The sequence below is a fragment of the Cynocephalus volans genome, chromosome 18 (genome assembly GCF_027409185.1).
Source record: "Cynocephalus volans isolate mCynVol1 chromosome 18, mCynVol1.pri, whole genome shotgun sequence".
NCBI lineage: Eukaryota > Metazoa > Chordata > Mammalia > Dermoptera > Cynocephalidae > Cynocephalus > Cynocephalus volans.
In genome coordinates, this window is record NC_084477.1 from 3,855,178 (window position 1) to 4,143,535 (window position 288,358).

The 288,358-nt window shown below is 39.9% G+C and overlaps 4 protein-coding genes and 2 non-coding genes across 11 annotated transcripts; 3 read left to right on the forward strand and 3 right to left on the reverse strand.

Annotated features, from left to right (window-relative positions):
- The first annotated feature begins 1,938 nt into the window (after positions 1-1,938).
- Positions 1,939-29,454, forward strand: KMO (kynurenine 3-monooxygenase). The gene is made up of 15 exons (XM_063082887.1): positions 1,939-1,980; positions 4,028-4,097; positions 4,413-4,510; positions 5,704-5,793; positions 10,733-10,781; positions 13,957-14,044; positions 15,428-15,593; positions 18,843-18,914; positions 19,687-19,808; positions 21,804-21,951; positions 23,711-23,768; positions 25,894-25,976; positions 27,193-27,294; positions 27,385-27,444; positions 29,299-29,454. Exons 1-15 carry the CDS (start codon positions 1,939-1,941, stop codon positions 29,452-29,454), a joined length of 1,404 nt encoding a protein of 467 aa, XP_062938957.1.
- Positions 29,455-30,160: 706 nt separating this feature from the next.
- OPN3 (opsin 3) lies at positions 30,161-74,605 on the reverse strand. Of its 4 annotated transcripts, XM_063082816.1 has the most exons (6): positions 74,239-74,605; positions 69,492-69,500; positions 57,139-57,150; positions 52,809-52,870; positions 34,991-35,242; positions 30,161-32,253 (listed from the first exon to the last, which is right to left on the reverse strand). In XM_063082816.1, the coding sequence occupies exons 1-6, from the start codon at positions 74,603-74,605 to the stop codon at positions 31,987-31,989; spliced, it is 969 nt and encodes a 322-aa protein (XP_062938886.1). In that variant the 3' UTR covers positions 30,161-31,986. The 4 variants fall into 4 exon arrangements, with proteins under 4 accessions (XP_062938886.1, XP_062938885.1, XP_062938887.1 ...); XM_063082815.1 differs by lacking the exons at positions 52,809-52,870; positions 57,139-57,150; positions 69,492-69,500 and adding an exon at positions 41,818-42,137; XM_063082817.1 differs by lacking the exons at positions 30,161-32,253; positions 52,809-52,870; positions 57,139-57,150; positions 69,492-69,500 and adding an exon at positions 41,978-42,137 and having other exon boundaries at positions 35,135-35,242.
- Positions 66,440-68,509, reverse strand: CHML (CHM like Rab escort protein). Of its 3 annotated transcripts, none has more exons than XM_063082855.1 (2): positions 68,211-68,509; positions 66,440-68,078 (listed from the first exon to the last, which is right to left on the reverse strand). In XM_063082855.1, the coding sequence occupies exons 1-2, from the start codon at positions 68,409-68,411 to the stop codon at positions 66,450-66,452; spliced, it is 1,830 nt and encodes a 609-aa protein (XP_062938925.1). In that variant the 5' UTR covers positions 68,412-68,509; the 3' UTR covers positions 66,440-66,449. The 3 variants fall into 3 exon arrangements, with proteins under 3 accessions (XP_062938925.1, XP_062938924.1, XP_062938923.1); XM_063082854.1 differs by having other exon boundaries at positions 66,440-67,604; positions 67,722-68,509; XM_063082853.1 differs by having other exon boundaries at positions 66,440-68,509.
- Positions 74,606-86,012: 11,407 nt separating the features above from the next.
- WDR64 (WD repeat domain 64) lies at positions 86,013-212,408 on the forward strand. Its single transcript, XM_063082880.1, has 28 exons — positions 86,013-86,157; positions 91,776-91,906; positions 98,852-98,954; positions 101,509-101,612; positions 105,039-105,068; positions 106,297-106,410; positions 107,814-108,025; positions 109,879-110,013; positions 131,276-131,355; positions 140,744-140,883; positions 152,216-152,342; positions 155,044-155,192; positions 157,236-157,359; positions 160,078-160,253; positions 168,324-168,500; positions 177,532-177,662; positions 180,236-180,337; positions 181,359-181,428; positions 182,725-182,761; positions 183,339-183,478; positions 184,931-185,036; positions 192,627-192,685; positions 198,749-198,858; positions 201,552-201,740; positions 204,582-204,687; positions 206,041-206,121; positions 206,899-207,012; positions 212,325-212,408. Exons 1-28 carry the CDS (start codon positions 86,013-86,015, stop codon positions 212,406-212,408), a joined length of 3,276 nt encoding a protein of 1,091 aa, XP_062938950.1.
- On the forward strand, positions 113,205-113,311 carry LOC134366535 (U6 spliceosomal RNA). Its single transcript, XR_010022332.1, has one exon. It is a non-coding gene; the product is annotated as a U6 spliceosomal RNA (small nuclear RNA).
- Positions 208,587-208,719, reverse strand: LOC134366543 (small nucleolar RNA SNORA70). Its single transcript, XR_010022340.1, has one exon. It is a non-coding gene; the product is annotated as a small nucleolar RNA SNORA70 (small nucleolar RNA).
- Positions 212,409-288,358: the final 75,950 nt, after the last annotated feature.

Below are 288,358 nucleotides of genomic sequence, written 5' to 3' on the forward strand. Positions count from 1 at the left end.
TACAAAAATATAAATAACCATCAAAACAAACCCACAAGAGGAATGATCAGACACAGACTATACGGCAATGTTTATTATGTTAAGTACTAAAACACAAGCTTGAGAATTTTGGCAAGGGTACTAGAAACTAAAAATGATTTAGTATATATGAAAAAGAATCAAAAAAAAGTTTCAGAACTAAAAATTACAATAATAAAAACTAAGAACACAATAGATGAGTTTATTAGCTAATCAGACATAGCAGAAAAGAGAATTGGTAAATAGAGTAACACATAAAAAGAAACTATTCGTAACAAAGCACAAAAAGATGAAAATACAGATTAAAGGGTAAGAGACATGGGAGATGGAACAGTATTTAGAGAGGGAGTGGCCAAGAATATTCTAGATTGATTAAAAAAAAACAGTCCATATTTAAGAAACCCAATAATTCTCTACTAGGATCCATTAAAAAAAAAAAAAAAACTTTTTCTAGATACATCTTAGTGAAACTACAGAAAACCAAAGACTCAAGTTAAAAGATAAAGATTACAGACTGGGTTTTAAAAATATTCAACTGAATGCTGTTTATAAAGACTGTATTTAAGACATAAAGAGAGTGGCGTCATCACGATGGCAGAACAGACAGTCCCCAGCATCAGTGCCCTCCACCACTGACCGAATGTTCGCTGTGAAGGTGCCAACACTGCCACCCTGAGACTTCTGGAGCCTGTGGGAAGAGGAGAGCCCCGTACAGTTTGGGAAGGCGGTTACAGAATCACTCTAAAGATGTGAACTTTCCACTGTGATACACTCTTTTTATTAGTTTGCGAGAGTTGCCGAAATAAATCACTACCAACCGGGTGGCTTAAGGAATAAAATGTATTGTTTCACTCTCTGGAGACTAGTCCAAAATCAAGGCAGGGTTGGTTCTTCCTGAGAAATATGTGGGAAGGATCTATTCTAGGCTTCTCTCCTTTGCTTATAAATGGCCATCTTCTCCCTGTGGCTCTCCACACCGTCTTTCCTCTATGCACGTTTCTCTCTTTGTCATATAGATGCCAATCATATTGGATTAGGGCCCACCTTAATGATCTCACTCTCACTTGATTACCTCTATAAAAACCCTAGCTCTAAATATGGTCACTCCGAGCTACTGGGGGTTAGGACTTGAACACATGAAGTTAGAGGGACACAATTGAACTCTTAACACTTCCCAAAGGAAGAGTTCCTAGCACCATGAGAACTCATAAGAGGGAATCGAAGGTGGGGTGGTTGGGGAAGTCTTCCTTGAAGTGGGAGTTTACCGTGTCAACAGGGAAGGGAAGAACATTTTTGAGCACAGAAGTAATATTTGCTAACTCCCTTGGTGGGGGAAAGCTTGGTGAGTACACCTGGCCGAAAGAAGGCTAGCAAGGCTGGGGCAGAAGGGTGACATGATCAGATTAGTATGTTAAAAAGTATGGGGGAAATTTGAGGTCTATGATGATGTCATTTTTTTCCAGAGAGGCTTTATGTTTACTTGTCAGGTAGCTGTGACTGATGGTCACCAGCAATCCCAGATGAATGTAATCCGATCAGGACTAGAGATGATTCCCAGAAAGGCTTTGGTCCTTTTGACCATTGGGTTCTTTCTAGTTTGCCCTACTCCTGGGATGTACCTACTTAGGGTCCTGACCCAAAGCCTGAGGGGTCTATCAGAACCTGCCCTGCTGATTGGGGGGTTGGGGGTGGGATGGGGTCTCTAATTCCAGATTTTGCTTTTCTGGTTTCATGGATGTGTCTGACATTCTGCTGTTTTCATTCTCTCCTGCATTCAGTGGATGCCCCTAAGGGTGGTTCCAAATTCCAGGTTCACCTCTCTGGGTTTCCTTCTTCTGTCAGTCGTGTTGTTAGTTCAAATGCCTTGTTATGCCATTACCCCAAACGGCTGCTGTGCAGGATAAATCGGCAAGAGCCCAGATGAACGCCGGTAGAACAGACAGAAAACTTGACAATAGTCAGGTATAATGATTATAATTACTAGGAGCAGAAGGCTTAAAACGAAGAGACAGGTAGATGGAAAAACATTATAAGGTAGAATTGGAAGAACTTGGAATGGATTGGATGTGGGGTATAAGTGAGAGAGAATTGCTACACTCCTAGGTTTCTAGTTTGAGCAACCAGATGGGTGGCATATCATTCACTGACACAGGGAATATGTGGAGAGAATTGACCAGACGGGAGGTGAGGACCACAAGTCTCACTTTGGATCTGTTGATTTGGAGGTGCTTTGAGACATATAAGAAGCTACATCAATTAAACGTTTGTTTGCATGAGCTTTAAAAAGAGATGTGGATAGGAGATATAAACTTTGCATTGCCATGGATATAGAAGACAAATTAAGATTGATGAAAAAAAATCCTTCCATAACCAAAATAATTCTTCATGATCTCAGAATAGAGAAAGATTTCTTAAACAAAACACCAATGCATTAACAATAAAATAAAAGATTGATAAATATGGCTACATTAAAATAAAGGCTTTTCATCCTCAAAACATTCAGTAGCGTTTAGAAAGCAAAGCATAGAACGGAAGAAGATATTTGCAACATTTAAAAATGACAAAGACCTTGTATCCAGAATCGACAAGTAACTCAAAAAATCAATAGAAAAAAGGCAGACAACCCAATAGCAAATGGGCAAAAAATTTAAACAGGTAATTTGCAAGAGGAGATCCAAATACCTAATTGATATATGAAAAAGTCCTCAACCTCTTTAGCAATCAGGTATACGCAAATTAAACTCCCAGTCTTACCAACTTTACCTGCCCCTCCCAAATATTTAAATGTTTGAAAATGCTAGCAAAGATGAACTTTCAGAAGCCGCTGATGAGGAAACGTGTTAGTACAAAATTTTGAAACAGTTTGGCATAATAAAAATGAAAGTACAGAGACCTTTCTTTGATTAGAGATTCCACTCACATGCATAAAATCCCAGAGAAAAATCATTACATATATACATACCAGAACACATGTACAAAAATGTTCTTTGAAGCATTATTAATCATATTCTAGACCAGAAACAACTCAAATGTTCTTTGATTGTAGAATGGGTAATCTGTGATATTTTATGCAATGAAGAATCATACAGTAATGAAAATGGGTGACCTGAAGTTAATGTGTAATCATATGAATGAATGTTATAAGCACTAAGTTGTGTTAAAGAAGTAGGATGCAAAAAAATACACAGAGTGTGATTCTAATTATATGCTTCAAAAATGAGCCAAATTATATTACTTGGGGGTATATACATACCTAAAAACTGCAAAGAAGCAGGGATGGGTTATATAACAAAAGTCAGAATAATGTTTACCTCTAGGTAAGAGGGAAAGGATTGTAATTAGGAAGAAGGTGGGTGGAGTTATGAGGAATTAGAAATGTTCTACTTTTTGACTGGAGTAGTGGTTAAAAGGGTTATAAGATTATAAAATTTGCTTTATTTTTTCTCTGGAGAGAAAAATACCTTGTACTATATAGGCTGTAATACTGAGGTAACCAATTGACCTTGTTTAGTAAAAATACTCCAACACAATGAAAAAATCAACTAGTTATAGCATCCAATTTATATATACAGTTCAAATAAAAATATATGTCATTTGCTTTAATGTATGACAAGTTTAATCCATCAGCATTTATGAAACAAAAGCTCTATTTATTAGCATTTACAAAACAAAAGCTGAAATTTTTCTTGTTTCCTTTCTAGAAAAGTTTGTTTTCTAATTATTCTGTAAACTGAACGTATTTTATATTCTTTCTGTTTGAAAGTTATATCTCACAGTAAACAGCAAAACAGGAAAAGAAAAAAAAATCTACCTCTGAAATTATACCACTAAATCTTGAATTCGTCTTACTATTTTTGCAATTCGTACCTCCCACCGGTGTTTGAGTAAGTCAGTGTGATAAACGAGGCCAGTAAAGTATAGCCACACAGGATGTTTCATTTTGCCACTAAGAATTCCCTATATTTGTGGAATCAGATAAAGATACGAAAAAAATTGTTTTGATTCCTAGGTTGGATCATTAAGTGCGTGCTTCCTTGCGCAGAGGAATTTCCAAGTTGATGTCTACGAAGCTAGGGAAGGTAAGTCACTAGCAAATATTGTGAGATGTGGGTCTCATTGTTTGATTTCTTCTTTTTCAGATTTTCTAAATACAAAATGTTTTGAGTAAAATAATTTTTTTTGAAAACAGAACTGTTAATTTTTTTAAAACCTCAGCTAACTACATCTAATTTAATACAAATTTGCTACTACTAGCGTTTTCGCAGGAAGAGTTAACAACTTCTTTTAATTTGGCTGTGAATGCACTGACGGTTCAGGTGCAGTCACGTGCATCCTGTATGAGGGTATGTGGAGGTGTGTGTAACGGAGTCCCTTCCCTGCTTCCCATGTCTCAGATATTCGAGTGGCTAAATTTGCACGTGGAAGAAGCATTAACTTGGCCCTTTCTTATAGAGGACGACAAGCCTTGAAAGCCATTGGCCTGGAAGATCAGGTACCTCGTTAATGCATTTTCTTTATAGAAGATAATGCCTGATGGTTTCCAACAATTGCATGGTCTTGATTTCTCCCTGGTTCCAAGTACCGTTGAATGCCAAAACCCTCTGCATGAAAACTCGTTCTACAAGGATTTTCAAAATTCTGAATTTGACAAGAGGGTGAACATCTGACAGTTGAGGCATGGCAGGGGGACCATAGCATGGCAGGGGGACCTTGAAGTCCCCCCACGATCGCTTGTGACGCTGGGTTCTCGACGGGATGGCGGGTCTCTCCCTACAGAAAGTGGGAGTTGAGATGTCATTGAGGATGAGAGGAGGCAGACAGACTCCATGCTTTGGATGACACAAGTCCATTTTCTGTACTCCAAAAAAGCTCTGAAAATAGAAAGATTTTTATCACTCATTTGGCAGCAAAACATGATCTGATATGAGACTCCAGGGTGTGTTTAAAATCCCATTTAGTGTGAATAGGTTTTGCTCCAAAAATATTGTATTTGATTTGAGGGTGGTGCCAGACCTATGTGATACCAGCCTATATGCACTACACTACCTGTCTAAAATTTGAACAATTCTGAATTCTGAAACCAGCCAGCCCTGCAGATTTGGATAAGAGATTGTGGGCCCGTGGTAGATTTTCCTCTTATGGGCTTGACACTGTAGAACATCTCACTGTCTGTCATGTAGCTTGGAAATGTAAACAGAAGAGGTATATTTTCCCTTCTACTTTCTACTTCTTTCATTGCCAATGTGTCTTGGCACTGATAATATAAGTAAATAAGAGTGCTACTTGCACTCCCACAATATTCTTCCAGACCGCAGTAGCCATGTGTAAGAAAACGCTCTGCACTAGGTTTTAGGAGCCCTGGGTTTTCCTTCTCATGAGGTCCCTTTTTGTCATCATGAAAATGTCACTTAACATCTCTAACAATGAACCACTTTCCTCAATCTCTGATATGTGAGTCAGATCAGATAACCTTTGTCTTAAGATCTGAGGTAAAAAAATAAACAAAAATTTTTGGGAACACAGTGTTCATTGAATGAGTTTCTAGCATACTGGGTTTCCGTAGTCCTCTACGATTTTAAAATTAATTTAAAAAATTTGAAAATCACATTTAAAAGTCAATATCTATCTTATTTGCATAATGCCATGTTATAGTCATTGAAATCAATATTTCTGGTTTTATTTCAGATTGTATCTCAAGGTATTCCCATGAGAGCAAGAATGATTCACTCTCTTTCAGGAAAGAAGTCCACAATTCCCTATGGGACGAAGTCTCAGGTAGGTTTACCCTGGAAATAACTGTGCATTGATTGTAACTTGCCACTTGCCTTCCTCCCTAGCCCTGTCTTTGACATCACCTGCCTTGGTCTAGACCCTATGAACATATATGCTAGTTAGCAAGTTAATTCATAGGAGATGTTCAAAACAGAGCTCTGACTGTAAAATACATTCAAAAACTGTTGGTTATTATTGTTCTTGTTGTTAGGCTGTGTATTGCAGGAGCCCCAAATCTGAAAGGGCACTCAGTAGTGTTTGCCTATTCCAAAGAACTCACCCAGGCCAATAGGTGGAGACATCAGTTTATTAGACTTACAGGAGGTGCTGACAGCAGCTGGTCAGCTGGAAATCCGCACTGCCAGGGGTAGGTACAACAGTTACATAGTGAACAGATCAAAGTGGAGGTGTAAATCATTTGCATGCTTACCTGTAGACCCTCACCTAACTCAGAGCATGGGAGATCTGGCTGAGTACATCAGTTAACCTACTCACTACCGTCCTGGCACCAGAGTACTTTAACATCAGTGTGCTAACTCATTTACGTGCTAATTCACTTACTCAGGGTTCCTGCTTCCTCCAATCTTCTGTTTGTCTTAAAGGACATGTGCCTTTCCTTGGGTAACTACGTTGGCCAGGAGTAGTTTCCCAGTGGGGAGGGTGAACTCTGGTGTGCACGGGGAGGAGGAATAGGTCTATGTCCAGCATTTACCTTACAGGCTGTTTCTTGCTGCTTTGCTCCTGCTGCCTGACTGCCTGGGATGCCCTTTTCCTCCCATCCCCTTTTCCATTAAATAGAGAAGATGATCATGGTATTAATTGTCAAGGGTAATTTGCAAGAACGACTCTAGAGGGTTCTATGATGTTGTTACCTTCCCCTAGCTTACCCTCTTGCCCCAAGTTTGCTTATCATAGAATTTATAGAATGATCCAGAAATACTTTCAGTGCTGCATAATTTCTAAAACAGCAGGCCAAATGGTGATGTAGAGTTTACAAAAGGAAAATCATTATCCTGCTTTGTGTTTTCCTTATGTTTCATGTAATAACGTGCACAACTGGCAAAAATATGTATTTTTGTCTAATGACAACTTCTGAGTTTGTTTCCTTGAGAGAGAATGAATGCACCCAACATCCATTAACAATAGAAAAACTCCAACTTACTTTACTGTTATCCAGTAACACCGTATTTTATTCAGCACAGGGCCTGAGTGAGGTTGATATTCCTCAGAGCCTCTGAGGCTCCCTTCGCAGGTAGATCAGCGCTTCTCAGCCTTGCTTGGCATCTTGTTAAAATGCAGAGTCTGATTCAGTAGGACCAGGTGGAGGCGGAGGCATTTCTAACAAGCTCCCAAGGGGTTTCCTGCTGCTGTGTCCTGGACCACACTTAGGGGAACAAGAGGTAAAGCACATGGGTTCATGGGAACAAGGTCTTTGTGGATCTTGTGATGATAGACGTGGCTGAAAGGTAATTCCAACAACTACGGGCTTTGAAGTGGGGGCAGGATCAAAATTTTATATTTAATGGCTTTTTGAAAATAGTAACCTGCTCATTTTGGCATTGTAAAAGCGTGGGTACAGAGTCTTAATGCATGAGCCTGGCAAGGGGAAGGAGGGACAGGAATGAGCCAGCCTTAGGGAGATAAACGTGTTCAGATAATTAACATATCCTGTTTAATTGGCCGCAAATCGAGCTAGGTGCTACAGTAAAGCCAAAAGAATGGTCTCTCCTTAATGGGCAAGTAAGATTTACACATGCAAATCAAATGTAAGTTTTGCATACTAAATGTATTACTGCAGAAAACAGTAACTGTCCTCCAGCAGGTCACATACGGAAAGACTGACAGTAACCAAATTCATTGCAAAAAACCTCAGCTGAGTGATGGCACAAGAGCTCAGCTGTGTGGTTCAGACAAGAAATACTATCATGGTTTAGAGAGGGAGAAAAGTTTTAGTTTTCAGAGAAGACTTTACAGAGTGAGACCTGAGATGGGCATTTTGTTTAAACCCTAAAGAAGCAGCGAAATAGCGTTGTCCCAATCAAATGGGGATCCGTCTATGGAGGAAGGTTAGGTGAGATCCGGATTTCGAAGAAATGGAAATTGAGAAGACTTGTGATTACACGTTAGCATCACAGAATCTTCCAGTGATGGGCAACCTTAGATTCATTGCATCCAACCACTTTGTGTTCTAGACAAGAAAACAGGCCCCAGGACTTCCATGAGAGTAATATCCAGGGAAGAATGAGGCAGGTTTCCTCCCAGGGAATGGCCAGCGGAGCCTGGTGCAGGAGGCTTGGCCAGTGCTGCTTAGTTACACTTATTTATTTATAGGTTTTACTAAATTGAGAGTGACTCGTCATAATTGTCTCACCATTCTTTTGTATTAACATGGGTGGTGAAGATGACCGGCAAGTTGTCACCCCCAAACCCCCTCCAGAGACTGAGCCATTAAAGTGTCCATCCATGCACAAAGGAGCAAGAGATGGTTGAAGTATCAGGGGAGCGAAATGAGGAGAGTCAGTCAAACCCGAGACTGAAATTGGCTCCTTCACCCCATCACTGTGCATGTGAGAGAGAGAGAGAGAGCACAGTAATTCCCCAGGAGGGTGAAAGTGCCGGTGGGAGTTCCCAATTGGGTCCTTTAATACACTACAAGAAGGGGGAAATGACTTCTCCCCCATATTCCTGCTATTTCTGGGTTCTTAAGAACTGGGTTAATACTATATTTATAACCACCCCTCATTTTTCAGTTTTTGCAGCATTATTTTTATGTCTCAGTCGAACTTGGGGGCCTCCTTGCCCTTTAAGAACTACATAGAATTGCTTCGAACTGCTCAGTTCCACAACCCATGGAAGCACAAAGCCATCCCTGTGACCCCAGGATTCCTTCAGGTCCCAGGGAGCCTACTCCCTTCTCCTGGCTGGCCCTGTCTCTTGGCACCCCGGTCCCTCCCACCTGGCATTGGCTGTGTACCAGACGTGCAGACTTGAAGTCCACCCCCTTCACTAGTCTCCAGAAACAACACTCAATGGAAAGGCACATGAATCTGCTGAAGACCTATGGGTCAAGGAGAGACCACATTGTGCATAGCACAGCAAACAATTTAGACATCCCTCCTGTGCAAAACTCAACCTCCAATATCTTTTCTCACCCCCTTCTCTGGCCTCCTTCCTCCAGCTGTTTGCTTCTCTGCCCTTTCTCCCATGAGGCAACCAAGCTCTTCCTGTCTTGCTGGATTCTCCCTTTTCCCTCCCCAATCGCCCTGGGAATTGTCAAAATATTCTCTAATACACAGAGCAGGTCAGAGCTCCCCAACTGTTACTCCTAACCTATGCTCAAAATAGAGACGTGGTGCCCCCCAACTAGCAAGCATTCTCCTTTGAAGGCATTGGGGATAGAGGAAGTAAACATTTTTTCCTAACATACTTGAAATGGCTCTACAACTGTGTCTTACAAATCTCCAAAGGAGTTCACCTAATGTCTTTTAGTCTTACGATTATTGTCTCTTTGGTTATAAGGGCCACTCTTGGCTTGTTTACTCTTATTCTTTATAAGATCCACATTTTAGAATAGCTGTTGGAGAAGTGCAACTTGATGGGAGGGACTCAGACCTTTGGGTATGATATGACACTGTCCAAAGACGCGTGGAGCAGACTAGACAGGGCACCCTGGTGTTCCTGCAGCACTGACGTGTCAATCAGTTGCCAGATGATACAAGCGTCATCCAAGCCCGAGACCTGATATGGAAAAGAATATTTTCCCCATGTAAACAAATCTTCATAATTTGAATGTTTCCTAACATACTTTGAATAGCGAGGTTTCCATGGAAATGCAGTAACTAGTGACAGAAGACTGGGAAACAACTATGAGGCAGTGAATAAAGGGGTCATTTTAACTTAAAGCACAGACAGGAAGCTCCTCTTCAGTCACTGCCACTTTGCTGTGACCGAGTTATTCTCACACCAAGTATAGATTTAGCTGTTAATGTAAAACTTCTACTTTGGGGTGAAGTCAAGTTTCCTAAGTCAGCGTATTTCTGTGAAAAATATTGTGATGCTGCATGATTTGGAAAATGGCATGCTTTAAATTTTTAAAGCTATAGATCCACCCTGAATTGCATGGCTGCACTATGACTTGTGTGGGCCCCAGAGAGGGACTTTTGCCTCCATGAGCGTCTTTTCCTGTAAAACAATAAATATTAAAAATTAGATTTTATGAGTGCATTAGTATAAAGATGAATGTAATCCGGGCTGGATTTATTATTCCTATTGTACTTACTTTTTTCCTTCTGGTTTTAAAATAAACTAAAATTAAGACATTTTCATGGGCCCCTAAAACTGTGTGAGCCCTAGGCTCTGTGCCTGTCTTGCTTGAGGGGAGGGTCGGTTCTGCTGAATTGTCTGATAATTATAAGACAATTAATTGTCTATAATTGTCAGAGACAACCACCACATGTCCCAGCAAGGGCTGGTCGTATTCCTCTAAGCTCCATACCCAACACAACTGACTAACACACATACACTTTTCACATGAAATGAACCCTCCAAAGTAATCTCTTTGGAAAATAGTACATTATTCTAGTGATGCTGTCATTACTGAAGTTTTTCTAACAGCTAAATTTGTATCTAAGACAAAAATATGACGTTTATGATCTGTTGTTAAAACAGAACTATCTTAGTGAAAATAGTATTTTGGCTATAAAAGAAGGGTTTGGTTTTTAATAGTATCAAACTTTGAAAAATCCTAAGTTAAAACTTGGGCATTGTAATTATATTATGTGTATTTGGTTAAAATGTGTCTTTTTAAAAGCCACTTAGCTAAATGGTTGTAAAACTAAGCTTGCAAACTTCTGCTAAATAATAAATATTTCCTCTCTCTTAGTAACTTAGAATTATGTTTGTTCATTCTCCAGAAACCATTTCTATTCTATTTTTCTTGCAGTATATTCTTTCTATAAGCAGAGAAAATTTAAACAAGGACCTATTGACTGGTAAGTTCAATTCACCAGCTTCTTTACCAGTTGTCACTTTGAGTAAAGCACTTGAAACTAATCTTGTCACATGATTTATTGGGATTTGCTCATTATTCCTCTTGGTGAGTTATAAAGAGCAGGGCTATGTATCTTACAAAGTTGAGAATCGTTTGGTGTTGACTTCGTATGGTCTCCTAGACACTGGAATGAATGAACTCCCACTCTCTGATGAAGACCTCACAGTCTAGCGGAACAACAAATATGCTCAAACAATGTGCCAAGTGACAAAGCAAAATTAAAGCCTAGATCACTGTAGTTTTTCCTCCTCTTCAGCATTAGTACTAAGCAGATTCATTCCCAGCAAAGCATGCCACTTAAGTACTTCCACTGTCTTTTAAACCAATCCCTCAGCAGCCTCTGATCTTCGGAGAGCAGAGGTTCTGCACGATTTATCTTTATTTCTCTACAATTCCCTCACAGAGTGAGTTGGCAGTACATCAGGTTGAATTAAATTGGATTGAATGGGGTGGGATTATATTGGATGGGATTGGATAGCACTGGACGGAAGAGTGCAATGTGGAAATTCACTTAAACTGATTCACCAGGGACTTAAAACAGAGAGTTTAGTGTTTTCTTAATTTCATTTCTTTGGATGACTACATGGGTGCGGTGGTGCCAGTTTGCTAGATATCTTCACGTTGAGCTCAAGAAAGCAAATGGGCCACAAAACAGCTTTTAAGAAAAGCAGCCTAGCAAAACGAAGACAGCCTCTCCATAGCAACCTCTGAATTCATTAGGATAAAAATAATAGCAAATATTCATTTCAGTACCAGGCCCTATGTTACGTTCCTTATATACATTGATTTGCATAACCCTCCAAACGACTATGTGAGGTGGGAATTATTTTTATTTCATCTTTAGAAATGGTGACATTGGAGCTTAGAGAGCTCAGATATACTATTAATAAGTGGTAGAATCTGGATTTGAACTTGAGTCTCTTTACTCTAAAGTCCATGGTTGTAACTACTACAGTTTCTGCCTCCAATATTATATGTACCATCTGCTAGTACTAAAGAGCTAAAATACAGGAAAAGTACAGTCTTGGTGCACACATCAGAAGTTCCCTTAACTATCTTTCAGTAGAAATGAGCTGCACAGCATGCAATTTCATAAATGACATAAATATGTCAATAAAAGGAATGCTGAATCTCTTGACTCCTAGACTTTGTTTGGCATATGAAATTCTTTATTTCTTTGTACAGTGTCAAGTGCACGAGTGGTTCATTACACATGATCAATTAATTATAAGTGCTCATTTGTCCCTAACTGAACAACTACCCTCTGAAAACATTGTCACTAAATCATTTCCCTGCATCGGCATTTCATGAAGGATTGTTTCCTGGCTCACTATTCTGTGGTGTTAACAATTGTTCAGCAAAACAAAACAAAAAGGATATGTGGCCAAGTGAGTTTGATAAATTCTGCATCAAACAAGTTGTAAGTCTTGTCTTGCAGTACTTCTCAGGACCTTTAGCACAGTCTTCTGCATGGCAGACCTTCTAAAGCAGCACTGTCTAGTATGTGGCCACAAATGCCACCTGCATGTGTAACATTATGTTAACCACGTCAAAAAGCGTAAAAAGAAATGAGTGAAATTAATTTTAATAAGATATATTAATGTAATATATCCAAGATATTGTCATTTCAATGTGGAAGCAAGATGAGAAAGCTATTCTTGAGACATTTCTATTCTTTTATATATATATTTTTGTTCTAAGTTGTCAAAATCCATTGTGTGCAGCACATCTCAATTGAGACTAACCACATTTCAAGCTCTCAACAGTCACAGGTGGCTTGGGGCCAGGACAGCCCAGCCCAAGGGGACAAGTGTATTCATCATGTCTCTACTGTCTTTGGCCATGGAACAGTTTTTTTAGGGAGCTTATCCCAAGACTAGTGTTCTGTGGAAAATTCTTTGGGATTTAATAGTATGCATTTATGTGGATAATAAAAATAAGATAAAATAAGACAAAAAGTTTATGCCACAAGCACATTTTGAGTTTGTTAAAGATACTCTTAGTGTATCAGGTGAGCTCTGGTTTCTCCCAAGTTATTTGTCAAAAGATTTTTTTATGTGTAGATAAGTTTATTTGATTTAGGGTCTCTCAGATTTCAATATTCTAAAACTTCCCATATCCAGGACGCTTAAAATCTTCAAACTCCAAATGAAACTCAAACAAAACAGAAGGAAATGAAACCTGACATGAAGAGGAGAGAGAATATTGAGCTGGCTTATTTTTCCTATTTTTTTTTTCAAATTCAACATTTTTTAATTTAATTTTTTTTGATATGTAAAAATCTGTGCGTAATTAATGTACACAACCTGATGAGTGTGGTACTTAGATTTTTACTTTGTGTCATCTCAGGGATCTTACCTCTCCTTGACTACTCTATCATAAGATGAAGGGTTTTGAACTAAATCAAGTCTGAGGTCACTTCCTGCTCTAATGCCTGTATTCTGATTTATATGTTTAAGAACAATAAATCATATTTTCCTGCTATAAGAAGAGGATGATTAATACTTCAGACAATGGAATTCACTAAATTCTATAGATTGCTAGCAGGCCAAACAAACAAAGAGAAGCACGAAAATAATTTGGTTCAATTTATTGAGACTTTTTCAAAGCTTCATGCTCATTTTTCCCCCACTCCAGTGTTTGAGTCCAAAAAGACTTAGTATCAATTGTCTCTATGTGTGACAACTCGAATCGGAAGTCCAGAGGACTTGCTAAAAAGAGGTATAGAGACATGCATAACACTAGGAAAGAAGTTTGGCTCAATATTTCCACTTGCAAGTAAAGTCTTAAATTAGAGGTGAACTTTGAAATATGTGACACTTGCTTCTTTCCCACCGTGCTAACAATTATAGCGATATAAGAGTTCATACATGGGATTAGTTGGATTTTTTATTTTGAGAAGAGGATATCTGATTTTTATTCATCTGTTTTACTACCAAATTGCACTGGAATATTCGCCAAACAGTTGTCCAATGACCATTTAACAAATTCATTTTTACATTAGCAATAAATATCTCTGTCATGTTGTTCCCAGAAAAGGATTAATATTTCAATCAGATTAAGTGACATAAGATGGAAATTTCATTTCTGTTTGCCTTCTTTCTTTGTTTCCTCAGCTGTTGAGAAATTCCCCAATGTGAAGGTGCACTTTGGCCACAGGCTGTTGAAATGTAACCCCGAGCAAGGAACTGTCACAGTGCTTGGGTAATCACGGGGCAGGCTTTGGCCTGGAGTGGAGAATGGTATTTGTACACTTTGTTCTTTGGCTGTTTTGAAAGAGTTAAATGATTACTGAACAGGTAATACAAATAGTTTCTAGATTCAAGAAATTTTAGAGTGAAGCTAGGCTCTAGCTGCCTCCTGAATGCCAACGCCAGCGATTCTTAATTCTCAGGCTGACTTTCCTTCCTCAGTGTCCAGCCACACTGACGACCACATGTGGCTTCCAATTCTCTCCTCCCTTGGAATAGGTGACCCTCCATGACTCTGCTTCTCCTGTCCTCTTTCTGGGTGCTATTTCTCTGCCTCTTCCTGGCCAATTCTATTTCCTCTAAGGTTCCACACCCCACTCTTGGGCCATGTCATAGATTCACAGTCATGGGTTCAACAACCACTTGTAAATCCTCGTCTCTATATTCTCAACCTTTATCAAAGTTCTAATCAATTAATGTTAATTTCCCATCTTTGCAGGTACAACTTGCCATTATTTCAAAACACATCTATAACCTTGATCACCTATTTCTTCCAAAACATGTCGTATTCCTGACTTCCCTGGCACTATTGCCCGGATAATTAGAATCATTTGTGATGTGTCCTTTTCCTATTTTCTCCCATTGCATCTATAAACACCCTGCTGGCTTCAGCGTCTGTCTCCCTCCTTCCTGCTGTGCGACGGTGCACCAGGCTCTCATCCCTGCACAAACAGTTACAGTCACCCTGCCCCTGTCATCCCCTCGCATCTGCATTCTGCCTCCTCTTCAAATGGCCAAGTGAGTTTTCTTAAATTACCACTCTTCATACACACATCATCCCCCGATGGAAAATTTTATTTTTTTCTTTTGCCAGAATAATGTATTCTAACACTTTTGTTGTAACATCCCAAATTTTCTTCTGCTCTTCTCCCTTTCCTGTCCTCACAATATATTCTTTTCTTCTGCTTATATTCTGATCCCCTCTGCTCGAGCCAAGCACATTGATCCTAGAAAAGCCTGGGTGACAGCCCTATGGTCGTTCATACATTCATTCATATGCTTGAAATGCACCAATGCGTTGTTCATTCAAATGCTCTTGGGACGCCTCGCTCTCCACGTGGAGAGCTCAACTCTTTGTCACACTTCCATGGCATAGCATGTCCTTTATGAATTGGTGTAGTTGTGTGTAATTCTCATACTCACAAGCAAACCCGCGATCGAGACAAGTGTCTTCATCGTACTTTTGTCTCTCTCCACTCAAAGCTCTAAGTTGGACATGTGGAAGTGAGTTTTCTGAGTTGCCCACTGAGCCACTGCCTTTCATATCTAAGTAAAGGTACATCACCATTTTCACCACTAGACTCTTTTGGGGGGGATGGTTTATTCTGTTTTTCAGATCTGACAAAGTTCCCAAAGATGTCACTTGTGACCTCATTGTAGGATGTGATGGAGCCTTTTCAACTGTGAGAAGTTACCTCATGAAGAAACCCCGCTTTGATTACAGTCAGCAGTACATTCCTCATGGGTACATGGAATTGACCATTCCACCCAAGGACGGGCATGTGAGTTCTCTCCCTTTCCACCGCCCTGCCCTACATATCCTAGCGTCGGGGTTCTCAGTAGCATGTCTTGACCAGTCTCCAGCTCTGCCACAAGGACTTTGTAATTAATAATAAGTTGGATGTACAGGTATGCCTTTAAAAACATCCCTCTCACGCCCATACCTTTTGATATGCTTTCTTGAGTGGGAAAGGAGGAGAATTACAGCCACCCTCCTGGAAACACACAGGCCATTTGTATTACATAATAACACCGTTTGTCTATGTTCCTGCTGTGGATTGATTGAATTCTATCCCCAAAGTTCATGTATTAGAAAACTTAATTCCCACTGTAACTGTTGAGGGTTGGAAATCCCATGATGGTAGTTGAAAGGTGGAGCCTTGAAGAGGTGATTGGACTGCAGGACCATGTCGTAGTGTGTGGATTCATAATGGTGGTCAGGGGTGTGGTTCTGAGGGCTTTAAAAGGAGAGCACATGAGAGGTGAGTCTCTCTCTGCCCCACCATTGTCTGCCATGTAAGATCCCTGGGTCACTGTCACCACCACCAAGACCCTCACCAGATGTGTTCCCTGCACTGTGGACTTCCCAGCCTCTGCAACTGTAAGAAAAAAAATGTGTCTTATTTATAAATCATCCAGTTCCAGGTACTCTGTTATAAGCAACAGAAACAGACAAATACAGTTCTCTTGGGAGACAGAAACAGGATGGGAATCAATGTCCCAGTAATACTGACAATGCAGATTTCTTATAACCATGATTAAATCAAATAAAATTTAGTAAACAAAATGACTAGTAAATTGCTGCAAAGAGGTGTCCACTGTGTTTTTCTCATTCCCTGGTTCCCACTGTAAACTGTATGTGACTGAGGACAGATACATTGTATGCAAATTTTTGTATTGTCATAAGCAAATAAATGTAGGAACTTGTTAAGGAAAATTAAAATATTAACAGAAGCAATAAGGATATTGGCTTACAAGTAAGGACAAGTAAATAACATCGAATACTTGATTTGCATATAAGACATTCTTTTTAAAGATACCGATTTAATCTATCCTGTCTGAAATCCTTTCATTGACTTTTCTGTGTCTTCCTCCTGGTCAAAAACGTATTCGCTAATTTTTCAGTGCGTGTTGTATGGTTCTCAGGTCGTTCCTGTTCTCATGGTCCAGGATCTGATAATTATGGATTATAAAAGAATAGAAGTCTGTTCAAAAATTGTCCCACACTTAAGTAGAATTGTGTCTGCTAAAGTATATTTAAGATAGCCATTTCTTTTCTAGGTCTACATAATAAATAGTAATAATTAGCAGTTAAAAAAAAAAAAAGCCTAAAAATCTTCACTCTTTTAAGAAACACTGTTTTGACACAGCAATGTGACCCAGACATGGGAACATTTTGACCTGGCCCAAGATCAATCCCATAAAACTTTCTCTTTTTTTTTTCTTTCTTTTTCTTTTTTGTTAATGTAATGTATGCAACAGACTCTTGTACTCTGTCTCTGCTGGTTGGAGTGGGGGTGAGAGACTGAGTGAATGGCTTTTGGGAATTGCCTAGGAGGCTCATCTCAGAGCTGCTTTTGCAGAACCAGCAAACTATTTTGGTTTAGATGTTATATTTGGAGGAACTTGTGTTGAGGGGACCAATAGAGTCTATACTGAGCCTGGCCTTGAAACTGGTATCAGATAAGAATATTTATTGAGAGCATGAAAGGTAATAAACTGAAAACTTAAAGCGTTGTTTTCTAGGGTCATGAAATACGTGCAAACATCAGAATGTTCTTAAGATCATATTTGCTTTCTTGAAATGACACATAAACCATTCTCCATGCCAATGAGGAAGACAGGAGGTGTATATTATCTTCCAAATGGTTTTTAATCAGCAGTTTCAACCTTTACTATTGCAGTAAATGATGAACAAAATTGGTTTTAGCTGTCATTTCTCTCTTTCTCAGCTTTGTGAGTTCTTAGACGTGGAAGTGGTCGAAACACAGCAAGAAGGAAAAGTTAGGCTGTTTGCCTATCCAGGCTCGTCCCCGCACTATCCACCTTCAACACAATGCTCCTGAGGCCTCCTCCACTGGGTCCAGAAAGTTCTACCCCTGCCAGAAGCCCCTGCCCTTCATTTCTTATCTAATCTATACAAACCCTTCATTTCAGCCATTCTTGCCCCACAAGTTTGTACCTGCCAAGCTTTTATTTCCTTATACTTTTAACTTGGTACCGAACCACCTATTGTCTTCTGGGCATTTCTATTGTTCAGGAGAAGTGGTTTGGTGTTTTATGTTCCATTTTGACTATTCAACTGCACTGTAAGATCTTGGAGGTCAAAGAGTGAAACTTTTACTCACAGCCTGTCTGTGTCAGGCTTCCTTTGGGGCTCTGGGACTAAAAGAACAAGACAGGCTCTGTCTCTTCTCGTAAGACACAAATAAGTATGACACAGTGTGAAAATGTCAACTAGAAGACTAGCTGTTCTTTCAGTGTTCTTCCTATGTAAGAGGTACACTTGAAACATGCTCTCTAAACATTCGTAGAAAGCAATTCAAATTGGAATTCGTCAGCAAATCAATTGCATAGTTTTATGCATATAATAGCCCTGGGAACCTCAAGGGTTTGGACCAACTGGTCTTTGGGTCAGCATAGCCAAGCAATCAGTACTTACCCAGACTGTTATCGTAGGCGTTGCAGAGGAGTCACTTAAAGAGACAAGGCTTCTCTCTACTATTTATGTTGTAGGAAACAAATGGTAAGAGGCTTGTTTGTAAAATTTTATTTGGCCCATGAAATTAAAACTTAAGGCCTTTCTGTTCAGTATAGATAAGTACCCAAATAGGGCAAAAAATAAAATAAAAAAATTATGCACATATTTACATACACACCTACTGGTATATATTTTATATGTATATATGCATATATATATTTTATATATGTATACATTTGTATCTTTTTATCTATATATAGATACGTGTGTGTGTGTGTGTGTGTGTGTGTATGTGTAAAGAGAGATACAGAGAGAACATATTCTTAGTACATGTTCTCACATCTTGAAATACACCTAAGGTTGAGATTATAAAGACAGAACACAAGAGTATTTTCTAAAACAACTTCTACTTTATGTAGCAATAGATATGTATAAGACCATGCATGATATTGGTTTAAATTACTGTGGAAATAGTTATAAAGTCAAGTCAGTTTTATAGATGTGCTATATTAAAGCTAATCAAACATATATGCTTTTTTCCCCCCTGCAGTATGCCATGGAACCTAATTATCTGCATATTTGGCCTAGAAATACCTTTATGATGATTGCACTTCCTAACACGGTAGTATAGAATTTCTTACCAACTGTAATTTTGCATCTATAATTAATGTCTTTCATTGCTTTTGTAGTTAGTATGTGAATATATACCTTATTGTTTAATCTATTTAATGATTATAGCTTTGAAGCTTTGGGATTACTGAGGAAAAGCCTGAAGAAACCTTAATTACTTTGGGAAGGAGATTTAACTCACATAAATGAATAATAGGGGTTTCTGTGTGCTGCTACCTGTCATTTTCACCGAACATGGTGTAAGAGGAAATACACCATCCCCCCCATAAGGCCAAAGCAATTTAGGTTATGTATTAGGAAGTACTTCCAGCCTTTAAGCTCTGCAGGACATCAGAATATACATTATAAAAAAAAATAATAATAAAGCATGGCTTTTCTTTCATTAGGAGCTTTTCTCCTGGACAGATATAGCTGTTTCTCTGGTTGGACTTTTTCTTTCTCTTGCTACCTGTCCAGTGCCTATTTAATACTGTCTGGAAAGGAAAAAAAAAAAAGAAGAGAAATCAAACCCAACCAACCTATCAGTAATCGAAGGAGGTAGTGTTTGCTTGGTGAAAATGGGGAGTTTATAGTGTAGAAATTCTCCCAATAACCAAAGATGCTGGGGGCACCCCAAGACTTGGCAGAACTTTTCCTTGGGAGTGAGAGAACACCCACTTGGATGCCCTTCCAGGAGCTCCCTGGTCACCGTGGGAGACCCTGCAATTTGGAGACCCCCTCCAGTGCCCCTGTCCTCTCTCACTCTGCTTCTCATCTTCTCACAGAACAAATCTTTCACGTGCACTTTGTTCATGCCCTTCAAAGACTTTGAACAGCTTCTCACCGGGAGTGATGTGCTGAATTTCTTCCAGAATTACTTTCCAGACTCCATCCCTCTAATTGGAGAGTAAGTTTCAGAATGCTCAGTTGTGCCTTTTGCACCCCTGGTCTGAGTTATTCCACGTTCAGATAAAGGTTACGCACCTTATTTCAGGTTTGGTTAAACTTGAGGGATTGTACAGAGACCTGGGCAGAAATCTACAACAGGGCAAAGTTGATGTTGTGCAATGAATAGGAATTCTGAAACAACCATGCCATGGCCAGTTTCTCCAGGAAAAATGCACCACCACTGTCCCTAGGCTTGATGTATTTTGTGCAGGTTCCTCAGGCCCTTGGGGTTCAGCATGCCATGGAGACCTCTGTACTTCCATCTACTGGTAGGTGCAGAAGTCTCTGGCACAGCAGATACATCTGCAGCCTAAAGTCTCAGATCCACCACGTACTGGCTTTCTTATGTTTCGGGAACCTCAGGGGAAAATGTTGGTAAATAACAGTACCTGCCCCAAAGGGTCGTTGTGAAGACTACATGAGATCATGCCTAGAAATCACTCAGCACAGGGCCTGGTGCATGTTGAGTTCCCCACAACTGACAGCTAATCGTATTCGTGTCTGGTTTATGATGTGCTGCTCCTCTGGCCATGTCACTATCACCCTCCACATGGACTCCGTCACTGGTCTCACTCAGTGCCTCTGCTCCAACTGTCCCTGCCTGCTCCATGACGTTGTCATGGAAGCAGCATGGCGCTGCAGATAGAGCCTGCCTTAGTCAGTTCAGGTTGCTGTAACAAAAATGCCACACACTGGGTGGTTTACAAATGACAGAAAGTTATTTCTCACAGTTCTGGAGGCTGCGAAGTCCAAGATCAAGGTGCCGGCAGATTCAGTGTCCGGTGAACACCCACTTCCTGGTTCATAGAATTGTCTTCACATGGTGGGAGAGGCATGAAATCTCTGTGGGGTCCATTTCATAAGGGCACTAATTCCATTCATGAAAGGTCCATTCTCATAACCTAAGCACCTCCCAAAGGCCTCACATCTTAACACCATCACATTGGGGGTTAGGATCTTATGTGAATTTTAGGGGGAAATAAACATTCAATCCATAGCAAGATAAGATTTTAATACTGCTTCTGCCCCTAGTTCCTTAAGTCTCACCTTTAAAATGGGTATCAGAATACCAACCTTTTAGGGCAGTTGTGAACATTAAACGAGTCAATTATGTAAAAGGGATAGCCCACTGCTGGCCCATAGCAGGGCTTTCAAAAATTGTTAGTTTACATCCTTTCCTGCAGACTAATTCATTCTCTATTGATCGCTGCTTTTCCAATCTTGAAGAGAAATCTCTGTTTGCACACCAAAATTAGCCCTTAGGTACTTTTTAAATTTGTTGGATGGCTATTTCTTGCCTCTCCAGCCAGATTTAACATCCTTGAGGATATGTACTGTTTTTCAACTTACAGTTTCTCCAAATGCTTTATAAAGCATTTATAAAGCATCTATAAATGCTTGATAATTATTATATTTTTTTGTTTTTTTACTGTAGTCACCATGTTGTACAATACATCTCTTAAACTGATTCCTCCTGTCTAATGAAATTTTATATTCTTTGACCAACATTTTCCAATCTCCTCAAATACTAGTTTTATTAGTATTGTCCATTCCCATATATATCAGGAGCCACATTAATTTTAATTTTGGTTTGTGGTAGTTTAATCAAATGCACAACAGTATTTGTATGATTTTTCCGTGGAAGCCTGAAATACACCATTGTATTTAAAAATTTCGTGATCCATGCATATGATGATAAAGTTTTCATGACGCATGGTACAGAAATATTTCTAATTATTCCAATGCAGCCACACCTGTTCTTTTTGGATGTGATTTGACATCGTTGCAAAACAAGAAGGTAATTAGAACAATGTAGTTTTAAGACTGGAAGAAACTTCAGTTTTCCTGGCATTCTTGTGTATTTTTTGTTGAAATTCTGTGGTGATAAGAAAGAATCCAGCAGTGTTCAATACCCATCTTAACGTCTTTACGTTCTGATTATTTTCTTCTGAAGGCAAGCGCTGGTGCAAGATTTCTTCCTGTTGCCCCCGCAGCCCATGATATCTGTGAAGTGTTCTCCCTTTCACTTTAAATCCCACTGTGTGCTGATGGGAGATGCAGCTCATGCCATAGTGCCATTTTTTGGGCAAGGAATGAATGCGGTGAGTTGTTTTCCCCTAGGTAAGTCCCTGAAATATTTTTGCATCGGTCTCAACTAACTTAAATAAAACATATGTCTAAGACTATCGCCTTAGAATCCCTGAGTACACAATCAATTTAACAATCAGATCACTTCTTTAACTAGACGGGTCACCGATTCTAGTCAAGATTTGGATGACTTGATCCAATAATCCAACGTAGAAAAAGCATAAAGCATCCCATAGTATTCTGCTCAGTTAGAAAATGTACCAATAGCTCCAAATTTGGAAACGTGGCTATCAGCAATTCAAGACAATTTCTATGATATATTTTTTCTGGAGATTATGCATAAGAAAATCATGTTAGCCTCAAAGAAAGAAAAGAATCTCAAATGATCTCTATCTTCTCTAATTTTTCTTTCCAAAGAAAAGGGAGACACGATTGTCAGAGTTAAATAAAACTGTGAGGCAGGTTAGATGTTGAATGCTTCTGCCTTTTTGGAAATTTTACTCTTCTAGCTAGAAATAAATTTCAGAAAATATGTAGTGTTCAAATATTGAACATGGATTTCAAGGAATCCTAAACTAATCGTTTGTGTGTGTGTGTGTGCGCACATGCTAATAGCTTTATAATCATTAGTTATATATTGTTTTGGTGACTGGGATATATGAGGGTACTTCAAAATGTTCATGGAAAGATTTGTATTATACTTTCATTCTATTTTTCCACGAACTTTTTGAAGTACTCTCATATTCCAAGTAAAACTAGCTTGTGAATATCATCAATTATAATTTCCACAAAGCAGTGGTAAACATTTTGTTTTATAAAAACATAAGAAGACATCAATTGTAGCACAGTGAATAAATGCCCAGGATCTGGCATTAGAACGCCTGTGTTCAAATCCTGACTCCAGAATTTACTACGCAATATGTTTTTACACAATTTATCTTTTACTCAACTTATCTTTTACTTCCTCAACTGTAAAACTGGAATTTTAATAATACCTACCTCAGAGATGTGTGGAGAGCGAATTAATTAACTTAAATAAAGAATGTAAAACTGTTATCCTAGACCTATATGCTATTTCTCATTTCTAAATTCCTATAGCATTGAGTATATAACTTGACACTTGCTTATAAATTTACTTGCTTCAAATGTAATCTCTATAATTGATGTAAAAATACTTAATTTTAAACATATTTTTATATCGCCTCTAAAACTATAGTTTGAATTCCTAGAAAACAGGAAACATAGCTTTTGATTTTTTAAATTCCAAACTGCATTTATCAGAGTACTTTACTAATTTTGCAGACTTCTTGTTATTGAAAATTTGCTTTAATCTTGAGTTACAAGAAGTAAATTAATATGGGAGTAGTTTTATCCTATTATTAAATTGCTCTAAATGTGAATCTGAGCTGAATAGTTTAAATATAATTCTAAAACTCATGTAGAGCAATATAATTATTCCTTAGAGAATAAATTATTCTTTATAGAAGAAGCAATACAATCCACCAAAATTACAACAGTCATTTAGAATTTTGGTCTAATTCCAAGTTGTTATAATCAATATATGTACGAATTGGGAGAAGACAACACCATGGAGCATGCAGTGGATGGTCTTTTGTAATGACAACTAAACACCAGCTGGACACCTCAGCTGCTGGCACCGGCTGAGGATAAATAGCCTATGAATTACACTCACCGATAGAAGGTCTGTTCAAAATTGCTAAGAAGTTTTTGTTACTTCCAGCTTATTTTTTGCCATTTTTACAATTGTTTCAGGGCTTCGAAGACTGCTTGGTATTTGATGAATTACTGGATAAATTCAATAACGATCTTAGTAAGTAAAATTTCTCAACCGAACCTGGACTAGCCCTGCTGAATGATTGACTGTGGGCCTATTTCTGCTGTGCAAGGGCCACAAACCCATGATGTGTATTCTCTGTTCAGAATTACAAATGTCTCTGTTAACAGCCTGTGCCACTGTTGTCGCCCATATCAGACAAAGAGCACCCAGGGAGGGAAACAGTTTCTTTAAGGTTTGTACATGGAGGTCCCTGCAGTGACTCACACAAAAATAAAATTTCAGAGTATCAAAGCTTGGCTAAGATACGCTCCTTTCTCTCCTTTTTCAACCTAGGTGCTTTAGTCCATTTTCTGTGGCTTATTACAGAATACGTGACACTGGATCATTTATAAGAAAATGAAATTTATTTCTTACAGCTTGGGAGATTGGGAAGTCCGAGGTCCAGGGGGAACATCTGGTGAGGGCCTGCTTCTTTGTGGGGACTCGCTGTGCAGTGCTGTGGCAAATCAGGGAATCACATGGCAAGGGCTGAGGAAGAGCTTTTGTCATGTATTCATTTGCTCTCCTTGTAAAGCCACCAGTCCACTTCCAATGGGCCTCAGGTAAAAAAAAAATCCATTAACCCAATGGAGGTATAGTCCACTTAAAGACTCCACTTTTCAAATGCGATAGGCAGATTACCCACCTTCTTAACACGGTCACTGTGAGGATCAAACTTCTGTGAGTTTTGGGGGACATTCAAACCATACCACTAGGCAACACCGCCTGCCTGTATCCCCTTTAGCACACCCTCAGAAACGTTCACAGACACTCCTGTGTTTTCTTGCCTTTTTGCCCTATCAAAAGTTGCATCTGATACTTCCATTTGCCTTTTGATTAAATCGATTCAGTCAATATATTAACTTTACAAACATTGAAGTTTTAAGTTTTTATACATAATTCTGGAATTAAATGTGTATGAGTTTATGTATTTTATATATACTATATATTATATATATTGAAGTGCATACATATAATATACATATTTTGAAGTACATATTATGTACTTCAAAAAGTTTATGGAAGGATTCATATTATTTTCCAGTTGTATTTTTCCATGAACTTTGCAAAGTACATATATACATGCACACACACAATTTATATACACAGAAGAAATTAAAAACACTAACACGAACTGGATAACTTTCCCTGCTCCCCAGCATAAAAAGCCTGGCATAAAGTAAGCTTATGGTAAATGTTTTTTATGGTATTATAGGAAAGTCACTAGACGCTGGTGCCTGAGTCTGAAAAGACCATAAGTGTCCTGGGAAAATTTCTTCTGTTTCCTCTCTTCTTTGCCATCATGTGATTGGTTTGCTCAGGATGACGGAGGTGGATGTTGGGTTTATGTATCAGAACCTACAGTCAACACTGGTTTTGGGTACTAGACAACAAAGACCAACCAATAATAATCATGAAGAATAATCATGACTAACATAACTGAACATCTTATATATGTTGGGTATCTTGCTATTTTTAAATGCGTTGTCTCATTTGGTGAAAACATGTGAAAACATGAGACATAGTACCATTCTTGTCCCCATTTTACAACTGGGGAATTGAAAGTTAGAGATGGTTAAGTAACTTGCCCAAACTCATGTGGCTAAAAAGTGGTGAGGCTGGGACCTGAACCCGATTTTTCTGACTTTAGATATGTTGTCTCTAATAACTAGAGTGGTTTGGCTTTGTGAAAATAATACCAGTTAGTCATTCATTTGTTGAATATTTATTCAATAATTACTATCTACCAGGTTAAAATTTCGAACATGAATAAAACATGGAGCCTACTTCTAGGAGCTCACAGAACAACAGGGGTCATTTACAGTCATTTCCATGAACCATTTTCCATTTGTGAAATAAGGAAAATAACAGTTTTACTAATCAACAATTAGTAAGTTGTAATACATAGTAACTTTAAGTTTTATGTAATCACAACAAGAAATCCTCTACGTGTATTGCTCAGTTGTCAGATTGCTGGTCATACAGAATGGTTATCTGTTGTTATAAAAAGATTAGAGAGAACATCGGTAGTGAATATACCATTTAATTTGACCTGTGCAAAGTCCAGCACATTTTTATAGACTGTTTTGGAAAGATGTATTATTAAATTTCGTTCTAGGTATGTGTCTCCCTGAATTCTCAAGATCTAGAATTCCAGATGACCATGCGATTTCAGACCTATCCATGTACAATTACATAGAGGTAAGTGAGAAGGTCTGGCTTCATTCCGTTAGATGGTTCACTGATATTCTAACAAACGTTCTTTTCTTTTTCTTTGCTTCAGCCCCATTTCATGCATGTTGCATAAGAAGACTAGGTACAGACAAGAACACACGCGCACGCACACACACACACACACACACATGCACAGAGCATTCCTTAGACATGGGTGGGCTGCGAGTATGTAACCAGGAACAAGGCCCACAAACATCATCTTTATCTACACTTCAGGGACATGTAAGAGGTAACAGAGATGACAAAATCTCTAATAATTCACAGGTTCAAATTTTAGACACTTAGTAGAGTTAGTAATATCCTATTTTAATGAAAATATAACTTTAAGATTTGTTAACGTATTTAGAAAATCTAAGAAATGTTAAATGACCTTTCCACTTTTAACATTATCACCTGCATATTTAGAGTAGCATTAAATATCCTTTGGTGCCTTACACACTGAAAAAAATGTATTATGCCAAAGAAATTTATGATCAGAAAGATTAGTACTTGGAAGAAAAACACATGAATTCCATTTTGAGCTAGTTGCATGAAAAGCTCACGATATATTGTTGTTATGATAGTTTTTAAATAGTCAAATGAAACGACTTACAAGATAAATTTAAGGAAGAGAGCGACTAGCTGTTTTCCATTTCTCCTGAAGATGGAGAGAAATAAAGTGGACTTCAACTTGAACAGAATTGTATTATATGAGTGAAGTGAGTTCTAGGAGCTACTGAGAGGCTTTATTAATATATCTTGCCCGAGTCTTTCAAAACAGGACAGCTAGCACACAATATTTGTCCTGAATACAAACTTGGTCAAGACAGACATAGCTTTCAACAACTCCTTGTTGCCATAAACAATATGACAAACCAACCAAAAAGCAACAGAAATTAGTCAAATCCTTGGACTCACAGATCCAGTTGAACCAACCCTTTGTTGAAACAGAGCTCCTAAATTGACCCCTGAACAAGACAGTGTCACCTAACAGGGTCTGTGTGATCGCTGTACATTTTCAAGGTAATGTCCTGTACTGTTGACACTTGCTAAGAGGCTTGACAGTGACTATGACGGAAATGAGAACTTACTTGACTACTTTGTGTTTAGGATTCTGGTGACTGGGAATGAGGAATCACAATAAGTTGTACTAAGCAAACAGAGGTACTTTGTTAAAGATATTCTTTGACTCATATTCTCGCAGATGCGAGCACATGTCAATTCAAGGTGGTTCATGTTTCAAAAGACCATTGAGAGATTTCTTCACGCCATTATGCCATCTACGTTTATCCCTCTCTATTCCATGGTAAGGTCTGGATTTAACACTTTTCCTCATTTTAATCCTCTGTTTAGCCATTAAAGAATACACAAAAATACTTTTGAAACTTCCCTACAGGTCACCTTTTCCAGAATAAGATACCACGAGGCGGTGCTGCGCTGGCGTTGGCAGAAAAAGGTTGGAACAGTTCACACTTAAGAAAAAACCAAAAGTGATGTGTTAGAGTGTCATAGTGTTGTGGTTATGTTTACTTCGGGCAAATACAGAAATGATGGGACAGACACCAAATGTTTGCCCTTCAAGTAAAAAATGTCCTGAGTACACAGATGGCAGGAGCCTACCGAACATTCCAAAGAAGGGACAAAGAGAGGGAGTTTTTGAAGGGAAGAAATTAGAAGAAAAAAGCAACTGATGCTAATATTTCTCAACTTTTTACTTTATTTTGGCAATGTGAATCATTCTTGACTTTTGTTTTGTGCAATATGTGTATGGTTCTAATTTGTAAAATTGAACAGAGCTGATTCACTTATAAAACAATACCTAATTTCGATGTAATGCTACGATACATTCATTTTGGGCAGTTGACCCAGAGATGCCATTAAATGGAATTCAGATTCCTCATCTTCCACTTTGGGAATTTTACAACTTCATTCATTCAACAGATAGTTTTATTTAGTGCATAGACATTGAGCTGGACATGGTAATGAACAAGACGAGGTCCCTACCCCTCATGTAGCTCAGGGGACAACTGCACTGGAGAGGGATACACTGTCTGTGGGGACAGTGGCCAGGACAGGTGAAGGCTGAAGAAATAGGAGGCAGCACATCCGTGTGAGAATGGCCAGAGCGGAACTGGAGAGGTAAGCTGGGCCTTAGGCATCTTGCCTATTACCTTGAGAGAAACAGGGAGACTAAAGGAGGCTAATAGATGTGGGTCTGCATTTTCTTTTTCTTTTTTTTAATTTATTCATTTTTTATGAGGAGAGGAGATGCTGGAATATTTGTTTTTTCCATTTGAAGAGATCCACAGAGGCAGAAATTTTTATAGCTTGAAGTTTCAGAAATAGTGCAAATGCTGAAACCTGGTCCTGAGCACATGTTCACCTCGATGACTGCCCCACCTTCCTGGTCAAGAACTGGACCTGTCTTGTTGGAATACTGGAGCTAGAGTCTTAGATCTAATGGGGAAATTAAAGCCAGGGATGCCAGTAGGTTTGCTTGATCAGCTCCTCAGCTGTTGAATCCAGCCAAGGGAATGCCTCTTCTAGACTAAGTCAGTTTCTGAGGCTGGAAAGTCCAAAGTCCATCTGGTGGTGGCGACAGTGACCCAGGGGCCTCACATTGCAAGACAGCGGAAGCAGAGAGAACAGAGAGATCGTGGGTGTGGGTTTTAGAAAGCTTACTTTGCTGTGTGGAAGGAATCAGGATTTATCCATACAAAGATGAGTAATACAAGGTCCCTGCCCTCCAGGAGCTGGAAGTCTAAAAGGGGGAAGAGTCAGTGGCGGGCAGTTAGAATGCAGTGATAGAAGCAGACCAGGGTGGTCAGGGGTGCACCTGACCGGAATGAGCCCCAGGCAGTTGTCTTTGCACTGGGGGTGTTTAAAGTCTTTGGGTGACTATCTTCTCAGTCATAGGGGCCACCAGGCTCACCTGGAGACTTGGTGCGACATCTGAGAAGTGACTGAATTGTTAGTGGCCTCGGCACAGTATGCTTCTAAGACAGAATTTCCAGCTGCTTTTCTAAACTGCAGGGTCTTTTTATGGCTGTACAAAGGCTGACTGCTGAGAATTCCCATACAAACACCTAGGTTCATGAGGTTCTTTGGCGAGAGGGCGAAGGGATGCTCCCAATTCTTGACCTTATCTTGACTTCATCAGGTCTGTACCTACTGGTCATACAATGAAATTGCTGTTTCAGGTTAAAGACCAAAGAGAAAACTGTATACTCCTTTGTTGATTAAGAATGAAGTCTATTTCATGATTTTAATCTCTGGACAAAGGAAATGAAAGTTCTTGCTGTCTTTACAGGTGATAAACAAAGGTCTCTGTTTCTTCGGCTCACTGATAGCCATCGGTAGCACCTATCTGCTTGTGCACTACATGTCACCGAGACCTCTAGACGACGTAAGAAGACTGTGGATCTGGATCACTCACTTCCAGAATACAGGCCACGTTTCCCTGTAGACTTCATGGAATCACTGGAAAAAATTCTCCGTTTTGTTAGCAGATGATATAAAGGTTCTGAGGTAGCAAATGCTTGATTTCTCTGTGAACAAAATTAATGATCAAAAACGTTTCCATCATCATTTAATTTCACTAATGGAAGATAGTTGTCAGCTTAGAATTAAATTCAATGAAGAATTTCTCTGTGTGTTAATTGCAATTATGGGGGGGGGGGGAATCCCATTTTTTTAGGTTGCAACACACAGCTTCCCCAGCACATCATGAACGCTCAGGTTGCGTTGTTCTAAATCTAACAGTGCAATGGCTAAGATCTCTTTCACTTCTCAAAAAGTAAGGCCCCAAGACAGTGATCACGATTTTCCTTTAAAGGACATAATAGCACTCACAATAGGATTGACTCAGCACCTGGGACTAGAAATCTCAACTTGTCTAACATGTTAACCACACTGTTCATTACCTGAATGAAACTTATCTAACCACAGCACTCAGATTCAAACCAGAAGTGTAAAAAAGAATTCAGGGGAGTTCCAGGTAGTTACAAAATGAATCCATTCTATTTCTCAGTCATCGAATGGCTATATTCCCTTCCAAAAATAAGAAAAAAGAGGCTGTTAATGCCATGCTAAGTGAAAGATAGAAAAGGGTTTTATTCATAAATTAAATATCTATATATACAAGAGAGTAGAAAGAAGGCAATGAAGACAGCTTTTATAGAAATATGAGTCATATTTTATTCGATTTCACACCCTCAGAAACAATGTAGTGACTCACTCTTGAACAACATACTCTGGCAGAACCAGCAATAAACTTGATTTTTATAAGTACATTTACTGAAAACATTTTCTTTGGTTTTTCCTTCTTCAATAGGCTGACTGAGTCATTTAGAAATCCTTCGAACACGATCAATTATGAAGATGCAAAACTAGGAGGAGGTTCCTCTAAGAAATAAAAATTAAGCAATAAAATAAAATATTCAGTGTTTCTTTTCTATATTGTCAAAGAAATCCTTGAGTTTAATAACTCATGTTTAGTTTGTAGGGGAGGAAAAAAAATTCTTTTCCTTTTACCCATCTTAGGTTCATTGGCTGGGGCCCCTATAATGAAAGACATTAAGAAAAGAAAAATGAACAAAAGCTTTTAATGTGTATATATTACAAGGGAGATATCCAGGAAATGAGTAATGCTCAAAGGGCAAGCATAGAACTTCCTGGCATCTTCCACCAAGAGGAGTGAATTTTTAGGGAAATGATAAGACATAGGAAAAAGCCTTTGAGGCTCTAGTGGCAGCAAATTCTAGGAAGGCAAGTAAATGGGAGTGTGTTACGTAGATTGCTCTGGTGCAGTCTCCAGAATGACAAAAGTCTACAGTTGTCTCTGGTGATCAACCTTGTCCTTCCCGGTAGAAAAGGGAGCAGGACAGTTCTGTAAATTCATGTCCTGCTTTCAGGCAAATGGGGGAAGGGCACAGAGTTTTCTTGTATCTGCTTCTTCTCAGTTGCCTTCAGCTCAAAATTATCTTTATGCCAAAGGGGCATATTTGGGGGTAGCATATTCTGGTCTCCTACAAGACTAAACAATGATGCATGGAAAAATGGCTTCTTCACTAACACTGATGATCAATTATCCAGTGGGCTGATTGATGAGCATGAAGATTAATTAATACATTTTATGAATATACTTCTACACTCATTTCATGCCCCTTCAAATGTAAGTTTACTTGGAACTCCTTTTCTCAATCCAGAACCCTTGGCCAAACTGTGGGAAATTATTAAAAGGGAAGGATAATCCTCCCATGGTTATGTTTGAAATGAAATATATGGAGATACCGATCGACCGTCAACATCATCTTCATGTACATCCTCACTATTGTATAATTAACTATATACCATAATTACCTTGAAATTAATCACTCTATTCTCTTTGCTATGATGCTTCTTAGTAGTGTCTTCTAGAGCTTGCTCAGTAGCATGTTAATATGAAGCTCCTCTTTATCATAATAGACATATAACAAGTCTTTTGTTTAAATAAAGTTAGGGGATTGATTTTTCTTTTTTATCCTAGTATTATCTCCTTGATAAATTTGATTTGGTCAAACATATGGCACGACACTGAATAGTATCCAATACTACAGACAATTCAAGATTTTCTAGCTATTTCACTCATGTGCATGAGGCAAGTTTATTTTTACAACACAATATTTTTAAGAAAAATGTATTATGTGCCTTGGAAAATATAGTCATTTAAAAAATATATTTGAAATGAACATTCCCAACATGTTAGAAGATGATGTTGTCAGATGTCCACCTTGTGCCACAAATAGTTTTTCATTATGTAAAGCACCTGTTAAATTAAAAGAATTCGTCTTGCTCAATGGTTTCCTGATGCCAGAGAGCATATGGTCATTTCAGACTTCCTGCTGGGTCATAAAAGTTCTGTTGATATACACAGAATGGGGATTTCAGAACAGTCCTTATCATGGAAGTCCAAAAGCGGTGTCCAATTTAAGGCTCCATCTTTCATTACTATAACTCATTACGATAAAGGACGAACTTGGATTACATCAAGCTTGGACCCACTGGTTTTGTTACCGTCCTCAACTGATAGCGATTCATCACTGGTGATGATAAAAATGATGGAAGAAGAGTTAAATGTCACTTTTTTCTTTGGCCTGTCCCCATCTTTCTGTGACATCACAATGGGTCTGATCTGCATTTCACTCCCCTCTGCTGGTAGGTCTTTAGCAGGCCGCTGGCATCTCAGCAGTCGGAAACACAGAAGCTGTAAAAGAGATCTTCGAAACTGGGCAGAGAGAAAATAAAGTTGAATATTAAGTAAAAGTTTGGCCTTTAATCTGGATTAACATTCAGGAAAATTAGTTGAGCTTAACTTGGGTTGTTTTTTGTTTGTTAGCTGATGTGGGTATGGGTTTACGTGATAATACTCAGGTCTACTTAAGTCACCCTGGAGTTTTATGTTTTTTATTTATGGTAATTCACAATTTATTAAACAGACCACAGAGGACTATTTCAATACGTTGTAATCTTCATAGCTTCAATTTGTTGGCACCTTCTATGAGGGCAGCTAGATCTGTTCCTTTGAGGAATTTTGAACATTAATTTGTCCACAAATATTCAGTGAGTACTTAGGAGGTGACAGCCACTGTGGTGTATTTTAGAGATATGGTAAGCAACAAAGACAGACAAGGCCTTTTCTAGCAGAGTTTACAATGTGGTATACTCACTATGTTCCTTTAATTAGAGAATTTTTTTCTATCAAGATTACTAACCAGGTGGGGGGGAAAATACTCCAGCAGGGAGGGCTAATGTCACTAAGACCCACAATTCTTCAACGCGTCCAGGCTGAACTATACTTCTCAGCCCCCTTTCAGAAGCTTATCTCTTCTCCTTCTACCAAAAGCTTCAATGCTGAAGTCTGACAATGGTAACATCATAAAATGGAAGGAACCTACATTCCTAAATGACTGCACAGGCCAGATCCCATCTCCACCCCCAAATGCTTAGACTGTGGACTCTGACCCGAGTGAGCAATAGACACTTTCTGTGCTAATCCACTGAAATCTTGGGCTTGTTTGTTACAATAATGGGTCTATCATGACCGATAAAACACATAAATAAAAAGCTAATGTAATTGTTATTCCCTTTGTTTAGAGCAAAATAAAAGTTTAATATGTGCGCTTTCCCAGATCAAGAAATATCAGTAAAACATATAATACATAGCTGTATTGATTTTTGTCTTCTTCGATCCCCAATTACATGCAAATTAGCATTTAGTTTATACTCACATGTTCAAATATTTGTTTCAGACTTTATTCACCAAACCATTGTTTGGTATTGTTAAGTGCTAAAGATACAGTATTATAAAGGCTAAATAGAGTATGTATGTCAAAAAATGTTTTTTCAATGGCCGGTGTGCTTGCTGGCTGAGCGTGGTGCGGGTGACACCAAGCCAGGGGTTACAATCCCCTTACCGGTCAAAAAAAAAAAAAAAAAAAGTTTTTTTGTATAAATGGCAAACTTTTCGAGGAAAAGGATCATGGTCTTATTTATTTATTTGTTTCCACTTGTTTGTTAATTGTATCTTTTAGACTTCCTGCTTAAAGTGTGCTCCCAGGAGCCAGAAATACTAGGACCATGTGGGAGCTTGTTAGAAATGCAGAATATTAGGCATCAGAATTTGCATTTATTTTTTACAGGATTTCCAGGTGTGGTGTAAGCACAATAAAGTTTTAGAAGCACTTATTTATAGCCCATCGGATGAGAGAGAAGATGCAACATAGAATTGTAAGTGAATGTATTTAAAATTTGTCTATTGAGGTGGTGGTCCTTAAAGTATTTTGCACTCCTACAGAAAATTAATTAAAGTTATAATCCATCTCACTAGAAAAATTCACATGTGCACATACTCAAAAAGATTTTATAAACAATTTCAGGAGTTTCAATGGCTCTTCTGAGGCCAATTCAAGGAATTCTTAGTTTCTAAGGATTCCAAGTTTAAAATCTCAGGGTTAAAGGAAGTAGACAAATAGAAGGCACCAAGAAAGAGAGAGAAAGACCATCAGTAAAAGGAAATTGAAGTCATGTGAGAGCAAGCTGATGAAGACAGTAAGCCAACAATATTCAAAGAAAAGGAAAGGTGTAAGAAGAGAGATGGGGATTTAGCGCTGAACGTGGTAAGGTCGATATAAAAGTGTCCTCTTTCTCCAAATTCTTGAGCATTAGAAGTCAGAGCAAATATTATTGCCTGTTATTATCATGACCCATTACATTTTAAATTGCAGTAATTATATTCTTAATTTTTACATTCTCCGATCTTTAAACTTTGTAACTTAGAGGCTCGGGTTTATATTAACTATACTGAGGGCTCTCATAGCCATGACTGACAGCCATCAAATCAAAACCTTTCTACTAGAAACAGATAATAAGCTTCCCAACAGACCTAAAGTAAGTTTCCTGAGCCAAATTAATCATGAACAGACATTGGCTGTGGCATGTGAATAACAACCCAGACCAATTGCTGAAATATCTATAACCCCAAGTGAGGAATTCTAAGCACTGGATTAGGGGATTCAAGCAAACCAGGTTCAAATCATGGTACCAACATTTTCAGGGTTAGGCAAATTATTTAACTTCTCTGAAGCTAGTTCATAATCCACAAATAAAATAAGGGCCTATTTCATGGGGTTTTGTAAAGATAATAGGTGTAACCTGTTTAATACAGTAAGAATTTTAAATATATGCTTAGTTTTGTGGCTGTTATTATTACTAGGCATAAAATATTTTCTGATTAATTAAATATTAATTTTAATCAAACTTTACCTAACAAGTATGAACCTCTATTCGTAGGTTATTATTTTCTTTGGAAATATTCTATGTTTCTTCCTGAAGCCTTTACTTTCCTATACAATTCTTGATTGAGGTTTTTATCATTGAAACTGCTCTTAATCACCTCTATAAAAGTATTTTATTTTCCCACCCCACCTGTAGGGTGCGAACAATCAGTTAATTGCAAAGCTTACCTTTCTGATCATGAAGATATAAATAACTGGATTGTATACAGTGCTCGATTTAGCAAAGAAATACGAAACAATAGATATTGTTGGAGTTACCAGATGTCCAGAACCATTAACCACCAAGAAACAGATCACAATATAAGGCATCCAACAGACCAGAAAGGTGAATATCATAAAAAAGCACATTTTGGCCACTTTCTTTTCATATCTTAAAATCTTGATCACTTGAGTTGTCTGAAGATCTTCAACACAACGAAGCTGTAGAAAGGAGAAAAAGGAAGGGGTTGAAAATGAAAGAAGTTTTCTTTCCGCTGTTTTTATAACAGATACTCAGACACCATTCTTGGCCCTGCCTTAAAGGAAAAAGAACTGTATGGGACTTGGGACACTGACTTTTGATCCAAGACCTGCAGCCGGGCCCAGCTGTAATCTCTCTGGGCTTTGGTCTCCTCACCTGCAACATATTATAGTTGTAACATGTTATGGTAGCATCTTAGATCCTTTAATGGTTTTTAATGCTTTTCTAATTTCCTTAATAAGAAGAAAGTGAATTTTTTTGCCTAAGTCTTCAAGACACTTAAAGATAGCCTGAAGCTGTCATGATAAAATGCAAACAATTTTTCCATGATCCTGGAGACTCTTTTATCTAGAGCATTAATCCTCAAGTTCTCAAGCCAGGCAGCAAATCCTCGTCATGTCAGGGTAGCTGGTCTTCACGAGGACTTAATCTTCAAATGAATTCTTGCTGGAAACTGTTCTGTCTTTCAATTCACTGTGGGATTTAATGAGGGGGAATTTGTGGTTGGTTTCATCAGGGGCTCATTTGTAGAGGACAGTACTTTGTAAAACCTAGGGAGTCCACTCCTCTAAAATCAGGATATCCACTCCTAGTTTGTCCCTATTAAAGATATTGAGAAATAATGATCTACAGCCTGAAGGTTCTTCGAGTTTCTTGGATAAAAGATTCTTTAGATGTTTCTCCTGTAATTATCATAAACATGTTATTAAGGTGAGGGAAAGAATATTCCTGCACACCAAAACTATGTTCTTAAATAAAAACGAAAATTTCTGATCATTGCAAGATGTCATAAGAATTTTGTGACAAAAAAAGATGCCTTATGCATTGATTAAAAAGAGTTATCTGCCATATTGTTGGTACTTAGTATTGATAATTTTAAAGTGGGAAATTTATTGCATTTCAATGAACTCTAAGTATATCTTTTAGTTCTAGAATTATCATAAAAATTAAGGGAAAATTGTCCAAAGAAGTCGTTTAGGACATGTGCTTATGGTATCCAAAAATAAATTTGAATTGATATTCCTAAATTATTGATACCACCTAAAATTATATTTAAGAAACTATATTGTTATTCAAATCATGGATTCGAATTCACAAAAAACAGAGAAAAACATGGAAAATTAGAATGGTCAATTGTTTAACAGAGAATGTGGGGGGGCAAGTGGGTATTAATCTTTTGGTACTATTGTTATCTTTGTGTGCAATTCTATTTTTTAAAAAAACCATTTAATTTAATGTGATAAGACATTATTCTATTTTCAGAACATTATTTTTGGGGGAGTGGGTTCTCCTAGAGGTTATAGTTAAAAGGTTATACCGGGTTCTGGTAAAAGCTCTAGATTTGAAATTAGAAGATCTGGGTTCATATCCCAGATTCACCACTTTTGCTCCCAACATGATCCTGAGCAAGTTGATTCCTTTCTCTAAGAATGAAGATGAAAGGAGGTTAAGATGATAACCTCTTAGAATTAACAGAACCTGGCTGGGTTCTAGTGCCCACGTGTATGACTTGGTGGGTTATTTTCAAGACTAAATATTTATTCACATTTGAAACTAACATACTTAAATCCATATGTACTTTTTATGATACTATAGGATATTTGGAATCATGACTTTGACTTTTCAGAGTTTTAATAAACTAGTAGTCCAACCACATCTCAGGTATCTGCCCTCTGAGCCCCCACGATCCAGGTCCAACAGTTGTGTCTGTACCACTGTCTGGGCAAGTCGGCCCCCGTCCTGTCTCACCATTTACCAAAGCAGAGTGATCATTGATCACCTTGGAATTCTATGTCTGCTGGAGAAGTCAGTTTTAGCAAATGCTGACCTATACTTCCCCAGTTGGTATAAGAAGATCCCAACTGGTGTTGCAGATCATTTGGGTTCGTGTATATGAAGTTTCCATGATTATTTTTCATTTCTCTCTTTTTAGCTTGTTTTATCACTCTCTGTGCCTTCCCTCTGCTCATGAAGCATTTTCCAAATAAAGAGCTCTACTTCAAGTCTCATCCCCTTTATTGAATCATTTGAGGATATTTTTCAAAATCGGCTATGGGTGAAGCAAGAGCACATGCACAAATCTGTCCTAAAGAATGAGCCACTTAAGACAAATTCTACAGAATTCCCTCTAAAAATGTTCTTTGCTCATATAAAGGGCTGATGCTTAGTGCTTACTGATCCAGACAACTGTGGATCGCCAGAATTCACTGAGTCCACATTCTCAAGTGAGTAGCTATGTCTCCATCGCTGTTACAAGTCACCCTTCTCTGAATGAGGAAATAGAGGCAAATTACTTGCACTGGAGTTCTCTTGAGGTGATAGCTCAGTCTAGCATCAAATCTTTTCACACTTTCACTGTTTTCCCTTTCTGTGCCCTCTGCTTGTAACTTGTCACGGATCACCTATTACGTGCAGGCACTGTTCTGGCTACAGGTGAAAAAAATAAGTAAGACTTGGTCTCTGATCTTGAGGAATTTGCTATTTGGTGAAGGTGGCCAGCACATGAACAGACTGCTTCAGTAGGTGACTATGAGGGAGGTGACCGGAGAGGGCTGTAGGAGTACACGGGATGGGTGACCAATTCTGAGGGTGGGTTACAGCAAGAAAATCCTGACCTCAGCCTTCTGCAGTGAGGAGGAGTGAGTCAAGTAAGGAGAGATAGAATGGTCCAGAGGAAGTAAGCACACTAAGGCAAAGAGGCAAAAGGACACATGACACATGACATGTTCTGGGAACAAGAGATATTGCAGTTGGCTGGAGCCTGAAGTGTCAGGAGGGGAGTGTCAAGAAATGAGGCTGGATGGGTAGACAGGAAATGCCACACAGGACCTGCCAACTTCATCCAGGGGCTTTATTTTTAATCCTGAAGACGATGAAACCTCTGAAGGTAATATCTGAGAACAATCGTTCTGGTAGCAGTGAGCAGAGAGTGGATTAGAGGAAATTAGAATAAAGAAAGGACAACTAAGGTCCTTTGAAATTGAGTCTATGGCAGTGGGAGAGGGAAAAAACAGCTATAGGAAAAATATTTAAGTGGAATAGATAAGAATTGATCATTAGTTGAGTGTAGGGGGAAGACACAGATGAAGAATAGTCAAAAGTTACTCCCTAACTTCTGGCTTAGGTAGTTAGGCACAATGAGCATTCATGAGAAAGATGACGGAGCAATAGCAGATTTGGGAGTAAGATGACAAATTAATCTCCATGTATGTTGAATGTGACGAGTCTGTGGACCATCCAAGTGGAGGTGTTCAATAGGCAATTGACTGTGAGGATCTGATAGAGGTCAGAAGACAGACCTGGATTGCAAATAGAGATTTCAAGTCATCAAGCTTTTGTTAGAAGGGGAAATCCCAGCAGTATGTGAGATCGCCCAGTGCCAGTGTGGAGTGTGAGATAAGCGCCAAGCTCAAAGGCTGGGGAAGCCCAAGGAAGGAAGACACACCTTTGAAGGAGACCTAAGAATGGGGCCAGAGAGTTAGCAATAAAGACAGCAGAGGATGGGGTCCTAGAATCAATGGGAGGAGAAAGTCACAAGAAAGTAGAAGTTGCCAACAGTCCCAAATGCCACAGATGCCAGATAAAAACAGAAATACAAATGTGTCTACTGGAGCTAACATTTGGGAGATCATCAAAGACTGTAAATGAGGACTGTTTCAGTGGAAATGTGGTAGAGCAAGGAGGCAGCAATTTGCGATGGGTTGGGGAATAAAGGCTAGATGAATTTACTCAACTACGATCTCCTTGAACTATGACAAATGTATTTCTCACAGTTCTGGGGGCTGAGAAGTCCAAGATCAAAGTGCTGCCAAGGAGATTTCAGTGTGAGGCTCTTCTCTTAGCTACTATCTCACTGTGTGCTCCCACACCCTCTTCTTTAGGCACATGTTGGTGGGGGGCAAGCATGAGCACACTAGCTCTCTGGTATCTCTTCTTATAAGGACACTAATCCCATCAGACCAGAGTCCACACTCATGACCTCATCTAACCCTATTCACCTCCCGAAGGCCCCAGTCTCCAAATATCATCATATTGGGGGTAAGGGCTTCAACACAGGAATTTGGTACAGACACAAACATTCAGTCCATGTCAGTAAGTAATTGGTACAGTTTAGATGTGCACTAAATATTGGTTAAATGAATGTTTACTGAGTGACAATATGGCACCAAAAGCCACCAATGGTTCTTTGAGTTAGCAGTGACAAGAAGGAGAGAAATCAAGTGACAGTTAGAGGGAGCTGAGAGCAGATTTTGCTTTTGTTTTAAATTAGCATGGACACGTGCTAAAGGGAAAGAACCAAGAGTAAAGGAGTAAGAAAGAGACTGAAGATATATATAAAAGAGAATATTATTATACTCGAGAGGGGTGTCTGGGGCAGAGAATCGGGGGGAGGGACTATAGGGCGGACAATCAGAATATAGGATAAGCTTGGTCCGGAGAGACCGCTCCTGTCATCTGTAACTGAGGAGAGCAGTCTAAGAATCAGTGCAGACGCAGGCTTGTATATAGGGAGGCAGGGAGTTGAGAAAGTTCCTGATAATGGCTTGATTTTTGCGCACTAAATAAGAAGCATGATTGTTTGATAAGGATGGGTGGGTCATAGGGCAGGTACTCAAAAGAGGGCTGAGGACTTGCTACAGCTATGGTGTGGACAGAACAGACATATAAGGACACAAAGATTGCTGGATGGGGCTGAGAGGGCATTGGAATATGGACACGTGTGGTTTTTCTTCCAGCTCCTCTTTGCAGCTTGACTTTGGGCATGGAGAAGACAGATAGTTGGATTGATATAGGGATTCTTTTTTTCTTTCAACATAATGAGCGTGTGTAAAGAAAGTAGGAATACAGAAGGTGAGGGCAAGGAGTCCCGATGTACAGTGATACATGCGGCTAAGTTTGATTAAAAACAAAAGGTGAACTCTAGAGGGGTCTGACAGTGAGCAGGAGACAGGGGACTTCTGAGGACAGCAGAGAACAGATGAGAAGGCAGAGGCGGTGAGAGAGGAGGAAAAACACGATGGCTGAAGCTGGAGACTGGGGTCTGGAGTGCGACCCATCTCTGCTAGTTCAAGCATCCTTCTTGCTGATGCCCATCGTGAAATGATTGTGGTCAGCTCTTGTCTTTTATGACTCTAACGTGATTTCCAGACAAAACACCTGTGCCACTCTCTAGCAGTGGGTTCATGTGACCTTTAAATGGGTAAAATCATGGTGTAGAGACAGTAAATGTAATTCCTCATTGATCTTGTCAGAGAGTGACTGATAATACAAAGTGTTACCAAGTGGAAAGTTCGCTGGAGCTGCTCCAGCTCTGGGCAACTACCCATCATGTGGAAGAGCTTGATTCTTTTCTAGGAAAATGTTTCCACCCTAAACAAAAGTCTGAAAGCACAAGCAGCAAAAGAAAAAATAAGCAAATGGGACTATATCAAACTAAAAAGCTTTCTGCACAGCAAAGGAAACAATCAACAGAGTGAAATGACAACCTACAGAATGGGAGAAAATTTTTGCAAACTATGCATCTTACAAGGGATTAATATCCAGAATATACAAGGAACTCAAGCAATTACACAGTAAAAAAAACAAATAACCCAATTTTAAAAAATGCAAAGAAGCTGAATAGACAGACATTTCTCAAAGGAAGACATACAAATGGCCAGCAGGTACATGAAAAAATGCTCAACATCACTAATCATCAAGGAAATGCAAAATAAAACCACGCTGAGATATCACCTCACCCCAGTTAGACAGGCTATTATAAAAAAGATGGTGAATAACAAATGCTGGCGAGTGTGTGGAGAGAAGGGAACGCTCCTGCACTGTTGGTGGGACTGTAAATTAGTACAACCACTATGGAAAACAGTATGGAGGTTTCTCAAACAACTACAGATAGATCTGCCATAGGATCCAGCATTCCCTCTTCTGGGTATATACCCAGAGGAGTGGAAATCATATGTTGAAGGGTTACCTGCAATCCCATGTTCATCGCAGCTCTGTTTACAATATCCAGGACATAGAACCAACCTAAATGTCCATTGACGGATGACTGGATAAGGAAACTGTGATATATATACACCATGGACTACTACTCTGCCATAAAAAAGAATGAAATACTCCCATCTGTAACAACATGGATAAGCTTGGAGAAACTTGTGTTGAGTGAAATAAGCAAAGCACAGAGGGATAAATACTGCATGTGCTCACTCATAAGTGGGAGCTAAGAGAGAAAGAAGGAAGGAAAGAAAGACCACAGTGGTGCATTGGACTTGCAGAGGGAGAGAACATACCTAGGGATACAAAGTGGAGTGGGGGGGAAAGGGGATAGGGAGAGAGGTCAGGATTAATTGGTGGGGGACACAGGGTATAATCACAATTTGTGATAGTGGGCATGCTGCCTGTATTGATCTGGCCATCACATCTTGGGCACAAGTGGTGATGGTCAGCTTTGTACCCCATGAATATTCATAACCAATTTAAAAAAAGTTTCCACACTGGACTTGGGTTGGGAGAGGGGCATTTGTAGTCTGCAACTCACCATTCGAACGGAATACAGAATATGGCCGTAGCAATGGGCTATGACGCCCACGGGCACCACCAGGCAGCCGAGAAACAAGAAGAGCACAAAGGAGGAATCATTGGCATTCTTGGATTTCCAGTCCACTGTGCAGCCTAGGCCGTGTATGTCCAGGATGTACCTGTTCCAGCCCAGGAGAGGTGCTCCTGCCCACGCCAGTGAATAGAGCCAGATGTAGGTGATGGCCCTCCAGGCCCAGGAAAAATTGATCACTCTGGCATGGACCACGCGAATATACCGTTCATAGGCCAGCACGGTTAGGGTGGCAATGGAAACAATCCCTGCAAGAAGAGAAAGTGGAAAAGTATTGCATGGTGTGGGGAGGACCAGACCTAAGACAGGAGATTCCTTCTCCACTGGAAACTCCTTAACAGAGTACCTGAGACCCACGGGGTGCTATCAAGCTAACAGATCTAAGAGTAACTATGCCCCATAGCCCCCAGGAAATTCAACTGGAAAGTTATTTACCATAAAAGACAACATAGAATAGAAGGTGGCATGCAGATCATAGGATAAAAACAGAAGTCCTAAAATCAACCCCACCCCAATGAGGCAGTTATCGTATTAAATTTTCCACCAAAGAGAAACCCTGGAGTGAGTCAGGGAGAATCACTGGAACAAGTGTTTTAGTTTTGCCTTCTCCAGGCTGCATGTGACTCGGCTGTTAGAAATAAGGTCAAAGTGGGTTCTGCCAGCTCAAACTGACTCAAGTCATGGTGAAATTACACAGAGGGCTGCTTATGCTGTCTGCTAGCAGATGGCAGTCTATGAACTGTTCACATGCAGGGATTGCTGACAAGGGGGCAAGGCCTCTGCGCTCCCAAGGTCTTCATTCATACCTCTATTTTACAACAAAGCCACATTAACAATTTTATTTGTGTATCTCTCTGTCACTCCAGACAGAGTGATTTATTCACTCAACAAGCACCTATTGAGCACCTACTGTCTGCTGGGTACTGGAAGACGTCCAGTCACCAGACGGGTGATGACCAAGAGGCAGGAACAGGGAACATAGACATGAAAACAACTAGAATACTATAGGATGGGTAACTGCTACAATTAAGACACAATGTACTGGAGTCACTGAATAGGGAACATCTGTGCATGAGGCAGGAGACGCACATTCCAGCAAGAATGGAGAATTATGTACCAGAGAATAGAGGTGTCAAAGGACACGAAAGGGTCTATGAATGGTGAGAGGATTCAGAGATGCCAGGGTTCAGAGGAGGTGGAGAAATTTAGAGAGAGCAGAGGAGGCCACACTGAGAAGGGCTTTTAATTTCTAGCTAAGATGTTTTCTTCCTGTTTTGTTTTTTAACCTTTTCCTGTATAACATAGTAAATTACAAATCTGTCACTCTCTTGCCCTTTCTAAACATGAAAGTAATACAGTTCAATTGTCCTTTTGTTCCTACTCCTCTTTTGTCTTCTGAAGGACACTCATTCTAGCAGGAGCATAGAACTCGAAACACAGTCCAGGGCCATGGGAACCTGCTGGAAGCTACTGCAATAGTCCAGGCAGGATAGGATAGGGCCTCAACTAGGGTAACGTTGAAGGCAAGAGCAGAGAAGTCGATTCCAGAGACATTTAGCAACTAATATCAACAGAATCCTTCTGCTTACTGAATGTGAGGAGAAGGGGAGAGGGTTAAAAATAACTTGAAGATGTCCAACCTGCCTAATGAGTAGAGCGATTATATTAACCAAGATAAAAACTGCAATGTGTATGAGCAGATATGGGAAAGAAAATGAAATTGTGAGCTCCCTCGAACACATTAGCCCAAATATTTGTAGAATGAGTGGATGGAGAGAGGTTCGAGAAAAAGTGGTTCTAATCGAGGATGAAAACAAGGCTGGTCTCCTGAGAAGCAGGGTAAGGGTGTGGGAGGTTGTTAAGAGACCTGGGGGCAAGTGGCAGATCCCCATTAAGAAGCTCTGTAACTTTCAGCAAATCACAGTCTTTTCAGACCTTAGTTTTTGTTTTCATAAAATTGAAAATCCTTTCACATTATAAAATTTTGTTTTTCTGCAGTTATAAAAGTGTGAAATGACGAGGCCCTGAATTCGGAAAGCAATTTGCAGAACATAGTTAATATTCATTTACACCGTGAGAGGTTTCTGCTGTTGTTGAGCGAATGAGGGACGGTATCATTCTTTAGTGTCTGATATGTACGGCGTCCAATAAATACTCGTTGAACAAATAAATAAATGTTTACTAAATACTTAAGTGATTGGTAAAAGAAGATTGGGTTTTGGAATACGGTAGAAGGAAATACTTCAGAATGTGACATAATAGCAAATAGTAAACTTAAATTCAAATTATAATAAGTAATTATGAGAACAAGGAAAGTATCAAGTTAGATGTGCTGTCTTCAAAAATCTATTTTTACCTTCTTAAATTTTTACCTAAAGGGTGATATTATCCTTTCTTTAACTGATGATAGTCCTAGAAGGAAATCTAAAAACCTGAAGACAGAGACATAATAAGCTGACTCTAATGAAAGACTGTTGATCTTATTTATTTTATAAACTTTTAAATCAAATATAAAGTGCCTCATGGAACCTGAAGTCCGGAGGGTAAGAGAGAAAATTTTAAAAAATCAAACAAGTAAATTAGTGCAGTGCTACGAAGGCAAGAGAAGGCAGAGATCAAGCACACTGTGAGACATGGTGGGCGAGGACTTGTAGAGGGACACAGTGGTATTGACAGAGTGTCAGAAAAAGACTCTATGCTCAGGGCTGAAGTATGAAAACCCCCAGCTTTGAGAAGGGTCAGGGTGCAGGATGGTAGTTAATTTTCCTTCTCATTCTTTAGGTCAAAGAGATTTTAAAAATCTATGAATATAGTTTTTGAGCATGGGCATGTCTTTGCAAGCACAATGAGTTTCAAGTGCCTGATTTCAGTCACCAACATTCAGTCCCCTGACAGGTTAGTACAGATCTAGGGCGAGCAAACCTGTATTTCTCAGGCCCTCCCTGCCAGCGTGTGTATAGAAATGAATGGCAGTTTTAGTCAAGACTTAGTCTTTGAAGGTGACCTATTTGCAATGCATCTTCCTTGCAAAATATGTAGCAGTCTTCCCCACCACCAGTGCTTTATTTAGCAATGAATTTTGGTACTGTGTCAAAATTATTTGCTATATTCTATTTGATTCCCAGAACACACTCCAGGAGAATGAGAATGAATGAACTGTCTTAAAACTACTTTACACGTCCATTTTAACCGATGTTGAGCCCAATTATTCCACGCGGTGCATCTGTTTCTCTTAACACTATGGAAAATAAAGGAGAAGATGACTACTGCAAACTGAACACCGATTATGCATCAGGCCCCGTGATATGATATCCCTCCTTTTAGAAAAAGGGGTCTGTGGCTCAGAAGGGTTAAGGATCCAACAGGTGGTGGAGACAGTTTTGAAAAGAACCCAGGACTGACTCCAAAACCCACTAGTTTGCCTTTACACCATCTGCTGCCACCAGAGGGTGATGTCCCTCCCCCACAAATTCTATTAGGGATAGAGTGATGTCCCAGCCCTCCCTGCAGAGCTGCAGATTGATCAGGCACATATGAAATGCTTACCACTGTGCTGAGTATGTCTTGTAGGAGAAACCAGAGACGTGTAGTCTCCACCCTTAAGGAAACTACAATACTGTGTTCTAAGATGATACATAATCATATATCAAGTTTACGGTGCAACAACAAGCCAGAAAAAGTACAATCCCAGGGGACTGTGTTGTGGGGATGACTTCACTAAGAGGTAAAACTTAAGTTGGGACATAAAAGACGGAATAAGCATGTTATAGCCTTGAATGTGTCCCCCGAAAGTTCATGGATTGGAGCATGGTTTCCATTGTCACAGTGTTAAGAGGGTGGGAAATCCGAGTATGGTACTTGAAAGGAGGGGCCTCTGGGAGGTGATTGGACCGTGAGAGTTCTGCCCTCATGAATGGATCAATCCATTTGTGGGTTAATGGATTACTGGATAAATGGGTTATCATAGGAATGTCTTTATAAGGAGAGCAAGTGAGCACGTTCACACACTCTTGCCCCTTTGCCATGTGATTCTCTGCAACACCTCAGGACTCTGCAGAGTCCCCACCGAGAAGGCCCTCACCAGATGTGCCTCTTGGACCTGGGGCTTTCCAGACTCCAACACTGTAAGAAATAAATTCCGTTTCTTTATAAATCACACATTTTGAGTATTCTGTTATAAGCAACAAAAAACTCATTAATACAAGTAGTTAAGGAACAGAAAGGATCGGGGCAGTCATTTCTGGCTGGAAGAGCAACTTCTACAAAGGCAAAGTGAACCTCCTTAAATTCTTGGAAGAGTGTCTTGGACTCTGGACATGGCACCAGGCCCAAGAGGTGGGAAGGTCAGTCACTACCAGGAAGGGTATAAAGCTGATCACACCTTCCATGGCTGTCTGTGGTCCATAGCAGGGAATCTTCCATTTTTTTTTCTAATGTTTTCTCTAATGGAATTCTGAAAAACGATGTACATGCTCATATATTTAAAAGGTGACATCTACGGTTTTTGTCATAAGTTTAAAGAGTTGTGTAATGTAAACATAAACATTTAAAAATTAAATTATTGCTTCACTCATAAATATATCCAATGTATCCAGTGATTCATAAATATATTAGTGATTTTATATACATATATATGTCCCTGTGTTTGTGTGTGTGTATAAAACAGTGACCAATCATTTAAACTTAAATTTCTAGTCTACTTTTCTCCTAAAAATTTTATTCCAAAGTAATTATTGGTACGGCAAAAAAAAAAAAAAAAAAAAAAAAAATTAAATTATTCACCTTATTCTGCAACAGCAAAATGTGTTGACAATAAATACTATGAAATATTAGTTGAAACTTTTAAATTTCCTGGACAGTAAGGCTCTCAGTGTTAAAAAAAAAAAATTGTCTTATGAATTGAGTTACTACAATTTATATCAGTATATAATTGGTCAAAATATTTTGTTAAATATTAAAAGTAAAAAATATAATTAGAAATACACCTTTTAAAGACATCAATGTGGGTTTCCCCTCACAACAAAGAATATATCTACCTGTGATTACTATTTCTATTACTTAGAGTAACACAAGATCGATTTTCTATTTTTTCTGTTTATAAAGTTAAAGAGAGATTTTTTTCTTTATATTTATTGAAAACTAAGCTCAAGTAAAAAAAATAACCATTCACTACTGAGTTTATGCATATACATAATTTACCAAACCAAGTTATTGGCAAAACATTGTCAATTTTTAAAAATTATAACTGCACTAATTTAATGGGTTTTTGGTCAGGAAAATGCCTTTATTTGGTTTGACTTGGTCTATTCAAAGAGAGATTTCGTGATCACATGTATATCCAGGTGGCAATGGAAGTTTTGTTATATTCAATCCTTATTAGATATAAGAACTATAACTATATTCAATTACTTGAACTCTTCTGAATTTATATGCCAACAATGATATAGTATTTATTGTCAATAATTATTTTTAATGATCTACCAGCTAACAATTCAATTTTGTTAAAAGCAGTCATTGGAAACTACCTGAGCAGTCATTTACTTCCTCAATGTCTTCATCAATATTTTATATTTTCCCTTTGCTTGCCATTCTGGAGTTATGCCCCCCACCTATCCCCTAACAGGAAGACTTGGGAAAGATGAGGAGTTTGCCTTTTGGTGTGAAGTAGAAGGGTGATTGAGGAAGGAAGTCCTTGAGAGTAGGTAGCTGATTTCTAGAAAATACAAGGGGAAACTGACAATCTAGAAATTGATTCTTGTAAAACTCTCCTAGCTCAGCCATTGGAAAGGGTTTATGTACCCCTGGTCGTTTTGAAGGCAGCAGTCTGTAAAATGTGATGTCACTGGTGTATCCCAGGGGCTTTGCCAATCTTGCAGCGTTGCTCACATGAGCACACACCCCGTGCTGCAAACTGCCAGCTCAGAGCTGGCTGCTTTGACATTGCTGTTCCCTCTGTATGAAATATTGACAAAGATCTCACAGTCTGGAGAAGACTGGTGTATAAATAGTTACGGGAATGTGGTAAGTGCTGAAACAGAGCTGTGTTGGGGAGCTGGAGAATGCAATGGAGGGAGTACTTATCTCTGTTGGGGGAAAATACTGGGGAAGGTTTTAAGAGAAAACAGTATTTGAATTGATGAGTGGGAGGACTTTATCAAGTTGACAAGGGTGAGAATATATTGTGTACAAAAGCATGGAAATGAAACTGGTATTCAAATGTTAATTCCATGCATCGTTTGGGTCAGATACTTGTTTGTGATTTAATTATGCACTCATTTAAACATTTATCAACAAACATATGAGGGTGCTTCAAATAGTTCACAGAATCACTTCTTGGCCTTCTGGCTAAGACCAAGTGTAAAACACTCATGGAAAAATAGAATTAAAAGATCACACAAATCTTTCCGTGAACTCTTGGAAGTACTCTCGTATATCATACATATGTAGCGTGCCAGGCACTGTGCTAAGCAGTGGGAAAACAAAGGTGAATTATAAAGAGAGAAATAAATAATTGTGAAACAATGTGATAAATTCTATAATAGAGGAATGTGTTTGCGGCCGAAGTCCTGGATTCAATTCCAGTTTCTTTACATAATTAGCATGTGACTCTGGAAAAATTAATTAAGAGCTCCGAGACTGACTTTGCTCACTAGTAAAATAGGAATAATAGTACACGATGCTGTCCATCGTGTGCATACACACACACACACACACGTGGTATGTGTGCGTATATATCTGTATTTAATGAGAATATGAATGTGTTTAGTAAAACGGTAATACATGTCAGATTATTACTATTGAATAGTTGAGTCTCTGGAAGCAAAATTGCTTTAAGTGGAAGAAGAGAGGAGAGGCACAGGAGGGGCTGGAACTCTGGAGCTTACATACGTGATAAGTCTATGAACATGTACACATACCCAAGAACAAAGTCATTTTCCACTCTAGCCACTAGATGTCCACACTGAATAGCTTATGTATGGTTCAATTGCCACACCTGAGTAAGCAAGTCTACACAGAGTAAGTGCTTAGAACAGGTATTGCTTGAGCCGTGACCCCAATCTGTTACCCCATCTGCTAGATAAAAGTTAATATGACATGGTTTTTGTCTTCAAGGAACACACGCTCACTCCAGAGAAGGGGGTCAAAGGAGAAACTCCATCTAATAGGAGGAGGAATATGGGTTGTGTTCCCCAGGTTTTATGTCTTAGTAGCTTGATCCCCACTGTGACTGTTAAGAGGGTCAATTGAAAAGTGGGGCCTTGAAGAGGTGTTTAGATTTTAGACCATGCCCTAAGGAATGGATTAATAATGGTGGTCAGGGGCGTGGTTTGGAGAGCTTTAACAGGAGAGCATGTGAGTCTCTCTCTCTGCTCTGCCATGTGAGACCCCTGCATTGCTGTAAAGCCACCACCAAAGAAGACCCTCACCAGATGTGTTCCCTGGACTTTAGACTTCCTGAAACTGTAAGCAATAAATTTTGTTTTCTTTATAAATTACCCAGTTCCAGGTATTTTTTTTATAAGCAATGGAAATGGACCAATACAAGGAGGAACACCTAACTCAGGAGATTTTCTATGGGAAGCAGGCACCACCTGAGCGAGTCATCAAGACTAAGGACACTTCAACCAGGCCAAAAAAGGGAGAGGGCGAAGGAGCAGCCAATCCTATTCCAGGAAGAGGGAACAGCTTATGTAAACTCATGCCATTGATTGCACCATTTGGGTTCCCACCAATAGTTCAATATGTAGAAGCAGAGAGTTCTACAGAGAAGTGAAAGACCAGAGACTCTCCCAGGAAGACCCTTCAATGCCATGTGAAGAGTTTGGAATGTATCCCTACGGGTCTGAGGAGCCATTAAACTGTTTTTGTTCATTTCTATCACTGTACAGTTCGAGAGAGTTTAGTTTTATTTTCTTTTGGTTTTGCTTTTGCAGATTATCCTTAGAGCAAGTTCTCTCTGGCTGCAATGAGAAATAAAGACGTGGGGGAGGGACAAGTCTGGTTTGACGGAAACCTAGTGGAGAAAAACAATTACTGTGATGAGGAACAGAACTAATACAGTGGCACTAGGGAAGGGGAGACAAGGAGGGTCCAATAAATTTAAGGAAGCAAATCTGTCGGCTGTGCATGAATGAAGAATGAAGCGAGTCTTGGGTTACTGCATGGGGTAAACATGGATGGCGTTGCACTGATCTGGAAAAGAAATAGGAGAGAAATAGATTTGGGAGAGGAGACGATTAGGGGACAACTCACTTCCTCATGGATTCTCTGCATCATTTTGAACAAATCACTCGATGGACTGTGTTTCAAATTCTCTACCTATAAAATGTGGCTTTTAGAGTTGGCCAAGTGGTTATTGCATAGAAGAACCTTCCACATTAAGTGGGTGCACATTTTATCACATTAATGAAAATTCCACTTTTGTTCATTCAAAAACATATACTGATCTGTAGAAATTTTTAAAGAAGTGGTTTAATTACATTTGTCCACAAAACTATTTGAAGTCTGCTTAATAAAGATGCTACTTTATTAATTAGTGATAATTAATACTCTCTACTCATATGTGAACATTTTAAAAAAACAGTACATTTAATATGCTTGGAAAAGTTTCTTTTCTTAATCAAGTGATCAGTTCTTCTTTGAAATCTTGTTTACACTGCTTACTTGTTGAGGAAGCTTTCCTAACTCTTTCTGTTTAATTAAAAATATTAATTTTAGCCCACTGACACAGAGAGTACTTACTAGATGTCAGGCACTGTTCTAAGCAGTTTACCTGCATTATCTCATTTAATACTTACAACAACTCTGTGGAGACATGTAGAAATTAGTGATCATCACTGTTTTATAGATGAGGAAACTGAGGCAAACATGGTTAAGTTACTTGCTCAGGTGATCTGATAAATAAAAGCCACCATTCAAATCACACAGTCTGCTTCCAAAGACCGTGCTACACTGTTTTCTAATGCCCCTTTGGGAATTATCAAAAATTTTCTATTAGTGAAGCAGGATCTACAGAAAACATATTTAATTCATCAGTTACCTACTACATGGGTTCTGTAACTGTTTACCTGTAATATCAGAAAAGATCATTTTTTAAACTCTGTTTTTTAAGCCGAAGAATTTTAGAGGAAATTAGGCATGGCCACCTTCGTTTAAATAATGTTTCCCAGTTCTTGGAATGATCATTTCCATTTGACCAATAAAAGTGGTCCTCTAAAACACCAAATCATAATGTGGTTGGTTTTTAGTATACATCTCTTAAGTATTTACTGCATGTCTTATAAGTGAAAAATTAGTTCTACTTAATGATTCCCTCTTTCATATCTGCTTCCCTCCCTTTATCAAATTCTATATTTCAATTATTTATCCTAAAAAAAACCCTTTCATGTTTAATATTCATCACGTTTAGTACACAAAGACTCGGTTCCAAAGGAAACCCAGCACAGCATGAAAGTTGAAACCTTTCCCACGGGTTAAAAAACTATTTCAGGTAAGCAGCTTAAACTGAGATTTATTTCTGACTGCCATGTGGAGACACAGCCACCCAAATGCTTGTAGGGCATTAAAACGGAGAGCTCCCTTAACAGAAGGGCCGATGAGTCGCCAGGAGAGAGTGATTTCACGAGGCAGTCCCCGTGACGTGGTCTGGGGGCTCACTCCTCAGTGTGAGATGTCTGTATTCCTCTTTTGGTAGGTCTTACTCTTACCATTCACTGCTATTTCTTAGGTACTGAAAAGGGGAGGGCATTTCTTCCCATTAAATCTAGTGATTTTTTTTTTATAGGGGAGGCAGGGGCCAATAGTTGTTGATGTGGTTGGTATAACACAGCGCGCAGTGCCTAGGAAATCATTCCAGGCTCATCTCCTGTGTCATCGTGGATTCTTTGCCATCAGCTCTCCTTTGTCTGTGCCTCCTCTGGTTTCAAACTTGGCTCCTTGTCTTCGGAAAGCCCCATTTGGACAGTTATCCCAGTTTTAGACTATTTGCTTTCACTCTGATTTGACACTTAACCTTTTTTTTTTTTTTTCCTCCCCCTGATAGTTGCTTACCTCCAAGCACTATAACCAAAGAGACAGGGCCTCATTAGAACCTATTCCATACCTAAGTCCCTGCTTGTCAGGGGAGGATATTTAACAAGATGGCTCATACTGGGGAAAAAAATGGGTAACTATTAAACGAACGGACCCAAGAAATACCCATTGGTACCAGAGTCTACAGGTCCAGAGGGAAAGGACAGTTTAAATATAAAGTAACTTCTCTGTGGTATTCCTCGAGGTTCAGAAAAACAACAAACAAGCACAGTGAACCAAAGTCTGGAGAACAGTCATGGAAGCACTTGGTGGGAACTGGGATCTCCCGAATTCTAATCCTAATTCAACGATACTCACAGAATGAGTGTGGTGTCACAGGTAAAACAGGAGGCATACACTTTGTTTTCACCACTTAATTAAAATTTTGTCTTAAACACAGCAGTCTACATCTTATGATAACCCTCCATGGTATGCTCAAGGAAACTGCATTAGATAACGCTTTTCCAGCAGGGCCTGGTCTCTGATCCACCTTTCAAACACATTTGCTTGCTTAATCTTCCCACTCCTCTCTCCCCTATTTCATATTTGTATTTAAAACCAACAGTAGGCTTTTCTGTTGAAATATTTCTAAACTCATTGCTGTGCAGGCTCACATCCCATAAATGACTGCTGTCACCGCCCCTAGTTGATTTTTTTCTTTGTTCAGCCTTTGTCATCCTCTTGTGCACCAAATACCAGATTACACAGACTGGACTCAGTTTGAGTGCCAACCCAGATCTCCCTGACCCAGCATTCAAGCCCCTACTCGTGGCTGTGGCGGTTCTATGGCTATAGTGATGAAATTCCAGCTGCCCCTGTAACTACCACCGCAGATCTACATGCAGTACCACCCTGCACCTGCGCCCTTGCTGGACTGGACCCATGGAAGCTCTGGCTTCCCCAGTGCTGCCTGGATGTAGCTGACCCAACCAGTAGCAAAGGGACATTAATGCCTCAAGCAGCAGACTTGGACTGTGTGAATCAGGAGGCAGGAAGGAGCCGGGGATTGAGTTGCTTGTGCTCCCACCCCCGAGGGTGTTCCCAGCTGCGCTGGTCTCCTATGGCCTCTCTGAGGGTGTCTTGCAATGCTGAACAAGCAGCTATGTTTTGTGAAGCTGTGGCCAGCTTGGTGGCGCACTGTCTCATATGTGGGCTTCTCTCTTTCCTGCTGCCTCTATTATCTCACTCTTGACTCCCTGGGGTTACACTCCCCAGTAAGTCGTTAGTACATACATAGGCTGTGCCTTAGGCTCTATTTTGGGGGAATTTGTGCTAAGACAGTCACCTTATCACCTCCATAAAGTCCTTCCTCATAGAATGACCTGCAAAGCTGCCTTTGCTTTAACATGTTGGCTCTCAAGGAACTCTGTAGATTTCTTCTACTACCTGGTCAACCTTCTCTGTCACCATTTCGCAGTTCCTTGGTGCATGCCACACTCTGCTCTTCCACAACACAGATATCTTTACAGCTGCTCCTTCTTAATATATTTTGATACAATTCTATGTCCTCATGTCTCATCTGTCCTATTAAATTGTAAATACCTAAGACACAGGGGCCATGTCTTTTGTATCTTAACGTTCTCCTTGGTACCGGGAATAGTAGACAAAGGGTTATTACATATTCATTAATGATACATAGTTGACAAAGGGTTATTATATGTTTGTTATATAATAGTTACATAATAGTTCATTATATAATAGTTGACAAAGGGATACTATATGTTCGTTATGTACATGTGACCATATTTCTACTCAAGTAAAGAAGAAAATTCCTGAATTAAACATGGTCACCTCTATAATTCACCAAAAACTAAGGTGAAATACCGCTCAGAAATAGCCACAGTCAGATTTGAATGAAAAGGAAAAATGCTCCCAATGGAAAATAACAATATATAGGTTAGAAGAACATAAAACAAGACCAACTCCCTGCTATTCTTCCTAAGGGACTCTTATTTCAACTTAAAATACTATTTGACAGTCATGATAATTTTTAACTATTAAAAAAATTTGTGAAATATTCATTTTATGGATGATATAAAGTCAAATGGCATTCCTATTAGATTTACCATTTCTTCTTCTCCAACCACAATAATACATTATAACAACACATTATTTCATATATTTATAATTTTGAAAGTACCATTTTATGTATTTTTCTCATCAGATTTGCACAGATGTGAGAAGCAGGAAAGGCCCATCTTAGATTCATGACTAGGCTGTCACAAGATTAGTAAGGTTCTGCTGGGACGGGAACTCAGATCTTCTGACTGCTAGTACGGAACTCTATTTGGATTTTTCCCTGGGAAGATTTAACAAATTGGTTGTGAGTAATGGAGAAGACTGAGGTCTTTTTAATTCTACAAAAGAATTCAAAGCATGAATTAATTGTGGAACAGCCATGTGACCCTCTGCTTTCAATGATGATTCTATTTTCTAAGTGTTCCTTCCTGGATTATTAACCTGGCACCAAAGGAGGAAAATCTGAGATAGCCCAGAAGAACAAATTAAAAATATGAGAGAATCTCAGAGGCACTGAATTAAATCTTCATTCAGTCATTTATAGTTCACAAAGCTCTCAAGGGAGCTCAGCATTTAGCAGGTGGTAGCAACACCAATCCCATTGTCAGTCATTCTCTATTACCGTGCTGCTGACTCAAGCAGAGAGGGCCATAGCCACTTTCCTCTCAAGAATGGATATAACACATTAGCTACATTGTGTGTGTATAAATGATTAGTCCCTAGAAAATGTGATATACGACACCTAAGGACCATAAGAGTAGAAAGTAGAAAGAAAGATGCTTGTCAGAATGTGTTAAGGGAAATCATCAATTGCTACCTAGCCAGGGCAGTGTCATACTGGAACAAAATAGCTTAAATTTAAAACACAAATTTGTGGCATTTGAGTATACAGTAAAATCCATCTCAGTGACTGGTGTGGGACACTGTGGATAGGCCAGAAAATATCATTTCCTCGAAAGTTTTAGTCATCCTGAGTTGAGAATGTCAAATGAAAAAGAGCTATAGAAAAATTGAAGGTGGGGAGGGAAGCTTTACAAATATGAGGTATTTTGCCCAAGGCCACAAAGCAAAGCTAGCTGGTGTCAGAGCAGGGCCCACTCCCAGACCCATTCACGTCCTACCATTCCAACACTGTCAAATTAGGCTTCATAGGGATTTAGCTCACCCCCTGGATGTTCAGTGTAGAACCTTTTGTATCAGAGCAGCTGGTCTCTTTCCCTTAATAGGAACGGTGTTTCCAAATGCCAGCTCTTGAAGTAGCTATGTATGAATCTCCTAGGGAGATTGTTTAAAATGCTGATTACAAGGCTCTGATACAGATCCAGTAGGCCTGGAACGGAACCCGGGAATCTGCACGTTTAGAAGACTCTACCGTTGATTCTTTCAGAACAGTCGGTCTAGATTAACATCAAATACCCTTTAATACAGTCTCTATGGCTATTTGTTCATTTCCCAGGTTTTCTTCCACAAACCCAGTCTCCAGTGCAGGAACACCAGAAACCACCACAGGTGCCTCTGGATCCTTCCATTTCAATCCTATACCAAGATATGCAGTGCAGCTGTCTTTCGATTGTGTGGTCTAGGCCCATGTCACCCAGCACGGAGGGGTGGCCTTCTCCCATCCCGGACACAGACTCCACAGGCCGTTTCTGCTGCAGCCCCTGAAGTCTTTCCACCATCATCCCCATCAACCGCAGCACAGCAACTACACTCTGTCCTGCGTCTCTTTGTCCAGGTCGTGGCACAGGACAGAGATACACTTAAGGACCTCAGTGTGCTATGAAATGATTCTTTTCAATGAGATGTCCACACACAGGCTACAGTTCCGGTTGTTTAAAGTTTTCTTTTATCATTGAGTCCTATCTTTTGCTCAGCCACCTTTGCATTTATTTTTTGGCTTCTTTATCCTAAGAATTCTTCTACATCTTTAAGAAACAGAGAATAAAGAGATATGCCTCAAGCCTCCAGTAGAGAAAGCAGTTTATATGCAGACTAAGCTGTAACTGAGGATCACCCCGGGCAGGGAAACGGCACATACTGTACAAACCTGTGCTTCTGTGCCTTTTACGTTTGAAATCTTTCATTCTTCAGAGATCTTTCGGTATCGACTCTCCCTCATCCCCTGGCACTTGAAGAAAACTTTCTGGTTGCCTCACTCTAGGCTGTGAAACTTGCTTGCCGTTCCCCCTATTTGCTGCTCAGGGCCTGCATATTAGGAGTTTGTTCTAAATCACCCCCACATAAAAGGAACTGAACAGAACCATCCATTTGAATTAACATTTCACAAAACAGTATTGCACGGGGACACAGAGGGCAGTGTCATGCACAAAGCTCCCTAGCTGAGAAGGCCAAGAAGGATGCCAGGGTACAGGGCTGGGCCAGCCCCGAGGAAGGGCGACCTTTTCTGGTTTACATAGGCAGCTCTGGTTTTCATGTTTTACTCATTTCTAGATTTTCTCTCTACCTATTCCCTTGTCTTTTGCAATTATCCTGCTTCTTTTAGTCCAATAAGCTATGATAATGCCACATTTTATACAGCTAGACTCAGCATATCAGAAAGAGGCTTAAAGTGATGTCATTTGGAAAGGCGCTCCTATAAATCTAACTAAATGGCCTTACCTGTGGGAGGCTTGCCCTCGCCTAGCTAGTTACCCGGACTCCAGAACCCATCAGGTAGTGAGAAGCATGCTGGGGAGACTTTCTTTGAGAGAGGAGGCAGAGTGAAGACAGGTACCTCCTAGTTCTCCCACGTTACAGAGAGCAGAGTGGAGCCTGGACGCACACAAACTTAAGGCGTATCTAGCTAAGTAAGGACTGATACAGAATCATCTGATTGCCTTGGATGACCAAAACCATATCCATCTACTTTTCTCCAAAACTTCAAGTGTCAAAGTGGCGATTTCAGTCATTTCCAGTTCCTTTCCCTCTCTACCTTATCTGTGATGTAGAGCTACTCTCCAGGTCCTGTACCTCTATTTCTACCTTTAGTCACTCCCAGCAGCCTGCCCTAGCCAGGACTGGTTGCATCCAGACTCATCCACACGGCACCAAGCTGACCTTTGAGCCACGTCTTACCAAAGAAAACCTTCCACAGCACCTCATCATTCACTGAATAAGAGTCCCAACTTCAGGTGGCATGCTTTTCAAGACTTCTGACACTTTGGAGCCTACCTCCTGTACCCCACCTCCTCTCCAGTCCTGCCACTCCCTGCTCGAGCCAGGTGGGCTGTGTCCTCGAGGGCCCCGTGCCTTCGTTTCTGCTATTCTTTCTGGATGCCTTCCCTCCTAGTGGAAATCCTCAACCTTCAGGGCCCAGCCTAAACATCTTTTCTTTTTTAAATATTCCCACATTTCCCTCGTCAGGCTTAAAATAACTGTTGTACATCCACTAGAGTTTATCTACACCTATGTCGGAGGAATTATCAGTCTGAGCAACATAGTGGCTAACTGTGTATCCGTGTCGGTCCCGATAGATTGAGCGTTCCATTACTTACCAACTCTGCGACTCTGGGAAAGTGACAGCTTTACTTCTCATCTATGCATGGAAACGTTAATACCTGCCTCACAGAGTTGTTTTAAAAACTGACATAAAATGTATGAAGAAGCCAGAACAGCCCCTGGCACGTCAATAACTCCTAGTGTTCCTGGGCTTCACCTGACACCTCTCTGAAGACACACTGCATCTCAGTCACAGCATGTGGGGTACAGAGTCAGACTGCCCGGGTATGAAGCCCACTTCTACCACTTACCAGCTGTGTGATCTTGGTCAAGTTCTTTGTCTTCAGTGTGTTTCCTCACCTGCAAAACGGGGTTACTAAGAAAGCCTACCTGGTTGCGCTGTTATGAATATTAAATAAAAGAAATACAGCACTTAGAGAAGTACTTGGCATACAATAAAGCATTACAGTTGTACCAGTGTGGGTTATGACTATCATCTCTGGATTTCCAAAGTCTAGCACGGAAACTGACACGGTTCGCGCTCAGTGTAAGTTGTAGTTTTCACTTTGCAGTGCAATCTCTTTAAGGTTTTCATCTGCCCTAAGTGTACTGACTCATCCCATTACAATCAGGTGTCTTCGACAGCTGACACCCATCTATAAAATGCCAAGCTGCTGCACTCTCTCATTGCTTTGTGAACCACCAACGAATGTAAATGTGAGTACAATTCAACAATGGACGGTTTATTTAGTCTTGTATTGGTGTCTGTGAAACTCACAGGATATTGTCATATTATGTAATTTGATTAATTCGCCAATGGTCTGTGAAGTGAATAGCACTCCTTAAAAAAAAAAAAGTATGGTAAGATATTTTTACATTGATTTTGTGGTAGTTGTTTGCGGTGTATCGAAAGATAGCCTCTCATTTCTATAATTGCTTTGCAAAGTTATTGTATTTCTGGATGAAATACATGATTAATAAAAACAAAAACTCACAAAATGTCTAATCTATACCTGACAACTGGGGCAGGATAAGAAATACTCCCTACTTCTCTGAATTTTGTTTTGGAGATTAAGTTACCATAAACCTCCAGAAGGAAGCCACTGTTGATGGTGAGGGAGGGCAGAAGGGGTAGTGGGGTCATACATGGAAACAGAAGGACAGCAGTTCCTATCAGCAATGGCTGTTCAAGCAGAACCTACAGTCAGGAGACTTCAGGAAAAGAGGTGTTAAGTGCAGAGCATAAAAGAAAGCAAAGCAGATTCCTTATGAACATTCAGAACTTTTATTTACTCTACTGCAGTTTTTCAACCGTGGCACGAACACTTGGGGGTCAATAACTCTGTTGTGAGGGCTCTGCGTTGAGCACTGCAGGATGCTGAGAAGCACGCCTACCCTCTCCGTGCCAGTATCTCCTCGTCCCAGTTTTGACAACCCCAAACGTCTCTAGATGTTGCCAAATGTCTCCTGCAGGGCAAAATTACCCAGGTTTGGGAACCTCTGCCCTAACGGAAGAAAGTTAATAAAATTATTAGATAGAACATCTTATAGACTATTCAAATGTGCACACTATTTTTAAGTTTTATTGACTTATAGAGGCTTATCCTAAAACTAATTGTCTGTAATAATACAAGGAGCCAGGATTATGACTGTAATACACATTCCCAGAGATGGGCCCGTGATCCTCTCTTCCTCAGGATGGAAGAAGCTAGAAGGGGTTGAAGAAGGGAACAGGATGATATTGAAGAAAAGAGCCACCGGAAACTGCTACTTGGTCATTCAAGTAGCAAATCTTATTTTGGATGCCTGTGATACGCAAGAAACTGTAGAGAATATAGAGGTATAGAACACGAGTTTTTGTTTTAAAGGAGATTACAATCTCAAGTATTTCCAATGCAGTTCTCATCTTCAGCCTTTTTTCTTCCATCAAACATCTGGTTGTTATTTACATTCAACAGCAGGGAGTATTACAAATAATGTTACGCAGTCATAAAATGGGACTGTTAGTGAACCAGGACACACAGCTCATTTCTCTGTTAATACTTCACTTAAATCATTTTAGGAAATTAAATATGATTAATTTTCCGAGAACAAGATGCTCAGCTTTTCCTCAGCAGTACATTCTCCTGAATATCTTCTTTATAATGGGTAATACAAATACTGAAATTGTTACAAAAACTTTAACTAGAAATTAAACTTACAAGTGAAATTAACTTATCATGATGCAAAAAGCAGTAATTTCCCCACAATGGGTAATATTTCTGTTCTTGTTTTTAAATATAAAGGATAAATAAATAAGTCTTAAGCAAAAAGAAATGGAGTACTCAAGGACTTCAATCATATTTGTAATTAAAAGAACTGGCATAAAACTCACTGCAGTAATGTCCCTAAGGATTGTTTCTTTAAAACTATAAAATGCCTAAAGATGTATATATATATATATATATATATATATATATTTTTTTTTTTTTTTGGTGGCTGGCCAGTATGGGGATCCAAACTCCTGACCCTGATGTTATCAGTACCACACTCTCCCAAGGGAGCTAACCAGCCAGCCCTGTACCTCCTTCTGAGTGAACTATAAACAGGTATTTTCCCCTCTGCTACACTTTAGTAGACTTATACCTGAAGTGTATACCTTAATTAATATTAAATAGTTGTTCACAAATTAATGAGGATATTATATAGAAAGAAATGAAGCCCTTGACACAAATACCAGGATAAAGAAATTGTTTTGACTTCAGGTGTCTCAATCCTTGTCGGCACTTTCATTACACAAATTTTAATTTATAGAATTATTTTTTGTTACTAAAAAACAAATGTATTAAAAAAATTCTAGACGCCACCTCTTTTTAAATAGTGATTTATGTGTTATGCACTCATATGCAATAAATCCACAAAGTGGAACAGTAGTATTTAAATTCTTATTGATGGATCTAGATTAGGACTGAGTTTAGGAAAGTCACTTAATTCCTCCAGGTCTTATCTATAAAATGGGTATAAATACCTCCCCTCTCTTACCTTAAATAGTGGTCCTGAGGATCACATAAGAAAATGTAGTTGTCAGGAGAAAAGCACTCCTACAAATGCTGTAGAACTGCTGCCATAATATTGTTACAGTCAAATTCTTTCAGTTAAATCACTGAGCTTCTGTGCTGTTCCTGCCAGCCCTACAGAAAGCTGGAGGTAGGTACTGTGTCCCCTGCTGTTGAAATGTGAATACATATGGTTGTTGGTTAAAAGGAAAATCACTATACTGGAAACAATGCCTTTTTATAATGAAGGTGAAAATACTAAAAGAAAAATTTTTGAAATCTTCAAAGAGGAAGCAGCTACCTCAATGCAATAGCAGCACGACTTCCACTTATTACACTGAGATGAAGCTAAATAAAATTGATGCTGATCAGAATGTGTTGGTCCTGAAACTTTACGTGCTTCTCTCATTTAGATTTTTTCACACTTCCTATTCCCTAAGCCCTCAATGTGTTGGGCTTCTGGACTCAATCTCTTACACCTCCTCTTTGCTCCTTCCCCAAGCAAGGGAGAAAGCTTCTGATTAATGTCGTAAATTTAACTGAATGTTGGCTGAAATAGATTTCAGAAAATGTTAACTGATCCAGCTTCTAACCTTTAAGCCACTTGTTTTCAACTGTGGAATTAAAGGTTCTGGCACCCTTTAAAAGGAATGCCATGTACCAGGCAGAGGTTTATCTTTTGTTTCTTTTTTTCTTTTGCAGGGAGAGGGGTAGTGGTAGTTACAGTGGTGGGTAGAAAATGTCTTAAATGCTCATTAACGTAAAAGGTACCTTGCCTTAAGGTAGATATTCCAACAGAATGTTTGTCAGGTAAAGAGAATTTCTCTTATTCATTTTCATATTTCTAATCCCTAGAATAATGCCAATTCATAATCTATAGTAGGTGTTTAACTGATGTTTGTTCAGTCAGGTCACCCTGATTTGGATCTCTCAGCTGACTGTAATAAAGGGTCTAGCTGCATCCTCAGTCCCTTCTGTCCCTAGCACAGGTATTTCTGCAAACCCATCTCAGGCCCAGGCTTGGCCACTCTAACCTTCATCTCTCTGGCCTACTCCCAAAAGATGGGTGTAGGCATGGATTTAGGACCATACTGTGGTTAGTACGTAAATGTCTTCATGCTGATGTCCTGGAATGCACAGCTACTGTTTCCATAATAACTCAATGCTGGGCAACTGAGAAAAGATACAAAATCCACATTAACCAAGAATTCCTTCCCACCAAGACTTGTAAAAAAACTCTGCCACACATTTTTGGAGATTACATTTTTGACTTTAAAATTTAGAACTTTTTTTTTTTTTTAATTTAAAGGAGAATTTTAGAAGTTTCCAAGAAATCATCAGTTTTCTCACCAATTCAGGAAACCACTTTATCAATTAATCTTTTATTTCTTAATGCACACATCGATATTTTACAGAAATAAAGAACTCCTTAAAATGTTAAACTGCAATTAGTTACATGTCTTCTTCTGATTCTTTCCAACAAAGATCTAAAGTTTTACACAAATATAATTAATAAACATAATAATTTATGTTATAATTAACACTTTTCAGTCTCACAGTTTTGCAAACAGTTTTACACATATCAGTATTATTTAATGGCTACATAAGAGTCTATGATAGTAGTAGCAATACACCAAAATTTACTTATCCACTTCCCAGCTGTTGGGCTTTTTTTCTTTTTAAAACTCGTATAAATGGAATTGCTAGAGACGTCTTTGTACAGGTAGTTTTTTCTTTCAAATATTTCCTTGGTCATATGCTACTCAAAGTGAGTTTGTATGTCAAAAGATAGATCTGTTATAGAGCTCTTGCTTTATTCTCCTAAATAGTTCTTTAAAAATACTGCTAGTATACAATGTCCTGGTAATGAGGGCACCTATAATTTTTAAAAATTTTACTAATAGCACAAACTAGGTCAAAATTGTTACAATTTGCATTTTTACTAGGAAATTTGAATACCATTCTAAGAACTGATTTTTGTATCTTCTCATGTGTACTCCATTCCTTTATAAATTTGTCTAGTAAATAGAGTACAAAGCCTTATGGATATGCATCCAGTTTTAAAAAAATATTAAGCACTACCCACACATAATGCAAACAGCTTTTTCTATTCCACCTTTTCTTGTTTTGTATCTTTTTCCTATTTAGTACACATTTTTCATTTTTCATTTAGTTGATCTACCTTGTCAACTGCTATGAAGTTCCTTCATACCACATTGGGATGAGAATTATAGTTTTTTAAATTTTTACCTTTATGCTTAACATAAATTACAATATCATATGTAAAGTGGACCTAGTATCTTTTTCCATACTAAAATCCACTAATCTTTTCACCTGCAGTTATTAAACATTAATTTCTTTCTAATTGGTTTAAGATACTTTCTACTCTACAGAATACTTAGAAAGGCTGCTTAACAGCATGTTTTAAGGATTTAAAGGGCAAAGCTCCCATTTTTCCCCTAAATTAAAAAAATTTACATGTATCTTTGCCTGCTTACTTTCCTATGTAATTTATCACAGTTCTGTCATATTACATAACACATCCAGTTGGAATGTTAAATGGAACTGTAAAAAATCTACATACAAATGTTACATATTGGCATCCCTTTGGATGTGATTTTACACATTACCTAATTTAATCCTCACAATAATTTTATAAAATATTATTTCTATTTTATAGATACCGAAATGGAAGCAAGTGGTGATTTTCCTAAGACTATACAACTGATAAGTAGTGAAGCAATGACTACAATCCTGGTTACTCAAAGGACTCTGCATTTACTATTCTCCCATTACACCAGGATGTCTCCTACGGGAAGTTTATTCATTTTTAAAATTCAGTTCAACCTGCGTCTGTTTAAGCATTTTTCTTAATTTATCCCAACAGAGTTGTGTAGCTTTAAGTGGCTCATATATATTAATACCCAAACACTTTTTAAATTGCATTTTGTCACTGTGAGGATCTAGAAATGAGATTTTTAAAAACTGTGTATCCTGCAACTTCCTGAATCGGTCTTTTATTGTTAATACATTTACATGATACAATACGTTTAGCTAGTTAGAAAGCCATGTTAACAGAAAATAATATTTGTGCTGCTTTCTTTCCCTACCTTCCTCATGCTGCGAATGCTTATTTCTATTGCAGTGACCAATTTCTTCAACCACATAAAAAATAAAAATGGTGCCAACATTGTTTAATTTCTGCTTGAGAAATGTTTCTCATAGGTCTTCCCAATAGGAATGATGTTAGTTCTTCATTTTAAATAATTACTTATCACAGTGTGGGAAACCTATAATTACCAGAGACAATTAAATCAAAGAATGATGAATTAAAAAAAACTATCTGTAGTTAATACTTTGGATTTTGACCATTTTGTTCTGTTAATGTTGATTTAATGGTTGTTCTGTTGAACACCAGCCTTGTAATCCTGAGTGAGGGTAAAAAATTATTTTTATCTGTTGCTGTACTGTTTGCTAATATTTTATTTTGCATTTGTTCAGAATGAGACCCTTTTTATAATGTTTGACTTTTAGAATTGAGGCCATATTTGCTTCAAAATGCAATCAGAAGCATACTATCTTTCTTCATACATATTTAGATAGATATTTATTCTTTAAACATTTGAAAAATTTCACCAATTAGCCCATTAGAGTTAAATTCCAACTTGTCAGAAAATTATACTAGATTATAATAGTTCCTAAATTTTTAAAGCCTTTTTATTGGTTATAACTTTTCTTGTTTCCAACTTATTCTGTATTCATTTAAGAAATATAGTCGTTTTTTAGTTTTTTAAACAACCCTTATTTTGGACTAGTCTTTTTTTCTGTTTCCATTATATTCAGCTATATCATCTCTAGCAACTTCCTCAATTTCTAATGAATAATGAATGATATTGAAGAACTCTTCAGAAGGTCTAGATTACCTTTATCTCCATTTCAGTTATCGTCTTCAAATTTTTTTCATTTTAATTCCTATTTTATAGGTCTGCTTCAGGCATTTCAGTTATTTTGATAAGTTTAAACCTTAGGATCCTCCCAATAACACCACTTTATTATACTCAGTAATATCAGTATTAATGCCAATCCAGGACTTTCTACTTTCTATAAGCTGTAAATTACGAAAACCTTTGTCTCATTTTCCACATATAGAAGAGCAACAAAAGACTGTATTCAGAGCACATTTTAGCCTAGTAGCATTTGCATTTTTTTAACAATACAATCATTAGCTCGAGATGTTACTGAAGAGCATTATTTTGTTAGTACTTAGCCAATTTCACTTCAATGAGATCCATAGCTCTAAAATATATTTATATGTAATTAATCTTAATCTTCACATTTCTCTAGCTCGATATGCTGCAAGACCAGTGTCGGTCTCCTTTTCTTTCCCAGCAACGCTAGACTGATTTTCAGTTTAGCATTTCCTCCTTCTACATAGTACCTACTCTTATAACAGTGAACATTAGTGGAAAGATCAAGGGTTTTGGAATCATGAAAGCCTGGGTCCAAGTGTTGGCTCTTCCACATACCAAACTTGGAGCGAACTGTTAATAATTTGTTTCCCCTGTGAAAGTATATGCAATAATATCTGCCTCACAGGGTCACTGAGAAACTGTAATGAGAAAGCACTACAGGCCCAGAGCAAAAAGTGCTCTGTTCCAGAGCAAAAACTGTCATGAAAGGGCTTGCTTCCTATGGGATCACCATTCGCTGCTCAAGGAATGGAAATGGGACTAAGTAGGAAGGAAGTTCACCTCTTCTGACAGCTCCACATGTTTTCACCACTGGAATGCCACCAGTCTTATGACCTCTGGTGGTGGTGGGAGGGGGCTCTATCCTCTAGATAACAGCGAAGAGGCAGAAGTGATTACGAAGGCTGTTGCCTCACTATTTATGGGGTGGGACACAACCGAAGGGACATGCAAAATCCTCCTTTTATTCACTATCAGTTGCAGTCAGTGTTGCTAATTTAAGTGGTAGCAGAGCCAAGGAGGTGGTGTGTTCCATTGTCACTGAGAAACCTCGGGTAATCTATTTACAGAGCGTTAAAAAACCATCAGTAATCTCAGGTGCAAAATGCCTCACTTAAGTTTCTCAGGAATTCCTGCTTCGAAATTTTAGAACTGGCCATTCTGAAGTATCTTTTTCTGCAGCATTAATTTCTCGTTTTGTTGAAAGTTTATTTATGTGCTGGAGCAGGGCTCTGCAGAAATTTTTTGAAGTATTAAACCAGAAATAATGCTATTCTCTAGATTTTCTTTGAAACAAACCTCCCCAAAATGAACTCTTCAACTACTAATGGAACTTTTTGTAAAGTAGATGACTGTGGTGATGGTCACCACTTCCTCAGTTACAAGGTCAAGTAGGTGAATTAAGCTGCAAAATGTATTGTAAACATCAGACCTATACAAAGAACAAAGGATCATGCAAAGCTCATCTTTTAACAATTATACACAAATGTATTTTATCATATTGGCACTTGTGTTAATTGCTATTCCTACCACCATGTCTACATGTTTATATTACATACAAAAGACCTACATAATTTACTATTTGTATATTTTTCTGTATTCAGATAGAGGTGGTAGCAACCGTAACAGCTGCAAAAGTAATAAAAATATTTCTTAGACATTATTACTCATTCTATAGACAATGACAAAACCAGAATATCATTAGCAGATAGAATATTACCTTCCTTTAAACACAGTTGCTGATACGGTACCCTCACACATATACTAATGCTAAAATAAAGTTAACCTGTTTTAAGATTAAGGATCATGGAGCCCACACTAAAACAAAAATTCCAATAACCTATAAATCAGTTACTGATAGGCTAACAAAGACATCCAATACTGAATGTCTCAAAGATAGTTAAAGACAACAACTGCATAGCATTCATCATATAACCACTTCCAATTACTCATATGGAAAACTGTTCTTTAAAGAGAATACCTGATGCCAAAATGAAGGCCCCAAGTAACATTTCCAGTGTGTTTTTTTCTAATTTTTAAGGTGCTCCCCTTGGTTTTCTGGGTTTTTGCTTTCCTCAGAAGATTCTACTTTGGCCATTGTAGTATCATCGGTTCCAAGAGCCTGTGGTTGCTTATCATCACGGTCAAAGGTAATGTCTTCTGGATTTGGAGGTGGAGGGCAGAATTCTTCATTTGGAAAGATCTCCTGGAAAAGTGTTTCAGCTTGCTTGACTGCATGTTCATTTCCTAGTCCACAGTCAGGCCCAGAGCAGACATAAACATTGGAAGGTAAGCCACTATATAAGCTTCTGCTGATTCCTGAGGAGTCTCTCATATTAAAATAAAGAGCCCACAAGAGTCTTGGCTTTCTAAGTTCTTCCTTTTCTATTTCTATCTCAGCATATGGGGTGAATAACTTCTTCACCACTGATTCTAAGTCTTCTCTTGCAGTTTTGGAAGATGAACAGGTCAGATGTACCAGATAGGTGTCTTTCATACATGTCATGGTTGAAGAACATAATTCTGTGACCCGAACAGCACAAGTTCCTGGTTCTGCTGGAGGAACAATCAAAATGGAAATCTGCTGATCTGAATCTGTCTTTAGTATAGACTGGTCTGTAATGAGCACTGCCCTAGAGATCTGCTTATACTGCACATTTGAGCATGTTTCCTCAGAAAGGTAACTATCCTCCACAATAAAATATTTAGCATTTATTCTTTGACCAAAGTGATCTATAATTGCTTTACATCTTCCAGATTCTTTGTCAACTACAAGGCATTGCACTTTATGGCGAAGACAATAGATTCCACCAAAAACTGCACACATCCTGCAGAAACACTGGGGAATTTCTCCTTGGCCATACAAGGGAAATAAAAAGGGAGTGTTGCCAAACCGTCCAAGACACTGAAGGAAGTTTCTCGTTGCTTTAAGGCCATCTATTGTAGAGCAAGATGATTCTGATGTCATTGCAATCGAGTGCAGTACAAAATGTTGGAGGTTGGGGGTTAAGTTTTTGGTCTTTAAGTATTCTGAAAATGAACATTGCTTGAAAGTTTGGTATTCATCTGGATGTTGTTCATAGTCTAAACAAAATGTGAGAAATTTCATTAGCATCCTCTTTTCAACCATAGTGAGTTCTTTGCTATTAAACACATCTGCTCTGGAACAAGGCACCTGTTCCACCTTTCCTTCCCGAAATGCAAGAATCCTAGTGACATTTTCAAATTCTGCATAACGACTAACGTTTGATTTGATTAAAAGATCAATTAGCAATCCTTGAGAATAAAGCAGCTTTGACACCAAATCAATATTAAACCTCCTGCCTTCTTTAACTATTTGAGAGTAAGTAATCCTATTTCTCTTTGGTTGATCAGTATTGTCTTCTGCAGGTTTGTTTTCACCTTTATCTCCATCTGAAATTGTGCACGTACAAGTTTTATCTCCACGATACTTTCCTTTCTCCAGCGATTCCTCTACATCCATTACTTCTGTTGAAATCTCTCTATCACTGTTTTCAGTGTGTTTGGCAGGCATTTCATAGCTAGTAAAATATTTGTGCTTTTCTTCAGGTGAGCATGAAGAATCCAGAAGTTCGGTGAGGGTACTAGATGTCATGGAAGAAGGATTTTTCTGCAAAGCACCAAGCTCCTCAACATTGTCCTCCACAATCTGACCAGCATAACAAAAAACTTCTGTGTGCTGAATGGTTTTATCCTTCTTGCAAAAAGTGATGGCTTCTTCTGTTTCAAGGATCAGGTCTCGCCATGCAGCATTACTTTCTTCCCCAATGTCACTGTTCTGCTGATACTCCTTCAACCAGGACAGCAATCCTGAAAAGCTAAAACTAGCCCAGTTTCCTCCATAGTAACTTCTTGAATCAATATGCAGAACCCTCTGACCACTTCTTGAACATGCAGCTGCAAGGATGGATTCGGGCAAACCTGTCCCTATTATAACCACATCAAACTGTGTGGGGAGACTGTCCGCCATCCTAGGAGGTAAAGCTTCTGGTGACAACTGCCGATGAACCTAGGCTGAGGGCTCAGCTGAGGTGTGATTATGCTGTAATAAAATCTCTCCTTGTGATGTTCCAGTTCATCCCAGAAACACTGAGGTTGCAGATCCTAGCTGTTTAACTGTTGACCTTTTTGAATATTTTTTTTCTTATAAGTCAGTAGCATAAAAACACGATCAAGTACATGTAATCACATCTGAGAATACTAAAATGGATGTGTGGTTTTCATTTCTGCATTTCATCTTAGCAGTAAATGTCAAAATGCATGACACATGCATTTGTGACTGGAACTCTTCTCTGAAAGAAGAAAATTCAAGAAAGAATACAATCGTAAACAATATAAAAGTAATTTCGTGCAACAGCAATTACACTTCATCGGAGGCGAGCAACACCAAGCCCAGGGTTCCGATCCCCTTACCGGTCACAAAAAAAAAAAAAAAAAAAAAAAAAAAAAAAAATTTAGGCACATAAAATAGGCCTACTGAAGAGAAAGTGTATTTATAATAAATCTTTATATAAGTATAAATAAGCACATGCATGTTTTATAAGTACAAGTTAAAAAGGAAAATTCCTGGAGAAGGGGAATGGTCCTCTCTCCCACAACCAGGCACACCACGCCAGCACCCTGGCACCCACCCAGGGACCCAGGGTATGGAGAAGGGGACCAGACCTCTCTCCCACAACCAACTGAGCCAGTACCTTGAGGCCCACCCAGGGACCTGGGGTATGAAGTTGGGGACCACACCTCTCTCCCACAACCAGGCACAACATGCCAGCAACTTGGAGCCCACCCAGAGACCCGGGGCAAGGAGAAGGGGAATGGTCCTTTCTCTCACAACCAGGCACACTGCGCCAGTGCTTCAGGGCCCGCCCAGGGACCCGAGGCATGGAGAAGGGGACTGGATCCCCCTCCCACAACCAGGCACACCACGCCTCCACCTTAGGGCCTGCCCGGGGACCCGAGGCAAGGAGAAGGGGAATGGACCTCTCTCCCACAACCAGGCAAGCTAGTGCTTCAGGGCCCACCCAGGGACCTGGGGTATGGAGAAGGGGACTGGACCACCCTCCTACAACCAGGCACAACATGCCAGCACCTCGGAGCCCACCCAGGGACCTGGGGCAAGGAGAAGGGGAACGGTCCTCTCTCCCACAACCAGGCACACTGTGTCAGAGCTTCAGGGCCCACCCAGGGACCCGAGACATAGAGAAGGGGACTGGACCTCTCTCCCATAACCAGGCACACCACGCCAGCACCTTGGGGCCTGCCCAGGGACCCGAGGCAAGGAGAAGGGGAACGGACCTCTCTCCCACAACCAGGCACACCACAGCAGCACCTTGGGGCCTGCCCAGGGACCCGAGGCAAGGAGAAGGGGAACAGACCTCTCTCCCACAACCAGGCAAACTGAGCTAGCATCTTGGGGCCCACCCAGGGACCCAGGGTAAGGAGTCGGGGACCAGACCACCCTCCCACAACCAGGCACACCATGCCAGAACTTCAGAGCCCACCCAGGGACCCAGGGCATGGAGAAGGGGACCAGACCTCTCTCCCACAATCAGGCACACCAAGCCAGCACCTGGGGTTCCGCCCAGTGACACGAGGCATGGAACCAGGAAGCGAACCCTCCTCCCACAACAAGGCACACCACGCCAGTACCTCGGGGCCCACCCAGGGACCCAAGGCAAGGAGAAGGGGACTGGACCTCTTTCCCACAACCAGGGACACTGTGCCAGCACCTTGGAGCCCACCCGGCCCAGAGGCATGCAGAAGGGGACTGGCCCTCTCTCCCACAACCAGGTACACCAAGCCAGTGCCTCAGGTCCCGCCCAGTGACCTGAGGTAGAGAGTCAGGGACTGGACCCTCCTCCCACAGCAGGCAAAAAACGCCAGCACCTTGGGGCCCACCTGAGTACCCGAGGCATGGAGAAGAGGACCAGACCCCTCTCCCACAATGAGGCACATGGCGCCAACATCTTGGGGCCTGCCCAGTGACCAGAGGCATGGAGAAGGGGACCAAACACACCCCACAATCAGGCATACTGCCAGTGCCAAGGAGCATACCAAAAACAGCACCTCCACATGGTTGGCCCACCACAGGCACCGCAATAACCATGGCTGCTACAAAAGCGGCTAGATGCCACAACCACCACGTAAATGGTCTGCCAACCACTGGAGTGCATTGACACAAGGAGAGTCACCAGCAGAGACAAAGAAAAGAAGAGGATTCCTCTTTCCACAAAACCCATTTCAGAGTGACAGAAGAAGCATCTGCTCTATGATAATATTGGGGGAACCCCATCACATCTCTTAGCATTGGACAGATCATCTAGGCAACAAATTAACAAAGTAACCATTACTCTTTCAGAAGGAGAGAAGAAATCTAGGGCAATTAGAGGGGGGAGGGGGAGGGAACGGGGGAAGGGGTGAGATTGGACAAGGGGCATAAAGAATAATTACGATTTGTAACGATATATATGCTAGTAATATGATTTAATCAACATATCTCAATGTTCAACCCCCAAAATATGTATAATCGATTTTGATTCAATAAATAAAACGAATTTTTTAAAAAAAAGAACATAAAAAAAAGGAAAATTCTTGGTTTCATGTTAATATATTAACATAAATACCATCTACTTCTAACATTTGAATAGGGTGATGTTCACATTTCTCCAAACTGTCTCTGAATCTCTGTAACCCTGAATCTGTACATCCCAAGAAAAAGGTCTGTCTAGACATCCTCTGCCAAGACTAAAATGTTGTTTGCTATTCTTATTTTTGAAGGGGTAGTGAAAAAAGACTATGCTATTAACTTCCCGCATACTGCAGGCTATGTCCCATGCACAGAACACTAGGGGCAGCCAGCGGTGGAACAGCCAAGGGGTAGGTGAGCATACTGTCTTTAGGCTACAGCACTATTCGTACCACACTGCTAGCCTTCCTAGCATTCATCATTGCACAGTAGCACTGAGAGTTTTCCCAGCTCTGATTTTCACTACCGTTAAAACTACTAAAATCTATTTAGGTGAGTGATACTAGGGGGTGAGAGAAAGACCTCTACTGAAATGTAGATCAGTGAAGCTGGACCTGCCTAGGCTAAGATGATTAATTATCCTGGATATCAGTAAAACGAGACATTCAATTGGAACTTAGATTAAATTGACTAGGTCACTCATTGACCTGACTGGTCACTTGAACTGAAATGTCAATCCTCATAGTCCTGTCTAGTCAAAACCTCTGCCTCAAGAACATCGGAGATTCCACTAATTTTTAGCATTCCTCATGATGCCTGGAACTGAGCCTGGAACGAAGCAGTTACCTGGCCTCCTTGTGTATATATGTAAGTATGTCTAAATTTCCTATTCTGCCTTCTTCCAGCAGGGTGTGAAGAGGGAGACAAAACCTTTCAGGGTAACTGAAGAGGTGTACCCACAAAACCTTTCAGAGGTAACTGAAGAGTGTGTGCTTATTCTTGGCGTAGAAGGGGACAGATCTGAGGACAGGAGTAAGAGCAGAGGACGAAGGCCATAAGAGCTAAGAGCAGGCACCTTCTAACCTACAGATATCAAATCAGTCACCAAAATACAAAGCAAGTGGGATGACCTTAAAGAACATTAAGCTCAACTACCCCATAATAGAGATGAGAAAAGTAGCTGGAGAGATCAAGCGATTTAGGAAAGTCCACATAACACATTAGCCACAGGATCAAGAGCAGGACTCCCTTTAGGCCAATGGTCTTTCCACTAGATAGGGCAGCCTCTCCAAAAGCCTCTGGAGCAAGCAGCTACCTCCAGCATCATGTTATTTCTTCCCCCTTCCATACTCCACAGCTGGTTAGTTCTTGCTCAGGGATAAATAACAACAGAGTTTGAAGCAAACCGTTTGCTTCCTTCACCTTTAACCCTAATCTAGAATCACGATTTTTAGAATTTACTCCAGGCAAAGTAATATCTTTGCAAAGAACTTCTTAAGACTCATAGTAACCTCACTACTGATTTGTCTCCAGGACTTAAACAAGTCTCTGAACCTCTTATCCCAGAGTTTCCACCTCTGATTTAAAAACAGGGATAAAGTCATCATTGAAAGAACTAACTTAATGCCTTGAAGAAACAGAGCAGCCCTCAGGTAAAATACCATGTGGTGAACGTTTCTAATAGTCTTAGAGAATCCTTCTGGTTGAGATAGGATGCTACCTTGTAGAGACGGTGAAGGAGGAAAAAAAGGAAGGAACAGACTAGGAGACGTGGAGGGGTGGGGGGTGGAGGGGGTGGGTCTGCAGGGGGAAGACGTGAGGAAGAGGGTGGATGCCAGTACTTACAAAGAACTCAATGCACCCTTCTTTCCAAACTCCCACGCACAAAGAACTTCCCAGCAAAGTCACTTCATGAAAATAAGAACGTTCAGGTCTGTGGACAAACACCTGTTGGCCCACCCTAGGGAGCATTATTGATGATACTTTAGGCTTGAATCACCTCTTTAAAGCTTAAAGAAGATTCCTGCCTAAAAAATTGCCTGATAGGTATTTTTAATTAACACAGAGTATAATCACATAGTTTTCTATATTATCACCTACATAAGCTTACAGTCTCTTTCCCAAGTTTCAAATCTTTGTGCAAATGAAATTGTCAGATTAATGCTTACTGAGCACGGGGGAAGAGAACATTAGAATCACTGAGGCAATCAAATGAAATCATGATTTCTGGGACCTTTTTTGCTTCCTTCAAAATATCAAAAAATAAGCCACTACAAACATCATGATATTTGGGTTTGTTACAATATAAAAGGTTGGTAAATAAGAAAATATTTTTTGATAATCCTACAAAGATTTTTTTCTCCCAAACCTGCCAAGATAAAAACAGTAATAAAGAATCAACGTTTTTCAGGGCTTAAAAAAGAAACCTTAAGACCTGAGAAACACACATTTCTATTTCAAATCTTTGTACAAATGGAATACCTGGAGCAGAACAAAAACTAATGTCTTTCTCAAGCTTAGGGAAAAAAATCACATCTTCAGTGATATGCTGGTTTGCTGATCCCCCTTCAAAATGTCAAGTCTCAGTGAGACTTAAATCTTCCATAATGATGAGGAAGGAGTATTGCAAAAATAAATTTTCAATTAACCATCAAGTTCTACTTTAATGAAATCTCTTGGCTGCACAGCTAATTATCTGTTCACCTGATTTGGGATTCTCTGAACCACGTTACCTCACCTTAGATTTTGGTGATGGAATCTATAGGGAGGGGCATACAGTAAAAATAGCTTGCGGGGCACATACCAATTTGCATTCTGAGCCCCTGAATGAAACTATCTCATTCCCTAGAAAGCATTCAAAGGTTTACAACTGCTAATGAGCTAAAAACCAAAAAACCCCACAATTACACCCTGCTACTATTCCTGGTTTCCCGTTTTAGGAAACATACAAAGTATGAACTGAATTTCTTCTCGTCACCCCCCTCCAAGTTTCACGAGCTAATCACTTTTCCCTTGACTCTCGACTGCAGACCCTCATTTCTTTCCTCAGAGTGTGACAGCCCCTGTGTCGTGTGCCCTGTTGAATTCCAGCAGGGGGTGAAAATGAGGGAAGGAGCCGACAGGGGGCGGGCTGGAGACAGGTGAGGGGCGCGGGCGGGGGTCGGCGCGGGGAGGGAACAAGGCGCCAAGCGGCTGGGGGTCGAGAAGCCCGAGGGGCCCGGGGCCGGGCGGGAAGGAGCGGGGCCGGGGGCACGCCCAGAGCTGGCGGCCATGCGGGAGCGGGGAGTCTGCGGACGATGGGACGCCGCCGTCCCCTCCCAGCCCAACTCACCGAAGAGGCTGCTGCTGAACCCGTCCCACGCGCAGCCCGCGGCGTCCCACACCCAGCCGTTCCTCAGGCAGGACACGAAGGTAAAGGGGACCCCGAAGACGGACGCCAGCAGGTCGCTGAGGCTGATGCTGACCAGCAGGAGGTGGGTGGGAGCGCGCAGCCGCTGGCACTTGCAGTAGAGGACGAGCACCAGCAGGTTGTTGCCGACGCCCAGCAGCCCCGCGGAGCCCAGCAGCAGCGCCAGGCGCTCGTAGGTGCCCGGGCTGAAGAGCGGCGCGGGACGCGGCGTCCCCGCCGGCCCCTCGACGCCCGCGGCCCCGCCGCCCTCCCAGTAGCCCTGGCCGCCGCTGCGGTTGCCGGAGAACATGGCCCGGCGCCGGCGCGCTCGAGGGCGGAGGCGCTCAGCGTGCGGCGCGGCTCGCGGGGTGCTCGGCACTGGGTGGGGCCGGGGCTCCGTCACCTGCTCCGGCCATTGTGCGCCTGAGGAGCCGCCGCAGCCGCGCGCGCGGGCCGCCCTGGACCCGCCCCTTCCGCACGGCGCCCCTCGTAGCCCCGCCCCTCGTCACTGCCCCGCCCCTGAGCGCTCTTGTGGTCCCACCCTCTCCCCGCTGGCGGCTTCCCGCCGCTGCCCCCCACCGCACGCCCTCTTAGCCCCGCCCCTCTCCGATGCCCCGCCCCTTCCGCACGGCGCGCCCCTTCGCCTCACCCCTCCCTGTTGCCCCGCCCCTGCGTGCCCTTGCAGCCCCACCCTCTCCCCCTTCTGCAGCTCCCTGTCGCTGCCCCCCACCGCACTCCCTCTTAGCCCCGCCCCTCCCCGCTGCCCCGCCCCTGCGCGCCTTGAGGCCCCACCCTCTCCCCGCTGGCAGCTTCCCACCGCTGACCCCACCGCGCGACCTTCTAGCCCCGCCCCTCCTCGCTGCCCCGCCCCTGCGCGCCTTGTAGTCCCACCCGCTCCCCGCTGGCAGCTTTCCGCCGCTGCCCCACACCAGGTGCCCTCTTAGCCCCGCCCCTCTCTGCTGCCCCGTCGCCCCGCCCCTCCACCCTCGCCCCTGAGCGCTTTTGTAGCCCCACCCTCTTCCCCTTGGGCAGCTCCCTGTCGCTGACCCCCCCCCCGCCTGCCCTTGTAGCCCCGCCCCTCCCTGCTGCCCCGCCCCTGCGCGCTCTTGTAGCCCCACCCTCTCCCCGCGGGCAACTTCCCGCCGCTGCCCCCCATCGCGCGCCCTCTTAGCCCCGCCCCTTCCTCACACCTCGCCTCGTAGCCCCGCCCCTCCCCGCTGCCCCGCCCCTGCGCGCCCTTGTGGCCCCGCCCCACTCCCCGGGCCGCCGCCTCTACCCCAGCACACCCGGGCGAGCATGGGCGCGCATGGCGGGCAGGCCCGAGGGGAGGGCTGCACGGGGGCACATCAACCGCAGTGGCTCCTCACACCCCCCTTCTCCCCCAGTTTGAGCATAGTGTGTTCATTCACTCTCTTCCTTATGCATTCATTCATTTGTAAATATTTATGAGCGCCTGCACCGACTGAAGAATACAGGGGGTAGACCTGTCCTGTTAACGAGGCCTGCCGAAGCCCTCCATTGGCGTTGACCGCCTGGACTGTGACCTCAAAACTTCAACCTAAATCTAGCAAGTATAGAGAGGTAGGCGCTATATTTAGAACAGCATACATTTTCCACTGGGCCTTTTCCCCAGTAGCAATGAAAATATAGTACAAGTCAAATATAGCTTGTGAAGGTGATCACACTCTGCAAGGGCTGCTTCTGCCTCTGTCACTGCACAGTCCTTAGCAAAGCCCCACAGGGGACCTCAGTCTTGAGCCCCACCTGCAGCTGCCCTGGGCAATGGTGACTAGCACAGTTCGTGGAAACTAAAGTCATTGTTCTCCAAGAGGGTGTTTACCCCTCTCACCTCTGTTCAAAAGATTGGTAAAGGAGTAGCTTCAGTGAATCCACATTCCAAATTCCCTGGAGATAGAATCTGATGGGTTGAGCAGTAGGCTTTCCACTGTGGTGCACTGAGCAGGGGGTGGGGGTGGGCAGGGTGGGGTAGGCTGCTGAGTCCTCAAACTTGAAGGCTTCTGATCTGGACTTGACATCTACCATATGAGAATATCTAGCTGTTGGGAAAGTGGAACAATTTGGTCAGGCTCCCCTGCCTGGGAGCCGGTTCAGGGTGGTTCAGTAAACATTGGGTGGGTGGAGTGAGTGTGCCTGCACAGCGCCGCTTTGGCTGGTATTTTACTGTCTCCGGCGCCCGCCCTGTGCAGCCATGCTTTTTCAAGATCTGTAGCTTCCAAGGACCGTGTGGCCAGTTGCCTAGCTTATAGACCTGCGTGAAGGGGTCTGGTAACCCAGCCTGGCATGTGAAGGGTTTGTGACCCAGTCTGTAAATGGGCTTGAGGGGTTTGGGAGCTCCAGACCCAGCCCTAGCTCAACTATCAGCCCAGTTGGTGCAGGATTACCAGCAGGTAAAAGAGCCCGACAACTGGTGTGGTCGCCTAGCTTTACAATTGGCATCACAAACAGGATTAAGAGCTAGACAATTGGTGCTGTGAGGATTCCAGGCCTTAGCTGTGGCTTAGCAGTAGCCAGACACTAGCCCACCCACCCTTTCTAAAAAACTTTTAATTTTTTTATTTTAGACTTGTACAACCATGTAACAATGTGTGTATACTTAATATCCACTGTGTTTTCAGCATAGCACCTAGTCTACAGTAAGTTCTCAATAAATACTCGTTGAATAAATGAATAAAGGATCCACTAAATTTTTTTCTGAAGTATTCATTCACTCTTTGGTACTGAGTCCCTGTCCTCATAAAGCTTACATTCTGGTGTAAGTAGAGTGTTGGGAGAGCAGATGATAATCCAATAAGTACATACATAGGGTGTATAAGTATCACAAAGAAATATAAGGCAGAGAAAGGGTATGGGAAAGGGAGAGAAGAGTTTATTTAGACAGGTGGTTATGGATAGTACTTCCCTTAGTACTGCAGGCACAGGATTCGGGTTCTGAGGTGGGACTATTTGGCACATTAGAGGGACAAAGAGGGAGCCAATGTGGCTGGAGCAGAATGAAAATTAGGAAATGAGGGCAGAGAGGTGAGTGAGCAGTGATTAGCCAGATCATGCAAGGCCTTGCCCGTTTTGGGTTTTTTTTTTTTTTTTTTCTGTCTTTTTCGTGACCGGCACTCAGCCAGTGAGTGGACCGGCCATTCCTATATAGGATCCGAACCCGCAGCGGGAGCGTCACTGTGCTCCCAGCGCCGCACTCTCCCGAGTGCGCCACGGGCTCGGCCCTTGGTTTTTATTCTGTTAAAGTTCAGGTCAATGCCTGTGCAAGAGGAGCAATAGTAGTGAATAAAAAGGAGGAGTAAGAGGTTTTGGCAAATTTGTAAGAATTTTGATAGTTATTTTTACAATACTAGGAACCGTTAAGGATATTTATCGTACCGAACAGAAACAGGCAATGAAACCACATATATGATCTTGTCAATAATGATATGTTTCCTTTCAATTTAAGAATTCCGTAACGATAAGTTAATGGCAAAATACTGCAACTTAAAAAGCAAGTGCATCATCAGCATAAGGACAAACATACAGACCAATGGAATGGGACAGAGAGCCCAGATATGAAGCCTCACTTGTAAGTATATGGTTAATTGATTGTTGACAAGGATACCAATACTATTCAATGGGGGAAAGGACAGTCTTTTCAACAAATGGTGCTGGGAAAACTGGATATCCACATACAAAAAAATGAGGTTGGATCACCATATTACATTATATACAAAAATTAACTCAAAATGGATCAAAGACCAAAACGTAAGAGCTAAAACGATAGAAGGAAACTTCTTGGGTATGACATCAAAAGAATAGGCAACAAAGAAAAAAAACAGGTAAATTTGACTTCATGAAAATTAAAAACTGTTGTACATCGAAGGACACCATCAAAAAAACGAGACTGGGAGAAAATATCTGTAAATCATATATCTAATAGGGATTAATATCAAGAATATATACAGAATCCTACGATTCAACAACAATGAAACCAACCCAATTCAAAAATGGGCAAAACCTTAATAGACATTTCTTCAAAGATATGCAAGTGGCCAATACGCATATGAAAAGATGCTTAACATCATTAGGGAAATGCAAGTCAAAACCACAATCAATAACATTTCATACCTACTGGAATGGCTATCATCAAAAAGCAAAACAAAAACATAGAAAATAGGGTCCGGCCCGTGGCTCACTCGGGAGAGTGTGGTGCTGATAACACCAAGGCCACGGGTTCAGATCCCATATAGGGATGGCCGGTTAGCTCACTGGGTGAGCGTGGTGCTGACAACACCAAGTCAAGGGTTAAGATCCCCTTACCGGTCATCTTTTAAGAAAAAAAACAAAAACAAAAAAAAAACCGTAGAAAATAAGTGTTGGCAAGGATGTGGAGAAATGAGAACCCTGGTGTACTGCTGGTGTGAATGTACAATGGTGTAGGTGCTGTGAAAAAGATTGTTAGTTCTTTACAACGTTCAGCATAGAATTACCATGTGACCCAGCAATTTCAGTCCAAGGTATATTTCCTAGAAGAATTGAAAGCAGGGACTTGACCAGACATCTGTACACCAATGTTCCTAGCAGCATTATTCACAATAGCTAAAAGGTGGAAATAACCCAAATGCCCGTCAACAGATGAATGATAAAATGTGGTATATTCATGCAATGTAATATTATTCAGCCATAGAAAGGAATAAAATTCTAGAACATGCTGCATGGATGAGCATGTTCACGAAAACATTATGCTGAATGACACAAGCTAAACACAAAAGGACACATACTGTATGATTCCCCTGGATTCAGTATGGGGCAAGCAAAAATTAACTCTTCTCTTTCTTCCACTACTCATTTCAAATATCTTCATCTCACCTACTCTTTCCTGCCCTTAGATGAAATTTTGGCAGGTCCCAAAGCTTATCTCGTCCCTTTCTGTTAATATAAAGTCCAGAACATTGTAATAGTGAAATGTTAAAACTCATGTAAAACTCACTTGTCCACCCTCCAAAACAGAGCCTGCTTCAGGCCTGGAGAACTTCTGTGAGGGTGCAGGTGGAGAGGAAAAGTTTAGCTCCTCCCATCTCCTTGATCCTCTACCTGTGCTTGCTTCCTCCCCCCACCCCCCACCTGTCTCCCAGGATTGCAAGGAAAAGTCTTCCTTGATTGGTAATGTCATCTCTGATGCTGGTACCCAATAACTGTAGTGGATTTGAAATGCCACGTTTTAATCTTCTAGGGTGATTTGCAGGTTCTCTAGAGAACCTAAAGAACCCTGGCATCTTTTTCGCACAGCTCCCTTGACAAGGGCAGTGCCTTCGTGAGCTGGCTGCTTGGGTCTCCCTCTCAGCTGAGATGAAACAGGCGGTCTTCTCCAGTAGGGCTACTCCCAAGATGACCCAGGCTGGCTCCTCTGCTCAGAGTCTGACATCTGGCTCTCTAGGAATACGTGCACATCCTGGCCCCAACAAATTCTTTGCAAGTGGTCTGCTGCAGAGAGCTGGCCAGACCCAGTCTGTTCCTGTGAGTACCCTCTTCTTTCCCTTGGGTGGAAAGAAGTGGGAAAAAGTCATGGCCTCTCGACCACTCTGAATGCAGTCTCTATGGAAGTGCTCATTAAGGGTCTCCTCAAGCTCCTAATGAACTTATCTTTTCTTAAGTAGTTTGAAGGTGAGAGTGGGCTACTGCATGCAGAACTGGCTCTCAGTGCCTACACACATCCTCCTGCATGGACTTTCCAGCACCATCCTTTACAGTGGGGGAATTCTTCAGCCCGTTTGTATTGTGGGGCCACTCCCAAGGCAGAAAGAGGTTCATTTTAATATCCTCCTACACTGGAGCATTAAATCATCACAATCCTTATATTCCAAGAAAGTCCTTTGCAAAGTATGGGAGAGGAGGGAATAGAGACAGATTTTATGGGTCATTCTTATTTGGAAAAACTGATAACTCCTAGCCTTCTGCATTATGCATGGGTCTGCTGAGAGGGATTTCCAGCCCTTACTCAGTCAAATAATCTCCTTCCCAGGGTTGGGGACACATCCTTCCCTGGCATCTCTAACCTTGGTCCCAGTTGAGAAGTAAAAGATCCCTTACAGAAAATCTTGCCAAACATATTTGCATCTTTTCCTACCCTAGGAAATGTAATTTAGTGAATGTGATTGAGCTTTTTAAACAAAGAGAATCTAGCATGCCTTCAGGTTCTGATTGTCAATTCTCCTTTCCAGACAGCTCCTCAGGTATGTGGGGATGTAGAGATCAGCTTCACGTGTAAACTGTGTGTCCACATCCCCCCACCCCCAAGTACATATGTTTGTTTTTAAAATGAAATCTCATTTGTAAACTTGCTGTTAAAAGCAGAGTTTAGGTGAGGAAGGAGGTAGGGAAGATGGAACATTCAGTTCCTTGAAGGAATCATAACTTTACTGGTTAGTAAAAGTTATGATTAATAATTATAACTTTACTGGTTAGTAAAGTGAAGATTAATTTAAATATTTTATAAACATTTTCTCATCTATATGTGTGTGTGTATGTATATATACGAACATCCATTGTAATGAAAATTTGGTACACTGGGGACAAAGAAAACATTTGCAAGCTCTCTGAGGGGGAAAAATAAAACAAGTTATTCAACAACGTTTGGGGATCAGAATAGTTCATGATCAGCAACAGAAGCTGATCAGAATAGACTCCTTGTAAAAGCAACATCAGAAGTAAAAAGACAATGGAATAATATCTTCAAACTATTGAAAGAAAACAAAGTCCACTCTAGAATTCTATACAAATATCAATGAAATGCAAGGAAGACCAGGATATTTTCAGACACACAAGTATCCAACATTTACCTTCCAGGCACTATTTCTGGATGTGAGCCACCAAAATGAAGGAATAAACCATGAAGAAAAAAGACATAGAATATAGACCGGAGGATAAGGGAATTCCCAAAATGATGACGAGGGGGGATACAGTAGTGAATACACTGGAGATGCACCAGTGTATGTAATTATCAGTGCGGACTGCAGGAATGTGACCCAAGAGACAGTCACGTGGAAGAGTGTTGTTACTGAGATGCCTTCTGCTCTCGTATTATCATCTCATCCTGAAAATGCCTGGTTAAGTTGGGCCCAGATTCTCTGCCACAGCTGGTCAGCCTGGACCACGCGCTGTTGAAGCTCCTGCCCATTTGTCTGTGCCCTGCCACGTGCCTCAGCTGAGAATGCTCATTTCCCCCCAGAGGAATTCTTGATTCATCCTGAGAACTGGAGTTGGCCATGGTGAACTCAGAAACCCATTGCCCAGACAGGATTTCTACCAGATGGCCAGTGCCTGGCCCACATGATAGACCAGCTGAGGACCCACCCGTGGGCCTCATGTCATGGTCCTGCCTGCTGATTCCACATACTGGCTCTTACAATGCTCTTGGAGGCTGAAACCAAACTAGCTCGGAGAAACCACCTCACTTGTTCCTTTCCTAGAGCCTTTCTCTGACAGCAGTGATATCATTTCTTTCCTTACACAGGTAGGTGAGAGTTTGCTTCTGAAGTTTTATATCAATCACCTGTTACAGTCATTTATATGTGGAAAGTAACTAATAAAATAATGAAATATTTGGTTGAGAAAAACAGATGGAAAAGAAAAGAGAAAAATTATACTTATTGAAGGATATTAGAGACAGGTGGAGAGGTTTATGAAATAATATATTAAAATTTAAATGATGTGTACAGTTCTACTGAACTATAAAGTTACCGAAGTATGTGGCCCAAGCCTAGAAGGCAAATTTCTAAAATTAATAGTTTTGTACGAGACATAGAAATATGGGTGACTTCTTTTGATGTTCTTTAAATTTGTGGAGTATTATCATTTTTGCAATTAATACAAGTACAAATACATCCTGTAGCCCATACTGACCATAACAGCTGTGAATTGCTTGAGCACATATCCCAAAAGCTGCAGCCATAATATGCATTTATACCTATTTCCACATTCCTCATCCACTCCACTGCGATGGCTTTTTTCAAGTCCACTATTATTCAACTTCTAATGGTTACTTTTCAGTCCTCCTGCCTTATGTGGACTGCTTCCTCATACTTTAATGCTTATCTGTAAATATTTCAGTATGTAGCTCTAAAATATATCACTTAAATAACAATGCTACGGTCTAAATGTTTGGGTCCCCCCACCCAAATTCATATGTTGAAACCAACCCCCCAAAGTATGGTGTTAGGAAGTGAGGCTTTTGGAAGCTGATTAGGTCGTAAGAGGATAGGGCCCTTCGAAAACAGGCTTGAGGGACCCTGTTTGTCCCTTCTGACATGTGAGGACGCGTGGAAGGCACCATCTATGAGGAACAGGCCCCCACTAGACACTGAATCTGCTGGAGCCTTGATCTTGAATTTCCTAGTCTCCAGAGCTGTAAGAAATAAATTTCTGTTGTTTGTAAATTACCTAGTCTAAGGTATTTTGGTATAGCAGCAGGAATGGACTAAGACAAACAATATAACATAAAATATAATGGTCACATCTAAAATAATTTCTTAATGTCCTGAGATATCTAGTCAGCATTCCAATTCCCAATAGTCTCATCACTGTTGTGATTATTTTTGAGTTTGGGTGTTGGGTCAGGATCTAAATGCAGTCTGCACACTGTAGTCGGTCTGCACTTCTTTAAAGTCCCTTTTAATTTGTCAGTCCCTTCCCCCTTCCTTTTTCTGCCTATGCAATTTCTTCATTGAATAAACTGGACTGTCTATCCAGTGGCTCCTTCCTTTTCCAAACACTTTCTTCTCCTGGCTTTTGAACTAATCCTTTCTCTCGATCCTCCTCCTGCCTCGCTGGCCACTTCTTCTTAGCCCGTGTGGGTGGTCCTTCCTGACACTCTGCCCTCTGAACCCTGGCGTGCTCAGAGCTCGGTGCTCAGCTCGGTGCTCAGCTCAGTGCTCAGCTCGGTGCTCAGCTCACTTCCTCTCTTATCTGCATTGATTCCCTGGTGATCTCATCCAGTCTGATGGCTTTAAATACCATCTGGATGCTGATGGCTCACAAGCTCTCCCCAGAGCCCTGAACTCATACTTCTGGTTATGCAGTATCCACAATTGTTTATCTAGTAGACATCTCAAACTCAACTTACCCCAGACTGCAGTCTTCCTTCTTCCTCCAAAATCTGCTCCTCCCACCAACTTCCTCCCAAAGTAAATGACCACTCTCTGCTTGTAGCTTCTTGGGGCCAGGGTCTCTAGGTCGTTGCTCTCATGCTGCCATCTACTCCATTAGCAAATCTTGTTGCACCCACCTTCATGCAGCCTGGCCACTCCGCACTGCCTCCATCACTAGCACCTGGATTGAAGCCACTAGCATCTCTTCCCTGGATTATTGAAACGGCCACTGAACTGCTTTCCCTGCTTCCATCCTTTCAGTTTATTCTTCATACAGCAACTGGAACAATCCTTTCCAAATGAGAGTCAGATCATGTCACTATTCTGCTCAAAAACTTCCCATCTCGCTCAGGGCAAAAGCCAACGTCTTTACAACAGTCTGTTGGGTCCTGCATTATTCGGCCACCCCCACCCCCTGACTCTCTGACCTTATCTCCCGACCTCTCTTTCCCATCCACACCACCTCAGTCACACCAGTCTCTTTCTTGTTTCTCAGAGATGTCGAGCACACGCCGATCTCAGGACCTTATGCCTGCTTTTCTCCAGAACACCCTTCTACCACTTATCCATGTGGCTTGCTACCTGCCTTGGATTAAGTGTCCCCCCCAAACTTGACCCCCACTATGAAAGTGTTAAAGAGGTTGGGAAATCCTAGTATGGTAATTGAAAAGGGTGGCCTTGAAGAGATGAATAGATTGTAGGACCATGCCATGGTGAATGGGTTAACAATGGTGGTCAGGGGCGTGGTTCTGAGGGCTTTAAAAGCAGAGTGAATGAGGTTAGTCTCTCTCTCTCTCTCTGCTCTGTCATGTGAGACCCCCGGATTACTGTCACCACCACCAAGACCCTCACCAGATGTGTTCCCTACAGTTTGAACTTCCCAGCCTCAGAAACTATAAGGAAGAAATCTTGTTTTCTTCATAAAATACCCAGTTCCAGGTATTTTGTTGTATGCAACAGAAACAGACTAATACACCACCTCACTTCCAAATGCCTATCTATTGATGAGGCTTTCCCTGGGCTCTCTAACTCTTTCACTTTGATGTATCTCCCCACCCCAATGCACAAACCTTTTCTCTCTTTCTTCATAGTACTTACCACTTTCTGTATCTATTTGTCTGTCTTCTCCATTAGATCATAAGCTTGAGAAGCTGTTTTGTTCACTGCTGTATCCTCAGTGCCTAAAACAGCCCCTCGCATGATGAAAGTGTTCAATAAACATTTGCTGAATTAATGGATGGATGAATATAGGAATGTGTGTATTAGAATTGTAGAAAAGGGGGTCCTTAAGATGTCACTGCACAGTGCTTTGAAAGCTTTTAAAAAAAAGGAGATAGCACAAGTGGACTTGGGAGATGTTTCTCTATAAAGTTTTACTGTACTCCCCTCGTGGATAGTAACCAAAGGTGGGCACCAGAGAGACAGCACTGGAAGTGGAGGTCTCCACCACACCCTCTGCTTTACCTCCAAATGCAAGATCTTCAGGATGTTTTAAAAGATGGACTCCCAATGGGTAGGATCCTTCATCTAACTCACCCAAATCCCATTAGGACATTAGCTAATTATTGGTAAAACATTCGGTCACCTCTCTTTCCCATAAGAAGCTAAAGATTAGAAAACTTGAGTCAATAGCAATTGGAATAATGTGACAGGAGATTGCAGTCAGAGGAAAGGAGATATGCTGAGAGGCCTCTTTGTATTCAGCCAAGACCTTACCTTGAAAAACTTTCCTCACGATCAGGAACTAATTCTTCCTCATTGTTGGCTCACTTATTATTTTAATCGAAGGACAATGAATGAAGGAAGAGGACTCATTTTTATACTGTATGGCCTCTAAAAATGTCTTCATTTGTGGTAGAAGTGACAGGTGCTGAAATACATTTTCATCTTTAGAAGTTCTAGTTTCGATACCCAGTAGAGCTGCAAGAATGAGCGTGAACTTTATGCAGAAGGTTTGAGGTGAGAAGAGAGATAGGAGGGAGAAAACAATGCCCAGTTTCCTTACTTCATCTTTTTTTTTTTCGTTCGATATTCTCACTTTTTTTTAATTTCAATTTTTACTTCTTATTTTTATTGATTATACATATTCATCGGGCACGGAGCTGACCGCCCAAGATGTGATGATCATCAGATCAATACGATCTTACTTGGTCTTTATCCATTCCTCTTCCCTCTCAAGAAGTGCACACACACACACACACACACACGCACACACAGACACACAATCTATGGGGGAAAAAATTCAGCCTTCTTCTTATGAAGGGAGTAGGACGTTACAGAGATATTATGATGCAATGAAGACCATGTAAAGGTCACTGGTGACATTGTGAGGTCAGGGTTTTGTTGAAATGTTTGCCTGGATGAAATGCATCAGGCCTAGGTCAGCTTTCCTCTCTGCTGACATCCTAGGGACAGCTCTTACTACTACCCACTATGGGATTTTTAGATCAGAGAGAATGAGACCTAGGGCAAAAATTGAGACAGCTGGGAGGCACTGTAACAATGGGAAATTGTCCCAAATTGGCAAATTTGCAGTATTATTTCTGAGCAGAGTAAAAGATTCCCTCCGTCCCTATGGATATCAAGGAGGAAAAGCATTCCGACATCACACTTCAGACTAGCAGTTTCAAAACGGCCTTGGATGGATTTGGAAAATTGGTTGAATATACAGCAGCCCAGAAAAGAGATGAAAGAGCAGGCTTGTTTATCCAAAAGGAAGGTAAGATCAGTGGTTACAGGGCAGTACAGTTGGATCTGTTGCATAGAACCAGGAGATGTTTTTAGCCATCAGAGAGAAGCATCATAGATAAAGAGCAAAGACACTACATGGGAGGACTAAAGACCTGAGTTCTTCTTCCTTCTCTGTCCCTGGATAACTAAGTGTACTTTCTCTGAACCTTAGCTGTCTTGTTTGTAAAATTAGGGGATTGGATGAAATGAAATCTAAGGGCTCTTCTGTAGGCTCAATGGTTGACCTGAGCCTCTCAGAAGTGCATAGTTACCATTAGCAAGCCATGTGTGTCACCCTGCCATCTTGTTACCTAAGGCTATCATGAGACCATGAAGACTTTCATAAGCAGAGCCAAGTGTCTTGCCTCACCATGATTGCACTGTCTGGGCCTCTCCCCATGTCTCTGGTCTGCCAGGAGTACTAGCAGTAGAGACGCCAATGCAGAACTGATAGTGCACCACCGTGCTGAGTTTCAGGGGCAGTGGTACAGTGTGCAGCTTGGGGGCATCAGGCCAAATAGCAGAGTACAAAACTAACAGAACAAATGCTCCTGTTGCAATGAAAGGAGCAGGCCTCATCTAACTGCTGAAGCATGGCCAGCCTTTGAATGTGCCAGGCCGTAGAGGCAAATGTAAGTGAAAAGCTTGACTTTGGGTGTTCAAACCCAAGCCAGTGTTATGTGAATAGTGTTTAATAATTTACAAGTCACTTTAATAAATATAATTTAACTGATTTGCATGGCAATTCTAATAGAAAAACATTACTATTCTGCGTATTTTATTTGTGAATAAATGGGAGGTTATAAATCATCTGCCCAAGTCACTCAACTTGTGTTAGAGCTAAGACTCAGACTTTTAGATATGCTCTTCGGATGACTGTGAACTTGGCTGCACTTTTTAAAAATTTTGTAATGTGTATCTACATATCTTTTATTTTGGGAAATTGCATTTGTAACAGAGGGATATGGAACCCTGGCAGCCCCAGGCCAAGGACAGATTTCAAACTTGAAGGGTTTGGTTGTGGAGCCCTCTGCTCCACCCCTCCTGAGTGTCAGAACTCGGGTGGGGGTGACGTATTGGGTGTGAATGTAAGGAAGGGAGCCCCTGGGGTTGCAGCAGGCCAGGGGTCCCCCCACTTTCCCTCTCAGAAGTCTGGGGCCTCATCCAAATGGGGGGTGCCTGGGAGCCCCCCAGGGAGGAGAGAGCACACGTGGGCAGCCCTTCGCAGAAACTTTCCTTCATTTCCTTTTATTTATTCATTTAAAAAATTTATTTTATTTTATTTTATTTTTAATTTTAATTTATCGATATACAGTGTAGTTGATTTTTTATTTTTTAAAGGAGTGCTGGCTCCTGGCCCTCTGTCTCTTCCATACATGACTCTTGCACCCTGGGTCAGGGCTCCCCCATCTGCCCCTAACTGGCTGGGCTTTCTAAACTACTTAACAAGACTTTCATTTTCTCCCAGTTTGTTTTAGCTCTCTGTAGCTGATTTTCCAAACCTTACCACTTTTTCCGAATCCTCTATGGGATCTCAGCTTCTCTCAGCCAAGCCTCCTGCATTATGAGAGAAACCAAGGCCAAAAGACCGGAATTCCCTCAAACCCCTTTCCTCCACTTCCAAATTACCTAAAGTAGCACCTGCCCTTCCTCCCATCCCTCCTCCCCTTCCAGGCTATCGCTTTGCTCCTGCAGCTTCAAAATCTCCTTTTCCACTGGCTTTGTTCTTTCGATCTGAAAATACATTCAAATGTCATGACCTTGATGTTCTCTTCCCTGTATGTCTCTCCTTTGCTTTGCCTCTAAATTTCCCCTCAGCATCAACACTTAATTTTCACCCTGCTCAGGTCCGGCTTTCCTTATCACTTTGCTGAACATGCTCCTACTAAGGTTTTTGATAACCTAATATATGGCTGCCAAATTCGACAAGGTTTTCATTTTCCAGCCTGCTTGGCCATTTCACTGCATGAACTCTCTGCTGCCTCTGCTTCAGGAAAGTTCCCCCTCCTGGGTGTTTCATCATTCCATTCTTATTTTTCCCCTTTCTTATTCTTTCTTTGCCTTTTTCTCCTTGAGCTTTGCTTACTGTGTTCTCTCAGTCTTACAGAGTGACTGCTGTCCACCTTGCCTCCTAAACCAGATAGATATCCTTTGAGGTGTCATGGTATCTCTCTCTTGGCTTACTATGACAATGTCTTAATATAATAGTCTCCTAGCCGGGAGTTAATTCCTTCCTCTATACTTCTGCCAAGAGTTTTTTTTTTTTTTTCCCCCATTTTTTCTTTTACTATTCATCTATTTAATTTATAAAGAATAGAAGTTTATTACTCACAGTTCTGGAGACTGGGAAGTCCAAGATCAAGGTGCCAGCGGATGTGTTGTCTGGTGAGGGCTGCTCTCTGCTTCCTACATGGCACATTGTTGCTACATTCTCCAGAGTGCACAAACACTGTGTCCTCACATGAGGAAAGGGAAGGAAGGTTAAAAGGCTGGGAGGTTTTTCCTTTTAAAAAAAATTTGATCTGCTATATTCCTGGCTTATTATCTCACCTCTAAAACACATGTACGTTAACTTGTCATCCAGGGCCATTCACTATCATGCCTCAACCTACCTTTCCAGCTTCAGCTCCTGGCATTTTCCTTCATGCACCTGCTACTCTAATGTGAACTTTCCAGCATCTTCAGAAATGTCGTACTTTTAATGACTCATTCCCCCAGTGCGGAGTTCCTTTTCTCCTTTTCCTTAATGCCTGTAAATGCCTGCTCATCCTTCAACACTCACATCAAATGTTACCTCTTTGTAAGAGCTTCCAAACTTCCACCAAGCAAAGCTATCCTCAGCACTGCTATTGTAATCCATCACCATTTTGAGGAATTGGCCCACTGCATTTAACCTGCTGAAATTGATGCATATGTGACTGCTCCTGCCCCTTCTCCCCTACCATTGACCTGTGGGTGCTTTGGAGGCTTTGTAACCCTCTAGGGCTAGCACAGAATCTGGTGTTCAAGACGTACTCCTTAAATGTGTGATAAATGCACAAGTTAACCTAGCTTTCATTGAGAAGAAAATTTCCTTCCTCTATAGTTTTTGAGATTTGATAAAGACTAAACACTGCTATACAAAAGGCCTTCTATGACAGAGGCATTGGGCTGAAAGACTGAGGAGAAGGGATAAATGTAATCTTAACTTGTCTGGCATAAATTCATATTCATTAATAAATATTGGAAAATAGGGTCTACCTCTCACTATAGGCTAGGAGCTAAGAACTAGAGAGACTGTTTTTAATGAAACAGTGTCTACCTCAAAATGATATTAAGGAGACTGCAGGAATTTGTTCAAGCAATATTGCCCTTAAAATTTGTCAATGACCTGGTAGAATGAAAATCATCCTGGGGTGGAAAAGTCTCATTATCCTTATCCAGTGGCATTTACAATGAAACACATACCTTGTACTAGTTGATGTGAATTTAAAACAGCCAAGTACCTATTTGGATGTCTCATAGGAATTTCAAACTTAATATGACTTAAATGGAATGCTTTGTTTTCCCCAAGAATTATAATCTTTTCCCAGTTGCCCCAGTTTGGGTAAATAATACCAACATTTGCTGAGTTTTGAAACCACAAACCTGAGTCTCATTCTAGAACAGGGTTTCATAACCTTGGCACTATTGATGTTTGGGCTGAATAATTCTTTGATCTGTATATATGTGTGTGGGAGTGAGGTGGGGGCCGTCCTGCGCATTTCTAGGATGTTTAGCAGTATCCCTGGCCTCTACCCACTAGTTGCCAGTAGTACACCCACCCCTAGTTGTGACAATCAAAAGTGTCTCTAGACATTGCCGTATGTCCCATACGTGTGTGTATGTATGTGTGTGTGCATGCTTGTGTGTGCGTTTGGAGGTGGGGGCAAATTCTCCCCTGGATGACAACTGTTGCTGTCCATTCCTGCCTTTCCTTCACTCTCTACATCTACCCCCAACAACTTCCAACCCATTAGAAAGTCCCTGCAATTCTGCATCCAACCATATCTCACCATCTCCTCTTCTATCTCTAGGGTGCCCATAACACTTACCATACAACTGGGGACACTTTCAAGAGTGGAAGGGGGTCTTAGTGATAATTAGGTTGAGAAAAGAGGCAGAAAGGAGACTTTCCGTGGCAGCCCAGGATATATGATCACATTCGGTATCACCCTGATCCAAACCTCCACTGTCTGGAGCCTGGACTGATGCAGTAGTCCTCGGCTGGTTTTACAGCTGTTCAATGTTAGCTCCTCACAGCAGCCAGTGTGCTTTAAAAAAAAAAAAAAGATTTAAGTCATATTATGTCAATTCCCTCCATAGACCCCTCCAGTGATAGCTTTGCATCACATTTATAGCACTTTCCCTGTCCTCTCTATGCTCACTGACCTTTCCTGGAACATGCCAAGCTCGTTGGAGCCCCAGGTCTACGTGCTTGTCAGCTTCTGCCTCAGATGCTCTTGTCTGGCTGACTCCTTTTTACTGATCAGGTTTCAGTTTAATTTTTTACCCACCTCCTTAGAGAGGCCTTCCCTGAGGTCCACACCCACCTGCCACTACCAGAAAATTCTATCTCAGCTTGCTGTTGGTTTCCTTCCTCCCACTTAACCTTTAGTGATTTATTTATTTCTACACTGTTACTGAGGTGTGACATACCTGCAGTAAAGCCCATAAACTGCACTAATCTTAAGTATGTAGCTCTATAAATTTGAATATCACTAAGCATATCTATAGCCACCAATCACATCAAGACAAAGAATATTTCCAGCATCCCAGAAAGTTTTCTCATGCCCTTTTGTAGAAATACTTCTTCTCACTTTATACTCAGATAACTGCTAATGCCATGTCTGTCCCTATTAAATAGCTTTGTCTGTCACAATCTGCAAATATTGTAGTTTTTTTGCTTGTGTTGACTTTCTGATTCTTCCATTAGAACACAAGCTCCTTGAAGGCAGGGATCTTGCTTATCTAGCTTTCCTCTCTCAGTCCAGTGTCTAGCTCTGTTCTAACATACAATAGATGCTCAATATGTTTTTGTTAAATAAATAAAAGAATCTGATCTTGTCTATGCAGTTTGAGAGATCCTTGCATCTAACTCTTTCTTGCCCTTAGATTCAATAGCCTTACCCCATTGAATCACCAAATTTGACAAAATCAAGAATTTAAGCAATGGTGTGTATGTGTGTGTGTGTTTACACCATGTCAAGGAATCAACCAAGAATTGCTCTTTGTATACTTCTACTCAAGATGAATTCTAGCAGAAATTCTGATTGGTGAAACTTTTCACAATAAGAAAGAAGTAATCATCTTCTTATCTTTGTATTCCTGAACAAAACTCCTAAAAGAGCTGAAATGAAATCTATGGAGGAGGAACAAAACACCAAAGTAAAGTATTTTCTTCTGACTTAAAAATATTTTACTCAAAGGCCTAGTTATATTTCCAAAGAAAATATCTTTCAAATGTAGATAAATCTGGTTTTTACAAGTTGAAATGAGAAAACAGAAGGTTAAGAAATAGAAAAGGCAGCTGAAATACAAAATTCCTCGGAATTTGATGAAAATGTACTTGTACTTTTTCCAATGCAGATGCAATTGATTATGACAAGTTTTATGCGTCAGTACAGGAACTCTTTGGTCCAGAAGTGAAGAATCAAGATGTGAAATGCTTTTATAGGAAACTCTGCAACAACCCTGATGCATCTATGGACTGGTGTGAGGTATTCACTTTTCATGTTTATAATGTGATATCTAGGTATTATTTTTCTTAGTTCACAATAAATAATTAAAACAAAATTCTACTTCCATGGGGGTGAAATCCACAATGTGTAGGTTGCATGTTTTAATGCCTGTGCCCATTAAGACATGGCCACTGTCCACAATTGAAAATGAGTAAACCAGGTAGCTGTTTAACTGTATTAATGAGTAACTCTCACACACTTTTAGAGCAAACTACCAATTGGAAGAACTGTATGTGCCATTATTAACAACGAAGATTTTAATGGCCTTCATTACATACTGAATGAAATATTTCTTTTCAGTAGTGTTAAAGTACACAAATTTTAAGTGCATCCAATCTCTTAATATAAGAGAAGGAAGAGATTATAATTCACCACCTCCTACATTTCCTGAGTTATTCTTAAAAGAAAATTATGCACATGCATTCAGAGTAATTGATTTAAAAAAATTATATGTTTCTCTTTCAAAAATTAATAGATATAATAGACTAAGGAAGAAGTAAGAATTTAAAGGATTTGACTATCATATTTTATAAGCTGATAGATATGTATAAATAGAACTTTGAACCCAAGACATTGGAAAAAATACATCTCTCTCAAATATATATGGGGTCATCACAAAATTGACCAGGCATCAGGCTAATTAGAACCCGTCAATAAATTCCAACATAATAAAATTAGAAACCTATGCTTAAAGATAGCCAAAATCCTCAAAATCAATCAAAGAAAAATCAATCCATTAATTTTGGGAAAAAAATTGGAAACAAAAAAATCCTCAAAACTATGCTATCTACCCTAAGTGAATCATTATGCATTGTGTTCATGTATCGAAACAGCACACTGAACCCCCAAAATATGTAAAGGAAGTGTTAAAAAGAAAATGAAAAAAAAAAAAAAAACCCTCTACTAAGTCTTTAAAGAATGCATAAATCCCATGTCGTAAAAATTTTCTACAACTTAGGAAGAGCTAAAAAGCTATCCACCTCATTTTTTAAAAATTCATTTTATTTTTAAAATTTTAATTTATCAATATACAATGTAGTTGATTTTCATGTCCTTTTACCAATTCCTCCTTTTCCTGCCTCCCTCCCTGTCTTCCCCCATCAACATCATTATCTGTTCACTTATCTTAACAAGTTCAAGGAATTATTGTAACTGTTTTGCCTTCCCCCCATTTATTTGTGTATTTGTTTATTTTTACTAGCTCCCACATGTAAGTGAGAACGTGCAGTATTTCTCTTTCTGTGCCTGGCTTATTTCATTTAATACAATTTTCTCTAAGTCCATTCTTTCCAACTCATTTTTTGAAGCTATTTACACCGAGTTGAATAAAGATAAAAGGTCAGGGAACTGAAAGCCAATGTTACTTATGAATATAAATGCTAAAGTTCAAAATAAAATTTTAGCAAGTTCAATGTAGTGGTTCATTTAAAAAATCATTTTCAAGTAGAATTTATCCCAGAGAGGTAAGGATGGTTCAACAATGGAAAAGCCAGGGACATATTTCATTTAACAAGTTAGGAAAGAAAAAAAAAACTGGTCTTAACAGTCTTGTCTTAACTTTGATCAGAGGTTGGCAAACTAAGGCCCACAGGCCAAATCTGAACAGCCACCTGTATCTGTAAATAAAGTTTATTAGAACACAGCAACATGCAGGCATTTACCTATTGTCTATGGTTGCTTCTGTGCTAAAATAGCAAAGTTATATGTAGTTCTGACAGAGACTGAATGGCCTGCAAGCCTAAAATGTCTATTCCTTGACCCTTTTTCTGAAAAAGTTTGCTGACTCCTAATCTTAAAATATAGTAAAACCAGGGGGAGAGATTGGATAAGGGGCATAGAGAATGATTTGTAATAATGAATATGCTAATAAAAAATAAATTTAAAAAATAAAAAATAAATTAAAATATTTGATAAAAAATTAATAGCCATTCCTGACTTAAAAAGAAAAAAATTTTACTGGAATTGGAATAATAGAAAATTTTCTTAACTTAATAAAGTATATTCAACATTATACAATGTAATCCATTTTCATGGCCCTTTACCAATTCTTCCCTTACCCTGCTCCCGTCCCCCTTTCCCATCTCTGGTAACCTCAGTTCTGTTCTGTTCTTTTGAAAGTTCAGGGTATTATTGTGATTGTTGTAACTTTCTTTCTTTTATGAAATTTTAGTGATTTGGTGTTTTTAGTATCCTTCAGAAGTTATTTTTGGTAAGCACTATAGTATTGTGTTATTAGTGAAAGTAATGGCATCTCCTTGCTTTTTTTACAGTAGATGTGACTGTAAAATGCACGTATGATAAAGTACATGGCTGATGTGCTATGTGGGCAGGCAGCAAGGGTGCTTAGTGAACAGTTTTTAACCAGTATGGAGGACATCTTAATTCTTTTTCTTGTCCTGTGTCCAGAAAAATTGAAAATTATAATTTCTCAAATGCTGACACTCAAATGTTGAACTCCTTCCTGGCACTTGGTGCAATCTAAGTACAGTGCTTTCTCATCTTCCTAAGTACTAAGTCATCTAATCATGCACTTCCTCATTTAATCCTACAACAAGGCATAAGGTGAGAGTTATTACCAATTCTCCTTGTTTTACAGATGGGGAAAACTCAGGCACAGAGAAATTAAGGGACTTGCCTGATGTCATGTGACTAGGAGACGTAGATCCAGGATTTGGACCCATGTCCAAGTCTTAATGCAGCCAATACATCTCTCATAGGATATTGCTCCTGGATTTCTTCCCACATCTGTTCTTAGACATTTAACACATACATTGTCACTATCTGCACAAAAATTACATGGAAATTCCACATCAAGTTAAATGGCTGTCTGTAAACTGCTCTTTGAATATAAGTATCATAGACATATAGGATGGGACATTATTTCAAATTAGACGACAGCACAAACAATGTGAGGTCCTTCCAGCTCTGAGAAACATTGGAATTCATTAGCATTGAAACCAAAAATTATCATTCCCATTATTGTTTCAAGTTATTATCTGAAAATTATTATTTCACACTATTATCTCAGGTTAAACCGGCCACTAACATTGATGATTTTTCTGTTGTATTTTGCACAATTTAACTTGTACTTAGCCATGTTTATAAAGTAAAGGTGTGATCGGCAGAATTCTAAAGGTGTTTGCCTCTCCCAAGATTCCTGCCACCTGGTTATTCAATCAAAGAGTAATGTAGGCACTGCTGTGAAGGGACTTTACAGATGGGATTTAGATACTAACCTTACTGTAGGGAGATTATCGTGGATTATCTGGGTGGGTCTAAAGTAATCACATGAATCCTTAAAAACAGAAGAGGATGATGGCAGAGAGATTCCAAGCACAAGGAGGACTTGAAGCTGTTTTGTTGTTGCTGAAATGTAGAAGCCCATGGCCTAGGACTGATAGAGGCCTCTGGGAGCTAAGGGCAGCCAGCAAGGAAGTGAACCTAAGCCAACAATCTGAATGAACTTGGATGCAGCTTCTTCCCCCAAAGTCTCCAGTAAAGAACACATCTCTACAGACACCTTGATTTTAGTTCAGTGAGACCCATATTGGACTTCTCGCCTAAGGAACTGTGAACTGATAAACAGGTGTTGTTTTAAGTCACTATTGCTTGTGGCAATTTGTTTCAGCAGCAATAGAGAACTAATTGCAGAAGTGAAAGTGTCAACATTCCAAAAAAGTGTGTGTGCTGTTATAACCAACAAAAACCAAACGTAGCTGCAAGAGGAATTCCAACCCTCAAACTTGTTGCAATTAGGCTAAAAAAATAAGAGGAATTCAAACTCAACAGTGATGTTAGGTGCATCAGTTGGAAAAGGAAACTGCGGAGAAATAAGAAAAGGACTAAGGATTATTATCTGTAATAGACTTTGGAAGGTTTGTGTTATTTTTGTTTATAAGATGGGAGAGGTTTGAACATGTCTGAGCGCTGAAAGGAACAGTCAGTATAAAAAGGAAGAGGCTGAAGATATTGGAGGAATAAAAAGACAAACCCTGAAGAGATGGAAGGGGATGGGATGCAGAGAACAGGAGGAGAGATTAGCCTTGGAAAGGAGAAACATATCATCTTTCGAAAGGGAAGGAAGAAAAAAAGGATGAATCCAAAACCAGGTTTATTTGCAAGTGGGGTGGCAAGAAGCTCAGGCAGCTCTTGTATGGTGACTTCTGTTATCATCTGCTGTAGGAGGTGAGGTCAGCCGGCAAGAGTGACGAGGGGTGGAGTGACGAGGGGTGGAGTCACGAGTTGGAAAGTGGCGAAAGTGTATTAGTCCGTTTCGATTGCTTGTAACAAAATACCTGGAACTGGGTGATTTATAATGGAAGCTAAGTTATTGCTTACAGTTTCTGAATCTGCGAAGTCCAAAGTCCAGGGAACACATCTGGTGAAAGCTTTGGTGGTGACAATACCATAGGGGTCTCACATGGCAGAAAATGGCAGAGTGGAGAGATAGTTCCTCGTGCACTGTCCTTTTAAAGCCCTCAGAACCACACCCATGACCACCATTTTTCATTCATTCACTAGGCATAGTCCTCAGAATCTAATCACCTCTTCTAGGTCCCACCTTTCAATTACCATCATAGGATTTCTCACCCTCTTAACACTATCACAGTGGGGACTAAGTTTTGAGGGGACATTCAACCCAAGGCAGAAGGTTTGGCATTGTTTCTAGGACAATGAAGAGATCGCCTAGGGAAGCGTGGGGTGATGGCCTGCCTAGGAGGCCCTGAGACTCCAGGAGGCTGGAGCTCATGAAGGCTTGGTGACCCATCTGTGGGACCGGGAGGTTTTCTCTGTGGCTGATCAGCCACAATAGGGTGGCTACAAAAAAACAAAAGCAGTTGGATTCCCCCGACAGTGACCAGTGCAGTGGTGTGAAGGGATACAGGACTGTGGAAATGTGTGATTGAGGTGCCAGGGCACCAGTTCTAAACTGGGTAAACAAGGAAGCAATAGCCACAGGGGACTGATGGATTAGGATGGACAAGAGGCTGGATTTCTCTCTCAATTCTAATTGACTGTGGAAGTCGTATAACTCTTTCTCAGTGAGTTTTCACATTATTATCGATTTATCGCAGTGCCCATCCGACTAACATTCTTATGGGAAAAACCGGTTCCATCCCCAGGTGGACTGATGGCTTTACAGTACTACCCTAAAGAGAGCCTAATTTTCCCATTATTGATAGTGGTCTTGACTTAATTTATAATTGTTTTCCTCCCTCCCATGAGACTTTCTCAATCTAGGCTTTCCAATAATAACAATAGCTAGTGTTATTTTTTTAAACAATTACTATGTGCCAGGCACAATACACATACTACATCATTTAAACTTCATTTAAAAAATAAAAAAAACAAAACTCAGAAGTTTATTTTTTTATTCTACTGAAGAGGAAGTGGATACTTAAGGAGGTGAAAGTATTTGTCCAAGTTCTGGGTGTCAATTAGTTGTAGAGTCTGAACACAAACACCGGATATTCTGACTATACAGCTCATGCTCTTGGTGTGAGGCCAGAGCGTGGGTTCCAATGACACAGGGCTGAGGAACAGATCAATACGTGGCTCTTATCTGCATACCACGTCAATGAGTGATGGCCAGGAAATTGATGTGACAAGAGATTCCTGTGTGTTCCAACACAGAGCTATTAAAAGCACTGTTCTTTCGTTTTTTCCAGTCCTTCAGAGGGCATTAGATATGAAACCCAGAGGTTTTGTACCCATGAAAAATGAACGGTGATTTCTGAAAAGACAATAAGTTAGTTAAGGTTTCATTGAGTGCTGATTTTGCTGGTGGGAAGAAGGGAACATACAAGAGAGAAAGTCTGGATGATTCTGGTCTTCCTGCAGAATTGGAATCTAACTGTAGTGAGTGATTCGGGCAACCATTGGACATTGCGAGGTTTGGATGTGGGGGTATGTAAAGAAAGAAGTAACATTTGTGAAGCAACTGATGAAAGGATATATCTTAAAATATAATGCTAAGCCATCATCTAGAATCAATACAAACAAAATATTATCAAAACAAATTGATGCAAAGCTGGTTTTGATTTTCAATTGAGTCATGTGGTTCTTTTATACTCAAAGTTTGGTCCCTCATGGGAAGCTTGTTAGAAATGTGGCCTCTCAGACCCCACCTCCAACCTGCTGAATCAGAATCTGTCCTTTAACAGGATTCCCTGGGGTTTGTTTGCACACTGTTTCAAAAGCACACTACAGATTATTCCATTCATTGGTTAACAACATCGGCTAGTCACAAATTTATAAGAAATACTGATAAGTGCCATTAGTTCATAAGAATTTTATTTCTGCTTATTAATAAGACAACTGAAGAACAGCTTTCTTATTTTTCTTAATTTCTCAGAGTTACTTAATTTGACAATTTATTGACAAAGAGTGGTTTTCTTCTTCAGGATGTTCTTTCATAGTGATTTATTCTCATATAATGCCTAGAGAGTAGGATTTGAACAATTAAATAAACTGCACAGTCTTAAAATTCTGAAGCAACCCCTAAAAGAGATGAAAAATCTGGCCCAGGAAGTTTCATGACAAATGGGTAGCAACAGTCATCCGTGAGGGGCCAAATTCAGTGTTGAGATTCTTAGCTGGGGTCCTGCCTGATGAAGGCTGATTTAATTTCCAAATAAGTGCCAGCTCCTAATAGATCTGAGAAAGGACATCAGCCTGGTACATTGGTTCATCTATTGCAAAGAAAAATCAGTGACTGCTCAAAAATCATGCATCCTCAGTACACGGTTTTGTTGAATATATTCAACTGTCTCCCCTTAGTATAGGGAACCCCCTGACATTTATAAAACGAGGTGTTGACTATTCAGCTAAATTAGATTTTATATTCAACCAATATCCAGTCTGTTACTTCACAGCCAGTTCTGAGATATTGTGCATGCTTATATGTGTTGTTTGGGATTTTAGATCTTTGGATATTTCTCCTCCGAAGAAGACGCTATTGCTTCCCAGATGGATGAAGAAAATTTGGTTTTCCTTGTGTCTAGAAAACAGCGGTTTGTAATTTCAGGTGACATTCTTTATTTCCCTCCCAGATTAGTATGGGTTTTAATATTTTTCTCAGAAATACTGGGAATTTAACATTTCCATAGAATCACTTTTTATTTTATTAACTTGCTCAGTATTTCCTAAGTGTAGAGCAAAAGTGACAATGTCACATGCAGTACCAGCACAAACTATACTTGCAGTTGAAACAGAAATATTATCATTGCTCTGATGGATGCTATATAGGGAAAGCGGAGGGAAAAAACCTCACATTCTCCTGAAGAGGCTCAGACCTCTTTAAAGCTTTCTACAATGGCATCTCGCTAATGCACAGTGAGATTGGAATTGCATTTCTTTTACACCAAATTGAATCATGTTTCTTTTAAAATATTCTAAAAATTAAGTTTTCAAGTTTTCACCAATAAGGACTGTTCTGCACACTCTCACCTACCCGTGATTATCTTAAGGAGGTTTCCCCCACATCTCTAAAACTGAGTTTGGGTCAATCATGAAGGGGCATTATTTCGGTTTTGGAAGTCTCCAGTATGCGTCATTTATTTCCATATTTGAGCCTGGGTCCCAGGAACTCCCATCCCCCTCCACTGCTGGCATTTTGGATTTTTCCTCTTTCTTCCCTCCAAGGTGAAAGCAGTTTGGGAAGAGGAAAGGCAAACTCTCCAGTGTACTCCCACTTCCAGCATTTCATCCAGTATTCTGAGATGAAGTGTGTAGTCTAGGTTGAATCTGGTGTTCCTAAAAAAAGCACCCGGCTGCTGATGGTCAGCTCTGTGCCCCATGAATATGCATAATCAATTTTAAAAAAAAGAATTAAAAATAAAATAAAGCACCTGGCCTTATTTTGGTGCTTTGTGAACAAGCCAGTCTGTCCTTGACCCTTCCTTAGCCCATCCATTGTCCTCACCAGAGCCTAGCCTCTGGCCATGGGAAATGTTGTCAGAGAACAGGTGCAAGAGGGCTGTCACTGCTGTCACCACCTCTGAGCTGAGGAGGGACAGGAGGCAAGAGGGAAGTGTTGCTGACATCCTAAGTTAGACTTTGAAAGCATTTTTCTAGATAGAAGTTGTGTTCGTTTGTCACTCAACAAACATGTGTTCAGGCCTAGTATGTGGGCGGGTGCTTTTCTAAATGCTGGGGACACAGCAGTGAGCAGACAGGCACAAACTTCATGGAGTTTGCATTCTAATGGGGGGAGAGACAATAAAAAATCAAGCAAGTGAAATATACAACATGCCAGATGGTAATAAGAGATATAGAAAAAAATAAAGTAAGTGGATTATGGAGAAAAATAAAGCCAGAATGTGGGAAGGAGAAGTTGGTTTGGGGCTGGCAGCACAGAGACAGTGAGGACCTGAAGGAAGAGAGAGAGGAAGCCCAGGCATTTTGGGCAGGGGTGGAGCAGGGGGAGCACGTGAAGGGGAGGCTGGAGGGCAACAGCGGGCATGGGGACAGGTGCACAGGGCCTGCGGGGCATGCCAAAGACCCACTGGGCAAGCTCTTGGAAGCTGCGATCGAGCTGTGGACAGAGGAGAGGCGTGATCTGAGTTACACCTTAAATGTTCATTCTGGCTCTGTGTTGAAAATTGTCTACAGTGAGGAAGGAGTGAAAGCAAAAACGTGGTCGCTTGGAACAGGACAGTGTTTCTCAATCTTTTCTTCATTATCGACCCCTAAGGATACTTTTTAGACGTATTTTTCCTAATCGTCTCCCCCCCCACCCCATCACACCCTACCCTGCTCCATGACATGTTAATGCCTGAGATATTAATTATTAAGTGTATTTATGTACTATATTATAACTGTGTTTTATACACAAAAGAGTAAGACTTATTCATGCTCCCCCATCTCCGAACCGATCTGCACCCCTTGGGGGCAGCAGCTTCTCTGCGGGGACAAACAGATGCTGTGGTGACACCAGGGTGTGACATCTGCTCATCTGCATTTCCTCTCTGAGTTTTTGATTATAAAAATCAAATCACCCTGGCAAGAAGTCCAATGTCTATGGCTTTATCTTTCAGTACAAAAGCACAGAAACATGGAAGTGTCTAGTTTTTTTTTTTTTAAATGCACAAAGTTAAAAAAAAAAAGTCAATAACAGCATTAAATTAGTTTCATCCTGTTATACAGGAGAGCCTGAGATAGTATTAAGTTTTTACCCGGTGTAAACTATGATGGTGACAGTTTGAAGAAAGAATTCCTAAGAAATATGAAAAATCTCAAAATAGAAATGATTCCAAAAGATGCTTAGAAAACTCATTTTGTGTGACACCTGCACGCGTGTGTGTGGGAGCGGGGGGTGGGAGTGCATTTCTTACATTTTCTCTGGGAATTCATGCACACATTTAGTTGGAAAGCTCCATATAGCACATTAGTATCTCTGGGGATAACTAAAATGCAAGGATTGCTGGGTTTTGTGGTTTTATTTTACTTTAATCTTTCAGTAACTTGGGGCTTTCTAGCAAAAAGTTGATTTTTGTTTTCTTTTTTTTTGAAACAAACCTAACAAATGAGTCTTAGGGACTATACTGCCGAAGTTGAAACAAATGTTGTGCCATTGGCAGGTAGCAGAAGGCGGGATGTGACCAAGTGCATCGTGAAGATTCCGCAGCTGGATTTACTAATAGCAGCTTCTCAGAGAGGATTAATAACAGTCTTTAATAGCCAGGTAATTTGAAAGCTTGGATCCCTCCCTCCCTTTCTTCCTTCCTTCCTTCCTCCCTTCTCTTTCATTTTGTCTGTGCATTACTGATATATCAGGATCAGCAGAAACCATAAATCATATCTCAGAATTGTTCCAAAAAATAAAACCTAGTGTTTAATAATGAGGACATTGCTGAGCCCAGGAGCAATTTTTGAGACTGGTAACTGCATTTGGCACTGTTCCTCAGGGTGTCCTGTTAAACCACATGGCATCAGCACAATTAAGGGATAATCGTGGATGATTTCTCGGATAAAATCAGAAGCACTCACAAGTCAAGTGATTTTGCCATTATCCTATGATAATATCAAAGGTCCCATCAAGAACTTTGAACTTGGAATTAAAAAAAAAAAAAGGCTCACATTCTAGCCCCTCTGTAGGGTACATGCTATACAGACACCTATTCCCCCTCCGCATGCATACCAGAGTTCCGTCTACCCCCTGGGAAACTGCCCCTTGCCAAGGTGGTTACCCAAGGAAAGGCACGTCCCCTTTAAGACAAACAGAAGATTGGAGGAAAGCGGGGACCCTAAATAAATTAGCTGGGACTAAAACATTCTGGTGCCAGAAGAGTAGCAAGTAGATTAACTTATCTACTTAGCCAGATCTCCCATGTGCTCTGAGTCCTGTGAGCTGGGTGAGGGTCTTTGCATAAGCTTGCAAATGATTTACAGCCCTGCCTGATCTGGTCACTATATAACTGTTGTATGTACCCCATGGTGGGGTGGATATCTAGCTGGCCGGCCACCGTCAGCAACTCCCGTAAGTCTAATAAACAGGTGTCTCTACCTATTGAAATACTGGGTAAGTTTTTTGGAATAGGCAAACACTACGAGAGCACCCTCTCAGATTTGGGGCTCCTGCGATACACCTATTTTACTATCTATGACGTTGAATAGGGAACTTAATGAGTCACCTGTATCTTTTCTCATCTCTTTTGTCACATCTGTAGAATGACAATAGCACCTGGCCTCTCTCCTCAGAGGATCATAGTGAAAGTCAAATGAGATGATGAGTGTAGAAATGCTTTATGAACAATAAATCCCAAAATAAATGTAAGGCCTTATTATTATCAACACCATTTTATTCCTAAATTTATGTTTTGGACTTCCATTTCCAAAATATGAAAGATTTCAATGGAATGGAGGATGATATATCCTACAGAAAATTTTACTATGGAAATAAAAGGTAAATGTTTGGTGGTAAATACCAACACCATAATTCTAATTATTAGTTCATTTCCTACTAGAGACAAGCTTTGTACGAGTAAAATAGATTGGAAATAACCATCACAATGAAAATTTCCACCATGATGTATAGCCCTTCAGTAATCTCCAGCTCAGGGAGTCTTTCAGAAATTGAAGTTACAGGCAGCCAGATTCTGTCACAGGAGAGGGCCAGCTGGGCCCCGGGGTGGAGCAGTGCGGAGCCGGGGCTTGGCCTGGTGCTGGCACTTACACCTGTGCACGGTACTTAATATCCCCATGCCTGCTTCTGAAAGTTCACTGCATTATCGTGGCCTTCCCTCTTTCCTTCCTTCCTTCCTTCCTTCCTTCCTTCCTTCCTTCCTTCCTTCCTTCCTTCCTTCTCTTTCCTTCTTCCCTCTTTCTTAGCACACACTTATGAGTAACAACATGCAGTATTATATGTATAATTAATTATGCTTCAATAAAAATATATATACTAAAAACAAACATATCTCTGCATTATTTCTCTTCTCATTTTTTGCCTTTATTTCCTCAGAAACAGAACTAAAATGGCATGTAAAGAATCATGTGAATGTGAGAAGGAAAATAATGGTCTGCAGAATAAAATAGCTCAGGATTGCATGAAATAGTGAGGAGGCACTATCATAGTTGCAGAGATATTTCACATGTACACACACACACAAACAGGTGCACATATGTATACTCACGAACATGCAGACACATCTGTTTCTTATAAGATAATGCAAGTGGAGAGAAAAGATTGCAAAACATATTAATTATTTTAAGATTTGATGCACCGGGAATAAATAGTATTTCGAATGTCACATGCCTTACACATAAGATGACACTTTGTGTGAAGAAAGTAATTTAGAAATGTAGGTCACAGGGATAATTTATAAAAGGTAGCCATTCATAACCCAAAATATCAGGCTGGCCAGTTCGCTTACTTGGTAAAGTGTGGTCTTGATAACACCAAGGCCAAGGGTTTGGGTGCCCGTACTAGCCAGCTGCCAACCCCCCCCCCCACAAAACAAAACAATATTGAGAACTCAAAATATCTTATAATAAGTTAATCCATAACTTTGGCTCTGTCTGAAGTAGAATAAATGCAGTTAAAGATTGTCTTAGTGATATAGACTAAAATGTCATTAATAAAAATTGCTGCAAAAAAAAAGGTTGATTTTAAAAATTCATAAGATATCTATAAGGATTATGAAACTTTTGAAGAAAGAAGGTAAGAGATTTTCGACAGGTGACTTCCACTAAATATGAATGTAAAGTGACAGAAGGGGACACCACAGGCATTCTGTTCTGCTGCTCACCAGTTTCCTTGCGGTGCTTTATTTTTCCCATCTAGAAATGAGTCCCTGCTTGGAAAAGCTTTTTTGAACTCTTTCGAGGAAAGACAGTCAGGAGGTGGCCAAGGCTAACAGTTTTAGTGACCTCCCTGATCTACTTTTTCTCAGTTTCACATAATCCGTTCCTTCTGGGAAGCCATTTCCTAGACATTTCCTAAGAACACCTGAGCATGCAAAAGAACTCAGGTCATTGAGATACTTCATCTTGGGAGCAATTACCATGTCCCAAGGGTATGAGAGGCTGCTGTACACACACTAGCTCTCTGCATGGGACAAATCCATGGCTCTCAACTAGCACAGTACCTAGGGCAATAGATAATTACTGAATAAAAGGAGACCCACTGGATAGAATGTTCTCTAAGTCTCTCAGACTTGGATGGAGAGAGAACATTCAAATGAAAAAATGCTATCTTTTCCTATTGCTCTATTTTCATATTGATTTATTTAGCATTCTTTTAATTACTTTTGCCATTGTCGTTAGTATTATTTTGCATTCCTAACTTTTGATATCAAATATTTTTCTGAATAACTGCAGAATGTGAGGTAGTTTGCAGATAGAAGGAACAAAGTCATTAGCAAAGTGTAAGACTCTTAAGAGCACAGTCACCAGGCTTAAAGGTGAGCCATGGAGGTGTGAGCCTTGCCCCCAACACTGTGCATTATTCTACAGAGCTAGCTGTTTCCAGGGAAGGAAGACAGGGAGGAGACTCATGGAAAGTAGACTCACAGGTGAGATTAAACCAAGGAGATATGGTGTTGTTTCAGAATCAGCATTCTCATCTTTAATTGTAGTGCCAACTAGGTTTCACTATTCTCTTTCTTCATAGATGAGAGTTCAGACCAGCATCAATATTACAGTAAGTACATTTTAAAAATTCCTAATTAAGTCAGAGGTAGGGCTGTGATAAATGTTCCTCCGTAATTAATTAAAATCTCAATGCAGTGCCTGAATAGGCCCTGGGTATAAGATGTTTCATAGATTGTAAAGTTATGTTTATGGACGAGGATCAAAACCAAGCCTTGAGCAACAGCAAAGAGGACCCAGGTTTGACTTTCTGGAATTAAATTGACTGCAGAGAATTCCTTGGAAACTGATCACTCCTGGAAGCTTCAATTTGAAAGCTTCTCCTAAGTTTTTCTGAGCCACCCACTATGGGAGAAGGTAAAATATGGACACAGCCCAAGTTGTGAGAACTAAAAGGAGACAGCTAGTGGAAATAAGGTGAGAACGTTTCATTTTAAACTTGGAAATGGCATAAAAATTTTAGTGCAATTTTGTAATTTATTTCATCCATGTAGCTAATTGGAAAAGTAAACTTGCAGCACATATTACAAAGCTGTAGTGACTTGCTCACAGAATCCCACCATGGCTTGAATTACAAAGCAGGGTGCCATGCTGCCTGGCAAAGGAATCTAGACTTCCTTTAAACCTCTCAGTTTCCATGTCTTAAACTGAAAACAAAAACAAAAACAAACACATTGGAATTCCTAATGGGCTGTACAAAAGATTCAAGGGCATGCTTGCACGGAGGTAGAAGTTTCTGGCACACTAGGCACTCAAAAGTGGGAGCCGTTATTTCTGCCCAGCACTGTGTTGCTGTTGTTGATATTCCAGATCCTGACTATGCCAACTTGATGACTTTAGGCAAGACATAAGATACGCTCATTGGCCTTAATTGAACCTTGACTAGATGATCCCTAAAGTCTAGCTAAAAAGATTTAAGCATGGGAACAAGGCCAGAGAACTTGCTTCACCAATGCCTTGCATCTAGTCTCCCTGTGCCATGTGAGGAGTGTTTTCGCAGAGGTGAACAGTGCACAGAGACGGCCATGCATTTCCAGGGAGTGGCTCCAGCACTGGCTGAATCATCCTCTAGCTGATGGTGCTGAGAAACTCCACGGAAAGGCAAAAGGAAAAGATGAGAGTCTATCCTCAAGTCACCCACATGGGATGTGTGGCGAGGCTCCTCTGTAAATAAGGCAGCAAAATGCGGCTTTAACGTAACTAACCCCCTCTAGTAACCATGACCATGTCTTAGAAGGAAATGCATTATATCCCCTAATTCTGTGCTTTTTTTCTATCAGGATACCTCCTGGATTACGGGATGTGATTACCTCTCACAGCTGAAGCGAATCGTTGCCACTACGGAAAGGACCATTATCGTCTGGGATTATAAAGCTCAGGGCAGCAGCAGCCAGGTACTGTGCCCAGAGAAATACTCAAAGCGACGAGAATCCACTTTCCCTGCTGAACGTCAGTTTCCTCATATATAAGATGAGAGGTTTTCACTACATAATCTCTTAGATCAAGTTCTGCATTAATATTCTGTAATTAAAAGGGAATGTTCTTTCCATGTAATGTATGTTTCATTCAGGGGGTTTTGTTTTGTCTGCAGACTCAGCTGACCTCTTGGTGGCTTCAGTCAGCCGCTCTCTTTGTCCTGACCAATTTCTCCACCCTTTCCTCGCAAGTGTTCCAAAATTCCATGACTCTTCTCAGGCCCTCTCCCTCTCAACAGATGGACTAGCCCCTATTTCCCTGAGAAAACTGAATCCATCAGATTCGTTCTCTTCAAAATTTCAGCCCCCTCACCTACAGCTTTAATTAGAAATACACACCACGTCCTTTCCTTCTTTCTCTCTTTGAAGACAAGATATCTTTGCACTGACACCCTTTCCCCTCCCGTCTCAGCCAGAACAAGTCTCCATAGCTTCCTTCCTCTTTATCTTTCTGACATTACTCTCTCCTTCTAGGCTCCTTCTTCCCAACCTCCTCTTAGTCTTTCTCTCATTTAATTCAGGTCCCAGATCAAAGGTTACTTTCCCTGACCATGGGACCTAAAGTGGCCTCTTCAGTCACTCTGTATCACAGCTCTCTGATCCATTTCCTTAACTGCACTTTCTCTTATCTGAAATGACCTGTTTTATTCATCTGTCTTCCTCCACCAGAATGGTTAACTCCATAAAGTCAGAAACTCTGTCTTGTTCATGACTGTATCGCTGTGCTGGGAATAGTTCTTGGCACAGAGTAGGTGCTCAATAAACACTTGTTGACTCAATGAATTTGTAGATAGTGAATTCCAGAAGAGCAATAGGTGTATAGCTTAATGATCCGGTTCAATAGTACAGAGTTCCCTGATGAATACTTGCTGAAAATTTTTGGGTAAACTTGAACATGAGGATATTTTTTTCCCCTGATAACTCCTTGTAAAATAATTGGGACTTTCATACTTGATTTTTTTATGTTTACCACCCAGTTTTATGTCAATGGTCTGGTAACACCTGACACTTTTAATGCTTCCTGTTCATAGTTCCTTATAAATCCAAGAGAAGGCCATTCACAGAGATTAATACATCAGAAAATTTGATTAATTTTTTAGTCGGGGCGTAACCCACTCCTTCCCCACAAAGCACCCCAAAGCACAATGTTGGTCTCACAGCAGGTGTTCCTTAACTTTTATTTCGTTAACTTTGATTTTTGCAAGTTTCTTTATCTAAAATAAGAAACATCAGCAAGTAAAACTTTTGTCAAATGATAGGGGCAATATTTTTTAAATCGAGCATGGTCATAACTCATTAAAAGCACCTTCTGTTCATAGGAGAACTACTTTGTCATCAAGCCCGTGGACCACTGCCTGCTGTGTGTGTGTGTGGTGCCTGTCCCCAACCAGCTCTGCCGGGACGACATCCTCTTGGGTGATGATGGTGGTTTTGTGACCAGATTCACAGTAAATAGTGATGACTTTGGACTAAAGCAGGCAAAATCCAAAAAGAAGTTACAAAATCAGGTCTTAGACTCGAAGAACTTTAAAAGGTAAGGATCATTGCTCCAGCATTTCGATAATGAAAACAAAGTGCCAGACCCCATGGCAGAGATTTAAGAAACGAAGCGAATAAGAAATGCTTCTCACCTCACACAACTTCCAGTATAACAGAGAAGACAGACAGGAAAATTAACAATCGAAATTCCTACTTCAAGTGCTACTGGCAACTAAAGCCTACAGGTTTGGAGAGTTAAATAAAAAAATTAAGTTATGAAAAAAACTATGAAAGATACATGTGACTTCACTAGCACTTGAATAAGGAAGAAGACTCTAACCATATACGTGATGGAGACATAATTCAAAGAAAAAGTTTGATAGATTTGATGATATACAAAATAAAACCTCCCGGACATCAAAAGATAACATTTAAAAAGGAAATAAACTGGAATAAATATTTATGACAAATATGACAGACAATGGGTTGATACTCTTTACTAGGTCTTAGAATTCAATCAAAAAACAATAATTTCTCAAAAGAAAAATAAACAAAGGTCAGGAATGGATAATTTGCAGACATGCACATACAGTATAAATGGTCTATAGACATTTCAAAGTGACCATCAGATAATACTGCTAACAGCGGTTATCTCCAGCTGATGACATTTTTAGAGTAAGGCATATGTTAATTACTTTTATTAGCAGAAAAACATAAATTGTGTATGAAATACATCTTTCTGATTAATCAAAGAAGTAAAACTTATAACCAGATAAATTTTCACTTATAAAATTGGAAAGGGTTGACAATGGGTAAGATCTTGGAATGGGTATTCTCATATATTGTTGGTGGTGAAAATGTGAGTTAGATCAACCTTTTAGAAAACAGTTTGAGAAGATGTGCCAAGTGTTTTCATAAACATTTATGCATTGGGACCTAGAATCCCTGTCTGTTCAAAAATATAAGTATGGTTATGACAGCATTATTTCTAATGGTAAATTATCTAGTGTCCTACAATAGGGAAGTGATTAATTTAAATGATTGATTATTTACATAAATAATTCAGACATATAGTACTATATAATATAAACCTAATATAATACAAATGAAATATACATAATGTATTTATATATTAAATACATTTTTTGTCAGACACCCCCAAAATATTTAAGGTATCAAGATGTTCAATAAATTATTTGTATAACCATATTAGGGAATGCCATGCACCCATTAAATTATGTTTTGAAAAATATTTAATAACATGGAAAATGTTTATGATATAATGTTAAGTAAAAAGAAATATATTTTTATGCTCATATTAATCCAGTTTTGCAAATAAGTATATATGTGCATATGTATTTCTACTTAGAAAAATATTGAGTGTAAATATCCAAAATATTAATAATAATTCTCTATAGGACTTCAGAGGGATAATTTTTATTTCCTTCTTTATGTTTCTAAATTTTGTACAATAAACATTTATTTTACTTTTATAATTAAAAGTTAAAAAAATACAGGACTTTGTTACTAATATAACAAATGTTTTATTCCAGAGTTAGAATATGCAATTAAAAGCCCATCACAGAAGTTTTTCAGCAAAGTAAGGGTAATAGTGCATATATTGGACTGGGATTCTTCTAGATTATTTTTAAAATTCTGAATCTATAGTTCCAAATTTGATGATATCTAGTAAAGTAATTTTTTCTAGTTCAAATGTGCTAATTATGCAAATTTAGTGAAGCAGTTAGAAGTGTTATAATGTTGAGGACTATTCTACATGCAGATTTTAGCACAGTTCACAGTTACAATTCACTTAAAGTCAAAATGAATTGCTGAATAGAGACTCGACATTACATGTTTGTGTGTCTAACACAAATCTCTCTTCCTCTCCCCCTTTTAAATTCCCAGTGTTAAAAGGAAGCTACATAATGACTGGGTAATGAAAATTAGGTATATTCCAGCCCTAAATTGCTTTGGATCCTGCTCCTTAGACAGTGCTCATTCACTAGTTTTGGAAACCCTGAAGAGACTCGAAGATAATTCGTAAGTACAATAGTTTATAAATATGGACATTCTGTGACTTTAAGAGTTTTTACTGTGATAAAAGCCCATGGCTGCCCTGGAACTTTCAAACTGGCTTTCACAAAAATCAGATGTTAACTATTCCATTTATTTGACGAGCTCAATTAGATTTTTCAGGAGGAAATTGAAGTCATTTATGCAAATCTGAACACAATGCGTCCTTCTAATAACAATTTGCTCATTTGTTGTTTATTGCTATAATCTACTGTAATAAATCAATACAGGAGTATCTATAACCACATTTTCCAAACGTAGTTCTGTTGGTAAAACTTTATAACTTTAAATTAATTCTTACAGGTGAGTTGGCTGGTCAATAGCCCATGACTATGATCTGTAACACAATCATCATGTTTCATGTATAATACACAAACGGCATTCTTATAGAAAGGTGAATTTTAATAGTGTACAGTCTCATTTTCAATCTGGCTAAATATGAGCAACTAGAAAACAGCTATTATATTTTATTTTTCAGTTTTAAAAAGGCATTGAGATATATGCTGTAACATGGATAAAAGCCAAAAACATAATGCTAAGTGACAGAAGCCCGACAGGAAGACTGCATATTGTATAATTCCATTTATATGAAATGTCCAAAAAAGGCAAATTTATAAATACAAAAAGAACATCAGTGGTTGCCTAGGGCTGGTGGTAGGAACAGGAACTCCAAATGGGGTGATGAAAATGTTCTAAAACTTATTGTGGTGATTGTTTCACAACTCTATAAATTTACTACAAAATTAACCACTTACAATGGGTGAACTTTATGGTATGTAAATTACACCTCAATAAAGATGTTTTAGAAAAATCCTTTGAGACTTCTGGTTTCCAATCTGGCATGCACGGAGCTTGGAAGTTATCATTCCATCCTAGCAACAAGTAAAAACTGAACAAACTGAAAAATCAACAATTCCTCTTGGATCCATTAGAGAAATAAAGTGAAGCAATTTTGTTGCCTCCAAATTGGAGAGACAGAAAAATACTGAGAATCACAACTTACTGGGGCAGAAATCCATGAGCAGAAATGTCTGGAGTAATCAGTACCAGGGTGGGAAAACCTAAACTGTAATTTGACAGATGTCTGGGGACTCAGCATGGGCAACTTTGAGAGTTAAAATTCTGAGGAGGGGTGGGCAGTCATAGGGGATTCCCCACTCTTTTGTGAGTTTTTCCTCCAGGAGCTCAACCAGGTTCTTGCAGTGAATATTGGAGAAAAATCCCCGTGCTTCCAGCAGAGGGAGAGGAAAAGAAACCATTTTAAGATATGCCAGAGCATTCTGTTTTTAACAAGGCCTGCCCTCAAAGGAAGCTATTTTGCCAGAACTAAACTATTGGAGTTTCATCAGAGAATAATCAACCTGGGGGAAGAGAGCTATCCAACTACATCCCACTCGAGCCATCTGGTCTCACCTAAGAGGTAGGGGAGAGCAAAACTGAGATGCACGTGTAAAGTTCACAGCCCAGAGGCACAGGCTCACTATGTGAATGAGACCTAATCACAGGACTATAAACCACTTTATCTCCCCCAACACACACACACTTACCATAACATTAATAAAGCCCTTTTTACAGCAGGTCCTTTTACCTAGTACATCATGTCCAGCTATCAAGAAAAAACTACGAGGCAGAAAACATGGCAAAAAACATGGTTTGAAGAGACCGAGGAAGCCTCAGAACCACAATTAGACATGGCAGGGATGTTGGAATTATCAAACAGGGAATTTAAAACAACTGTGATTAGTATGCTAAGGGCTCTAATGGACTAAGTAGGCAGCTTGCAAGAACAGGTGGTCGCAAGCACAGAGATGGGAACTCTACAGAGTAAGAAGAAATGCTAGAGTTCAAAAACACTAATAGAAATCAATAACGCCTTTGATGAGCTCATTAGTAGATTGAACATGGCTGAGGAAAATTTTCTGAGCTTGAGGATATGTCAGTAAAAACTTCCAAAACAGAAATCAAAAGGAAAAAAAAAATCACTGAAACAGAACAAAACAAAACACACTATTCAAGAACTGTGGGACAGCTACAAAGGTGTAATATATGTATGTATGTATGTATATGTGTGTGTGTGTATATATATATATACACACACACACACACACACATATATATACATATATACATATAATACATATATATATATATAAATGGGAACACTAGAAGAAAAAAGAGAAAGGAAGAGAAGAAATATTTAAAGCAATGACTAAGAATTTCTCCAAATTAATTTCAGACACCAAACCCCCAGATCCAGGAATCTCAGAGAACACCAAGCAGGAAAAATGCCACAAAGAAACAAACATCAAAGCAAAACAGACAAACAAACAAAACCCTATACATAGGCATATCATATTCAAATGATAGAAAACCAAAGATAAAGGAAAAATCTTGAAAGAAGCCAGGGAGGAAACACTGCTTCTCTGAAAAGAAAAAAATAAAAACCACATCTGTTTTATCCTCAGAAACCATGCAAAAAATAAAAGAATGGAGTGAAATACTTAAATCCACCAGCCTAGAATACTGTACCCTGTGGAATTATCCTTCAAAAATGAAGGAGAAATAAAACTTTCTCAGACCAACAGAAATTGAAGGAATTTGTTGCCGGTGCACCTGCCTTTCAAGAAATGTTAAAAGAAGTTCTTCAGAGAGAAGGAAAATTATACAGGTCAGAAATCTGGATCTACATAAAGAAAGGAAGAGCATCAGACAAAGGAAAAGTGAAGGTAAAATAAAAACTTTTAGTTATTCTTATTTGATCTAACATATAATAGCTTCTTCAAAATAATAACAACAGCAATGTATTTGATTATTTATGCTTATGTGTATGTGTGTATAGCATGCATATATACAAATGAACTTGGAAAAGTTCATGAAAAGATGGGATTAAAAGATAATACAAATCCTTCCATTAACTTTCTGAAGTACCCTCATATGTATGCATATATGCTATGTATGATTATGTTTAAGTAAAGTAAATGACAGCAATAATACAAGGGACAGGAGGGAGGAATTAGGATTGTTTTGTTGCCATAAGGTCCTTTAAATGCTCATGTAGTAAGTGTTATTTGAAAGTGGATTTGGAGTAGTTGTAAGTGTATATTGCAAATGATAAGGCAACCACCAAAAAAAGTTTTTCTTAAAAAAAGTAGTATATTGTGCTCACTTTGGCAGCACATATGCTAAAATTGGAACGATACAGAGGAGACTAGCATGGCCCCTGTGTGAGGATGACATGCAAATTTGTGAAGTGTTCCATATTTTTAAAATGTAGGACTTAGCACTGCATTTTTTTTCCACTCTGGCTTATAGTAAGTTCTATACAAGTCACATGCCCACTTTATAATCACAATGTGTTATCTCTTACAAGGATAATAAAAGTTAAAGCACTTTGAAAATTAAAAAAATGCAGTATAGCTAATATGCTAAGAAAAAGGAGAAAATGGAATCATATAAAATGCTCAATTACGGGGCGGCCTATGGCTCACATGGGAGAGTGTGGTGCTGATAACACCAAGGCTATGGGTTCAGATCCCTATATAGGGATGGCCAGTTATCCTACTTGGGAGAATGTGATGTTGACAACACCAAGTCAGGGGTTAAGATCCTCTTACCAGTCATCTTTTAAAAATAAATAAATAAATGAAACAAAATGTTCAATTAAAATAACAAAAGATGGGAAAAAAAGTGGAAGACAAAAATAAGAACACAGAGAAAGGGCGACGTATAGGAAACAGTAACAAATAGAGGAGATAGTAATCCAACTAGGTGAATAATCACTTTAATATCAATCGTCTAAATACACCAATTAAGAGACAGATTGTCAGAGTGATCCAAAAACAAGGGACAATTATATGTATTTACAAGAGAGCCACTTTAAATATAGATTAAAAGGAAAAAGATGAAGAAAGATATATCATGCTAACACTAATTAAAAGAAATCTGGAAAAGCTATATTAATTTCAGATCAAATAGAGATCAGAACAGGGAAGTTATCAAGGATAAAGAGGGACACCACCTAATAGTAGAGGGGTCAATTCTCCAAGAAGCCCTAGCAATCTTAATGTGTATGTGCTTATCAACAGAGCATTAAAATGAGTGAGGCAAAAACTGATAAAATTACCAGGAGAAATAGATAGAAATACTATTTTAATTGGAGACTTCAACACCCCTATTCAGATTCAGCAAGAAGAAAATCAGTAAGGAAGTAGTTGAACTCAACAACACTATCAATCAATTGATATAATTAGCATCTATAGACACTTCATCCAACAAAAGCAGAATACACATTCTTCTCAAGCTCACATTCCACAAGATAGACCACATTCTACAAGATAGACCACATTCTGGACTATAAAATGCACCTTACCAAATATTAAAAGAATAGAAATTCTGTAATGCATGCTTTTGGGCCACAATATAATTAAACTTGAAAGCTGAAACTGAAAGATAACTGGAAAATCCCAATACGTGTGGAGATTAAACACACTTCTAAGCAGCACATGGGTCAAAGAAAAAAATCTTAAGAGAAATTGAAATATATTTTGAGCTAAATGTAAATGAAAATAAAAAGAAAGATTCATGGGATATGGTGAAAGCAGTGCTTAGAGGAGAACTTATAGCATTGAACGTATTAGAAAAAGGGAAAGATCTAAAATCAATAATCTAGGCTTCCACCATAATAAACTAGAAAAGAAGAGCAAATTAAATACAAAGAGAGAAAAGAAATAAGAAAATATAGAGCAGACATTGATGAAATTAAAAAAGGAAATAAAAATAAATAAGAAAAAAATTTTAAAACTTAAAAAAAAAGGAAATTGGTAGAAAAAATCAATAAACCCAAAAGGTAGTTCTTTGAAAAGATCAATTATATTAATAAACCTCTAGCCAGGCTAACTTAAAAAGAGAGAGAGAGAGAAGGAAAAAAATACTAGTACCAGAAATGAAAGAGGGCATGTAACTATAGATCTCAGTGACATTAAAAGGATAATAAAGAAATATTAGGAACAACTGTATGCCTACAAATTTGATAACCTAGATGAAATGGGCCAATTTCCTGAAAGATACAATCTGCCAAAACAAACAAGTGAAGAAATAGACAATCCAAAAAAGGCCTATATCTAGTAAAGAAATTAAAATGATAATTAACAACCTTCCAAAAAAGAAAGCACCAGGCTCAATGAGTTCTCTGTGAATCCCATCAGACATTTAAAGAAGAAATAACACTAATTCTCTACAATCTCTTTCAGAGGATAGAAACAGAGGGAATACTTCCTAACTCATTCTATGAAGCCAGCATTATTCTAATACCAAAACCAAAATCATTACAAGAAAAGAAAACTACAGACCAATATTTCTCACAAACATAGATGCAAAAATCTCAATAAAATATTAACAAATCAAATCTAACAGGATATAAAAAGAATTATACACCATGACGGTCATGAACTAAATTTTGTGGCCCCCCAAAATGTATGTTGAAGCCCTACCCTGACAATGTAGTTGTTTTAGGAGGTGGGGCATTTGGGAGATAATTTAGGTCATGAGGGCTCATCCCTCATGAATGACATTAGTACTTTTATAAAAGAGATCCCAGAGAGTTCTCTAATTCTCTTTCTGTCATGTAAAGATACAATGAGAAAATGGCCATTTGCAACATGGAAGAGGGCCCTTGCCAGACCTGATCATGTTGGTATCTGGTCTTGAATCTCCAGAACTGTGAGAAAAAAAAAAAATGTCATTTAAGCCACCCAGTCTGTGGTACTTTGTTGCAGCAGCATGAACATCAATTAACATAATCCATCACATCAAAAGGCTAAAAAAGAAAAATCACATGATCACATCAATAGATGCAGAAAATGCATTTGACAAAATCCAACAACTGCTTATGATAAAAACTCTCAGCAAAGAGGGAACACCCTCAACTTGTAAATAACATCTGAAAAAAGCCTACAGCTAACATCATACTTAATGGTAAGAAACTTAAAGTTTTCCTACTAAGATTAGGAACAAGGCAAGGATGTTCCCTCTCCTCATTCCTTTTCAATATGATATTGGAAGTCTTAGCTAACGCAATAAGATAAGAAAAGGAAATAAGAAGTATACTGATTGGGAAGGAAGAAAGAAAACTGTCTTTGGTCACAGATGATATGATTGTCTATGTAGAAAATCCAAAAGAATTGACCAAAAAAACCCCCAAAATCTTGGAACTAATGAGCAATTATATCAAGGATGTATGATACAAGGTTAATGTACAAAAGTCAATCTCTTTCCTATATTCCAGCAATGGACACATGGAATTTAAAATTAAAAACACAATACCATTTATATTAGTACTCAAAAGAATGAAATACTTAGGTATAAGTCTAACAAAATATATATAAGATCTATATGAAGAAAACTACAAAACTCTGATGAAAGAAATCAAAGAAGAACTAAATAAATGGAGAGATATTCCATGTTCATGAATAGGAAGACTCAATAATGTCAAGAAGTCTGTTCTTCCCAACTTGATCTATAGATTCACTGTGATCCCAATCAAAATCCCAGCAAGGTATTTGTGGATCTCAACAAAGGGATTCTAAAGTTTATAAGGAAAGGCAAAAGACTTAGAGTAGCCAACACAATATTGAAGGAAAACAAGGTCAGAGGACTAAGTCAAGACTTACTATAAAACTACAGTAGTAAATACAGTGTGGTATTGACAAAAGATAGAAATATAGATCAACAGAATACAGAGCCCAGAAATACAATACCGAGAGAGCCCAGAAATGACTCACGTAAATATAGTCAACTAATTTTTGACAAAGGAGCAAAAGCCATACAATGGAGCAAAGATTCTTTTCAACAAATGTTGCTAGAAAAACTGGACAATCACATACAAAAAAAAAGGATGTAGACACAGACCTTATGCCTTTCACAAAAATTAACTCAAACTTGATCATAGACCTAAATGAAAATGCAAAACTATAAAACTCCTAGAAGATAATGTAGAGGTGACTTTGGGGAAGGCACTTGTTAGATACAACACCAAAGGCATAATCCATGAAAGATATAATTGATAAGCTGTACATTAAAAGTAGAAACCTATGCTCTGTAAAAGACACTGCCAAGAGAATGAGACGACAAGACACAGAATGGGAGAAAATATTTGCAGAAGGCATATCTGATAAAGACTGTTATGTGAAATAGAGTACAAAGAACTTTTAAAACTCAACAATAAGTAAATGAACAACCAGTTGAAAAATGGACAAAAGATCTGAACAGGTACCTCATCAAAGAAGATATACAGATAGCAAATAAGCATATGAAAACATGCTTAGCATCATATGTCATCAGAGAAATGCAAATTTAAAAAGCGAGATAACACTACACACATATTAGAATTGCCAGAATCCAGAACTTTGGGTGATAATGATGTGTCAATGTAGGTTCATCAGTTGTAATAAATGTACCACTGTAGTGTGGGATTTTGATAGTGGGAGAGTCTGTGCACACGTGGGGGTGGGGAGTATATGAGAAATCTCTGTACCATCCACTCAATTCTTCAATGAATCTAAAAACTGTTATGAAAAATAAAGTCTGTTAAAAAATTCCCTGAGCCACAAACAAGAATCTGATTTGTTGCAACAAGAAGCAACATCAGCAATATTGTTCAAACTTTAAGAATGAATGAGCATAAACCTATTTAAAATATTATTGGCTAAGATATACAGCTGCAAAACCCTTTCCTGATGAATTAATTTCATTCTTAAAACTTATTTTCTAATAAATTTTTTCTGAATGTTAGCTTTCTATCTAAAAAATGAGTGAACTGAAATGAGATTGAATCTTAGAGGACTTGGCTTTTTTTTCTCCGTTACATTTAGGTCACAACTAATAATATTACTAGGAAAAATGGTGGACAGTCTATTTGTCTTCCAAACAAAACACAAGTGATGCCTTCTGAGTGCTCTTGATCTGTTTGATGAAATTCACACACAAAAAACCAGGAAACAAAAGATAGCCTCTGCACATACAGAATTGGAATTTCTTTAAATTCCAAAGTGTTTAATTTAAGCAATGGAATAACAGAATTAGAAATTTAATGGAAGAACAGAATATCACATCTCTAAGATGACTGATTTCATGAAAAACATATTTTTCACTCATTTAGAAAAAGATGAAAATGTTTATGTTGTTGTATAACATATTGCACTGAGAGATGAATTAAAAACTTTTACAGCACATTAAAAACAGTTTTATTTCTTGACACCAGATTACATTCCACAAATATCACTTATATGGCAAAATTAATTGCACAGTTTCATTTAGTTTCTCTAATGTAATTAACTTAATACACCCTGGCATTTTAAAGGAGTGCATTTCTGAAACATTTAGTTAAGAAATAGATGCAGATTTATATCCAATTTGATTTTATACTCTTTTGGCAAATTCATGAGACGTTCATAACCATGAAGAAACATTTTGAAAACTTATGCAAATACAGTACATCTTTGGGGTCCTATAGAATACATATACTCTACTTCAGCACCTAGAGAACGGGTTTTTATTTCCAAAATACACAAATCTACAGCCATGATTTTACCAGGGCAAATATTTCCAGTATACTTACCAGGGTAGCTATAGCAGCTAATGTGGCAACCAGAAACCTAGATTAGTCATTTAGTTTAGTCTTTAGTCCAGAAATGTATCAATTATCTAACAAATATTTAGTAATTCACTATGTGTTCAGTACTGTGAACAATACAAATATATTTAAGTCATGATCCCTGCCTCTAAATGCTTAAAATTTAAGTGAGAAGACATAAAATCAGTGGTATGTTGGAGCCAGCTCATATCTGCTTCTGAGAGCCGATTGCTAAGATTTCAGGAATTTGGCAAGCGTGTTGTTAAACCCTGCCATCATTAAGATTAATTTACATAAGCTCACAATTCAATGATATTAAAAACAAAGGCAATAAATACTCAAAACCCATCACTTCCTATATATTTTACTACAATTTACTATTATCTGTCTTCTTCAGGTTTTTCGTATTTTCAAGAAATACTATATAGTGGTGCACAACTATATATCTTTGCCCGACTTCCTGTTCCGAGATGTCACATTGGTAGTCTGAAATCAGCCGTGGTAGGAAGATTTACACACTAGAGAACAGCACACCTTCTAGTCAATGACAAACTGCCCTTCCTTGCCCCAGCTGAATAGTAACATTTACCAGCATGCCATTGCATAGGATGATAATTAATGACACAAAGCAGAGCATGTCAAAAGCCAGTTGAATGGTTTAGGATTACAGGCATAGTAGAAGTTCGGAAAGGGGAGTGATAAATTGGGCAATGATCTCATTAACAAGAAAAGTTATAGTAGCTACCATAAACATACCAACTGTGCATTTAGGTGGATGAGTGGCTTTTTCTTTCTTCTTAAAGAGTATCTTTACATTGGTGCATTGGTGCCTATTGTCAATGATAACATTATAAAATAGAAATCTAAAGGTTAGTCTGAACATTATTAACAGGCCCTAGAACTTAGCTCTCCAGAAACTTCAGTTTTCCTCTCGCTGACCCCCTGTCTTACCAGCTCTTGAACCCTCTTAACTCCCATGGCACCTACTCCATGTCCCCTCTGAGATCTCTGATACCTCAGTATCTCCAATATCTCGACTCTTCTCAGCCTTCTTGACTTTCTTCCTTCCCTGGCCACCTGGACCCAGGTTGATCACCTGAGCTCTCATCTCTGCCTGATACACCTGCCTGCCCACTGCATCAGCAGGCAAACTCCCAGCCCTTCTGCTCAGCAGAACCCGTAGCCTGGATCCCAATCCTTTCACACACCTTTGTTCTGCTTCCTAATCCTCAGTGACTATTCCAAACTTCAATTCCTCTCACTATCCACTGATGCCCTGTCCTCCCATATGACCCCAAATCCTGAGCCCTCAAGAAGAATTCTTCAACACACCGTACCTTTCAAAATTATCTATGGCCAAACCTATCCTTACTTTTCTTTCTGTTTCAGAGGTGGAGATATCAAATCCTCGACTCCTGTCTTCTCCAGGATCTTGCTATCCTGTCTTCTCTCACTCTCTACTTAATTTTAATCCGTAGTGCTCAAGTCTCTTCCGATCCGAGTAACCCTTTCCTTGACCTACAATCTCCTTCTAATGATCATACTACACCTTTTCTTCCCGATGCCTTTTCTTCCCTATGCCTTTCTAACTTCCAGAAAGAGTACTCTGCACTGACTGCCTCCCCTTCCTTGACGTGATTCTTTCCTCCATAATCCTCTCTTCTGCAGCCTCTGCTCCTTCTACTCTGTGGAACCTCACAGCCTAGGGGCATTCAGCATTACTGATCTCACCCACCCCGAGACCATTGTCCCCAAGCCAGAGAGTTTTCTCCTAGTATCATATTGTTCATTCTTCTTCCTGGTGGTCTCTTCTTTATGTGCCTGCCCTTAACAGTGGTGTTCTCCAGACTTCTGTCCTTAGCCAACTTTTCTTCTCACTTTCTGGGTGACGTTCATCTTTTCCAACACACTAATACCTATATCCTGATGACACCCAAGCTATCTTGAATTTTGGACTTACGAATCCCTCATGTGGGTGTCTCTTAGCCCCTCAAGCTCATAGAATCATATCTGAACTTAACTTCCCCTACCCCTAAATGCATACCTTCTATGGCATTTTGTATTTTCTTGATAACATCATGACCCATCTATCACCCCAGCAGGAAACCTGGCAACCCCACATGATGCCTCTCACCCCCTCAACCCCCACAAACCATCAGTCACCAAGTTTGTCTACATTGCCTCATAAACATCTGTTGAATCTGTCTTATCTTCTTTACCTCTATCCCCCTCACTCCCCAGGCTCTTATCTTCAACTGTCCTGTCCAAACTATTGTCCAATAATCTTCCAGAATATTCTCCTGAAGATGACATCCAACCATGTCAACACCCTTCTCCATCCCATACACACAGCACTTCCATGGTCTGGCCCCTGGACAGCCCCCCACCTCCTTCACCTAAATCCAGTCACTGCTTTGTACTTGACTCCTTGTAAATCTAAACTTCTTACTGCTCCCTGGATACCCCATGCTGGGAATTTGTCCATGTTTGGGGCCTGAAATACTCTTCTCCCTTTCTCTTAATTCTTCCCTTCCCCCCACCTCCACGATCCTTTAAAGATTAAATGATTCTTACTCTATGGAATTGTCGGGACCTTTCCCTGGCATCTGCCTTTCAAGGCTGGGTTAGGGACCCTTTTTATGACTCAATCTCTGTATCTATTGCATTTTAATTATGTTTAAGGTGTGTCTTTACAAGACACTAAAATTGTTGAGGGTTATTAATACATCCAACATTTTATTACTGATTTTCCATAATTTGAGCAAAACTATATAGAAGATTCCAGAAGAAGCTCTGGGGCAGCAGTCTGGATATTCATTTGTTTAGCAAATACTTATTAATGAGTTACTATGTTGGAGGCACCATACTGGGTGCTGGGAATTTAAAGATGAATAAGACTAGGTCCCTGATCTCGTGTCTAATGAGGGAGTAAACAAATAAATGATTCCTACAGAAGGTTTTAAGTGCCATCATGTAGATGTGAGAGAGGGGTACGGGAGCAGAAGGGAGTGCTTACAGCATCTTAAGGTGGGAATACTGGGGGAGAGAAAGTGGGGGAGGCTTCCTGAAGAAGATGTCACGCATACTGAGGTTTGAAGAACTGGTGACGGTTAGCCAGGAAAAGCAATTGGGTGGAAGTGCAGTGGATAAATAGACACATTAAAGAAATGGCATTTGCAAAAGTATGGAAGAGAAAAAAAAGATGGCAAGCTCTAGACATTGTAAGTGGTTCATACAATTAGAGCACTGAGGAGGAGACGAGTTGGGAAAGATGGGACTAGACAGGCCAAACATGAAAACACCTGCACACCATGCTAACGAGTTGGGATTTTAACCTGAAAGCTACAGAAAGCCATTACATGCTGTAAACAGGAGAGTGACAAAATATGTGTTTTTGACAGATCACCCTAATAACAAGGCGGAGAATGGATTGGGGGAAAGCAGGTTGGAAAGAGGAAGACCAATTGGGGAAGACATGACAATACTTTAGAAGAGAAATAATGAGGGTTTGGACATAACCGGTGGAAGTAGGGATAAAGAGCAAACAGATTCTTGCATAATTTACAAGAACTGGTGACCTGCTGGATGACAGGATTGAAGGAGAGAGAGGAATCTGTTTCATTTTTTTTTTATTGTCAACAATATTTATTGCATGCCTATTATAGGTGAAAAACTAACTATTCCAAGCAGTGATATAATGGTCTACAAAAGAAACTGCTCTCGTGGAGCTCATATTCTAGTGGGAGAGACAGATAATGAACAGATAATCAAATATATAGTAGAAATGTAGGGGAGTTTGTGATGGAAATGAAGTAGAATTGGGGGAGAGAGAGTTGTGGGCAGCAGAGTTTTGATACGGTGGTCAGGAGAGACTGCAGAGGAGATGGCATCAGAGCAGACAGAGGCGAACAGAAAAGATCTGGAGGAAAAGGTGTTCGGGCAGCAGGAGAAGGGCAGGCTTCTGGCTGGGAGGACTGTTTACACGGTACTGCTTACTCAGACAGGGTGTAAGTGAAGGGATGAGTTCAAGAGGGAGCAAATGGGTTCTAACATCACTTCTGCCACTTATTTATTGGCCATGTGGTGTTGGGCATGTTACTTAGTTATCTGAACCTCATTGATGAATGGGGCAGCACTAACTTTCTTACCTCTCAAGATTTTTGTGATACTCAAATAAGCCAAGATGAAAGTGGAAAACTACAGAAAAAGAGTGCTTTGAAAACTACAAAATGCTGTAACAATTGAAAGTATTATCCGCTTATAGTCATTTAAGCTCTTTCCTGAAGAACGGATTTTTAAAGAAGATTTTGATTTCCACCTGCTGTCAAAATCCCTGATAATAATAAAAACTCCAATGTTCAACACTGGAGAAAAGAAAAGGCACCAATATTTTCCTTTGGGAACAAGTTATGATGGTGCCAATATTCCCTTTTATTATTATTATTATTATTTATTTATTTTCTTTTGATGGCTGGCTGGTACAGGGATCAAACTCTGGATCTTGGTGTTAGCAGCACTGTGCTCTAACCAGCTGAGCTGACCAGCCAGCGCTACTGATATTTCCTTTTTCCAAGGACTGGGATCTGACTGTCAATCAAATTGTGAATGTGTTAGGTTTTAAACGAGGTGGTAGTCTTTTTTATCACACTTAGATTCGATACCTTCTTTTTATCAGGGAAAATATGCCCTTCGACTAGCATGATTCTAGGCAAATCTAATATCTTTTTTGGGGGGGACAGGGTAACCTCAAGAGCAAACTTGAGTTAGTCACACTAATCCCTATCTTAATTTATTCCTTTATATCCTGGTACTCCATTCCATTCACACACACACACACACACACACACACACACACACACACACGCAACCTTTCTTTTGGGTTTAATGCATTTGTTTTGGTTTATGTTTCCTTTAAAAATGTTTGCATGTATTTTTAATTTCTGTAATGGTATTGCAGGTAATTTAAATTCCTACTCTCCACAGCGTTCCACAGATTTGGTTCTTAGTAGTCTCAAGTACTTATATTATCTAGAAGTCTTATTTTTCAAACTAACCAGTGCATTGGGGTCTTTTCTCTGAAATGCATCTATCTTGCAATAGTCAGAAGTTTGTCTTTGAGCCCAGTTCTGGGCTTCCTAGTATCTAACCTTATCACCTGGTATTCAACTGGTGATACATTCAGCTGAAAGGGAGTCAGGAAACAGTGAGATAAAAATACTCAGACAACCTCAGCAAACAGTGATCCTTGGTCTGTTCGGTCACATTCTGGCTGAGCTTTTCAACTACCTCCTGACTTGGACCAGTCTCCTTCTAAATCTAGGCGCTGAAGAGGCTTCTCAAGAGGTACAGTGTAATCACGTTTTCCTGAACTGCCATTACCAGTACAGCGTCATCTCAATAGAATGAGAGCTGGGGCCTCTTCATCCCTGGGTTCCACATATCCCATTTCTGCAATTTCCTGTATGTAATGGGTCTTAGGCTGAGCCAGATGAAACCGCATTTATACAAATGCATAATTGGCCAGCTGTTAAAGTGGAAGCTGGTACAGCTCCCCAAAAGGCAGAAAAAAAAACTCTCAAGAAAATTTCCATTTCAGAAGTGATTACCATTCTGGTTATAATTTTGTGTGGTAATTTCACGAATGGAGTTTTGTATCAGTAAGGAAATGAACACCTGCAATTAATTATGCCGTATAAAGCATGCTGCCTGTTACAAGACAGAAGTTGAAACTTTAACCCTTCAAGAGTTTGCCAGTTTCCAAGAGATGCAACTTTTTATTAGTTACCCAGCTCGGGGGCAGATTATTATACTGATGAGTATAGTGGCCTCAGTAGGATTGCTGTGGAGCCAAAGAGAACTGGTTTCTGTCCTAGCACGCACCAGCTCTGTGACCACTGAACACACTGGCTCTTCTTAGCCTCAGTTTTCCTTCTTTAAATGGGAATGAATACACCTACCTTGTAGTCTTATAAAAATTACTTAAGTTAACTCATGCAAAGTGCCTGGTTTAATGCCTGGCACATAGTTAGTCCTCAATAACTGTTACTTCCTTTTCTTGTGCCTCTAAGAAAGATACTGAAAAGCATTAAAAAAAAAAAAGAATTTGAACTTTGAATTAGTCTACTTCTGCTGCTTATAACAAGATACCTGAAACTGGGTGATTTATAAAGATAACAAAATTTATTGCTTACAGTTTCTGAGGCTGGGAAGACCAAAGTCCAGGGAACACATCTGGTGAAGGCTCTCTTTGGAGGTGACTTCAGTGATGGCAGAGTATCACATTGCAAAAAATGGTGGAGCAGAGAGAGAGAGTAACCTCCTCATTCATTCTCTTTCCAAAGCCCTCAGAACCACACCCCGACCACCATTATTAATCCATTCACTGTGTCATGGTCCTACAACCCAATCACCTCTTCAAGGCTCCACGCTTTAATTACCATAATAGGATTTGCCACCCTCAACAGTCACAGTGGGGGCCAAGTTTCTAATACATAAAACTTGGGGGGACACAATTCAAGTTTCAGTGAGTTTGAGGGGAACATAATTCAATCCGCTACAAACACTGAGGAGAAAAGGTAGAGCTATGATAGACCTGCACTGGTTTGGGCTTCGTGTTCTTGCATCTAGATCAGGGGCCAGCAAACTATGGCTCAGGGGCCAAATCCACTGGGTCCCCATTTTCTATAATGCCTGCAACCAAAGAATGGCTTGTACATTTTTAGATAGTTGAAAAAAATCAAAAGGAGAATAAACATTTCATGATGCATGAAAATGATATGAAATTCACATTTCATTGCTCATAAATAGAATTGTACAGGAACATAGCCACACTTACTCATCTGTGATATCTGTGATTATTTCCGTACTACAGTGGCAGAGTTGAGTAATTGTGACAATAGAGACTAGACGGTAAAATCTAAAAATATTTGTTATCTGGTTCTTTACAGAAAAAGTTTGCCGATCCCTGATCTAGAGTTTTCTATTGCACCCTCTCTCGCCCCTTGGGGGTGGGCACAATGTGGATCAATGAGGGACAGTAATACAGAGCGAGGGCCACTTAACAAAAGTTCCTTTACCTGGGGCACTCGGAAATGTCTGACTTCTTACATCATAAAGGAGAAAGCAGAAATGCCCTATTCGTCGTCCCCCACCTCACTCCCCACCAACTACCTCCACCATCGTGGGGAGAAAAGATAGAAGGTGGAATGACACTGCTTGCTCAGTGGCCCTACTTCTTTAGCAATCACATAATTTCCCTGGACAACCCCAATCAAGTAACACACATGCCCCCGCCAGAGTCACCCCTTTACCTTCCATATGATTATCCTGCTTCCTTCCCCGGATCAGAGCTCCAGAATTGACATAACAGAGGAAGAAAGACTGAGATATGAAGTATGCTGTAATTCAGGCAGGGTCTTTTGATAGTAGACCCTACCAAAGCGTTGTTTTTCTGGGTTCTGCTCTGGAGAGATTGTTAGAAAATACTTCTCTTTCAAAAGTGCTCTCATCTCAGGGGTACCAGGGAAAAATTCAGAGTGAACTTCCCGGAATCAATACATTTCTATTCCCTTAACAGACGACACCCTCACCTCTGCAGTTTTAGTCCACTGATGCATCCCTTACAGTGGTGTTGTGCATACAGTCAGCACTCAGTAAATGTTGTTGACTCACTGGTGAATTTCCCTGCCTTGGGAGTCTCCCCTTTGGGTAGAGGCCACTGTCCTCTCTCCCTAACTCCTTTACCAGCGCCAGACATTCTTTGACACAGAGAACTAATTTTTTAGCAATCTTATGTAAGGCAGAAATGACTTTACAAACATATTACCACCCTAAGCCTTTCCAGTAAGAAAAGCTTATAGCCAGCAATCTTCAAAGAATTCATAAATCCAGACCTCTTTCTCTCAGAACCCACCAGCCTGCTCTGATTTCACTCCTTCCTGCAGCCCAGGCTCTGCACTGCTGCTCAGAAGGCAGAGTGAGTTATGGGAGTCCAGGTTCATGTGCCTCCACCCCAGTCATGGGCCACTGCTGATGGGTGTGTGGGTTATGCACGCCACAGTTCTGGGACACCATCTACACAGGCTGTGCAGTGGCCCTGCTTGACCCCTACCCAGCTGCAACTATACAGGAAGCATAAAATCTAAGATTTGAAGAGCAAGAGAAGCTATTTAGGTCACATCCAATCCTTGATTTTGTAAGTGGGGAAATTGTAGCTCCACGAGATTAAGTGACTTTTCTAAAGTCATATATTTAGCAACAGAGCAAGACCGGATTCTAAGCCTCTTGACCTCAAGTCCATAGTGCATTCTGAGTCTGCCTCCCCAGTTGGCTCTGGCACACTTTACCCACCTCATGGCAGAGCCCTGCAGAAGTCTGCCCAACCCACCTCTTCCTCTTACTGGGGCTCCCGTAGAAAGAACCAAAAAGAACTCTCATATTCTGTCTTGGGACTGTACCAGGACCCAGCCCACATCAGGGTGCATATAACCCAGGGAGTAGACAAGATGGTCCATCAGAATGTGGGTAGAAAATTCTAGACATGCCCTTTCTTTTAAATATTTATCTAGCTTATTTTATTATTATATGTTTTATAATATACATATTGTATTAATTCAGTAATATATGTATACAATTTATAAATAAATGTTATAGGGGTGTACATGAGAAAAAATTGGGAGGAAAATATTTTAATATACACTTCTGAGCCCCACCCTTAGAGATTCTGATTTACCAAGTAAGGAATAGGGTCCAGGAATTTCTTTCTTTTTTTTTTTTTTTAAGAAAATCATTTTATTTATTGATTTTTTTTATTGTGATAAAATATATATAACGTAAGGATTGCCATTTCAAGTATTTTTGAACATACAATTAAATGGAATTAATTACTTTCACAATGCTGTGTAACCACTATCTCCATCTATGTCCAAAACTTTTTTGTCATCCTAAACATACACTTTGTACCCATTAAGCAGTAACATGTCATTATTCTGCCCCCCTGAGTCCCCTCCTCCAGTTTCTGGTAACCTCTAATCTACTTCTGTCTCTGAAATATTTTTTTCTTTTTAATTTATTTTTTCTTAATTGACTCATGATAATTGTATATATTTAGGGAGTACAATTCAGGCACATTTATAGAGTGTGCAGTGACCATATCATGGTATTTAGCATATCTGTCACCTCCAACATTGGTCACCTCTTTGTATTGGGGCCACTCAAAATCCTCTCAACTAGCTACTTTGAGTCATACAGTAATTTGTTGTAGGCTGTGTCGCTATAGAACACTAGATCTTAGTCTTTCTAGCTCTACAATTTTGTATCCATTGACCGTCCTCTCCCCATCAATCTCTAGTAACCAACTTTTTTAGCTTCCAGTTATGAGTGAGAACATGTGGTATTTCTCTTTCTGTGCCTGGCTTATTTCACTTAACATAATTTTCTCCAAGCTCATCCATGTTGTTGCAAATAGCAGAATTTCAGGAATTTCTTTTTTAATATCAAAAGTTATTCTGATGCACAACCAGATTTTGGAACCATTGCCATGAGACCTTGAGTATCTCCGACCTACGTAAAGTTAAGACACTGATTCATCAACTTTAGTTGGATATACGAGTCTAAGAAATACTATTTGCCTTAGGCTTAACGGAGAATAAAGAAACTTAATTGGAAAAGCTACCTATGGCCCATGGTCTCCAGTAAGAGACTGAGATAAATGCCTGAGCTGCTGAGGCTGATACCTTACACTTATGATACTCAAATTTAGCTGGGCAAATTTTTTCACAATTTGTCTGGCATTACATGAAGAAGTTATGTTCAGCCAAATCAGAAATCTGCATCTGCCCAAAAATTGCAATTCAGACTTTATTTCCATGTTCTGTCATTTACTTCGTGACTGTGCTCTGAGGACTCTACAGACTTGTGTTTAATTCACGGACACTTCTTTTATGTCATAAGTCCAGCAGTTGGGCAGCTGTGAAAATCTATTCTTGCCTGAAGTCTAGGGTGATAGTCGCAATCCAAGATGCTTCTGGGTGTGACCCCTTAGGTTCAATATCTCAAATATAACCCCAAAATAGAAGCTGCATCAAAGTTAGGCTTAAGAAGTCCCCGTTTTTGTAAAGAGATTCAAAGAAGAATAATCCAGTGAATAAAAAGAATTTTAAAAAAACTGCAATATCTTTCAAAATTACAAGTACATTTTCCCTTTGACCTGCAATCCTATTTCTAGGAATTTGTCTTATAGAAATTCTTATACGTACAAAATGGCACTTTCATAAGGAAGATTGCTCATTGCAGTACTGTTTGTAATTAACTCCATGCACTTATATGTTTAAAATTTTTTTAAATGGCAATCCTTATGTTATACATATTTCACCACAGTAAAAATAAATAAATAAAATGATTTTTAGATTTATTTTTAAGTTTTTATTTATACATATTTATGGGATACAGAGTTGACTATCAGTATTTGTATACAGCATGTGATGATCAAATCAATATTGTTAGCACGTTCATCTTACAAGTTGTAATGACTTTTTTGTGTCCCTTACCCAATTACTCCCTGTCCCCCCCACATTCCCCCTTTCCCATCTCTAGTAACTGTAGGTCTGTTCTCTCCTGAAAGTTCAATGTTTCGTATGGTCTTTCTTTCTTTCTTTGTTTCCTAGCTCCCACTTATGAGTGAGGACATGTGGTATTTCTCTTTCTGTGCCTGGCTTCTTTCACTTTACATAATTTTCTCCAAGCTCATCCATGTTGCTGCTAATGGCAGAATTTCATTTTTTTTTTTTAATGGCAGAGTAGTATTCCATTGTGTATATATACCACATTTTCCTTCTCCAGTCATTGGTTGATGGACATTTAGGTTGGTTCCATATATTGGCTATTGTAAATAGAGCTGCAATGAATATGGGAGTGCAGGTATCCCTTCAAAATGGTGATTTCCATTCCTTTGGGTATATGCCCAGCCGTGGGATTGCTGTAGTTCTATTAGTAGTTGTTTGAGAAACCTCCGTACTGTTTTTCATAATGGCTGTGCTAATTCACAGTCCCACCAACAGTGTAGAAAAGTTCCCTTTTCTCCGCATCCTCACCAGCATTTGTTATTCTCTGTCTTTTTGATAACAGCCAGTCTAACTGGGGTGAGATGACATCTCAATGTGGTTTTGATTTGCATTTCCCTGATGATTAGCGATGTTGAACATTTTTTCATGTACCTATTGGCCATTTGTATGTCTTCCTTTGAAAAATGTCTATTCAGCTATAATAAATAAATAAAATAAATAAATAAAATGATGCTATTTAAAAAAAAAAAAAGAAATTCCTGGACCTCATCCCTACCTTGATAAATCAGAATCTCTAAGACTGGCCCCTCTCTCACCATAACCCTCTTTCCTCCTGTTACCCACCTTGGTCAGAGGCAGTAACAGCTTTCAACTACTGCTAGTTTCTGAGGCAGGTATTATTATTATCTCATCTAATACATGGGGAAACTGAGGCACAGTGCAGAACCCAGGATTGAAGCTCATCCATTCTCTCTCAAGCCCGAGCTCTTTTAAGCATGGCACAACACTACTCATGGATATTAACACCCAGCACATACATCTTAAAATGATATGGTAGACGCTGTGTGCTTTAAGGGGAAAGATCATGGTGCTGGGAGAGAAAATAACACAGAAGACAGAGTTTGGTTGGTGGGGGTAGGAGCGTGGTGTTTAGGAAATGCTGTTCTAGGAAAGCAACATTTAAGTTGACACCTGAAGGAGGTTGATTGTTCGAGTCACTGGGGTTTGAAGGAAGAACATCCCTGGCCTGTGCAAAAGTTCTTAAGGTGGGAAAGAGCTCGGTGTGTCCAGACAGTAGCGTGGTTGGATTGCAGTGCATGGGGAAGAGGAAGGCACAAGGTGAGCCGGGCAGGTGACAGGGATCACCCAGGGTCAGATGTCACCAGGCAGGTGACGGAGCTTGGCTCTTCTTCTTAGAGCATCAGGAAGCCACCGGAGAGAAGTGATGGGATTGAATCTATAATTTAGAGATCACTCTGGCTGCAGCTTGACAGTGGGATTTGGAGTGGGATGGGACAAGAGGAATGGGCAGCTGTGGAAACTGAGAAATTAGCAGTTTATAGGATGGAGGGTTGAACCAAGACGTTGCCATGGGAATGGGAAGAAGTGGTCAGATTTCAGGGGTATTTCAGAGGTAAAATCAACAGGACTTGACAGCCAGTTGCATGTGGATGGAGAGAAAGGGGAATCGTCCACATGGGTTCTTGGCATTAGGTGCTACCAAGCGGACTTGTTCAGCTGCCCAGTGTCCTTTCTGCATTAAGACCTGATATTATAGCTGCGCCCATCCTCACCAAACCACAAACCCAGGGTGGTTTTCTTTTCAAACAGGAACAATAGAGGGTTCTATGTAGCTAATCACCACATCACGGAGTAAGTCAATTCTGTGGGTCAGTGAGGACCTAATCATTACTTATAATATGTTCTGTGGGCAAATGGATTTGCAACCAACTGAGAAATGAACCTGTTAGAAATAATCTATTTATGAGTTGGAATTAGTTTTATAAATCACATTTTCCATCTATTTTGTGTTTCCCAGGCCTGTCAGAGAGTTTTCCATGCCGAGGGGAGCAAACACTTTTTGCTACTGTACTAAAGCAAATGTGATTGTCACTGGAGGTAAGTGGACAATTTTTGTTACACAGAGATTTGTTGCTTTGCAAACAGTGCTCTCTTTGAATTTACTGATGAGAAAAACCTTTCAGGGAATTAAAACATTTGTATAAAGTCAACTCTGTCTGTCTTTTTCTTTGTGGCTTCTGGATTTGATGGCACACTTAGAAAAGCCTTTCTCAGCCCAAGAACAGATGCCACAAATTTTCCTGTATTTTACTACAATTTATTTTTATTGTTTTGCTTTATATTTTACCTTTAGAGCTTTAATCCATCTAGAACTTATTTTTATGTGTGAAGGAATGAGGTCCTAGGCTTTATAAAGGATCCCAGAGTCCCCTGGAGCAGAGTGACACTTGTATGTCTACGTCCATCTTTCTGGAGAGAAAGACCAAAATTTTATCAAATCCTCGAAAGGAGCTGAAGGCCAGAAGATTAAGAGACAATGATTGAGAGTTAGCAGAGAAGATGGCCAAGGATAGAACATTAAAGAATACCAGCATTTAAGGAATAAGTCAGGTAGATGACAGGAAACAAGGTCATCTGCTGCAAGTAAGGGGAAAATGACAATATAAGTTGCTTCACGGGAAAGGTGGAGGACTGAAGTATTCTTTGAGACTCAGATTCCTCATCTATAATATTGGGTTTTTAATATATTGTGATGGCTCGGAGCCTGGGCTCTGGAGACAGACTGTGTATGTACAAATCCTGGCTCTCTCATTTGCAAGCTGTGTGGTGGGCAGGCTACCTACCCCCTAAGCTTCCATATCATCTGTAAGTGGAGTTGATAATAGTACTTACTCATAAGGTTATTATAAGAATTATATTAATTCAAATAAAGTACTTAGGAAAGTGTTTTGAACACAGTAAGTGTCCAACACACGTTTTCTAATACTACTACTAAGAATAAGAAAAAAATACCTACTTCATATGGTGGTGTTTAAGATTAATTGAGAGAATGTATGCCCGGCCTATAGTAGGTTCCCAATAAATGTTAATTGTCTACTTAAACACATAGGCAGACACATCTGGCAGACTTGTGGAGGTTTTGTTGGATTCAAATGAAATCTGAGTTTCCAGTTAAGAGGCTGTTCCAGAAGACATGAATGGAATGGAGAGGGTCTGAATTATTGTAGGTGCCACGTAAAAGGAAAAGACAGAACCAATCTCAAAGACATGGGAAATGAATTATATTCATCAGACCTGGAGACAGAATGTTATGGAGGATTAGTAAGAGGGCTCGATCAGCTTCAAGTTTGTAAGGCGGGAGAAATGGAAGAATAGCTGTCGTAACACAGTTACCCAGACAGGAGAGGGTGCTTACATGGGGAAAGAGAGCAAACATGAGCTCAGTTTTGAACTTAAGTGTCAAGTGTTGATTAGACCATGAGGAGATTTCTTTTGTAGACAGGAAAAGATCCGGTTGGAGGTCAGGGATGTGAGGGCTCCCCAGGCTGCTTGCATGGGGGAGAAAATGAACTCCCAGAGGCTCCTCAAGGATACCAGGGTCACCTTATAGGGGGCATGTAGACTTGCAAGATGTAAGTGAGCAAAACAGAAACACGACCAAACAGCATTAAGAAAAGTGGCCTGTACTGGAGATCTGAACTTTAAAAATGGAAAGAATAAACAAACAAAATTTAAGAAAGAAGAAAAATGTGTCATCCAAAAAATCAATAAATATACCATTTGGCAAAAGAGTTTAGAGCAAAAATACTCATCAGAGGAACCAAGATATTAAATGAGTAACAGCTATGGGTTCCTTCCATGTAAGATTTCTTCAGATTCCTCCCCCAGAAACACACACAGCAGGCAATGTTCAGTTTCCTACCTAGAGGATCCTGCCTCACTCCTGCAGTGCCTATATTTGCTGAGTATAAAGACAGCTATGTTCCTGCTTTGTGGCTGGGCAATCTCCCCTGAGGGCATAAAGTTAAATTTTTTTTCAAGTACGCTGTGCATTCAAAGTTTATATTTGAATCTGTGCTCAGCTTTGGGCCTTTCACAACACTTACTTGAAATTAGTTTCTGGTGCAAACATTATTACAAAAATAATAGTCTATCGGAAAGCACCACAAATAAAAACAAAGCACTAGAAGTTAGAAGAGCTGTGTTTAATCATAGCCTGGCCACTAACCAACTGTATGATTTCAGCAACCACTCAATCTCTCCCTGTTGCTTAATTTCCTTACCTGGTAAAATGAGGAAGTTGGACTACATACATTCCAGGATCCCTCTGAGCCTAAAATCCTATGATTACATTTTTTAAAAAAAATTATTGAAACGTAATTGACTGTACATATCTGTGGGGCACAGAGTTGAATATCAATACCTGTGTGCAATGTGTGATGCTCAAATCAGGATAGTCAGTATAATCAACATGACACAGTGTGACTACATTTTTTTTTTTTTGTAGGGAGATAAATTTAAAATGTCCTTTGGAAAATTTGGAACCCAGTTGACCAATTAAATGTTACTCAATATATATAGTCACAGCTTTGTGCACTCAGAAAAACAAAGCGTTAATGGCCACATCTAAAATTTAACTAAGGACGTCAGTAAAGAAAGGAAGGCATATGGATAAGAAGTCTGTAAAGAAGTGCGTGGGAGTCACAGCTTGGACTGGGAGCAAGTTTCCTGAAACTTGGTAGCAATGATTGTAAGAACAAATAGGAATCCAAGTCTCTCAATCGTCCTAATTACAGTTATCATTTAAAGAGCTCCATGCTGAGGTCTAGAACACACAAAGGAACAAATGGTAGAATTAGGAGTTTTCAAAAAAAAAGAAGCGGGATGCTGTGTCACGATTTCTTGATCCCCACTGCCCCTTCTTGAGTGGATACTTGCTGAGGTTTATCACTTGCTTTGGAAAAGGGCCTCCTGGCCTGGGCCACAGGTCAGAGGAGGCTGCAAGAGGTTCAAGGAGGAGGACACAGATATGAGAGATGGAGCAGACAACGTGACAAACTATAGTGGATGCTTTTCCCAAGCCCCACCCCCACCCCCACCCCACCACCTTCTAGTGTTCTCCACTCAAACCCCACACACCAAAGAAACCCTTTGAAAAAGCAGCACTCACATACCTGGCTAAAGTACATTAGATTTGTAAAATCTGATTGTCACATCATCCTGTCACGTTAATCTTCACCAACTCCTTTGGAGAGCTCTTTGTTTTCACCCTAAAGAATGCAAAATGTTAGGAATTGACCAGTTTTTATATACTTTGTAATTTTAGCATTTTCATAACTTCTGGGGTAAAAATGTTCGGTCAAGTTTTAGGACTTAAATCACTTCAGTGTTTTTGGATTAAGGCATTTGACTCTCATTGACCTCAGTGATCCTTATCTACAGCTTTGAAAACTTATTAATGATAGGTTTTCTAGCTCTTTCACAAAGGTAAGAAATCATTTAGCAGTATGACTGACTAGCAACTAATACTATTCACCATACATAATTTATTAAATTGTCAGTCATGGAGCCTCTATTAGTAGAAAATGCAAATCCTCACTAACTGAAAACATTTTTTCTCGGGAGAATACTCTTGTTGATTAGAGACTCAGCCAAGCACATTGCTAAACATACCATATGTACCAGCTGACAACTCAAAATATACAATGAAAACAGCTTTGCTAGCCGCAGCCGAGTGTATTAAATGTGCAGGGACATTTGATGAGCTTGAAAAAACAGTAGTTCTTGCAGGAAAAAAAGAAAAGTCAAACCAGGATAGGGTATTTACAGAAAAATTTGCAAATTTCCTAAGCATCATCTTGATGACCATCAAAAATTTTCTACCCAATAGTGTCTCCACTAGCCATTTTAAGAATAAAGATTCTAGCATGAAAGGTCCAGTGTACAAAAACAGTTATCCGCCATTTAGGATACCTTGGGGGCTCTGCATTTATTTTTGCATGTTTCACTCAACAAATATTTTTTGCACAACAGCTATGGACAAGGCACTATAACCCTTAAAAAGTCAGACTGTATTCCTAACCTTCAAGAATTCAGAGTCTAATAGCACAAATAGGACAAGTCTATAGATACTGACAGTACAAAGTACAGCGTGAGTCAACAGATGATGATAATAATACAATCAGAGATGAAATACTGTAGGCATTGAGAGTGTAGGGCCATGTCCCTTTCTGCTCATTCTGGCTCCAAAAAGCCACCACATAGACTATGTAAGGATTCCAATACTATCAATGAAAGCAAGCAGAGCTGGAGAGCCTCTAGGAACAGGTAATATGGAACCTCTGGAACACTGGGTTTTCTTTACAGAGCACGTTGGACAAAGCCCTTCGTGTAAGAGGCCTGGACAGTCCTTGACTGTAGTCTTCTTCATGGGATACACAAGTTATAGATTTTCTTCTGGGATGAGCCTGGCGTCATCCTCTAGGAGTGATATTGCCCAATTCAGGGCATGCCCTGGCCAACATTATCTAGGACCGTCTGTGGGCCCAAAGCTTACGGTTCTGAACATATCTGAGTAATGTGGTACTTCTTGGCCATTGCCATGGTAGAGAAAATGTATTAGATTTAGACAAGATACTGCATTATTGGAACTATTCAGTTTGAATCGTGGAACTGAAAACCTGGAGGTTTTCTCCTTGCCTATAAAAATCCCAGTCTGCCCTCTACCTTCACTGTAGTAATCGCTTCCTCCAGAACACACAATCATAAAACTTTAGAGCTGGAAGGAATCTTGAAGGTCATAATTTCACAGATGAGGATATTGAGACTCCAGAAAAGAAAATAATTTGCCACAAGTGATGCAAGCAGTTAGCTGGCAGAGATGGGCTTGAGTCAGCTCTCTTTGCTACCCCCCCAGCCCTGCGTTGTTCTTCCTGGACCTCAGCAGCCTGGCCCACGACAGACTCCCTCCCTTGCTTTTCTCTGTAGATGGAGCCCGCTCATCCCATCAGGAGTGACGCACTTGGATCAAGTGACTCACCAGCTAAGAGCTTGCTAAAGGAAAGAAAGTCCTATCTTTGATGTGTGGCTTTACCCAAATCCTGGCTTAGCAAAAAAAAAAGAAAAGAAAAGAAAAAAAGAAAGAAAGAAAATCAAACAGAAAATAACAAGGAACAGAATTAACCCCTTATAACCCCTTATCTATAGTATAAAATCCTATTTTCAGACTTGATATACTTTTTAAGAAACTTTTATTGAATCATAATTGATTATACATATTTTGGGGGTTCAGTGTTGACATATGTTGGTCAAATCAATATTACTAGCATATATATTGTTATAAATCATAATTATTCTTTATGTCCCTTGTCTAATCTCTCCCCATCCCCCTCTCCCTCTCCCCTTCCCCCTCTAATTACCCTAGATTTCTTCTCTTCTTCTGAAAGAGTAATGATTAGTCTGTTGATTTGTTGCCTAGATGATCTGTCCAATGCTGAGAGGTGTGATCAGGTCCCCAGTACTATCATAGAGCAGGTGCTTCTTCTGTCACTCTGAAGTGGGCTTTGTGTAGAGAGACACCCTCTTCTTTTCTTTGGTCTCTGCTGGACTCTCCTTGTGTCAATGCACTCCAGCGGCTGGCAGACCATCTGCATGGTGGTTGTGACATCTAGCCACTTTCACAGCAGCCATGGTTATTGCGGCAGTTGTGGTGGAGGTGATGTTTTTGGCATGCTCCTTACCTAGTTGCTGGTGGTGTGCCTGGTTGTGGGAGGGAGTCTGCTCCCCAGCTCCTTGCCTTAGGACTCTGGGTGGGCCCTGTCTTGATATATTTTCTATGAATATGTATTTTCCCTCTATATCTGCTTGGCTTGTAGCTACTACTAGATTATCAGCTCTCAAGAGCAGGGACTATGTTTTCGTATATCTGTGTGTCAGTTTCTCTCCTCCTCCCACAAACATTTTCTAAATGCATTGTAAATCGCAGGGACTTAGAAGAATGAGAGTAGTAGTACTTATTTGTCAGTTCCTAGTCCAGGACCCATCCAGAGTTATACATTATGAGTCTGGTTAATCCTCAGAATAAAACTATGACATAAGTTCCATTGATCCCCATTTATAGATGGGGAAACTCAAACACAGAGAGGTGAAGCAACTCAACTTGAAGTCATAAAGATACTAAGTGATAGAGCCAGGCTTCAAATCAGGGCAGACTTACTCAAAACATGTATTCTCAACCACTTCATCAGTGACTTTACTAGCCAACTCATTTACTTAGCAAACATGTATTAAGCACTTACTGTTTGTCAAACACTGCTAGGAATGGGAAATGTAAGGCTCACCACATAAAGGATAAACAGATATGTAAACAAAATTATAATTGAATAGAATTTGTGCTATAAAAAAATCTGAAGAAAACACCCTAAGAACACAAAAGAAGGAGTCTTCACTCCATCTGGGGCTAGCAGAGGTGAACAGGGAAAGCTCTGGGGAGGAAATATTGGAGCGAAGTCTAAAAGAGTGTAAGTTTTGGTCTTCCGGAAGAAAAGTAGACTTTGAGCAGGGACCATCTGTAGAATTTCTTTGTATCCTTAACATGTAGCAAAATACTAAGTGATAGTCATTACTAAAGAAATTTTGTTGTTGTTGTTGATAAGGGTAGCATGGAAGTTTTAAATTTAAGAAAATATTTAACTTACCGATTGACCATAGTCCTTAAAATATCTTGGTTGCTGTCTTAGTTTGAGCTGCCATAACCAGATAACATAGATGGGTGGTTTAAACAGCAGAAATTTATTTTCTTGCATTTCTGGAGGATAGAAGTCCCACATCAAGGTGCCAGCATGATTATTTCCTGGTGCAGGCTCCCTTCCTTGCCTGTAGACAGCAGCCTTCTTGCTGTGTCCTTACATGGCTGGAAGAGAGAGAGAGGGAGCAAGCTCTCTGATGTCCCTTCTTATGAGGGTACTTATACCGAATACCATCACGTTGGGGGTTACAGCTTCAATATCTGAATGGAGGCTCGGGGGAGGACAAAATTCAGTCCATAGCAGTTGCTAGGGAAATGGAAACTATGAGCCGGCTGTGCCCTGATATTTTCAGCCTGGCTCAGATAACACTCCAAGATCTGAGAGCCTTTCAAATGAACAATTGACCTTCCCAAAGGAGTTAGCTAAACATTCAACAAAGATTCTTTTTTTGTTGTTTTTTTAGTTAGATGAATGTTTTCCCCCTCTTTTGACATGTTATAGTTAAGCCTCTGAGCGCCATATAATTCATCATTTTAACACTGAAGTTGTTCAATAAATATCTTTGTGGGTGGCCAAACACATGATACCAGATTAACTAAAATGATCATTCTGAATTTTAGGTTTTTTATATGTAAATCATGACTCTTAATAACTTAGATTATATATATAAATTATGTTTTAGATTATAATGCTATTATACAATCTTTTTTTCTAGTAGTCTAAAGATCCTTCATAATAAGTAAGGTGCTTAAGAATATATCGTAGTATTTCTAAGTCAGTTCCATTTTCTGATATGTGATTTTGGACAAATCACATTTAAATCATTAAATTAAATTAAAGCATTTAATTAAAATCATTTAATACTCAAGAGTTAGTTTCTTTCTTTTGTGATATATGAAAGTTGGATTATATAATTTCCAGGATCCCAACCTAAAATTCTTTGACATTTTATGTCTCAACTTCCAGGACACATTTAATGAGTTATTTGTGAAATAAAAAAAAAAAATCCAATATCTTTTAAAAAATCCATATTTTGTAAGCCATTACACATAGTTTAGATTACTTTTTTTGAAACACAGTTAGATTACAACTATGCATTAGTTCAGGTAATGCTGGCTGCTGTAACAAATAAACCCCATAATGTAGATGACTCAAACACAATGGAAATTTATTTCTTCTCAGTCATGTAAAATCTAACATCAATTCTCACAGCTCATTGGCTGATAGTCAGTAATCTGACCACATCTAACTGCAAGGGAGCCTGGGAAATGTAGTCTAGCTGTGTACACAGGAAAAGAGGATATGGGTTTGGTAAACACGTAGCCAGCCTTTGCCATAAAACTGGATATGTGTGTGTGTATGTGTGTGTATACGTGTACATATCTGATAACAAATTTCTGATTCAATTATTATTTTTAATATCAGAATTCCAATAGATCATGGTTAAAGGATGTGATCAAACAATTTACAGAAGGAAATACTATTAGCCAGATATATATGGGAGAAAAATATTCAACAACACTAGCTATCATAAAATTTAGTTAAAATGAAAATAGTCACTTTATACCTATTAAAATAGCAAACATTTTAAATCATGATAATATTCATGTTTTGGGCAGAGTTTGATGAAACTGGTATAATCAATAGTTGATAGCCTTCGTACAACTACTTTGAAAAGCAACCGAGAAATATGAGGGTACTTCAAAAATTTCATGGAAAATGGAATTAAAAAAAATAAATCTTTCTATGAACTTTTTGAAGACCCCTTATATGTTTCAAAGTCATAAAAGTGCTTATAGCTCTTAATATAGTGATCCCACTCTTGGAAATTTATCCTCAGTAAATAATCCAGAAAAAGACCACATAAATAACTATCCATCACAGTGTTGTTACATAAAGTTAAAAACTAGAATTATTGGAACAATCTCTCAATAGACAAATGGTGAAGAAATTGTGAAATGGCAACTAAAATTATAATTATAAGGGCATAGACCATGGTCTTCCATAAACATAAAAACGTGGGTATAAAAATGTATCTAGAAATATATCTAATTTGTATATATTTGTATATATAAAAAAACAGTGATTTCTTGCAGGGCGTGGAACTAGATATTATGGGGGAAAGAAGACATTTTTTACAAAAATTATACCCTTCCATACTGTTCAAATGTTTTACCATGTACCCCTATGATTTTAACAATTAAAAAAGTATCTGTGATATGATAGTAACTACATATAAATTATATATGCTTATGGATATGTGCTAGAAGGGAAGAGGGAAAAATGAAAACAGTTGATTTGTTATAATGGTGGAAATTATGTGCATTTTTCCTCTTCCCTTGATTTCTTTTATTATTATAATGTTTGCATAATTTAAGAATGTGAAAACAAAAGGTCAGCCGCCTTAAATACTTTTAGGAAGTAAATAAAGTATGAATAATCCATTAGTGCATAAAGGAGTAGGAAAGTATTGAATCAAGAAAAGTACTCATAAAATATTTATGAGAAATCACATTTGTATGTGTAAATACAATGATTACAAAACAGCGTTGACAAAAAGCAGCAGATCCCAAACAAGCCTAGCCCCATAGCATGTCAATCACAGGATACATCCTGGAAGAAACAGACAGTGATTTGATATTAGGAGAAAACTAAGGATGTGTCTGAGTGAGAAAGATACTTTTTACATTTTGTCCACCTGAGAAAAATAAGTAATCTTTCCATGTTCTCCTTTTCAGGAGATGATAAAGTCCTCCGCTTGTGGCACCCCAATATCAGCACCAAGCCAGTGGGGAAACTTGTGGGACACATGTTCAGTATCACCGAGATTGTAAGCAACGAGAAAGATCAACATGTCATCAGTCTTTCCTCTGCAAAGGTAACAAAAAGAACACAAAACCAAAACAAACTATTTTTTTTCCTTAAAATAAACTATGAGAGGACCTAGGGTATCCTGTATACCATTTTTGATTGAAATAGCTGATAGTTTTACTGTGAAAAATAATGCCAGTTTGGAAAAGGTGATGCCAGAGGAGAGGGTCTGGGGAGGCCCGATGACCGTCCTCAACCCACCGCCTCCTCTTACGTGGTTCTCGACTCTGCCACAGGAAAGAATTCAAGAGCAGAGTCACAGTAGAAAGTGAGAACAGGTTTAATGTAATGAATAAGAGACACAGACCTCATAGAGAAAGTGCAGCCTAGCTCCAGAGATTGAGCAGGGCCTGCACCAAGTTTAATACAAAAGAAATACACATTCACAGACAAAGTTCAGGCTGGCTGGAGAGTGAACAGCAGCCTGCTAAAGGCAAGAGACGAAAAGAAAGAAACACACATTCTACAGACAGGGTGCAGGCTAGTCCCAGAGTGTGAGCAACCGCCCCATTTTCTGCTGGGATTCCGTTCTTATAGTTTCTCTATCTAATACATATTCGTGCTGTCTAATGAATGTTCAACTAAGGGGGTGGTTCCTTGTTACACAACATAGTCTTGCACATGCTCAGTTGATCCTTTTAGGGCATGTTCATTGGTCAAATTCTATCTCATGCACCAACCATATTCAAGAATATTCTGTGCTTTTTAGCATCCCTAGTGGAAAGTCAAAGGACAGACTCCCTCCCATTGAGCATGCTTGGTCACTGGGGTCATATAAGCCTGTATAAAGTCCTTTTACTGAGCATGCTCAGCTACTAGAGTTATAGAACACCTTTCTACTGAGCATGCTCAGCTACTAGAGTTATAGAACACCTTTCTACTGAGCATGCTCAGCTACTAAAGTTATAGAACACCTTTCTACTGAGCATGCTCAGCTACTGGATTTGCATAAGTCCACCCCTTGTGATCTCAGTCTCCCCATGTTGGTGCTGAAAAAAGGCCCAACTAGCAACAGTAACTCTCCTCTAGGGGAGGGTCTAGAGGAGGAGCTTGAGACCTTGAGGAGTAGCTTGAAACCCAGAGGTGGGTCCTGAAACCTGGAAGTTTTCACCCATGGAAACTGAGCATCTCCTATCTCAAAGGAAATGATGACCCATTGTTCTCTGTTTCTGTTGATTACAGCATAAAAAAGAACATGTTTAAAGAAAAGCATCTTTAATACAATATTATTTAGTGCAATAATATTTAATACAATAAAATTTAATACAATAAAATTTAATACAATATTGGGAAGAGAGCCAATATTATTCTCAACAATAAAACACAAGAGGCCTTCCCATTATGGATAGAAACATCATCATTAAAGACAGAAAAATTAAGGATTTATGTTATTGTTGCTGTTGTTAAACAGTGTTTGAAACATTTTAACCAATGTAATGAAACAAGAAAAATGAGTTATAAATATTAGAAATGGGGGACTGAATTATTATATTTGCAACTAATGTGATTGCTTAAAATAATTCAATAAAATCAGCTTAAATTTTTTAGAACAGATAAATTTGATAAGGAGCTGGTTAAGTAGTAGGTAAGAAAAAATAAGTTTCTAAATGAGAATAACCAGTGAGGAAAAAATAGTCAAAGAGATAGCATTCAGGGCCAGCCCATGGCTCACTTGGGAGAGCGTGGTGCTGATAATACCAAGGCCACGGGTTCGGATCCCTATATAGGGATGGCCGGTTAGTTCACTTGGGAGAGCGTGGTGCTGACAACACCAAGGCCATGGGTTCGGATCCCTATATAGGGATGGCCGGTTAGTTCACTTGGGAGAGCATGGTGCTGACAACACCAAGGCCATGGGTTCGGATCCCTATATAGGGATGGCTGGTTAGCTCACTTGGGAGAGCGTGGTGCTGACAACACCAAGTCAAGGGTTAAGATCCCCTTACTGGTCATCTTTAAAAAAAAAAAAAGAGATAGCATTCACAAGAGCCAAAAAATATGAAATATGTAGGAATAACCTTAATAAGCAATATTTACTACTAACATTGAGATAACTATGAAGTTTTACTGAGGTACTTTCATTTAAGAACGTAAATAGAGGGACATACTATGTTCCTGCATGGGAATATTATACTGTAAAAGATATTCTCCATCAGATTACTCTATATATTTATTGCTATTCAGGATTATTTAAGTATCAGTTTGTCAAGTTTAAAGTTAAAGTAAAAGTATTGATATACAAGGATATCCTAGAAACTTTGGAAGCTATAAGCATGAGATGGCACTTCCCCTGTCAGATATTAAAATGTAGTATAAAATGGAAATAAGTAAAACAGAGCAGTAGTCAATGCAGGAATAGTTAGTTACATCAATAAAACAAAAAAGAAAGTGCAGGAATTAGTTTGTGTGTGTATGCAAATTTTATTTTATTTTTTCCTTTTATTTTATTATTATTATTTTTTTTGGTGGCTGGCTGGTACAGGAATCAGATAGCCCTGGACATTGCTCTAATCTCTATAAAATTCCCGGTCGGCCCAAGAAATTTTAAATGTGATAAAAGTAACATTTCGAATTTGTGAGCAAAGTATAGTTTGTTCAATATATGTTGGGAAAACTGATTAACCATAAAGGAAAAAATATGTAATCAGATCATCACTTCATATTATACAGCACAATACATTCCATATGGATTAAAAATTTTAAATGTAAAATTCAAAACCATAGAAGTTCATATAGCTTTAAGGTAATTCCTAAGCATAGCAACTATGGCTAAAGGTAAAATAAAATATGAGTACAGAAACATTCAAACTTTCTGTAAGTTATAATAGTAGCTATCATTTATCAAATGCTTACAGCTGTGGATTGAATGTCCCAAAACTCACTGAAGCTTGATCCCCATTGGAACAGTATTAAGAAGGTACAGTTGAAAAAAGAAAGATAATTAGTGCAATATGCCAATAAAGTAAAACTTCAAGAGAAAAAAAGGCTTTGAGTCAGTAAGTCATGGTATATCCTTTTATACAAATGTCATATACACATTCAACGTTATATAGATGACTGTTGATCTGAAAATATCTAACTAATATGTGAAATATAATGCAATAGTGTGTAAGTAATTAACCCATTTTAAAATGGGTCTCTGTTGCTACCAATAAGACCCTCACCAGATGTGTTCTCTGGACTTTGGACTTCCCAGCCTCCGAAACTGTAAGCAATAAATTTCATATTCTTACAAATTACCCAGTTCCATGTATTTTGCTATAAGCAAGAGAGATGGACTAATACAGATATTATCTCTGAGGAGGTGATACAAAAGCTGAAGCCCAAACGACTAGAGGAGCAGCCCCAAGAAGACCTGGGGAAAAAAGCATTTAGGCAGAAAGAACAGCAAAATAAGCATATGCATGTTTTTGTTTTTTTTTTTTAACTGAAGCTATCTTTATTATTATTATTATTGTTACTCTTATTTATTACAACATCAACAGTTAGGGTTTTTACATCTACTGTTCCTTCAGATTACTTTGAATAAATCAGCTTTCGTTACATCAAGCATAAAGCACAAAAATCACTGTGTTTAGTTGTGTGACAACTACATGCCTTCTCCTAAGCTCTTAAAACAGTGAGATTTTCATCTTTCCCCTAGTTTTGCAGTCTTTGCCTCAAGATATTATTTTCTCCTCTACCTGCTAAAATTGTATTTCTCCTCTGACTGCTAAAATCGTATGTCTAGTCACAGAGCTCAGGTGCTGAGCAGCTATGCCATGTCTGCTGCTCTGTAAGAATTGACAAACGTTGAAAAATGCAGAGACGAATATAAATGTCACCTGCTTTCATGTCATTAGCAAAGCCAGTGGGAACAATGGCTGGCAACCTTCTCAAGCACGATTCTAGCTACCAAAAGGCTGACTCTCTTCTTTTTCTTCTACAAAGAGGAGAAATATACATGCTTTGATGGTTTATAACAGATTGCACATGGGCGTGAAAGTTGCTATTTTTCTTACATTTTCACTTTGGAAGTGATATGGAGGAATCAGAGAAAAGGCAAAGCTTGACTACATTATGCGTGTGCTTTACAGCAAAAAGCATGTCCTGAAATCAGATGTCAGGTGGATAAGGTCAGAGAAAGCCTAATGGGTTGCCAGGCTGGCTTGTAGACCAGCTGGACTTAACCTTATCCATGACCACATCAAAGATATTCTCAGAGGTGAAGATTATGCCAGGGTCTCACCTCTAGGTAGCATGGCTCAGAGAATGGCCTCTCGAATCACATCAACCTACATTTAAGTCCTGGCTCTAACAATCACTGGTTGCGACCTTGGGTGAGTCATTTGAGATCATTGAGGAGGAAACCAGAGTCTCTTCCCCTCAGCATTGATGAGAGGATTAAATAAGATCCTGCGAGTCAAGTCAAGCAGTCAACATAGTATCTGGTGTCTAAACAGTCCTGAATAGACATCAGCAATGATCAGAAAGGCATGTGCTCTCTCCTCTCCAGTAGTGGTGATGGAACTTGAGTCCATCTATCCACACTAGCCCTGAACCTCCTTTGGGACCACACAGGTAGAGATGATGGGTGTGTCTATGGCATAGGCTAGGTTGAGCCTTCCTAAGAAAACCTGTGCTTCAGATGCTATGAAGTCACCTGCACTCACGTTGTGCTGCCTCCCCAACATGTCTTCATGATGTTTAGATGAACTCTCTACTCTCCTTGGGCCCCTAACACCAGCCTCTCTCTCCACAAGCTCCCCCATCTTCTACTGATCACTTAGAGGTCACTTCATGAACGTCACTCTTTTCTATCCTAAAATGTTTCTGTATTTCTCCCTGCTCTGTCTTCTTTTCCTCCTACTCAAGAACAAGCCTTTCTCTTCCAGCCTGAATCAAATCCCTGCTCTTCTGCTCCAGATCTGAGCACTGCCCATCAACAATGCTGTTTCATCAGCCACGCGTCTCTTGCTCTTAACCCCAATCTTCCTGCCCTCCAGGTTCCTTTTCCTCAATCACAAACCATTCAGTTCCTATTTGTCCTTTAAAAAAAATTCTGTGTATCTAAAACTGAATTTATTTTCCATTTCAAATCTCCTTTTCCTTACTTCTGATTTTCCTCTCGCTCTTACTGGGACCATTTGATGCCCAGTGAACCATGATCCAACGGCAGTCACTTTTGACCCTTCTGCGTCCCTAACGCCTACCACTGGTCAGCCTCTAAGCCTCTGAAATGTATCTCATATTGGCCCCCACATTCTCCTTCCCACGGTCACTGACCTTAGTTCAGACCCACTGAGGGGCTCCCAGTTGAAGGTGGCATATGAGAAGGCACTGGTGGTCTCTTCCCTCACCAGACCATCTAAATGTTGTACTGTCACATGGATCCTTCTCTAACCCATTCTTAACCTTGTCAGTGCCTTCTTACATGTCTTCAGGGTACCTCACGCCTTACAAATAAAGCACAAATCCTTTTTTCTAGTGTGTGAGGTTCTCTGTAGTTTGGAACCAGAATACCTTTTCACCTTTGGCTTCAGACTTTCTAAGCCTCACCAAACTCTTCCCCAAAGCCTTGGGTTTTCCCATCTTTGTCTGAAATAATCCTACTCCTGACCCCAGCTATTCTATTAAATCTAATCTTTAAATCCTTTAAATCTAAGGAAAAATATCATGTCCTCTAGGAAGCCTTCACTAGGAGAAAAATGGAGTTCTATTGCCTGTCATGAATGAGAAATGTGTACACTTGAAATAGAGGCTGGACTAGAAAGAAAAGCTGACCTTTAAAGTTACAAAAGTCTGAAATCTTTCCCTGCTTGTGTTTCCTCGTGCTTTCTGTTGGCATGGGATTATTGTATGCTATGGAAGTTCGCGTTTTTCTTTTTTCCTTGCTTTTTGGATAATTGGAAGCATCCATGATTGGCTGGTTTCAGTACTTCCAGCATTTTCCCACCTTCTGTTCTTGTTCTGCTGCTTGGGACATTTTTTGTGGGGGGTAAACTGTGATCTGCAACATTCTCAAGAGTAAGAGTTACTTGTCTCAAAACTTTCCTCAAAAGAAAAAAAACCAATAAAACAATTTAAAAAAAATAATAAAAAACTTTCCTCAGAGTGACTGTAGGGAGATTTTCTAGGGAAGGCAAATATACTATATATTAGGAAACTTTAATAAAATATGAGTGGCCGTTAGGAAAGAAAAAATATACACTAAGAAAAGGGGGTGAAGGCACATGCTTTCGCCTTCAGTACTCAACGTAAAGTGCTTTTTGCTTGTCTACAGGCCTTGTTGCCTTTTTATTTTTACAGCTTGTTACCCCAGGTCAGCTCATTGACAACCTTCAAAAGAAGACCCTGTCAATGGTTCTGAGCCACAGTAGCTAACATGCCTGCAAAGACAGGGACCAGTCCCTCGAGGAAGCTTCCCTTTGTATGAAGCTAAACTCTATATTTATATAAGCCGGAACTCTGCTATTTATTGCACATTTGGTTAAGATGAGACATGCTGTTTCTATTTTTTGCCCTTTGGGACTCTTCCTTTTGTGGTTTATATCGTTTCAGAGTGTCTTTAGAATACTATTCTATCCTCTAGTTTTTCTTCTCACCCTTCTATAAGCTTTCAGACCCCTTGCACACACACATATATTTGCACATATACACGTACACATTCACCACAGCCTAGCTACAGAACTATCTGGATATTCTGTTGACATTAACCTCATCTCTCATAAAATGTGGTTCCTGGCATTGTTACTTGGCTAATAAACTGGTTAAGACTCAAGGCTATAAAACCAGGAATCCTGACTTCCTACTATATTAATATGAGTCAACAATATACAAGGATACTTCAAAAAAGTTCATGGAAAGATTTCATTTCTGTTTTTCCATGAACTTTTTGAAGTACCCTTGTATGGGCTCTTCTAAGTGCCTAATATCCTAGCAGGCCCTGTGCCTATATATATTTTGATATAATCTCCACCCAAAATGAGCTGAAAATCGAGTTCTGTACATAAAGCATAACTTCCAGAAATCTTTGAAGATAAAACCTAGGAAAGACATCAAGGCCACGTCTCCCAGAAAATTGAACCTAATTATTATAGCTGGTTTGCAACTTGAAATTAGGAAGTCATCAAGCTGCTTGTAATTTTCTCACAAAGCAAGGTTGATTTGGCAATATCTAACAAAACTTAAAATGTTCATACCCTTTGACACAAAAATTCTATTTCTAGGAATTGACCATTCAGTTATGTTTTACAGTGCTTTACAAATCAGTGCATTTTACAATGCTACATGTACAAAAAAGTTCACTACCACTTTAATAAAAGAAAATAAAGGAAATAAGTCTTATGCCCATCAATAGGGGACTAATTACAATAAACTAGGGAGCATTCATACAGCAGAATACTATGCAGCCATTAGAAAGAATGAGGTAAATCTAAGCAGGTAAATGTGCCCTAGTATAGTTATAAGCTCTTTGTATGTGTGACCTCATTTAATGTTTATAACAACTCCGTGAGGTACGTACTGGTATTATTCCCCTTACAAGTGTGAAAACTAAGGCTCAGAGAAGTTAAGTGATTTTCCCAAGGTCACACAGCTATTAGTGGTGGAACAGGTTTCAACTGAAGTAATCAGCACCCAGAGGCAATCTCTTCCAATAACGATTAGCCTGGGCTCGAGGAACCCAGAGGAAGCAGTAGGTGGGAAGGGGACTTTGGTTTTTGTACTGTTTAACTTTGCTTATTAAGTACATACGATAATTTGGTAATTAAAAAGTTAATTTTTTAAAGACATGCTGGATGTCTTCATTTCATTTTCTATTTGCCATTTATCACACAGGAAAAACGTGAGAACAAGAAAATAAAATTAACAGGTTTACTTCCATACACATTGCTAAAAAGAAATTTTTTTTTTTATGAAGTTACTTGGAAGAACTTAATAGATTGTTGCACTGAATTCCCCACACAGATAATGTTCAGCCTACCGTTTGTTCTGCACTGTTATACATACCCCAATTTTCAAATATACCATTTGTCTACAGTACTATGTTAACTCTCAAAAGTTTCATAATATCATACATATATCTTCAGGATCTCCCCATGTAAAATCATGTAATCAATTGAATGACACTGATTTGATTCATTTGGGACTAAAAATCTTGTTTTTATCTAACAAGATAATCTTGTTTATTAATCTTTATCTAATAAGATGCAATTTTCATCATGGCACAATGTTCAAACTTCCATCCAAATGGTTCTTACAGTGTGGTATAACGATTTGTCCTCTGTCTACTCTCCTGCTTATACTTAGATCTATGCCCGATCAGTAATAGTGCTTCTACTGATCTTTGCATTTGTAGCACCTAGCCCTGCGTTTCATACTTATTTGATATGTAATGCATTCTGTATGTCATGTTACGTTGCATACTTTTATATCTGGATGTACCCCCTTTTTTATGCACCTGAGACCAACTCCTAAGAGTCAGACATTCTGCTCTATTCACTCTGTAATAAAAACCCATCAAGAAAAAGAATGGGTTTTTTATTAATGCATTTGGATAACAGTGAGAGGCATAAAGTTTGCCAGAAGAAAAGCCAGGAAATAAGGTTGAATCAAAAGAGTCCTCTACCCCTGGCACACACACATGCATATTTTTTGTAACTTCTTCTACTTCATTAATTGCTAACTAGACCTCACCAAAGGCTGCATAAAATCCTTTCCCTTGTTCATTTCTTCGATACTTTGTGAAGAGTGTCTCTAGTCTCCATTTTATCGTCAAAGCTTAATCAGCCTTGTAGTTAAATGTTTTTCCCAATGTTAAAAAAAAAAATCCTTCTATCTAACTCCTGCATTCCCAATTCATTTGAAAATAGTCATTATTATTTTTACTGGAAGGTGATTTATTGTAATTTCACTTTATATGCACACATGGAATATTTAATTTATAACTTACAAATTTTCCATTCTGCCACCCCAGAGCCTCTTTAGTGGAAACCACCTGCCTTTAGGATCTTCAGTCTCCTTCTGAAATGTTTTACTCTTTGCTTTCCTCCTAACCCCCTTCTGGGCTGCCCTGGCTGCACTTCTGCTCTCCCAAGCTTTGATGCACTGGTATCTACCATGAGGGCACTGTCAACCCTGGCGGGGAGGCGGATGAGTGAAAGACGAGGAAAGATGAGTGAAAGAATGGAATCAGTAGAACCCAATTAATGTCACTAGTCTCTTTTCTCCCAAAGTACCTAACATATCATGACCACATAAGAAAAAAGGAAGTGGATTATGTTTTCTGAAGCTCCCCCATTTATTCATTGATTTGTTCAACTGAAAAAAAAAAACCATATTGAGTGTCTATGTAGGGGGGAGCCACTGTAAGTTCCTGTTGAACCAAGACAGAGACTAAGCCAGCAAATAGACTGAAAACCACTAACCAGTCAAACTAAACAGAATACATAAGACACTGGGGAAACCGTCAAATGAGAGCAGTTCCTCCCTCAAGCAAACTACAGTCTAGTAAAGATGAGCTCAGAATAAGTCGTTGTGAGGGGGCCCGGCAGCAGAAAAGCCTAGAAGACAGGAGCAGCATGAGAAGGACAGTCTTGGTGCCCTCCGCAGCCCAGTGATCGCCGCTTCCCTAGAACACACACTGAAGTCCCAAAGAAATGAACACTGAAGAAGTGAAATGAGAAAAAAGAAGATAGAATTACAGAGCATCACAGATTGCAAAATGTATTCATATCAATCTAATGAAGTGGAGGTGCTAGTGTTATTATGTCCATTCTAGAAACAAGAGAACTGAGACCCTCAGAGTTCAAAGGATAGACCAGAACTGAAACCCAAATCCTCTTTGGCTTAGTGCCTTGTTCCTTTCACCAACCACCATCCTGGGTGAAGACACGTACAGCAAAAAGACTGGCAGCCATGAATGTATCTCGATCAAGCAAGGTCAGAAACGGTTTGCACAGAGACGAACGTCCTTAGCTCTCCCCGATTCCTCTTTCCTGTCTCTTTCCATACTTGTCTCCCATTCTAGGCTCTGAACAGGAATTTACAAATAGTCCATTCTCTTGTCTACTCTATGAGATGGAAGACTGAAGAGGATAATGCTCTATCTACTCTCCCCAAATTTGTTTTTTTTTAAATTTATCTATTTATTATTGTTATTATTATTTATTTTATATTCTAAGATGTTGCTATGGAGCATTTGGGGTGCAAGGAGAGAGAGAAAGGGGGAGGGGGACGGGGGGAGAACAGGAAGGGGAGGGGCGTGGTTGAGGCCCATGGCACCCCAACCCCAGCTCAGGAGACTGGGGTGCTTCCAGCGCCAAAATTTGTGTTTTTACTGCAGCAAAGGAAATAATTTCCAATTGTACAAGTTCTGAGTAATACAGAGGACGTACGTTTCAGTAAAGGCGTCTTGCGTGTTCCCTAAATCACATGACTTAGACCCTGTTGTGTTCTTACATATAAGGACCAACCTGCCTTAGCAGTAGCGAAGACTTGAACTCAGGTAACATCTAATCAACTCGATTAAAAGTCCCTAAAATTAGTAGTATCTCTGTTAACACAACTACTTACCAAAATTTTATATGTAGTTCTGCAAATGATCACCCATTTACTCCACAAATACTCCAATCTAATAGGTCAATAATAACTATTATAATATGAATATTATTTAAGGCTAATGCATGGCTAGGTAACATAATCCTTGATCAAATCACACTTATTTCTGAAATTCAATCACACTGTAACTCGCTAAAAAAAAAAAAATGAAGACTGAGTAGTTACATAGTTTTCTTTCTTTCTTTGGAGAGTGCTAATAACCTCTGTCTATACCCGCACCATCCCTAAAAACTGCTTTCTATAATTCTTACATTTCTGGGAGGTTCTTAGAAACCCCACTAAGTAAGAATCTCCCATCTTCATAAGTCATGAAAGAGCCATTTGACACCTTCCACCTAAAATATGCGTCATCTCTCTATTTTCTGCTCCATAATGGAAAGAGAAATGTAGCCTCCATTTAACTGTAAGTCATGATCAGTCTTTTATTATTCCTCCAAATTCTTAGAGAGCCATAAATAAATACTGGCTCCCCCTCCCTTCTATAATGTTAGACAAATCCAGTTCCTGAAGATATACCTTTAAGCAAAGTTTTAATCACTGCTGCTGTTTTCATGATATTAATGATCAGTAATCAAACCAAGAACCAAATTGGAGCTTAACAAATGTGTGTTCATCATATAAATAGTACTTTGCTGCAAGTTTTTGAGAGCATCTTTCAGACTCTGAAAATGCTTCACTTAAATATCCTGAGGGGGAAAGTAACGTAGAAACAGTGGTAAACTCTGTGTTTTGTTCCCCAGGTTTTCAGGGTGTGGGATATTCAGACTCTCTCCCTGTTGCAAGTCTTCCATGACAGCCAGGGTGGACCAGGAGACATGCAGATTTATTGCATGATATTTGATGCCAATCACGGCATGCTTATTACAGGTACGTGTACCCAGATAAGGGCAAATGTAACGCATAACTTGATGTTTAACTTTTTTTAAACTAGCACTTGAGCACTAAGTAGAAAAAGATAAACCTAGAAGGGGAAATTATAAACCATGATTCAGCACAGTAGATATTTATTTCAGTGCCACTCTATCTTATCTTTTTATGGCTGGGTGGATCAAATACGTAACTGCATTTCTCTAAAAATACCAGGTCAGTGCTAAGTTCCTGAACCTAGGAATACACGGCCTGGGTTAAGCAGAAAAAGGGGCTGAGCCTGTTGCTGTATATGTTGCTCCCAGGCTCAGCTCTGCTCTGCCTCTCCGGAGCAGGAATGTGACCCCATCGTGCATCAGCATGAGCCCCATTTGTTCCGTGAGGCAGTTTGGCCCCATGCACTCTCATAATAAGAAGGGTGCCAACCCTCCCACCTGCTTTTGCTTCTAGACAAAGAACAGTGGAGAAAGAGAATAGAGCCCCCCACGATACCAGCAGGTTTGGTGCTGATGTTTCTTGTAGCCTCTTAGAAAAATCCTGTTACTAAAGAGTCAAGGGAGCCTGCTAGGCATTTAGGTTGAACACTGTTCATATGCACTGTTCATATGCTGTAGGAGAAAAATGAATGATATTAATAGTAGTTCCTCCTTCTGGAACACTAACCCAGATTGCATTTCCTAAGTGTTTTCCCACGGACCACCTGCTCTGAGTTCCTGTGGGATCGATTAAGGCTGAGATGTGGTTGGTGCTTGCTGTCTTCTGCTGATGGAGGACATACATATTTTTAACTTCTGTCCCCCCTGGCCCCCAGGATTAGGAGCACTCTAGCACTTCATGATCAATTAATAATTTTCCACCTTGTAAAACTGAACTTAGTTCTAGTTGTAAGCACCCCTCCTCTAAAAAGAACATACTAATGACCACAAGCAAATTTTCTCTCTTGTGCTCCAACTTGCATGTTTGATTACTGAGTTCAGCATTCTCATTCCATTTATCATCAGAGTAACTAGAGAGTTGAATCGCGAGAGGAAGATGAGGGTAAAGATGAAGGGAAAGAAAGAGAACAGAAAAATCAAGATTTCTTCCCGATTTTGTGTAATTCTGATAGTACATCTGCTTGCAAAAATATAAGGCTATGTGTGTTGCTTATTCACTAAAATTTCATTCATTGACTGTAATCATCAACTTGACATCAGAATTACATGAAGCGTCTCTCTCAGATTTTAATTCATGCTTTGATTCAAATGAAGTGGCCATAAATCCCAACGATAGCAGCAGCACATTCTAGAAATGATTTGCAGAATACGTTGTTGTTGCTGTCACTTTATCAGCATTACTCTCTTTAAGGCAGCGACCATTTGTATGGTTCTGTTGTAAAATGCTTTCATACCCTTTCTCATTTGATCTGCACAACTGCCACGTAAGGTAGGAATTATTATTTTTCCTATTTTATAAATGGCAAAACTGAATCTCAAGCAATTCCGCTGACTAGTAGAAAGACACAGGCTGTAACGTAGAGCTGGGGCTTGATCTAAAACATCGGACTCCTTAATCCACATTCTTTCTCTGTACTGCATTGTTTCCATAGAGGTAGCATAACTAGCCAAAAATAGAAGATTGCCCCTTGTCCATAAGCAGACCTAGCTTTGTTGATGTCCATTCTGAATAAAGTTAATTACTGTTGGAATAATGTTAAAGCTCCTAGTGGTGGTTTGATTATCTGGTTACCATATTCTTCTTACGTTTCCATATTGAGGTATTTGAACTGAGAAATATGACCCGATGAGTCATCTCAGTTCCTCTTTACACATGAACAAGTTTTATCTCAAAATTTAAACACCTTAGGAAAGTGTTCAGTAACTCCTACTAAAACTTGTAAAGTTGAGATTCCTTTGGGGAGACTTGATAAACTCAAGGCAAAGTCTGCCTTTGGTAACTTAATCTCCACATCAGTAAAGTAGGAAGTAAGTTTCATTTTTGTTTGAGCTATTAAGTAGTTTGAGATTCTTGTTTATATTTCTAGACATTACACTAAAACAGAGCACACAGTTAGTTGATTTTGAGAGTTAAATCATACTTTCCGCTTACCCTGTTACTGTAAAACCGAACATCCTTAGAAAAATGCAAGAATACCTGATCTCCATCTACTTCTCTAGGATGATTTGGAAAGGAATCTTATTTAATATCGATGTTGCAAGCACTGGCTTACAATCGTCCTCATTTGTTACATTTAATAAGACCATGTTTACAGAGTGCTTTATCATGCATTGGATGAAAAGGGCTCACGACCAAGACATTTCAATCACTAAGTGGAAGCTTACCTTCAGCAGAAAGCTGATTACCACATCACAGCTGTGCAGCAGATGGAGAGGCATGCACAGTAAAGAAGCGAAAAAGTCAACTCTAAAAAACAGGAAAACGAGGGTCACTAAAAAGGCATGTCACTGATGTCCACGTGGCCTCCACTTGAAAAGTCACAAAGTCATTTTAGGATGCTTTTCTCTGGCTGAATCCCACTTGCTTTATTTGTCTGGAATATTTTAAAGCACATGAATGTATTTTCACCTCGTTAAATTTCCTAGGCATGGGTATGACTAATCTCACTCACTGGCTGTCTCCAAACCCCACTGGTTGGGTAAAATTCTTTGTGACTCAAATCCTCTCACCTTGGGTGTTTATGAGATTCGGATTTCTGTTCCAGGATCTAGCGTTATCGACATGTATCCCCTGACTAGAATGATACAAGATACAAAACAGGTTCCTCACACCCACGAACGAGAAATCAACGTCATGCTTTACAACAAATATTTTCGCCAAGTGCTCACTGTCTGCTCTGAATCCATAATTAAGGTGAGTACTTGTTGGCTCTTCACAAAGAAAAAGATGAAGCAGATAGCATTTTATCTTACAGATAAATCATTGAGTGATCGAGCACATGTAGGGGCATGAAGATGAGACTGCACTTGAGAGCTATTTTTACGCTTTCAGGAATATGGGGAAAACAAGCATTTTAAGCTGGCTCAAGCTGCTCGCTATCAAGTCACATGCTCAACTGAATAATTAAAGCTAGTTTTTACTATCAGTATAGGAATTTTAAAGGAAATATATCAAGGAGAGAGAACCAGCCTGTATTATTCTTTTTTAACTGAACTATGAGAAGAGGTTGTATAGGTGACGGTTAAGTGCAGGCAGCCTTAAATCTATGACCTCATTTCATCCTCCTGACAGTTCTCTGTGGGTAGATACAGAGGCCCATTTTAAAGAGGAGGAAGTTAGGGCTCAAGGAGATGTAGCAACATGTCCCAGATAGTGTAACCAGCAGCACAAGGGCTGGGGGACGAGCCCAGGTGTGCGTGATGTGGACACCTGTCCCCCTCCACCACATCCTCCAGCCCTGTTCTTGCTGTGCTTCCTGGAGGCCAGGGCACTGGGCCATGTTAACTGCCTCTGTCATTACGACCCCTGGAGTCATCTGGCAGTGGTGGCTGGAGGTGTTGGGTTGAGGTGTTTATCCTTTTATTTCATGCTTGCTCTCCAAGTAGACACCTGGACCAGGAGCTCGAATTCCTCTGGAGACCCTTCAGATTCCCCCTCAATTTTTGAACTCTGGGCTCCCCCACTAAAGATGTTCTCAGGCCAAATCTCCTGAGTACAGTTCCTTATCACTTATTTCTAGTAAAGCCTAAAGAGAGAATAAGTAGAGGGAAACTTAAACTAAAACCTGTCCTGCTTTCGTGCAATGTTGGAGCACTTAAGGGGAAAATTTCTTCCCTGTATGGAGAGAAGAGGGTTCAGGACATGTCTAGGTGAATTTTTGTACCTGGTTGCTTGGAGAGGGATTGGACTTGAGGCCAGGAGATGGGTGGCCCCTGAGACCCATCCTGCAATGACCCATTTCCTCTCCTTCGTTAAGGACCTCATCGATACCTAGTGACACACAGGGGTTAAGAGCATGAGCTCCAGGACCAGAGTGACTTGGTTCAAACCCTGGCTGCACCACTTTCCAGCCTTCTGCCCCCAGCCTGTTCCATCACAGCATCTCCTCCCGCTCTCCCTCTGTCCTCTAGCTGCGGCAGTTGTCTCTCAGCTCCATGCAGGGAAAATGCACCTGCCCATGTCTGGCCCCTTGCACATGCGGCCCCCGCCCCCGCATGCCTTGAGTGCAAGTGCAACCATTCCGTGTTGCCAGTTCTGTTCTTTCACTTGCTAGTGGTCTAATGCACACCTGAACTTGGCAGTTTCTTAAAGACGGAGAGATTCAGACTGAAGTGTGCAGATCTAAAGCCTCTACTGTGTTTTCAAAGAGACATAATGATGAATCGTCACGTTTCTGGATTTTCTAATTAAACTCAGCCTAATTACCCAGATGGTCCCTTAAGTCTCAGACTCTCTTTCTCTCTATCTCTGTCTGTCTCTCCCTGGTTCCATGTCTGTAGCCAGAACACTCCTTGAAAAGGCTAGTGGGCTCTTTCCTAGGCTTTTCTCAGATACCATGCTGTGAACCACAGATTCTGTCCCATGACCCCTGATTAATTTGCATGAGTGTTACCAGGTAATAAATCCAGCTTGATTTTTTTGTCTGCTGCACCCTTAATTGTTCCATTTCCATCTTGCTGCTAATGTGCTTCACACTTACAGCCAGGGGTGGCCTGCAATAGGGTGGCTGCCATCTCAGCCACCTACATTTGCCCCCGACGCACCCCAGGATAGCACAGTGACTAGTAGACTGCACCGCATCTTCCAGAACGTTTTTTGATCAACATTCAGGGCAGAGCACTGGGAAAGGTGTTGGACGCACAGGGTGTCAATTTTGAGGCTGTTTTGAATATTGTAAGATTTTGATAAGCATTGATGGGCGTATGGATTATTTAATTTTTGTGTTCTTTCCTACAGGTGTGGGAATTCGAGACTGGCCTCCAAATATACCAGATTTTAGACCCCCATGGCTTCAGTGTTGAACTCACTTCTGCAGCTGTCGATGAAAGTGGATTTCTTTTTGCCACGGGAGCACACAATGGTCAGACTAATATCCTGAATGTGGCTTCCCTGTTTTACTACCCGAACAATTTGTGCTAGGAACTCCTTAGATCTTTGGGTTGGAGTCAGAGCATGAATTAGGCTGGAATACATAAGCATGTCAGTAAGACTGCTGTGCCTTAGGGACAGTGAGGGACTCTCTTATCTAACGGGCATTCAAATCTTGATAGTGATGTTAAAAGTAATCAATACCTCACATTGCAATAATATAGTTGTTTTAATGGTTTGCAAAAGTCTTCCCCATATACCATCTCATCTAATCTTTGGTGGCACTTATCTGTATTGCACTCACTCATTCTAGCCTACTTTTGGGTTCCTTCAGCTAAGACATTAGACTCAGTGCTTGCTAACAATATTTTTAATGACAATAGATTTTAGGACCAGATAAAATATCCAGCCAACTTTGCTATCTAGCCCCAGGATCCCATGTTGGGCTTGCTTATATGTGTAGGCTCCTTGGGGGCATGTGCCATGTCAAAATGGAGAGGGTCTCAGGCTGAGGACATGTGCCTTCTTTTGCCACTCATGCTGTGGAGCTCTGCATAGAACGTCCCAGAACTAGAAAGTGGCCGACTGCCCTGCCTTTCACCTCAGCTTGTTCTGAGTCCCCTGAAAAGGCTGCCTTCTCTAGACATGGTCAAGTGCACGCACAACACCGAATATGTATGTTTCTTCTAGGGATATATTTACTTAGTGCTTGCTCATAAGCCAATTGATGCATGGAGTATCCTGATATGAAAGTCTGATTTTTTAAAAAGTGTGAGCAGATGACATCACACCATGAAATAAAATCATAAACGCTCAGTTGACGGGAAATGAATAAACACAACTGCTCTTTGTGATGGACAGTTCTTAGGACAGCAGTCTCACTGTTTCATAGCACCCCCTGCATGCATGTGAAAATTAGTTATAACAGAAATTCTGAGTAATGTACACAATCATTATCAGGAGTAAGCATAAGGCAATTTAATATACGATGATGGTGTTATTTTTATCTAAGCAAGCCCTATTTTACTTTGTTAGTTTCACGGTCTAGGATTATTCTGAATACTTACAGTTTGTCCTCCTCAGAGGTACATATATTAAACTGACAAAGACCCTGGGTCTAGGACACCCCAGAAAGTGGGATTCTCTGACTCCTGGAGCAGCTCTCCCCATGAATCCCCAGTGTGGTCTTGTTCTCGCCCACCCACCACCTAGGAAGAGCCAAGCAGTCACTGTCCCTACTCTCTGTCCCACTAACTCTGACTGCCAAAGTCCCAAGGTAGCCGGGAATCTGGGCTATGAGACTGTGATTGACTTACCCCAAGAATGGATGACAACATGCTAATTTCTTTTAATTATTTGTATGGCTATCTTCCTATGAGACCATAAAGCCCTTGAGGGAGGGAACTATGACTGTTCATTTTATATCCCCAGCTCCCACCCCAGTGCTGGGTACACAGGGAGTGTTTAATCAATATCATGACATTGTTAGTGAACAAAGAAACGATGGGGGATGCAAGTATTGTTGACGGGGAGAACCTGGCATCAGGGCTGGAAAGCTGCACAGTGGGGACCCCCAGGACATCCAGCAGGGTTGGAGCTGAGGCATGGGGGCAGGGGGTGTTGGGATTACAGGAGGGAAGAAAAGGTGCTGTGAAGGGCATTCACTGGACCCTAAACCAAGGTGGCCGCTATGGGAACCTTGGGTGCCGATATAGTTCTCTACAATGAGTAATGACCTGTGGTAAACAGGCATTCAAGAACCACACTGACATCTTCCCTCTGGCCCTTCATCCAGGGCCCCTAAATCAAAAAAACAAAGACAATGATCAAGAAAGTGTCTCAGTCAGTTTGGGCTGCTATAACAAAATACCACAGGATGGGTGGCTTAAAAATAGAAATGTATTTCTTACAGCCCAGAGGCTCTAATTCTAAGATCAAGGCACTGGCAGATTCGTTGTCTGGTGAGGGTCTGTTCAGTGATTTGCAGAGAGAGCTTCACATGATGGAAGGGACGAGGGAGCGCTCGGACCTTTTTCATGAGGGCACTAATCCCATTTATGAGGGTGCCACCCTCATTAACCAAGCACCTCCAAGTACCATTACATTGGGGATTAGGTTGCAACAGAAATTTTGATTTTGTTGTGAGAAAAAAGTCGACACTCCCTTTAAGTTTCCTTCCTATGTAACCAACAAAGGAATTCCAAGCTTGGTAGTTTCTTACCTGCTTAAATTCCTTCAAATCTTTTATTATCCAAGAAGAGCTGCAGTACTAAAGCATGCCAGTGCCTTAGGAAACATGAAATATGTTGACGTGATCTTTTACTGTTAATAATAACTGTGGTGTGTTAGCTAAAATTCTCATACTGGGGTTTGTTTAGCAAACTGGAAAGCACTGGGAAAACAGAAAAGGATCACTTAAGAGGGGAAATCTCAGATAGGAGCCCTGATTGTTTCAAAGAAAACGGTCACAGATTTCTAGACACTTGCTGGTCTTGTGTATATTTTATCAGCTGGTGACAAATCAGGGTATATAGAAATATATTTCATGCACAGCAAGCCTGGGGAGACTCAGCTGTCAGACTTAGTAGGAGACAAATATAGGATAAATTGTTGGTAGAAAGCTTTCAATCAGATCAATATTCTCTGAGCTATAAAAACCAAGCTTTCGGTAAACAATCGCACCCTCATGGTCTTTTCTCTGCATGCTCAGGAACAGTTAAAATCTGGGACTTTGGAAGTGGACAGGAAATGAAGATGTTGCTGGAAGGAAAAGACTGGAAAGAGGAGGAGCACCGGATACGACGACTGATATTCCTTAAAGCTCAGGAGAAACACCAGTACCTGGTTCTGGCCTTGGAGTGCACCGGGACTATCAAAATGATTCAGGTTCACAGTCCCATTTTCACATTTGTATGGCAGGTTCTGTTCTCAGGAAAAATCAAATAAGTCAGTGGATTATCCCCATTTAACTCCTCTCTTGCCAGCCAGCGGGAAATAGTATTTATCCATCAACCTTCCTGTGTTGCTCCTAATTAACTTTGCCCAGGTTCAAGCAAAGAGCAAAAATAGCTGCCCAGACACGGGGTTCTTCCCATGAAGCTTTTGCTGCAGGATTTGTCAGGATCCTCTAAAGCGGGTATCAGAAAGATTAAATTTACACGCAGCTGCCACCTCTGACATTGTTTATACCCTCACTTGGGAATAATTCACTGACAGAACTGTTCCCCAGCAGGCTCTGTGCCATGTAACCCATCATGCATTCAGGGATGCTCAAGTCACTTTTGCAGTTTGTCACCCAAATTGCTTTGTTTCTTTTGAGGTGAATGATGCAATCTGCTCAGGGCTGTTTTGGGAGGATTAAGGTAGGCTAACTTATTTTTCCTGTGAACCTATTATCACCTGGGAATGCTAATACCTTCTTCAAATTTAAAATGAAGGCTAGATCATTTATCCTGGCTATCAGGTAGATCTCACCCTGTCACCTAGAACTCAAGGACTTGTTGCCTTTATGATTTCCTTTCTGAAAGCTAAGCTCAGGGAAAAAAATGTCCTGAATAGGACAGCAATCATGAAGTACCAGCACTGATTAAGACAGACTCATGGCCTTAGAAGCTGGAAGAAGGGAGTGAAAAACTTACTTACCTGATTTAATATCCTTTTCCCTTGCCATCTGAGCAATCCAAAATGGCATCGTAGAAGGGAATTTCATAGTAATACACTGTAAAACACCATAATATGTTGATTTTTTTCCTTCTTTATGTTAATGTCAGGATGCCCTTCCTAACAGATCAAGCCTGTTGTCACAAACCCTCCTTTTTAAAGGGCTGCTAAAAGCAGCATGATGCTGTTTGTGCATTAAAATTGTTTTTGTTTCTACTGTAGTTTTTTTCACTTTGATTACTCTGGTTCTCCATTTAGAACCTGTAGACTGAGCTTGGCCTGAAAACCTCTCTTATTCATATTTGTATTCTTGCCCTGCCCAGAGTAGCCACTCACTGAGAATCTAAAGAATAAAGAAATATAAGAAATCTCTTGTGAGGCAGAGAACAGTAAATATATGGGGGGTATTTGGGGAGTTTTTGTTAACATTGGACGGGGCAGCTTTACAATATGGATAATGTTGAAAGCACACTTGTTTACTTACTATTGTTCATGAATTATTATTATTTACTATTATTGTTTGATTTACTTATTTTCTAGAATGCTTTCATTCATTCATTTTTTTTTTTTTTGATGACCATTTACCAAATTTTTTCCATGTGCCAGACAGATATTCTCCCTTTCACCACAGAACTTAGAATTTAATGAGAAGGACTGACACTGAGTCACCTATCCCAAGTACTATGAGTGCTTGCCCAAAGTGCTACATAAGCTTATGATGGGGGGGGGGGGGTATGTCCAGCCTGAGCTGGGAGTCAGGAAGATCTCTATTTTCATTGATTTCCAATTAAACTTAATGCACTTCGAGAAATATTTTCTGTGCTCACACCTGTGCTAGGAATTGTTCCAAATTCCAGGAATCTGTGGAAAATAACATATTAATGGACTAGATTATTCAGACCAACACTCCACTGAAAAGAACTGAAAGTTCTGAATAAAATATTGTTTAAATCTTTGAACTAGCATTAAAGATCGGACAATATTGTAAGTAAATAACAGACAAAAATATAAATGAAAGTGGAGACTGGCAGAGGTAAATTCAGGACAAAACCACCACTGCTGCTTTTGCCCTGAGGGCATTTTCCAGTGCAGACTGGGGTTCGATTTTAGAGACTCACCAGATTGGGAGAGGCCAAAGAAGTCAAAGCCCAGGGCCCACCTACGACAAGGTCTTTAATACCATGTCCTTGATATGCTGGGAATCAAAATAACGCTATCGAGGTAAGGCAGAACTAGAAAGAATCCAGCCTCCCAGGGGCTGTGCAGGAAAGGCTACCCCGACACTGAGCCAAGCAAGAGAGAAGGGAGAGGAGCAGGAAAACAAAAGAAGGTGAGACAAAATACTGTCCCCAAGACAGGTAGGCCACAGATAGAATCACATACGCGTTTGCAACCTAAAATGCAACACGTAGGTGGCCAAGACAATCTCAACTATGAACTTGGTTTAACATGGTCCAAAATTGGTAGTTCCACCAGGCCTCTGGTAGAAACAAACACAAATCCATTCTGCAGGAAGGTACCTCCATCTCCTCAGGCCACAGTCAGAGTAGCCAAGTACACACACAAGATAACAAAGTTTGACCATAGAGATGATTAAGTAAAACAACTAAACAGAAACAAGTTCATTTATGACAGAAACAGCATAGCAGATTAGTCTTGCAAGAATAGACTTTCCGACAGATGGTTTTGGAACAACTAGACATCCATATGGAAAAAAAAAAAAAACACCTAAATTTTGGTCTCCCGTCCAAGACTCATAAAGGTATCAATTGGAAGGCAACACAATACAGTTTTTAGCACTTAATATAGGAAATTGTCTTTATGAACTTAGGACAAAGAAATATCTTAAAGAAGACTCAAAGATCCCTAAGTATAAAGAAAAAGATGGATATGCTTGACTACATTAAACTAAGATTAATATACAACTGGATTAGTATCCAAAGTTCTTAGGTAAGAAATAAACTGCTCAATAGAAAAGTGAAAAAAAAATAGGCCCTTCATAAAACACAAAATCCAAATGGCCAATAAACATATGAGAAGCTGCTAAACGTCTTTAGCAATCAGGAAAATTCAAATTAGAATTACAATAGACATAATTTTACACCCACTAGTTTGGTTTTGAAAACTTAAGTCTGATAATACCAAGTTTAAGCAAGACTGTGGAGCAATAAGTCTGTCTCCCCCTGCTGATGTCAGTGTAAATTGGTACCGATCCTTTGGAAACATTCTGGCATTCTTGAGTTACATGACTTTTTATTGAGAAGTCTGTATATGTCACTTCACTGACAGTGTTGCCAATGAGAAATCCAATGCTATTCTGATTCTTTTTTCTCATTCTTTTGTTTTTTGAAAACTTATAAGATGTTATCTTTGTCCTTGAAGTTTAAAGTCTATACCTATGAGTATATCTTTTCTCATCAATTACACAGGAGACTTTTCAACCTGTAGTCTTAGGTATTTCCTCCAGCTCAGGCAATTTTTATAGTATTATCTGTTCTTTTATAGTATTATTTCTTTTTCTAATTCAGGAACTCACACTACTCGCATATTAGGTCTCTGGAAATTATCCTCCAAATCTCTTATCTTTTTCTTTATGCTTTCTATTTCTTTTTAATTCCACCGACTACTCTGAAATAGTTTCTCTACTTCTAGGCAATTAGTTCAAGTTTCAAACATGAGCTGATTCTCCTTCAGCTCATCAACCAAATTATTATATTTGAAGAATATATTTTGTTGTTTTTTGTTTCTGGATTGAATTTTCTTAACTATGCTTCATTTTTGCTCAAATCCTCAGACTTCCCATAGTTCTAGTTAGTCTGAGACCTGTGCTGCATATCTTGTTTGTTCTTCTGTCTGGATGCTAGGCCTCCTTAGCTACATTTCTTTTTCTGCTCACTGGTGTTTGGACATTAGGAAAAATGCAAGAGATCACAATCTGAAAAGTGAGGCACATGCAGCCATCCTGTCTCTGAAGGCTGGGGGGTGGCAGTCCCCATAGCAGTCCTCTGTGGAGGCACCAGCAGTAAGCCTTCCTGCTGCCCATTCTTTTTACACTCTCTGAAGTTCAAAAGTGGGGTGGGCTTAGTCCACCTGTTCACCCACTCTTCAAATCCTTGGAGGAAAGGAAAATGAGGCATATGCCATGCCACACCTTGCCCTCTCCCCCGCTGCACACCTCTGGGGATTGAAGCGTATTTGCAGATGAACCATGTTCAAATATCACCCCAGGACTCTGTCCTACCCAGGTTGCCAGGCTGCTTGTTCAGCTGAGAGCGGAATAAGCTCCATAATAAATTTCTTTCCCCAAAGTCCAAACCCTATTTCTCTGCTTGCCCCAGAAACTGCTGGGAGCAGGAAGGTGGATGGGTTGGAGTTGGGGCCTTTCTTTCCATAAAATGTTGATTGTAGAGTTTCCTGTCTCTCTCTTCTCCACGTCCGCACTTGGTAAAATTGAATGTTAACAACTCTAAGTCAATCTTCAAAAACTGCTTTTTAAATTTTATTGCTCTGTGAATTGAGAAAGTCTGAGAGCCACTGTCCTAAGCAGTTCAGTTGAAGCCAGGGAAACAGCCGCTGTAGCCAACTCAGCCACCAACGGGGCACATGAATCAAACTAAGTTATTGTTCAGTGTATCAATATCTGATCACTGTTTGGATACTGCTGAGGTTCCTTCTGTTCCCACACAGCACAAATTCTAAGCAAAGAATCAACCAGTAGGTAGGAGCACTATTGGTCCATGCTTTTATTTTTATTTTTACTTTACTTTGCACGTTGTGAATGTACATACTTGGTACAATCTGATGTTTTGTGGTATGTTATGTTGTATAATATTTGGGTCAGGGTAGTTAATATATCAGTCACCTCAGGCATGTATCATTTCTTTGCAAAAACATTGAAAAGCCTGTCCTCTAGCTATTATGTAATATAGAAAACTTAGCTGTTAACCGTAGTCACCCTACTGTGCAACAGAACATCAGAACTTATGATTCCTGTCTAATTTAATTTTGTACCTGTTGGCCAGCCTCTCCTGGTTTTCCCTTCCCCAGCCTTCCCTCCCCGGTATTTGGTAACCACTGTTCTATTTTCTACTTCTATAATATCAACTTTTTTTCCCTTAGATTCCACATATGAGTAAGGTCATGTGGTATTTCTCTTTCTGTGCCTGGCTTACTTCATTTAACATGATGTCCTCCAAGCCCATCCAGGTTGCTGCAAATGACAGGACTTCATTCTTTTTATGGCTGAATAGTATTGCATTGTGTTTGTATGCCACATGTTTTTATCCATTCATCTGTTGTTGAACACTTAGGTGGATTCCATATCTTGGCTAAAGTAAATTATGCTGCAGTAAACATGTTGGTGCAGGTATCTCTTCAACATGCTGACTTCATTTGTTTGTGTTTGTATCTATTGTATATTCCTTAGCCACTAGTTGTAGCTGTTATTGTTTTTTGACCTTTTTGACTTTAAACCTTTACCTGTTGGGCAGGGAGCAAGTGTACACCAGTGCAGCAGGACTTGAGAGCTCTGTGAAGGGCCATGGTGGGAGACAGAGCTACCGCCGGTCTGATTCTCAGTCAGCAGGACTACAGGGCAGGTGCATGTGAATATGGTAGACCACAACTCATTGCAGTCTTCCCCTGAGCAGGTCTGCCTGCTCACCTAGAGGTAGGAGGTGTTGTGTGGGTTCCGACTCTGGGGTCTCGGTCTTTCTGACTGGCCCAGGCTCCAGGCATCTGGGGCCATGGTCCTGTTGGCACCTGCGTGAATGTGCTAGAATGCAGGTGGGGCCTCAGGATGGAGAGAATCAGTTTCACTGGGTCCAGGGCAGGCTGCACTCCAGCCGCAGGTTCAGGTTCAAGATGGCACCGTACCATAGCTGCTTAGGGAGAGAGGGGGCTTCCTCTCCCCGGGCTTCTACTATGAAGCCATGAAGCTACACAAACTCCCAGCTACTCTCCAACTGGGTTCGGGGCCTGTGAGGACTGGAGCACTGTGCTGTGGCAGGGATTCCTGGCTTTCATGGCAGCAGTGGAAACAGGAGGGGTTTTTCCAGCTCACCCTCTCTCTACGTGACTCTGGTCAGGTTTGGCAAAGCAGAGGCTGGATGCCCTGCTCTGTTCTATGATGCTGTCCTGGTCTTCTGCACTCCACAAGGATTTTGTCCCTCCCCTGGTGCCCTGCAGCGTACTTGTTCAGTTGTTCTGGTCGAAATATAGTTGTTTGTTGGTATGGTCTCTTTTTGTGGAGGGGAGACCAGCACCACACAATTCTAGTCAGCCATTTGTTGGGCCCTCTTCTGGTTCAATGGTCCCTAATTTTAAATTAACATAGATATGAGAATAATAGAGGCCTTAGAGCTACACCTGGGATCACAAAGCTTTAAAAAATAGAAGGACTTTTATCCATCAAGTATCTGTAGTCCTCATTTTACCAATAAGGAAAATGAAGCCCAAAAAGGTAGGTACTTTGCCCAAAATCCCACTAAAATTAAGACTAGAAACCAACTCCTAGACCAGTATTCTCAGAACTTTAGCACAGTTGGTTTTCAACCTAGAAAGATCCCTGTTCTGCTAGCAAAATACCAACCTAAAATATTTGGCTTTTGTTCCCATAGAAGAATTCAAAAAGCAAAAATTAACATCTCACCAATAATAACCAGCTGGAAAACATAAACATAATACAATAAATGATTACATTATAATAGCAAACAAAAATATAAGGTACCTGAAATAAATTTTTTAAAAATATGCTAGAGTTTTATAGAAAAAAAATCTTAAAGAACATAAAAGAAAACCCAACCGGAATAAATGGAGAGATATAACATATTCACAGATGGGATATTGCGAAGTTGTCATTACTACATCAAATTAGAAATAAAAACTTGTCTTAAAAAATAAAGTGAAAAGATAAGTCACATACTGTGTAAGGACCATGGCATCCCAGGTAGCTGAGGAAGGGTTAGGATCCAGAATACCTAAAGAAATCCCAAAAATCCAGGAAAAAAAAAAAAAGACAAGAGAGAAACAGACAAGTGACAGGTAAGGAAACCAGATGGCTCACAAACACATGAAAAAATGTTCAGCTCACTATAACAATTAGGGAAATGTGATTAGTGTAATTAATATATTTCAAAATTAGTTTTAAAATGTCTCACTTGAAACCCATGATATAGGCAGAAAAAAAAATTTTTTAAATTATAATACCAAGTGTTACCAAGAATGTGAGGAAAGGGGAACTCTCCTCTCCTGTTAGAGAGAGCAGACATGGGTAATGCGACCTGGAAGAGCCATTTGGTAATACCCAGTAAAGTTGGTGATGTGCATCTTACAACTTGGTAATTCTACTTCAGGCATATGCTCTAGAAACTATGGCATCTGTCCACAAAGACAAGCAGTGAAAAATGGGCAACAATCTGCACATCCATCTAGGAGAATAGATAAGTAAATTGTAGTATATGCATGTGTATTTAGTCCATTTGTATTGCTATAACAGAATACCTGAGACTGGGTAATTTATAAAGAAAAGAGGTTCATTTGGCTTATGATTCTGGGACAGCTTTATCTGGCATGGGCCTCAGGCTGCTTCTGCTCATGGCAGAAAGTGGCAGGTGGGTACAAGCAGATCACGTGGTGAGAGGAAGCAAGAGAGAGAGAGAGAGAGAGAGAGAGAGAGGGAGGTGCCAGAGTCCTTTAAACAACCAGCTCTCGCGGGAACTAATAGAGTGAGATCTCACTCATTACTCCCCCCTCCCCCAGGGAGAGCATTAATCCATTCAGGAGGGATCCGCCCCCATGACTCAATCAGTTTCCAACACTGCCACATTGAGGATCCAATTTCCACATGAGTTTTGCGGGGGACAACACATCCAAACTCCATCAGCATGCAATACTATAAAGCAGTTCAAATAAATGAATTAAGTTCCATGTAATAACATTTATACTTCTCAAAACATAATATTGAGTGAAATAAGCAAGTCAAAGAGAATTCATACAGTTCGATGGTATTTATAAAATGATTGAAAGTCTGAAAGCAATATCATATAAACGTAGAACATATGTGGAAATATTAAAACTTTTGTGACTAACACCATATTCAGGTCAGTAGTTACTCTGGGGATGGAAGAAGAAAGAGGAATTAGTGAGGGACAGACAGGACTTGAGATTTGGTAAAGGTGAATGTTAGATGCATGAGGGCATGTTCTATTTTTCTCTATCTCTGTAAAACAGCTAACAATAAAATATTCCATTGTAATTAATCAAACTTTTCATGTATTCACTGGATTTCTACTAAAGGGGAAGGAAGATGATGTTTATCTCACGGTGATGTGGGAGCTGCCTGATGCTGTGCCTCTCCTACAAGATGGGAATCATGTGGTGAGCCTGAGGACATCTGCTAAAGGCAGAAGCATGGCTATTCCTTTCCCAGATGTTCAATTAGTAGTTGAGGGAAAGTTTTCTCAACATACTAAAGTAAGTTTCAATTCTAGTTTGTTTGTTTTAATTTTTACTTTTTGTTATGGAAAATTACAAACATGTAGAAAAGTAGAGAAAATAATAAGGCGAAAGAATGAAATACTGCCATTTGCAACGACATGGATGGACCTTGAGAGAATTATATTAAGTGAAACAAGTCAGGCACAGAAAGAGAAATACCACATGTTCTCACTTACTGGTGGGAGCTAAAAATAAATGAATAAATTCACACACACACACACACAAAAACCCAGGGGGGCAGGGGAGAAGACATAACAACTACAATACAGCTTGAAGTTGATATGACAAGCAAACAGAAAGGACATTGTTGGGTGGGAGGGGGGAGAGGGAGGAGGGATGGAGGTCATGGGCCACAATAATCAAACACATTGTATATCGACAAAATAAAATTAAAAAATAAATTAATTAATTAAAATTTAAATTTAAAAAAAAGAAAAAAAAAGAAAATAATACAGCGAACATCTATGTACTCAGCTTCAACAGTTTTCAACACGTATCCTTTATTTCCACCACTTCCCCATAATCAACACCAATGGATTTCGAAGTAAATCCTAGACATTATGTTGTTTCATCTCTAAATATTTTAATATGTCTCTCCAAACAATAATGACTCTTTCAAAAATAATGATACTATTATTTTCTAAAATATTTTATAATAATTTACAAGATGTTTTTAATATCATCACATATTCACTCAGAGTTCGAATTTCCCAGATTTCCTCGTTTCTTTTTTACGGTTTGTTTTAAAAAGGATCCAAATAAGGTCACTTGGTTGCATTTGGTTGATAAATCCATTAAATATCTTTTAATCTATGAATATCTTTCCATTTCTATTTTTTCCTTGCAATTTATTTATTGAAGAAACTGGCCAGTTAGTGCCATAGTTTTCTATATTCCGGGTTTTGCTGATTGCACCCTTATGGTGGCATTTAAGAAGTACCTCTGTCCTTCCCGTAATCTGGTAGTTAAATCTAGTGGCTTAATTGCATACAACTTTGGGGGTTTTTTTGTCTTTAGCAAGACTCCTCCATAGATGGTGTCCTGTACTTCCATCAAGAGTCACATAATGACTGGTTGTCTTCTTTTGCATGTTAATAGCCACGGACAATCACTACCTAGGTCTATTGTTTTATTCCAAACTGTCATTTTGCTTCATTTGTTACTGGAATGTGTCTAAAGAAAAACGCTACGCTCCTTCATCAAATATCTGATTACACTGAGGTACAGTTTAATAGGAAAACAAAAGAGCTGATTGATTTGTTCCATATATTTATCAGCTTTCAAAATAAGGAGTAGGTTTCCTAGGATCTTCCAAAGGTAGCCAGTGAATTTTGTACAGTACCATTTTCAACTAGTAAATGTCAATATTCTTGAGGTGTTTTAAGCCCATTACATTTGCTATTACTGTTGATGTTCAGATTGTCCTGTCTCAAGCGGGTTGGAGCCTCTTTAGGCTTCTGAGTTCTTTTGACACGATCCCTGTAGTCCTGGACAGCTTCCAGGAATGAAAAGATGTCCCAGGCTCATCTTGCACATTTCTCGTTCCAGATCTAGAATCACCATTTCTCCAAAAAAATCCTACTACCTTTTAGTGGGAAATAATACTAAGAAACCACAATCTGGGTTTTAGAGCTGCCCATTGCCACTAGGTTGGTTCTTGTTTTTAGACCTTTTTAATGAAGAGAACTAGAAAAATTTTTAAAGAGAAAATATATCATTAGTTCATACTGATATTCCCAATTCAAATTTAAGATTACGTTGGCTCTTGCCAATTTTATTTTATTTTATTCAATATCTCTTTCTTTCACAGAAAATCTTTTTTTTTTTTTTTTTTTTTTTTGCTTTTGTTTTTGTGACCTGTAAGGGGATCGCAACCCTTGGCTTGGTGTCGTCTGCACCGCGCTCAGCCAGTGAGTGCACCGGCCATCCCTATATAGGATCCGAACCCGCGGCGGGAGCACTGCTGCGCTCCCAGCGCCGCACTCTCCTGAGTGCGCCATGGGGCTGGCCCTTCACAGAAAATCTTGATGCATGAACATAATTACTTAATTGCTTTATTCTATTATTTATATAATATATTCTACCTAATATATAGACCTTTTATATCATATTATATTATTGTACATTACACCATATCCTAGTTACAGAAAAACAATAAAATTACTAGAAATATAACAGCTTGAAACATTCAAGATCTTGCTTTTTTTAAAGTTCTTTTTGCCCTTAGAGTATATATCATTTGCAATGTACTGTCAAATTACTTCAAAATTACATGTGCCATCAACTCTCTACACAGCTAAGTTTGTTTCTTTTTTAATTGCTTTTTAAAATTTAATTTTGTCTTATTATTGTATAAAACATTTAAATAGTTCCGAAATCAAATCTACAAAACAAGTTCTATTCGGAGATACAAAACAAGGTCTATTCTAACTTCTATTCCTGTCTCTTCCACTTTGTTCCCTCCCTAACCTATCATTAACCTTTTGTTTTTAAGTTTGTGATTTATGTCTCCAATGTTGTTTTTAAAATATAATCAAATATTTATCTCTACTTGACTCCCTCCCACCCTTTCTTAAGCAGATGACAGAATACTATATACATTCTTATATTCCTTGGTGATTTTGATTAATATTTTATTCTGGAGATCATTAGAAGCAATCCATAGAAATCATCTTTCTTTTTTAAAAATTGTGATAAAATACACATAACATAATATTTACCATCGTAAGCCTTTTTAAGTGTACAGTTTAGTGGCATTAAGTACATTCACATTGTGTGAAACCCTCACACCATCCATCTCCAGAGCTCTTTTCATCTTGCAAAGTTGAAACTCTTTACTCATTAAGCAATAACTCCTCCTTCCCTCTTTCCCCCAGCCCCTGGCAACTACCACTGTACTTTTTGTTTCTGTGAATTAACCTATTCTGGGTGCCTCATATAACCAGAAACATACAGTATCTGTCCTTTCGTGACTGGCTTATTTCACTTAGCGTAATGTCGTCAAATTTCATGCATGCATATAACGCATTTTTTTTTTACCCATTCTTTCATTGATGGGTACTTGAATTGCTTTTATCTTTTGGCTATTCAGAATACTGCTGCTACGAATATGGGTGTACACATATTTCATATTTCCTTTTGAAAGCCCTGTAGTATTTAATTGGAATGAATGTACCATATTCAACTAGTCCCCTGATTCTGGATACCTAGGTTGTTTCTAATTTTTCCAATTAAAAATAGTGCTGCAACAAACAGTCTTATTTATATGTCGTTTAAGATTTTTGATAGTATATCTTTGGGATAGATTTCTAGAAGAGGGATTGCAGGGCCAAAAAATAAATGCTAATGTAATCTTCCTACATATTGACAAATTCTCCTACAAAGCAGTTACATAATTCTGCATCACCACTAGCAGTGCATGAGTGCCTGTTTCCCCACAATCTTGTCAACAGTGCATATTGTCCAGCTTTTAGATGCTTTCCAAATCTGATTTAAAAAATCATAACTTGGTATGTTTTAATTTGCATTTCTCTTGTAATGAGTGAGTGGATAATCTTTTTATATGTGTATGGGCCATTTGTCCGTTCATATCATTTGTCCATTTTTCTACCTAGGTGGTTGTTTTTTCTTCTAACGTTTTAAAAGCTTTTCATTTATTATGAAAATTTGAACATAAGGAAAAGTTGAAAGAATTATACAGTGAGCACCCATATATCTCTCTACTTAAATTTTACTATTAACATTTTGCAATATTTGCTTTATCGTTTGTATATCCATCTGTCCATCTTCTACCCATCCTTCAATGCATCTAATTTAAAAAATATACTTCAAAGTAAGTTGAAAGCACCGATACATATCACCCCTAAACAATTCAGTATATGCATCATTAATCAGAGTCCACTGTTTGCTTATGGATTTTCTTTAGTAATATTTACATAAAATAAAATGCACGAAATTTAGTGTGTTATTCAATGAGTTTGAAAAGGAACATATACAACCCAAGCCCCTATCAAAGTGAAGAATATTACCATCACCACAGAAAGTTCCCCCATGACCCTGCCCAGTCAATACCTGACTCTCACCCAAAGGCAACTACTGTTCTATTTTTTTTTGTTTAACTGTGAATTTGTTTTTCCCTGTTTTAGAGTGTCACTCACATATGTGGAATAGTATACTATGTACTTAAGTTTTCTTTCGTTCAGCATTCTATTTTTGAATTTGCTTATGTCACTTCATGTTTCAGTAGCTTATTTCTTTTTATGCCTGCAGAGTATCCTACCATAGCCTTTTTCTTAAAGATTCTTGAGATGTTTATGACCAAAAAAAAGTTACTAACTACTAACTAGAGTTTGAATGCATTTCTTTCTTTTCTTTTTTATCGATTATGCATATTCAAGCAGTACAAACCTGACCATCACCACTTGTGCCCAAGATGGCCAGATCAATACTATCAGCATGCCCATTACCACAAATTGTGATTATTCCCCAGTGTCTCCCACCCAGCTAATTCTTGGCTCCCTCACCCTCCCTTTTCCCCCACCCCACTCTGCAACCCTAGGTCTGCTCTCTCCCTCTGCAAGTCCAACACACCACTTGTGGTCTTTCTTTCCTCCCTTCTTTCTCTCAGCTCCCACTTATGAGTGAGCACATGTGGTATTTATCCCTCCATGGCTGGCTTATTTCACTCAAAATAAGTTTCTCCAAGCTCATCCATGTTGTTGCAAATGGCAGAATTTCATTTTTTTTTTTTTTTGGCATAGTATGTACACCACATTTACCTTATCTAATCATCCATTGGTTGACATTTAGGTTGATTCCATATCTTGGCTTTTTTAAACAAAACTGTGATTAACATGGGAGTGCAGGTATCCCTTCAACGTGATGGTTTCCATTCCTTTGGTTATATACCTAGAAGTGGGATTGCTGGATCATATGGTAGATCTATCTGTATTTGTTTGTGAAATCTCCACACTGTTTTCCATAGTGGTCGTACTAATTTACAGTCCCACCAAGAGTACAGGAGTGTTCCCTTCTCTCCACACCATCACCAACATTTGTTATTCTCTGTCTTTTTTATTAAAGCCAGTCTAACTGCGGTGAGATGATATCTCAATGTGGTTTTTTGCATTTCCCTGATAATTAGTGATGTTGAGCATTTCTTTAAGTGCCTGTTAGCCATTTGTATGTCTTCCTTTGAAAAATGTCTATTCTTTTCCTTTGCCGATTTTTTAATTGGATTATTTGTTTTTTTTCCTGTATAATTGTTTGAGTTCTTTGTATATTCTTGATAATAATCCCTTGTCAGATGTGTAGTTTTCAAATATTTTCTCCCATTCTGTAGGTTGTCTTTCTGCTCTGTTGTTTCTTTTACTGTGAAGAAGCTTTTTAGTTTGATATAAGCCCATTTATTTATTTTTTCTTTTGTGGCTTGTGCTTTTGGGCTCTTGTTCATAAAGTCTGTGCCCAGTCCTAGTTCCTAAAGTGTTTCCCCTGTATTTTCCCTTAGTAGTTTTACAGTTGCAGATCTTTTACTTCAGTCTATAATCCATTTTGAGTTGATTTTGGTATGTGGTGAGAGGTGCAGATCTAGTTTCATTCTTCTGCATATGAATTTGCAAGTTTCCCAGCACCACTGATTGAAGAGGTGGTCTTTTTCCCAATGTATGTTTTTGTTGCCTTTATCAGTATTAATTGGCTGTAAGTCTGTGGTTTGATTTCTATGTTCTCTATTCTGTTCCACTGGTCAAGTGTCTATTTTTATACCAGTATCATGCTGTTTTGGTTACTATAGCTTTGTAGTGTAATTTGAAGTCAGGTAGTGTTATGCCTCTGGCTTTATTTTTTTGTTTTTTGCTCAGGATTGCTTTGGCTATTTGGGGTCTTTTGTTGTTCCATATGAATTTAGGATTTTTTTTTCTATTTCTGTGAAAAATGTCATTGATATTTTGATGGGGACTGCAAAGAATTTCTGAACTTGAAGATGGTCTTTATGAAATAACGCTGAATACAATTCAAAATATTTTGGAAGTAGCTGTATATATTGTATTGGGCAATTTAATTTAAAATCTCTTCAGAAAGCTATTTTTGTGAGGCAATTAAACCTCCTCAATAAGACAGGCCCACATGTGCACATCTGAGGGAGGAAGCTTCTAGGCATATGCTGGAAGCTGAAGGATGGAGAAAAGAGGAAGCTGAGAGAGAGAGAGAGAAAGAGAGAGAGAGGAGGAAGCTGTCCCTTCTTGTTCCTTTAAAAATGTAAATGAATTGATTTCTTTTAATAAGAATCTTCATTAACCTTACTTATTTACTCTAACTTTAGCTCAAACCACTTATGCTTTTCAGTTTTTATAGAGATACGTGGTCAGACACTAAAGGATGCAAGAAAACCACAAGTTACAGAGGAAACAATTGAAGAAAGTCTTAAGTTTTTTCCCCTGCCATTAGCAAGGCAACCATTACATAATTTGAGATGATAACATAGCTTGTTTTATTTGCAAACTATCATTTTATCATTTCATCATAGGACAAATGAATAGTGTATTCTTTTTTTCCATATTGAAGCAAATGTCAGTTCAGCACTGCAATTTGAATTCCATTCATTGCTAGTTAAAATGATAAGTAGGTTTCATTGTTAACCAAAAGGACTTTGTACTCAATATGTACAGTGACTATGTGGTAATAACATTATTGTGCGATGTGTAGAAAAGATAGAGCAAAATGCATCTCCTCATTGAGGAATTCGAGCCTAATTCTCCATTTAGCCCTACACATCTTTGGAAACAGCAGGTTTAGTTACATGTACTTGACATATGAGATCTCGTTTATAGCCAATAAAAACAGAAAGGAGATAAATGCATAGTGAGTCATAACCCAGGCAGTTGGCAAGTAATTAATTGTATGAGTAATGAAAAATGATTGCTTTTAAAGAACAGAAGAAAAACTGTTGCAATAAGTGATAGAATAAATTATTGAAGTACAATGAAAGTGTCTTTTAGTATTTTAATGCAAGTATAAATAAACTCTGATTTTGAACACTTATTTTTTCTATTTATCAGAATTAGCATTATTAGCACTTTCTTTTTGCAAAATACTTTAAAGTTGCTCTGTGGATAGAAAGTTTGTAAAAGTCACTTAGGAAAAAAAATTGATTTCTGCATGGAAATTCTTTTCCTAAAACCCTTTCATTTAAGAAGGACTTTTTATTGAATACCTACTATGTATCATGTACCGTTCTTAGCACTGGGAATGCCAAGATTAATGAGGTATGGTACCTATACTATAGGGGTACAGTTGGGAAGGCTGGAGGAGAGGATGAGGCTCTGATGAAGACATAGTTGAATTAGATCTAGAGAGTTATCAGGAGTTAGCTTGGCCCAGATAGGGAGTTTCTAGATGGAGGTGAAATGACAAAGTGAATCGCAAGTGGAGGAGATAACATGGACAAAGTGATAGAGGTATGACATTGCATGGTCTGTGAAGGATAAACACAAGAATCTCAGTGTCGCTTGAGTAAGTAAGACTGTGAATGGCAGAAGACGGAGATGAAGAAATAGGTAGGGACTGGATCTTGCTGACAGTGGTAAGGAGCTTAAGTGTCCTATAAGAAATGGAAGACCACTGAAGGCTTTAAATGAGAATTGGTATGAGCAGATTCATGCTGTGAGTAGCTCACCTTTGATGCTTCTTGGATGACAAGTTTAAATGGGACAAGGTCAAAGGCTGGAGATTCAGGCAATAGGCAACTGTTTTAGTGGAAAGATATAAGGTCACGATAGTGGTGATAGTGAAGGAGGAAAGGTTTCAAAATTTATATAGGCAGAAAAAGTAGCAGAAGTTGCAAATGATTAATTAGTAATTGATGCAGTTGGGAGAGGAGGGTGCTGAGAGAAATGAGGGACAGCACTGGGATTTCTAACTTGAATGATGGAAGTAGTGCTACCCACTGAGATAAAGAACAAAGTATAGAAACATGCTTAAAGGAGCTGGTGAGTTAGCCATATTAGCTTTGCGATACCAGTGAAATTTTTAAGAAGTAATTAAATATACAGGTCTGCAGCTTGTGGGAGGGGACTGCACTAGATTCTTAGGTCATTAACATTGGGATGGGATTATTACCCAGAAAAAGTAAAAAAAAAAAAAAAAAAGCAACAAGCAAGTGAGCTGCAGCTAAACCCTAAGGATATTAATATTTAAAAGGTTGGCAGAAGAAGAGGGCACCAGGAAGGAAACAGAAAAGCAAGGATCATAGGGACACAAGCAAAACCAGGAGAGCCTGGTGTCAGGGATGTCAACAGAGTAGGGAGTTTCAGGAAGGAGAGAGCAACTGAGAGTGGCAAGAGTAGTGGACCTCTAATCTTCTTTAGATGTTACTCTTCTGTGTTCCCATCAAGTCTTGTGCATGTCCCCAACATAGCACCGTCAAACCGGACAGCAATCAGCACTTTATCTGAATACTTTAAATTATTATAAGTTTTTTAGGTCGCAGACATCCCATCTGACTTTGTGCTCCAAGAAGCTAACATAGTAGGTGCCCCACAAATACTGGAGGCCAGACAATTGAAGTGTCAGATAGAACTGGCAATAGTAAGTCCTTGATAATACACAGAAAAAGATTCCACTGAGTGGTATGGAACAGAAGCCAGACAATTAGAGTCGTCAAGTGAAAGAAGAGTCAGTAAGTGGAAATAGCTAACATAGAGTATTCTTTCAAGAGAGGGATGGGAAGGTAATCTAATGGTTGGCAAGGAAAAACAAATCAAGGTTGAGAGAAAGGAGCCAGTAGAGAGAGAGTATATTTTTGTTGTTTTAATGAATTCTGAAAGTTAATTTTTTAATGCCAGAAAGATTTTACTAAATTTCATGTTCTAGGATTTTAAAAATTATAATAAAAATTTATAATAAGTTTTGTTTTAAGTTAATGACAATTACAAATTGTGGACATAGCTTTTGTACTGTGGTTAGATATTGTATTCGTGACAGTGATAAGTCTGTTTCCTTCTTTCTTCAGAATCCTGCCATCAGTACTGAAGTGAACTGCATTGATTTATTACAAGTAGAAGGATATAATTTGATAGCTGCTGGAACCTTAAATGGTGTGATCATCTTATGGAATTTTGTAACGTCTACTGTCAAAGAAGTGTACGTTGTGTCTTTTCCTTAAACAATACATAAGTTGTACTGTGGAAGAGCCAAAGCAACACGCAATACTAAAAATTTTTTAAAAAGCAATAAGTAAAAGTGGTGATAACTCTCAAGGGAGGCTTCCCTGGAGGTTATGTTCATGAAGAGGCTGTGTTCTAAGTGCTAAATCCCAGAGTCATATGAGTAAGGTGAACCACGAATGTCTTTATTCCCAAGAGCTTTGACTTTTATTCTTCTGATACTGGCATGTGCTTTTCATGTGTGATCTTGTCCAAATTTATGACCTCAACAAATATTTTAAATGTATAGTGATTTCAAACACTAATCTCCCCAGAGCTTCAAACACACATATTCAACTGCCTACTGGCAATTTCCATCTGGATTCCTACCAAGACCCTTAAAGCCCCAAATGCCCCAAACTTGTCTTCTTCCTGTATTCCCAGCTATGCCACCATCCGCTCAGTCACCAAGGTCAAATATGAGAGGCATGCTAGATAGCTTTTTCCTTCTCCTTCACCACACCAACACCTCCAATTCATTACAACATGGTGCTCACAAGGGCTAGTGCTGCAGATGTGATTCTACATTTCAGTCGATTAGATTTGCTCTGTGCCTCTCAGCCAAGATCTCTACCCTCCCCCTGCCATCCATTTCTAAATGTTCTTGCCATTGGTTGCAAAGGAAGTGATGTAACATTGCATTACTTGAATGGGTGGATTGTAAACAATAAGCTCTTCCGGTTGTGTAATTTGGATGTATGCAAGGGCCATGTGTCAAGGGAGTTTGTAAAAATTTACTTCGGGGTATGAGATGGTCAACAACCTAAACAATTAACGAAAATAAAGTCAAGTTTACCTAAGCATTTGGGCAAAAGGAAGAGGAATGAAGAGGAGGAGAGGAGAGAGTTGGAAAGGACAAGGGAAAAGAAGAGAAAAATGCAAAAGAATCTCTGCCTCTTTATTTACTGTACCTTACGTACTACTGGTCTACCTGGACTCCACGCCCCTTTCTAATCCAGGTCTGAGTCATCACTTTTAGCCAGCTTTTGAGAGGAAACAATCTTTTCTTGCTTGGACTCTGGATTTATTCTCCTTTGAACCTTTAGTTGAAATGGCTGTGTCTGCAGACTCCTCTGTCTGCACCTCAGCCCATGTTCTGGGCTCTGCCCCTAGAATTTCTGTCATATTTCTGTTCCATCTCTTCCACCCATGCCCTTAGGCTCTTCTCATGTACTGCAGACTTGTCATTTGATCCCTACACCTGCATGCATTGCACACTCCTCACCCTCTTGTAAATGCCATTCTCAGGCTGTGTCAGCTTATGTAAGACTTAGTGTTGCAGGTAGACTAAAAAGACCACAGTCTTGATGCCACAGCCTAAAGAGGGGGGCAACTCTCCTGAGAATAATCCCAATTTAACGGTGGAGAGCCTCCTTGTTGAAAGGCCAGGCATTTTGTCAAGGGATGCATGCAAATCCAACACCAATCAGAGAAAAACGATTCACTATACAGGGTCATACATAGTGTCCCTTTCTTATAGACAGATGATTATATAAACATAATTGATTTAGAACCACTGGAGTATTTTGCAAAACATATAATTTAGCACAGAACTGTGTAAGGTAATTTAGGCCCAGCTTCGAAGGTTCTAAAATTGAAAATAGTTTTCATATTCATGGCAGAAGCCATCTCTATATCTACTTCAGACTTTGCCTTAGACTCTTCAACAGTCAGGAGAAATAACCCTTTTCTTCCTGCTTTAAGTCCCACACTTTTGGGGGCATAAACTCAATATCGTTATTGTTAATTACTGATCCACTTCACCATTCAGCTCATCTGCAGAGCAGAAACATCTGAAGAGTCTGAACTCAACAAGCCATCAAGCCCATAGCTTCTCTTTTGAGCTTGGTTCACTACCCTGGTGTTTCCTTCGTCACTCAGCAGCTCAAATTAGCAGAAGTAATTTCCAGAAAAGGAAAAGGGGGATTTTACTGTAAGGTCTATTTGCTATAAGGAAGGTTAGATGTGGCTTTATGAGCCAAGCTTGAAGTGCCAGTGCAGGAGCCTAGAGACTATTGCTCTGTTCCCAAGAAACTGCCAAGGAGTATAGTTTCTTGAAATCTGGGTCAACAGGATACTCGAGCAGCAGGAGTCGTGGAGTTTCCTGAATTACCTTTCTTTCTCCACTCATAAGCTTTTTGAGAGTAGTAGCCATATTTTATTCCAATTTGTCCTTCTTGTTCAGAGAGTAGAATTCTATTCTCTAAACTGTATGAAACCTCTATGAGATTCCACCACGCAATTATATAAGCCCACTCTGACCTATAGGTAGAAAGATTATACCAATGAATTGAATTAAAAGACTTTTAAACCACTGAGTGATCATGTTGTTATACAGAGTCTTATTAAAGAAGATAGGTCCAAACTCTATCCCTCTGGGTTTTCTCTTCATGTTCATTGAAATCAACATTTTAGGAACTGATTAGGGGAATTGCAGGGTATATGTAATCTAAGGTGTGTAAGTTACCTAACTTGTGAACTTTTATTATGTAAATGTATGGTTCTTTCCAGGTACAGACCTGAAGATTGCTTCACTATGGACCCTGACTTGGATCCCAAGCGCTTTAGAATTAATGACATACTGTTCCTCTTTCGTACCCCTGAATGTGCAAGGTAACTTGGTACTTACTGACCAAGTGGGACTTTCATGGGTGATATAAAGGGCTCTCTTCATCCCAGCATTAAGGAAAGGACAAGTGAAGGAAGAGATTATTTGGGTTGACCAGTTGGCTCAACTTTCTTCCCTGTTGCCATCTTTCTGTAGGTGGGGTGGTCTGCAGGGATCTAATGTACTATGTGGTCCCTTTACCATGTCAACCTCACAGCTCCCTTTACAGCAGTAGCAGAAATGGAAAATGCTCACTTGGTCACACTTTTACCCAACATATAACTCTATGAGCACTGATGTGAAGCAGAAGAAAGGATTTGCCGGGCAAGTATGAAAGATCACATTGCAGGTTTCATATAACATCCCCAACAACTGAGCAAGTTCTATCCATTTCTGGGAGAGCAGGGGATTGTTTTTTAAATACTTAAGAAAGATTGTTTTTTGTATTTATATTCACTCGAGATCTCTGATTTGCAGGCAGTGTTAAACCCATCTTTGGAAAGAAAGCAGAAATTTCTGTGCTAGTTTTGGGTCGCCTAGCTGTGAGCCAGAATATAACACTTTCCCTACCCCTTGGCTTGAAATTTCATCAAAACAATTTTGAAAATATTTTGAGGACTTGTCCTGCATACAGCACCAGCACCAGCACCTTAAGACACTTTTCAGCCCATTCCAGCAGAGCACCACAGAGACGGGATCAGGCCAGAACTAGACACTGTAGAGCTGGAAGTTAATCAGGCTTCTCAGGCTTCCACCTCCACCCTAGGCCCCAGTGAGACAGGCCAGACTTTGATTTCCCAGACCCAGGTACAATAAACCTTAATTTCAGAGGCTTCCCAATAGTCAACACCACACTGATGAACATTTGTTACACAAAATATAAAGTGATTTGTTTCATAAGTGAGTGGGTCAGTGTCCATAGATGATGAAAGATGCATGAAACTGTCATTAAAGCACAGAAGAGCATGCTTTGGGTATGATGGAATATTTTAACTTGTTATCCTTCGTTTCCTCCTCTCCTCGTAGGAGATCTAGTGAGGATTCCATATGCTCTTCATCCCAGTGTGATTCTAGCAAGAGTCCACAGAGCAGCAAGGTAAGCGAGAAATGGAGAGAGTGGATCTTTCTGTTACACCCAGTGTTGGTTCAAGAGAACAGAACTGTGGTTACTAGATGGGAAAGGGAGAGACAGGGACTTAACGAGAAGTCGGTTAATGGACACAAAGAATGATTGCATATTATAATGATGAATAAGCTAACTATCCTGATTTGCCCATCACACATTATATACAACTATTGATAGTCAACTTCGTATCCTGCAAATATGTCTAATAAAAAAATAAAAATCTTCCTGCAAAGAAAGACCTAAAAAAAAAAAAAATACACTCTTTTAACTCAGGAAATTCTGAGGGTGTTAGGATCTTAGTGCCAGGAACTGGGGGGACAGAGACCAAATATATTTTTTTATTATACCACAAATTTCAATGAGGAAATATAAGTTAAAAACAATAATAAAAAAAAAATAGTGATGGTGAGCATTTGAGCCCCTCCTTTAATGAAAGGTAAAAGTGGAAAAATTTTGCGTGTATATGTGTGTGTTAAAACTTTGTTTTCCATAAAAGTCAATGTCTAAAATGTTTTCTTCAATTTTTTCTGCTTTTCAAGGCTTTTATATCTGTGAATACATGATCATAAATGAAATAATATTATGCATGTTATTTTTACATTAGTGAAATAATAAAGTAATTCTAGACTCCTTTGCTAAAAAGTATTTTACATATTTCCCAGGGAGAAAAGACAGCATGTAATGTAATTATATTACAACATATAATGTAATGCAGTGGTTTTCAAACTGTTCTCAGTTCCAATTTTATATATTTTTACACGTTACATTTCTAGGTAGGATTTTGTTTGAAGGAAAGTTTTCACTGTAAAAATTATTTTAAAACTGGTAGCATAGTAGAAAGAATAAAGACTGAAAAGCCAGACAAACTTGTACTTGAATCCAAGTCCTCCATTCGTTATCCGATTAGCTTTAGAGATATCACTTAATCCAAGTTTATATTTTATTATCAGTAAAGAGGAAATGATCAAGACCAAGTTGCATGGTTGTTAATAGAATTAGAGGTGATATGCACCAAGAACTGGGCATGCATTAGGCATTTAATTGCTCTCGTTATACCTGAGCCACTAGATAAATGTGTTATGGATTCTCTATTTCTAAACATGAAAATCTCCGCAATACACTTTTTTCAAAGAACCAGTTTAAAAATAATTTTCAAATTAATGCCTAGAAATGCAAGCTCAGTTATCTGGAGAATCTAGTCATCCAGTTTATCTCATTTCCTTACAATGTCATGGAAATATTTTCTTTTTTTCTCCCCTAATTCAGGGAAGCAAGCAAAGCATACATGAGAGTGAGGTTAAAGGTCAGTATGAAATCACTTCTCTTCCTTATAATAAAACAACTCCTTTGCAACAGGGAGTTTAGCTGATAGAATATTCTTAATGAACATACATTCTTTTTGTGACCAAATGTTAAGGTGCTGTAGGATTAAGTATTTCCCTTTTGATGGCAGAATTTCCCTTATGATGATACCTTATTAAATATTATTTCTGGGTTTTAAAAATCTAAAATATTATTGAACTTCTTAGTCTCCAGCTCATTTTCCTAAAACTTCTACTAGATTCATAATCCATTCTGGATGTGTAAGACTTATACTGAATGAATATCTAGTTTGAGCTGTACTGTACACTATAGAGGCTCTGCAATAGAACTAAAAATAAACTTTTTAGATTTTTTCAGTGATCTGGGATTCAATTTTCTAAATGATTTTATGTTCTCTCCCCTTATTAAAGTTCTGTGGGATGAAAAAAAAAATTCTAGGGAAAAGAATATGGGGTTTTTTGTTGCTATTTTCCTGTCTGCCTCCTTTTACACATTCTGTAAAATTTGGAATTTCAAGTATCGCAGATATTATGGCAGTTCATTAATTTCTCCAACAGGTGGGCATACAGATGTCACAGAGAGGGAGCAACAGCCAGTGGAAAAAAGACATCCTGGAGGTGTCAATTTACCAGAAGCTCAGCCACCTATCCTTGTCACAGCTCATGAGGACGGACACCTCCGCTTGTGGACCATGGAGGTGATGGAGCCCAGTGCATACTGGGAGTAGGAAAGAATGGGAAAGATGTTAAGGATAATTAAATGACTCAGCCTTCTTCCATATGGCATCCAATTCTAATATTTTTCACCTTTCTAGCCAGATTGCTACTTTTTCAGACTGCTCGCTGATAATACTACTCAAAGTTTACAAGAGGCCAGTTTTATAATTCAAGAGATCGTACCATCAAAACTCCTAACTTAGCTATTTCAAATGTTTCTTTTCAGTTGAACTATGACTACATGTCTCTAAATACTTTATTGGATATTTAAAGAATATTGAAGGATATTAATGGTGTATTATAGTAGAAGAACATAACACTGAAATGTTGGGTATACAGTAAATTTTCAGTTATCCAGACTATTGGAAGACAGTATTGCATCGTGTTGAGTGCCCTTAAACATTTTACAACAGGAAAAACAAACTTTTATTACCGGAAGATTGTAAGTGACTTGGGGTTGAGGACAGGTGGGGTTTGAATTAGGAGGATGGGTTCTTCAGGAAGAATCTTGAGCAGACAGGGTAGATGACAGTGAAATACTTAGTGCCCCACTCGTGGGAAGGCTCCTTCCTACAGGGAAACCCAGAACCCAGCAGCAGTTTTGTATGGCAAATAATGGGATCAGCTGCACAGATCAGCATGGCCCTTTGCCAGATGAAACTCCAAGTCTATTGGGAGATCCTAGCTTGATAGTGGGAAAGCCCTGGTTTGAAAATACAAAATACTCTAACCGTAACTTCCCCTGAGATAAGATAATCTTGGTATTAGAGAAATGTTTGTTTGTTTGTTTGTTTGAAAAAGAAATAAAAGAGTGAGGGAAATAGAAGAGATTATATCCAAGTAAAGTCTCCGGAAACAAGTAACATATTCAATCTCTTTCTTCTCAAGCTTGGATGTTTATTCTCTAAGCAAGATATTAGGTGTGAAAGTCCTTCTGAGTGCTGGCTTATACTCAGTGCTATAAACAATCTGTCTGATTTTGAATCTCTTACAATCCCTTACCTTGCACCAATATTCAAAAACAGATATTTTTGAAAAAATGAATATTCTTGTTTAAAACAGTTGAGATACACTTAAAACTGAAAAGGATGTTCATTTAAAGGGAGAATATGTAATTGTAAATAAAGTCTGAGAAACTGCATGAAAAGGGTCACGCGATACACAAAAACGCCCCCAATTACAGAGACAATATATAGTAATCAGTCTAGATGCTTATACTTAATAGTTGTCTGTACCCTTAGAATATTTAATTTCAAGGAAGTAAGTCCTTATGAATAGTTTCAAATTATTTTTATTACAAAAAAGAGAACCATGTCTCAGTAGTAGAGATGATTCTTCAAATGTATTATGTATAGAGTGAATCAACTTCACCTTTAGGGGTGGATAGAATTTATTAATATAGAAAAACTTTATTTGCATTCTGCTTTATTCAGGGAAGACTACTGAAAGATATGCTACCTTTCACAAAACATTCTGCCATTTCTCTGACATCGCTGTATACTGATTCCTGTACCAGGATACTACTGGCTGCAAACTTGGGTGAGTTATTACTCTTACATATTTGGCCAAAGGCATCTCAACCTACTTGATGTAAAAATGGCTATAACAAAAATGTATGACATTTATTGAGACAAAAGAAAGATTAAGAAGTATGCTCAAGAATGAGAATGCTATGGCTAGCTTGCTAAATAAAGAGAATACACGCATGTCAGGAGAACCTCTTTCATTTCAAGCTCTTTGCTTAGAGCAAGGCATTCTATTTCTTCCATCTTTATAATGGGTATATGACGACCCATCCCCTTACCTTACTTTATTGGGAAGAATATGAAGTTTCAGTTGTTAACACTTAAAGTGTTATGTTGCATTTATCTTCATTATTAAATGGAGTATCTTCATTATTAAAGAGGAAAAGGGTTGTTTGTTCTCAGTAGGGGACTTTATTTTATATTTGTTATAATTAATACAGTTGGTCTTAATTCTTTCATCTAATACTATTTTTCATTCTTCCTCTCTAGCTCTCTTCTGTTTTTTGAATTCCTTCTAAATTTTCTGTGTTCATCTCTCGCATACTTTGAAAGACTGTGTGTGTGTGGGAGTGGGTGGGTGTGTGCATGGGTGTGCATACATGTGTAAAACCAGTTATTGATTCTACTGGTGTTTACCTGTTTTTCAAAACATTTAGTTTGTTAGAATTACAATGAAAGAGCATCTTTTCAGTTAAAGCAGAAAGCTTCAGCCACTGTAACTTTCTCTTTTCCCCACACCTACCCTGTCATGCATTGTTGTTTGCTAACGTAAGCTTGAGATTTGTATCCAGATTAGATCTGCTATTACATTAATACTTAAATTTTCACCTTCTCGTTTAAAAACATGTTTCTCATTCCAAAATGTATTGTACATAAGAAGTCACCACAAACTATATTATATTGTCAATTATTTGAGTCTTTTGGATATTATTGGTATCTTTGTTTATATTTGCATTTAGTATTATAGTAGATTTGCAACATTTATTTAAATTTACCTCTATTTTATCTGGTTTTATTGCTCACCACCAGTCACTTTCTATTCTGATGTTCTTACTCTAAACTTCTTATTTTTACTTATCCATCAATCTTTATAGTTTCTATAGACACCATTTCTGTTTACAGCAGAATAGTAGAGAAAGCTAAGAATAGGCAAATTTTGTTCCTTTTTAAAAAAAATAGCCTGAATATTCTTGCATTAATTTTGCCTACGATGTGGTAAGTCTTTTCTAACAAAATACATAGGTCGAAAGTTTGAAACTACAGAATTCCCAGATTGCAGCTCTATTAGTGTTATTCCTCTCTTTGCCTCTGCCCAGAACACATTAGTAGCATATGGCCCATCCTCTTCCTCAGATTTGTAGTTTTCTCCTATGATCTAGAAAAATAGAGTGGGGGTGGTCTTCGGATTCAGCCCAACCTCATCCATATTATAACTAAAGCAGACTTCTAGATTCTGGCCTTACGCTTCCTTTTTCTATGCCTTGGTGGTTGTTTTTATTGACACATAATTGATTATACGTATTTGTGGGGTACAGAGTTGAATATCAATGCCTGTGTACAATACGTGGTGACCAAGTCAGGATAATTAGTATATTCAACATAACACAATGTAATCATTTTTTGTGGCCCCTTTACCAATTTCTCAATAACCCCCTCCTCTTTCTCCCCATTTCCCACCTCTGATGGCCTCAGATCTGTTCTCTGCTTTTGAAAGTTCAACGTATTATTGTGATTGTTGTATCTTTCTTTCTTTCTTTACTTGTTTATTTTTTTAGCTGCCACTTATGGGTGAGGACATGCGGTATTTCTCTTTCTTTGCCTGGCTTATTTCACTTATAATGTCTTCCAGGCTCACCCACATTGCCACAAATAACAGGATTTCATTCTTTTTTTGTGGTTGAGTAGTATTCCATTGTGTACATATACCACGTTCTCTTTATCCATTTGTCTGTTGATGGACACCTAGGCTGATTCCATATAATGGCTATTCTGAATGGTGCTGCAATATACATGGGGGTGCAGATATCTGTTTGGTATGCTAATTTCCTTCCCTTTGGATAAATACCCAGCAGTGGGATTGCTGGATCACATGATAGTTCTATTTTCAGTATTTTGAGCAACCTCTATACTGTTTTCCATAATGGCTGTACTAATTTACATCCCACCAACAGTATATGAGAGTTCCCTTTTCTCTGAATCCTTGACAGCATTTGTTTTGTCTTTTTAATAACAGCCATTCTAACTGGAGTGACATAATATCTCATTGTTGTTTTGATTTGCATTTCCCTGATGATTAGAGTTGTTGAGCAGTTTTTCATATGACTCTTGGCCATTTGTATGTCTTCTTTTGAGAAACATCTATTCAGGTCATTTGCCCATTTTTTAATCAGATTATTTATGTTTTTGCTGTTAAGTTCCTTGTGTATTCTGGACATTAATTCCTTGTCAGATAAATAGTTTTCAAATATTTTTTCCCATTCTGCAGGTTGCCCCTTCACTGTGTTGATTATTTCCTTTGCAGAAGCTTTTTAGTCTGATGTAATCCCATTTATCTATTTTGCTTTTGTTGCCTGTGCTTTAAAAGTCTTCTCCATAAAATTTTTGCCCAGACCAATTTCTTGGAGGGTTTCCCCTATATCTTCTTCTAGCAGTTCTATAAATTAGGTCTTACATTTAAGTCTTTGATCCATTTTGAGTTGATTTTGGTATATGAAGAGAGATAGGGATCCACTTTGTTTCTTCTGCATATGGACATCCGGTTTTCCCACATGCAGTTACTGAACAGGTTGTCCTTTCCCTGATGTATGTTCTTGGCACCATAGAAGTTGGCTGTAGATACATGAATATATTTCTGGGTTCTCTATTCTGTTCCATTGGTCTCTGTGTCTGTTTTTGTGCCAGTACCATGCTGTTTTGGTTACTACAGCTTTGTGGTATGTTTTAAAGTCAGGTAGGGTAATGCCTCCAAGTTTGTGCTTTTTGCTCAGGATTGCTTGGTCTCTGGGGTCTTTTGTAGTTCCATATGAATTTTAATATATTTTGTTTTTATTTCTGTGAAGAATGTTATTGATATTTTGATAGGGATTGCATTAAATCTGTAGATCACTTTGGGTAGTATGATCATTTTGACAATATAAATTCTAATTCATGAACATGGGATGTTTTCCCATTTTTTGTGTGTCTCCTTTGATTCTTTTCATCAGTACTTTGTAATTTCCATTGGAAAGATCTTTCACCTCCTTGGTTAAATTTATTGCTAGGTGTGTTTATTTTTTTGGGGGGTGGTAGCTATTGTAAATGGGATTGCTTTCTTGATTTATTTTTCTTCTAGTATGTTGTTGGTGTGTAGAAATGCTACTGAATTTTGTATGTTGATTTTGTATTCTGCAAGTTTACTGGATTCATTTATGAATTCTAAGAGTATTCTGGTGGAGTCTTTAGGTTTTATATGTTTTTCTATATATAGGATCGTGTTGTCTATAAACACGGACAATTTAATTTCCTCTTTTCTAATTTGGATGCCCTTTACTTCTTTCTCTTGCCTAATTGCTCTGGCTAGGACTTCCAATAATATTTGAATAAGAGTTGTGAAAATGGGCATCCTTGTCTTGTTCCTGTTATTAAAGAAAAAGATTTCAGCTTTTCCCCATTCAGGATGATGTTAGCTGTGGGTTTGTCATATATGGCCTCTATTGTGTTGAGATGCTTTCCTTCTACACCAAATTTGTTGAGAGTTTTTATCATGAAAGGATGTTAAATTCTATCAAATGCTTTTACTATTATATATTATAATATTTATTATATATATTTATTATATATTCTATTATAATATTTTATTAAATATCAAAATATTTTACTATTGAGATTATCATATGGTTCTTGTCCTTCATTTTGTTGAAGTGGTGTATCACATTTATTGATTTGTGTATGTTGAACCATCCTTGCATCCTTGAGATAAATCCCACTTGATCATGGTGTATAAACTTTTTCATGTGCTCTTGAATTTGGTTTGCTAGTATTTTATTAAGGATTTTTCAGTCTATGTTCATCAAGGTTATTGGCCTGTAGTTTTTTGTTTGTTTGTTTGTTTTATGTTGCATCCTTGTGTGATTTTGGTATCAAGGTGATGCTGGCTTCATAAAATGAGTTTGGAAGAATTCCTTCCTCTTCAATTTTTTGGAACTGTTTGAGAAGAATTGGTATTAATGCTTCTTTAAAAGTTTGGTAGAATTCAGCAGTGTAACCGTCCAGTCCTGGACTTTTCATCTTTGAGAGACTGCTGATTACTGCATCAATCTCATTACTCGTTATTGGACTATTTAGGTTTTCTATTTTTTCTTGGTTCAGTCTTGGTACATTGTGTTCATTTTCTTACTGTTGAGTTTTAAGAGTTCCCTGTATATTTTGGATAAAAGTCCTTTATCAGATATGTCTTTTACAATTATTTTCTCCCAATCTGTGGCTTGTCTTCTTGTTCTCTTGGCAGAGTCTTTCTCATGACACAAGTGTTTTATTTTAATTAAAAGCAACTTATCAATTATTTCTTTCATGGTGTTGCATCACCAAACCCAAGGTCATCTAGATTTTCTCCTTCATTATTCTCTAGGAGTTTTATAGTTTTGTAGTTTATATTTAAGTCTATGACCCATTTTAAATAATTTTCATGAATGGTGTAAGATTTGGGTCTAGACTGAGAGTTTTTATAATGAGAGGGTGTTGGCATTTTGTCAAATATTTTTCTGCATTTATTGATTTTTGTCTCCTTTACTCTATTGACATAATAGATTGCATTAATCGATTTTCTAATGTTGGAAAAGACTTGCATATCTGGAATAAATCCCACTTGATCATGGTGTATAAATTTGTATACTTTGTTGGATTCAATTTGCTCTTTTGTTGGGATTTTTTTGCATCTATGTTTATTAGAGACATCAGTATGTGGTTTTCTTTTATTGTAATGTGTTTCTCTAGTTTTCAGATTATAGCAATGGTGGCTTTTTAGGATTAGTTAGGAGGTATTCCCTCAGGTTTTATATTCTGAAGAGATTGTGGGCAATTAGCATAATCTATTCCTTAAATGTTTGGTAGAATTCACCAGTAAATTTATCTGGGCCTGGTGCTTTCTATTTTGGATGGTTATTAATTATTTATTCAATTTCTCTAATAGATACACATCTTTTCATATTTTCTCTTTCAACTTTTATAAGATTTGGCAGATGTGTGTTTCAGGAATTGGTTCACTTTATCAAAATTGTGTGTGTAAAGTTCATAGCATTTCTTTTTTGTCCTTTCAATGTCTATGAGATCTGTAACTATGACTCCTCTTTCATTTATAATGATAGTATTTGTATCTTTTCACTTTATTTATAAAGTATCCTGGTTAGAGGCTTATAAATTTTATTTATCTATTCAAAGAACCAACTTCTGTTTTTGTTGTTTATTAATTTCCTTTTTTCAGTTTCTGTGATTTATGCTCCAATTTTTATTATTTCTCTTCTGCTTACTTTGGATTTAATTTGTTCTTCTTTCTCTAGTTTCTAAGATGGAAGCTTAGATTCTTAATTTTAGATCTTTCCTCTTTTCTAATACATGCATTCAATACTCTAAATTTTCATGTAAGCACTGCTCTAACTGCATCCCACAAATTTTGATAAGTTGTAATTTTATCTTCATTTAGTTCAAAATAGTTTAAAATTCCTCTTGAGATTTCCTCTTTGGCCTATTATTTAAAATTCAAAAGTCTCCACATACTTTGGGATTTTTCAGCTATCTTTCTCGTACTGTTTTCTACTTTAATTCCATTGTGGTCTAAGAGCATACATGGCATGACTTTTATTATTTTAAATTTGTTAAAGTATGTTTTATGGCCCAGCATGTGGTCTGTGAGAATGTTCCATGTGAGCTTGAGAAGAATGTGTGCTCTATTCTTGATGAAGTAATCTGTAGACATCAATTATATCCAATTGACTAATGTAGTTATGAAGTTCAAATATATCCTGATTTTCTTCCTATTGCTTCTGTCCATTTCTGATAGAGGGGTGTTGAAGTTTCCAAGTATAATAGTGGATTCATTTATTTCTCCTTGCCGTTCTATCAGTCTTTATGTCATGTATTATGATGCTCTTTACATACACATTAAGGATTGTTATTTCTTCTTGGAAAATTGACCCCTTTATCATTAACTAATGCCTCCTTTTATCCCTGATCATTTTTCTGGCTCTGAAGTCTGCTCTGTCTGAAATTAATAGAGCTTCCCCAGCTTTCTTTTGCTTAGTGTTAGCATGGTATCTTTCTCCATCCTTTTACTTTTAATCTACATGTGTCTATACTTAAAGTAGGTTTCTTGTAGACAATATACAGTTGGGTGATGTTTTTTGACCCACTCTGACAATCTCTATTTCTTAATTGGTGTGGTTAGACCATTGATATCTAAAATAACTATATGGACGTACTTGGATTAATATCTACCATATTCATTACTATTTTAAATATTTTGCCCCTGATCATTTTTCCTATTTCTGTCTTCCACTCTTTTTTGGCCTTTTGTACTTTTAATTGAGTATTTTTTATGATTCCATTTTTTCTCCTTTCTTAGCATATCAATTATATGTCTTTTTAAAACTTTTCTTAGTGGTTGCCCTGGAGTTCACAATATATATTTACAATTAATTCATGTTCATTTTCAAATAACACTATACCACTTCACAGGTAATGCAAGTACCTTATAATACCGAAGTATTCCTAATTCTTTCCTTCCATTCCTTCTATAATTAGTATCATCCATTTTGAGTATTCATAAGCAATAATAATCAAATACATAGTTGCTGTTACTTACTATTTTGTACAAACTGTTATTGGTTAGATCAATTAAGAATATTTTACCTTCACTGATTCCTTGTCTAATGTCCTTACTTTCATTTTGTGGATATGAGTTCCTGGCCTATATCATTTTCCTTCTCTCTGAAGAATTTCTTTTAACTTTTCTTGCAAGGCAAGTCTGGTGGCACCAAATTGCCTCAATTTTTCTATGTTGGAAAAGGCTTTATTTTTCCTTCACTTTTGAATGATAATTTTGCAGGGTATAGTATTGCAGGTTGGTTGTTTTTATTCTCTCAACATTTAAAATATTTTATTTCACTCTTTCTTGCTAGCATTGTTTTTGAGAAATTTGATGTAATTCTTTGTGTTTTTTTCCATCTGACTTATTTCAAGAATTTTTTCTTTACCTTTGTTTCCCTGCAGTTTAAATATATAATAGTATCTATCATTTGAATTGTAGGATGAATATCTGTACATCAGTTTGGACTCCATATGGCAGTTGAGTCCATTTCTATTCATTTTTATTACCATTTATCCTGATCTGTAGAAGAACTTTGGCTCTGAGTAGAATAAAGCAAGTTCTTTATGACTTCTTAAGCCTGAAATAAAATAATAGCTACATATAAAATTTTATATGAAATTTCTTCTTTCATTTCTGGTTTTTCAGATTGTATTTTACTCACCATTATAAATGCCTGAATCAAAATAAGTTGGCAATCTGGGTAGTGTTTATTTATACAAAATGATATCTAATTAAAGATTCCAATGTTTAAATTTTATACAGAAGGGCACGTTATTCTTTGCAATATTAGTTCCTTCCTGGATCCACCTCATGATGAAAAGGTAAGAACTTTATTTTCCACTTTAATTAGTAAGTTGACATACTTTTACTGAGCACTTCTCTGTTCTAGACACAATGAAAGATAGAATACAAGTCTTCCTTCTCTCAATGCACACATACTATCAAAATTGAAGCTGTATGATGGATACCAGTGGTCTGCTGATAAAAACAGGGAATGAATAAGTGAGGGAGGGAGGGAGCATGAGAGGGGTAAGTAAGCCAGCCACTGGTCACTTTGCAGTTTCTTCATATTCTGATGTATTTGTGAGAATCTATGTAGAAACCCAGAGCTTAAAAGAGTTCAGAGATCATCTAGTCCTCCATAGCCAGTTTCTATATCTTACATGTCTTCATAAGACATTTCATAACCTTTTCTTCTCTACCTCTTATGGAATCATTATTTTTTAAAGGAAACTCTTCCTCATATCTATAATTTAAGTACATTTTATTCTGTTTTTAGTGTTAATGCAATGTAACTGTCACCATCCTTATTTTATGAACATTTAAATATGCATTTCTTGTGTGTATGTGGATGTACAGATATATCTACATATATTGTAGATAAAGACCCATCACTAATTAAAAACTAAAATAAGGAAGAACTATTTCAGCATAATCTTATTTCCCTTTAAGTTAATACTTCAAATCCAAAAACTAATTACTAGCTTTTTATTTCTAGATCATAGGTATTAACATATGGATGCATAGGTTAGGATTTGATTCCTTGTAGAGTGTGTTAGAATAGTTATTGTTTCAAACATTATTTCATTCAATCCATGAAATTTTTTCTTTTGTTTCAAAGAATCCATTGTAGTTTTTATAAAGTTCAGATATTCAGCTTTAGTATGACTATCTCCACCTTGCAGAGGGTAAATCAGAGAATGGCTTGCCTAGGATCACATAGACAGTGAATGACAAAGTCAGGTCCAGAACCAGTGTTCTTATTCTCTAACTCAATGCTCTTTTCATATGTAACACTTATTGATATCAAATGAAAAACAATAAGGTTCAAACAACTGTAAAACACCAAGTTTCATTCACCAATAACTATGAATTCCTTATGATCAAAACATGCTATAAGGTGAATAAAAACAAATCATATGCTTGAAGGTTAAGTAATTGTTTTCTCCTACTGGTGATGATTATCAATATTGCATTATTAATTTTAACAGATAAAAATATAATTCCAAGCCTACATTTTTGCAAATCGACTTTCTATAAACTGGCAATCAAGATATTTTAAAATTCAGAGAAAAGCTTCAAAACATAAAATTAGGTAGTAATATTGAGTTATAATAGTGGAAATTGTTTTAAAGCATTTTTACCAATTAAAAGGAAGAAAATTTATTTTTATAATGTTTAAAAATTCTTCCATATTCACCCTCATTTCACCCTTTTCTGCACTCAGACAATGTGATCATCCAGTTTGTACATGGCTGCCTATTTGTAAAATGCCTCTGTTACATAGACTAACATGTACCAAAGCATTAAACCAGGTCCATCTACAGATTGCAACTGCAGTGAAAACCAAATATGTCAGTCTATAAATCAGAGGTTAGTTTTGTTCTCTCTCACATTACTGTTAAAAAGAAGCTCCATGGAGTACAGATATTCTAACACAAAGGATAGTCATAAACCTCTCCACGAAAAGAGAAATCATGCGTATAATCACATTTACACACACAGAGAAAAGACAGTTGTAGCTTCTTTCTTTTTTTATTGAAACATAATTGATTATACATATTTGCAGGGTACAGAGTTGATTTTCAATACTTGTGTACAATATGTGATGATCAAATCGGGATAATTAGTATATTCAGGATAATAGTATATATCATTATAAAACAATCATTCTTTGTGACCGTTAACCAATGTCTCACTAAGCACCCTCTATCTCTCTCTTTCCAACCTGTAGTTTTGTTTTCCCTTTCTGAAAGGTCAACATATTATTGTGACTATTTGTTTTTCTTTCTTTCTCTCTCCCTTTCCTAGTTCCTACTTATATATGAGGACATGTGGTATTTCTCTTTCTGTGCCTGGTTTATTTCACTTACCATAATTTTCTCCAAGCCCATCCATGTTGCTCCAAATGGAAGAATTTCATTCTTTTTTATGGCTCAGTAGTATTCCATTGTGTATATTTACCACATTTTCTTCATCCTGTCATCCGCTGATGGATATTTAGGTTGGTTCCATGTCTCGGCTATTGTAAATACAGCTGTGGAAAACATGGTACCACAGGTTTTCTTTCAACATGATGATTTCCATTCCTTTGGGCATATACCCCGCAGTGGTATTGCTGTGTCATGTGGCAGTTCTATCTGTAGTTGTTTGAGAAGCCCCCATACTGCTTTCCATGGTGGCTATATTAATTTACAGTCCCACCAACAGTGTTAGAATGTTATTCTCTGTTTTTTTAATAATACAAGTCTAACTGGGGTGAAATGATATCACAACGTGGTTTTGATTTGCATTTCCCTGATGATTAGTGATGTTGAACATTTTCTCATATACCTGTTGGCTATTTGTACATCTCCCTTTGAGAAGGAAATGTCTGTTCTGTTCCTTCATCCATTTTTAAACTGGGCTTTTTTTTTTTTCCCCACTGTTATTTTATTTGAGTTCCTTGTATATACTGGATATTAATCCCTTGTCAGATGTATAGTTTGCAAATATTTTCTCCCATTGTGTAGCTTGTCCTTTCATTCTGTTGATTGTATCCTTTGCTGTGCAGATGCTTTTTAGTTTGATATAATCCCATTTGTTTATTTTTCTTTTGTTGCTTATGCTTTTGGGGTTTTATTCATAAGGTCTTTACCCTGTTCTACATCATGAAGTGTTTCTCCTATGTTTTCTTCTAAGAGTTTTATAGTTTCAGGTCATATATTTAAATCTTTCATCCATTTGAGTTGATTTTGATATATGAATATCCAGTTTTCCCTGCACCATTTATTGAAGAGGCTGTCCTCTCCCCAATGTATGTTCTTGGTGCTTTTGTCAAAGATCACTTGGCTATAAGTTTGTGGATTGATTTCTAGGTTCTCTATTTTCCTCCATTGATCCATGTGTCTGTTTTTATGCCAGTACCATGCTGTTTTGGTTACTACAGCTTTGTAGTATAATTTGAAGTCAGGTGGTGTAATTCCTCCAGCTTTATTTATTTATCTTTTGCTCAGGATTGCTTTGGCTATTTGGGACTTTTTATTTGCTAGACTAACTAAAAAATAAAAGAAGAGCAAAGACCCAAAAAGAAATGAAAAAAGGAGACATTACAACTGATGCCACAGAAATACAAAAAATCATTAGCAAGTACTCTGAACAACCATACACCAACAAACTTCAAAACCTGGAGGATATCAATAAATTCATGCACACATACAAACTACCAAGTCTGAACCAAGAAGAAATCAAAAACCTAAACAGACCAATAACAAACAATGTGATTTAGGTAGTAATCAGCAGCTTCCCAACACAGAAAAGCCTAGGACTAGATAGCTTCACTGCTGAATTCTACCAAACCTTCAAAGAAGATTAATACCAATACTTTTCAAACTATTCTGGAATATTGAAACAGAGACTATTCTGCCAAACTTATTCTATTAGGCCAGCATCACCCTGATACCAAAACCAGACAAAGATACAACAAAAAAGAAAATTACAGGCCAATATACTTGAGGAACATAGATGTAGAAATCCTCAACAACATATCAGCAAAAAGAATACAACAGCACATCAAAAAGATTATATGTTATGGGCCGAGCCCGTGGCGCACTCGGGAGAGTGTGGCGCTGGGAGCGCGGTGACGCTCCCGCCATGGGTTCGGATCCTATATAGGAATGGCCATTGCACTCACTGGCTGAGTGCTGGTCATGAAAAAGACAAAAAAAAAAAATAGATTATATGTTATGATCAAGGGGGATTCATCCCAGGGATGCAAGGATTGTTCAACATATCCAAATCAATAAATGTGAGACACCACATCAACAAAATCAAGGACAAAAAACATACAATTATCTCAATAGATGCAGAAAAAGTATCTGATAAAATTTATCATCACTATCTGATAAAGTTTATCATCACTTCATGATAAAAACTCGCAACAAATTAGGTATAGAGGGAAAGTATCTCAACACAGTAAAAGACATATATTACAAACCCACCGCCAATATCATCCCGAATGAGGAAAAGCTGGAAGCTTTTTCTTTAAGAACAGGAGCAGGACGAGGATGCCCGCTCTCACCACTCTTATTTAACATACGATTGGAAGTACCTGCCAAAGCAGTCAGGCAAGAGAAAGAAATGCAGGGTGTCCATACTGGAAAAGACAAAGTCAAATTGTCTTTCTTTGCAGATGGCATGATCCTATATATAGAAAACACTAAAGACTCTACCAAAAAACTCTTGGAGCTGGTAAATGAATTCAGTAATATTGCCAGGTACAAAATCAGTACACAAAAATCAGTAGCTTTTCTATACTCCAACAATGAACTAGCACAAAAAGAAAGCAAGAAAGCAAGCCCATGTACAGTAGCTACCAAAAAAAGAAAATACCTAAGAATCAATTTAACCAAGGAGATGAAAGATCTCTGCAATAACTACAAATCACTGCTGAAAGAAATTAAAAAGTACACAAAAGGATGGAAAGACATTTATGTTCATGGATTGGAAGAAGTAACATTGTGAAAATATCCATACAATCCGAAGTGATCTACAGATTCAATGCGATCCCCATCAAAACACCAGTGATGTTCTTCACAGAAACAGAAAAGAAAATCCGAGTTTCTAATAGCAAGTTGTAATACATTAAAGGGTCACGGAATGAATTTAATGAATTGCAACCAGTATTTTTGAAAAAACAGAAAATAATTCAATGCAAAGCAATGCAGCGGAATAGAACAGACGATATCAGTGTGCATTTCACAAACTAAAGTTAAGTATCCTTCTGTGAAACTTGTTTCGAGTACACATACAGGTATATATATGTGTGTTCACTGGCTCATGAAGTAAAATGTATAACCTACCATGGATATAGTCCATATTAGAGAATCTCTTGCCTTCGAGAAAGTCATCTTGAGGCAGAGGAAGAAACCTTAGATGACCAGATATTCTTAAACAGTTTTGAGACAGTAAGCAAGAGAATGCAGAAGATTTTACCCTGACTGTCAAAGAACAATCAGAGGGAATTGAGTCACAAGGCCAAGATATTTAGGAGAAATTATGCCTAACCTTTCTCAGAGTCTAAATAAATAGGAGACTTATAGGAGAACTCCATGCTGCCAAAACTGTTGTTACACAAATACTCCTAGGTGGATGATCCAGGAAAAAGTAAGATCTTAGTCTGGGTTTATCAATGATAGAGAGGGAACATACTCAGAAGGGGTGTTATTGCACAGCAAGCTCCCCAGTTGACAACTTCAGTTCACACGGTTTAGAAATGTCTTCTGAGTCCTGTTAGGGGATCTAACCATGAGGATAAATCACATCCTGAAGAAACGTACAATAAAACCTCATGATGTTTTTGAAAGAGAATGAACTGGGCCCCATTCTTGTTGTTAACTCCTTGTCGTATAGACCTCCCACCCCACACTCCAGAAAAAGAACAAGATGGCCAGGGCTAGCTCTAGATAAAATTTGAAAAAGGAAAAGTCCTTTTTGCTGATCTCCCCTTTGGCTTTCAACTCCCACCTCTGCTTCCTTCCATTCCTGATTATTTTCACTCTCAGTAATCCCACTCCCCAACCCTCTCCTAAGGCATTTCTTTCTTCTAGTCATCTGCAAATCATCCATTAAAGTCATTGCTGATCTTAAATTACATAATAAATTGCTAAAGACATAAGATACTTTCTCTCCCAGGGATATGTACAGATTAATACATCCCTAAAAATGGGACTTTTGGTGCCTTAAGCAAGAGAAGAGCTTATTGGGGGTGGAGGCTTCATCACCTAGTGCACATGTCCATACCAATCACTCATAAGCTTGGCTCAATGGGAAATGATTTTGCTCAAGATTATATTTTGACCAGCAAATATACATTCCAAGGGATGTGCTTTATTGTTGCTATCTAGAAATTCAAGCAGGTGCTTTCCTGGCGTGCTCATTCTTTAGAAATTATTCAAGTAATCTATGTGGAAGACAAACAAGTCGTGCTTACTGCCTCCGTCGATGGCTCGGTAAGGTAAGCCAAGGGTGGCTTCGTACTGTGAATTCAGGGTTTTGAGTATGAGAGGTAAACGGTTTTAAGTGAAAGTTGAAGTATATAGTTCAAATGCAATCTTGGTAAGCTGGTTAAAATAAATAACTACATAAGTAAAAAGGTGGCACAAAAGGGTTTTGAGAGGGTGGCCAGAGACTGGGAAATTCTTTTCCATGCCTGAGAAAATGAGATGCCATTTATGTTAGAAGGTATAATAAATAATCTCAATGAAAGTGTTTTTTGTAGAATTATTTTAAAGAATGAAGCAAGATAGGTAGCTCAGAGAATGACATCCAAGCCCAGAGAAGTCATAAAAATGTCGTAGAAAAGAGCAACTAATACTGGAAAAAAGTGTGTGAGCTAATGAGTTCGTTGACAATGAGATTAATTTTGCAGTCTACTTACTTTTAATTATCTAGATAATTCTAAGCACATGTGCAGATAATGTAAAAATATATACACATACAAAGAGAAAGAGAGAAAATGTTATAACATTTCTAGAGACAAATTGCTGCATATTAAAATGTCTTAAAATCATCGTAATGAATTATCCTGTTAAGAGAATGGAGTTAGGCAAGATGAAAAGGTGTAGAGAGACTTCAAAGTGTATTAGAGAGTGTAAACATAATAAAAACCAGAAAGAAGGAATATTTTATATTTCATGAAAGCCCCAGACTTAAATTTAACAGACCCTAGCTAACCATGTGAGCTTGAGGATAGAGAGTTAGCCAGGGCTACGGCCAAGCAGTATATACTAGATAGTAGGCATTATTAAGGATTTGGATCGTTCCCTCAACAGAAATAGCCATTGAAGGATTTTAAGTGGGTGACATGAGGAACATGATCTGATTTACATTATTAAAATATTTAGAAGGATGAAGAACTTTTAGAAATGTTGAGTTTCAGCTCAATCTGGGGGGTAAGGTCCTATTTGTAGGCAAATGGTTAAAGTGACTTCCTCTGTCAGAAAGAAAATCTGTTGTTTTATTTGTTGAAAAGAGTAAGAACATGAAATTTCATTATTATAGATGTTTTTAACAACTCGGTCTCTTGGTCTCTGCTCCAGCTTATTTTCAGCCACCTATAAGCAGAAGTGTTAATTGTAGATTATAACACACACACACGCACAACCACATGTGCCAATGCCTCTGTTTTGAGTATTTCCTGCTTGTTTCAGTCTGTTTGGGCTGCCATAATAAAATACCTTAGTCTGGGTACTTTATAAACAACAGAAATTTGTTGCTGACGGTTCTGAAGGCTAGGATGTCCAAGATCAAGGTACCAGCAGATTCAGTGTCTGGTAAGGGTTCAGTCTCTGCCTCATAAATGGTGCCATGCAGCTGTGTCTTTACATGGCAGAAGGGGCAAACAAGCTCCCTTGGGCCTCTTTTAAAAGGGCACTTAGGTCATTCATGAGGCCAGAGCCCTCATAACCTAAACACCTCCCAGACACTCCACTTCAATACCACCACATTGGGGATTAGGTTTCAACATATGAATTTGGGGGGGGGACATAAATATTCAGACCATAGCAGTGCTCAAACCAGTTATCTTTGGCATGAAGAAATTACTTCCATGGTTCCTTCAAGTGAAAATCTCTCTAGATACTCAGTTCAAAGAGCCCAGCTCTATTAATAGCTATCTCAGAATACAGCTCTCATCATAACTTAGCCACGTCCTTTTGCTAATACTAGCTACCACTTTCTAAAGAGGTAGACAATTTTAACATTCTAAATCTTGTTTGTCAAAAAGGTTATAATTTTCTAATAGGAAATAAACATAATTGAGACAACTCTGGGAGATAGGAAGGGCAAACAGTCTAAAGACAACATTTCGGGAAGTAAAGTGGGGCTCAGGGTAGCTGAGGATTTCGTATCTGAGGCCCAGGAAATCAACTGAGAGGCAGGATTATTTATTTGGTAGAGCCTCACATGGAGCAGGAAACACCATGAGACAAGAAGATCTAAAGTTAGTTCAGTCTTTTGCCGTCCTATTTCAGAACTCAGCTGTAAACATTAGAGTAGTGTTTCCACAGTAGTAGGAATTGTGGGTGGAGGTTGAGAGGAATTTGATAATAGTAAAAGCATCACTAGATCTCTCCTCCCACAAGTTCTGTTTATGCTGATCCAAAAAGTAGACAGCTCAGATACAGCCATTGTGAGTCCTAATTCAACTAATAGACGGAATGGGCAGTCTTATTTTGTGAAAATTCTGTTCTTTGTTTTCTGGCTTTGGTCTCAAAAGTACAGATTCAAATTGATATTTCCCAAAAGGTTGTAGATTAGAGTTCTAACTGATAAAAATATTTACATTATAATTAGCTCTACAACATGAGGGTACCACAAAGTTCATGGAAATATTAGTATTATCTTTCAATTCTCTTTTTCCCAAACTTTGTGGAGTATCTTCGTTTTTAATTGAAAGAGTCTTGGACTCAGTTTAAAATCTTTGATGGACTGGTGAAAATCCATATAATGATCTAGGGCTGTCCGGTTAGCTCAATTGCTTAGAGCACAGCCTTATCACACCAAGGTCACGGGTTTGGATCCCTGTACCAGCCAGACATCAAAAACAAACAAACAGAAAAACAAATCTATATAACTGATTTAATAAACAGAATAACTTCCACTGAATTCCCCACTTACAGTCTCCTCCCACCTTTTTCCTTCCATCAGGCTTTGGCATGCCCTCAATGGTCATTATTGTGGATATTTTGGACAGCGAAGGAACTTAGAAATATCACAGACAAGTGATTTTATTTTGCCTTGTGATGTTAGTGAATATCCCATAGAAATAAAAGAAGAAAGCAAGTTCACCGAGAAGAAACAAAAATATCAATATCCTCTGATATTTGACAGGGAAAGGTAAGACCATTGGCTTTTCTTTAGATGAGCAGACAAAAATTAAACTATTATAAAATACCATGGGAATGTGCTGGACATGAAGAACTCAAAGGTGAAATGCCTAGAACTTGCTGACAATTTTATAATCCAGTGAAAGGGAGAAATATGTAAACAAAAAGCTGTAATTCAGTACGGTAGTACTTCTGGGAACACCTAATTCTTAAGATAATAACAGGAGGGTACATGGGATTTAACCAAAGAAGAGCAGGGAGGTAATTGCCTAAGAAAAGGAACCAAATTATGAGAGACTATGATACAGTCTTTTGAGGCTTGGAGTCCAGGGGTGTGTAGGGAAGACACAATGGGAGATAAAGCTAGAAAAGTCTATAGGGGCCACAGCACAATGGCCTTTTTTTAATGGGCCAGTGTAAGAATTTTCGACTTGACAGAATTCACTGTAGCAGGATACACATGAGGAAAAGCAGGTATGAAGGAAAAGATACTGAGTTTGGTTAGGGGCAGGGTTAAGTCTGAGGTGCTTGGGGTTCGTCCAGGTAGAGATGTTTAATGAGCATGGGGATTGAGCTGTCCGGAGCTCCTAAAAGAGGCCAGAGTTATAGACAAAGATGTGGGTGTCATTAGTAAGTGTTAGATTCAGTGTGGCTAAGTCACTCAGGTCCTGTGTATAGAGTGAGAAAAACAGAAAACTAAGAAAGAAATAAACAAGAGCCTCTAAAGAGCAGGCCAAGGAAGTGATACCAGAGAGAAACATCGAGAAAGAACAGGTAAGATATTGAAAGGAAAACCACAGACAAGTGGTATAATGGAAGTCAAGGGAGGAGAGAGTTAATTGAAAATAAAATGGTGGAGAAAGACCCATTTGTAGAAGGTGGCAGTGAGGTCCCATGTGATGGTAGAAAAGTAATCACTGGATTTGGCATGTTTGTCAGCTGAAAGGTCACTGATGATTCTAGAGAGGGTAATTTCAGTGGAGTGATGGGTCATTATATCACAATGGTTGAGAAATAAATAGGAAATATGAGGTGAAGATAGTACAGGTTACTTTTTTTTTTTGGCCTAAAACAACACGAATTTATTACCTTACAGTCTTGGAGGTTGGAAGTCTTACATAGGTCTCGCTGGGATAAAATCGAGGTGTTAGCAGGACCACATTCCTTTCTTGAGACTCAAGAAATAATCTGTTTCATTGCTTTTTCCAACTTCTAGAGGCTGCCCGCATTCCTTGGCTCGTGGCCCCTTCGTCCATCTTCAAAGTCAGCAGTGCTGCATCTGTCTGACCGTTCTTCCATAGTCACGCAGAGATTAGTTTTTAAGGAAGGCATATAGTCCTAGGGTTGAACAAGAGTTTGTTTCATGGGTTTGCTTGTTTGTGGGGGAAACTTGAGCATGCTCGTAGGCTTAGTTAGGGCAGGGAGGAGAGTCCCTGAGAGAGAACAGAATATTAGTGGGATGCTGTTTTGTGCTTTTGCAAATTTCAGTCCTGGTTTCAGCTGTGGCTGGGCCTTTGTCACACTAGAAGAGATTGGCACTCATCTGAGCTTTCATCATCATCACAGCTCACCTCTAGTGGTGGATGTCTAAATGTCTCCCCCTCAGGGTACCAGATCCACCTAGACTGGTGACATCCGGCAGACCCAAACAGGGAGAGCGAATGAGGTTGAATCCCAGTGGGAAAAATCTGAAGGGACTGTCAAAAAGAAAGTCCTTTAGGGAAATCTTAAGTGAGTCAAAGCTGGGGGGACCCAAAGCCACTATCGAATCCCAAGGAAGGTGGAAGGGTTGTGGTAAATAGGAACTGAAGGTAAGAATCAGAAGCCATGCAGAGTTCAGATCGAAATAGAGGCAATTTGAGAACAGTCTAGAAGGATTCCAGGTGACTGCCAAATCCCCACTGGAGTGTTCAAGGCTTGCGTGTCTGGTCAGGAAATAGCAGTGGAGAAGAGGGCCAGCTAGAATGTAAGAAATGGTGTAGTAGAGCCGAGCCTCGGCATGATGTGGTCAAGTTCCCCAAGCAAAGTTGATCAGTCCTACTTTTTGAGTGATTGCTTAGCCTTAAACATCCATATATCTTAGTATCTAAGACAATGGATTCTAACTTATTAATATGTGTCTCTTCACTATACTGTGAGGCCCATGAGGACTAGAACCTGTTTTATACATGTTTGTATCCCCAGTTCTTAGCTCAGTGCCTAGCACACAGGAGGCACTCGAGAGATATTTGCAGAACGAATGAAGAATGACTAATGGAGAATATTAGCAGCAGAAAGAACAGATGTAAATGGTAGATACGGAAGTATTACAGGGTGTAGTATATTTGGCAAAGCTTAAATATAGCATATGTGCTCACAGTATATTGTTATTACGAAATAATTATGACTTGTATGTAGCAAAATTGGCCCTGTTCTGTAGAATGACTCCATCTCAGGGCATATTATTTATTGTCTTTTAAAAAGGTTTTTAATGCTTAGTCATGACTTTCTAAATATGTACATAAGTAAGTTTTAACTGTAGGAAATCTTCCCTGAGTCACGAAAGAGTCAAGCATTGGATTTATAAAAGAAGGTTCCCCATCTCCTACGATACAGCTTTTTTCCAATGACTATTAAAGAATTTAACTGCATGGAATGTTCAGGCTGAGCAGGAATCACTGTGGTTTCCCTAGAGGAAAATCAGGGAAGCCAAGTGAATTAAGAGGTGCAGAGGTAGTGTCACTGGGACTAGGGCCGTGGCAGCCATGGATTTGGAACCAGCGAGGAAGGACATACGGGTATTTGTTTAGTAGGCAGAGAATAAAAGGTGTGGGTATTTATTTAACATTTTTTCTTATATCTTTACATGCAGATGTAAAAACATGAGCTCAATGTCTTTACTTTTCAAGCGTACACCTCCCAAGGCCTTTCAAGTGGAACATGACTTTAAGTTTTTCCAGTCTCTTTCTTCTCCCAAGGTAGATTAAAAAAGAAAAAAATAGAGAAAACTTTCCTTTTGCTTTCCATAATTCAAATATGTTCAGTAATAGTTTGTATTAGTTTTCTATTGCTGCTGTTACATATTGCCACAGATTTGATGGCTTAAACAATACAAATGAGTTATTTTACAATTCCGTAGGTCAAAAGTTTGACATGGGTCTCACCGGGCTAAAACTGAGTGTCACCCGAGCTGTTTCTTTATGGAGACTCTAGGATGAAATCCTATATTCCTTAGTTTGTCCCCTTCCTTCATCTTCAAAGCCAGAAATGTTCCATCTCTCTGACCATGTGGTCACATGTCCCTCTGACCCCATGGGAAAGATCCTCTGCTTTTAAAGATCCATGTGATTAGAATTGCATCCACCTAGATAACCCAGGATAATTTCCCCATTGCAAGGTTGGTAACAATAACGACCTCCACAAAGTCCCTTTTGCCAAGTGAGGCAATATATTTAAAGGTCGGGCAGAGAGATTAGGGTGTGGATATCTTCGGCAGCCACCATTCTACTTTTCACAGACACACTTTTCTCCAGTGCAGAATTAGGAGAGAAAAGTGTCTTGCTGCCCATTCTATTTCTATTTTTAACACTTCTGGAGAATTGATCTAGTGTGAGTCTTTAGGCTACAGTCTGGCCTCAATAAGTTCAAATTGATTTTCCAAGACCTTCCCCAAAATAAACCAAATATACCTTTTTAAATTTATCTCCTGTTACTAACCTACAGTTGCCCCACTCTACAAATCAGATTAATTATTGTTTCCCTGAACATTATTCTCAGCCTTCTGGCCGCACAGGTCAGTTCACCTTGGATGTCCTTGTCACATTCAGACCTCTCTCCAACTGTCCAAGTCCACCCTACCTTTGTATCACACAACTGACAAAAGATTACTATCCAGAATACGTAAAGAACTCCTAAAATTAGTGAGAAAAAAGAGTCCAATTAAAAAAATGGTTAAACCTTGCCCTCTTCTTACTTCAGTTGGTGGGTAAAATAACAAATGTTAAATGCTAAAGTTGAATTGAAATGCCTTTCACTTAGAATTCTCTGATTTTCACCAACAATCTTGTTTTGCCTATTTTTATCTATTCACTTCTTTTCTGTTAATTTATTTTTGATGTTACCAGTAGTAATAATATAATGGTACTAAATCTTATGTTTGAATAGCACTTTACTGTATATAAAATCTCATTTGATTCTCCTAAATAGTTAGCAGGGAAAGAACTTGTCTAAGGTCATGCAGCTAATAAATGACAGTCAGGATTTGAACCCAGGTATTTTGCCACTGATGGAATGTGCCCTTTCCATGAAGCATTCATTCCTTTGATTTGCAGATTCGAAGTCATGCCTTGGAAGGTTTCATGACTGAAAACAGAGAGGCAGGGATTGTTTTCGGTTCTCTGCCTATATACAGGGTGAGTTGGAGTTTTCTAGGGCTAGACAAGCAACTGGAATCTGACATCTCATTCCAGACCCGGGGCCACTGAGCGAGGTTGGAGAGCGTCACATAACCAAGCCTACTGATGTTTCTACAACCACATTGTATCCCATCCCAGAGAAGTCTTGGGCTCTGTGTGTCAGTGTCCCGGATCACTTGTCTCTGCCAGTCCACATGGCACTGTACTCTGGTGGCTCCTCATCACCTCCAGGATAAAATACAAATGCCTTAGCCTGGCATCCAAACCTTCCATGATCTGGCCTCTGCCAGAACTGTACAACCTCATTTTCTACCATATTCTCCCTGCACTCTCCCTGTACTCCAGCCACGCCAAGTACTGTCATGCCCTGAACATCACTGGTCCCTCCATGCCTGTGTAGTTCCTCTGCCCAGGATCCATCCACCTCTTGTTTCCCTCCAAATCCCTTTTCATCTTTCAAATCTCCACTCCAGGTAACCTCTGTTAAAGAACTAATTAAATACCCCAAGAAATAATAAACCAAAGACAAAACATTTCAAATGAATCTTAACATATCTTAAATGTTACTTATCTTTCCCAAGAACATGTTCCTTGTGCTTGGCATCAAACACTTGAGCTAATAGACAACGCCAAGGGAGGACTATCAAGAATTAATAATGGGCAAGTGGGAGAGGTATGAAGTAGCTGGGCCTTCTCACCCCTCACCCCTGAGTTCACTTTACAGACGTCATCACTTGAAGTGTATCTGACTAGCTCTTGATTGATGGCTTCTAGGTAACAAGCCCCACGAGTCTAAGATTCCTTCCGCTCATCAGTGTCGAAGCACAAAGAGACTCTGTAGATGGCATCCCAGGAAGGAAGAAGGGAGGTCATGTTCAACATGACAAAGTAAGTTAGTACTAATTCCGCAGTCAATTCTAAGTCCACAGTATTTTCCATTGCTGTTTGGTTTTTAATTGTTTGTCTCTTCCCAGAAATACTCAAGGCCTAAAATTATCTCAGCTTGTACTCTTTTTAGGAATGTTCCAGGTGTGTGTGTGTGATTTTTAGCTCAGTGAGATGGAAATCATGAATTTCCTAGACAGAGAGAGAGAGAGAGAAATCCAATAGGACCTATGAGCCTGAGCTAATGAATCTCCCCCCAAGAGCTTCAGCACTAAAATTCACTCAGTTTTTTTAGCAGCTCAGCAATTTGACACAACATAGCTGAGGGCTGTGTACTGTCTTTGCTTTTTTTAATCTCATGGTACAGGATAGAGCCATGACATCAAACATGACATCATCTTTCTGGCTCACCAGCAAGAATTTTTCCCATGTAATAATAGGAATAACTACCATATAATGATTTACAGTTTACAGAGCGTTTTTATAAACGATTCTTTTGGTTTTCACAATAAATACAAACAAAATGTGAGACCCATCTTCGAGTTGGGAAAAAAATAGAGCCTAAGGCAAGGTCAAGTGACTTGCCAAAGGTCACACATGAATTAAGTGATAAGCTGAGATGTGTTCTGACTCCAAATTTCACGCTCATTCTGTTAAACCAGAATGACCGACTCAGTTCAAACCTATCTCTCTTCTACTAGTTCCATGGGTCTGACTTAACCTGCGGCCATTCATTTAGTCGTTGAAATAGATCCAATATTAAGAGGAAGAGCTAGAACATGGTAATTTTAATAAGCCCTCCTTCCGTGAAGTCAGACTAAAACCAGAAAGGAGATGGCTCTTATTGTCTGTGTCTAATTCAACAACAGAAAAACACAGTGACAACAACTACAATTTCAAAAAGCTGCTTTATTTAATTAACATAGAAAACCTCACCCTAATTTTGTGAGCTGTGCACTCTTAATGAGACTATCAATGATTTCTATTAATCATCCACTCTGGTAATTATTTGAGTAAAAATTTTTGGCAATAGAAGTTTTCTATAAAAATAATATTATTTACTTTTGTTTTGAGTAATGAACAAAACATCGGTATAAATAATCAAACTAAAAGTCAAAAAAGCATTTGTATAGGGTTTTATTTACTTATTTTTATTTTTTATTTTTTGGACAGAAGGTAGGATTTACTAGTGCGCATAAGTAAGGAGGGGGCAGCCCTCACGAGTGCAGGGCCCCCACCTGTCCAGGGGGCCATGGTTGGGGATGTACTTAACCCCAAAACCAGCCGGGATGAGCCACTTTTCACTCATTGTGTCTTCAAATTCATCCACATTAAACTTGGTAAAGCTCCACTTCTTTGAGATGTAGATCTGGCAGCCAGGAACTTGAACTTGGCCCTGTGTAGGGCCTCAATCACATGCTCCTTGTTCTGCAGCTTGGTGCAGATGGACCCCATGACTTAGCCAATGTGAACCCTGGCCACTGTACCCTGGGGCTTTCCAATGGCATCCTGCATACCTGTCTGGAGCATAAGGTGGGGACAGCTCTAGGTCAGAGTCATGAAGTTCCCTTGGACAGAGCTGTCTCCAAGGTCTCTTAGGGCAACCCATACAAGCAATGGGCTGTGTATACTACCAAGGAGGCTGCTGTTTGCAGCCACTGCACACCAGCCCCTGACGAGGAAAGGAGCAGGTTGGCTTAATCGCTGCAGACCTACTGGTTTTTATAACTCATACCTTTTATGCCCCATATTTGCATTCTTATTTAAGTATTGCTTTATCTGATATTAAATATACTTTACGTTCTCTAAGTAACACTAAGCGACAGAAAGAAAATGGTCAAATATGTCTTAAGCACCAGAAGGGAACACAACATGGAATTAAAAATTGGTCGTGGTTAATCTACATAATGAATAATCTACACTCAGATAATCAGAAGTTGACTTTACTGTAATTAATTCAATCAGAGATCATGAAAAATGATGTTATTTATCCAAACAAAAGGTATTTTTATATATCTGATATTCTAGTAGATGCTTTATTTTCTCTTAGTCACTCTGATAGGTCATTGACCACACAAGAAAGGCAAGGAAGCAAATGTTTCCATTTGCTTTACAGGAAAGGGGCCACACAATTATGATTAAAAATTCCCTTCTGGTTTAATGAAGAAAAGAGTTCAGTAGGTCAGGGGGTTGAAATCAGTTTCCAAAGTAAAGGGGGTTTTTTTGTTCTTTTTTAAAAGAAAATTATGTATAATAAATTCAGTATAATAAAATAATATAATAAATAATATATAAATTTTTAATATAATATAATAAAATCTGGAAACTGGAATACGGTATGCAATTTTAGGAACCCAAACTGCCTAAGTAGGAAAATAGTGGATGAAATCAAATCAATAAATACATTTCGGATGTCGATTATCATAAAAAAGCACTTCCAGGAAGGTGGGCATAAAATGATCTCAGAAAGTTTGGGGTCAAAATTTTATTTTAGTGAAGCAAACATTTATGGAATACCTTGAAATATCCATCATGTGTCCTGCACTGTTTCAGGTACCAGGAATCCATTTATTGATCTAGGAGCTCACAGTACAGAGGGGAGAAGGTCTTCTGAAGAGAGTTCAATAACAGATATCTTAATCTCTTTTGACATTGTTTTTAAATATAGAAATGCTGATTCTAAGTATTAACTTCTTTAAATGATTTATAAATCTCTTTAGAATTAAACAAATTACAAAATATTAATCACATGTATTAGTCTGTTTCTGCTGCTTTTAACAGAATACCTGAAATTGGGTAATTTATACAGAAATGAAATTTATTTCTTACAGTTTGGAGGCTGGGAAGTCCACTGTATTAGTCCATTTCTGTTGCTTATAAATAACAAAATACATGGAACTGGGCAGTTTTTAGGAAAACAAAATGTATTGCTTACAGTTTCGGAGGCTGGGAAGTCCACCGTGCAGGGAACACATCTGGTGAGGGTCTTGGTGGTGGCAACAGTGACCCAGGGATCTCACATGGCAGACAATGGTGAGGCAGAGAGAGACTCACCTCTCATGCGCTCTTCTTGTAAAGCCATCAGTTCCATGTCCTTGACCACCGTTATTAATCCATTCACTACAGCATTTTCCTACAATCTAATCACCTCTTCAAGGCCCCACCTTTCAATTACCGTAATAGGATTGCCCACCCTCAAAATTTACAATGGAGATTAATATGTGGGGGGACATTCAACCCAAGGCATCCATAGTAGAAGGGGTGCATCTGGTGAAGGTTTTCTTCTTAGTGGCACTCTCTACAGGGTCCCAGGGTGACCAGGGTGTCACATGGCAAATGGCTGAGCAAGAGAGAGCTAACCTCCACTTACATTCCTGTTAGAGCCATCGCAACCACGTCCATGACCACCCATCGGATTAATGGGTGGATTAAATCCCCAATGGATTAATCCATTCAGAAGGACACTATCCTCACAATCTAACCACCTCTTAAATGCCTCACCTTTCAAATACCATTTCAAATAGCAAATTGGATTTCCCACCCTCTTAACACTGTTACAGTGCAGAGTAAGTTTCCAATAAATGAAGTTTTGGGGGACACATTTGACCCATAGCACCATAGTACAGGAAAGTGTAAATCAGAACTCAAGTTTGTATTTCCCTGTAAGTTTACATGTGGGAAGAGAGGGGGAGAATGTGAACTTTGTGAAGTGTGACCCATTTTCAAATTGTGGAAACATACCCAATCATAAAAAAATGATGTAGTGAAACATGGTGGATATGATAGTGTACTCTGTAGTTTTTCCAAAGAGTATTTAATGACAGAGAAATTCTCACAATTTCATGTTGGGTGAAAAGACTATGAAAACTGTAATTTAGTAATATTTCTAATGATAATGGCTAGTGCTTATTTCCAAATCAGTGAACCAGGGCCAATACCGTGTAATTGATACAAATTCTTTCACTTAACCCTCTCAACAACACTGTGAGGTAGTTATAATCATCATCCTCATTTTACAATGGAGAAAACTGAAGCAGAGAGGATAAGTAATTTATCTAAGATCCCCAAGAAGCAAGTGGTGGAGCTAGGATAGAAAGCCACAGGTTGGCTTCAGAGCATGGACGTGAATACAGCACAACGTAATTCAGAGACAGGTGAGCTTCTGGGTCTCTCCTGGGTCTCAGAACCACCTTATGAGAGTTTACAAATAGCGAACACTGAAGAATCTCTCCCTTCCCAGCACTCTCTGTCCCCTCCTTCAGAGCTCGGATCACTACCAAACATATCATGTAACAATTCTTTTTTTTTTTTTTTTTTTTGCCTAAAAGCATTTTCCATGCCATTTTTCTCCCTTGAATAAAATCATTTATTTTTATTGTTTTTATCCCAGTAGAATGGAAGATCTATGAAGGCAGGAACATTGACATAATGTCTGCTGTAACTCTAGTGTCTGGAACAGACTGACACATAAAAAAAACAATCAAAAAACATTTGCTGAATAAAATAATAAATGCGTTTTAAAAAAAGAATAGAAAGTAACAGGAAGAAAGATCCATGCACCTTGGGAAGTTCCCTCAGCTGGGATCTGGCTGAGTGATGTAGGAAATTAAGCCTCCTTCCTTGTCTCTGGGAGAAAGAGGAGTTGTCACGTGATCTATTAGTGTTCAAGTCTAAAGGATCTTCAGGTGATTGAATCTTGACCTTAGGGGCTCACTGTTTTTTTCTTACCTGTAACTCTGTCTCCTCTTCCCTTTTTCTTCTTTCTTTTTTCTTCTGCATAATAGACCATAAATTCAAATTGATGTGCATAGTAAATGTTGGTTGAACATTATTGATGAGATTAGACACTTCCTGAAGTGAATTTTTAAACCAAACAAGTTTAAATGTTTTTTTATCTATTTCTTATGAAAATATTCAATTTGAAACTAACTTTCATTTCTCATTTGGGTGGTCATCACTTGATTTTATTTTCCTTCAAGTCAATGGACTTTGATGTTATCAATATGCAGTATTAATTATTAACTAAGTGTTGCTTTGTTTTGTTTGAACCAACCTGTCCAAACTATGCAATTGTCTGCCAGATGGATAACTACCCAGTTAGCTCTAAAGCTTCTGCTTTTCCACCATGTCCTTCACCTCCTACTTTTAACAGACTTTTACCATGGAGGCATGTGAGATTGTTAAGTAAATAACTATGCTTTTTTTTTTCGAGGAATATTAAAATCTCTGTATAAATTAGCAGTGAAATCTAACTCTGCAAAATTGTGTTTGTTGTGCAATGTTAGTTACAAACTGACATGCTCTTCATTTCACAGGCACCACGGAAGAGAAGCCTGAAAAGAAATTTAGTCCCACAAATAAATCTGGCTTCTTGCTTCTTCCCAGCCCTGCCCAAGTAAAGAAGAAAATCAGAAGTGGCTGCTGCACTTAAAATGGCAACGTCTAGATGATAGAAAAGGTCTTTGTTTCAGTATGAGCGTGAGAGTCCACCAGACACTGTCACCCATCTCTGTATTCTTGGGTCATTCTATTGATGAAGGAGATTGCTTAAGAAACTCTGGTGACCTCAACTCTGAATATCAAGCAAGCAGCCACTTTGCCATCATCTGTCATACATCGAAATCCACTTAACGAACAGGCAATGTTTCTTGTTTACTGTCAGCAAAATGACACGAAACAAATGAAATCAGCAGCATAAGTGGATTTAAAATAACATGGTTATCAGTGATTAGCTTTCTGCATCCTCCCATTGTTCATCCTAATCCATGGCCAGAATTATTGTCCAAACCTATGTGGTAAGAGGCAAATTACTTGTGTGTATGCTATGTAGTGTACAAAGAGAATTATTAAAAAGAAGAATGTGCCAACCAGGCCTCTACCTATTTGTCTTCTTCATTTAGGGAAATGTCATCTGGAAGACAGTGTTAAGAGTTCCTTAGATAAAGTCAGAAATTATTTATATTTAGTCAAGAAATGACTCCACCGGAGACCAGACCCCCATCCCACAACCAGGCACCGTGCCAGCACCTTGAGGCTTGCCCGGGGACCTGAGGCATGGAGCCAGGAACCGGACCCCCTCCCACAACCTGGCACACCATCAATGCCAAGGAGCATGCCAAAAACATCACCTCCATGTGGGTGGCCCACCACAGCCACCACAGTAGCTAGCCATGGTTGCCATGAAAGTGGCTAGATGCCACAGCCACCACGCAGATGGTCCACAAGCCACTGGAGTGCATTGACACAAGGAGAGTCACCAGCAGAGATAAAGAAGAGGGTGTCTCTCTCCACAAAGCCCATTTCAGAGTGACAGAAGAAGCCCCTGCTCTATGATAATATTGGGGGACCTGAACACACCTCTCAGCACTGGACAGATCATCTAGGCAACAAATCAACAGGGTAACCAACCAGTACTCTTTCAGAAGGAGAGAAGGAATCTAGGGTTATCAGAGGTGAGAGGGGGGAGGGAGAGGGGCATGGTGAGAGATTGGACAAGGGGCATAAAGAATAATTACGATTTATAACGTTATATATGCTAGTAATGTTGATTTGATCAACATATCTCATTGTTGAACCCCTAAAATATGTATCATCAATTTAGATTCAATAAAAATTTAAATAAAAAAGAAATTTTTAAAAAAGTAGGCAACAACGACAAGAAAATGACTCCAGATAAATAGATCTTGAATGGTTACCTGAACATTCTGGGGTACATCTTTTATTAATTCTTTGATTAATTGATTTGATATTTTGACCAAATGATCAATTTCACCAGTAGGTACTCATATAAAAACAAAAGCATCTAAATTTGGTCAATCAATAATGAACGAGATTTTAAATAAGTCAAAGTCACAAGGAGAGTGTCAGAATTGAAATCTGAAGATTGGCTAACATGGGCCTCTTCAGGAAACGATTCTGAGCTCTGAGTAATAAAATAAAAGGGTTCCCATATCAAGGGTTAGTCTAATTTCCCCAAAGCATCAAGCCACTTGGTAAAAGAAAAATTGTGGCCCCTTATTTTTATTTTTATTCTTTTAAATTTTTAAAGTTTTTAGTATGTACTATTAGCATATTCATTCTTACAAATCGTGATGTTTCTCTATGCCCTTTGCCTGACCTGTCCCTCCCCAAACCCCTTCCCTCCCTCCCCTCATCTCTAGCATCCTTAGGTTTGTTCTCTCCCTCTGGAAGTTCAACCTGTTGTTGTGGTCTTTTCTTTTTTTCTTTCCTTCATTCCTCCCTCCATCCATCCATCCATCCTTCCCTTCCTTCCTTCCTAGCAGCCAGATAAGAGTGAGAACACGCGGTATTTCACTTTCTTTGTCTGGCTTGTGTCACTTAACATAGTGTTTCCTCAAACAACTACTGACAGAGCTACCATACAATCCAGCAGTCCCACTATTGTGTATATATCCAAAGGAACGGAAATCATCATGTTGAAGGGATGCCTGGTCCCTTAGTTTTTAATTCTACCTTTCCATTCTGTAAAGGGTTTTATAATTCTTAAAATCCCAACATCTTTGGAAAACTAAGAAAAACTTTTATTCAAATAAACTCCATATTTACACATTTCTTTTTGTGTTTACTCCTAAGCATGTACTAATTTTTGTTGCTAATAGTAAGGTGGTCATTTCTCTTACTAATGCTTTACTTTTTCTTTTATATTTTAAAAATGCATTCTAATTACCAAAAAACTAAAGTTCCAAAAGAAAGAACTGAGCATTAGGGTTTTAAAATTTATTTCAAATAACATGTATAATTTACCCAAATGCAAGAAGAAGAGACTCTAGAAAAATACAGTATATTTAAGTTTAGCTGTACAAGGGTAAAGAAAAATAAAAGAAAAAGAACAGGGTATAGTTATGGAATATTAACGACCTATCAACACCTAAATAAGCCAGAAGACTGCTTTTTTAAAGTCTGAAAATAAAAAGGAAAACTTCCAAGGAGTTTATGAAAATGATTTGATCTCCCACCTTTCAATCTCAGTTGTAAAAGAGGGCCATTTCATCCCTAGGCATAGATTTTCTGTGACAAGGGCTGCCTGGCTGGCCGGTTAGCTCAGTTGGTTAGAGCCTTGTAACACCAAGGTCAAGTGTTCAGTTCTGCATTCTGGCCAGCTGCCAAAATACAAAATTAAAACGAGGGCTGGCTAGTTGGTTCAGTTGGTTAGAGTGCAGCCTTAACAACACCAAGGTCACAGGTTCGGGTCGCTGTACAGGCCAGCCAACCTCCCCCCCCACCACCTAAAAAAAGATGGGAACCAAAAAAAAAAAAATAGAAATAAAGAAAAAAAAGATTTACTATAACAAGGGAATATCGACTGCTCTGCCAAATAATAAATCCCTTTAATGTGGTACTTGAGGTCCCAAATTAGCATTCTCCACCCTTTTTCCCAGAAGAATGCACTCTTAAACCTCTTTTAAATCCTAAGAAGGTCAAGAAACTATATATATACATATATATATGCAAATAAATTGTATATATATACAAACATATTAAAATATTTCGGTATCTTTGCACATTATAGAATAAGTGATTTTATTTTAGTCAGTATACTGTTAAGAATGACATTATACATAATTATGTAGTTAGAAATTTTAATAATACACGTATGTGGGTACTTCACAAAGTTCATGGAAAGATTTGTATTTTTTTTAATGCTCTTTTTCCACAAACTTTTTGAAGTACCCTCACATGTAGAAAAAGTTTGTATTTTCTTTCTTCTATCAAAAGAGATTGAGTACTTTAAATTAACCATTTTTAAAAAGGCATGATTTGTTGACAAATAAATTAAGAATATTTTATTACATCATGTTTGGTTCAGGGTTAAGATATTCTCTACCATACAAGGTGATGACCTGCTTCAGGTAATGACAGACTAGGTAACTTGGACCAATTACTCCAGTAAGAACAAGTAGAATCAGAAAACACCTATATAAAGGCACCTGAGAGCAAATGAGATGGTATAGCGTGATGGTATAGATTCTGGGGGAGGACTGAGGCTCAGGGAGTTCCGCCTAACATTTGAAGCCAATTTTCAAACACAAGCATGTTCTGGTTCTAAAAAGAAGATGAAGAAAGTAAGAAGCTGAAAGGGTCATTTCAATCCCTGAGATTGGACTAAGGTAGTTCTGAACTGCTAGAGCCCCAATAGCCTGCATAAATAAGGGTAAATACTATAGAGAAAGATGACATCATCTTGGGCCTTAAATTATGTCTTTACTATTAAAAATATATGTTTGACACACTATAAAAAATGACCAGGTACATAAGGAGACAAGACAAGAACCAGACCTGACTGGAAAAAAAAAACAGGTAATAGAAAAAAAAAAACACATAGGGGCTCCAGATATTTAACTCACCAGATAAAGACCTTAAAATAACTATGCTGTCTATATTGAAGGAGATAAAACATAAGAATTAGGATTTCAGCAGAGAACTAGAAATTGTTAATAAAAACCAAATGGAAATTCTAGAATTGAAAAATGCAATGACCAAAATTTAAAAATTCAACAAAAGAGAAAAGTAGTGAATTGAAAAATAAATTAGAAAAAATTACCCATAATGAAGCATTGAGAGATGAAAAAATAGAGATGAGAGGGAAAAAAACAGAGTTGAGATAGTAGGAATAACAGGAGCCCCAGAAGGAGAGGAAATAATAGGGTAGCAGCAATATACCACTTGTTTTTCAAACCTGGTACAAGCCACTAACCCACAGATTCAGGAAGTGTCTTAGGTAGGATAAATAAATATTAGTAAAAATAAATGCAAATCTACATAACTTCATAGTAATATTACTGAAAATTGAACAGAAAGAAAAAATTATGGAAGAAAGCAAAAGAGGGGGATAAAAGACAAATTATTTTTATAAGTATTGCAGGTAAACTGACTTAGGCCAGCTTCTCTACAGATAAAAGTGAAAAGAGGACCAGAAAACAGGATAATATTCTCAAAGACCTCAAGTAAAATAAATGCCAACCCAGCATTCCCAATCAAGAGAAAATTTCCTTCAGGAAGGACAATCCAACGTCAAATAAGATTTTGACAAAAATTAAGAGAATTGATCACAGTATTGAAGAGAATATTAAGGGATATTCTTTAAACAGAAGGAAAATGGATTAGCTGTTCAGAGACAAAGGAAAGATGAAAAGCAATGCAAAGGAAATGGTAAATATATGAATAATCTAAATGAAGATTAACAGGATAAAGCAATAACAATATCATAGGGTTTAAAAATATAAATAAAATCAAAAAAAATAATAAAGAGCTATGAAAGTAGAGAGGAAAATAAATATAGTTAAACATTCTGAGGCTCTTGAATTGTCTGGAAGAAGGTAAAAGTAATAAAAGCCATTCAGTTCTGGTAAGTCAAGGATATGTGTTATAATCTCTATGATAAGCACAAAAGAACAGTAGCAGACCAATGTCTGTTATGAGTATAAGTTAAACAAAATATGAAAAATGATTAAAGCAAAAGCTGAATCATTATCTAGTAATCTGACCTCCACTAATTGCCACACATGTCCACCCTATGTATACTCAGAAGCTCTCAAATGGGTCCATTTCAAGGAAGAGAAATGTTTACTGTATTAAATTTTATTTTTTGATTTTAAAAAATAGGAAATTGAAACATAAGTATTGCTACATTAACGGCTGAACCACCAAAAAAACCCTTTTGACAACTCACAGACACTCATGAAGAACCTCCTGAGGAGTACTTCCCTGCAACATCCAGTCCCAATCTAAATATTCAGTTTTATCTCCTTGCACAGGCTAAATTCTAGTCAAACCAGGCCACTCACCACCCCTTAACAGGACCTAAACTTTCTCTTATTTTCCCTTTCTCATGCTCCTAGCTACCAGATATTTCCAACAGTACCATACTTCAGGGCTTGGGAAATTTCACTTAAAAAAACTTTTCCTATGCTTGATCTCACCAGAAATGGGAGTTTCCATTTCTTTGGTTTCCATGGCATCGTGCATTTTTCCTGAACCTCCCTTGGAGTGTTTAACACCTACATTGAATTACAATTATTTCAAGTACTGACCTGTCTTTCCAGATTTTCATGTTTTGGTAAAGTTCTGGGTCAGAGATAGAGATTTAGAAATCATAACCTTTAGTGTTAGGCACATCAATAGGTTGTCGATGAGGCCAGCCAGACAGAATGCATAAGATGAAAAGCACACAGTATACAGTATTAAAAGGCAAAGAAAAAAGGACTTGCTTAGAGGAGTTTAGAAAGAAAAAAAAGGGGGGGGATGTAGGAGAAAAATTAGAAAAAAATTTGGCATTACAGAAGCCAAGAGTTTCCAAACTTTCAAGGAAGAAATGAATCGATGGTACGGAATTTGGGAATGAGACTGAGTAAAACAACAGGAAACTCTTTGTTTTAGCTCATGGTGTTTTCACTCAACTCCCTCATGGCTCTGAGGATGTATATTGATGTATACTGTTGAAACGTCTAGTTTATATTTGAAAGTAAGGTAGCTAGGTACAGAATGGAAAGAGGGTATTTCCAAGATGGGAGAGGTTTACACATGTTTCAAGACAGCGAGAAGTGAATCAAGACAGTAAAGGAAGTGAAAATGAAGGTACAGAAAACACCTGTGATATTTGATGGAGCAGGATTTGCCTTGGACAAGAGGTGGTACTCATCTTCCATTGTGGCAAAAAGCAATAGGGAAGTGGGTACAGATAAAGGTGAATCAGGACATGAACATCAACCACATTATATCTTGATAAATTAAAAATAATTAAAAAAAGAAAATTAAAAATAAATAAATAAAGATGAATTGGGAGTTTCCATGGCAGAAAGTTCAGGGAGTTCCTGCCAGTTTGCCTTGTTTCCCCCATAAATAATAACGAACATGTATCTAGCATTTATCACCACTCAGGACCTTGTTAAGCACTAGACATGGATCTTCTTGATGAATGTTCATAATATGAATCCAGTGATATTATTATTATCTCCATTTATATACGAGAACACAGAAGCTTAGAGAGGTTAAGTAATTAGCTCAAAGTCACATCTTCAGGAAGTGGAGCAGCTAAGAATTAAATCTATGTCTGTCTGATTCCCGAGCCCAAATTATTAACTGTTCCATGACAGAATCTTAAGTGAAATAGATGATGGGGTTTTACAAGGTAGTTTAAGAGGAATGAGAAATCTTGGGCTATTCCTGAAGAATGGAAGAGAGTTATCTAGATATAGCAGAGTGCCAGGTAGCATTTAAGGTCCTGATGAGTTTTTAAAAACATGAATTTGTAATGGCTCCAGCCTACAGAGTTATGGGATCTGTTCTATAGTTCTGGCAGGTTTGAGAAGCTCCCTGGTCTGCCTGGAGATTTGCAGAATGAACCTGCTGGAAGGACAAGGCGGCGAGTGATTCAGGATGACAGCAGGGCAGTTGTTTTATGGCTGACCACGGGATGTGGGTTAATAGAGAAAATGGTAAAGCCGGAATAGCACGATGACCTGGGGAAAGTGAGTGGCCCTCGACCACCTAATGCCATCAAAGGTGTATTTAAAGCTAAGAGTTGTGATTAGAGAGGGTTCATAAAATTTAAGATTATGAAGTGGAGCATTTCTAGGTGATAACAAAGTACAGTTAATGATCACAGTGAACGATTTCTGGGAGAAAGTGGAGGTAAAGTTCATTGAAACTGACATCAGAAAACTCTAATATTATGGGCTAAATGAATTACCCATAGAATATGAAAGATACCCAGGAAGATGGTGGGACTGAATTTGAATGAAAACACCCCAAGCCAGAAGTTCACGACAAATGGGAAGTGCTCAGAAGTCAAAAAGCCACACTGCTAGGAAGAAGATGTTATAGTAACAAAACGTAAGCCTCAGAGAAGACCATTTGATATAAGGGCAAAGGAGCAATGATTTTGAAAGGACAATGGGGGACGAGCCTAGAATGTGTTCTTGTCACCACCTGACTCTGGGTTGTACTAAGAGAATGGAATAGTTTGCAGTGGAGTGGAGATTCCTGCAGACATGGTGGAAAAACTAGAAAACAGGACTGGAGTAGGCAGACAAGCCAGGACAGGGAATTCCCAGAGTAGAACTGGGATAAGAGGACCATCTGAAGGGCCTGGGATGTGAGTCGTGGGGGACAGTAGGAATCAGAGGTCAAGTGGGATTGACTATTCTCACGATTTGAGCTGAAATACTGGTATAAAGATACTTCAGAGATGGTTGGTACGGAGTTACTTTGTGGTGTCCTATGCTGGACTGGTTTGGGGTCAGGCAAAAAAATGTCCTGTGACATTTCACCCATCTTGGCACTTGAGCAGTACCTAGTTCCTAGAGTTGTGAGGATTCATGAATCAATATGTGAAAAATGCCCAGTGTCTCACCCACGAGAAGCACCATTTAAGTGTTTGCTATAACTCTCATTATCCTTAATGTTGTGTGTTGTTAGTATTATGATCTCTTGCATAATAAAAATATAAAAATTATATAGATTCTACACATGAACTAGGGCAACCGTTCTCAAATAATTGTACACTGGAATTGCTAGGGAAACTTTCACAAAATAACACTGTGTGTGGCAGGGAGCATCTACAGAGTAATGTCCCCCAGATATGCCCACATCCTCATACTCATCGTCGGTGAATATGTTACCTTACATAGCAAAAGGGACTTTACAGATGTGATCAAATTTAAGGATTTTGAGATGGGCCAATTATCCTGGATTATTCAGGTGAGCCCAATGTCATCACAAAAGTCCTTCTAAGAGGGTGGCAAGATGGTTAAAGTCAATAAAAGATTTGACAACAGACACAGAGGTTGGAGTGATGTGCTTTGAAGCTTAATGAAGAGACCACAAAGGAACGTGGGCTGCTTCTGAAACTGGAAAAGCCAGAACACAGATTCTCCCCGGAGCCTCCAGATGGAACACAGCCCTGTCAACCCTTTGATTTTAGCCCTGTAGGACTCATTTCAGGCTTCTGGCCTAGAGAACTCTGAGATAACAAATCTGTGTTGTTTTAAGCCATTAAGATTGTGGTAATTTTTCACAGCAGCAGAAAAATACTAATGGGGGGCAGGGGGATTACAATTATATTTCAATCTCAGGGGTAAGGCCTAGGCATCATTTTTGTTGTTACTTTTAAGGTCCCCAGGTCATCTCACTTGCAGCCACGGTTGAGAAGTACTGAACTAGGAGGTGAAGGAGGGGGTAAAATGTTCTGAGAACAAAGGAACCGCATGTTGTCACTGGGTGGCCCCATGTAATAGAGAAATTCAAGATAACAGAATCAGGGATATAACACTTTGGGATGAGCGCAAAATAAGAATGAAATATTTTTTTCCGTCTACTCTAAAGAAAAGGAAAGAAATATTAAGTACACCTGGGTTCTTCAGCAGAGTGTCCAAGAGTCTGTTAATTCTCAATGAAGTCAACCTCAGCTACATGCTGTTTGTTACCATAACTCTTATATGCCATGTGTTTTATTTGCGTTGTTCTTTTGTTTGTACTTAACTAAACTAAATTATAAATTTTTAAAGAATAGGGAAATTTTATACTTTTTAAAAAATCTGGTTGAATTGAAATATTGGGTTAAATCCAGTGGAGGATATAATCTTGTCCATAAAACTCTGATTATCTTTATTCTGTAATATCTTGAAACTCCATCTGCTGTTTAATTCAGCCCAGTTTTGAAGCCAAGCCCACCCACCCTTCTGTGCATGGCCAGGATAGTTTGTGCCACATTTTAGGATGGCATAAATAGATTTATTCCAGTCTGGCAGATTTTACTCCCACCAAGCTGAAAACAGTTTATAATAATTACCAAAGTCATAATAATCACCAGTGGCAATTTTTGCACAAGACAAAAGAAAAAGTCTAAAATATATAGGCCAAAGCATCTTTTCAATATAAACAAAGTATCAAAAAAGTGGGTTATATACTTTGGTCAGCATATCTAGTGTAAAACAAGAACATTTTCTCCCAGGACACTTTCCCATTTCCTTCTGATCTCTTCTCAAATGTCACCTTATAAGAGAATCCTTTTCTGACCATTTGCATTTGAAATAGCATTTGCCACCCGCCTCCATGCTCGCCCTTGGCTCTCTGTCCTCCTAACCTGTTCTTCATACTACTTAGCACCAGTTGATAATATTCATTTGCTTATTTATTATTATCTGTTACTCTGAGAGTAGGAACTCTGGTCAGTTTGAGAGAGAAGGTGCTCAGTTTACCTGGGCTTGGGTTTCAGGACACACCTCTGGGTTTCAAGACATTCTCAAGGTCTCAGGCCCCTCCTCTAGACCCTCCCCTACAGGAAAGTTATTGTTGCTGGTTAGACCTATTTTCAGCACCAACAGAGAAAATGAGACCTCAAGGGCCTGGCTTATGCAAATCCAGTGTCTGGGCATGCTCACTGGACACGGGTTCTATGACCCTAGTAGCTAGACATGCTCAGTAAAGTGGAATTTATCCTCTGAAAGACCTTCCACTAGAGATGCTAGAGAGCAGAGAATATTCTTGAATATGTCTGGTGCATGCGATAGGATTTGACCAATGAACATGCTCCAAGAAGACACCAACAGAGCATGTGCCAAACTATGTTACATAACTGGGAACCATCCCTTAATCGAATATTCTTTAGATAGTGAACCATAAAAGCCAAATCCCAGCAGTAGGCTGGGTTGTTTCTCACTCTCCTGGAGCCAGCTGGTAGCCGGCCTGTGGAGTGTGTATTTCTGTCTCTTTGTATCAGACTTATTTTCAGCAAGCAGCTGCTCTTTCTCTTGAGACAGCCTGCATTCTGTACTGAACTTAGTATGGATTTCTTACTTTTGTCTTAAACTTGGTGTGGGCCCTGCTCAGTCTCTGGAGCTATGGAGCACTCTCTCTGTGAAATCTGTACCCCTTATTCATTATATTAAGCCTGTTCTCATTTTCTCCTGTGACTTTGCTCTTGAATTCCTTCCTGTGGCAGAATCAAGAACCTGGTAAGGGGGCGGGGTGGGTCGAGGCTGACTATCAAGACCCCCCACCCAGACTTTACCTCTGACTTCAACATCACTTGCTGTGTGCCCAAGGTCCAGAACAGTGAGTGCCTGGCACTGAGCAGGTGTCCATAAGTGCTTGAAGAATGGCAGATTTCTGTACATGATATAGTGGGGAAATTATGAGGCTTGGAATTAGGAGATCACTGTTAATTGCCCAGCCTGTGCCAACTCACAAGTTGTGTGACATCAGATAAGTTACTTAATCTTCCTGATTCTCAGTTTTCTTACCTGGAAAATGGGAGCGTTACCTGTCCTGTTTACCTAACAATGATGTACTGGTGTCATGTGTTATTTTTATTGTGCATGGCTTGTGGCTGCTCAGGAAGAGCCGACATGTCTCATGAGTTTTGTCCTATAACCTTCACATTCCTATTGAAGAAACTGATAAGAAATCATTTGTTCCTGATTGGTTGACCCTTTTACATTGCATTTGGGTGGTGAGTAAAGGCTGTGGGAATGGAAGAAAACAGAGAGACAATAAGAGTTACTCATGACAGCCTTCCAATTCAACAGCATTGCCACCATCAGTCACCTGGTCTCCAGAATTCCCAAACTCTTCAGTTCCTCTGTCTGCTCCCTCTTGCTTAGGCTAAGCAGAAACTGAATATGCCTTTTGGTCACCTCCAAAGAGGCATATTATTAGCAGCCAAACAGATTATCAAAATTATTATACAAACATTAAAAACATAACATATAAAAAATGTAAAATGTTGGGTCTTTAGAGTTTGATGGCTATGGTTAGCTCTTGTTATGGAGAACATCCTCACAAATTATCTCCCCAATGGCTCCTGTTTCTTTCAGGAAAGTGTAAATTATCCCAGTGGCAGAAGGACTAGAACAAAGCTATTATTTTGTACACCATAAAGGAAGTTATTCCTTTTAGTTCTTGAGTTCTTCTGTATAGCCTTCAAGTATAACTTAGTTTTTATTATCTTATTCCTTAATAGAACAGTTCAATATATGATAAAGCAAATCAGTATATGTTTTCTCTCTTGAGTCATATCACTCTGTTTGAAAGCTGCATACTTGGACAACCTTATTTTAGTAACTCATTTAATTGCTTTTGCTGATTGTATTTGGCTTTGTGGGACCTAAACGGAAGGACGCTGTAAAACCGACAGATGGAACCTGCTGTTGTACTGATTTGGGGATACGATGATGAGAGTATCATCTCTAGATCACTCAGAGTCTTTCACGAAGACTCAAGAGAGAACTCTCAGGTCTCATGCTTAGGAAAGGCTGTGCTTTGTCTTGAGGTCTCATCTGCTTTGATCTTGTGGACACCATAATTCCTATAAGTAGATGCTGTTTCCTCTTTTCTGGGAAGGTTTAGAAAGTTTAGAGCCAAATTCCTATTCTTCCCTCAGCAACCTGTTTTAGACCATGACAGCATTTTACATTCTTGCACAAATATTCCTTTGCCCCAGATTGCCCAAGTTATTTAATTTATCCTTTTGTATTGAATGTATTTTTGTAAATTAATGTGGTTCTTTTGTGGGGTAAGGTCTAGTATGGATGGATGATTACATACATATATATATAAACATTTTGAATAGACGGTACTTTTTAGAGTAGTTTTAGGTTCACAGCACAATTGAGCAGAGAAAGTGTAGAGATTTTCCATATACTCTCGGCCCTGACACATGCACAGACTCCCCCATTATCAACATCCTGCACCAGAGTGGTGCATTTGTTACAACTGATGAGCCTACATTGACACATTATTATCACACAGAGTCCATAATTTACATCAGAGTTCACTCTTGGTGTTGTACATTCCATGGGCTTGTACAAATGGATAGTGACATTATCCATTAGAGTATAATACAGAGTAGTTTCGTTGCTCTAAAAATCCTCTCTATATACACATATTCTGAAGGTCAGGATTTAAAGAATAAAAATGCACAAAATTTGTTTTCAAATTTTCTTCTAAGTTTCCAGTGCTCTTTCATGAATGATCTTGTCTGTTTCTATGATGAGTAATAAGTTTCTTCTCCTAAAGCTGACCCATTTTTCTTAAAGCACAACCAAGATAAAACAAAGTCTATGTGCAAATCCAAATTTCAGTAGCAAGTGTTTGCACAAATAAGAATAATGTCTCCTCACAAAATGGGATTTGTCGAATGAAATACTGCCATTTGCAACAACATGGATGGACCTTGAGAGAATTATATTAAGTGAAACAAGTCAGGCACAGAAAGAGAAATACCACATGTTCTCACTTATTGGTGGGAGCTAAAAATTAATATATAAATTCACACACACACACACACACACACACACACACACACACACAAACCGGGGGGGGGGGGAGAAGATATAACAACAATTACTTGAAGTTGATACGACAAGCAAACAGAAAGGACATTGTTGGGGGGGAGGGGCGTGGGAGAAGGGAGGGAGGTTTTGGTGATGGGGAGCAATAATCAGCCACAATGTATATTGACAAAATAAAATTTTTAAAAAAATGGGATTTGTAAAACCTCAAGAGTTTTAAACAATAAACTTAGACCTTTCAACATAAATAGACATCCAAGGTAAAGAGAAAAGGGGTAAGAATTCAACCCCCTTTTTGTTTTCATTACTGAAATCATGATCAGCAAACAAACAAACAAAAACAATGAACAACAGAACTTGGGGAATGAATAACATCTGTCATAACTGATGATGAATTCTTTTTTAATATAATCCCCATTAATTGTTTTAAAAGATATGTAATCCATAAAAGAAGAATATGTTACTACTAAGTCATTTAGAAGGCTATAAAAAATATGCAATCATTAGAAAATACCCTCAAAGAAATATTTTCATTACATTGATAGGTGTAAGTTTCCTTTAGATTTATTTGTAATGACAAAAAACATTTTCAGGAGTTTGGGCTGCTGTACTGAAAATCTAACCATACTACTTTTGCTTTATCATCAAGAGAAAGAAAGAGATGGATTGCAAGAGTGATGGGCAGACAAGGTGGGGAGAGTGGGGTCTCTTTTGCTTGCTTTTGCTTTGGAATAGGGGGTAGACACAACAGCCATCACTCATCTCATTGAAAGACCTGTCAGGCAGAGATTCCCAGAAAGTCAGGACACAGTGGGGATGCTAAATACCAATAAATCACCAGACATTAGAGAGAGCACAAAGTCAGGTAGACCTGGTTTGCAATCCTGACTGGCTCCTTTACTAGCTGTGTGACTGTGCAAACTACTCAACCTTTGCAAGACTCAGTTTTCTCATTTGTATCCTTAAAACAGGATGTCCCTCACAAGTTTGTGTGAAAGATTAAATAAACTAAGGTACATGGAGTGTCTATCACAGTACCAGCTAGTTACAGATGTTTCCCTCCCTTGTGTCCTAGGCAAAAACCAAAATGGATTGAATAAGAGCACATATTTATTAACCTTGAAATAAGAATGCATATATGATCAAAATTTATGTAAATACCAAACCAATAAATTTACTCTAACTGATAATTTCACATTTAAAATGTAATAATGAGAAACATAAATTTTATATCCAGAAAACTACATGAAATAATAAAAACGCATATATTAGGTATCTGTAAATTTGATGAATCAATGCAATCATAACTTGTATGTGACATGTTAGAAAACCGATGAAGCCTGTGAAAGATAATTTGTGAATACTTGTCCTGACCAAGGAAGTACACTCGTATCTCACAGCCACCAATCATGTCCAAAGAGAAGAGGCTATTCATTAGGCTTTACTTTAACTGAGATGAAATATTTCTTGCGGATATATCCTCATCTCTGCTTGACAGATTCCTAGTGTTCAAGGAGAGGGGTCATAGAGGTAGCCCCCCGTGGACTATGGATTGAATTGTGTGATCTGCAAGTTCCAAGTTTAAGCCTCTATGACATGGCACACTTTGGGGTGTGAATTCAGACTTCAGCATGACTCCCCTACTGAAGAAGAAACTGTGATAGCAGACATCTCCTGGGTAATTGAGAGTGTGCTCTTTGTTGGCAAAGTCACCCATTGGAATGATTACTCAGACTTCCTGTTGGGACATGGTCAAGATGAGAGGCCCTCAGTCAGTGTACATGTGAATGGTGTCTGCAGTCAGCACGGTTATCATCAAAGAAACTGACGTTCCTGTGTTTAAAGCCATGCGGTATTATCCCAGACTACCAGTTTTCTAGTATGTAATCAATCACGTCATTCCTGTCTTCAGATATCCAACCCTAACTATTGGTGGAGAAAATAGTCTTCTATATAGGGGAACTGGAGGAGTTCTTCCACCAGACTGCGATCTGAAAATTATCCCTGACAGCACCCTCCTGGGCCACCTAGTGAAAACATTGTTACTGGATGCCTAAATGCTAAAATTGATAAGTGCCCTTACATAGGACCGGCACCCTTCTCCTGAGAACACATCCGGGGGAATTAGTTAGACTCACTATCTGCTACTTCAAAAGGCTGAAAAGAAAGGAAAAGGGGCCGCCGCCGCCGCAGCCACCATCTGTCACCTTACCTCTGGCAGCAGCCACAGCCGGACGCCCCTTCACCGCCTGTCTCCTCGGTGGGGGCTGCTTCCCGTCCTGCCACCTCTCTGCTTTGTTCTTGCCGTTGCCTTCTCCCCCCCAATGGACGTGATCAGAGTGGCATCACCTGAGCCCAGGCCTGCGGCAGCCTGGGGACCCAGCAAGAGACTTCCGGTCAAGATGGCAGAATAGATGGTCCCTAGCATCACTCTCTCCCACAAATCAACTGATTTAAACTATAAAAACATAACATCAAGTGCATATGGAACGGGGAGACGTCCAGCGGGGGAGGCAGAAGCTCCGTGGAGACCACATGCCCTGCAGGGCCACCATCGCATGATCCAGTAGATAAGCTTCACTGCTGCCACCCGGCTCCATTCCCAGCCCAGCCCAGCCCAGTGTGCACAGAGTGGGGAGATGTCCGGAAAGGGAGGTGGAGGCTCTGCAGAAACCACACACCCTGTGGGGCTGCCACTGCGTGATCCAGCAGGTAGGCTTCATTGCAGGCACCCGGCTAAATTCCCAGCCCGGCCTAGTGTGCTCGGAGAAGGGCGACATCCGGCAGGGGAGGCGGGAATTCCACGGGAATCACACTGCTGCCGCGCGATCCAGTAGCCCGGCCCAATGCGTACGGAGCACAGAGACATCCAGCAAGGGAGATAGAAGCTCCGTAGAGTCCACACACCCTGTGGGGGGGCCACCGCCGTGCGATCCAGCAGCAGGTAGGCTTCACCACCTCCACCCAGCTCCATCCCAAGCCTGGCCTAGCACGCACGGAGCAGGGAGACATCCTGCAGGGGAAGGGGAAGCTCTGCAGAGACCACATGCTCTGCGGTGCCTCGGCACATCCCAGGAACCCCGGGCCAGAGCACATGGAACAGGGAGAAGTCCAGCACAGAGGTGGAAGCTCAGCAGAGAACACACACCCTGCAGTACCATGCCATGATCCAGCAGCCTGGCAGAGTCCAAGCTGACCAGAGAGGTGGCTCCCCGGAGAGGCCCAAGACCCAAAGCAACCACACACGCAAGGCACTAGTGGCCAACTGAGCAGTCACTGAGGTAGCCATACCAAATTGGCAACCACAGCAACATCCTAGTTAGTCATTAGTCTCAAACCGGTGGACTGTGAAACCCCCTGCCACAATGAATAAAAATCAACAAAAAGATACCAGAAATACGAAAAATCAAGAAAGTACACCACCAAAGGATAATAACTCTCAAACTCTAGATCCTATAGAACAAGAAGTCCTTGAAATGACTGACAAGGAATTTCGAGTGATAATTCTAAGGAAACTGAATGAGATACAAGAAAACTCAGCTAGACATCATGATGAAATGCGGAAAAGTATATAGGACCTGAAAGAGGAAATGTAAAGGAAATCAATATCCTGAAAAAAAATGTAGCAGAACTTGCTGAACTGAAGAAGTTATTCAGCGAAATAAAAAACACAGCGGAGAGTTTAACCACCAGGCTTGCGGAAGTGGAAGAGAGAACCTCTGAACTTGAAGATGGCCTGTTTGAAATAACACAAGCAGACAAAAAAAAAAAGAAAAAAGAAAAAAGAATCAAAGGCATTGAAGAAAATCTGAGAGAGATATCAGACAACCTTAAGCGCTCAAATATCCAAGTCATGGGAATTCCAGAAGGGGAGGAAAAGGGAGATTGCATTGACACATATTCAACAAAATAGTGGCAGAAAACTTCCCAGGTATAGGAAAAATCACAGATCTTCAGATCCAGGAAGCTCAACTATCTCCAAATATATTCAACCCAAAAATGTCTTCTCCAAGACACGTTATAGTCAAATTGGCAAAACTCAAAGACAAAGAGAGAATCTTAAAAGCTGCAAGAGAGAAGCGTCAAATCACCTATAAGGGAGCCCCAATCAGGCAAACATCAGACTTTTCATCACAAACCCTAAAAGCCAGAAAGGAATGGGATGATATATTCAAAATACTAAAAGACAGAGATGTCAGCCAAGAATACTCTACTCCACAAGACTATCCTTCTGAAATGAAGGGCAAATAGTATATTTCTCAGACAAACAAAAACTGTGGGAGTTCACCACCACATGACCACCCTTACAATAGATTCTCAAGGGTCTACTGGGTTTGGTTCCTGAAAAATAACTACCACTGCCATAAAAACCCAAGAAAAATCAAAACCCACTAGTATAATAAAAATGGCATTCATGAAGAGAAAACAAACAAACAAAAAGGCTATCTACAACCTAAGGAACCAACAAATACAGAAAACAAACAGTAAATCAGAAAGCAAGGAACAAAAGACACCTAAGACAACCAAATAACCAATAAAATGCTAGGAATAAATCAACACTTTTCAATAACAACTCTTAATGTAAAAGGCTTGAATTCCCCAATCAAAAGACACAGACTGGCTGCCTGGATTAAAAAGGAGGACCCAACTCTATGCTGCCTTCAAGACACCCACCTCACCCACAAAGACTAACATAGACTAAGAGTGAAAGGATGGAAAAAGATTTACCATGAAAACAGAAAAGAAAAACGAGCTGGAGTAGCTATTCTTATATCTGACAAAATAGACTTTAAACTAAAAACCATAAAAAGAGACAATGAGAGACACTACATAATGATAAAAGGACTGATCCATCAAGAAGACATAACAATTATAAATATGTATGCACCCAATGTTGGAGCAGCCAGACTTACAAAACAAACTCTATTAGACCTAAAGAAGGAAATAGACACTAATACCATAATAGCAGGAACACCCCACTGTCAATATTGGACAGATCATCTAGGCAAAGAATCAGCAGAGAAACACAAGACCTAAACAATACTCTAGACCAATTGGACTTGGCAGATATCTACAGAACATTCCATCCAACAACCTCAGAATATTCATTCTTCTCATCAGCACATGGATCATTCTCCAGGATAGATCACATATTAGGTCACAAATCAAGTCTCAACAAATTCAAAAAAATTGGAATTATCCCATGTATTTTCTCAGACCACAATGGATTAAAACTAGAAATCAATAACAAATGAAATTCTGGAAACTATACAAACACATGGAAATTAAACAGCATTCTACTTAATGACATATGGGTCCAAGAAGAAATCAAGCAGGAAATCAAAAAATTTATTGAAACTAATGAAAATAATGATACATCATACCAAAACCTGTGGGATACTGCAAAAGCAGTATTAAGGGGGAAATTTATTGCATTAAATGCTCACCTCAGAAGAATGGAAAGATGGCAAGTGAACAACCTAACAGTTCACCTTAAAGAACTAGAGAAACAAGAACAATCCAAACCTAAAGTTAGCAGACGGAAAGAAATCATTAAGATCAGAGCAGAACTTAATGAAATTGAAACCCAAAAAACAATACAAAAGTTGGTTTTTTGAAAAGATAAATAAAATTGACAAACCATTAGCATGGCTAACAAAAAAAAAAGAAGAGAGAAGATTTAAATAACAAAAATTAGAAATGAAAAAGGCGATATTACAACTGATTCATCTGAAATACAAGGAATCATTTGACACTCCTATAAACAACTATACGCCAACAAATTTGAAAATCTGGAGGAAATGGATAAATTTCTGGACACACACAAGCTCCCAAAAGTGAGCCATGAAGATGTAGAAAATCTGAACAGACCAATACCAATAAAGGAGATTGAAGCTGTTATCAGAAGGCTCCCAACAAAGAAAAGCCCAGGACCAGATGGATTCACAGCAGAATTTTACCAAACATTCAAAGAGGAATTGACACCGATTCTTTACAAACTATTCCAAAAGATTGAAACAGACGCAAATGTCCCAAACTCATTCTATGAAGTAAACATCATCCTGATACCAAAACCAGGTAAAGATATAACCAAAAAAGAAAACTACAGGCCGATATCCTTGATGAATATAGATGCAAAAATCCTTACTAAAATACTAGCAAACAGAATACAGCAACACATACGTAAACCTATTCAGCACGATCAAGTGGGATTCATCCTAGGGATGCAAGGTTGGTTCAACATATGCAAATCAATAAATGTGATACACCATATTAATAAAATCAAACACAAGGACCATATGATCATCTCTACAGATGCTGAAAAAGCATTTGATAAAGTTCAGCACTCATTCATGACAAAGACCCTCTATAAGTTAGGTATAGATGGAAAGTATCTCAACATAATTAAAGCCATATATGACAAACCCACTGCCAATATCCTGAATGGGGAAAAGCTGAAAGCTTTTCCTTTAAGAACAGGAACTAGACAAGGATGCCCACTCTCACCACTCCTATTCAACATAGTGTTGGAAGTACTAGCCAGAGCAATCAGAGAAGAGAAGGAAATAAAGGGCATCCAGACTGGAAAAGATGAAGTCAAACTGTCCCTGTTTGCAGGTGACATGATCCTATATATCGAACAGCCTAAAGCCTCTACAAAAAAACTGTTGGAGTTGATAAATGATTTCAGCACAGTAGCAGGATACAAAATCAACACACAAAAATCAGTAGCATTTCTTTTCTCCAATAGTGAACATGCAGAACGAGAAATCAAGAAAGCCTGCCCATTTACAATAGCCACCAAAAAAATAAAATACTTAGGAATTGAGTTAACCAAGGAGGTGAAAAATCTCTATAATGAGAACTACAAACCACTGCTGAGAGAAATTAGAGAGGATACAAGAAGATGGAAAGATATCCCATGCTCTTGGATTGGAAGAATCAACATAGTGAAAATGTCCATACTACCCAAAGTGATATACAAATTTAATGCAATCCCCATCAAAATTCCAATGACATTTTTCTCAGAAATGGAAAGAACTATCCAGACATTTATATGGAATAACAAAAGACCATGCATAGCCAAAGCAACGCTGAGCAAAAAAACTAAACCTGGAGGCATAACACTACCTGACTTTAAACTATACTACAAAGCTATAATAACCAAAACAGTATGGTACTGGCATAAAAACAGACACACTGACCAATGGAATAGAATAGAGAATCCAGAAATCAACCCTCACACTTACTGCCATCTGATCTTTGACAAAGGCACCAAGCCTATTCACTGGGGAAGGGACTGCCTCTTCAGCAAGTGGTGCTGGGATAACTGGATATCGTTATGCAAGAGAATGAAACTAGATCCATACCTCTCACCATATACTAAAATCAACTCAAAATGGATTAAGGATTTAAATATACACCCTGAGACAATAAAACTTCTTAAAGAAAACATAGGGGAAACACTTCAGGAAATAGGACTGGGCACAGATTTCATGAATACGACCCCAAAAGCACGGGCAACCAAAGGAAAAATAAACAAATGGGATTATATCAAACTAAAAAGCTTCTGCACAGCAAAAGAAACAATTAAAAGAGTTAAAAGACAACCAACAGAGTGGGAGAAAATATTTGCAAAATATACATCTGACAAAGGATTAATATCCAGAATATATAAGGAACTCAAACAACTTTACAAGAAGAAAACAAGCAACCCAATTAAAAAATGGGCAAAAGAGCTAAGTAGGCATTTCTCTAAGGAAGATATCCAAATGGCCAACAGACATATGAAAAAATGCTCAACATCACTCAGCATCTGGGAAATGCAAATCAAAACCACATTGAGATACCATCTAACCCCAGTTAGGATGGCTAAAATCCAAAAGACTATGAACGATAAATGCTGGCGAGGCTGCGGAGAAAAAGGAACTCTCATACATTGTTGGTGGGACTGCAAAATGGTGCAGCCTCTATGGAAAATGGTATGGAGTTTCCTTAAACAATTGCAAATAGATCTACCATACGACCCAGCCATCCCACTGTTGGGAATATACCCAGAGGAATGGAAATCATCAAGTCGAAGGTATACCTGTTCCCCAATGTTCATCGCAGCACTCTTTACAATAGCCAAGAGTTGGAACCAGCCCAAATGCCCATCATCAGATGAGTGGATACGGAAAATGTGGTACATCTACACAATGGAATACTACTCAGCTATAAAAACGAATGAAATACTGCCATTTGCAACAACATGGATGGACCTCGAGAGAATTATATTAAGTGAAACAAGTCAGGCACAGAAAGAGAAATACCACATGTTCTCACTTATTGGTGGGAGCTAAAAATTAATATATAAATTCACACACACACATACACACACAAACCGGGGGGGGGGGGAAGAAGATATAACAACCACAATTATTTGAAGTTGATACAACAAACAAACAGAAAGGACATGGTTGGGGGGGAGGGGGGGAGGGAAAAGGGAGGGAGGTTTTGGTGATGGGGAGCATTAATCAGCTACAATGTATATCGACAAAATAAAATTAAAAAAAAAAAAAAAAAAAAAAAGAAATGGAAAGAACTATCCAGACATTTATATGGAATAACAAAAGACCATGCATAGCCAAAGCAACGCTGAGCAAAAAAACTAAACCTGGAGGCATAACACTACCTGACTTTAAACTATACTACAAAGCTATAATAACCAAAACAGTATGGTACTGGCATAAAAACAGACACACTGATCAATGGAATAGAATAGAGAATCCAGAAATCAACCCACACACCTACAGCCATCTGATCTTTGACAATGGCACCAAGCCTATACACTGGGGAAGAGACTGCCTCTTTAGCAAATGGTGCTGGGAGAACTGGATATCAATATGCAGGAGAATGAAACTAGACCCATACCTTTCCCCATACACTAAAGTCAACTCAAAATGGATTAAAGAATTAAAAATACACCCTGAAACAATAAAACTTCTTAAAACATAGGAGAGACACTTCAGGAAATAGGACTGGACACAGACTTTATGAATATGACCCCAAAAGCACAGGCAACCGAAGGAAAAATAAACAAATGGGATTATATCAAACTAAAGAGCTTCTGCACAGCAAAAGAAACAATTAACAGAGTTAAAAGACAACCAACAGAGTGGCAGAAAATATTTGCAAAATATACATCTGACAAAGGCTTAATATCCAGAATATACAAGGAACTGAAACAACTTTACAAGAAAAAAACAAGCAACCCAATTAAAAAATGGGCAAAAGAGCAAAATAGGCATTTCTCTAAGGAAGATATACAAATGGCCAACAGACATATGAAAAAATGCTCAACATCACTCAGCACCCGGAAAATGCAAATCAAAACTACACTGAGATACCATCTCACCCCAGTTAGGATGGCTAAAATCCAAAAGACTCTGAACGATAAATGCTGGCAAGGTTGTGGAGAAAAAGGAACTCTCATACATTGTTGGTGGGACTGCAAAATGGTGCAGCCTCTATGGAAAATGGTATGGAGGTTCCTCAAACAATTTCAGATAGATCTACCATATGACCCAGCTATCCCACTGCTGGGAATATACCCAGAGGAATGGAAATCATCAAGTCGAAGGTATACTTGTTCCCCAATGTTCATCGCAGCACTCTTTATGATAGCCAAGAGTTGGAACCAGCCCAAATGTCCATCATCGGATGAGTGGATACAGAAAATGTACATCTGCACAATGGAATACTACTCTGCTATAAAAAAGAATGAAATACTGCCATTTGCAACAACATGGATGGACCTTGAGAGAATTATATTAAGGGAAACAAGTCAGGCACAGAAAGAGAAATACCACATGTTCTCACTTATTGGTGGGAGCTAAAAATTAATATAAATTCACACACACACACACACACACACACACACACACACACACACACAAAACCGGGCGGGGGAGAAGACATAACAACTATAATTCCTTGAAGTTGATGCGACAGGCAAACAGAAAGGACATTGCTGGGTGGGAGGGAGGAGGGGGGGAGGTTTTGGTACTGGGCCACAATAATCAACCACATTGTATATCGACAAAATAAAATTTAAAAAAAAAAAGAAAGAAAGAAAGGAAAAGGCACGGTAAATTAGTAAGAGAGGATGGTGGGAGGTATGTGTGTGTGCGTGGGTAGGTGTGTAGATGTGTTAAGGAAAGAGTTAAAAAAAAAAAAGAGCAATCAAAAGCTTTTGGGAGTGTGAGTAAGGAAGGACCAGCCTAGAATTCAGGTTGGATTAGCCAAGCTATCATGGTAAACAGGGTAGAGATGATCTGATATTCTACACATAAATTTTATTTGGCTTTGAAACACATATTCTGATATTTTTGTAGTAGATGTACCTGCTGAAGTATATTATAGGTTAACACTAAAGAAATTTGTTAGCCACTAAACATATAACAGCTGGATAGTTCAGGGAAAATAGCTGAAAGTTGGCTAGATATCAGAAAATTTAGCCAGGATTCAAAATATCTCAGGGATAATGTATGATACAAATATTACCTGCTTAAGCATTAATTAAATGGACTGTATTTGTGTGGCTTGTATGTGTACACAGTAACTATACTCATTTTGGTAATAGATACTTATACATTGTGTGTGTGTTTTTCTTCTCTTTCCTTCCATTTATCTAAAAAATAAAGGGACCATGTCTAGTATTTCCTTTCTACCTCCCTTAACTACCTAGTTTAGATATTACTATATTGTGGGTGCCCCAAAATCTGAATTCACCTATTTATGAGCTACCTACAATTATACTTTTCTTAGAGACATCAATTTTTACTGGATGTATGAATAACTAGGTAAGGAATGAGATGGGATATTAATTTGCTTATGATGTTGTGTAAAAAATTAGGGATAACCAGGAATATAAGAGATGACCTTGGCCCTTGAGGTACTTGTTCACCTGGAAGAGGAAACAGAGATGGAATCAGATGTTGGCAACAAAATGCGAGAGGTATAAGGATGGAAGCCATACAGGCCTGGCATGGACATTGGAAACTTCCCAGTTCTGGCAAATGCACACCTCTTCTTGCATTTGTATAAAGCCACACAGTATTATCCCAGACTGTTGGTCTTGTACTATTCAATCAATCACGTCATTCCTGAATTCAAATATCTAGCCCTACCTACAGGTGGAGAAAACAGTCTTCTATTTAGTGGCATTTGAGGGGTTCCTGCACCAGAAAGTGATCCCTGATCATCTGTGTAGGGCTCATAAAAAAAAAAGAAAGAAATACACTTTTTAAAGCTGAATGAAAGCTACTCTCCAATTTGTAGAGGACATGAACATCACATAATAAGCAGGAGACAAAAACAGCGCATGCAAGTGTCAACAAGACTTAGAAATACAGATGGTCAGAGATGACAAGGGACCAACTAGAAAGATTCATTCATGCTTATACAACCAGTCCCCATTTTATATTACTAAATAATAAGTCACTGTATGTGGCGTCTAAGTCAAAATAAACTTTAACTTACAGCTATACACCATCTATACTACTTACTATTTTTATTATGGCAAATTCTTTGAAGAAAGCATTTGATTTGAAAAGAAATGTCATATCTACTTTTAGACTTTTTTTTTTCTACAAAAAAAGCCATAGACTGGAAGAAAGCAGAGGCACAGGTGGCTAAATAAAATTTTTCAATGAATAGAAATAAGCTCAAAGTCCCTAACATTTCCTTAAAATGTTTAATAATGTCAGAATAAATTGAACAAGTTTACGTACTGTGCATGCAGATGCATAATTTATTTGTGGTATAATGACCCAGATGCAGTGTTTGACTATTCAATTCAACTTCTGCATTTCTGTTCACTGCCTGGAAATATTATTTTGCTGCCATACCGACTTAATCATAAGATGAACACATTTGGAAGAAGACATAAATAAAAGATTTCTACTATATGGAACAAAGGATTTTTTTTTATTAGAACCATTTTATAGATAGCTGGCCATATATGGAGAGAATTATATTCTGAAGCAATTGTTAAGACGAGGGGCTTCATTCATTTTATTATTTATGCCCTTCTGAAGATAAGAGCAGAATGATAAGGTATACAATGTTCAGTTATTTGCAAAACTGGATAAGAAGTCAGACCAACAGAAAAAAAAATTTACACTTCAAATTCACCTGTACTATGTGCAAATTATATGGTGTCCACAAAATAGTTAATTAAGAACACCTTCTTCTCTTCAAATCACCGGGTCAAGTCAGTTCAGACCTAGAATATGCTTTAGACCTGGGACTTCAGGACTGTCTCTGGTTCTTCCATAGATTCTTCTAAAGGGTACTAACCAACTAATCTACTCTAGTGTGAAGATCATACTAGCCACCCACACTTACCTTGAGTGACACTGAATCCTAAAGGAATTTCCGTATACTCTAGTTCTTCACAGATCACAAAGCTAAGTCAGACTTATCTTTTCAGTAAAGAATATGGACTCTGGAATTAGCCTCCATAGGTCCAAATCCTGGCTCCGCACACAAATGGTTCGAAGATAGTTCTTTAAGTGCTCTGCACACAAGTTAAATTACCCACAATATGAAAATTATAATCTTACCTATATCATAGGGCTTTTATGAAGATTAAATTAAATAGTGCATGTAAAACTACTTAGCAAAATATGTATTATGTATATATTTATATAATATATATTTATGTGTGTATATGTACATATATATGCATTTATAGTTTTTCAGCTTCTTTTCACCTAGGCATTCAACCTACTTCGTTCTTATCTTGCAAATGTTATACACGAAACATCTTCTGATATTTCCCCCATCACTGTTCACCATTCTATACTGCCCTCTGCCAAATGAACACAACTAACACTCACAACTTTCACTCAGAAAGCTAAAGACAAACCTCACATCCCAACAAAGGTCAAGTTTTTATTCATGTCAGTTCTTCTGACATTTCTTCCATTGCTTGCAACAACCAAAAGAAAACTAAAAACAGCTTGGACAACTCATAAATGTAGTTTTTCCATCACCAATTAGAATTCTCCAGACTCTAGGTCCTATGGTAGGAGCAGCTTCAGATGTGTTTACAGAAAACAGAAACAAATCCACATAGCTTTCTGCCTGGAGAGAAAATAAACTTTCTCCCATGAATACTGCCTCAGTTCAAAGGCAAACCTAACTCTAATCCAAAATAGAATAGAATGGGAAGTTCCTTAGAAAATAATCTAAACGTGATTGGGAGGGGGAGGGAAAATAGTCACACACAGAAAGTTTATTCTTGCATGCATTCTAACACCTTTGTAGGAAATAATGACTATGCACATCAGAGCTGAAGACGTGAAAAAAACAATCACTAAGCTGAATGCTGAGCCTCAAGCCTCCTAGTTTTGCATTCAGTTCACTCAAATCTCCACTGTAGCCACTTCCTGCATTATCAAAGACCACAGTAGGGCTGAAGACCCTTAGCAGGACAGGACCTACAATGTGATGACTCAAGTAGGAGTAGGCCTGCTGATCATTTTCTTTGCTTATAGGCTTAGCCTCAAGAATGAGGCAAGGACTGGATGCTTCCAAAGCTAAGACAGTCCCTCCAGTACAGGTGCGAAATAAGAAGCCTCCCTCCCTGCAGTGTTGTGTACTGCAGCGGGAAGCTACTCACCCAGATGGAAGGGCGTCTTGGGCACTCCAGGAACAGAGAGCCTGGGGAGCAATCTATGAGGGACAGTTTTAAATGCTGCACACTGGTGTTACTCAAATTGTCTTCCAGCCTAGCCCCAGGGAGTCCTGCTCCCTGGGTTCCTTTCTAAGGTTGCTGGGTCAGGGAGGCTGCGTGGATTCCAATAAGCAAGCCAGGAGAAAGACTGCTGACCTAAAAATGCTATAGAAAACTGGAATCACAAGGCTAAAGAAAATGATGGTAGCCCAATGACAGAGTTTAACACAAATGGGAAAAGGATACTATCCATCTTCTTCCCAGCACTTATTAGGACTTCAGCATGAAAATTTGGACTGGCTGATTCTGCCCAAAATCTGTGAGAGAGAAGTGATGGCACAACATGGGCAAGGCAGTCACTTATTCACGTGAACTCTTCTCCTCCTTACTGGGGTCGGTGGTGAACCAGTGGTACCAGGAGTTGAGATTTGAGGAGCTAGAACTCAAATGTGACCTGCCCAAAGAACCAAAGTCAGAAAGGCTTAAAAGGATGAGTCCGAGCCATCACTGCTTAGAGAGTGAGAAACCAGGTCAGGGTAAACAGATGCCAGCAGAGGGCTAGAGGCTCTACTGGAGCCAGAGTTCAAAAGCGGGTGAGAGAGCAAGATGAGGTAGGATCCCACAAGGACAGGGTGGTTGTCTTCAAGTCTATATGGAAATGAATAAAAAGAGGTCTGGAGAACTTATTCGACTGACTAACAGCAATGCTTAAATGCACATAATATGGAGTTAGCACATTAATGGACATATTTCATATCCAACAATAATTTTTAAGTGTAAAAACAAATTTGAAAGCAAAATGTGAATTGAATGCAAGATCCTTTTTGGCCTGTCAATGCAGCAATGCCAATTTAAAGCAAGCCAGCTATTCCAGGAGGGGCCTCTAAAACCATGGAGCACATGCCCGACCCAGGGAAGGTTACTCTTCTCAATAGTGACGAGATGCTCACCATTGCCCACCCCAACAGTAGCAAAAGGGTTGCATCTTTTGCCTTGACTCAGTACTGAGTCATATTTGATGGAGTCTAGTGGCACTCTCAGACCTTCTGTTCTCTTCCATTTATTAAGGATCAGTGAGAGTTCTTTCGTCTCTGGCTGAGAAGAATTAAGTAGCAAGTGGGGAGATTGTGGCCACTCAGCCGCAGATTTCCCTGGCAGGAAAGGGGACAGAGGTCCTCTCTTCTCAGTAGCCACTGCAGGAGGGTTAATGGATGCATCCATGTGCCTTGACAGTGTCTGTCACAATTTTAAGGAGAATTTTAGCCTGAAAGTTCAATGTAGGTGCCATAATATAAAAGATTTAACAGATTTAACGTCTGTAATGTTTGCTTATTATGTACATTGGATTATTAACTAGGTTTTCTAATATTCTTTTTTGTGTGTGTGTGTGTGTTTTTTGGCAGCTGGCAGGTATGGGGATCCAAACTCTTGACCTTGGTGTTACAGTCTAATATTCTTAATGACTGCCAAGAGCTCACCATTGTTTTTCTGGTAAATCCCCTCTCTTTCTTTTCCTGATTGTTTAAAAATACAGATAAATTTTACTGTGTATCCCAGATGTATGTGATGTGGATTTTTCCCCCAAGTTTTATGTGTTAGTAGCTTGATCCCCACTGTGACTATTAAGAGGGTGTTAAAACCAATTATGATAATTGAAATGTGGGGCCTTGAAGAGGTGATTAGATTGCAGGACCATGCAGTAGTGAATGGATTAAAAATGGTGGCCAGGGGTGTGGTTCTGAGGGCTTTAAAAGAAGAGCACACGAGAGTTTCTCTCTCTGCTTCACCATCTTCTGGCATGTCAGACCCCAGGGTCATTGTCACCACCACCAAGGCCTTCACCAGATGTGTTCCCTGGACTTTGGACTTCCTGTCCTCCAAAACTGTAAACAATAAATTTCACTTTCTTACAAATTACCCAATTTTCTGTATTTTGTTACAAGCAACAGAAATGAACTAATACCGTATATATTAGCAGTTCAGTCAGCCTGTTCATGGCCAAAACTTCAGACCACTCCTTCTGTTACTGCAGGGAAAGATCTGATTTACTCCCCACCCCTTCACTTATTCTTGCCTTTCTCAATGGGCACCACAACAGTGTACGTGCAGACATAAATGCACACTTTCTATTTAGATCTGCGATGGGAGGGTTTTCAAACATACATCCTACAGAACTGTAAGAAAAGTACCTCATTGTTCTTTCTAGTTTCTGAATATTAATTTCCCTGAAGGACAATAAACCTAAACAAGGTGATTTCCCAAGATCTCAGAAAATTCCTCTCATAATGGAGTCCAAGTGGCCCCAGTGAAAAATGGTTCTCAAAATGGAAGAAAGGTGGTTTATCTGGCTCTCATCCAACAGAAGCATCTCTGTCTCCTGGCGTCTTTGCCACTCACAATACACAGTACTTCTTTATTGTACAGAACCATATTTCGGATTTACCAATAAATACCCTAAAGCATTGCAGGGTCCTACAACATCTTCTGAATCAAGAATAAATTTTATTTGGCATACCTTTATTTCTTTCTATTGTGTTATAATTGTTGAAAATTAAGTATCCATGTATGTGAACATTTTATTAACTGTAAGTCCCATTCTCCATCTAATCTTTTGGTGCCTAATGACATGATTGAAAACTTCTATTCTGAGGCTCACAAAACAAATCGAAGCAGCTTCCAGCCATACAAACTTCCTGGATTTACTCTGGTAAAGCCTGCTACCCTTTGACAGTTCACCTCCACCGTGTCCTACAGGGTTAAGTCGCATGCCCAGAGACCTCAAGCTCTGTGTGTACAGCTCAGTAGCTTGGAGTGATATGCAGGACCCTAAAATGTGCTGTTGTGAGCACCCAGATGAACAAAGAGTCTCACAGGAGAGACACAGAGGAGTGTGTCACGATTCTGCTCCCACTGTGATGTGGTCTGAGGACAATGCTGTCCTTAGCCTTTTGAATTCAAGTAGATAGCTCTCCCCTTACACGTTCTGCAGGTTTGAAGACTCCCTCCACATGCCATCTGTCACTTCTGGCTGAGTTAACAGGGCTTTGCTACCATGTTCAGGTTGCTCAGCAATGGGGAGGAAGAAAGATATAATTTTTCTAGGGAAGATGAACAATTTCAAACTTATAGTTGTACATAGGAAGTTGGAGGGAGGGAAGGGTCCAGTTGGAGGGTCCTTCTCCCAAATCCCCAGATCCCCAAGTGGGACAGAGAAAAGGGCAGCAATCTGCCCCATAGCACTCTCTGTAGGGAAATTCCCACTTACTGGGGCTTTAGTCACTTACCTGTGAAGCCCATTTCTACCAGTTCTAGTTCAATAATCATGCAAAACTCAATCCAGCTGACAAGTCTGTTCCTCTGCAAGACTCACGAAACCTATCTCTGAAGGCACGAATCTCTACGGGTAACCTCTGCCAGTCAAGGTTGGCTTAGAATCCAGATGACCTGCCACTGGCCTCCTTAACTGGGGAAAAATATGGGAACTTCTTACCCTCATAACACAGGGTGGAAACTTCCCCAATTTCCTATCCTTTGGATCAAGGATATTGAGTCAGAAATAAAGAAAATCCAGATGCTTATTCTGTGAATAATGGCTCTATGTACAACAAAAATAAGTTATGCAACTTTTTTTAAACTTACTTTACTCCCCGCAAATGAAGACAGAGAAAGTTTTAAATGGTGTTATTCTCACATGATGTGACTATATACCTGAAAATTCCAAGATAATTAAAAGCCATTACAAACAAGAAGAAAATTCAGTATGTTTCCAATATACAAACAACAGTTAAATATCAGATATAATGAAAGAAAAGATATATACAACAGCATTTTAAATATCATTAACAGTATATTTGACAGCAAACATGCAAGATAGGTGTTAAACAATTTTAACTCTTATTAAAAATCTTTTAATTTGTATTAAAATTTTTAATTTAAAAACTTAAATTGAAGGATATATAAGACTTAAATACAACTTAATTACAATTTGGCCCAGAAGTTTTAGTATTATAATGATGAAAATACTCTCTAAACTAATATATAAATTCTAATGATCAATAAAAATGACTAACTTTTTTAACTAAGCAGTTTTAAAGGTCATAGGTGAAAAACAAAGATATTTATATGTTTCAGAGAAAAAAGTTCTAAAATGAAGGAACTAGTCTTCCAGATATTAAAACTTATAGTGCAATTGTAACCAAACTAGTCTGGTATATGCTCATAAAGGAATCTAAGGATCAATCTGCAGAAAAATCTAGAAACAGACATAAATGCATATGGGAAGGCAGGGCATGAGAAATGGCCCCTTCAATCAATGGAGAAAGATGAATTGTCAATAAATAGGTTGGGAACTATTGGGGAACCAGGTAGGGAAAAATAATACTAAATATCAACCTCATTTCTTACATCAAAATGAATTTTAGCTGAATCAAAGATTTAAAAATAAAAAGATGAAATAACAAAAGAATCAGAACAAAATATGGAAGAATTTTAGAAATTGTTTCTGACTGGGAAGACCTTTCTGTGATAAACATAAACCCCAAAGCCATAGAAGAAGAGATTGATAGTTTTGCTACTTCAAAATATTAAATTTCTGATAATATACTCAGGAATGCAATAAGCTAATTTTCATATTACATAAGGATCTACAAATATTTTTTTAAAGTCTTACAACCAATATAGGAAAATAAGAAAATGGGCAGAAGAATCATAGTCCATCCACAGAAAGTACAAATGGTTTTAAAATAGAAAGATGTTGAACTTTTATTCATAACAGGAGAAATGCAAATTAAAAGCACAAAATGATATTTTTTCTTTACACAAAAGTTTCAAAAATAACAAGAAATTTGCTAAAAGGCCATCTTGGAGAGAGCGTGGTCGGAAAAGTGACTCCTTATTGGGAATATAAGTTGGTACCATCACACTGAAGGGCATTTTGGCAGTATGTGTACACATTAAAATCCTCATACATTTTGACCCATCAATTCCTCTTCCGGGTTTCTATTCCTATATCATATTCCCACAAAAGAAATATAGGTCCACAGAAAAATCACTGAATTGTTTTTTTATAGCCGACAACTGAAAATAAATGTCTTTTAATAGGAGACTAGCCAAACCAGCTATGTTGCATTCATTCATCTAATGGAAAAAATTGTCACTGTGAACAAGCAAGCATCCTTCATTCTGATCTCACTGACCCAAAATGAAATGCAAGCCACGTTATTTTAAGCAGCTATTGTCACTGGTGGTGGTGTTTAAGGCAAGGTATGGAACAATTTGTGTGGCATACCACCATTTTTGTAAAAAAAAAAAAAAATCACTGGTAATAACAGTTACTTCTGGATGAGGATGGGAGAGCATCTTCTCAAAGAAAATCGTTTTGTTGTACTTGCATTTCCTACCTTGTACACGCATTATTTATACATAAACATAAATTAATTAAAAGTTACGTAAATACACATTATGAAAGATTTTATGGCATTTCTCAGTACTTATAAATGCGTACTTCCTATTGCACATACTCAGTTTTTCCAGATATTAAATCAAAAGTAAGCAGAAAAAATATTCATTTAAAAATTCTTTATCATGTAATTTGGTACCTATAAGATGTGTTTTTGTTGATCTTTAAAAATTTTACCTTGCCTTATATGCAAACATAAATCTTTCATGCATTTATTTCGATTGATGAAAAAATAACTTCTTTTTATAGCACTTGCTCTCATATGTGATTTGACGTAGCTGCCCTACTTATGAAAGGGCACTCAGAAGCCAAGTCCCAAGCTGGCAAATGCACCTTTGTAATAATCACAGGACTTTGTTCTTTAGAGTGTTTTGCATGTGGGCTATCATTTGATCCTGATTTTTTTTTTTCTTTTTCTAGGTCTAAATATAAGCAGCTAACTTTATGCAAAGAACTGTTTTTAGTTGTCCTTTTGCGTTTTCATGGATAAGAGAATTAAAGTCTTGCCCGCTGGACCTTCTGTCCTTCCCTCCCTCCTTTCCCTCTTTCCTTCCTTCCTTGCTTTCTTCCTTCTCCCTTTCTTTTCCTCTTTCCCTCCCTTTGTGAATTTGTCTGCTTTTGTGTGATAAACATGACTTTTAAATTGTTAGTGGGACTCAGGGAGGAATCACCTTTCAATGACCGCTTTCAGTCCAGCACAGCCCTTCAGCGTGGTCCTTTCCTACAGATCACCTCATCTGAATTAAAACAACTGATTTTTTCTGTTTGAGAACTGTTTTCCACTCAGTCATCCGTGGAGGAATCCTACAGAATATGGGAGGCAGGTTAGCCCCACCTCCTGGCCTTTCAGAGCAGAGAAGGGGAAAAAAAGGAGGAATGCCACTATTGCTGTTTCTTGTTACCTACTCTTATTTACTGAAGCTTAATGTGGATTTTGAGTGAAAGCTGATTCTTTTTTATATCTGTTGTAGGTTGCCCTTTCTTCTAAATTAAATTTTTTAAATGTTTCAACTGTTTTATCTGTACGTTCTCCTTTCATTTTTTCCCCACTATAAAACAACTTTGAATTATCTTTATATACCTTGTCGTCTTTTAAAATGGCTTTTTTTTGGTCCAGACTCTTCTATTCTATGTAATTTTCAGTTGTCTAATCTAAATGTAAATTACATATTTTCTGTAAGGCTTCTTTCGCCAGTTTCCTCCTTTTCAGAAAGGAAAAGATGTTTCAGGAAGGCTCACCAGTTTCTTTCAAGCAAGTGTTGGCCTCTAGTGGACCAAACGTGGCAGCACACTTTGGCTGACATTCTGGGGAAGAACTCTAAATTTCGGGAAGGGAGTAAAGCAGATTGCTTAGTGCAGAAGAAAACAAAAGAAAACACAATTCGTTTTTCCAAATAGCATAAGTGCACTGAATGAAACTGCAAAATAACACTAATAGAATTGACTACCTGATAAACTTAAAACTTAGAAATGTGTAAAACACCATAAAACTACATCAAATGACAAACCAGGGAAAACACTTCCAACAAATATGACATACAATACTGAACATTCTTAATATATAAAGAGTTTTTACAAATCAACAAACTCTAAGAACTAATAAGCTTTCAGAGAGTTTCCATTTATAATATTAGCTTACAAAGATCATAGCATTTCTCTACATTGGCAATAACCAACTAGAAAGAATTGAAAAGAAAAAACAATTTACAGAAGTAATATGATAAAGTATCTGGGAACTGACCTAACCAGAATGTACAAGATCTTTGGAGAAGGAGGGGAATTTTTAAATGCTAATAAAGGACACAGATGTAAATAAATGATCTTAGGTGGGATGATTTAATTTTAACAAAGATGTCCACAAGTTAAACTAAATTCACCTAAATCCAATGCAATACATTTAAACTGCTAGTTTTCTTTTGGAGAAATTAAACCTGCTCTAAAATTAACCTGGAAAAATAAACGTCCACAGATAGTTAGGTCAGCCCTTTAAAAAGGATAATAAAGAGAGAGAGACTTGTCCTGTCAACATTAAAACATAGCCCAAAGTCATAGTAATAAAACATGTGAATCATAAATGGGCCAATGGTACAGAAAAGAGAGTTTAGAAACAGATTCATGTATGAATGGGAACTCATATACAGGAAAAGTAGCAACAATAAAGTCAATAGAGAAAAGACAGATTTTTTTTTTTAAATCCACAGTATTAGAGAAGCTTATTCACATATGGAAAAAATAAAACTGGATTTCCACATAACACCACATAACAAAGGTAAGCTTCAGACAGACTAAAAACCTAAATGTAAAAGTAAAAGAAATTATAAAAATTAATTGAGGGTAACATAACAAAATATATTGCTGATCTGCAGTGGGAAAAGACTTCTTAAACAGAATTTCAAAAGCACAAATCATAAGAGGAAAATTAATAAATGTATTTACTTCAAAATTGAGGATTTCTATATCATAAAGGAAAAATTTAGCAGACAGACGACAGAATAGAAGACATTTGCAAGATCTAAAATTGACCTGACCTGCATCTAATACCTAAAACAGTTCTCCCCCATGGAACTTTCTGCAATGATAAAAATGCTCTAAATCTAGTGTCCAAATATGGTAGCTACCAGCCACACATGGCTATTAAGTACTTAAATGGCTAGTGCAACTGAAGAACTGGAGTTTTAATTCTGTTCAATTTTAATTAATTTAGATTTAAATAACCCATGTAGCTAGTAGTACTGAACAAAGCAGAATAGAAAAGAGACTTAGAAATCTAAGAGACAAGAGAAAAACAAGAACCACATGAAAAAATGGGTAAGGGCTACGATTATACAACATACACAGAGAAAACCCTTACAGAGATGCTCAAATTCTTTAGCAATCAGGGAGATGCAAATTAAAGCAAAAATAACTGATCACGTTTACTGGTTAGAGTAGCCAGGTAAGTGTGGAAGGAATATAGAAATTTAGGAACTTCTGTGCACTGCTGGTAAGAACTTAGACTGCAGTAGCCATCTGTAGAGCAACTGGCAGGTTTAGTCAGATTAGGTAAGACCTAGCCATTCTGTGCCTGTGTGCATGTGTGTTTGTATTCTAACAAACTTCCCACAGAAGCTCGAAAAGGGAATGTAGGAGGATATTTACTGTAGCATTATTTGCAATAGCACAGGAGAGAGGAAATGAGGGGAGAATTAAGAAGACCCTCACTGGGGGTGTGCCTGGGCAAGACATGGTAAAAGCACCCGCCATGGAGCACTTTGCAGCAATCAGAAGTAAAGTACTAGATATACACAGAGCAACATGCGTGAATCTTTAGAATTATGCTACATGAAAATGAGAACCAGAATGAAGTGTAATACACAAGACCATTTGATTTATGTAAATTGAAAGTGCATGCTTACAATAGTGCACATTTTACAACAAATCATACAAATGAAAGTATATTCGTTGAACACATTAGGAAGCGTCTGTATGTGTGCATGGACAGGGTAAAATAGGAATCAGGAATCAGGATAAAAGGAAAGATGCTGATAATATGCATGAAAAGAGGACTAGCATTAACTCAACCCTCTACAGCTGAGGTCCAACATCACGCACACACAAAAAAAGAAAAAGTAAAGCCTTAACAACCTAGTAGAAAAAAAGCATCAAAGAACATGAGGAGTGAACATATAAAATAAATGCAGATAAGGAAAAAACAGTGTTCAATTTCTTAGTATCAAAAAAAAAAGGAAATTAATGAAAATATCCTGCATTATTGGGAGAATAACAAAAGAGTCACTCATAAAGAGCTAATGGCTTCAACTGATAATCCTTTCCTGACGGCAATCTGACAGTATGTATCAAGAGCATTAAAGGTAACGATAGTCAAATCCTTTAACCCTGCAATTCCTCTTCAATAAATTTATCTTAAGTATATCATTGAATACGAAGGTAAAGATACAAGCACGTCTACCATTTATAGTAAAAGATAAAAACAAACTCTTCATCCAACAATAGATGAAGAGTTAAATCCTTATGATTCACCCATAATGAAGGAATATGTAATATGACAGGTTCAAAGGATATTTACTGCACATAAAGTGCTAATGAAATAATAATATATGAGAAAAAATACAAAATTGTATTTACATATACTACTATAAAGCCAAGTTTATTTAAAAATTGCACACACACACACCCAAAACAGTGCCAGAAAATACATAAAAAGTTAATAGTTATCTCTGAATAATAATATTGTGATAGTATTACTGGAGATTTTGTTTTATTCTAATACATTTCTGTTTTTTCCTGAGATCACTACAAAAATATCTATATTTACTATAATTAGAAAATACAAATCGATTTAGGAAACATGGAGGCATCTTGCCTTGTGATGAACAGGTAATCAGAAAGAAGTATTGGACATTTGGTCTAAGCAGAAATAATACCTAAGGATGATGGAGTGACTGCTAGGAGCAGTTTTGTAGGTACTGTTTTTCAGGAGCCAGACATGTACACAATACACAGGAGAAAAGAAAAGGTGGGCAAGACTTGTGGTCGACCAGGAGTCCCGCTGCTACAGCCAAATCCATCAGAGGAGCTGTGATGGACCAGCAAAACAAAAGCCATAGATGGTCTGTGTTCTGCTCATGTTCAAGCTCTAAAGGTCACCGACCTGAAGAATTTTTGATTAATAGAGCCTGTGCCGTTTTCAAGCATGAAGATGATTTATATAATTACAGTTTCCACCCCAAAAAAGGATTTATAGGTAGTTCTGATCATTTTTAAGATGCTATATAGCAGCATTTCACCAGTATCAAATATACCTGAAAATCCAGTTTTCAAAAAATTCATTTAGTTATTTGAAGAGCTATTGAAGATAGGCTTATAAAGATAAAAAAACATGGAAATTAAGGTTCTTATGTCTGGGTTATGCAAACCCGGAAGCGCATTTGCCAAAAAGTGTTTACAGATTCTATACTGCCTTACAGGAATTTGGATGTGGAAATCTGAAGTTTGTGCCTCCTGGAGACAGACATATGGTGGCATGGAGTGAGAGCTCTATGACGGAGACACTTCCTAAACCAGCCTGTATAGCTGATGACCTTGTCTCCAGGGAGCAGAAATATCTCAGCCTGGAGAGACCAGCTGTAGGTGGTGTGTATACAAAAGAAATACAACTCCTACGTAGCTCTGGGAGTTAAGAAACTCAAATTTTAATTTTTGAAAAGGTATCAGCAGTAGAGGTGGGCAAGGAACCTCCCAAGAAGGACACTAGACATAATCGAGGTACAATTGGGTGATGTACATCTCATAGATGGAAGAGAGAGATTCCAGAAAGTAGGGGAAGGAAGATTAAGGAAGCTCGAAGGGCACTAGTGTGAGAGGAATGAAAAATATGCATTGCCTTATTACAGACTCAGCCCCAAAGATTTACAGAAGCCTACATATTTTATAAAATCATCCCATTTTTTAATTTCTGAAAACTAATCAAGCCGAGTAATGGTGAGCTATATCATGCTCTGATAGATTTTTTAAAAAACTAAATGAAATAAATGTTTGGAAAACAAATTTCTGTTAATATAGGGAGTGGTTCATAACAAAAAAACTGAAAGACCAGAAGAAGGTTTTTCAAAGTTCAGGGGAAAAGACCGTGCAAATTCAGAGCCACGAGTCCCCGTTTGCAAATCTGAAGCAAGTGAGCAAGACGGAACCCTTGGAGGTCACAACTGACTCTGGAAATGAACACAGAGCTGGAGGCTCTGGACAGGTCCCACTGACATTTAGTTAGTTCTTTGAATAAGACCCACTTCATCCTTTCAATCACTCCCTCCATAACTATTTAATAAAGACTTTCCATGTACCAGGCTCTTGGCCAGATTTAATGTCATCGTTTCCCAGTGCTCTGATGTTGTAATTTGCCACAAGTATGAGAAAGGTTTTTAAAGTGTGTAAAAAATACGTTTCCCAACTCCCCTTACATACTTGGTTCCCCTTCCTGCAAAAGCAGATTTATTTTCGTGATACTATGTTCCCAAGTCTCTTGTAAAACCCTTTTATTCCACAGGAAGCTGCTTAGTGCTTTGGGTCTATCTCCCCACTGGTCTCTGAGCATTGTTGGAAGGGCAATATTCACGCTTGTATCTGTAGTCCTTAGGGGTGTCTTGCACACCTTAAGCACTCTCCCTTTGGTAATATTCAGCTCTGCCCACAGGCCTGTTAGTTTTGAGTATCGGTTTCCCGCCTAGTGAACTGGATATAGCAATACCTCCTGCTTTGCAGAGTTGTAATGAGAATCAAGCAAGAGTCACCCGGCCGTGCTTGGCACAGGCAGGGACTTGTGGGGACATGGCTTCTGAGCATTTAGCCTTCCTTCTCCTGGAGCAGCACTTCATCTCCTTTTGGGAAATCATCTTTACAGGCTTAGGCCATGGGATGTAAGTGCTGGGTCTATCTGCTCCTTTCCCCAACCTTGCTTTCTAGGGTTGGATATGCCAAAAACCACATCAGTTAAAGCCAGTGGACATTTCCCTGGGCCCTTTGCTGAAACCATTGGGGGAAAGGCTGTCTGTCCCTCTGCGGTCACTAAGTGAATTAGATATTAAGCGTTGAGCTGCGGGAATTGTCCACATGAATAAGCAGCCTGTGAACATTCTATTTCCAAGTTTTCCTAAAAGGCCATTAATTGTAAGACAGGCCACTATTTTATGTACCAGTGAGATTAAAGAAATGCAAGAAGAAATTATAAGTTGTATCTTGATTTCAGACATGAAAAAGAGAGGGGAAATGTGCATTTTAAAATTGATGCTTTCGACGCTGCACGGAGTCCCCCACCCCGGACCCGCCACCGCACGCCACCCTTGTCCCCAGCAGCCGCGAAAGGGTACGGGAGACGCGGGGGCGGGTGGCCACATGCACACGTCTGCCGCCGGGATCGTCATCGGGGGCTGCTCTCCCACCCCGGCGACACCAGCCTGCGCAGGTACTTCGAGGTCTTCGGTGAGATCGAGGGGACGGTGTCATCACCGTCCAGCAGACGGGCAAGTCCTGGGGCTACGGATCTGTCACCATGGCTGACCGGGCTGCTGCTGAAAGGGCCTGCAAGGATCCCAACTGCATCATTGATGGCAGAAAGGCCAACGTGGATGTGACACACTTAGGAGCAAAACCAAGGATCGTGCAACCAGGTTTTGCCTTTGGTGTTCAACGACTTCATCCAGCTCGTGGACAAAGACCTTTCGGGATCCCTGTGCATGTGTCTACAGCAGGCTTTTGCGCAGTCTGGAGTGCTCATGCCCCACGTGCAACCGACAGCAGCTGCGGCCTCCACCACCTTGCTTAAGTCGCATTGGAGCTGCACATGCACCATGCTCTGCAGCAGCTGTCGCCGCGCAGCCACATTTGGCCAGCATCAGCTTCAGCAGCTGCAAACAGACCAAATGCAACAGGCCAGCCATCGGATCAAACTTGAATTGTTTTCTCTTTCCCTCCCAATTTCCCAATTTTTAGTAGCTGGTGAGAGAGTTAACATTGACTTAACAGCTTTAAAAAAAAAATGCTATTTTGAAGCTGAGTTGCTATTTTTTTAATACTCCAGGTAGTGTTCGGTGAGGATGAGGGGAATGGGCATAGTCTTGGAAATCAATCCCAAAGAGCCTGGGTGAATCAAAGACCGCTAGGAAATAACGGCAGGAGAAACAATGGAACTTCATTTTTGCAAAGGGATTTTTGGTTTTGCTATTATAGTATCAGGGAAGCAAACTGCCTTTTACAAGTTAGAAAAGGATCTTTGAATCTAGTTGAACCAGGAAATTCAGAGTGAGCAGTATGTACCTTGAATTGCATTAAAAGCAGATGTTGACAAACATAATGGTGAAAGCACTGACCGTCATTTTTAGCAGTCACTATGGCCTATAGAACTTTTTTCAAGTAAGAAGGTAATGTTCTTACTATCTCAAACATGGGCATCGAACAGTCATTCTAGGAGTGTGGCAGTGGGTGAAATGGTAGACAGGCACCAAAGCTGTCTGTCTTCTCACCTGTCCTCTGGATGAGTCGGACTGTGGACAAGTGATGTGGAATGAACAGGCGCCACAGCTGTCCAGATGATCAGTAACACATAGTTCTGGAAGGAACACGTTACCTCTGCTTGTTTGCTGAGCCTGTCACATTCTAATCCCTCTCCCTGTCCTGTTTCAGTTTTGGGAAACTTGTATCTGCTGGTGTCAGCAATTCTGATTCTGAAATAGGATCAGAATTTTTATTACAACAACAGCCTTCTCTTTCTATTCGTTGCGTCAACTCGTGGCTTATGAATAAAGGCAGGCAAAGTTTGTAGACTCTAAATCCTTAAGAACTGTCTTAAGGACATTTATCTCTTTTCCCTTTTTAAATAATTTCATACCTTTTAGTATCTATTCAGAGTCATATTTAAAACTATTTATTAGTGATGACAGTACATGAAACAACAAGGTTGCTGAGATTATAATTCTTCAAAGGTTAATGATAATGCTGTTTATACCCTGTGCCTTAATAGTAATGCTATTTAAGATACTTATTTTTAAGTTTTACTATGCTACACTCTAAAGAAATGAACTTTAGATGTGACACTGTAAAATTATGTGTTCATCTCATGGCTTAAATTATTGGTAGGTCTAGATGTAGCATATTAAATATTAACCTATTCAACTAAAGATGTTGACTTGCATTTATTTAAATTCATATATGTCCTGTTTAAGACAGTACTCTTATATGAACACATTTTGGTTTATTTTAGTTTTTAGATTTTTTTCAAACGAGGTATTTTGCTAGTTTCATGCTTCCTTCTCTGATTTTTCCTTGAGTAGATCTCATTTATCAGTAATTCATTAATTTAACACTATTCTTATGTAGTTTTTAAATGCTGCTTTACATTTTTCTTCTGAAACTGCAGTACTTGCAATTTTTATTCTTCAACTAAATTGAACACTATTTTACACTGGATTTTTTTACTTGGATTTTTTTTATTGGATTTTTATACTTGAACAATTTCATACAAGAGAAGACAGGTTAGCATTTTTATGGACTTTCTCCATTATCACTTGATTTACTTTAAGTATTCCCAAACTAGACAGTGTTATGTAATGTAGACATGACTCCTGTGCAAATTATTTATTCATTGTGTATATTGCTTTACAACATTTCAGATCTTCTAATCTATTCACTTGTATTAAATATCATTTTAAAAAATAAATACAAAATAAGATAAAATTGATGGGGTTTTTTTGGAAACTAAATAAATAAGTAAAGTTGATGAAATATGATAAAACTAGTGCAGAAGAGAAAGAGATCAAGACATATCAAATCTTAGTGATACCATTTAATCCCTTAGATCCATCTATGCCTGAATCCTTGAGCTACTCCTGCACTTTTCAGAAGCAAGAGGGTATACCTGTTTGTTGGGACTACTGCTACAAAGTACTACAGAATGATTGGCTTAAACAACAGAAGTTTATTGTGTCAATTCTGGAGGCTAGAAGTCTGACATCAAGTATTTGGCAGGGTTGGTTCCTTGTGAAGGGAAACCAGGGAAGGATGTATTCCAGGTCTCTCTCCTTGGCTTGTAGATAGATGGCTGTCTTCTCCTTGCATCTCTTTACACCATCTTCCCTCTGGGTGTGTAGAAGAATTTCTCCTTCTTATAAGGACATCAGTCATATGGGATTTTAAGGCCCCCCTACTCATGACCTCATTTTAACTTGATCACCTGTATAAAGACCCTATCTCCAAATAAGGTCACCCTCTGACATACTGGGGTTTGAGACTCCTGCATATTTTTGGAAGGGACACGATTCAGCCCATAACAGATGGAAGGAATTCTCTTTTTACAGAAGCCAATTTGAGTTTGGTTTCTGTCATTTACAACCCAAGACTTCCGCTCAATAACATTTAATTTCCTTCCTTTAGGTAGTTAAAAGTCCTTTTAAATCCCAGCAAGTTTTCAGAAATGAATGGTAACATGCATAGCCCCAATTTTAACTTAATCAGTTCAGTTCCTTCTGAGTTGTTCTTGAGGGAAACCAGAGGTTCAGGATGAGACCGAGCCTAATTTTGATTCTTCCATATTCATGAAGTTGGCCAAATCAACTACAAAAAGAATAGCAGTTTCGTTTGAAAGTGAAGTAGCATGAGATCATGAAAAGCACATTAATCTAAGGATGAAAAGATCTTTTCAGATAAAAGATTCTGACTCTACCACTTGCTCTTTGATATCAGGTGAGCTACTGAATGGAACTGGAATCCTTGGCTTCCTCATTTGAAACGAAGGGCCACCCTGGACTGTCGCCCTAGGTGCTGTGAAGACCCCCTGAAACGTGTGTGTGTGTGGAAGCTCTTGACAAACCATCAATCACTGTACACAGCCATGTGTGCTGGGCTCTTTTCACTAAACTGATACTGAGCGTCACAGTCCAGACACTGTGCTATGCAATTTACCCACGTGATCTCCTTTAATCTTCACAGTCCTATGAAGCAGTTCAGTTAGGTCTATTATTCATCCCAGTTTTCCAATAAGGAAACTGAAAAATAAGGAGATAGAGAACCTTTTCTAAAGCCAGCAAATTAACAGCTATAAGTTGCATAGCTCACATTAGAATCCAATTGAAGATTGAATCTTAAAATTTTAAGAATCTTAGCAGCCGTGTTTCTTGACATCTGGAACACAGAAAGCATTAGGAGAAAGGAAGGGTAGGAAGGAGAGAGAGAAAAATGAAGAAGAGACAGAGGCGTATGAGAGGACAGCAGAGCTGAAAGCCAAAGGTCCTGACAGTGTTTCAGGTTATGGTGATATCCATTTCTGAAGGCCTGTGGCTTCCTCGCGGTCCACAAGAGAGCCCTGCATGCTTAACGTAAACTTCTGTTACTTTTAACCGAGAGTCCCACTACCTGTAAAACTAACAAGTTTCCTTTGTTTCCTCACATATGCAGTTCAAGGATATGCAGGCCAACTGGCTCTCCAAATTGTAAAAAGTTTTTATTCTGCAGCAAGTGCAGATTTACGTGGTATAAATACGGCCACTAACTTATATCGACTCTATCTTATAAAGTCTAAGGACTTTGTATCTATAGTATTTAGTTGCCACAATTAATCATTAATTGATTATTAGCATTTGGATAGCTTAACTTTTTTTACACATATTATTGTTTTGCAAACATAATTCGTTTTTACAAAATTTAATTTTTACATAGCACCCCACATGGGTGCCAATTTTTTTTGAGCTAGGAACGGTGATTGTTTCTTTCCACATATAGTATTTCTTGGTGTCTTTCACCATGTGTTTAATCAGGTTTTCTCCTGAGTGCTCACCTGGGATCAAGTTGGAGGGCCCCTGTCGTGGGGTGAACATTTGGGGCTTGGCCGTCAAGCAGCTGGAGAAAGAATTCACCCAGGCTCATTCATGCTTCAATATAGCCCAAGCCATATTTGTAAATATGAGGTGATTCCTCCTTTGTATCTGAATTGTTGTAGGAGACGTCTACACCGTGCCCAATGACAGGTCAGATGGAAGAATTAGGTCTTTGTGAGAGTGGAATTTTTTTAGCCTTCACAGAGATGTCACATTATGATACTGTTGCTGAACTCTCTTCTGAAGAGAGTTTCAGAGAGAGGGGCACAATGCTCTTTAGTCGTGCTCAGTATGAAAAATAACCACACCCAGAGAATTTACCTTCACACATGTGGGCTTTTGTCAGAACCTGCTTAAAATCTTGCATCTGGCACCTTGGAAAAGAAAAGAGTGAGTAATTAGTGCAGCCATTGTGGAAAACAGCATGGAGGTGCCTCAAAAAACTAAAAATAGAACTCCCATGTGATCCAGCAAGCCCTCTTCTGGGTGTACATCCAAAGGAATTGAAATCAGTGTGTCAAAGAGACACCTGATTGTAGAGATGTGTAATCAGCACAAGTGTTCATCAAAGGGTGAATGGATAAAGAAAAGGCACTGTGGTATATATAATGTATATACACGTGGCATTTGTGTATTGTGTGTGGGTCACTTATGCAAACTGGAAGAATAATCAGGCCACCAGGATGCTAAGCTTTCCTGTGGGGATCACATCCCTCTAGCCACAGACATCCCATTGGTGTGAAGGTAAATGAGGCTGGAGTTTCCACCCCATCAGACCATGACTGTGCACATGTGGCCTTATACTCCACTTCTAGGGGACATTAGAGGTAGAGAAAACACGGCTTTGGTTATGAATCTGTGGGGTGAACATAAGCAGTGAGTTCTACCCCCTTTACCTTGTTTCAATATTCATTTGTTTGGGAAATACTTATTATCTGTGTGCAGACACCGTGTTGGGCTGAGAACACCTCCAGTGCAAGGGAAAACAAACACAGACAGTATTTGTGGCTTTCAGTCTAGTGAACAAATATTCACATAATTAAATATTTAATTCACTGGTCTGTTACTCCTTTCCACCTCAGATTGTGCTCCAGGGGACCCGGCCCACTTCCTCTCTGCACCTCAGCCACAGCCCAGTGCTTGGAGGAATGAGTGCTGAGAAGTTGGCAGAATGGGCCAATCTCGTGCTGCCTAATGTCAGCTTCTGCAGGGGAAGGTCTTGGGTTCTAGCACCAAAGACACCAGTGACAATGGTTGGCCTCCCCAGATGCACTCTCCTGGCTGTTGGAGAAGCACCAAGTAGAGGAATGGAGCTCAGAGTTTTGGACACTTCTCTGGGATGGGTGTAGCATCCCTCCTCCTGACTGCACTGCAAGGGGTGGTGACCACAGGAGTGCCTTTGAGTCTGCAGCAGTTACAGAAGTGAGGCCTCAGCACCACCTGTCTTGCCGCAGCTGGGAGTGCGGGTCATTACAAGGTGTCCCCAGTCAGAGCATCTGCTCCTGGGATGGCTCAGATTAGAAGAGATGACACACGCACTGCTTAGTACTGGGAGATGCTGATCAGTGACAGGTACCGTTCACCAAGTAGGCTGTGCACCAGAAGACAGGTCACCTGAGGTGCCCCACAAACCTGATCTCACCTGAGTTAGAGCTAGCTACAGTTCTGAAGCTGGTGACAGGGTGCTTCTGGAGGTGCTGTAGCTTTGGACTTGCCACTGGCTCTAGCTGTGGAGCTGAAGCTGGGATAAGCTCTAACGCTGCAGTTGGTGCTACAGCTGCTGCTGAAATGGCTCTTCCTCTGAAGCTGGTGCTGTCTTAACGCTGGATTGCTTTTGGGGCGGGTTCCAGATCTAAAGCTGGCACTAGAGATATCATTGGATCTAGGAGAGAAGTTGATTTTTAGGGATCATGATAGAGCAGGCTCTAGCTTAGGAGACCGTGCTGCCTCTGACCCTTGGAAGTGGCAATGAAACTACAGGTAGAGTTGGTGCTATCTTAGGAACTAATGGAGAAGCTGGTGCTGGAGTTGGTTCTAGCTCTGTAGCTGGCACTAGCTCTAGATCCAAAGAATGTGTCAACAGTGGCTCTAGCTCTGGAAACAGTGCCCGAGCTGGTTGTGAAGTTGTCTCTAGACCTAAAGCTGGCTGTAAATCTGGTCCTGGAGGTGTGGCTGAAGTGGGTAGTGGACATGGCACTGGAAGTTGCTCAGGAGGTGGGGCTGGAGATAATTCTGGTGCTGACACCAGCTCTGGAGAAAGCGCTAGCTCTGGAGCTGCCTGTAACTCTGGTCCTGCTGCCAGAGTTGGTGCTGGAGCTAGCTGGAGCTCTTGACCTGGCTTCCTCCAGAGGTGTCCAGCTCTTAATGAATTTGGGGAGAAGAATCAGCCCCTATGCTTGGAACTTTTCAAGAAGGCAGAGAAGGGTCGGCCTTGGGCACTGCAGTAAGTAGTACTTAGTACATCCCAGTACTAAGTGTAGCCTATTGCAATAAAATACTGTTTTTCTCTAGTCACTGAGACCAAAGTCACAGAATGTCAGAGCTGAGGAGTCACTAGTGTGGCATCTGGGTGCAGCCTCCTTTTTAGGAGAGAACATCTGGGGTCTATAGATACTGAGTTCAAATATTGCCTCTCACCCTCTATAGAACCTAGAAAGGGGGAGGGTTTTTTTCTACCTCAGTTTCATCATCAGCAAAATCAGGACAGTAGTTCAGCCTCCCTTCATGGAACAGTTATGAGGATTCAGTGAAATTCTCATGATGATGTTTGAGGCCCCGGAGATCCAGGTGATGTACAGCTGACTGCTGATGTCCCCACAGTGCAAGCCTGCTGCTGCTGTGGACTCCCTGCCTCTGCCCACCCTATTCCCTGCGCCTGGTAGGCCTGACTCATCCCAACTATGTTGATCCTCAGGAAAGCCTTTCCTCACCTCCAGTCTTGGGGGGGGGGGTGTCCTTTGGAGGAGCTCCTGCAGCACTGGGGCTCCCATCATCACCCCCACATTGGCATCGGGACTGGACGAGACCCACCATTTTGTCCTTGTGCCTGTGGATGACGACTGTCCTGAGGGGAGAGCCCTGTTCTCTGGGTGTGCCTGCAATGCATCTTCCTCTCCATCAACCACATGTCAGTGTCACAAATAGTGTAGCTTCCTCCTTCCCCAGGTCCCTGATCTCAGCTGCCTGTGCTCCCTAGCAAGAATCTTCTCACCCAGGCTCTCCACTCACCAGCCAGACACATCTCAGGCTTCCAAAGTGGCCCAGCAGCACTGGGAGGTAGCTATTGGTGTTTTTTTGGAGGAAAATCTGGTTTTGGATGGAGACATTGGTAGATTTGTATCCCAGACACTTTGTATAAAAGACTTAAGAGCCCAGGCCCCAAACCACTAGCTCACACCCAGCCCATGCCCATCTCCATGGCCCTTGCTGTTCTCTGCATACATTGTGAAAATTGGATTTAAAAAATATATTCCTAACACAGGAATTTCTACAAAGATAGTAGAAGGAAAGTAGGAAGATAACAAAGACTAATCTTTTAAAGGTAATTTAAGAAAAATACCTATGAAGATGTGCTTGACTTAGGAGATGTAAATTCAGGAAATGGAAGATCAAAAGAGCTGTTGGTGTGAGAAGCTCCTCAAGGCCCCTGGAGTTACAAATGGAGGGAAGTGCTGAAGTCAGTCCCGCTGGTCCCCAGAACTCTTTGTCAGCCTGACGGTGCTGTGTCCACGACATCAGATGTTGTTCATGTTGGTTCATTAATAATAACTTCAAGTGTGAAAAATGTAAATGATTGTTACCACGAGACCTTCCTAAACACTCAGCAGTAAGGATGGCTTTTGCTTTAGGGAACCCCAGTCTACAACAGAACCCAAAGATGGGGTTCCAAACCTTCTGCACATGTCATTGATCAGTGTTCAAGTCACAACAAGGAAGAAACAGTGAAAATGGGATCCATTTCCCTTACTGGATGTGCAATAGAAGGCAAAGGAGATTTCAACCACAGGGCAAATGATGACTTTGGGGCTTTGTAAGGGTCTGAAAATATTCACAGTCACACTGCAGGATCTGAAATCTGAAGAGTCTCAGGTGATGTTTACAAGTTACTAGGTCAGCTGAGAAACCTGCCCACAAGTCTAGACTGTGCACTCAGCCCACCGCTGTTATTGCTGTTTCCTAATCTGACTTGTGCATGTACTGATGCCTATGAAGTGCCAAAGTGGGTTTGCAAAGTTGGCCATGGAGAGGGCCTCAGGCCTTACTGCCCGTGAATGTCCAGTTGCAGCTTCATACATCACACATGCTGGATGAAATGCAAACATGGAGACTTGGAATTAAGAATGTGAACGGAGAGCAAACATTCTTGGTCCCTGATGAGAATATGGACTCAAGGGCCACTCTGCAGGCATCAGCAGAGTAGGGAAGTAGGCTGGGCCACACTCTCACTGGTGCTGCAGGCCACTGGACACAGAAACCTGCCCATTTCTCAATACTGTAAAATTTCTGTTGTCATCATGGAGGAACTCCAAATCTTGACATTTCCTGTCCATATGTACTGCTCCCCTTTGGAGATGCAGGAGCTTGTCCTCTGTCCCTTTAACAGCATTGATAAATGAGAGTTCTGTGTAGCCCCTGGCATAGTCACCCTTTTTCTGACAATGTGGGGTTTTCCAGTTGGTCTTTTCACCTGCAGACAGTTTGGTGTATTTAGTTTTAGCAACAGGAAGTCCAGTCATTTTTCTCTGTGGTTTCTGGCTCCCAGTTGTTGGACCAGTTCCTATGTCAAGATTATGGAAATATTTATTGTTGGGGTTGTGTTGTGCATTTTTACATATAATCTTTGACCTACTATAATGTCTCTTTCTAAAAATTTAAAAGGAAAATTAATCAATTTGCTACATGGCCAAATGCAAAAGGCCATATAATATATGTGATTGCTGTGACAGGAACAATTCTGAATAGTTAAATTCAAAATGACTAAAAAATTTGTGGTTTCTAGGACTAGGTGATGGGGGATAGGGAGTGACTGCCTAAAGGCTACAGTCAATGATGCTTTCAGTCACTAGACACAGGTGATGGTTGTACAACGCTGGGAAGACACTTAATGAGACTGAATTGTACATTGTAAAAACACTGAAACATTTTACTCTACTGGAAGGAAAATGTATGGGAGAAAAGACAGAAAACTTGGAGGAGATGCACAACAGAGACAAAAGTGAAGACAAACACAATGGCGGGGGGGAAGAACACCTGTGGGGCAGGAGGTGACAGGGTCAGGTGCTCAGGAGCTGGCAGGGAAGGCGGGACAGGAGCTGGCACCAGCAGCAGGACTGCTGGCAGCTGAGGCTCGGCAGCTGGTGCAGAGGGGTTTTCTGGCACTGGACATGCCACGAAAATAGCTTCCATCATGGACTCCTCATCGAGAGTAGGTACTGCATCATGCCCAGGACCTGGAGCTGGTGGCAGAGCTTGAGGTGGCTCTCGTGCTGGTGCAGGTGCTCTGGCCGGGGTTGCCTCAAGCACTGCAGCCAGCGCCATCCTCCGTGATGGGCCTGGTTCCTGTTCTGGTGACGTTTGCATGGCTGTGAGCTCCGCTTCCTCTGGCTCTGGAGCTGGTTGTGGCAATGGACCTGGAGAAGGCATAAGCTCTTGAGATGGTTTCTGCCAGCCCCATCCCACGCCCACTCCCTATCTTCCAGTCCTGGCAGAGATGGGCCTGGTGACCCAGGAAGGCCAGCAGGAGCCTCCATGGGAGGAGCCTTCAGTCACTGGTGTGACCACCTTTCCCTTCTTCAGGGACACTGCCACACTCCTCTGTCTGTGTCCCTGCCCTGTCCCCACTGGAATGAGCTCCCCTTCAGGGCAGGGAGGGTGCTCTCTGCTCTGTGCCTTGCATGGGCTGGGACACATGAGGTGCTCTGTGAATACCTGATGAATGAGGGAGGCGTCCTCTCGCCTGGCCTTCCCAAGGTCCATGGAAAACATCACAGTTTAGCTCACACTCCAACATGCTGCCCACATGTCTGCATCAAAATGTGGATCTCCTCTTCCACTCACACAGATCTTGTAATGGAAATATACCTTTAACCTGCAAAATTTGCTAGTATAGCTTTAACCTGCACAACTTGCTTCTGCAAATGCTTGCTAAAACGGGGAAACATATCTAAAGGCATTTTAAGTAAAGCAGCTTCTAAGGGGCTGTTGAAATGTAAAGCAGCTTCTAAGGGGCTATTAAGCAGCAGGGGGCCCAAGTACACTAAACATTCCAAGAAGGGGGTGGCCCCCACCTGGTTCTAGGGGCGGGCTGGTTCCTTATCTAAAAGCCTCCTTGCCAGGCACCAAGGAAGATATACAATTGAAAGAAGCGCCATTATTGGGGGCACCAGCCTACTAAAGCCCACCTGTAAATCTAAAGTCGCCACAGATCTACCGGGGTACCAGCCTGCTAGAGTCTGCCCATAAATCCAAGGGCACCACAGATAACCAACAACTCATCCTGTCATAAAGATCTGTTCAGGAAAAACTGTATAAAAAGTGCTTGTGTTGTAAACTGAGGGCCACTTTCCAAAAGGCAAAGCGCCCCAGCATGCTGGAAAAATAAAATTCCTCTTGCTGATTGCAACGGTCCTGGTCTTGTGGTCTTTGTGAGGTGAGCCACTCTGGCATGTAGGATTTGTGTTTGGTGCACGGGTCTTACATTTTTGGGGGCTCATCCGGGATTGGCTTGCTCTCCCTGGGACCAAAGACTAGAGAACGGAGGGTCGCTCGAGCAGGTACCACGGTTGTCTGTCTGTGTCTGTTTCTTTTGTTTTCTGCTGTAAGCTGTCTGTTCTAATCTGGTTTCGGTGCCTCCAGGACAGAATCACCGGTCTGATTTCAGATTTTCTGAGGCTCTGAAGCAGAGCCATCTGTAGTGGCCAAGCGGCGGGGTAGACATATCGGCACGTCGCAGCCACAGGAGTCCTGGAGGACGCTCCAGATTCCTCTGCAGGAGACGAACAAGTTTGGCTCCACAGGAGATCTCTAGAAGAGAGACCCCTCCCGAGTTTTCTGATAACCTGGTTGTGGTGCTCCTGGCAGGGGCGCATCGGTGTTTTGTCTTTTGTCTGTCTAGTTGTGTGTGACGATTTTCTGGGGCAACATGGGGCAGAATGTCTCAACCACTTTAAGCCTGACTCTGAAATACTGGACTGACGTGAAGGACAGAGCTAATGATTTGTCTGTGCCGGTTAGAAAGAATAAATGGGTAACGCTTTGTTCTTTGGAGTGGCCAGCTTTCCAACTCAGTGGCCTGCTGAAGGTTCCTTCTCTCTGCCAGTGATTGCAGCAGTAAAAAGAAAAATTTTCATATCTGAAAATCACCTAGACCAGACATCTTATATCATTGTCTGGGAAGATTCAGTCACGGATTCTCCTCCGTGGGTCCATTCTTTTGTTCCCTTAACAGGTCCAATGGCTGTGTTTGCTCTCCAAGAAGTAAAAAAGAAACCGGAGGTCCTGCCATCCACCAACCCAGACTGGCTTCTTTCTGCTCCTCCTCCCCCTCCCCCTCCTCATTTTTTCCGATCGCAGGCAGCCTGGCCATCCACTCCACCAGAGGAGGACCCACCAGAAAATGAATCCGAGGGAGGGCCTGCTCAGGGGACATGCAGTAAATGAGTGGCCCCTCCAGATGCTCTTCCTATTTTCCCCCTGCGGGCTTACGGCCCCCCTGATGAAGAGGGCAACCAGCCCTTACAGTACTGGCCTTTCTCTTCCTCCGATCTTTACAACTGGAAATCTCAGAATCTCCCTTTCTCTGAAAACCCCCAGGGTCTCACTAACCCTGTAGAATCTCTTCTATTTACTCATCAGCCCATCTGGGATGATTGCCAGCAGCTTCTACAGGTCCTGTTCACTACCGAGGAGAGACAACGAATCCTCCTGGAGGCTCAAAAGAATGTGCCAGGAGACGATGGGTGACCTACCCTCCTCCCTGATGTTATAGATGCAGGATTCCCGTTAATCAGACCAAACTGGGACTTCAATTCGGCAGAAGGTAGGGAGCACCTGAAGGTCTATTGCCAGGCTCTAATGGCAGGTCTCAGAGGGGCAGCAAAATGCCCCACCAATTTGACTAAGGTAAGAGAGATAACTCAGGGGCCCAATGAGTCTCCATCAGCATTTCTGGAGAGACTCATGGAGGCATTCCGTCGGTTTACCCTGTATGATCCTGGTAGTGAAGAGCATAAGGCTACAGTGACAGTTGCTTTTATTGACCAGTCTAGTAGAGACATCAGGAAGAAACTGCAGAGGCTGGAAGGGTTGCAAGATAAGCCATTAAGAGAATTAGTGCAGGTGGCTGAAAAGATTTATCATAACAGAGAGTCAGAAGAAGCAAAGGAAACAAAGAGAGAAAAGTGCCAAGAAAGAAATTTTCACAAACTTCTGGCCACTGTAGTTAGGGAGACTAGGGAGCCCAATAAGATGATGCCAGGCAATAAAAAGGGACCCCTGGTGAAGGATCAATGTGTGTACTGTAAGGAGAGAGGACACTGGGTTCGAAACTGCCCCAGGAAAAAGAAAGAGCCTCATGCCCCCAAAGTCTTGGCCTTGCAGGAAGACAGTGATTAGGGGGGATGGGGTTCGGGTCCCCTCCCCGAACCCAGGGTAACTCTCAAAGTGGAGGGGAAGCCTACTCAGTTCGTGGTAGACACTGGAGCCGAGAATTCAGTATTGCTACAAGCAAATGGACCTCTTCTCCAGAAAAAGTCATGGGTACAAGGGTCTACAGGGTACAAGAAGTACCCATGGACTACCCGAAGAACAGTGTACCTAGGCGTGGGCCGGGTATCCCACTCATTCGTAGTCATTCCTGAGTGCCCGTACCCACTGCTGCGAAGAGATCTCCTCACCAAAATGGGTGCCCAAATTTACTTTGACCCCGAGGGACCTCGGGTGCTAAACCAGCAAGGAAAGCCTCTCCAGATACTAACTCTCAGGTTAGAAGATGAATACCAATTGTTTGAAAAGCAAGGGCAGGAGACTGGACAGATAGACTGGTGGTTAGAAAACTACCCCCAGGCGTGGGCAGAAACAGCAGGGATAGGGAAGGCTAAAAACAGGCCCCCCGTCCATGTAGAGCTGAAGGTTCAAGCCAGTCCTATAGCTGTCCGACAATACCCAATGTTTTGAGAAGCATGCCAAGGCATCCAACCCCACATTGCCTGTTTGCTCCAGCTGGGGATCCTATGGAAGTGCCAATCAGCCTGGAACACGCCCTTGCTGCAGGTCCGAAAGCCTGGGACTAATGACTACCGACCGGTCCAAGGTCTCCGAGAGGTAAACAAATGCATGGCCGATCTCCATGCCACTGTCCCTAATCCCTATAATCTTTTAAGTTCTTTACCTCCAGACAGGACCTGGTACTCAGTACTGGATCTCAAAGATGCATACTTCTGTTTGCCGCTGACTGCAAAAAGTCAAGATTACTTCACTTTCGAGTGGAGCGATGCAGAGACTGGCCTAGCAGGGCAACTCACTTGGACCCACCTGCCTCACGGGTTCAAAAACTCGCCCACCATCTTTGATGAGGCCCTCCACCAAGATTTGGCTATGTTCCGGGCCTCTAACCCACAGGTAACTTTGTTGCAGTATATGGATGGCCTCCTCCTGGCAGTGGCTGATGAGGAACTGTGTTTGGAGGAACAAAGCATCTCCTCATGGAGTTAGGAGAGCTGGGCTATTGAGCCTCCGCCAAAAAGGCCCAGATGTGCAAGCGACAGGTCGGTTACCTGGGGTACCTTCTTAAAGATGGAAAAAGATGGTTGTCTGAGGCCAGAAAAGAGACAGTGTTTCACATTCCACCACCCTCTAACCCAAGACAAGTCAGAGAATTTTTAGGTACTGCCGGGTTTTGCCGCCTGTGGATACCTGGTTTTGCTGAGATGGCAGCCCCATTATATCCCCTCACTAAGAAGAGTCAGCCCTTCAAATGGGGAAAAGAGGAGCAACAGGCTTTTGATAACATTAAAATGGCCTTAATGTCTGCACCGGCTCTGGGACTCCCCGACGTAACTAAGCCCTTCCACCTGTATGTGGCAGAAAATAAGGGGGTTGCAAAGGGGGTCCTAACTCAAAGACTGGGGCCCTGGAAAAGACCTGTGGCATATCTGTCCAAGAAATTAGACCCAGTAGCCTCAGGGTGGCCAGCTTGTCTAAGAATCGTAGTGGCAGTTGCAGTCTTAGTGAAAGATGCTGATAAATTGACTATGGGACAGAATTTAGTAATCTCAGCACCTCATGCCTTACAGAGTGTTGTCCGCCAGCCTCCCGACTGCTGGCTCACAAATGCTCGCATGACTCACTATCAGACTCTGTTACTGAATTCAGATCGGGTTACTTCTGCTCCACCAGCGAGCTTAAATCCAGCCACATTATTACCAGACCCGGACTTTGACCCTCCCATCCATGACTGCCAACAAGTGCTTGCTGAGGCACATGGATGGCGAAAAGACTTGTCAGATCAGCCTCTGACAGATGCTGAAGCCACCTGGTTTACTGACAGCAGCAGTTTCCTGGAGGAAGGAGTACGAAAGGCAGGAGCTGCTATAGTAGACGGCCAGAATCTGATATGGGCACAGACTTTACCTGCCGGGACGTCCGCCCAGAAAGCAGAGCTCATTGCCCTCACAAAAGCCCTTGAACTAGGAGAGGGCAAAAGAATCAACATCTATACAGACAGCAGGTATCCCTTTGTGCACGGTGCTATATATCAACAGTGGGGTCTGTTAACTTCTGAAGGAAAAGAAATCAAAAACAAGGCAGAGATCATAGCCCTGTTGGAGGCCCTTCACAGACTGGTAAAAGTGAGTATTATACACTGCCCGGGCCACCAAAAAGGGGATTTCCCCATTGCTAGGGGAAACAACTTGGCTGATTCAGAGGCAAGGGCGGCAGCCCATAGGTCCTCAACTATTTTGTTAGTTGACGTCCTGGAGCCAGAAAAGCCCAAATTTAAATACTCGGCTGAGGATGTAGCAATGATCTCAAAGGACTCTAATAATCACTTTGATCAGGAAACAGGGCGTTGGCATGCAGTGTCAGGCAAGCCTATCTTGCCACAAGAACAAGCCCGCGCCATGATCAAACAAATGCATCAATGGACTCACCTGGGAGTAAATAAACTGGCCCGGACTGCCCTACAGACAGAATATTATATCATAGGGCAAAAGCAATTAGCAGAACAAATAGTTAAAAGCTGTGTACCTTGTGAAAAAGTAAATGTCTGTAAAAATACAGCAGGACCTGGCAAGAGACTCAGGGGAGACAGACCAGGGGTAAATTGGTAAGTAGATTTTATAGATGTCAAGCCAGGCAGATATGGTTACAAGTATCTCCTAGTCTTTATAGACACCTTCTCCGGATGGGTGGAAGCATTCCCAACAAAACAAGAGACAGCCACCGTTGTGGTCAAGAAAATCCTAGAAGAAATCTTCCCACGCTTTGGGGTGCCCAAGGTAATCGGGTCCGACAATGGACCCGCTTTCATTGCCAAAGTAAGTCAGGGAGTGGCCAGAAATCTGGGGGTCAATTGGAAATTACATTGTATTTACAGACCCCAGAGTTCAGGACAGGTAGAAAGTATGAACAGAACTCTAAAAGAGACTCTGACTAAATTAACCATGGAGACTGGCATGGACTGGGTGGTGCTCCTTCCCTTGGCCCTGTTTAGAGCTAGGAACACTCCCTCCCGGTTTAACCTGACCCCCTTTGAAATTCTCTATGGTGCCCCTGCCCCCTTAACTTTACTGGGGAACGCCTTTGAACCCACTTGCCACAGTAACAGTGACTTATATGCTAGGTTGAAGGGGCTGCAAGCAGTGCAGAAGGAGGTTTGGACACAACTGGCGGCCGCCTATAAGCCTGGGACCCCCGAAGTTTCTCACCGGTTCCAGGTTGGAGACACAGTCTACGTGAGACAGCACCACTCCCAGACCCTAGAGCCCCGCTGAAAAGGACATTACCTAGTGCTTTTAACAACCCCAACGGCTGTAAAGGTGGATGGGATCTCCGCTTGGATCCATGCCTCATAAGTGAAACCAGCGCTGCCAGAGGACCAAGGATCGGGGGACGCTGCCTGGAGAGTCCAAAGTTCCAAAGAACATCCCTTAAGACTGAAAATTGTTTGGACACCTTGACTGTTATAAGATGAAAACTCTCTTGTACCTCTTATGCCTAACCATTCTCTTCCAGGGCACAGGAGCTGACAGCCCGCATATTCCTAAAAATTTCACTTGGTATGTTGTAAATGGGGCAGGAGATACCATCTGGAGTCAGTCCAAAGTAACTACAGGAGGCTGGTGGCCAGACTTATTTCCAGATGTGTGCAAACTGGCTTTAGGAGCCCCAGGCAACTGGGATTTAGATGGATACTTTGATGCTCCCAGGCCCCCTTTTATTCCCTCCCCCCTGGAGCGCCGTGGGCTTGATCCATGGGGGGATTGCTCTATAGCAAAGCGGAGGAGTATGCTGAGTGCCCTCACCTTCTATGTGTGCCCTGGGTTCCACCGTAGCAGAGCACTAAACTATCGGTGTGGGAGCAGAGCATATTTTTTCTGCAAAGACTGGGGCTGTGAGACCACGGGAGACACATATTGGCGTCCTTCGTCCTCCTGGGACTTTATAAAGGTAACTGCTAATTATACCCACCCCTCTCCTCCTGCTGTAGGGTGGGCAGGCCGATCGGGAATCAACAACTTTCGGTGGACACAAGTCCCTACCTGCAATGGGTGGTGTCACCCCCTCAGAGTGTCTTTCACAGAAGCAGGGAAAAAGGCTAGTGGATGTGACAAAGGATTTACATGGGGTTTAAGGTTTTATAAAAAAGATATGATGATGTTCACCATCAAACTTAAAGTAGAAATTCAGTACACTGCCGTAGGACCAAATACATATTTAGCTCCAGTGAGACCTCCAGTGGTCAAACCAAAAACTACCCTAGCACCCCTGGGTACCCGACCAGAGTCCTTAGCCCCAACTAGAAGGTCAAAAACCAGGACCCAAAAGAGAAGGCCTGAGCCTCCTAAACCTAAGCTTCAAGAACAATCCGGGTTATTCCGCCTAATCTCTGAAGCCTTTAAGGTCTTAAATAGTACCAACCCCAACACTACCCATTCCTGCCGGCTTTGTTATGACATTGCTCCCCCATATTATGAAGGAATAGCCTTCAGTAACAGAATTAAAACAACAACTGATGTCTCCAACTGTCGTTGGCAGCAACAACAAGTTAAACTCACTCTGTCAGCTGTCACGGGGCAAGGAACATGTGTGGGAAAGATCCCCTCCTCACACAACCAGCTATGCAATCAGACACTTAACTTGACTAGGTGGTCTGGTGACACATATCTGCTGCCCCCTCCGGGGGGATGGTGGGCTTGGCGCTACCAGGATTACACCCTGCGTTAGCTCAAAGGTCCTAAAAGAAATCCAGGATTTCTGTGTCTTGGTTCAGTTGCTGCCTCGGCTCGTTTATCATCCCTACGAAGAGTTATTATCATATTGGGATAAAAATAATGGAAACTACCAGACTAAAAGAGAGCCCCTGAGTATCACGCTCTCTATCCTCCTAGGATTGGGATTGGGAGCTGCCGGGGCAGCAACAGGAGCCTCGGCTCTAGTTATTCAGCATCAGAATTACTAAAGTTTGCAGGCAGCCATAGATGCTGATATTAAAGAAATAGAAAATTCCATTACTAAGTTACAAGAGTCCCTCACCTCCCTTTCTGAGGTGGTCTTGCAAAACAGAAGGGGGCTAGATCTCTTGTTCCTTCAACAAGGTGGGCTCTGCGCCACATTGCGAGAAGAGTGTTGTTTCTACATTGATCATTCGGGGGTAATTAAAGACTCCATGGCTAAAATTAGAGAAGACTTAGCCAAAAGAAAGAGGGAGAGAGAGAAGAAACAGGGGTGGTTTGAGTCATGGTTCAACTCCTCCCCCTGGCTCATGACCCTTGTGTCTACCTTGTTAGGACTGCTGATTATGTTAGTGTTGCTTCTAACTTTTGGTCCCTGCATTTTAAATCGCCTAGTAGCTTTTGTTAAGGACCGTGTTAGTACTGTCCAAATGATGATGCTGAGACATCAATATCGAGAATTAAATCAACAAGAGACAAGTATTTCATGATTGAAATATGTACTAGAAAAAAGGGGGTATTGTAATGGAAATATAGCTTTAACCTGCACAATTTGCTTCTGCAAATACTTGCTAAAACGGGGAAACATATCTAAAGGCATTTTAAGTAAAGCAGCTTCTAAGGGGCTGTTGAAATGTAAAGCAGCTTCTAAGGGGCTATTAAGCAGCAGGGGGCCCAAGTACACTAAACATTCCAAGAAGGGGGTGGCCCCCACCCGGTTCCAGGGGCGGGCTGGTTCCTTATCTAAAAGCCTCCTTGCCAGGCACCAAGGAAGATATACAATTGAAAAAAGCGCCGTTATCGGGGGTACCAGCCTACTAAAGCCCACCTGTAAATCTAAAGGCACCACAGATCTACCGGGGTACCAGCCTGCTAGAGTCTGCCCATAAATCCAAGGGCGCCACAGATAACCGACAACTCATCCTGTCATAAAGATCTGTTCAGGAAAAACTGTATAAAAAGTGCTTGTGTTGTAAACTGAGGGCCGCTTTCCAAAAGGCAAAGCGCCCCAGCATGCTGGAAAAATAAAATTCCTCTTGCTGATTGCAACGGTCCTGGTCTTGTTGTCTTTGTGAGGCAAGCCACTCCGGCATGTAGGATTTGTGTTTGGTGCACGGGTCTTAAAATCTCTTGACCCCCAATCACTCACTGAGCCCCCAGCACCAGCTGAGCCTCCCTGTGGAGGTTCCAGCCCCATGTGGGAGCAAGATGCTCTCCACACCTCCTGCTCTGGGCTCAGCATGGGGTCTGGGCAATGAGCAGGGCTGGGGTGGCAGGTGAGTAGGATGGATTCTCTCTGGGCTTACTCTGCTCTACAGCCTGTCCCAGCTGTACAATGCCTGTGGCCCCATCCTCAGCTCATCTTGACTTCTTTCCTATTGCGGGAAAACTTCCGGCCCTCAGCCTCATGGTAGGAATCACAGGATGTGCGGGAGCCAGAGTTCTGCCAGCCCCTCCCCGTCCACAGGCCCCCACACCCCACTCAGACTGCGGCGGAGACAGAAGCCCCTCCATCTGCACCCAAACCCCACCTACTATTTCATCTGGTCCTGGGGCTTGATGTCCTCATTAGGGTCCAGGACGATACATTCATACCTAGAGGAGTCAAGAAGGTTGTCATATCTACAGTACTGTGGGCACTACCTGCTTCTCATGTCTACTGTGACTGTCTGACCCTTGACTAGGATGGAAGCCCAGGAGGGCAGGGAATGTAGCCTGCTCTGTTCATTGGTTTATAGTCTGTGCCTAGAACAGTGCCTGCACATAGTGTAGCTTCAGATATCATTATTGAATGAACCCTAAACAGCTCTCCCCGAGATATCTAAGTGCACCTGGGTCCCTTCTGCCAGCCCCCAGGGCTCCCTTCACTGAATACACCCAGAACCCTGCAGATAAAATCTCAAATTTCCTTTGAAAATGCAAAACAGTGAAGCCAAAGTGCATGAGGTCAGTGAGATTGTGACAAAGCCATTCTCGTGGCAGGGGGTGGAAGAAAATCGCAAATGAGAACAACTGCTGTCCCTCCAGCAGATCTTTCCACAGGGCTGGGCACAGGATGAGCGCTTTCCATGAAGGATCACACTGGAGGTGCTTCTGCTACCGCCCTACTGATCAGAGGAGGAAACTGAGGCTCAGAGAGGTGCAGTGACATTCCCAAGACTCAGAGCTGGGAGGTGGCTGAGTCACATTGTGCATTGTGGGGGGTGGGAGTGGGATGGGCAGAGAGCTCACCGTCAGAAGAGCAGGTCCAGCACCTGCTGGGGTTTGGCAAAGGCTCGTATGTGAAGAAGAACCTGCAAATATATGAGTGGTTCCTGCTCAGGCAGGCAGGCACCAGGTGACCCACGAGCATCTTTGGGTTGCCTGAATGGATGTCCCCATCGTGTGGGTATCATTCAGGTTCAGGGAAGACTTGTTTGCACTCTAGGGTGGCACCACCATGAACAACCAGAAGGGTTGTGGCTGGAACTCAGATCAAACTGCAGACCCAGACAGACTTCCCATGAGTGCCCCTTGAGCAATGCTGCTCTCCATGTCAAAGTGAGAACTTGGTAGGGAATAGAGTTCCAGCAGGGAAGAAGTCACAGTATCGGGACTTCAGTCCAGTTCGTTATGTGTGTAGTGACAGCACCTCTCTGTGTTAAGGGGATTATCTATTGAGTCCTGATCAACCTCCCACTGTAGAGATGAGAACACAGAGGCATAGCCTGCCTTGGGAGGGATCAGTATATTAGGACACATGGGGCATTCACTGCAGACTGTTGAAATGACCAGGGAAAGAATTCACGACAATGTCCTAGAGTAGAGACGTGCAGAAACATTGTTATAACCGGTCTCCCTTCTGGAATGTTGTGTAGCCTGGCCAGGCCCCAGCTCCTGACCTGGAGGGCCATGGGATTGTGTTCATTGAGACAGCAAGTTGCAGAGAAAAGGATAGAATAGCAGGAGCCCCCTGTTCTTTCTGGGTTATAGACAGACATGGTCATGATTATGGTGAACATGTGTAAGAATTGCAGAAGGAGTGGAAGGACAGTCAGATCAACTGCTCCATGGACACCTGGGGCAAGAGTTAAAGAAAACCAGGCAAAATAGCAAAATGCAGAAATAATTTGAACTTAAGCTTACCTGAAATAGTATCAAATTCTATTTTCTGATGTTCAAGCAAATGTGGCAGTGACTTTGCCCCTGTTGTAGGCAGGGACTGGACATTGATGGAGAGGTTAGAAAAGGAGGAGGGGGCCAGATTTGGGGGGGAAAAGTCTGGGGTCTTCAAATTTTCAAGCCATGGAAATGAGGGGGTGAATGTGGCTGGGGCCCCGAGGCCCTCTCTGGCCTGTCTTAGGCCTGGGAGTGGAGTCTACTCTGGGCCTACCCTCACCCCAGCAAGCACTGGCTCATACTGGTAGTGTGGGGCCTGTGATTTGTGTGTAAAGAGGGATCCATCCCTCTTTACATATTGTGTGTAAAGTAGAGGGCCCCCTCGATGAGCTCCTGCTAGTGTCCTGCATGGAACTCTGTACAGACAGTGCGCACAGCCAGCAGGAAGCATCAGAGCCCAGCCTGGCCATTGTTCGGGCTGTTTCTGCCCCACATGACCTTCATTCCCTCAAGCACACACAGATCCTGGTGTCCCAGCCTTCCTCCCAGTGAGGACATGACATGACGGCCCGAGGGCTCAGGATTAACTTTCAGCACGGTGACAGCCACCCAGCAGTCACCTTTTCATCCTCCCACCATGACCTGATGTGAACATGACAGGATCACCAGGTTTACAACCATCCACTCTCCTATCCCACCCAGGCTGGGTCCTCCCTCAGGTCCCCATTCCCCCCACACTCAGGACAAGGTTGTGTGCAGTGGCCCATGGGTACTCCCACTACTGGCATGGCCTGTCCTCCCCTGGGATACCCCGGGGTACCTTTCCGGACCTTTTGCCAAATGACTAGAGGCGTCAAAGATGAGGTGCCTGAAACATAGAGAAAACCTCTCAGTCTGGGGCTTCCCTAGGCTACCAACCCAGGAAATCAGGGTATAGCAGAACATCCTTCTGTGTCAACTGTCTAAAGCCAAGTGAGCTGGGGAAGGGGCTGTCCCTAGAATATAGGTGCCTGGTTACCAAGTTCTAAATTCTGTTGGGGTCTGTTGTCAAGGAAGTGAGGTCACTTCCTGGTATCCCACTTCCTGAGCCCTCTTCTGTGGACAAGACTGCAAATGCCCCTGTGGGCATCTGACTGCTCACCCTCCTTCTCCATTACCCCTCTCTATTGTCCACACATCCCTCAGCACTGCCTGACCACACCCCTGTGGAAGGCCTGCATGCAGCCGCTTTCCAGCTTTGAGGAGGCCCATCAAGATTCACAAAAAGCTCCTTCTTCTTTCCACTTCTGGGACTTGCACAAAGCACTCACGACCTCCCTAGTGTACCCTCCTATACAGTGGGGATCAATCAAGCATCTACTCCTAGGGATGTCATCAGGCATGAGTGAGATAATCCTTAGAAAACCTATGGGCTGGAGTCATGTGGAGCAAGTGGACAACATTAGAGATGAAATCCGTGTAGCATAAATCACAACTAAAAACAGGCCTGTGGTCCTGCCACACAATCTCATTAATGTCACTTTCCCTTTTGGCCTCATTTTCCTATTTGCACCTTCAGAGGATTAAAATTCAGACATTGTTTTCCTCCTTAAAACCTCACAATGGTTTCATGCTTACTTAGATTCAGACTCAAGTGCTACCTCTGGGCCTATGTGGTGGGAACCTCCTAAATGGCTCCCAGTGATCTCCACCATCTGGCACACACGTCCCTGTGTAATCAATCCCCTGCCCTGCAGTGTCAACTACAACTACTGAATCTCTTCTAACCTATGGAAAACCAACAGTGAGAAGACATCACTTTCTAGGTTTCCTTGTAAAATAACTGTGACTAGGGTCTTATGCTGCCTCATCTGCTCTATTTCCTCCCTCTTTGCTCTCTCTTTCCCTCTCTTAGATCCCATGCTCAGGGGAAGCACATGTTGTGTTATGTGTGGCCCTATGGAAAGGCTCTTATGGCCTAGGACCTTGAGAAGGTCATGGACAGGGGAACTCCAGCTCTCAGCATCAACCGAACCTTTCCAATAACCATGGGAGTGAGCTTGGAAGTGCATCCTGCACCAGTTGAGCCTCAGGTGAGACCACAGCCCCGTCATCATGACACATGTCTTGGCAGATGCTCCTAGCCAAGTGCTGCTGGGTTCCTACACAGGCCAAGGACAGCACATTCCTGGGAGCCTGCTTCAGAGCCCATCTGAAAGGTGCCAATGGTTCCTTAAGCGTCTACTCCCAAGTGTCCCCTCTCCTGTGCACCAGGAAGTGGTGTCAGCCTCACTTAACCACATGGATTTGGGGATGGGGGTAGTTCCTCAAAGAGAAACTGAGGTGCTGGGACTATTCAAAGTGGACATGGATGTGGGCCAGGCAGAAGCACTGGATCTTCACAGTCATACCTGTCACTCATTCTTCTGCCTGTTGTGCTTACAGGAATGTGGGTGAGAGAAAAAAGGTGTGTCTCAAATCTTTATGGAGTATCTACTGCATTACAAACATTCTGCTAAGAGCTGGACAGAGAGCAGATTCAGCTGTGCTGTGACATGGGAGATGATCCCAGTCTAAGGAAGGAGATAAGACATGCTATCAAGTGCCTGCCATCTAAGATAGACTAGAACAAAGTAAAAGTGAACTGGGCCTGTGCTCACCTGTGGATTATTCTAGATTAGGAAGATACCTGATGCTCATAGGAAATGAGCTCCACTTGCAGAGTTAAACAAGAAGTGTTTGGTCAATTAAGATGACAGCAGCAGGTAATTTACATATAAGACATAGTAAGGAACAGTATGTAAAAATTTAAATCCTGTGTAAACACTATGTAAAAGTCTAAATTGTCAGAAACATTCAGTGGCGTAGATAAATGTTCCTACAAGGTACAAAAGTAAGTGGGATTTAGAAAGATCCCATTGTTGCAATAACCTTATACCTAAATTAGATGAAACTGTATAGACAGGTATACTGGATAATAGTTGTCAAGTTGTAGAAAACATTAATTGTTTATGCATCAGAAGAATTCCACGAATGTGCTTTGGTTTCATATACCTTTTTCTTTACACCAGAAACACATCGCTGTGATGTAGACCAGTTGTTCTCAAGACTTTCCCAGCCCAAAGCCTGCTGGTCCTGGGAGAGAGCAACCTTGACTGTATCTTCTGCCCTGGAATCCAGGGCCTGACTCTAGGGCTCAATAAATACTCCCTGAAATACTGCATCTGGGAAGAGGTTGTGATTTTATTCCCTGGTGCTCTGCCTACACAGGTCATCACGCTGCATTATGTCATAAACCTGGATCTTCCTTACTTGACAGTCAGCAACCCAGGAGCAGAGTCTACACCATAGTTCTGCCCATATCACAGCCCCAAGCCCAGCTCATGGCAAAGAATAGGTACCAAGTACTGACGAATGAATGATCTTGAATCACGTGATCTGACAGGATAAATAATACTGTATCTAAAATTGGTATTTTCCTAGAAGAGCCTGGATGGGATGTCACCAAGAACACATTGCTTGATAACCTTCCAGGCCCTTTAATCCTGATTGTCTTCCCACAACATCCTCCAGCCAGAACCTGCCTAGGCCCAGGGGTTTCTCAGAATCACCATTTGGCTTGACTTTTTCTGTTCACTTTGGCCTCCCTGATTGTCCAACTGTGTGTTTCTTCACTTGTAGTCTCAGGGGACACCTCTGAACCCCTGGGGCAGCCCACCGGGTCTCCCTTCTCTGGCTCACCGGCCATCGCCTTGCTCCTTGTTCCGTTCATGGTGTGGATTGCAGTGTGACAGGCAATCCCAGTAGGTGACACCCAGTACAGTGACCCTGGGGACCCACAGTAGCTGAGGTAAACCCGTCTACCCCATGGATTCCAGCATCCCCACCAGGGACAGGGAATGCAGATGTAAACATGTGTGTAGGGAGAAAATGGGGTCTCATGACATCTTAGCTAGAAGTTGATTATAAATTCCTGAAAAATTATTTCAAAATTGTGGTTTATTTGTTCTGCTTGATGGAATAAGAGAACTTGATAATAAAATATAATATGCAAAATTCTGGTACAAATGGCAAAGAATTATCTAATGATGAAAAAATTAGACACCAAAGTGAAACACTGGCACAAAGATTCTGATTTTCAAGGCTGTCAGATCAGGCATGAAAACTAGTTGGTAACATGATTCTCAGTGGACAAACTTGAGGAAGAATTTCAGGGCTCAGCAACATCAGGGAAAGCAAAAGAGGAAGCAAAGACCCAAGAAGTTACCAGGGATTCAATATTTGCATAGATGAGTGGATGGAATTACAGACTAGTGTGAGAGCCAAAAAATCTAGGAGTGATGAACACACACTAAGGCTTGATGGTGGCCAAGCTGGTGGCCAGCTGGTTCATTCTGATGTGTCAGTACCTCCCTATCTGTCTATGTCTACCTGCTTTTTTTTTTTTTTAATCACTCTCACAATCATTTGTGTGTATGTGTCTGCATGTGTGTGTGTATTTCAATGTGGATGCAATTTTCTGTTTCAGAATGTAATTCTCCCATCATAGCTCCACTGTAGCCACAGGAAATGAGTTGGGAGTGGACTGTGAATAAAGGAAAGATTATCTGGACTAGCTAGATGTGTATGTCTGATTCAAATGTAAATTAGTTATTAATCTTCAAATGTATGTGCTGTATTCTATCAAAGAGTAATGTCTGGAGAAAATGTGATTAGTCATTTTTATAGTCTTCTAGAACCTTCACTATTTCATCTGAAATTTATTCAACTTTTGCTTGAACAATTGCTTTTTATGAACATTTGCAGGCAGTCTCTAAGAGACTGCACAGTGAAAGAGCCAAACCACTGCACACATCTGATCTGTAGGTGGCAGCAGTCACCACCATACAGCTGTGAATCCCCCACTATTTTAGGTTCTTCCAGGTCCTTTTCTAGCTAGACATTGAAAACTGAGCAGTTATTCCCCCTACTCTGTACTCTCCTCTTGCATCTTCTTTCCATGTTCAACAATAAGAGCACTGTGAAGGGACTACCACCAAGTTCTCGATGTGCGGCACCAATGGTGGATTTTAGTACCATGTATTAGAGCACACACTTCACTGTACAGTTGCTTATGAACTTATTTTTCTTAGTTATACCACTTTCGATATCCAAAACTCTTAGATATTTGCAAAACTAGTTTAATCATGTTATTTTTGTAACTAATGCTAATCACCAACTATCCCCCAAATATACCATATTCCAGTTAACATTTCATGTATATTATACGAGTGAACTTCAAAAAGTTTATGGAAATATTTGTATCATGTTCTAATAATATTTTTCACCAACTTTGTGAAATACCATCGCATATATTTTTATATCATATATACATAATGCTCTGTATAATATACATAGTATTATCTATAGTATATAAGTAGTATATACAGAACAAAAATTATACTACAAATGCCTTATAATTACTACAAATGTTTCATATATATATATATATATATATATTTGTGTCTGTTTAATAATACGTAATGAATATTGATCTCGTTGACCAAGTTTTAAACTTTGGCTACCTATAGCACTCATTTTGATTTGAATTACTTTCTCATTTGATGCTACAGGAATGTCATGCTTTGCTAACAAATATGAAGAGCAATTTAGAAGCAGGATTTGTGTTGAGGCTCAGATAGAGTTATAGGTATAGTATAGTTACAGGTATCATCATAGCCACTGACAGAGTTATAGGTATAGTAAAACTATTTAATTAGCAATTCTAGAATTAAATTAATGAATATTTCATTTTCTAATTTACCACTGTTTCATATTTAAGGGTTAAGAATTAAGGGGTGGGTATTTTATAAGTGGATCAAGAATGTATATGGGCTAGGAAGTTGAAGTCTACATAAAACAAAGACCAAATGTACGTAAAAGAAATAGTTAAGGCAATATATTATAGTTGAGGTAGAGTAAAGGGATCTAAAGGGAAGGTATCTACAATTCCTTCAAAATGATAAAATGATGACACCAGTAGACTGTCATCAGTTATGTATATATGTATATATACATAACTGATGTATATATACTGTATATATACTGTTGTATATATACTGTATATGTATATATACTGTTGTACCTACAGCAATCACTAATAAAGCTACACAAAGATACACTCAAAAATACTATAGACAAATGAAAGTGAAATTCTTAAAAATGTTCAAGTAACACACAGGAGGGAAGGAAAAATAAAACAGCAGAACAGAAAGCAGAGAAAACAAATGGAAACCAAAAAAATAAAATGGCTTAAAACTTAAGCTCTAACATATAATTAAATTACATTTAAATGGCCTAAATACACCAATTAAAAGACAGAGATTTGCAGAGTGGCTTTAAAAACATGGCATAACTATATGCTATCTACATTAAACTTGCTTCAAATATAACAGTATACGCAGATCAAAAGTCTTCCTAGAACATATCACGTAGAGGGGGAGGACAGAGAGGGAGAGGAGAAGAGGAATGTGTAAAGGGTCATGAAAATCGACTACAATGTATATTGAGAAGTTAAAAAAAAAGAATGGCAATAGGTACATTATGTAAGCATTAATCAAAAGAAAACATAGTGGCTATATTAATACCAGAGAAAATAAACTTCAAAACAAAGAAAATTAGCAGAAACAGAAGGAAATTCTTTTGTGATAAAAGGATCAATATACCAAGAAGACAGAATAATCCTAAATGTGTGTGCACCAAACAGGACTGCAAAATAAGTGAAACAAAAGCTGAACTGCAAGTAAACAAAAGAAATCCACATTCTCAGTGGAGACTTCAGCACTCTCTCAATGAATGATAGAACAACTAGACGGAAAATCAGCAAAAGTACAGAAAACTCAGCAACTCTGTCAACCAACATGATCTAATCAGCATTTATAAAACACTCGGCCCAATGGCAGTATAATATACATTCTTTTTAACTTCCTGTGGAACATATAGCAAGATAAACTATATCCTGGATCAATACCAAAACAAAAACAAAACCTTAATCAATTTACAAGGATCATACAGAGTATGTCCGCCAACCACAGTGGAATCAAATTAGAAATTAGTAACAGGAAGATAACAGGAAAATCTCTAAACATTGAAAACTAAACAAAGCACTTCAAAAAGATCAAAGAGGAAGACTCAAGGGAAATTTAAAAATTCAGTGAACTGAACGAAAATGAAAATGAAAATACAACATATTATAATCTGTGGTACAGGGCTAAGTCAGTGCTGAGGGAAATTTATAGCACAAAATGCTTACATTAAAGAGGTGATCTCAAATCAATAACCTAAGGTCCCACTTCAAGAACTTAAGGAATAAAGAACATTATAAATATGAAACAAGCAGAAGAAAGGAAATAATAAAGAGCAGAGATCAAAAAATGGAAAAAAGGAAAACAATAGAGGAAAAAAATGAATGGAACAATGACCTGATTCTTTAAAAAAGATCAGTAAAACTAACAAACCTCAAACATGAATGAGAGAGGAAAAAAGGGAGAAGACACAAATTACCAGTATCAGGAATACAACAGGAAATTTCATTATACACCCTGGAGACATCAAAGGGATCATAAGGGAATACAATGAATAATTCTACACATAAATTTGGCACCTTAGGTGGAATGGATCAATTCCTTGAAAAAACACAAACTACCACAACTCACCCAATATGAAACAAATAATCTCAATAGCCCTGGAACAATCAAAGAAATTGAATTCATAACTTTAAAACTTCCAAAAGAGAAATCTCCAGGCCCAGATTGTTTCACTGATGGTATCTACCAAATGCTTAAAGAAGAACTAAAACTGACAGATGTCAGCAAGATGGCAGAGTAGGACATTGCAGGTTTCACTATTCCCCACAGAAAGTAAACCAGCAACCACCCACAGAAAAGAACAACTTTGTGAAAACCCCAAAACTTGGGAATAAGTCTGAGACACCTTATTGTAGGAAATTGTAATAGAAAAATACAGCTCTAACCTGCACAATTCTGCAAATGCTTGCTAAAACGGGAAAACATATCTAAAAGTATTTTAAGTGAAGCAGCTTTTTAGAGGTCAAAGCAGAACTAGACACACATTCCAGGGGCCAGCCAGTCTCAAGGACTAACCAGCCCTCTTATCTTCAGGACACTTGGCAGAGCCCAAGTGAGTAAAAAAAAATTGAACAGTCCCTTATCGGAATGCTAGCCTGTTAAGCCTGACCATGAATAAAGTCTTTGTCCAAAGAAAGTGTATAAAAACTCCAATGTAAAGGGGGGGGGGGGCGCTTTTCCGAAAGGCAAAGCGCCCCAGCTGGCTGGAAAATAAAATACCTCTTGCCTGATTGCAGCGATCTCTTGTCTCGTGGTCTTTGTGAAGCGAGCCACTCTGGCGTGTGGGATTTGTGCTTGGTGCACGGGTCTTACAACCTGTGTGGACCACAGAACTGAATAAAAACTGCACTTGAAAGGTAAAAGAAATGGTCTCACTTTGACCCCATCTCACTCCCACAAAATAGCACACAGGGGAGATTCCCCAGGCCCCACAGAGAATTGCACAGAGATTCCTCAGTGCCACACACTGAAGATTCCCCAGGGCCCACAGCTTCTACTGTGGGAAAAGAGAACCAGAGGCACACATCAAGATTCCTTAGCATTCTGAGATGCTTCCCAGGAAGCTCACTCGGGTCTAACCTCACAGGAACAATGGGGTAATAGCAGGGTTAGCCCACCTGGGCTCAGGTAGAAACAAAGTGAGGAGGCAAAGTCCACAATTACCAGCCAGCAGACCTTGGTGGTAGCTCTGTGTTCCTACCAGCAATGGCACCTGATCAGAGGTACCAGCTAACAGCATAGCTCACCTGCAAAGCCAAGCTGGTCACTCCCAGAAGTGGTGGAAAGTCCTATCTGGCTTGTATCCTTTGACAGCCAGCCTCCAGGCGCAGCTTCAGACCCTACCCTGAGTCCCCGCCCAAAGAGGAAGATGGCTGCTAAGGCATAATTTGGCAAGGGCTAATCCTGCCATACCTGGGAGTTTAAAGAGCACTCAGCATGGCCTTAAAGACCACCCAAGACCCCTTCCAGAGAGGGAGACAACCATCCCAGCATATTTCCACAAACTGCAGAAGCTAGCTCTGTAACACCTGGACGTTTAAACAGTACTCAGCTCAGCCTCAATCCCTAATCCCTGTCCCCTGCCCCACCCCCCAGCAAGGAGACAAACCTCATCAGTGTATTTCAACTGTGCACAGTAGCTGATCCCATCCACTCTTAGCAGAGATTCCACTGAACCTTGCACCCCTCCCACAACCCTGCCCAGTTGCAGAACTCAAACAGTGATACCACCTAGCCAGGTAATACAGTCTGTGGTCCAGCCAGATTAGAAGCAATTGCACTGCCCAGCCAGCAGCTTTGCCTGATCGTAGAGTGCAGCCAGAGGTCTACTGACAGAAGAGCCCAGCCAGCTTCTCCACCCTAACTCAGATCAAAGGCAGTGACTCTGTCATCTGGAAACCTGAAAATAAGTCCTGTGTGCCTGGGGTTATTACCAGCTGGCTCATGCACAATCACAGGCTAACTTAAATAGTGAAGGTCTATCCCTGCCAAAAACCACCAGTAAAAGCCAGAAGAGGTGGCTGTCTCCTCAAAGGCACAGATAACAGTGGAAAACCACAAGGATTACAAAGACTCAGGATATCATGACACCTCCAAAATAAACTAGCAAAGCACCTATGAAGCAAAGAGATCTATGAAATGACAAAGAATAGTAAAACTCTTTTAAAGAAGTGAAGTGAACTACAAGAATTTATAGACAAAAAATTAAATGAAATCTGGAAAACAATACATGAACAAAATGAGAAGTTGAAAAAAAATAGAAACAACTTTAAAAACCAAATAGAAATTTTAAAGATGAAGAATACAATGACTGAACTGAATAATCTTCAACAGCAGGCTCAGTCGAGTGGAAGAGAACAATCTGTGAGGTAGAAGATAGAATATTTGAAATTATCCAGTCAGAGGAGCAAAAAAGAGAAAGAATGAAAAAGAATAAAGGAAGCCTATGAGATGTGTGGGACACAATATCCTTGGTGAACATAGATGCAAAAATCTTTAACAGAATACTAGTAAACTAAATTCAGCAACACATAAAAAGGATCATTCACCATGATCAAGATTATTACAATAAACACTTACATCAAAAGAATAGAAAGACTTCAAACAAACAACCTAATGCTACACCTTAAAGAACTAGAGAAACAAGAACAATCTAATCCTAAAAGTAGTATAGACGGAAAGAAATAATTAAGACCAAAGCAGAAGAAAAATAAATAAAGACCCCAAAATGATGAAAAAAAAAATGAAAAAAAAGTTGGTATTTGAGAAGATAAATACAATAGACAAACCATTAGCTAGGATAATAAAAAGGAGAAGAGAGAAGACTCACATAACAAAAAATAGAAATGATAAAGGTGACATTACAAGTGATACCACAGAAATACAATGAATCATTAGAGACTATTATAAACAACTAAATGCCAACAAATATAAAAACCTAGAGGAAATGGACAAATTTCTGGACACATCCAAACTATGAAGAATGAACCAAGAACACATATAAAACCTGAACTGGGTAGACCTTGACTGAATCCTGGAAGGTGAGGAATGTAGGACACACACAGCTCAGATAATCAAGGAAATCTGAATTGAAAGAAGACTCAGGTTGGAGAAACAGCATCTACAGAAGAGTGGCAGTGTTTTCCCCAGCCTACCTTTCAAAGCATCAGAGGGTCAGAGAAGCCTTGTTAGCAGCCTCAGGATGGCAGAAGAGGAGAAAGCACCAGAACTAAGCTCCACAACCAACTCCCTCAATTCCTAATTTAAATAGTTCAGTCTTGCTTCTGGTCAAGATGGTGGAATAGATAGTCGCCAGCATCACTCTCTCCCACAAATCAACCAATTTACAACTATAAAAAAGCAACAACAGCCAAGTTGGGGCTGCTAGAGCTAGGAAGATGAGGAGAGACCTACAGAGTGCATGAAGGTGGGAGAAGCCACAATGAGAGAAAGAAAAAACTGCTTCGACCATTTTGTGTCACAGCCACTTTAAGGCTGGAGCTGCTGAGTGCACGAAGCAGGAGCCAGTGCCGCAGTGTGCCCTTCAGGTGAAGTTGCTTGGAGGCGCAGGGGAGAAGAGGGCCTTGGTGGCCCCCAGGCCAGCAAGACTACTAATAGGGTTCCCACGGACCCACATAGGAGTGAGGAGCCACAGACAACTGAAAAAAAGGAGCCACTCAGAGGCTGGTGAGTCAATGCAAGGGACCAGCGCACAGCCCATCCCACGGGAAGCGTTTGCAGCACAGGCAGTGGGGGAAACAGGCCCACAGGAGGAACATTGGGGTACAGCAAGGACAGCTGACTGGCAACCCAATCAGCAAAGGACCATTCAGAAGGGACTAGTCAGGAATATAGAATTGCATGGGGTACACTTTGATGAAAAGACTCAGGACCAGGTCAGAGTTTCTGCACAACCCAGGTGCACCAGGTCTCTGGAGAGCTGGAAGTACCTATAAAGTCAACCATTAAAACCTGAGCTGCACAATAAGCCTTCCCTAGGGAATCAGCAGCAAAGTAGCAATTTAGCTCAACCACACAGCTCAAGTGCTGGTCCACAGGAAGTTCCCCGATTTTAGAAATAACACAGGACAAAAAATTAGTTCCAGCCGAGGCTTACCACCAGTGCCTCTGGGCCCACCTGGGGTCCTGACATATGGAGCCAAGGACCAGATACCCCCTCTCACAACCAGGCACACCGCCAGCACCAAGGAGCATGCTAAAAACATCACCTCCATGTGGGTTACCCACCACAGCCACCACAATAATCTCGGCTGCTGCAAAATAGCTACATGCCACAACCACCATGCAGATGGTCTGCCAGCCACTGGAGTGCATTGATACAAAGTGAATCACCAGGAGAGACCAAAGAAAAGAAGAGGATGTCTCTCTCCACAAAGCTCATTCCAGAGTGACAGAAGAAGCATCTGCTCTACAATAATATTGGGAGACTGAACACAGCTCTCAGCATTGGACAAATCATCTAGGCAACAAAGCAACAGAGTAACCATTATTCTTTCAGAAGGAGAGAAATAATCTAGGGTAATTAGAAGGGGGAGTGGGAGGGACAGGGGAATGGGGAGAGAATGGACAAGGGGCATAAAGAATAAGTACGATTTGTAACAATACATATGCTAGTAATATCGATTTGATCAACATATGTCAAACATTGAACCCCCAAAATATGTATAATCAATTATGATTCAATAGAAATTTTAAATAAATAAATAAATAAAAACTCCAAACTGCTAATAACAAGCAATGAGATTGAAACAGTAATGACCAGTGTCCCAACAAAGAAAAGCCCAGGACTTACAGCTTACTGCTGAATTCTACCAAACACTTAAAGAGGAATTAATATCAATTCTCTTCAAACTATTTCAAAAAAATTGAAATAGAGATCACTCTCCCAAGATCTCTCTATGAGGTCAGCATCACCCTGATACCAAAACCAGGCAAAGATACAACCAAAAAGAAAATTACAGGCCAATATCTCTGATGAACATAGATGCAAAAATCCTCAACAAATATTAGCAATCAGAATACAGCAACACACCCAGAAAATTGTATGCCATGATCAAGTGAGATTCATCCCAGGGAGGCAAGGATGGTCCAACATATGCACGTCAATAAATTTGACAGAGCACATCAACAAAATCAAGGATAAAAACCATATGATCATCTCAATAGATGCAGAAAAAGCATTCGACGAAATTCAATATCACTTTATGACAAAGACGCTCAGCAAATTAGGTATAGAAGGAAAATATCTCAACACAATAAAAGCCATTACAACAACCCAATTGCCAAAAGCATCCTGAATGGGAAAAGCTATAAGGTTTTTCATAAAGAATAAGAAAACAAGGATGGCCACTGTCAACACTGCCATTTAACATGGTAGTGGAATTACTGTCATTAACCAATACTATTTCACTATTTGAAGGTGCTTTTATTTCTAGCTAAGGACATCTCATTGATATGAACATTATAAACAGCTGAAAAATACAGCTTACATTTTAATATATGAAAAAGGCCCTATTTAGTGAATAATATTTCTTACTCATCTTCTCTGTTTTACATTCATTAGACTCTATTAAGAGCCAAGAATTCTTTGACACTAGTTGAGATATGGAAGAGATGTGCCCATTAAAAGAAAGCCTCCATCAATCCCACTGCCCACGTTGTACAATATATCTGATTCCCGGACATCCCAATAGCTTCCTTTTCTAGCCCCACTCTTCACTCTTAACAGAAATAAAGACAGAGAATGGTGGGACGCCATACAATGCGTTTACAGATGCTTAAATTAATTATTTTAAAAAGTGCCCCCCCCCCAATCATTTTTGTACATTGTCTCTTTGGTGTCCTTGCAGGTTTTTACACCCAGGCAAGGCACCGTAGTGGGACTGCAGATGGATGAGGGCTTTTCTCTTGTAATGTGGGTGAAGGGAGATTTTGAAAGTGGGGGAGTTCGAGAAAGTAAATCTTCATGATGTTAGCAAAGGCTAGATTACTTATAAAACCTAACACAAAGCAATTGCTATGTACATCGTTATTTTGTATTTTTAAATTTGTATTATTTTTAATTATGGTAGTGTTATTATTATTATAATTATTTTAGATTTCTGATACATGGTTGGTTGAACCCAAGTATGCGGAATGCATGGTTATGGAGGGCCAGTTGTAATTGTCCAGTGAGTCAAATGCAGGACACTCACTCACTAAATTTTTATGACATTTAAAAAGAAATGGGTTATTTTCAAGTATATGTAATTATTTTTATCTTACAATTTCAATACCTCACAGATTCATCTTGTTACATACATAATATAATCCTTTATAAGAACCGTGGCCTTTGAATGACAGTTTATGCCCACAGGTTGTAAAAATCTTAAATGGGAGTCACCTCTTTCAACGGTCCCAGAGTCGCCTCTCGTGCAAAGTCACTGATTTCTCCCGTCTTTAGGCCACAGCCCAGGTGGGCAGCAGGTGGTGGACGGGTCACACTGGGCTCTTTAGCTTGCGGAAGGCATCCCAGCGGCCCTTAGCACACTCTTCCGGGCACAGACTGCGGCCTCCCTTTTCCACAGCACCGTTAGTGCCTAAGTGCCCTTCAGGGCTTCGACGTCTTCTCGGTGGGCTCTCCAAGGAGCCAGGAGTCCCCTCTTCAGCCGCCCGCTCAGCCCACCCCAGCATCCCTCGCGCCCCTCGTGAGCTCCCGCTCAGCCCTGGCCTCCCCGCCCCAGCATCCCTTGCGCCCCTCGTGAGCTCCCGCTCAGCCCCTCCCCGCCCAGCATCCCTCGCGCTCCTCCTGAACTCCCGCTCGGCCCGCCCCGCCCAGCATCCCTCGCGCCCCTCGTGAGCTCCCGCTCGGCCCGCCCCGCCCCAGCATCCCTCGTGCCCCTCGTGAGCTCCCGCTCAGCCCTGGCCTCCCCGCCTCAGCATCCCTCGCGCCCCTCGTGAGCTCCTGCTCAGCCCCTCCTCGCCCCAGCATCCCTCGCGCCCCTCGTGAGCTCCCGCTCAGCCCTCGCCTCCCCAGCATCCCTCACGCCCCTTGTGAACTCCTGCTCAGCCCCTCCTCGCCCCAGCATCCCTCGCGCCCCTCGTGAGCTCCCGTTCAGCCCTCGCCGCCCCAGCATCCCTTCCGCCCCGTGAACTCCCGCTCAGCCCTGGCCTCCCCGCCCCAGCATCCCTCGCGCCCCTCGTGAGCCCCCGCTCGGCCCGCCCCGCCCAGCATCCCTCGCGCCCCTCGCGAGCTCCCGCTCAGCCCTCCCCGCCCCAGCATCCCTCGCGCCCCTCGTGAGCCCCCGCTCAGCCCGCCCCACCCAGCATCCTTTGCGCTGGCCCCAGGGACCTTCCAGCGCCGTCGTCGCCTCGCGGGCTCAGGCAGGCTTGAGGCGGTGGCCGCGGGCCAGGCGGTGGCAGGAGGTTACGACGAGGAGGCGCTTGGAGCTGGGCGCTGGAGGGCTGTCCCTGCGCCGTCCCTCTGAGTCGCCCTCCCCCGGCGGCCACCTCCGTGAGCGGCCGGACCTTCGTGGTGAGGAGGACGTGTCGGGGCGGCCGGCGCGGCAGGTGAGGCCAGGCTCCTCCTCCACAGCCTCCCGGCAGCCCCGCGGAGCCCTGGCGGGCGGGCGGGCGCGGGAGGGACCGCGAGGGGGCGCCCTGTGGGCCGGGGCGGCTGCACGTGGGGCTCTGGGCGTTGCCCGGCGTCGGTGGCGGTGCCCCGAGTCCCCGCGCCGCTCGCTCACTCGGCCCCGTCCTCGCGCGGGCTTTTCTTAGCTGCCTGGGTCGGTCAGGCCCGGCCCGCTTCTGCCTCTGGTACTGATGGGTTTGTTTCTTTAAGTCTTGAACGAGTGACGAGCCCTTTGAAAATCTTTGCCACCATTTACTGTGTAATATGTAAACTGCTTATTGTGTATTACTGTGATTACTTTTAAAACCAAGGCCAAATCTCTTTGTTTTCTGTAAACCATTCTCTCGTGCTTTTTACTGGATTAATAGTTTTCTATGTCTTCTGTACCCCTCCCTGTTTTTTGGGTTTTTTTGACATGTCTGTTAAGGCTCTGTAAATTTTATTTATGTTACTTTAGTGTGTACCATTAATACCTATTTGTGTATAAATTT

Bases quoted from the DNA above. Each gene is read 5' to 3' on its own strand.
- KMO (XM_063082887.1), top strand. From the start codon at position 1,939: ATGAACGCCGGTAGAACAGACAGAAAACTTGACAATAGTCAG. The intron at 5,794-10,732 runs GTAGGTTTACCC...TTTTTCTTGCAG, and splicing joins CCTATGGGACGAAGTCTCAG to TATATTCTTTCTATAAGCAG. The intron at 23,769-25,893 runs GTAAGTAAAATT...ATTTCGTTCTAG, and splicing joins TAAATTCAATAACGATCTTA to GTATGTGTCTCCCTGAATTC.
- OPN3 (XM_063082815.1), bottom strand. From the start codon at position 74,605: ATGTTCTCCGGCAACCGCAGCGGCGGCCAGGGCTACTGGGAGGGCGGC. The intron at 42,138-74,238 runs GTGAGTTGGGCT...CTCTTCTTGCAG, and splicing joins GTTCAGCAGCAGCCTCTTCG to GGATTGTTTCCATTGCCACC. The intron at 35,243-41,817 runs GTGAGTTGCAGA...TCCTTTCTACAG, and splicing joins TTCTGTATTCCGTTCGAATG to CTTCGTTGTGTTGAAGATCT.
- CHML (XM_063082853.1), bottom strand. From the start codon at position 68,411: ATGGCGGACAGTCTCCCCACACAGTTTGATGTGGTTATAATAGGGACA.
- WDR64 (XM_063082880.1), top strand. From the start codon at position 86,013: ATGGATATCAAGGAGGAAAAGCATTCCGACATCACACTTCAGACTAGC. The intron at 110,014-131,275 runs GTAAGTACAATA...TGTGTTTCCCAG, and splicing joins AAGAGACTCGAAGATAATTC to GCCTGTCAGAGAGTTTTCCA. The intron at 192,686-198,748 runs GTAAGAACTTTA...GTTGCTATCTAG, and splicing joins ATCCACCTCATGATGAAAAG to AAATTCAAGCAGGTGCTTTC.